The 288,358-nt window shown below is 36.8% G+C and overlaps 1 protein-coding gene across 1 annotated transcript; it reads left to right on the plus strand.

The window, feature by feature from the left end:
• The first annotated feature begins 79,135 nt into the window (after window positions 1-79,135).
• On the plus strand, window positions 79,136-207,347 carry ANOS1 (anosmin 1). The gene is made up of 14 exons (XM_062574641.1): window positions 79,136-79,333; window positions 104,319-104,366; window positions 150,716-150,778; window positions 154,472-154,694; window positions 159,735-159,919; window positions 165,385-165,514; window positions 175,146-175,348; window positions 176,913-177,060; window positions 180,084-180,236; window positions 198,584-198,678; window positions 201,253-201,424; window positions 202,713-202,933; window positions 205,808-205,949; window positions 206,479-207,347. Exons 1-14 carry the CDS (start codon window positions 79,136-79,138, stop codon window positions 206,535-206,537), a joined length of 2,040 nt encoding a protein of 679 aa, XP_062430625.1. The 3' UTR covers window positions 206,538-207,347.
• Window positions 207,348-288,358: the final 81,011 nt, after the last annotated feature.

Raw genomic sequence — 288,358 nt, forward strand, 5'->3', positions numbered from 1 at the left:
ACTTGTTTGGACAGAAAGAAATGCTGAAGAAGTATATTACATCACTAGTCTCCCTAGGCACAAAAGATGCCCAGAGCAAGGCATGATTAAGGTCAGTGAAATTCTTTCAGCAAATTCTGTGCTGCTATTTGACAAAGTCTGTTAGAAGACTTATGCTATTCTTGGATTTAATAGGAAAGTAAATCCACTGGGCAAGCTCTTCTAAAGAAAAATAATTACATAATTCTGGTTTAAGTCTTTTCTGAGTAGAGATTACCACTGATTCTAATTATATTTCACAGTTTCTTGCCACTTGACAGGGACCACTCTGCTTTCGAAATTCAGCTTGGACTTGAGTTATAACTGTAAGAAATATAATTTATCTTAACCTACTGTCATTAAAAACAGCATTAAATTAGTCCTAAGACAGTCATGACAAAAGAATATAATTTTTGAGTATCAGAACTATTAACTTGAAAGCCTCAAGAAATCTAGGAGAATGAGCTCTCTTTCGCTCCCTTGACCTGCACCCTGGTTTCACACTTCCCTCTAGCAGTAGCTAAAGATCAGAGATTAGCACAGACTTTGAATAAAAATGGCTAAATTGTCTCAAGTGTAGCAAGAAAGTATTCATACATTCCTTCTCAAACTCAAAACAGATCTGAAGCTGGGATACGTGGCATACTTGTGTCTCTGCTGCCCCAGACGTTTAGAAGGCTGATAAAAGGCTGACAGTTCCACCAGACTGGCTGTCCTAATCTTGCAGGTCTTCTTCAGTCCAAAGAGAAGATAGGAGCAGCTGATAAATTTCACATGGAAATGTCATCAACTCATTTTGTGTTGCCTTTTTTTTTTTTTTTTTTTTAAAAAAAAAAAAGTTTCTGGCATATTAAAATTTACATTTGTTTTTCAAAGTCTGCCAGTCTCTGAACTTTTAGACATAAACCCAAACAAAAACTGTGCAACATCAGTACCAACCAGAAAACAGAAATTGTTTGGAAGAGTTAATATTTTTAATAGAAGGTTCTTTATTGAACTCCTTAAATAATATTCTTTGATAACACCAAGCCTGTTCGTGATATTTTAACACATAATGCTGTGATACATGATCAGAGATGTGGTTTTGACCGAGCCTCCTACACTTTTCCAAGATTTATCAGTCTTAAGATATATGTCCATATTGAACACACCGATACCACTAGCTACATGACAGAGTCCGGACCGTCAAATTATTAATGTTCCCCTCTTTTAGTCTTTAGATCAGTAGTCTTTCTTATTACTCAGCTTATATTCTTTCACCTTACTTTAATAGCTTATAATAGGACCATTTCTGGCAACATCACTCTAGCGAACAAGACTAAGCAAATGTAGCCATTGTGGTGTCAAAAAACTGGCCCAAGTTTAAACTCAAACATAATATCTAAAGTTCAGATCAAAAAGTCACATGCACCTATTTAAAATCACCATTTAGTAGGGCCTTCTATTAAAAAAATATCAGTAAGTCTGCACATGCATTTGTGCTACAATCAGATTCCTTGTGTATTACTATTTCTATTAGGAAAGTGTTTGCTGAAAAATTTAAAAGACAGTCAGAATAGAAAATAGCCCTGAGGTTTAATTCACATAAATTTTAAGCTCATAGCTGCATCCTTAGATCTTTGGGTGTGCGCTCTCTCTCTCTCTCCCTTTCTCTGAATTTTCAGTGTGACATTATTTCTTTGTGTCATTGTGCCAAAGATCATTAAAGCACTCCCAAAATAATAATAGGGATGTTGAGGTCTTGACTGCAGAATTATGAAATTTCATTTCCTGTGTGGAGAAGAACAGTGCTTTATAACCAAAGGATTAAAAATGTAAGCAATTTTGTGATCAGGACACTATACATGCTGTTCAAAAGCTCCCCAAGGAGTCAAGGAATACTTTGTATGTAAAGTGAACAGCAGAATGTAAAAGAATAAAAATGCCATACTTTGGGCAATTAAGAATGCAATACTTAAAAAGTTAGGGCATGCAAGGGAAACCAGTCTTATAACCAGATAAAATCAGGTGAAATATGAAAATCTGTCACGAATGAATAAAACCCATTCCAACCTAAGCAATGAAGGAAAGCTTAGAATTTTTTCCTTTAGTAATTGCACATCTTATTCAAAGATTATTTCTATACAATGGTAGTTTCATTATAAGTTACTGCTTCCTGAGTAATTAGAAAATGGTGGTACATGCACGATAGGCTTGACCTTTCATGTTGTTTATTCCATGTAGGTAGGTGTATTGATAGGAACAAATATTGACAAATGACAGTAAAGAGTCCCCAGTCACTTGCAGTTTCAAAATGATCTTGTGAAAAGATGTTGAGCAGTAATATTCCTGTGAAACCTCTCTCCATGGGGCAGCATGAAGTAGGTCAGTAAAACTGATAGGCAGATTATGTGTAAAGGGGAATTGATGAGCCCTGATCCTGAACAGGCTGAAGAGATGGAAGAAGCTGCTGCTTATGTGGTACGTAGCTTCTAGGAAGAGAAGTCAAACACTATAATAAAGGTCAAAAGAAATTTCTGAAATTGTCAGCATTTTCAGCACTACTGAGGACCATCTAAAGCAGACTTTTGCTAACTTTCACCTATGAATACAGTTCTCTTTCAGCACTTCCCTAATTATGGGTTCCTCATTTTTTTTTTGTCATCATTGTAGAGTTTGTTGGGGAAATGAAGAAAAATTGTAAGTGGAGTATAGATGAAGGCAAAGGTGAAAAAAGCTCAGTATTTACCTACATAAGTGTATTTTAGTGGACAGCTCTGCAGCTAAATAAGCATACTCGAATGGAATGTAGCACAAATGTAAGAGCACTCTCAGATCAAGAGTCTATAGCCCATCCTGCTATAGGTAATAGCTCACAGGGGATGCTTAGGGAAAGGGGGCCAGTAGAGAGTGACCCTTTCCTAGCACTGCCTAGCACCTTCAGGAGTTTATTGGTTTCCTAAGTCAGTACTTAATATTCCAGTTAAGTATTTCATGTTCCTGTTAAATGTCTCCTCTCCAATTTTGTCTTAGGTATTTTTGGAACTCATCTATATTTCTGGCCTGCACTATACTGATGAGTTCCACTGCTTACGTGCACCAGATGAAAAAGCTAGTTCTTTTTGCTTTCAAAGTTGTTGCCTTTTTGTACCCTTTTCCTTTTTTTTTTTTTTTTTTTGAGAAATAGTGAATGACCATTTCCATTCACTTTCTGTGTCATCCTTGATTTTGTAGATTGCTGCTGCATTGCCTTGAATTCATCTGTTTTCCAAGCTACCTTTTGTCTCCTTTGTATGGAAGATATTTTGTTCCTTTTTTCTCCTAATAGATAGTTTTCAGATTTAATGATCAGAACTGCATGTTTTAAGTGCACAAAGGACAGTGAGGGTATATGAGTTAGCAGTCAGCAGCAAAATCACATCTTCCATTTAATTCTCAAGTTTTTTCTAATATTTTGTGATGTATTTTTTTTTCTATCAGCACCATTAAGTGGATGTCTTTCAAGGACTATCCAAGAACTCCTTTCTGGAGTCATTATTGATTATAAGTCATTAAAGTCCATCATTCTGTAGAAAAAAATTAGAATGGCTGAGTTGAGACATCTAGCTTTGGAATACCATGTATAGGTAAAATGAGACCCCTGTTTCTCTAAAGCTAGGGACCATATTGATGCCTCCTGAGATTAGTTTGAAAGCATGGAATGTTTTCACTGATTTGTTTAAAGCTCTTCTCATTTGGCTGGCCAGATGCTTTTGCTCCACTTGGTTAGGTGGGTCCCATCTTTCCCTAGCAGTCCTCAGTTCTCGAAGAGGGTTCCCTGATTGTGAAAGTAACTTGTAAAAAAAAGTTGTAAAATGCTGCGCACTCCCATTCAAGTCGTTCCCCCTCACCAGCAGGATTAAGGAGAAAATCATTGGTGGCCCCTGGCACTCTCCCCTAGGGCGCTGCAATCACACTTGGCAAGCTCCAGGCCTCCCTTGGCTATATCATTGGTGCCCACAAGGAAAAGCAACAGCAGGTAGCAGGGTTCAAGGCCTGGACAAGCCTCATCAGCCTCTCTTCAACAGCCCAGGTCTGAGACCCAGGCAAGCAGATGTGTCCTCCGTCTCTGGCAGCCAAGTGTCTCCCACTGCTAATACTTGCTGGCGTTTGTGGGAGATCCCTGATGGCTGGTTGGACTGGAGACCTCCTGAGACCCCTTCCAGCCAGAACTATCCTCTAACCCTATGAAATCTAAGTGATACAAGCAACAAAATTATATATCAGAGACTGAATTGACTAGAAAGTGATTAAACTATTTTATAGATTTAATAGGGCTTTAATTCTCTGCTAAATTATACTGAATATTCCCCCCTCCACACACACACATAGCTGAAAGGTTTTCCATCAGCTTCAGTTATCCATTTCCCTCATCTGAGGCTTATAGAAGTAATATGTAACTATAGGAATCCTATGGATTCTTTTCTTTTGTCTTCTTTGCAAGATAGTAAGATTTTGAAGAAGAGGAAAAAGTTTGCATATTAGACATTTGCTATGACATTGTGCTCTAAACTTAAAGCTTAATGTTATTATTTTCTTTGGGCCCATTTTAAACACATGCATGCACATATATTTGCATTTGTCTACACATATACAAGGCAAGAAAAATGTATGGTTTAAAAAGTGCCATTAGTAAATTATTTTACAAGAAATACATGGTTTATATAGACAGTATTTGTCATGTCACTGGGTACTGCTGAGAAGAGTCTGGCCCCATCCTCTTGACAACCTATGTGGGGTATTTATACACATTGATAAGATCACCCCTAAGCCTTCTCTTCTCCAGGCTGAACCACCTCAGCGCTCTCAGCCTCTCCTGTGAGAGATGCTACAGTCGCTTAACCAAAAAAGGGCCCTTTGTGGCCCTTTGCTGAACTTGCTCCAATAAGTCCATGTCTCTCTCGTACTGGAAAGCCCTGAATGGGTTGCAGCACTCCAGATGTGGCCTCACCAGGCCCAAGCAGAGGGGAAGGATCAACTCCCTTGACCTCTGACAGTGCTCTTCCTAATGCAGCCCAGAATACTATTGGCGGCCTTTGCCACAAAGGCAATTGCTGGTCCATGTTCAGTTTGGTATCCACCAGGTCCTCCAGAGCCTTCTCTGCAAAGCTGCTCGTTGGCCTCCAGCCTGTACTGGTACTCCTGAACTCAGGAAGTTCCTCTCTGCCCATTTTTCCAGCCTGTCAAGGTCCCTCTGAATGGCAGCCACTCCTCCCAGCTTTGTATTTTTTCCAAATCTCTCCCAATCACTACGACTTTTTAAATGTAATCAAGATTGGCATTGCAATGACCTCAGCCAGCTCCCTCAGCACTCGTGGGTACATCCCATCAGGGGCCATGGACTTGTGTATGTTCAGTGTATTTAACTGTTTCTTACCCTCATCCTCTACCCCATTCCTTGCTCCAGACTTCCCTTCTGGTCTCAGGGGCCTGGGGTTCTTGAGAGGCAGTCTTACCAGTAAAGGCTGAGGTTGAGAAGATATTGGGTGCCTCAACCTTTTATGTATCCTTTGTTACCAGGGACCCTGCCCCATTTAGTAGCAGTCCCATGAAGAGTTATAATATATTCTTGTGGCACAGGAGCAGAAATATCCATTTTATCTGTATTATACTTGATCATATTTCTTTTCTAGGCTCTTTTCACACATAAAAAACAGTCAAGAGCTTTTCCTGGATTGAGGGAGGAATGGAGGAAAGGCTGTAGCGAGTTACCTGCTGCACAGGAAATACCAGAAAGAATTGTCTTTTGTGGAACGCAATATTACTTAGAGCTGCAAAGGCTTCCAAAGGTGAACTGTTAAGCTCTGCCTGTACTAGTTTTGATTTGTTGTTGTTGTTGTTGTAAGGCATACCCTATATCAGAGTTTGAGACACCACCATCTCAAAGTTCCTGAAAATGTTTACTTATAGAGTAAATAGCCCTCCAGCTCAAGAAGACATTAGGCTGGCTGGTGATTGCTACTAATTTTAGCAGAGCTATGCCATCTCACGCTTATCCAGAATCTGGTTGAAGATTTCATGTTTGGAATATATTTTGCTGGGGCATTGTAATAGAGAGACATAGAAAATACAGTTAACTTTATAATTTCAGACAAATTAACAGTTACTTTCAAATGCAACTTTCACTAGAGGTCCAATGGAAAATTATTAAAATCACGGAACCTTTAGGGAAAATTCTTTGCTGAGGACATACAGTTCCCTTAGAAACTACAGGAGATTGTACATATCTGGTATCTCTTATCTCTTATTCATAAGTCAAGAGCATCTTGAATACTGTTTTGTGTGTTAGTAATTTGCATGGATTTGGAAGATAACAGCAAGTCAGTAAAATGAAAAGCAATGTCTAAGCTGCTTCTGATTTTCATCTTGCAGTGCTTAACAGTATCTTTTATAACATGGGGAGAGGAGAGGAATGTTTAAATTGCATTGCTAAGAAATGATCTTATTTCCATGGACAGATTCCTTCTCATGGCCCTGAGGTAAAAAGGGCTGAAACGTGTTCCTTATTCCATGTGGAATTCAGCAGTTCAAGCACTAGCCTTATTGAATCCAAACAGATTCAATGCATACAAGGATATTTGATATGAATTTTTCAAAACTAGCATTGCACCAGAAACAAGGCAGTGAATGTCTAGCTTAATGAGAGATGTTTTCATCTGGTCAGAGCTTTGCGTTTGCCCTACAGTCATAGCGCATTCCTTAATACTTCTCTGTATATGGAATAAGGATCCCTTTTACATCTTGTTATAAATGTTCTGTTTTCCAGTGGATCTGTACCTATTAATTTGAATTCCAAGATTTTATTGGAAAAATTTCCTCATCTTATAGTAGAAGCTTGGACAGCATTAGGTGCGACAGCTTCTAGAGTGAAGATGGGAATTTTTGTACTGCAAGACTGAGTATTCTTGTCCGGACAACTCACCTGACTATCCAATGCATTACAAAAGCTGATGTCATTATCACTTTCATACTGATTTTTTGCTGCTATATTGAAGAAGAATCTGTGAAGCAATCAGTGAAAGAAATTAGCTCTCTACTGCAGTCACCATGCAAGCTTTACTGGTAACTTCAGGATAGGAAGGTGTTAATCCTATCTTCAGGGACAATATGATAAAGAAGAGCCAGTGAAGGCCTCAAGAAAGAGGACAAAGAAAAATAAGTGACAAGAAATATGGGGATCATAGAATCATAGAATGGTAAGGTTGGAAGGGACCTCTGGAGATCATCTAGTCCAATCCTCAGCAAGGCCCCACAGGGAGATTGAATCCATGACCTTGGCATTAGCAGCACCACACTCTAACCAACTGAACTAAACCTGCCCCCCAAATCTCATAGAAGAGAAGGAAGAAGTGCCAGAAGAAAGAGACAAGAACCAGAAAATTAAAGGAGGTTTTTCAGGTCATTGTATTAGATAGATGAAAAGAAGGGGGCTTTCGAGTGCAGATTTGCTAGTCATCCCTCCAAGAATGCTCCAAGCAAAAGTTTGAAAACACTATGTTAGAAATACAAGATGAGATGGCTGCTTTCCCTCTACATTTACATTTTCTATTTTGTAAACAAGATTTCCTATTTGACTGTCTATTACCTAATGAAACTATTGTGTTACATACTTCAGCTGATGCTTAGCATTTCTGAAGATTTTTTTCTGCTCTCTTGTTTTTTTGATAATGAATGTATTATTTATATTCCAATACAATCTAGAGAGTTGTACTCTGTTTTACTTGGTGGCAGGCATAAGCATAATTCATGTCCAAAAATACATAATATTTATCTAGACAATGTAAAGAAATTATAGAACGTAGAAAATAGTAATATTTTACTTAGAAAGACAGAGTCATTAGAGAATTAAGGGTAAGATTCATTCAAACTATTTACAGACATGACTTAAATGTCTAATCTATCTTCTCTTTGTGAATAATGGAGAAATACAATTTATCTGAGCTACTTTAAACCACTATTGTAAGGTACAATTGACAGTACCCTCGAGGTGCCCATTTCTGTGTGTTATCTGTAGCTGATATTGAGACAACTAGCTCAGATGTGACAATTAGAAAATAATTGTCGGAAGATTAATTCATTCCTGTTAGAATTTTTTAGAGGACATCTGTATGAACCAGTTTCACCATGGCAGGATATATCTCAGAAAAACAAACAAAGAAGTGTGGCTCATACTCAACCTCAGAATAATCAAGCCTTCATTAGAAAGGACGTTTACATGGATTGTGAGAAAACAAGACTCAAGCGTTTGGTCTTCTCATTTCAGTTGACAAGAATCAGTTTACTAGATAAGCAGTTTGAGAGGGGCTTTTGTTTTCTTGGAGTTGCTCCATTTCATAAAAATAATAATTTATGTGTATATATAAATAATGTCTACCACCACTTGGTCCATGTATGTATTATGCACTGAGGTACAGGTTATTTTGGAATCTCTCACTCTTATTTTCCATGTCAAATGTTATTTTTGCAGAACAAGAGAAATTTTGAAAACTCAGGAAAAAAATGCTTGTTGGGTAGGTCTAGTCGCAATGCAATAAAAACACTGCTATCGGAGAGAGTCATTGTGTGCCATAACTTGCTTCTTCTCAAATACAGAGCTGCATAAAGGATCAAGCGGATGGCAACTGCCATGTTATTAATTGAAGTAGGTAACTCAGTGTGTCAGGAGAACAATTTCTCCTGATCTAAAGAGCTCTCGTTGTCACCAGACATAGTTTATCAGTACAATTACCTGATAGCATAGAAACAAATCTGCCTTATCGAACAGAAACAAATGTACCTTCCTTTGTAATCTTGACACTTTTCACTAGCAATAGAAACAGCCTTTTAAATGTTGTGATACCTTCAACTATTGTCTTATTTTTCTGGTAGCCATTCCTTCATATATTTACCTTCCACATATAAAAGACTGTCGTCTTATTTAACTGTGTTTTTTTTTTCTTTCCACCTGTCTTTGGAAGTACTGCTTTTAAACGTCCAGCTGGATTCCTCACATGAGAAATTTATCGCAATTAGATGCTGCTATAGCAGCTATGTGAATGTTTGTTACTGCTGTAACAAACCAATTAATTGAGCTAGTAGGAGTTTCTTGCAGCTTGTACCATTTTTATTTTTTGGAGAACTTACTATCATACTCCCTTTTTCAGGAAAAGGGGTCTGTGGCACCTCTTCTCGAATCCTAACAATGGTTTCCATTTTCAAATACTTCTTTCAAGTTAGGTTTTGCTTGTGTATCCTCTCTATTTAAAAGCGTCTGTGTGTGGTGAGCACAAATAACACAGGCTTCCTGGTCTGGCAGATACTTTTACATTTCAAGTTTTAGTAGGATTAATTTAATAAACTTACTGATTTACTGAGATTATTCAGTGTAGCATTGCATAAGGTCTCTGACTATACTTTACATGCAAGACTTGGAAAACATTTACCTCCAGACACAGCAACTGATTTCTCAAGGAACTTGTAGAAATATTTTCAACAATGGACATTTAATTCAAAACTCTTGCACAAGAAGGAAGAAAGGAAAGGCAGGCATGATAGATATTTCAAAAACTCAAGAAATGGTCCCATAGGAGAGTCAATTTTTACATTATTTATGTCGCATTTCAGCAGTGGATGCTTAGCAGTGTGGATCAGGTGATGAATTCTCTGGTACATGCTCTGGCAGCATGGCTATTTCAGAGCTAAATTTGTCTGTGCAGTTTTTCATGAGATGCACTGCTGATTTCTGCCAGTATCTATGCAGCAAAAAATTAGCAACAGCTTCAGCCTTGCCCAGCTACTTGGATGCTGCAAACAGCTACAGGGCTGAAAATGCTGTAGCTGCTCTCCAAAAAACCAGACTGTTAGAAATATGAGCTCTTCTGTAGGCATGAAGGGTACATCACGTGTCTGGGACCTTGACAAGGTTAGGGCAAGGTTTAACTCAAGATCATACTTTGACAGTTTTGTTTTAAGCTAATAATTTGACTTGTGACATACCTGTCTTGAACACTGCTCTTATGGTCAGGTGTTGTGAGTAACAAAATTTTCGCCTGTAGGAGGTATTACCTTGTTTTTCTGCCATTGCATTCACTAGGGAGACATCATGCAGCCAGGAGCAGCACGGCTGCTGCGAGGTCCCTCTGACATGATCTGAAACTGGTGGAGAAGCTAATAATCCCAAATTATTCTGAACTTCTACAATCTAATAATCTAGTGTAAACGTGAGTTTGATTCCAGTAAGACTATGTGCCTGATGCTTTCAGCAACATCCCAAAAGGACAAAACATCAAGTGAGTAATAAGACAGATATATTAGTCCTGTGCTTATGGACTGATAATGTTGTTGCACCTGAGCCATGTCCATACATTAGCCTTTAAAGCCAAACATCCTTTTATGTATGTTGTCCAGTAGGATGAGCAATACCATTTATACATATAGGAGAAATGGATAAGTACGTCTTCCTCCAGGGGAAAGGATGTTTTTTCTTATTCAGACCACAATAAACAAATGAATCTTGAAGAGTCTGGAAGTAAATCTGAGCTCCAAAATATGTCAGTACTAAACTGGAAGAGTCTGTGAAATGGAGATTTAAAGGAGCAAGTGAAGTGGAGAAGAGCATAAAGCAGCTGCAGACAAAATGTTGGTAGCCTCGAGGAAAGGAGAAGGGGATAAAACTGGGTCCAGCCATGCCAGTTTTTCACCTTGCTTCTCATCAGCCTGCAGGTCCAGAGCTGGGAAATGGAGAACAAATGAAACTTGATCTATGGGTAGCCACTTAGATATTAGTCTGGTTGTGATAGGGGAAACCACGTTAACCCAAGCAGCTGCAGTACCTTCAGAGGTATTTTAAGCCAGGGCAAAGATATTATGTCACTGTACTTTTGTTCCAAGCTTCCTTGTTTTTTTTTTTTTTTAAAAAAGATTTTTTAATTTAAATTTGAAGAATTTAAAAAAAAATAGCTATTCTAAATTACTTATATCCTCCCTTATATACTGTCTTCACTTCATAGTCTCTCTTCAGACTTTGCTCCTCCCTATACATTCCATCCGTCCACTGATCTTTTTCCTTGTACGTCACTTGCCTTCCCCTCAGCTTGTCTCAATTTAGTTGGTTGTTATTTGGGGCAGGGCACTGTCTTTTTGTATGTGCAGGAGTAGCATGAAATGAACCCAGTACTGTTTGGTCTCGAGGCAGTATGGTAATAAATAACTATTAACTAACCAAATTTAATGAGACTCAGATTCTTTTGTGGAACAGTTTACTAGCTAATGCTATCTGTATTTATGTTGCTCAATGGGAATTAAGAAGTTCTGTTTCAGTCTGCTGGTATTCAGGAAGAACCTAACCCACCATAAAACACTGGACAGATCTTTAGACAGAAACAGCAGTAGGAATACAAAAATCACCATTACTATAGGCAGGACTGTAAGCCATCCACAGGCAAATTCAAGACCTGGGAGCTCATAGCATAAAAAGTGCTAAAGCATTTCCTTGCCATAGAAATGACCACAGATTGACTGCAAGAGGAAATAAAATGGGGTGAAAAAAAGCAAGGACAATTACTATCTTCTCACATTTTTGCAAACCTTTATCCTATAAAACTGCAGTCAGCCTATGAGTGCCCTGCTCCATTCCTCAGGCCACCAGGAGTTTGGCAGAGATTGAAGAGTAGCTACTACAACACTAATTACTAATCTGTGAGGAAGAGTACACTGATGGCACCACAAATAATAATACTTGGTTAATAGTTAGTGGCATGCAGAACTGATCACAGGCGAGCTAGGTTCATTTATAGGAAGTGGTAGTTCTCAAGGGTTATGCTGATGCATACTGAAAAAAGTCCAACTGTTTCGTTACAACATAAAATTTTAAGAAGAATTAAAGAAATGTATATTCACGGACACACACATACAAATAAAGGCAAAAATCTGCACCAACCTGTATTTTTTGAATCCACTACTCAAGATGGGAAGTCAGGGCAGTCCAGATTTCTGTCCAACTTTGTAATGCAAAAGCACCTTGGAAGAAAAGGCCCAATGCCAATCAAGAAGGCAAAAATAGTTCTGGAGTTGCTCTGAATAATTTAATTATTTTAGAGGTTAATGAACAGATAGGCGATCTTTTGCTTCAAAATTCTTGTTGATTCATTTGATTGCCAGTTGCAGCCATACATGCCGTCTGATTGAGGCTCATTCATGAGACAGTGGGTCAGGATTGTGGCATTCAGCTTATTTCTGGACTCAGGCTTGCATTACTCTCACAGAACTGCAAACGGTTTGTGTACATAATTTATGCTTGTATGCACGTAACACTCACAATTTATGGTCTGTAGGTGTTGAAAGCAGATTCATCATATGTAGCATGTTTTCTTCCTGATTGTCATTGTCTTAGTTCTATATTAGTACTGCACTTGCATTCTCCCTACACCTAACTGTGGCTAAGAGCCTACTCAGCTAAAGTAACACTTAAGTTCCGATACTCTTCCTTTTCTTAGGCTTACTTCCAATTTAAGATTTTAAATTCAATAATCTCAAATTTCGTGATAAAATTAGCTATTGTAAAATTTTTTATTTTGTGCCTCCCCACAAGTTGAATGCAGTAGAGAAAATATAAAAAAGAAGGAAAAAAAAGAAAGCAATATAGCAAAAGGAAGTTTTAAAATCATGCAGCATGTACTATAGAAAAAAAATCCTCTTTTGTCATTAAACAATTGGTGTAAATGAAATAAAAGAGTCAAAATGCATTTTTTTGCCATTTTTCTGATTATTGTGCAAACTGGTTTGCAAAAATTAACAGATTACTATTCCCTTTTCTCTGTATTTAATGACAATGAGCTATCTCCTTAAAAATTTTTTTTTTAGAAGGATCTTTGGAAACAAGGAGTAATGGTGTGATTCAACTCACTTCTGTGAAAATAAAGTTAGGGTCAAAATTTCCTGTTTAGAAATTTGCAGCTTAAATTTTCTGGGAAGGCCTTTTAAACATTGTGAGACAAAAGGCAGACGGAAATATTTATGATCTCTACTTTCAGGTTTGAACATGCTATATTTATATGTGTGTGCTTAATAAAAAAGATCTGAAAGTGATTATTTTGTGTGACCTCATCATACCTTCTGATTTAAGTTTTACTGAAAAATAAAAGATACAAGAAAATACAAAAATACAAGAAAAATACAGAAGATGAAGAAGAAACTACTATCTTGAAGGAAATATTATCTAAATTGGGACAGTTTATTACTGCTGGGCATTGTAATCAATGTAGATAGTATCTAATCCAGGAAAATAAAATCTACATATAAAGTCCCCAGAATATTACTGAAACACATACTTCTTCAGATGTGGATTATAGTAAAGCAAATATTATTAAAATACTTTAAAATCTGCCTGCTACCTCATAAATGCTGAACTTAGAGAGATTAGTAGAACAAATAAACCCTATGTTCCTGATTTACTTTGATCAATAAAATATATCTTATTTCTTTTTAATCCAAGGAACAGTGTTAGTAACACACGTTTTATGGTTACTCATTTAAACCCTCTTCTTGGGTCTTTGCAGTTAAAATCCTGAGTTCAAGCTTCTCTCTCAGGAGGTTCTGCTTGCCTGTCATACTTGCCATTGGAAACTGCAGCTAATCGTGACAAACTGAGTATTTTAAGATTACCCCTCTACTCAGCCTTGGTGAGGCCTCATCTCGAGTACTGTGTCCAGTTCTGGGCTCCCCAGTACAAGAGAGACATGGAGCTACTGGGGAGAGTCCAGCGTAGGGCTACAAAGATGATCAGAGGGCTGGAGCACCTGCCCTATGAGGAACGGCTGCAAGAGCTGGGCCTCTTCAGCCTGGGGAAGAGAAGACTGAGGGGGGATCTCATCAATGTGTACAACTACCTGAAGGGAGGGTGTCAAGGGAACGGGGACAAACTCTTCTCAGTGGTGACCAGCGACAGGACAAGAGGCAATGGGCACAAACTGAAACACAGGAAGTTCTGCCTGAATATGAGGAAGAACTTCTTTAATGTGAGAGTGACAGAGCACTGGACCAGGCCGCCCAGGGAGGTTGTGGAGTCTCCTTCTCTGGAGATCTTCAAGGCCCGCGTGGATGCAACCCTGTCTAACATGCTCTAGGTGACCCTGCTGAGCAGGGAGGTTGGACTAGATGATCTCCAGAGGTCCCTTCAAACCTTACTGATTCTGGGATTCTATGATTCTGTTTTGAAAGGCATGAATTAAAATTTCACTAGTACAGGTTACGGTCTGAAACTAAAACTAGCTCATGCGCTTGCTAAATCATACGATACTATGGTGGCTGGCTCTTTAGGTACAAGTAGTTGGCCCAGCTTCATTTTCTCCTAAAAGGATACACATCAAATGTGGCTCAGGTGCAGCCCCAGCAAATTCACATCTAGATTAGAGCAGTGGTTGTGTCAAGGCCTGTTGGAACTTGCAGAAATGCACATTGAGGTGGTAGCTGGGGTTTGACAGACATCTAAAGGAAATTCAAAATAATTTCAAGATTGGCAGCAAGTGGATTATTTACCTAAATAGCTTCTTGGAATTCTTGAGAATGGCCAACTACCTGATGGCAGCAAATCCACGTGACTGCTTCAGGGTCTTTTTAGCCATGTTTCTTTGGTGTTGTGGATCCAGGGCATTTTAAATGCCTCAGATATTTTTATAAATACTCAATTTAAGCAGAGACAGTGGATATCTTAAATCCCTTGTTCTCCAGGAAAGGAATACCTGTACCTGGTGAACGATGATTCACAGAGAGTTCCTCTTCTTTGTTAAAAAAAAATGTATCAAACATGTCATGTCAACCTTTGTTGTCCTGCCACATATAGAGTAGTGGAAAATTTTATTTAATATTGAAGAGAATAATCTGTTCTGTTCCCTGTTTAGCTTATACTGCAAGACTGATTTTTTTTCTTAAATTCACCTGTGGGCATACTTTATATGCTAATACAAATCTGGCACAACCGATCAGCGTAGGCTGATGTTTCCATTAGGGACTGTACTGATTTTGGCACCCAAACTAGTTCATTTACAGCAAATTCATTTATGCTTATGATACTGCATTGTGCCACACAGACAGATTGCCTCTTTTTAGGAAAAGGCAACACACAGTTATTTGTGGCCTTCTGATACTGCTATTTCTAACAAATCATCAGGCTCTGATGATTCAGGTTAGACATTGATTTGCACATCTTAAACTAACATCAGTTGTCTTTAATTTGTACTAGCATGCAAAGCATGCCCATAGGTGAATTAAGTATATATAAATGTATAATTTATAATATTTACATTCATAGCTAGTTTTATGGTATATAAACACTTAAATTTTTGCATTGTACACTTTTAAAGTAATGAAGAAGTATATGGTATTAATGAGTTGGTAAACAGAATAGCCATTCCATTCTTGGGTATTTGCTGTATGGAATAAATACGTACAGAATAGAATGGAATATCAATAGAGATTTTTTTTTTTTATTTTTTTGCTAAAACTCCTTGTTCTTGTTTTATGCTATTGTACCCGGTATAATGTGCAGTAGTGCAGCTCCTGAAAGAACTATGCCAGTGTATTCACAAGGTATCACATGCCTACAGAATATCGTGTATTCTCAAGGTAGTAAATGGATAAAGAGGTAATTACCAGAGTGGGAAAAGGTAAGAATATGAAGCATGGAATAAGAAAGACTATTTAAATACAGAGTGGAGACTTATAACTCTTTTTTACTACATCCTTCCATTGTTTTCTGTGCTTTTGTCTCCAAGACCATGACCTTGGGTTCACTTTTACTTGGTCAAGTAATTTTAAAAGTGACACCTTCTCTCCCTGTAGATTTGTTGGCATATTAAGTAATACTTTCTTGTGTTAATGGCAAAAGATGTCCTCATTGCAAAGTAACAGAACTTCTAATTTATGACAAATTACATTTCAACATTTGATTTAATTTTAAGTGATCAGATGAAGCCAGATCTGTTCAAATCCTATGAACAGAAAATTTGTTGGAAGCTTCATTTTGAAACACTAGTGAATGCTGTTTCCTTGACCACAAGTGCCCCAGCACCGTAGAAGTGCAGCTGAATGAATCCCAAGGGTCTGTGGGCTAACGTTAGGGCTAACATGGCCTTGCTCTACGGAAAAACACAGCTGCAGACCACCTGTGTCCTGCCTTGCCACTGCCTGGAGCCGGGTACGCTCTGGCCACCCGGGCTCTGGGCTCAATTTTGTAGGCACCCTGTCCCTTGTGATGGAAGTCACTCAGTCAAAGGTACACAAAGGTCTTTGAGATTGATTCTGGAAATGTTGGTGAAAAAGTATGGTGTGTCTATTTTTACTTTTGATGGATGAATAGAACTTATTCTGCTTTGCCCATTGCTAGGAGAATAATTTATTTAGCTGCCTCATGTGAACCTATTTAATGCCTCTGGGAGGACAATGGGCTCTACAGTCCTTAGTATCTTGTGTTCTCACACTTAAAAGAGCCAGGAAATTAGTTTGGACCATGGATGCATTTGCAGAAATAGCAATTAGAAACAGCAAACAGCTTGGAAAATAACTGTATTTGATATAGGAATTATTGAAAGACAGTAAGCATGAAAGCTACAGATATCAGTTTCACACGGTCACTTTTCAAAGGGAGACTATATGATAGTTTTGTTCAGAAAGGGAGATTTTTCTTTATTTGAATTATTCATGCATATATTAGTTAATTATAAAGCATATTATGCTAAATAAGCAACATATCATAGCAACATATAGGAAACTAGTCTTGTAAATTTTGGAGAAGGCGATATCATTGCTTTTAGTTAATGTGAAACAATTATTGAGCTGACATTCTTGAATAGGGTTTTTTCCAGTTAAAAAAATGGTGCTACTATCTGATATGACATTGTGCCTCTATATTGCTTCAGGCTTCTCTTAAAAAGTCTCTGAAAGTCAATTCTTTTCCGTACTCACTGTACCGTTAAACAACTTTGTCATGGCCTTGGCTCTTGAACCAGCAGTGCTGGAAAACATTTTTCTTTCATTTTAATGTCAACCACCAACCCAAAGCTGTCATTGCAATAACATTTAAAAAGTTGTGTATGCCAACTAACATTCCTTACTCTGTAAAATTTTGGGAAGGGGGAGGAAATCAGCTATTTCAAAAAGCAGCTTACTAAACTGTTTAAGATTAATTAGGATCATAAAAACTTGAACTGTAATAGTATTTTTGATGGATGTAAGCATTTCAAAACTCATCTTTCTAGGCTGAAATATGACAGTACTACAGCTGGGAAAAAGAATAAGTGAAAATATTAATAAAAGCTTTACCAATTTGAAGAAGTTTGAAAAATTACCAGAAGTTCAGGCTCTGTAATTAATTTTTTTTCTGCAGAATATCTGTAAGTTGTTCACATTTTTGATTCTTAGCAAACAGATAGATATGGAAATAAAATTCTGCATTGTTTTCAAAAAGCAACCCTTCTTTCTAACACAGTCATTTCAAAATTACATTAAAGTAGAGAGGATACAAAATTTATGGACTGGAAATGAAACATGCTTTCCACAAGGTATCACTGAGAACTGCAGAACACTTGCAAGCATTTTTGCCACTGTCATTTTAGGTTTTCTTCAGAAATTCGTGTTGTTTTTATATTATATGAAAAGCTGCTTTTGTCTCTAATAATATACATCACAGTGCCATCTAGTGTAGGAGGAGAAGACTACGAAGAAAATGGATGGCTTGAGCTTTAGTCTGTGTGGAAGCAAAATCGATGAGATGTGCAGCACTAACTGAACAGGATTCTGCCTACGCTTAACAACTAGGTCTTTAATTTCCATAGCTTGTCACTAGGATATATGCTAGCACTAAAGACAGAAATATGGTCTGTTCTGTATTTTACCCTGTATGGACTTGCAGTTTTGTTAGTTATGGCATTATACCTGATACAATGGAATTGTTTACTTAGTGTTTGATTACCAAAAAATGTCCACCCCTTACTCTGGCATCATAAATAGCTAATGTGATCATCATTAAAAGGTATAGAGAACATAAAGAGAAATATGAAAGAGGTGCTGCTTAAATGATTGATCATTTTGCAGTGAAAATTTTTCATATAAAAGATTACATGGATCCTTAGCTAGTTCTTCAAAGCCAGTCATGCTACTCTACTATATACTTGCTGCATTTCTGATCAACTTTAATGTCTAGTTGAGCCTATATGTTCCAACATTATGAGCAGAATAAACCTGAGAGGTAAATTCAAATACTGAGAAAAAGGTGTTTTTTTCAGAAACTCTCATAATAGCAATGGAGATTGGAGGCCACAAGTGCAGAGTGGCAAAGGCCTTGTTCTATGGCTAAAGGGAACGAGATCCTACACAAGAGCCAGAATGGCCTTTAAAATGCTGCTTGACCTGATGTGCGTTATAACGTAAGCTCGAGCTCTGCTTCATGCCTGAGACCTACATCCCTGAAAATACCTCCTCATACACTGGTTGGCATTTTCACTTGTGTTTGGCCTGAGCCACAGAGGAATGAAGGCCGTGCTGGTTTAACAAACTGCATTGGCTCAAGGTGGCTTGGCTCTGGTCTTCCAAAGGTGCACCAGAAGGTTTGCAGGCTCATCCACAGCTTTCCCAGCCACAGACTTTGCATTAGCATGCTGCTTTAAAAGCCTACAGACATGGCGCATTTCTGGAAAACTTCACTGGACATCATGCTCGGTGTCTAAGGAAGCCCATGGGGCTGGTCTGCCAGGGGCTTTGCGACTGACTGCTGCATGGAGACCTCTCCCTGGGCAGACAGACAGGGCTGAGAGGGAGGACCTGAATTCTCTCATGTGAACATTGACCCCTTCGCAGACCAGCTAACCACAGGGAAGTTTGCAAGTGTCTGCTCTAAAATGAAGGCCCTGAGCTGTTCCTCTGGTCCCTGAAGCATGCTGATCCTCTGTACAAGCACTTCCAAGGCTGGCCTTGGAGCTAGGCTACAACAGTACAGCTTGCCAGTGTCAGGCATATCCTGCCTGCCCTTGCCAGAGCTTTTGGCCACTCCTGGGACAATTTGTTGGCTGCCTGCTAATGCGGAGAGGTTTAGTCTGGAAGGTGCAAATAGGTAGGGCTCACAAGCTACAGAAACCCCTTGCAGTGGCCCTTTACCCTCTGGCCCATGCCTTTATTGAGCAGGTGAGCACAATAAATCCTTACATCTCACTTATTCTAACTCTCAGGAAGTGGGATCTAAGAGCTCCTTCAAGGCTTTAATACATACTGCCAAAAAATGAGTAAGTGTTGAGGAGACTAGAAACTGGGGGTACATCTAAACAGGCCAAGTAAGCCGAACGTGGACTGGTATCTACCTATCTATCTATGTTGACTTTTTGTGAAAACAACTTTTTAGAAAAATGAGTGTAAGATGTAGGAGAGTCGCAGCTCAGTTTTTCTCCTTTCTTTCACAGAGGTGAAATTCAGGTAATTACACGTTCAGGTAATTACACATTAAGGAGAATATTGCACCCCTTAAAAAGAATGTTAATTACGTGTGTAATTCCTACCGGTAACTCAGCTTTCATATGGCAAGGTTGCAACAGGAGACACAGTGTCTTCACTGAGCATGTTGCAAACTAAGGCTCCCCTTGGAATAGTCTTCATGTATTTCAGACAGCCCACTTCTTAAAGATACAATACACTTATGTGTTCATCAGGATTCATGACAACACATGCCAGCCCTACTGACTTCAGTGGAGATGGACACACACTCACACGCTTCCCAAATGAGGAATGAGTATAAATATACCAGACTGAAATTCTGGTAACTGTTTATACCTTTTCATGTTTAAGACTCAAGCATCAAATATTTCTTGATTGTCTTTAAACTTCCATTCTGTATTTACTCTCCTCCTGTCTATGGATATACTCTCAAAATGAGAGGGTCATAGAATATTTGTTCAGAACCAACTTTTGTGCATAAACAATACTGTTGCTTTGAATGTTTTGACTGTAATGATTCTGAGAGAATAAAAACTAGGCATGAAATAAATGATGATACACACTGAAGGAACAAGGTGTTAGTAAATCCAAATGCCAGGCAAACACCTGTGTATCAAAGGATGAAATTTATATCAAATATTTTATTTGTGTAGTGGCTCGTTGCAAAGCAGGACACTCTTATGCTTTATGCTTCCTGCTGTCAGCTTAAGTGCAACAGTAAACCCATTTGCAGGATTTTTGGGGATCTAGATGACATAAAGAATGTTAGAGGAACAATACCAAAGAAAGAACATGTTTTCTCTCTTTCTCTAGAGAGAAAGATATGTGATTTCTATATTAGATGTTGTCAAGATTAAACCATGTTTAGAATTCAAGATAACTTTTACATTTAATATTGACAAATGTGATTTACAGGATTTCTGCTGCTTCTTTAACCTAGAGACAGGATTAAGATTCATGAGATTATTTTGGTGATGTGAAAGCAATTCCACAAGTCAAATTCACAAACTATATGTCCATGGAGTATTTGCCTTTTCCATGCTATTCTTATTTTTTTTCAACAAAGTATATCATTACCCTTTTTAAAGTAAGTTAGTCAAAAATGGTCAAACTCTTCCAAAATTCAATACTATCATTTTCTCCCTCCCCCCAAAAAGAAGAAAAACTTCAGTAAAAGACAACAAAATACAATGTTTTTCAGTCCAAGGAAGCAAATTCCTGGCATCTGGTAACTTTTAAAACTATAGCTGTACCAGCTTTATTTCCATGATGACAGTGGTAAAACAGAGAGGATAACAAGCAGCGTTCTTTTGTGCCTGTATATAAGTGCTCTTGGCCAAAACTAAGGACCTATTGGAGTTCTTATTAAATATTAGTCAAATGTGTTAGCTCAGACAAATATTTTAAAAGACAATTTTGATGAAAAGCTGTAGACCATTTTTGTTGTTCAATTACTAGGTAAATGGTTTGCTGTGTTCCATCTCTGCTAGCTGTCACAGTGGGTTAGCTTAGGAAATGGTGATTCAGCCTTTGGTCAGAAGCTCTTTGTACTGAGCTTGCCTCAGATGTCATAAATATATCTTGTTGGGATGCTTTATTTCTCTTACTTCCCTCCAGGCAGTCCAGTCTGGACTGAATTTATGGGTTTTTCTTTTTGGGGGGTTGGGGGGACGACTGTTTTTGCTGGAAGGCCTACAAAAAAAGCAGTCTGCATTTTGAGAAAGCTGAAGTTGCATGCCAAGTACATCTTAATTTAGTTATTGAGTTGATTTATTCTCAGAAATGTCTGAGATGGTCTCCCTTCAGCCCTCTTCTGATCCTGAGATATTTTCTTTCCTTTTCTTGTGCAGGTCCCAATGAGAACAGTGTGGATAAGTATTAGCCTTAGATTTTTGTTATTAAATTGTGACTGTCTTGCTGTATGAACAGTGCTATCACGGCAATTTGAGGAGTATTCTGAGATCCCTTATCGTGGCTATAGGTATCAATTAGATTAGAAAAGATTCGGCCTCAGGATAGCTTTATTAATCCAATGTCTTCAGCTTCAACAGTCCAAAAATTATTTAACCACAAGCCCAGTCAGAGCCTTGGGTCTGTGTTATCCGGTGAAATTCTTGTCTCTCTTCACAAAGACATAACCGTTAAGACCTTCATTTTATCCCTTGCTGTCAAACCAAATGGATCGAAACAAATAAAAGTATTGCCTAAGTACATGATATAAGTGTGTGATCCTCTGCTTTTCTAACATACTTTGTAAGAAAATGAGCATCTAAATCATCCTCAAAAGTTGCTAATACAAATTAAATTAAGTAGGGACAGATACATCTCAAAGACACTGTCTCAGATTCTCTTCATATGGAGCTAAGTGTCTGTCTCAGTCCTCATTAAAAACATTAGAAAAAGAAAGTAAGTACTATTACAGAGGGAAAGAAAACAAGAAAAGTCAGATTCTTCAGAACAAGACGATCGTCTTATAATTACTCGTGTGTGATGTTCTTAGAGGTGTAAAAGAGTATGAGAGAGAAATGGTATACATTTATTTCTTATGTCTAATCCCTTAGCAAATATCAAGATGACATTTCATATGCAAGCATATCTTTTATTACTTGTTTTTTACATTGTGACAGCACACGGGCAGCACAGCCTGCAATGTGTACAGGCACATGTAGAGAAACAGCCCAGTTTCTTAAGAGAAGTGTCACAACTTGCCTCTCTATGGTAGAAAAGCAGCTGAACATCTGCAAATGGTTCTTTGACCCCCAGCAAGAGGAGGGAAGAAACCATCATGAATGAGGTAACATTTTGCTTGACGCTGAGACATGTGTGGAAGTATCGAACAGCTGACAAACTCGAGATTGTCAGCTAATAATTTGGATTCATGATTTTACAATTTATTTTGGGCTGAGTGCTGTCAGATGTTATAACATCCTCCGCTACTGCTTTATTACAGTCCCATGCAGCTTTCTGAACCAACACTGTCAGTCTGTCATTTGTTCCATCTGTGCGTATGTATAACACTGTTAGCATCTTGTATGTGGTAAATTAGAGGGCTTTTTAACTACTAGGAAATAAAATTAAATGCTAATCTCACAAAGTTGAGTATTTCTTTCTAAGCATTAAAACTATTTCATTACAAGCCTGCTTAACTTATTAGGGCAACTAAGACTGATATTTATGATAACTAATGCAAATGTTGCTTTCATATGACAGAATTACCCTCTAGCAGCAACTTTTCCGCATGCAGAGAACATTGTGCCAACTCCTCTGAACAAACTCCTTCATAATAAATATGAAGATATTGTGTATAAATAAACTAACTGGCTAAGCTCCTAATGCATCAGAGTAATATTTGTTATTTGACAAGTCATAGATCATAATGAGCTATATTCTGAAACAGTCAGAGAAGGATAGAAGGAGTCGCTTAAAAGAGGGACAGGACTCCATGTGGTCTTAAAATGGGACTTGACAAGGTCAGAGGGAGATGTTATGGCTCTGGGGGCAAATGGTGCTGCAACTTCCTCATCGTCTGCCTGACTCCAGGAGACAGCGCAATGCAAACAGGCTCCATTCACTATCCTGACTGTAAAATTTGCTTCAGTCTCAGTCTTGCTAGGACAGTAAGATCTTTGAGTTTGTTGGTGCACAAAAGGTAAATAGAAATTATGTTTATATGAGATTTCCTTATTACATAATGCTAACGTGCAATGTGTTTGTGGCTGAGTGGTCTTCGAGGTAATGCAGCATTAGGACTACAAGATTTAGAGTTTATAAGCAAGACTGGGAGTTCCAGGTAAGCTAAAATGAGTATACTCAAATAGAGCCCCTCCATTTGAGGAACTGTCAACCTACACGTCTTCTCTGAAATAATTGGTTTATAGATTGTATTTTTAATCTTCCTTTCCCTAAACCCTCATACTGTAGAAGTGACATATGTTCATTACTTTTTGCTGCAGATTGTGTATAATTCTAAAGCATGAAATCAAATCAAATTTGTTTTTCTTATTCCTAGCTTATATAACTACTATATAGGAAGTGTAAATTTTTCTTTATGCAAATTGTTCTGATCCAGTCTCCTGGAAAGTAGGTAGAAGCACACTTTTTCAAGAATGTTTTTATCTTATTATTGTTAGCTTCCAAGAAAATAGACTGCATCCAAATGACTTTAGAAGGTTATCCCTGACCTTTAATCATGAATTTTTCACAACATTTTAATCATCTGTTTTATTTCACACTGGCAGCTGAATTAAAACAGATTATCTTGGAACTGATGAATATTTTTATCAACAAACTAGACAATGACAGTGGACTCTCTAAATTTACAGATAGCGCTGAGCTGAAAGGAACTATCAGCAGCTCAGAAGACAGCATTAACATTCAGAGTAACCTTAACAAATGGAAAAATGGAAAAAAAAAGATGCTATTTAATAGACATGAAAGTACACACAAACAGCAATAACCATCTGCACTGAGAGACTGAGAAATAACTGGCTAGGGAACAATTGTGCACAGAAGGCTCTGGATGTCATAGTGGATCACAAGCTGATAAAGAGACAAATCAGTTGAGCAATTCCTTTCTTCTGCAACATCCTGGGTTTTATAAATAAACATAGTCTGTAAAATCTTTTCACTTTATTCAGCACCGATAACCAAATATTTTGCAATTCTAGGTTTCAGTTTTTAACTATAAGTAAGTTAATCCAAATTCTTCTTCCCTTCACACGTGCCAGGTAGCTAGCCTCACCATCACCTTGCTAGGCTGGCTTCAATAACTGAGGTGCTCTGATCCCCATATGACCACTACTCTTAAAGCAGCCTTTTAAGTAACAGCCCCCCGCATGTTGCAAAACAGGATGAGTATCTCGAGAGATTCCTCTGAGTCTGCTTTTTCCTCATATATGATTTATCAAGAGGGTGGTTTTGTTACCCTTATGAAGGAATAACAAAATGTCAGAGGTTAAAGTCAGGGCAGTTTTCCATTGGCATAATTTGGGCCAGGATTTCACCCAGGAATATGAACTGATTAACCACATGTCACATGGCAGCACAAAGCAGTTGGGAAACCCAGATTATCTGACCTGTGATCTGTCCAGTCACATGGCCACACTTCCACACTCATACCTTGTACTGAAAAAGCTGCTGAACTGCTGAAGCAGCAGCTCTCAGCAGGAAGTTTTAGACCAATTCCATAAATATGTTGTTCACGACATACTTGTCTAAGTAAAGAGGGGGCCTGAGCCTCCTCTTCTCATTGCATTGAGTAAAGTTTGGATTAGACAATTATGTCCAAGAATGAGAGAGTGAAAGAAAATGAGTAGTTTGTACAGATGCGGAGCTTGTGAGGAATACTGTGAAACACAAGGATTTCAGAGAGAATTGTTAGAACGATGGAGAGTTCTGAGTGCCGACTCCTTAGGTTGTTCCAGGTATAGCAAGAGTAGGAGAAAAGCCACAGAGCTGTGATTAAAAAGAGCAGAAAGGAGCATCCAGGCAAGATGAGTCACAGGGCTTAGTAACACAGAAGTAGGCAGAAACCGGTTCTAAAATGGAGTCAGGAGCAAAGCTGCGCGACACCTTGAAAGAGAGGTTGAGGAGCTGAAATGAGGATGAATGCCTGACACTGGGCCAGGTGGAGGTCTGAATGCTTCATTATGAACAGAAGTCAAAAAACCCCAAAACTTTTTGCAGTATTCAGGACTGTGATATACATCCCTACTTTTTTTCCTTCATTATGCAGCTGTGTAAAGATAATTGAGAGAACTATGCTAGATTTTTCATCAACAAGCAATAAAATGTGATAAATATATTACATGGAATGGCAAATGTTAGAATTAATAAGCTGAAATGTTGACGAATTACTGTTTATATACTTGACGTGTAATAATTGCTTCATTTATCATCTGAATCTGGAGAACTTAAATAGCAAGCATTTATAATTAATTTTCTTCTCTTGCAAACTGCAATTCATTCCACACTCAAAGGAGTCAATGTTAATTTCTTCTCTATCAGCCACAGGCCATAAGTTAATGTATTAAAAAATCAGAACATTTAAAATAACAGTCTAATTAAATTATATCCTCTACTGTTGGAGAAAAACACATGATTCTTCAGGAGATAATCACTCACACAGTAAACACCATTTAGTTCTTCTCACAAATCTGTATCTACCCACTGGCAATCTTAGGCTGTCAAGATGAAGAATTCACTTTCCTGAACAGATGAAGGATATTGACTTCAGCCTCATTAGCAGCTTCAAATGAGAATGACAATGGGAGTTCATTAAATAATAATATTTTTCCATATACTGAGTTTCCTGCATCATACAAAAGAATATGCTTTTACGCAGCATGACAAAGCCCACGTTTCTGATTTGAGCTTCCAGGTTGTTTAGCTAGATAATGCCCTGTTCTTCGGTTCTCTGCTGTTTGAGCATCAAGGGCTTCCTACTGCCTTACTGAAATCAGTGAGACTGGCATGTCCATCTCAGCTCAGCATACTACAAGTACCTTGCTCCAGGATTGCATTCACCTGAGTCCCTCACAAGATCTGGGAACTTCTAGCAGGACCACATTAGTCAAAACAGCTAAGCACCCAGCCCTCCTAACAACAGGCACTGCTGTCCCACTGAGTGAACTGGAGGAATCTAATCAGAAACCAGTGGGGTTTTATTCACACAGCTTTGCTGGTTAAAGAGCACCTGGATAGGTATAAGAAACCTTTCAGTGTATACAGCTGGGAATAATGGCCAGGGAAAGGCCATTAATAGACTATCTACTTCTGTTCAGAGAAATGAATTCTCCCACAAATAATTATTTGATTATATATAATCATTTAGGCTGTATATGTAGTACCTGTGAACATTACCTGTGTAGCTACTCCAGAGCTATTTTATTATGGAATTCTTAATGATGAAAACTAATTAAGTTGTTTTTTGAGATAATAGGTGTTCTCATATCATAAATATCATTAAGTTCTAGCAAGAAACTGAGTACTCTGTATTAAAAAATTCACCTCATTATAAGCTATTTGCTTTTATTGATTTTTTTTCTATCTAAGTACCCACAAGAATCTTGAAACAGTAAAGATAACAATAAGATAACTGTAAGATGAAAACAGTGAGCACTTTCTTGTGTTTGGCCACTACTAATTAGTTCTCAGTTCCCTTTTAAGAGTAACTTCTCAAATATTTTTAATTTTAAGATCTTAAGGGAAAGCGAACATGTGACTGCTCTCACTGCTCCCCACCGCAATTAGTAACTTAATTCCAATGTACAGAGCTAAGTAGAACTGACAGACTACATCTTCTTCTGCATTCTTATAATTTTCTTCTTCAACTGCTATCATTGGGGTCAAGGGCTTAATGAAGGGTTAGAAATGCTTCTGTTGCAAGGTGCAGTCCAGCATCTTTCTCACAGAAACTCAGGAGGGTCATTCCTGTGTGTAGGTTATTCCATTGCTCTCTGGTATTCAAACTTTCATGAGTGCTCCAGTATCAACTACCCCCCCAAAAAAGGCTGATTGCTCTCTAGTAAGTTTTACTGGAGATGTATGTGATCCATAAATTTCTGCCCCCTGCTCCTACAACTGCTTATGCATTTTGCATCAAAAGGTCATGGGAAACAGTACAGAAGCAGCTCAGAGGAATTCAATGCTTTCCCTTTCCAGGTGAATGTCTTTGCCAATAGGCAGTTGGGATCAGACTCCTGTTTCTGCCCATCAGATGTCCTTCTCCACTGAGAAGGACAAGGGGGAACCTCCCTTTCTTGACAGCATTTAGGATGCTCTCCCAGGACACAAGTAATGAGCATCTGAGCTCATTCAGACTAAGCCCCCAAACTAAGATAGTATGTTTAAAGCTGAGTGGAAGATTGCAGGAAAAACAGAGTAAGCCAATTGTCTGTTCTGACAGCGATATTTTCAGCATCTAAATCACAGAGATTGTTTCAAGCATGAAACCTAATTTTGTATAAGTATCTTACTGTAGCTGTGACTTAGATTTCAGGTTAAGAGAGAGTTAGGTTGCCAGCTTTTCTTCTTAGCGAGCAAAAGTACTCCCTTCTCTCCTTACCACTCTCCTTCAGTGGATGACTATTGCATGTAGCTGCAGTTCTCCCTCTCCCCGAAGAGACGTGCAGTGGTGGTCAGCACTAGCAAGTCTTTGTCCTTCTGCTGATCAGGTCAGGCATGACGTATGGTCATGTTAAGGAGTCAACACAGCCTAGGCTGACTAAATCTGAAGACATTGCATGAAGGGAAAACCCATCCAAATCCATTTTTCTTAATGAAGACTCTGTTTTCACATGAATAGACATTGTGATCATGCAGTTCACTGGACATCCCTATTGTGACCAGAATAACAGTACTTTTTGCCCAGTGGCTGTTTGTAAAGCTTTAAAGAAACCAAAAAAAGTTACAACAGCTGAAACAATGAATAAGCAATTTCTTTGTGGATGTCTTGTGCAGAAAATGAAGCTATTAAGTCAAACTTCTAAATACACTTCATAATGCAGATGCATTAGCAATAATTATTTTTAACAAATTGAAACTACATTATAACTACGCTGCAATTATACTAATTACATTGAAGTTAATGTGCTTGTACTATGAAGTGCGTTTGTTTTCTTCAGTTAAACCCAAGTAATCAACCGAACTAATTACAAAGAAATGCTTGAACCACTCTTTGCTGGAAGTAGTCTAGGCATGTTCAGTATCACAGTTAACTGTAAATTGTTCTGTCCACCATAGATGGTCTTTGGCCTTCTATAATAGTAGTGTGAAAATTGTTGTAGGCTGTCATCTGGAAAATACAGGTGGAAATAAAATGATTTTCTGATTTTACTCAAGTGTAACATTTCAAAACATTGTAATTCCTACTGAGGGAAAGGATGTTACTCCAGAGTGGGATTAAATCACATACCTCTCATGTTGAATATAAAGTTTCAAGGTTTTCCTCTCCTCTAAACTCAGCAAGTATCTGAATCCAGTCTTTATTCATTTAAATTGAGTGACTTCTCAATCATATTATTAATGAGATTTTTTCAAGGCTGGTAACACTCTGAGAAGGTCTTCTGTGTTGGACATCTGCTGGAAATTTTGTTTGAGCTGATACAATTCTATAAAAATTTTGATTTTATCAAAAAAGTCTCATTGCCAGATTAAAAAAAAACAGAAGCAATTACTATTATCATACCTACGTAAGACAGTGTTCTCATACTGAAGACTAGCATGTTCTTCAGCCTTTGAAAGCACTTGGAGACCCAGCCTCTGGATCTGGAGTTCTGCTGATTAGCCAAATTTAGCTTTCTTGGGAAATTTAATTTTAGCCTTGAGAACTGGAGGTAAAATCCCATTGGAACAGTTGTTCAAAAATTAAAAAGTAAAAATTCTTTTTTTGCTGGACTTATTTTAAATCAGTGGTTTAACACAACTAAGCAAAACTGAGTTGAGACAGGAGTTCTTGCTTCTTGACATGAAATCAGTCATGGAGTTGTGTTGGATATAACAGTGGGTCACAAAACCTAGCAATAAGACAGTGCTTTACTGATTGTTGCATCTTGACTGCTGGTGCAGTTGCACTCAGATTACCTATGAATAAAGCAAATACTTCTTTGACACCTGAATGCCTTTCCAAAATCTAAACTGGAAAAAAAGTCTCTTTAGGGAAAGGGGCAAAAGTTAATTTATTTCAAACATAATATATCCCTAAACTTCAAGGGTGCTGTTTCTCCAAAAGAATTCTTAGCTCCTATGAACTTGTCACTCTATATTTTCCTTGTTTGTATACAGGCCTTTACCAAAAAATAAGATATTTGAATGACCCCTTTTAACCCAGCATGACCGTTATTCATGTTGTGTTGTCTCTTGATTGCATTGTTCATATCCTTACTGCTGTTTTTCTGTGACTGCTGCTTCTCTTTCCTCCACCTCCTCCATGCACTCTCTACTCCAGGCATTCTCTATTTTTCCTATGACTCACTCTTCTGCTCTAACACAATTTTCTTTTTCATACAATGTATTCCTACTTCTTTTCACTTTCCTCTCTCAGATTATTATCTTTCCTTAACTTTTGAATTCATGATAACATTTTTTTTTACTCAATAAAACGAGGTAATTAATATCAGTCTAAGAAAAGAATTAATTTGTAAAAGAACAACTCCTAGCAGTTGCCAGGCAACAGCCTACAGGATCACTGGTGAGTTGATTGTTGGTTTAATTACTGTCTAAACAACCATTGTTTAGGTTTGAGCTGTCCTCGGTAAAACAGTCCTAAGGTGAAGTTCTTTGGGCTGATGTTCCAACCTGAAAGGACAGCAAAGACTAGGATTTTATACAATATAGGCTTTCTTCTGTTAGATAATAAAATCATCTCTTCCATATATTTTCATAAAGGACAACAGCTTTCATAGCAACATTTTCTTTCCGCCAGGGTATTTGAACACCTAAGCTGACAGGCGGATGGAGAGGTTCATGTGCAGAAACCATGCATGAGTTTTGTTGCTGGTGTGCTCATACATGATTTTATTTTTCTAGGACAATAAGGCTCCTTATTCACATTGAGCTCACGAGTCAAAATCATTAGGACTGCTGATTTTATTTGATTCTAAGCAAGGTAATATGCAAACCTTAGTCCTTTTAGAGTAGCTCAGCTTCATAAATACTTCGGCCTTATACAGTTACAGGCTTTGTCTTATACAATTATAACAGCTGCTACTCACCTTATTGATGATAGAAATGCCTACATGATGTACATTCATTTTAGCAATAATAATCCGTCCATTCATTCACAATTCTAACATATGATCTACTAGTCTGAAAGAATAATCTTAAAGCTGTGCGTGAGAACTGAATAATAGGAGAGGATGAACTGAAAACCCAACAGGCACTTTTGGAAGAAAAGATTATAGTACAGCTCAGCTGTTCAGTAAGGAAACAGAGCAGATGGATTTTCTCAGGCTTTTCCAAATCCACTTCCTCATCTGAAGAGAAATGAAGAAATACAGACAACATATGAAATAGGATGTTTAGGTGGACTTCTGGAGCATTAGTCAAAATTATTGCTGAAAATACCATCACTACTATCCATGCATGTGTAAATATTCTGACTTACAGACTACTACCCAAGAAGCGAGGGACCTCTGAAATTTAGGCCTAATGAAGAGTCAGATCTCCCTCTTTCACTTCTTGCTTAGTGGTCTGTTATAAAAGGCTATTAGCTAGTTAAATGGTATGTGTTCATGTTTATGAGTAGTAAACCTGCTGGAGTAGAGAGGCAAGATTCATGTGACCAGAAACAGAGACACCAAAGGATGCCGTGACCAATATAGAAGCAGGAAAGGTGAATGAAGAAAGAGGAAAGCCAGACGTGCTTTTTAGTACACTGGCCATACAAGCAACATCTCAGCATGGGAATTATCTAATAGTGCAATGTTGCAGGAACTTCAGAAAAAACATTCAGAAAGTCTCTTCTCATTACTGAGAGTTCTCAGTTGGAGCCAAGTATCAGGTCTAGTAAGACTTGTAGAAAATAAAAGCACAAAGTTCAATTTTTGGTATTTCTCAGATATGATGGTGATAATGCAAATGCTTTCAGACAGAAAAAAAATCAGTGTTATTACTGAAGCAGTAGACCATAAACTGATGAAAAAATAGTCTGATCTCATTAAAGTAAACTCCATTATTTTTCTGAAGGTTTCTTTTTTCAGAGAGCATGAGTTTCATGGTAATAATGCTATTCTACGGTTTTCTATTTTCTTTTAATTTCTTAATTAGCATTCTTTTATATTTTATAATCAGAATTAATGGATAGTTTATACTTGAAAGCCTCATTGACCAAAGATGATAGGAATCAAAGGCATTAAAAAATAATAAAGAGGTCTTTTTCTCCCTGATTTCAAAAAAAGGTTTTACCTGTCTATTATTTTGTCATTTTTAAAAATTAAAAGATTTGTATTATCAGATTCCTCTGGTTTGATATAGTCTTTTCCCCCAGTTTTGTGCAACATTTTATTTATTTTGAATGCAACAGTAATGTTTGCGCTAGCATGCAATGTCTAAAGAGTATCTCATTCTTTAGGCTGCTTTGAAAATATCCTATGTGTAATTAAAAATCATGACGTTTGGTAATAGTTCTCTCCTTTCATTTGTGGTATTTAGCCATCATTTATAGATACACAGCTTGATAAGTGACTATTCTAGAGTGCAAAGCTATGGATGTGAGTTCTGGATTAACAAAATAGCTATATTTTGTCTATTTTAGTAACACAGTTTCCATAAGTAATGTCTTCTGATTTAGTGAAACTTGTTTGTCTTCATAAACTAAATATGAAGTCACAAAAATGGGTTTTATTACATATATATGGTAATAAATACTTTTAAAAAGCCAGAGTTATTGCAAATTAAAAGATGAAAACACATTCAGATGTTTAAACTTTTAATTTCTGTTGCTAATGACTAACAAAAGTCACTGTTTTTCACAGCATGTGTCCATTAACGTGTATACCTGGTGCAGTAAAGTGCTTCACTTATTTCACACTGGAGCAATTTGAGGTATAATAAGAATAAGTTGAGAATGTAATATATACAAACTGGAAGTGGGAAAAGTGAGTTGATTTCGTAAATTAGAACTTTGTGTAGCTATGGCAATTTGACAGAGTAACTGTCCTTTGGCAGACTTTGATTCACAAACAATAAACTCACTACACTCTTTTTACTTCTGGTATTCTTTATTAATCATTTTGCTGGTGTTATTGAGACTTCTTTGGCTTACCAAAACTGATTTTGTCTGAATGTATCCACTAGTACATAGATTTTCTTACTTACTAAGGCGTGTAGCCCATGCATAAACATGATTTTGGCAAAAACAGAATTTATCTCAAGGCAGTGCTGTTGAGGAGTGACTACTGTGCTATAAAGCAGCATAATTCTTCATGATTTGTAGCAGAAAATCTACTTAGCTTCCTAGACAGCAGAATAATAAAGACTCCATAATCAGAGAGAGATGCAATGACATTAAAGCTCAAGTTTATTAAAGCTCAGGAATTCTTATGGGACATGTAATGAACTGGTGAAGGAAAGACCATCATGAGGAGATGAGATACTGTTCAGGTGAACTTCAAGAGACTTTATCTGTTTTATGTTTGGCCAACAGTAATCTCATGATCTTGTATTTACAGATGGGTGAATAAGAGTTCTGATCGTTGCTGGAAGACAGCTGCAGCAGCTGCAGGATGTATGGCAGTCATTTACATTAATATGTGAGGCTATAAACTGAAGGGGCTGAGGAGAGGGTAAGCACGTCATTCAACCAACCTTCTTAAGTAGGATGGTAATCCTCAATACAAACATGAGAGAGGCAGCTGAGATAGTAAGAAAATCCATCTGACATGAATGAATAAGATCACAGAATTACAGGATCACAGAAGTGGTAAGTTTGGAAGAGACCTAAGGTTCAACCTGTGCTGAAGGCAGGGTCAATTTGAAGAGGATGCTAAGGGCTGTGTCCAGGCAGCTTTTGAATATCTCCAGGGATGGAGATTTCACAACATCTCTCGGCAACCTGTTCCGGTGTTTTAGTGCCCCCATGGCAATTTTTTTTTCCTATATCTAATCAGGATTTTCTACTGTCAGACTTGTCTGTTGCCTCTTGTCATATCCCTATGTGCATCCAAGAATAAACAGCAGTCTGGTTCTGTTGACTTAGGCAAGATCTGGCCTACAGATTGGCTTTGTTTAATCTAGATCTACAGCAAAAAAAGAAACTCTTCATCAGGTTGCGTTAGTGGTCATAGTCCACCTTGCTACCGTAGGAGGCTGATTACAATAAAATTGAATTCTTTCATTCTTCACACAAAAAAGCAATACCAAACCAATAAAACAGCACTATGAGCTGCTTCATTGGTAACTCTGAAATTTCAAAATCATGTTCCCTGTGAAGCTGAGACCTTGAACAATGCCCATAAAAAATGACAGAGAGAATATCAACACTGAGCCACTCTTCAGGGATACTATAGATTCAATCCTTACACTGTTATTTTCAACATCAGTTGGTCATTCTGGAAGATAACAAAAATTTTTTGAAATCTAAGTTTTGGCAGGCCAAGAAATCTGTTTTTCACTGAGATTTGATTATGGCTGCTATAAACCTATACTACTGTGTCATACCTAGATTTCATTCTGATTTGAAGAGCTTTCTTTAGTTGCTATTTCATTAAAATATTTGAGTTTCAACAAATCAGGATCTTCTAAAAGAATTTAGAATTGTATGGGAGTCAATCTGAAGATCTCAAGCAGATCTTATTTTTGAGATGACATAGGAGACTGAGTGTTATATTTAGTTTTGAGTAGTACAGTACCGCAAATGCAGTGTAAAATCTAGAATGAATTCTGAGAAATTATAAAAGTAATTAAAGCATTGAGAAACTGGTGAGTATCATATGCAAGTAACCTCACAAAGCAAAAATAAGGTAGAAATCTTTGTAAATATCTGGAGAGCATGAGCATTAGACAGAAACAAATCGCTCTTCAGGCACTACTAATCCATGTAATTATGCTAATTTTCAGAGCTACTCTGGATTTACAGGGCAAATAAAAGGATAATTCAGTTTGAATAACAGAAAGTGAAAAGGATAGCAAATAGAGGAATGTGATATACAAATAAAAAAGAAAATGCATTGAGCATAAGGAAAGCTTCTCAAACAATTTGCTTCATCTTTTATATGCGATCTAATTTGCACAGACTCAATCCTCAGGTCTGGGTTTTGGGACTATTACAGAAACGGCTAAAAATACACCTTACTGGTGGAAGAAATTCTAAAACTGAAAAGTCATTAACGTTTGGAAATAAATTTTACTTCTTTTGTCTGCCATTATTTTTACGTTTTTACTTGATGGTATACATGTGTACTTAATGTTTAGGACCCGCCCCCAGAAGAGTTGTTCTCTTCTGCAACTTCTGACAAGTAACTGGGAAAGGTAATGTGGGATAAGACGATACGTAGCACAGAAAGCTTAGTATTATATTTACAAGAATGTGTCGCGAAAGACATTCACAGCAAGCTGAGTTAATGGTCAAATTAAGCCATCACACTTGTGAATGACAGCAGATTTGAGAGGAGAAAACCCAAGAGAATCATTTTGACCTTCTTAGTGTAATTCTTACTTTTATTTTAAATCCACAAAGGAATTAAAATTTAAAATGATAATTTAGGTGGTTCAGTTGATCCCCAACACTCAGTAGAAAGTGTTGAATTAAATTAAAAAAACAAACAAACAAGGTAAACAGGGTATCCTTCTGCATTTGCTGGTACTGAATTGAAATTCCATGTCATTGAAAAGTGTGGCTACATTTTCAACAAAAACAGAACACAGTTTTAGCATTTACCAGTGCAGTGGGTTATTCCTTTACAGAGGAATATATTTTTCTTTTACCTCGTTGTCCCAGGTTACCTAGTCATAGCAGTGAAATGCAAAGAATAATTTAGAGACTCTTTTTTTTCCCCCCTACAGCGTTCAGCCATCCAGATACACTGCAGCTCTTTCAAATATGAATTAAGCCAGTAACAATAATTTTAAGTTCATTAACTGAACAAAAAACCCTCCCAAAATCAAAGGAAGGGTGGTTTAATAGGAACAGATTTCCTTTGCTATAAACACACCACCAGATCTAACAGCTTTCTGCTTGCCTCCTCTCTTCATTTTGTATGTTACTCAGTCTGAAGCTGTATTAAAGATCCTCCCTCAACTGTTGTCTACCATTTTTCATTCAAATTAGAAAAAAAAATCTTGACTACTTTTTGCCTCTTGAACCTTAACACCAGTTATCTGCATTCCTACTCTTCTCGACTGTCCCATTTGACCTCCCAGCCATTTGAGCACAATTCTTTTCTGAAAAAGTTCATCCTCCCCAGACTCCCCTTGGTATCTTTCCTCCCCTTGGTATCTTTCCTAGTTACTCTTTTAGTGAGTCTTTTGGAGGATCGTCCAAAGCAGACATGACTCCCTGGCCAATGGGACCGGGGGCACCTTCAGTAACTCTGTGGCTGATTGCAGGCTATAGACAGCGGTCGACATGCTGGTGAGCACAGCTGCCTTTCAGGGGACCTTGACAGGCCGGAGGAGCAGGAGCAGCAAAGTGAAGTGCAAAGTCCTGACCCAGGATGGAGTAACACTCTACACCAGGACTGGCTGGCTACTGGCAAGAAAGCAGCTTTTCCAAAGAAGACTCAGTGGACAACAAGTTGAATACGAGTTCAGCACTGTGCCCTTGTGGCGAAGAAGGTTATGAGGGTGCTCAAACACTGGAATTAATTGCCCAGTGAGGGTGTGAAATCATCATCTCCAGAAAGCAAAACCTGCCTTTACAAGACCCTGAGCAACCTGAGCTAAACTGATCCTGTTTTGAGCAGGAGTTTGTAACAAATGACCCCTGAAATTCCCTAAAACATATATTACTATGTTATTCTATAGCTGTCCTATTACTGTGCTAAAATTTTCAAGGACATTCATTTTAGTATTTTACATATTCAAAAATTAACATACAATTTTATACAACAGACAATAACTGTCGTAGACTGAAACATTATAATATCATTTAATGTATAGTGAATAACATTTCTAAAATAAAAGTTAAGAAAGTTTCTCTCTCTCTCTTCTCTTTCTCCTGAATAATCCCTTTATATTCTTATCCAGGATGAAACAATGGAACACTGGAAAACCCAGCACTGAAACAACAGCCTGCCTGGCTGCTGAGCTTGTGCTTGTAGCCTTCTATAATCCTAAATAAATCAAATGATGTATTTACATACCTTAATATAATGAGTCAGATAGGATCATGAATCTCATCTGATGAGCAAAGAGCAAACTGGAGAGAGAGGGATGGCAGGGACAGAGAGGCCGGTATTCTGGCAACTTCTTCTTAGTGTCATCGCTTTGACCATGCACCGCTGTCATAAGACATTTGTTCTTTCATTCAGCAGCTCATCAATCTCTTTTAAACAGTGTGACTCCCTCAGGATGAAAAGGGTTGCATTTGTGCAAAATGGAACACATGGCTATACCATCCATATATAGCGGTTTCCAATGTCTATAATCTCTGTTTCTAAGCTCAAAAAATTAGGGACAGAAACGGTAAATAATTAATTAATCTACTTGGAGGATGCAGAGGTGTAAAGGAGATGTACGGTTAGGAAGAAGTTTGGCACACCAGTAGCAGAGCCACAACACATGTCAGGGACAGGAGCTTGTTGCTAAATTACATAACATTCATGCTCATAGGAGAATTCATTCCACTGTGCAGCTATATTATTCCTCCAAGATATTTTGAGATTATCATCTGAAACTTCACTGGGTACTTCTGTTGCTTAGACAGTCTCCATCATAACAGATAGAGTTTATAGCTCTAATCTAATTCATAATATGAAATCATGTTTAATTCAATAAGAAAAAAATCAGAGAGGGTTTGCTGATTGAAAAGAATAATGATAGATTACTAGATTAAACAACATTTAAAATCGACTGTAGAATTCTTTTACAACTCTACTCCTTATAATTATATTGATAGAATTAAATGAAGAAATCGAAGTACTAATTTCTTTAATTTGCAAAGATAGACTTGCTTTCGTGTGTCGTGACAGGTATCCCTGTTCCTTACTAGCACAGCAGCAAAGGCAGCAAGCAAAATGGAAATACTGCCACCTTGTGTCTGAGCTAGCATCAACTGTTACCCAGTTAATCCAACTGAGCCTTTTGCTGCGAAAAAGGTCTTATTATGTTATCTGTGCTGATTGGAAGCTATGAAGACCTCTAAATTTGAATTATTACAAAGGTGCTAATGGATTTGAATATCTAAAGGCAATATTGTAGATAATCACAGCAATGGATATACAATATGAAGATGTAATATTCTCTTTTATTGGATGAGATGTTCAGGAAACTCAATTTTGTATGTACGTAGCACTGCTACACTCAAGTAAAGTACCTGCAGCAATTATGCTATAAGTTCTTATGCTTTTTTTTCCGAAAAGAAAGCAAGTCAGTTTTAAAAATGCTTAACTTGTTAAAAGTTTGACATAATGATTAAAAATTTAGTTGAGTTGTGCTGACAGTCCCATAAATTGTAACATATACCTAATTTAGCAAGACATTTAAAATGCTAAGTGACCTGTTGCAGAGGATGTATAAAATCAGCTTCACTGAAAAAGTATGATACAAAGATCGCGTTTTGTAAATTGAGATAGCAAAAAATTTGTTTATTTTGCCATACAAACTGAAGTGTTGCTTTATGGCAGTGACTTCACAAACTGGATCCTTCACAGAAGGTAAGCAGGAAAGATTAAATCATCTCTTTCCAGGGTAGTGACTCAGCTTTATTCAACCTAGCAGTTCCAGTCACAGTAGCCTTCAAAGTGTTTTATCACTATGAGCATGAACTAAGCCAAATCCTAGTTTTCCAGTTAACTGCACAGGGACCATTAATGCATATCTAATTTGTACATGAATTATTCAACTCCCATTGCTTTCAGCATTATTAAAAACCTCTAGCAAGTCAGATAAGTGGATAGGAGAAGATAAATGCATTTGCCACTCTGCTGCACCACGTTTGTAACGGTGTGTTGCTAGGGGAGGTGGGGTATTTGTTGATGACTTGCATTTGTATAAAACAGGCTCAATGTATGGGTACAATATCACTACAATCACCTTAAAGGTCAACCCCGAGAAACTCCCTTGTCAAAGGCTGACTGTATTGCGAAGCTTGTTTGTTAAACAAACCCTTCAAGGAATCCACTCGTTCACTCTTTGAAACCCTATGGTTTCTAGCAAGGGTGGCAGAAATCAAGTTACTGAAGTGGCGAAAGAGAGCAACAATGAGGATTAAGGACAGGGACCCTTTGGGACATTGAAGATGTTGTTTGAAGGACCTGTTGTATGCTGACAAACTCTGAATGAGTAGGGCTAGGACCCTGAGCACCCACCATTGAAAAGATTTGCGCTGTCCTCCATTGAAAGCAAACTTAGAGGTCAGCAGCACAGGAGCTTTGTGGGATGTAGGTGAGCCTGGGCTTTGATGTGTCCTCATTGCCTGTGCAGGCAGAGCCCTGAAGCATGACATTCAGCCCCAGTGTGATAGAAGTAACATACCATTAAAAAGCCAGAGGAACTTGCCAGTTCACAGAAGACTGATTCTGGATAGAAATACTTCATATGATGAGTTTATACAGTAATTCTTTGGAGAATTGGTAGCTTGTGGGTTTTTGCATCATAGCAGCTGCAGTCAAAACATTTAGGCACTTACTTAAGCAAACTGTAGCTTAAATATTTAAGTTAAACACTTTCAGTGATTTCCATTGACATGTTCTTAAATACTTTGCAAAGTTACTGTGATGCAGAATATTGCCATCAGCATTGCATATTACTGCCTTTAGCAAAATACATTTTAATGGTAAATCTTGAACTGTACTGGCTACTGGCAAACATTGTTTGGTGGATAGGGGAGCCTACAAGCAGAACAGATGTGGCTATTGGTAAACTGCAAAAGCTTAGAGAATTACCTCATTTGTGGAAGGAGTCAAGTTCAAGAGAACTAAGTAGTTTACAGTATACTTCAAACAAGTAGAGCTCATTTTGCCAATTCTATTTGGAAATTTGTACTGCCATTTGACTTCATTTATTAATATCACATGGCGGGGAATGGTAAAACTAACATATCCTGGAAGAATCAGAAACACCTATTTATGTAAGGGCATTTCTCAGCACTAAGCACCAACATTTGTTTAGCTGCATGGTACCTGCTTCAATAGCATAGAGTTGCATCTAATGCATTAGCAGGTAGCAGAACTATTATTCTTTATTGTAAATACAGATATTACTTTCCACCCTGTGTAAATGAAGGTCATTTGAATTACATCATAGCAGTAAGAAACATGTTAGAATGCCATAGACGAGATATGAATGTGGAATACTTATTAATCACAGGAGGAACTGTGGCAGAGAACACTTCCAATTCTTGAAAAGCAAGCATCTCACATAATTTCAGCAATTTGGTCTGCTTACCTAGGTTTCTCTATTGACTGTACTAGAAGATAAACATCTCCAAGGGCAATTCATCAGAGAGAACATCGGTAGAAAAATCAACTCAAGCTTAGATGTTTGATAATACAGAAGTTTTACTTAACACTAAACTCTTCTATTTGTGACCTTGTTTGGCTTGGCATTTCTAATAATAACTCTTCAGTTTAGCTTTCCTATGCATCATACTTCTTTTTTTCTCCATTGATCAAAACTTACCTACCCCTCATCTTTTGCCCATGGAAAATTAGGAAAGAAAGTTTGCTCCTTCTTCTGGATATTGCCAGGCTTTTTATCCTTCATAACTTGTATGAAATATGCCAATTCAGAGCCAGTTCTATTACGACTTACACAAATCATGTCTAATTCATTTAGCCCATTACATTACTCTCATACATAAAGGAAAGCAATATATGTCTCAGTAATTAGTACTTGTCTGGCAGTTTAAAGGTAAGTTAACATGAAGCTGCCATTTTCATTATGACTTCCTTTTGACAATGTAATAGGAACTAATTATTATGGACTAGATAGGCAGAGATGTCTGTGAAAAATGTGAGGAGCCATTAATAATTCTTTCCAATTCTCACTTACTCTGGGAACTTTTATCAACAGCACATATCTGCTGCAATGTGCTGACTCATCCAATCTGTCTACCGAGAGCAAGAATGATATCAAGACTTCATTTTCTATTTCCTTGCCTTATCCACCCATTAGGAGCAAACTGGGAGTATAAAACAGCATAGGTCATGCTGACCGAATTTTCCAGAGGCACATGTTGTGTAGATTCCCTTTCGAACCCTGCTTTGGGGGAATTTTGGAAATGTTCTTTTGGAATTTGTTCACAAAGTCTTTGTTACTCAGTGCACATTTCATCTTTGGAAAGAACAGAGAGAAAATAGAGAAGTTTACACTATCCTGAAGATGCTGCATAGAAAATCTTGGTGGCATGAGGAAGAAATATTACAGGACTGCCCCTCCCCACAGACTGAACTGGACAATTTCCATCTGGCCCCTCCAAGAGGTCTTGAAATGGCAATGGCTGTAGTAAAAAGTCCCAAAAGAAACCCTTGAAAGGTCAGTAAAATTTTACACTTCTTTAACAGAACTGTAGCTCATTTCTCAATTGGTTGGGATGTGCCACAGAAAAAAACACAGTCTCTCTCTGTGTGCTGTTAAATGGATTCAGACTGTTTTTCCTGACATTTTGCTGGCTGATAAGAAGACACACCTAAGAATAAAATGCACATATGGGACATTTATTTGTCATAGCATCCCTGACAAGTGAAATTTCCCATTAGACTATAAATAAGGAACAGCTGTGCAAACCTAGACAAGTTATTATAAGCAAGCATAGGATGAAATAGAAAACGAAAAGCAGTTATTTTGGAAATAGACTCTCAAGGCTCTAAATATCCTCATAGGCAATTTAATAAAGTTCTTTATGCTAATTATTTTTTTTCCTAAAATGAGAAATAGACTTCATTGTAGTGTTGCTGTCTTCAAACTTCAAGCTATAAACATATTTTTTAATATATACATTAGACAGAAAAGACAATCAGAAGTAATTCTCTTCCCCAGGCTGCGAGAGCTGTGCCTCTTTAGCCTGGGGAAGAGAAGACTGAAGGGGACAGAGACAAACTCTGTGTGTGTAAGTGTATTAAGGGAGGATGTCAGGGGGACAGAGACAAACTCTTTTCAGTTGTCCCATGTGACAGGACAAGAGGCAATGGGCAGAAACTGAAGCACAGGAAGTTCCACCTGAAAATGAGGGGGAATTTCTTCCCTGTGAGAGTGACGGGGCACTGGAGCAGGTTGCCCAGAGAGGTTGTGGAGTCTCCTTCTCTGGAGATATTCAAGGCCCACCTGGATGCAGCCCTGTCTAACATGCTCTAGGTGCCCCTGCTGAGCAGGGAGGTTGGACTAGATGATCTCCAGAGGTCCCTTCCAACCTTACTGATTCTGTGATTCTGTAATATATATTAGTATTGTACACTGATGCAGGTCATTCCTAGACCTTTTAAAGTATGCTTGTAAGCATTGTGCAAGTTGTAATATGGTTTTCACGTTTTAGATGTTTCAAAATATAGGGCTTAAAAACAAGTTTCTACAAAATCTGCCTGTGAAATAATTAATAAAGATACTTACACTAAGGTTTAGTATATTGTGATTCTATGTCCTATGCAAATGCAGTAGAAGGTATAGTCCAAACATTTTATAATCAAATGCAGCACACACTATTAAACAGGTTGCTTAAAAGTTGGATCTCATAAGCTTTCCTTTTCACAATACAGCTTTCGTATAACGAATGGAAGCTTTAGGTAGTCAGACATCTTCTGCTGACAGAAAGTGATGTATTTCAGTCACTGTAATCAACCTAATTCTTCAGGCACATACAACAGAATAATTTAACACAACTGGTGGTCCGTGCTTAAGAAAAGCCAAACACGAGAGCAGCAGGGATTCTGCAGGTCAGGAAACAGCGTGGGAAAACCTGCTGGTGCTGTGCACAGTGTCCTCATTTCAGCAAGCAGCACGTTTAAACAGCCTTTTAAAGTCGTCAGTAAATATACATAACCTTTCCACTTCAGCCAATTAGCCACTAAGATGAGAAATAATGGCATAGTTTATGTTTTACTTGAAGTCATTTATAATTTCCAGGGGTAGCATTACAGGATATTTAATAGCATCTAGATAGTTAGGAAACAAAACATGTTGAATCTGTTTTCACTAGTAATGATCTACAGTGATAAGTTCTATTCTTAGCAATGCCAGAACTAACTTTAAAATATCACCATAACAGTTAGTAATAAAGAGCTTCAGAGCTATATTGTATTTTCAGGTTCTTTGTAGTCAAATTGCATAGAATGTCAAGTTAACATTATATGTCCTTTAGTACGAACATTTGGTTTTATTAAATACATTTTAAATCAGTGATTATGGTAGCTTGATCTGATTAACATGGGTTAAAGCAAGTCAGGGATGATGTTAATTGCACTAAATATCTGAGGTATGATTTTGGGCAGAAGCAGAGATATCTCAGAAACTGATAGAAAGAAAAGCATTGAACAGCCTACCTCAAGAAGTTCTAGAGGACTGAAATGTGCTACTTTTTCATACACATTTTTCCATTTCCCTTCCATATCCAAATAGAAGCAGATTCTTTCTCTCCTCTTCTCTACCCCTACTCATTTATAAATTGTCATCACAACAGAGGCAAAAGCTGATCATCAAAAGAAAGCAAGAAAAATAAGTTTAGATATTCCGCTCTTGTTTCAGTAAATTAGCAATTTCTTACCTCACATCTTTATTAAGCACAAATCCACAACTTCCGTTCAGCTCTGCAGCTTGAAACCAGGAAGTTAGGAGGCCCTTAGCTTTTCCAAACTTTTCCAACTTTGACTATGGTATCTCAAACTAAAATTGAAACATAGCACCCCATTACATTTACCCAGTAATACAACAAATAGGTAAGACTCTTCTTTTTAACTGTATTTTTTTGGATGGTAAGTTTAGTCTGAATATCCAAAATAATATACAGTGACCTAACCTGTGCCACAGGGATGTATTTATTCTTGCCAGAATCTGATATTTATAAGTTTGTGTAAGGTCATCTTTCTCTACAGGCTAAGAATTACAGCAATGTCAAATTTCCTACTTAAAAAGCTAGTTCCCCAAAGGGCAAATGACTATAGGATCCAATTTCCTAAAAATATTTCCATTAACCTGAGAGAGAGTAATGAGAAGATGAGATTTAATATTGTGCATTTATCCAGTAATTTACAATTTTTAATTAATTTAGCTGATAAATAGGAATGATAATGCACATCAGCTTTCTAGTAAACAAACTGGTCAAAGGACTGAGCTAACGCTTCAGTCAATGGAAGAAAACAAACATGGGCTAAGGGACTTGCCCAGGGTCACAATCAAGTCAGCTCTAGTGACAGTGATCAAGTGTATGTTGATGGAGGACAGCGCTGTGTGCCTAGAAAAGAAAGGTATTTTGTCCATGTGAAGGCTCTGCAATTCATTACCCACAAGGGAGCGTAAAATGTTCTAATGCAACTTCATTGTAGTTCTACTGATTACTTCAGGTACTGATTTTCTTTGGCATTTGTTTTTACAGTACAACAAACCAACCCCCCAATGTTTAGCAGTAGTATACAGCATTTGAAATTTTTCCATTACAGTTAGTTTGAAATTCTTAGAGTGCAAATATAATTCATCTTCATGTAATATGATAGAATATCTTTGTTTCTTTCAGTTGGATTTATGCCACCAGGAACACCTCCTCCCCCTCCCTCCCCCTTTTTTACTTCTGTTTTTACATCATAACTAGAAAAATCTTTGTATAGCAATAATTCTTTCTTTTCACCTATTACCTTGATTTATTATTAAGGTGTCACTTTTCTCCTTTTTTCTTGCAAAAGTGTGTTGTTCTTTCTTTTACCTTGCAAGACAACATAGTAATTTTTTAGTTTTGGTATATGTAAGATAGTGTTACAATCACTTATATTATCAGAAATCTTGACTTGCACATGATCCACACTTCTATCTCCAAGTTCCTCCTGGTCTATTTTCCTCAGGTACTGTTGTTTCCTAGTGGAGAACTCACATGAAATACTTCTTGTTTTTTTGTCACAAATTTGTTTATATCTGTATTTCTTTCCACTGGAACCAAGGTCAAAAAGCTCAAATAAAAACCAGATTTGCATCTGCAAAAAAATTCATATGGGCAGGTACATAGGATATTTTCCCTACATTTTATCTTGTTCTCAGAATGCATATTCCCTAACTTCTACATGAAAGAAAAATGGTAATCTTCAGTTATAATTAAACAAAGCAAAACTTCATATACAAGCAAAACTTTTGTATATTTTCATAGAATAGTTGAGGTTGAAAGGGACCTCTGGAGATCATTTAGTCCAACCCATCTGCTCAAGCAGGGTCACCTAGAGCACATTGCACAGGATTGCGTCCAGGTGGGCGTTGAATATCTCCAAGGAAGGAGACTCCACAACCTCTCTGGGCAACCTGTTTCAGTGCTCTGTCACCTTCACAATAAAGAAGCTTTTTCTCATATTCAGCTGGAATTTCCTGTTGAATGTGCCTATGAATGCATGTGATCAGATGAGTAAACATGACACTAACACTCCAAGAAGACCACCTCACCTTCTCTGTTTTCACTTATGGCTTTACTTGATCTTTTCCATGCTGATCAGTTGCCCATATTTTCTAGGTGGACTTCAGCTCTCAGTGCTTTTGAATCTCTAATGTTATAGTAGTAATGATACCAATCCATAACATAGAAGGCGTGTGTTGTACCATGGTCTAGGATCCCTGTCTCCTGTTATCCACACTAGGGAGATGCTCAGAGCAGTCTATATCATCCTTTATTTAAAAATTTTCCTGTAGGAACCAAAACGTGAAAAGTCTCTTAGCTTTATCAGTTTACACAAAATCCAACATAACTGTGTTATAAAGTTGAGTTAAATGTTATAGTTCTTTAGGAGTTAAAGCAAGACAGGTACTGGATCTACAATCTATCACCTGCTACCAGAGCAACTACATTCATCATTTAAGAAAGACTTCAAATCATCTTGACTAGCAGCATCATACAGAAATGCACCTCTCCTGTCACACTAGATTTCCACGCAGAGAATCTTAGGAAGTATAGAGGATAAGCCCATGAGACTCTCTACTTTACTCCTTCAAATCATCCTCAGATCAACTCCTATATGGTCTAGTTGGGATCTAGTTGGGATCTAGCTGTGGTATAGTTGGGATCTTATTAATGTCTACAAATACCTTAAGGGGCAGTGTCAAGGGGATGAGGCTGAACTCTTTTCAGTAGTGCCATGAGGAAGGACAAGAGGCAATGGGCAGAAATTGAACCACAGAAGTTCTGCCTGAACGTGAGGGGGAATTTCTTCCCTGTGAGAGTGACGGAGCACTGGAACAGGTTGCCCAGAGAGGTTGTGGAGTCTCCTTCTCTGGAGATATTAAAAACCTGCCTGCACATGATCCTGTCTAACATGCTCTAGGTGACTCTGCTTGAGCAGGTGGGTTGGACTAGATGATCTCCAGAGATCCCTTCCAACCTCAACTGTTCTGTGATTCTGTGTGATTCTGTGATACTTTCAGATCTTTAGAACAAATCTTTACAGGTTTTCTCCAAGCTCAGACCACTCTCTTGCATTGTTATAAAGTATCTTGTAGAAGTCCCTAGCATCAACATGTGCCAGATGCAAACCTGGAATAGGAATTCTACTCAGATCAATCTTCAAACAGGCTTGTCTGGTTGCTTTTTCATTTACACTGAAAACACTGACTTCCTTTCTCAGTTAAAGCATGGCTTGTACTCTTCTGAGCAGTTCCACACCTGCACAGATGCTTAACAAGGCACGGGTGAATTCCTTTGGATGGTTAATCTTTCTTCTGATGTTTCTGTGTTTTAATTAAATTTTTATGATTAATTTATACATTATTGGTTTATTTCCCATTTTCAGTCTTTTACCACGTGGCATGTGTGATATGCGGTACATTAAATATATTGTATATTACATATAAAAACATGAAGGGAAAACTTTTGCTGCACACTATACTCCTTTTACATATCACAGTTGAGATATTTAGACATTAACAAAAACATATTTGAATCATTCCACATATTATGTATAAAGTTGACACACTCAATCTATATTCTGAAGGAAAAAAAATCATCCCAAATTACTACATCTGCAAAGAAGTTAACACCAATATAACCTACATAATTCACTAGAAGTTTTAATTATGGAAGATTTTAAGTAGAATCTGACTGGAAACCAAACAAATATATTATTAATCCTTGCCATCCTGCACACTTGACTTTAATTTTAATACAATTTCTACCAAATATACTTCATGACTACTGGTAATTGCAAAATAATTGTAGTGGGGATTCCCAAAATAAACATCTGCTATAAAAACAGTCTGAGATCACTTTCTTCTTACACATACAGGATTGAGTAATACTACGCTTTGCAGGTCATCTTTATCTACATATGAATAATTTGCAATCCCCATACTAGGGAAGTTAAAGGCCAGAACCAAGGTGATAATATGTAGCAATTAGCTCTGCCTCTGTTTCCAGAATACACCTTCCAGAAATGCATCTGTTCCTTGTTACACTTCAATAAGCAATGGAGAATTTGTATCTTTCCTTGGAGTTTCTACCAATGCCTAAACACTTTTTCTCATTACTTAAGCTAATGCTTTAGCTCTCATTTGAAATGGTCCACTTATAACTACCTATACTAGTTAACATCATCAGAATAGGCTTAAATAGAGTAGACAAAAGTACATCGCCTTGACATTTCTTTTCATAAAATGGGTAGACTGTTCTCTCTCTGCATTTTGTTTCATCCTCAGTTAATTTTCTGACTCCTTTCTGCATCTGCATCAAATTCTTAAATATCCATTTAAGTTGCAGACACCAGAACTGTATTCTTTTATACATATGTACACCCTTTGTGTATTCTGTGTAATATTCTTGTCTAGGACCAGTGGCAAGTGTAAACAGCTAAGGTTTTACCTCCTGTTCCTAGACACTACCCTGTTGCTAGGCCATCTGAGGAACGTATTAGCTTCTTTTTTTTGCCACTGCTTTACTTTTGGAGCTCATATACTGTCCATTTTGACATCTGAATCTTATTCAATTGTTTCTGTCTACCATATGATCTTCTGTTCTATATGTAGAACCCTAAATCTCTTTTCCTACAAGCATATCTTTGTATTTATGGTATTGAAATACATTTTCTCTCCTGAACCAATTTTACTAAGTGATCTAGCATGCATGGTTTGGTCATCCTCACTTCCAGGCCATCAGTAATCATTGTGCCAAGCATTACTCTGACTATTTTAGAATCCGAGTAGACACATATATTTGATGGTGAAGGGCATCCCCATCATGAGGAAATATTTTATGGGCAAACTATAAGGAAAACATGCAATCATCATTTGTACTGAATTTCTAAATTCCTACTTTGAATAAGTTTTATTAATATTTAAATATGCAAAAATACTTTAAAAATAAAAATTATGTAATATGAAGGCTTTAACATTCTCTTGAAATACATGCCCAGAGAGGTTGTGGAGTCTTCTTCTCTGAAGATAATCAAAACATGCCTGGACACGATCCTGTGCAACATGCTTTAGGTGACTTTGCTTGAGCAGGAGGGTTGGACTAGATGGTCTACAGAGGTCCCTTCCAACCTCAACCATTCTATGATTTTATTCTTTAATAAAACAGTTTATGTGATGGTGATCAAGTCTCAAGAAGAAAGGAATTCACTTAAGAAACCAGAGGTAAAAAAACGTGAAAATTCTACTTTTGTTTTTATGATGGAGAGAGGAGTAAAGCTATGAACTTGGAAATAACGAGTTGCAGAAACAAAAGAGAAATTTTGGCCTAAAAGGAATTCTCCTGCCACAAATTTATTAATATTATAGAAAATACCTGACAACATTTCTCAGTTTTCTGCAGAAGCTGACTCTGAGCGTTTCCACAGAATTCCAAAGCTTCTGGTCTTAATAAAAAAGAGAGAAATACTCTTTTAAAGATGTTTCCCATACGAATTATGAATCAAGACATAAAAAGCTTAGAGATAAGATGCCTTGGAGTTTAAATTTTCAGTCAGAAAAACTTCGTAAACAAAGTAGATTTCACCTTTGGGATTATCCTTTATTAAGGTTTCTATTTCCTATTCACTTATTCATTTATTCATTCATTTATTATGTCATAATGAGCTACTTCTGAGGAATAATATGAAAGTTTCCTTTCTTAATCTGTCCTGTGTTAGAAAAAAGAGGAGGAAAATAACACTGCATAATGCAATCCATTTCAGTATTTTCTCCTACTGCCATCCCTCTCTCACCTCATCTGAATTTCATAGCAGCTGTATTGCCCTAATCTTGATGTCCTGGCAGGTTCTGATTAGCAGAAAACTCTGCAAGCAGGTTAGTTTTATATTAGCTATAAGGGCACATGATGACTCCAGAGGGCCTTTTTTTTTTTTTTTTCCCCCTTTACTTTTAGGAAACAGAAGACAGAACAGATACTGGAAACTAAGTAGAGTTTCCAAACAAGATTAAGTCGAAAAACTCTGATGTGACAACAGTCACACTGTCAGCTGACAATGCCCATTCTGCAGCTTGTCTGTGGTGTGATGCAAAGCATCAGAGTCCTCAGTTCACAACCTTTAATGAAAAGTAAAGAAAATTAAGTAAAAAGGCAAGCAAACAGAAATAGAAGAGCAGTGAGGAGAGCCAGGCTAAAGATGATGCAGCTAGTAGAGTCAGTTATTATTATGCATTGAATATTATTCCCCTATCAGCTTAATCACAGAAAAAAAAAAAGAAACTGCTGAAAATTGCATTAAGACATATAACAGTTTTACATAACACGGACCTACTCCAATTCCCATTCAAATACGACCCATCTACTCTAGTGCAGGTGAGAATGGGCATGTCTTATTATAAATTAGTTGAAAGAAAGCACTAACTGTATTCTAATGCTTATGTCCTGCAGATCTTTTAACAGTTTCACTTGAAAATGCTTTAAATTAAGGCATCACAAAATCATAAAATATATGCCTAGATGTGTCTAATATTAAACATAGGGTAGAATAGCTTTAGAAAGCCGCACAGGTGTCAGATATAGACTCTTTCCAAATTTAATCAGCAAGCGCTTAAATTCTGCAAGCTGTAGGTAGAAAACAATAGAATTAGGGGGTCTGAACCTCTGATTACCTCTATAGTTTAAACTAGGTGCCATTGCTTACAACAGAATCTGAGGGAGAGCTTGCTGCAGGCCAACACTCTTCATTTCTTGCTCCCATGAAAAGCTACAGAACTTGGAATTCTCTTTTCCCCTTTTGTTGCTAGTACTAAGCTAGGTTTTAATGCTTTCGTAAAACATTATTCATCTGTTATCATGGATTTTCTCTGACAGGTTATTTCACCCAGTGCAACCTTTTCTCTTGTAACCACTACTTTAATTTCTTTTATCTCTAGAGAGCTATCAGGAGTGCTGTTAATACTAGTTCTTCCCCATTTTCTCTAAGGAATATTAATGCTGTTCAAGAGGAAAACTGATTTAATAGCATTACGCATTTTGAAAATGTAGAAATAATTAAAGGACAAAATAATTTTAAAAAATGGGTCTGGATTTCATGTTTAATTAATGGAGCAGATTTTTCCATCATCTAGGAGAAGAAAGGGTGCTGAGAATGTCACTGCAGTTTATGTATCAGCGTGCTTCATTTTTCCTCTGGCCGAGGAGAAGTCCTTGCTTTTCACTAAAATGATGATCAGTTAATTCAAGTAAGTAAAAAATAGATGTGAAGATATTTCAATGCTCAATTCATATTGCTCTATTATTCTTGGTAAAAACTGTTTCTATTACCAGAGCCATTGTAAAGCATTACATAAGACAGTATAGGAACTGTTTTTTCTTTTTAGTTTCCATGGTACTTGGATTCCACTGAAGGCTTGTTAAATCCTGGAAAGTTAGGAAAGATTAAAATTCTCAGAAAATACAGACACATAGGCTTAATTTAGTCTACTGATATCAGTGACAGATTTTGTTCAACATCTTCACAGCCCAGCACCCCTGAAAGATACACATTTGTGGATAAGCTTAAAAACGCTGATAATAAGTGAATATCTTGGTCTTGAAGTCCATCTACCAGGATCCATTCAATATGTACAATCTATGCATGTTTTCAAGAAGTTCACCTCAAAGCAAATTTTGCCATGTACATAATTCATAGGAGTATCATGAAGGAAGGGTCTGGATTACTTCTTTACTGTAATTATCTTGAAAGACTATTTTTAAAAACAACTAGCTTAGTCATCATTTTCTTCACTGAGTTCTTCAATATTCTCTGTTTCTCATTGAAGCACTTTCAGTGCCTTATAATTTTATATAATCATTTTGTGTTTCATTCTCAAGTGTTAGAGCCTTGTTCAAAATTTATATGTCTTCAGAGATTTTTTCCAATTTACCTGGCAGGAAATCTTTAAAAGATTAGGTTCTTGAGAGAGCTGGTTGCTGCGTTGCTGAATCTAACACAAAACTCATTTAGGTGAGTTTGCCTCAAAGTTTTAAATACCACCTAATTTGTTCAGCTATCAGTTTTGGTCAGTCACAAATTAACAGTAGATGTCAGAATTTTTAGACGTTTGCCAAACTAGGAAACATCATGTAGGGTATGACATGTATTCGAGCAAGAAACAGTTTTTACTTCTGTTCCTTTGGATCCAGGTAATAACAATTCATAAATGACAGAAGATAACAAAAATGAAAAGTTTAGTTAAAATGTTGCCTCTGAAGACAGGGTCTTCATTATATACAAGACTGATTTCATTCTATCTATAAATAACAAATATAAAACTTTTGTAATAAAGCACACAAAAACATTACAAATGGACTTATATCATTAACTTTTATTTATGAAATGTGTTTGTTGCAACCTGTAGGTGACATTAATAAACTAGTTTTGCCTCATATTTTAAATCTTTCAGAGAAAATCAATTCAAGGAAATACCCGATCTGCAAACTATAATATGATCTAAAACCGCTCCAATTATAGACTTATATGGTCACTTTTAGAATGTGTACCTGAAGATGGCAAGGATATCCAAGTTTTTAATGCTGCAGATGGAGACTTGACTAAGGCTTATGATCTGTACTATCATATAACCCATAAACATATGCTATATATCATAGCGTATGAGAAACATATGTGTATATACACATGCCAACATAAAGACACCTATTTAACTACATATACCTGGTGCAGGAATCCATGCCATGTAACATCTTATTACCTTAAAAAAGCAGAGAACGTAATAGTTTATATGTTCAAAATCCACTGTTGGTTTTAAATGGACAGTGGTAGACTGCTAAATGCACTACTTATATGTTTCATGGTTACCACCAAAATATAAAAGTTTTTTTTTTTCTCTTTTCTGACAGGTATGTATTTCAGGCATATGTGATTCTAGCATTTAAAATAGTATCTATGGGTTAAGTACTACAGGCTCAGTTGCTCTGTGCATATGGATTAAGTTACATATTAAGACACCAGTCAGATCTTAACGGTGATGTGATGATCATGAGGTAGGTTTTACCCTTCTTAAGCACAAAGGCCTGAAGTATACATTAAACCATAAAAAACCTGTTTAGAATAGTGTTAAAAGTCTGACATATTCCTAGAAATATTCAAGCAGATGAAAGCTGAAACTGTTGATGACCAGAAATTAATATGAAAGTGGAATCATTTCTTTCTAGAGGCATTATTAAAAAAAGAGGAAACAATTGACTACTATGAATGGTCCTAATAAACTTCTCAAACTTCAAACAGGTGCAGTTCCATGGATATCAAGTACATACAATTACTTATATGGTTTGCCATGCCATGAAATCTTCATATATGCATTATTTTAAAATTTTTAAGAAAATTGCAATGATTTAGGAGTCTAATTTATTTTCTATTGAAAAAGATTGTTTTCTGTCATAATTTTGGTGATGAGCAATTTTTCTTTTTAATGAAAAATATAGTTCTCCCCCCCCCCAAAAAAAAAAAAAAAAAAAAAAAGATTTTGTTTTACTCAGAGAAAGCCATCATTAACTTTATGGAGGGCAAAATTTGAAAAACAAACAAATAAACAAACAAATAAACAAATGCTCTCTCATATTCATACTTTTATTCAGATTTTAAATTTTATTTTAATTTTGTTTTCATTTCAATTCTTTAAACAAAGATCAGATTTGCTTTGCTATTATTTAAAATTTATGTTTTATCTCTCAATGACAAAAAACCTGAACTTGCAATCTTTTTTCTTTTGCCATTCCTAGTTCCTTTTTCCTGCTACAAAAGATTTCAAATGATCCTCAATATTAGAACTTTCAGAAAGAGAAAAGCTCCCTTCATTCATTCTTCAACGACAAAAATATCTAAATCCTCTGGATTGTTTTTAAGTAAATTCCATGGCAAAAAAAAAAAAAAAAAAAAAAAAAAAGAAAAAAAAAAAAAGAAAAAAAAGAAAAAAGGGGACATTAATAGTTTGAACATTTTTTTAATGATTAAAAAACTCTAGAAACTGCTCTATTTTGGACCTTTGAGGAAATAAGAAAATAATAATGATTCAAATGAATAAAGAAAAGTAATAAGGAAAATTCAAGTATTTTTATAAAATTACTTTTTCTATTCATTTGGTTCTTTTTTGCCCCCAAAACTCTATGCAAAAGTTTCCGGGTTTTGTGTTATGCTGAAAAATCCTGATTAGAATAATCCAGGCATCCTGGCTTTATGGAACTATTGTAAATCAGAGGAAGGATGTGCATTAAGTTGAATTTTATTTTTATGAAAACAGGCTGATAATAGTCTTTCATCTTACAGCCAAGGACAAACAAATAGGAAATAATTTGTTTTTCCCCAAAAGTCTATTTTGATATTTTGGGGCCTTACTCCAATCACCACTAACTCACTTTAGTATTGTCAAAAATTCATGGCTTCGTATACTTAAAATCTTAAATTTAAAATACTCAAACAGGAAATAAGTGTATGAAAAGTATTTTTTGTTTACTGAAACCAGAAAACAAAATGCTTGCTAAAACCTCTGAAAAGTAAAACCATCAGTTTCAGCACACACCTAGACAATGAGTGTGTGAACATTGTTTATACCTTAAATTGCTTGTTAATCTCTCAGTTGCTTTCTCCTCACTTGCTATTTTCTATACAATCTGTTTTATTTAAGGCCTTAGCAGGATAAATATATATGATCTTTAATATAATTCACTTTTTTCTTGGATTAGATAGCATCAAAAGTAATTTACATCATTTCCAATAAATTTACAGTGCTAAATTTTAATCTATTCCCTACCACTCTAGACTTTAGCTGTTCACACAAAACTATCCAACATTTTATATCATCCAGACTTAGAAGCAAGCTGATGCGTCAGCTGCAAATGTATAGACTGCAAAGAAATACAATTTTAGTGAGCCTTCACTGTTTTACAAACCAGAACTGTGTGAAGAGAAATTCATTCTTTTTGGAAACCTATGAGATTCCCCTTTACTTGTACTTACAGTAAAATTGTTCTAATATTCATGTTAACTTAGGTGCAGCTAGTGTTGGCTATCATAATGCTCATCTTGGAAGTGCTTTTCTTTGCATAAAAATAAGGCCATTCCCTTGAATATGAGATGCATTTGTCTACTTTCTGTACTGAGATTTCCTGAGAAGATCAGAAGAGGAAGGCCTCTTCAACAACTACAACTTTGAAGAGTGTAGTTCAGACAAGCTACTATGAAAGTAGAAACTATGGATACAAGATACTGTGGAAGTAAAAATTGCTACGTTAGTCTAGGCCAGGTGTGATTTGATATGATCTATATTAATATATATGCTATGACAGAAGCCATAAAACAACTTCATTCTAAGTGTCCCACAGCTGCACCATGCTTTGCAAGTATATATATATTTCAAAGTTACTCTAATTGGATATGTATTTCTGGTTCCTTAGTTTGTCTAAGTCATAAAGGTTGTGACTGAAGATGTTTGACAGAATGGCATTTGGAGAGAAAAGCAAGTGTTTGTTATGGAAAGCAAAAAACAGACAAACGGGATTATAGAAGAAAACTCTAAATGTCAACCACTTCAGCACAATGCACTTTTTATGAGTTTATGTGAAAGTATTTATATACAAATTCATAATGTAGTTATAAAAAGTAGAAGTGGCTCAGAAATAGATTAAGAGATAATGTGTATTTTAAAAATACATGTTAAAGCACAGCAAGTTTACATTTACTTTCATTACATGAGAAAACCTAAAACACAGAATGGTCCAGAGCAGGAGAGGAAAGAAAGAAAAGAGGGTTTACCTCACTTCCTTGTCCTCTGCCATGACATCGGCACTTGTTAATGCAGTATCAAGTACAGCACTAAAGTTTCTTCCTATTTCCTTAATCCTATGCACCACATTCATGGAACCAGAGATGTAGTGCCGCACAGCCATACCAGGAAATGTGTGTTTCTTTATGATTGATTCTGTAAATCCACACCTCTCAAGGTGATCCATTACGAGCAGAGAAGGGCTCGGCATCTCTTTTCACATTAGATCTGAGTTGACAGTGAATGTTGCTGAGAAGTATGTAAAGCCCTCAGCACAAAAGCCCCAGTACAACACAGCTGAGCTAGAGGAGACTTACCAAATCAGAGCACCTAGTGTGATGTAAGTGAGCAATTAACATTTTCTGTTAAAATAATCTTATTAGTTGGACTTTGTTAAATGTGAAATGTAAAATCATGGTTCCACTGGCAGCAATATGAATTTCATCATTCACTTTACTGAGGCCAGATTTCAGCTGCTGCATATTGGCATAGCTACAACGACATTACTGAAGCTATATTGACTTGCATCGGTTGAGGATTTGGCCCTGATTTGCTAAGCGCTTTGTATCATAGACATCTTGGGGATAAGGTTAACCATCAGCTTGCTTTACAGGCCAAACAATACCCATCAAAAGGTCAGAACTTCCTGTCATTACCAGCCCTATCTGGATTTCAGACTGCTGTTAAAACACTTTAATGAATTGTAGAAGACAATATAGCAACCCATAAGCCACTTTACAGTAGAGGAGAATATATGACCTTCATACTGAAGAATATAAGATGGATTATTTTTTCCTCCATTGTTGCAGAATCATTTTTTGTTAATAGTTACAGCCATAGCTTTGAACTTTACTTCATTTAGTTCTAAGGTCAAATTTTCAATATTAAATGTATGAGATACAAACACATTGTCCTTTGTACAGAAAATGTGACACCACATAAATTCAGCATTTTTTCTGATAATTCAGCCTGACCTTTGGATAAAACTTGATCAGTGCTTAGGAGTACATTACATTTTAATCACTCAGAACAAATAACTGGAGTAGCATGAGAAAAACTTTCTTCAGATATGATGTATTTGTTCCATTATTAGCAATCTAGTTTCAGGAAGAGAATAATTTTATTTGCCCAAAATACTTTCATCAGTTAAATGTTAGATTTTTAGCTCTTGCCAGATTCCCTTCCTGTCTCCAATTGAGCCAGAAAGAGATATGTGCAGCAATGTAGGAACAGTGCTTCACTTTTGATAGTCTGCTTTGCCTGTGGCATCGTGGATCTTGCCACATTTATCCTTTGGAAAACTACCTTTTACCTAACTTTTTATTTATTACAAAATTCTTTAAAGATGTCTCTCATCCTTTGTTATTTTTCGTCTTCTGGCTCTAACTTAATTATCAGACGAGCACCAAACATCATAGCTGGAATCATTTAAGTATAAGGCTATCAAAGAGAAAATAATCTTTTTGGAGGACACTACCCTAGTAATCTCCCACATGCTGTTTCTGCCTTATTAAAGACCATTGTGCCCAAACATAGTAGTCCCAACTATCCAGTTAGAATCACCTCATAAGAAATTTTCCAGGCCTTCTGTAGGCTCCAGGAGCCTCCAAGGCCAGCTGTATCCACAGCCTCTGCGAAGATATGGAGGGAGCCACCGGCTGTTTGACTCAACATGTGTCATGTGCATAAAGGGTCTGAAAGCATGCCCCTGTGCTCTTCTGTTTGCAGTTCGAGGATCTTCCCAAAGCTCAGTAACTGGAAAAGAGGCAAAATTTGCTGATACACTGTGTGCATTAGAAGTGATCCTTCCCTATACACACAAAATAAACTCCACTTAATACCTCCTCAGAGAATTTGAATATACCTTTTTCATAGAACAAAAATTAAAATGTATTCATGAACCCAAACATCCTTGTTTCATGAAACTATCCAGTACATACAATAGCTCTGAAATATCAAAAGTAATAAAGAACAAACTTACTAGATAGGATCACAGCTCATTCTTAAACTAACTTTGGACTCCAGGCGCTGCTGTAGAAAATGCAGTTGGCTGAACTACGAAATAAAATTCTAGTGGTCACCATTCGAAAGTCTAGCTTTATTCCCAAGTATTGTGGCAGAAGCAATGCTGTTATTATATATGTTATTGTATATGTTATTATGTTATTATATATGTTATTGTATATGCAGTATAGAGAAATTTTGCAGAATTTTAAATGTCATTGCAAATGATGACTTTTAATGGGTATTTCAAGAACAGACCAGACAATTACATATACAACATAAAAAACAGAAGGGACAGTAATGCTAAAGGAAAAAATGATGAAAGGAAATGAAAAACATTATAACTGCATGCAAAAGGAAGACTAGAAGGAGTGTTTGAGTATCTAATTATGATATACAGCTTATTTGCCAATGTATGTTAGAGGAGAGACTGACAAAATGAAAAATGTAAGGGCAGAATGTAGGCAGTGTGGGTAGGTTTAAAGACTATTATAAGCAGATCTATAATTCTGATTGGAAAGGAATATAAAGAATGGCATGACAAAGGTGGAAATATTTATTGTGTGATGCAGTGCTCTGAAAGAAACATGAAGAGATTAATTACCACCGTAAGTGAGACAAACTTTACAGAACAAGAGCATAACTGTATTAGATGATTCCTATATCATTATTTTATGCTGAAGTATATATTAGAAAGCTAGATCTGTTGGCTATAAATAAAAGAATAAAAGACTGTGCCACATGAAAACCTTTTCCTTTTGACAGGAAAGTTCACTTGAAAAGTAGGAAAGTACTGATGTATATAAATAATTAGACCATAAAGCTTGGAGCATGAAAACAAAATCTTACTTCCAAGGCTTTTCAGTGGCTTGAAGGCTTGAATCTCATGATGCAACTACAATAGCCATAACATATAATATTGTTTCCATTAGAAGATACTGGGTTCTTCTGAAAGCCAAATTCATGGGCATTTCTACTGCAGAAAGTGGTAACATTTCAAAGTCATGCTGTCTTAACACAAGGGGTGGATGCATTAGCAATCTTACCTTTGATGCTCCAGGTACTGAAGTAAGAATAACAGATTAACATTTTTTTTTAAGGCATAGATTTGAGAAGGGCTTCACAGGGAAAAGAAATATTATTGTTCTTTTGCAAACAGAAATCTGAAGCACAGAGGAAACAATACATCTGAGTGCACAGTAAATCTGCAGCATATTTGGGAACAGAATGTAGGGTTACTGACTTCCAGCTGGGGACTCTATGTGCATATAAAACATAAACATTGGCTGGTATCATATTACTAAGTTACGCTATACTGACAGAATCAGAATAGTAGCCATCAGACAACCATTATATTTGTACAACACTTGATTTTATAGGAGCTGGTCTAAATCTTCTTTATAGTGAACACAGTGAAGTCAGTGGAGTCTCAGTGGAGTCTATGTAAGTGCTGCTAGATCACAACACAGTGTAGAATAATGATATGTATGCTTGAGGTAAAACATGGCATTCTCCAGTAGTCCAGGATGGGGAGATAATTTGTTGCAGAGTGAATATTCAGAGAATGTTTTGATTGTTTGGAATGATTCCAAAAAAGCAAAGGTTTTCTTCTACAACAAAAATAAAAATCTTGACACTTTATAATTGCTTGTTATGCAATTTAATCTTCAGCATACTTCAACAGAAGAGATTTGATGCTCCTATCCTGTGACAACCAGGCAAAAGTCATGCAGTATTGCAGCAAACAAAACCAAAGAAAAAGCCCCAAAGCAAGCACAAAATCTTAACACACAGTCAGTTCAAGTCTAAACTTCCACTTCTGTATCCATAGCCTTCCAGACTGCACTTGCAGGCTGAAGGAAAGAAAGAAGCCATACTAGGTGCAGTTAAAACAATACCAAATATGTTTTCATCATCAAGTGATGGTTATATCACCATAAGAAAGCCAACAGTACAACCAGTTCCCTGCTTGGGTGTTTTGAAACACATCATTTCAACAGACAAAGTTGGGATTTAGACAGAAATTTTGCTGCCAAGTATTTCACCTAGATCTTGTTCATTATGTTTCTTGAGAAAACAGTTTATTTTACTGCACCCTCTGCTACAATTCTTACTTTAGTCAATACCATTTCTAAATTGCAGTTATAAGCTCTGTTATAAGGTTGCCATATGTAATTTATATAAAATAATACAATTATTTTTACTGAAAATCTGTCACTTTTTCTCAATATTATCCCATCTAATTACAGGCAGAAACCCAGGTATGTATATGTTAATTAAAAAAAAAAAAAAAAAAAAAAAAAAAAAAACAGACTAATTATGAAGTGGAGTCAGGCAAATGGTGTAGCCTGATTCCTTATTTGTTCTATGCAATCTTAATATACTTCTAAGAGAAAATGTTTAAAATGAACTTAATATTTAAATCATTGTTTTAGGCTCTGTAGTCACATTCAAAGATGTGAATGAAGGCTGACTGCTTTTGTTTAAATTACATTACCTTTATTGTTACAAGCAAATTTCTTTTTTGGCTTTAAAATTCTTTAAATTCTTGCTAAAATAATTAAAGTAATGAACTAAAAATATAAAACTCCAGCTGTTTTGAACATTTTCAGCTTGTTACTAGCATGGAACAACACTTTGATTAATTGACACTTTTGCGTTAAGATAATTCATCAGAAACTGAAGCATAAGGAGTGTAGGCTGGATTTTTAATATAGTTCTCAGTCAGGATTCATCTTTCTCAAGAAAAATAAGTAGCATTTATGTTTAGCTTCTTTCAGGTGAAATCAGTAAAGATCTAGAGCTTTAGATGGTTGCATCATATTTTTGTCTTCTAGTTGTTTAATAACACTGTGTTATTTTTTGAAGCTTTGAGTTCCAGACAGAGAGAAAAGATAGGAAAGGATTTTTTAACCAACTTCCTGATTTTCATTTTTTATGTTAAATATGTAAAGTCTACTTAAAAAGTGAAAAAAGGTTAAAAACTAGAAAAAAAAGTAACAAAAAATAGAAGGATACCCTTACAGCTCCTATTTAAGACATGCACCAAAACAAGAACCCTCCTATCGTTTAGTGTGGCTCTCCTTATTTCATAGATGCTTGATGGCTTTAATTATTTGATAGATGCTTGACAGTAAAGTGCTGTCTTGCAAAAAAATATTTGTTATTCTATTGTGGGAAGCACGTGGAATTTAGGTTTATGTGGATGAAGAGGCGATACAGGTGAACTTCAGGTTCATGTGGATAAAGACATGGTGCCTAAAAAACAGCTGTTTGTTATAACGCTGAGCCTCACAATGGTGCTTGAATTTTTTCTATTTTAGAATTCTCCTTCTGCCTTGTTTGAAGCAAGGATTTGAATCCAGATTGTTTTCTTGAAAATTGTTATCTTCTATTCTTGAAAAACCATTCCAGTCACTAATCTGCTGTCCATTCACTTTGCCTTCTCCTGGATCTGTAGTATTTTGTATAAATAAATAATTTATTGCAGCCAATTTTCATGTGTTTTTCCTAAAAGTCCTCATCACTGAATGATGGTACCAAAAAACCCATGACTACTTCTCCAGCCAGATGAAAATTTATTCCATTTATAGAGAAAATTCTGCAGAAGATATTCAGAATGTCTTGAATATCCAACAGTACACTTAAGATACATCCATGCTGTCTTGAGCAGCTCTCAGAGAGAAGGTAAATTAGTGAAATACTGCTTTAAGTATCTTCCTAGAATTAAGGCATCCAAACTTTGGTAACCTCATAAGAAAGGTAGTTTTGTGCAAGTCTGGGGGTAGAAAAGTAGGAGATAAAGCATTGATGATATCTAATAATGATTAGTGGATCTGAAAGGACAAAAATGTTCTAGTTGCTGATGTTGAAAGTTGAGCAAGTCCTTTTGTGGTTCTAGTCTTCTTCAGAGGGCATGTAGAGTGGTAGAGAACTCCCTTAAAAGTGTGCAATATTTGTCCACTCCTATCACAGGAGATATTACCTTTTGGCTATTTTAGAACTTTTATTAGTGTATATCTTCCTAATGTTACTAAAGGAATGGCTATATACATTGCATTTTTTGCTGTACATTTTCCCTAAGTACCTTCTCTCTAGAATACTAGTATTATTCAGAAGCTAAGGTAAGAAAAATCATACCAAGCATCTGCGTTTATCATCTAGTCTCCATGCCAACCAAGTAATGGATATCACTTGCAATGTTGTGATCACTCATTCCTTGCTCTTTAACATCCTTTATTACTTGCTGAAATTTTTCATTTTTTCTCATACATCCCCTATATAAACCAGGTTTATCTAATAAAATCAGATTTTTATCTAGGCGACCTCTGGAGCTTCAGAAAGCCTACAACTATATATTTTTACCATGTAGTATTATCATTTGAGCTAACTGGAAAGATCAGAATAATACAAGTAACATTTTTTTTCCAAAAAAAAAAAATAAAAAATAAAAATAAAGAGGGAGACCTGGTGAGGAAGTATTGGACAAACTAGATTCTTCTGGAATGAAGAAGGAAATAATCAGTTCCCTGTGCATAGAGAGGATGGAAAAAGAATTAATGGGCCTGAATTACAGCTAGGAAGTTTTAAAATAGATAATAAGTAAATTTTGCTAACAGCATGGGTCATGAAACACCAGAATAGATTGCCTGAAGCACTTTTGGAGATTCAGTCATTGGAAATCTTTAAGGACAGGTTAGGTAAACATCTATTGCAGTTGACAGGCACAGTTGATTCTGCCTGCTGGCAGAAGGATAGAGTGGATGACCTCTTGAGATCTCTTCTAGTCTAATTTATCTCTGATTCTGTAATAGACAGCCGTTTATTCTATAAATACCCTCATAATTTCAATAGGAGTATTTGTAGAAGAAAGAACTCTTCAAAAATAAACATTTGCAAAGATGTCAACTGCTGTCTGAAAGTAAATAGGTATGCATAAAAGGAGTAGAGCTACTGGCTAAGAATATCATTCAATTTTTTTTTCTTTTCGAAAGATCACACACACAATAGATTTTGTTGAGGCTAAGTATAACAGTTGGCTTTGAATTTTCAGGAAGTTATGTGTGAAGAGCCATGTTGCTCCCCCAGCATTATATGTAAGCAAGATACTGAAATGCCTACCTCCCAAATGCTGTACAAGATATAATTTTTGTAATCTCTGAGTGAATCTCTGAAGTGAGTATCATCTCAAGCATATGCACATAGCCCCAAAAGATGGAAGGCAATGGAATCCCATCAGCAGAGTTGACCATGGATATCTAAGAACTTATTAGGTTTTAAAAGAGAAATAACAGAAACCCACTCACCAGGGAGAGACATCTAGATTCATGCAAAATTTTTATTCCAAGTTTCATTCTCAGGTTTTAATGATCATTATAAGAACAAAAAAAAGAATGCACAATAAACCTACTCCTTTAAGCAACTTGTTTTTCCCTTTGCCCTCTTAAGCAGTATCTATCCTCCAGAACTTAAGGAAGATCTTATTATGTAGCCAGTTGCTTTAGTGCTGGACACTTGACTGTCACTCAGGAGATGCAACATCTTTGCCCAGCTGTCCCAGACTCCATTTCTATGGTTATTACAAAGAACTCAACATTCTTTAGATGTGATTAATCTGACCAAATATGTGTGGTTATACCATACGCGTATCTACACCTGAAACTTCTTTTAGAGTCAGTGGAATGCAATGAGCATTCAGCTGACTTATTTTAGGTGTCTCCTTTAGGATAGGAAGAACTGTGCTTTAGAAATGCTTATTTATTTCCAGTAACTATAATGAAAACATAAAGTGACTAGCCAAAACATGGACCTCTATATTAAACAGGTTCTTAAATAAATGAACATCACTCTTTTTTCTATGATAGATTTTCACACTGTATCTAATCACTTCATAGTCTTCCAAATACTTTTCCTCACACCACCTCTGCAGAGTGGGAAGTACTGTTGGCCTCTTTTTGAAGATATGGAAATGAAGTGCAGGACAGTTATGAGACTTGCCCAAGGCTGTACTGGAAGAGAGGCTTGAATCCAAGTTTATGAAGTCTCTGACTGTGTTTCACTGAATTTTCCTTTTTCTTTATAGCATCTCTATGAAAACTTAACAAAACATCTGTTTCTAAGGCAATCATTACCTGCCTGCCGCTTTTGACTTTTATCCCCTCCACCACGCCCCAAATAAACACTAATATGCTTAGACTCATTATTAAATGAAAAAGATGAAAATCGGTGTTTGAAGGCAGGAGAGACATTTTCTTTTTTAATTAGGATGTTGCAAAATGTGACAGAATGGAAATGATCTGTTGATACAAGGACAGTAGACCTGCGAAGATTTAAAGCTTCAGAATGAGGGTACTCTTGTAAGTATCCATATGGTAAAACAAAGTTTTATGATTTGGAAATGAGTAAATTTTCTTTCATGGCTGAAACGTGTATACCTACTTACATGGTATATATAAACATATTTTAGTCTCCACTAGTTTGATACAAGGATGGGCTCTTCTAAGAATGCCTAACAAAAGAGAAATAGAAGTGTGGCATACTAGAACTGTTAAATATCTAGTGCTTCAAGTATTTTTCAATTAGCAAGACTATGGGAGGAATCATGGTTTATCTTTTGCTGTGTGGCAGGTGGTACTATTCCTACCAATACCAGAGATGGATAAGCTCCAAGAAAGTATTTTGGCTTCTAACTTGTCACTACATTCAATGGGACTCAGTGTCCAAGTTTAACCCAAGATAAACTCTTGGTCTCATTTGAGTTAATTAACAAAAACCCCATTGCTGTCAAGGAGAGAAAGATTTCCTTTCTGGTTCAGATAGAGATAGGAGATGTAGAGACTAATGTCTGAAATATATGAATGTTTGAAATGGAGAGATGGGATGCGGAAGGAAAAAAGAAATAAAAAATAAGAATACTCCCCCTTTACAGTGTAGTGAAAACAAGCAATGAAGAATCACTAGCACATATTTCTAAACAAAACACAGTAAAGCCCTAGCTTGTCTTCCAGCTCCAATACTAGTAACTCCAAAAGTATATCTGAGCGCAGTCAGCTTTTACATTAAACTCACTACACTTGTATTGGGAAGAAATCTCACATGGTCTAATATACAGGATTCTCAACATCAGCAAACTTCAAAAAACCTAAGGTATAAGTCCTCTGGGAATTCTGACTGTGAAGTTTATTATGCATGTTTAACAAAGCAAGAAGATCTTGCAAGGAGTGAAGCAGAACAAATTAGAAATATTCTTGAATATTTCTGAACAATCTAGAAAATGTTGCTGGTACATTTTTTTGGAAATTTTACTGACAGTTGGCACAGCTAGTTATAAACTGTTCAGCACAGGAACTTCCAGATTAAGGAGAATGTTGTTAATGACAAGAAATGCCTACAACGCACTGATATTTCTATTTATTGATATGTGGGAGACAATACATCCATTATCAGCAATATTTTGCTCAGACCATAAAACCTTACCCAAAGAGTGTTACTCAGAACAGTGGCTATATATGAAAATTGATGTATCTTTCCAGCAAAACTAAACACAGAGGATTAAGGAAAACTGAATTGTTTCCTTTATGCTAGTACTGCTGGGAAGAAATTTGAGTTCTAGCACAGGCTGGAATAAGCCCTTAGTAAAGTGCTGGGCTTTAGTCTTTAAATACATTGTGTAACGATTACAACTCAATTTTTTTCTTCTAATACAACATATGTGAACACTTTATGTATTCTGACTGGGCTATATAAGCAAAACTACATTCTCCTGGTAAAATTCATGCAGATATCCTCTGTGGAAGAGGAAACTTGTTCTTTTCTGCATAGATACAACAAATTTGCATCAAGGTATTTTTTGTCTGTAAAAACAATAAGTAAATGGAATACTGCTCTGTCTTGGACTGGTTTGGCCAAAACCAGACTAATCAAATTTGTAAGCTTTTTTTCTAAAGTAAGATGAAAGGAATTCTAATATATCAAAACTTTACCTAAAATCAGCTTCTCATTGATAAACACTATGTTAAGCGTAAGATGTACAAATACATTTGCCCTTTCTCATATATTTTAGTAATTAGCTGTATTTAGTTGAAGACATATTTCTGAGGAGAGATATAAGATACAAGGCATATAAATAAAATGAAAATCACTGCTTCTAGCTGTGTGCCAGGTTTATCTAGATTTATTTGCTGGAGTTTATGTACTCTGGGGACCTTATTTTTCACCATCTAGATGAAAAGTGTGTTACATGTTTTGCATGACATACATAGCTTTATTTCTGCAGAGATTAGAGAGGAGCAGGAAAAGGAGGCCGGTTTGTGATCATGTATCTCCTAGCATAGAGCTGGAATATATCTGGAGGGTGTTCATGGACCGAGAAACTTTGAATGTTCCCAGAACTGATAATATAGTCTAAGAGCAGAACAGTTTCCCCTTTGAAACTTTTCCATTTCATATTAGTCCATCTTTATTACTGGTGGCTTTTATAGAACAATTTTTGGCAGGGTTATATATCCATATTTTCCTTTAAAATTTTTTTTCATTGCTGTTATAAGCTATTCTGGTGATTCAGAACCAGAAAGTCCAGTGATAATTCTGTTTATAACGAACATTGCAGAGCTATATGGAAGTTAGGTCTGAAGAAAGTTTTCAAGCTCAGTCTCCTCTTATCGGCGGCAGACACCTCCTAAAATCTGGTTCCGACACAGGAGACAGGTTGTTTGGTCCTATATTTCCTTTTGAAAGACAGATCTCCCTCCCTTTGATGCTTTAAAACTTCTATTTTCAAGCTAGGTGTACTAACGGACACTATATATATGTGTGAGTTTGTGTGAATTTCATCAGATTAGTTGAACAGCTCAAATTCACTCCTGCTCTTTAGTCTCCTAATACGATTTAAAGAGCAGTTATGTGTAGCTTTCAGCTGTGATTTTTCAAGATTAGGCAGATCATTTTTTTGCATATCTTCCTGTGAAATTAACTTTCAATTTCTAGGAATATCTTGTCATTTTTCCCATACTTACCTCACCTGAATGATCAAAAAAACCTCTTTATATACAAGGCAGAATCTTAACAATACCACGTGTGAGGTAATGGTTAGGCTCCAAGGGACATATTGAATACTTCATGTCTTTATAGAAAATAATCTTGCCTGATCTTTCTATATTCATTCATGGGTGCATGCCACTGGTGTCTCAGGAGTGACAATATACCATATCTTTTTTCCATGTAGTATTTCTAGCTAGCCAGCAGAGTTTATAACAGAATTTCTTGTTATTAGTCATTATTTTGAACTATTGAATTTCCTTCTATAACTCCAGCTCCATAGATATTCCAGTCCTTCTTAAAGATACTTCTATTCACCATCTCTATTGAAACTGTGTCCAAATTTTAAGTCATTATCATAATGCCATAAGGATAAACTCTCTGCAGCCTCTTGTCATTTCATTTTTATGTAGTTCCATTCTACAATGTGTCTAATAATCTCCACGTCCACCATGTTAACTATTGCTTCCTATGTAATACTGTAACAAGATTTTGTTCAAGACAGAACTGATGAATTATGCAACATTTTAACTTCTAAAAAGAAAATAAAAAAAATCTTAGGGCACCCCCCTCAACCAAAATAAACAGATCAGGGCAGCAACAGATTAGGGCAGCACATTTCACTTTTCATAAACTCACGTCTTACATTTCATTCCATTCATCCTTTTCCTTCAGACCTTTAATTATTAATTTCCTTCAGAGACTGTTACAAAATTTTGCATATCATTGGGGTAAAATTAACAGATCTACAGACTTTTAGTTGCTATTTTCTCATATGACATCATTTTCAAAAACATATTTTTAAAAATCTTGCTACTGGGCTCACGATTTCCTTTTCCAACTCTGTCAGGATTCTAGCATGCATTCAATACATGTACATAATCTTTACTTCTTCTTTAAATGAAATTTTTATTTCTAAGCCCTTAATGCCATTCCCTCTCTACCTCCATGTTAAACATAAAGCTGATCAGTCTAAGATCCAGATAGATATGGTCTTCCAAAATATGTAATACATAGTTTCTTTCCTTGGGGCTCTCTCCTCTTGTTTGGCCAACTATGATCCTACTAATTTCAGGCGGGTTTTGCCCTGTGAATGTCACAAGCCTCTGCTACGTGTCGGGGGTGCCCAAATTTTTGATCTAGTACTTGACATACGCCAGGAGGAGGCCTTGCAACATGTAACTCCACATAGGCCACAGGGTTCACCCGCAGGAAGACTGGGACTCAGTGGTCAGGGTTTGGTACCAACAGCCGCACAGAACTGAAGCACATTATGCACATTAATTTAGAGCTACTTTGGTTAAAGATCCTATATTTTCTCTTTTCAGACCTGCCATAACTTTCAGGGTGGTTTTATCCTGAGAGACCTAGCATGTTGCTTGCTTAGTCTGCAAAGTCCGGATAGTTTGCTCATTTGAATTAATTTGCATGGCCTTAAATGCAAGTCCTTAAACTCTCAACTCAGTGATTTTCTCTAATCAGTCCTCACAGTTTCTCAAAGCTTGCCCTTTCAAAATCAAAAGCTTTTCTTACAGACATACTTTTGTTTATCCTACTGTTTCATTCAAAATGGATCAGCTAGGGATCATTAGATTCAACATTGTTTTCTACAGCAGGCTCTTTTATAATATGGCTCATGTTGTCATATACTTAATGTTATATCTATGCTTTATAATAACTATTAAAAAGTAATTATCAAAGGTACAGGAAAACTACTGAGCATAGTAATTTTGGATATTAGTATATGATATTCCCTGAAGTCCTACATAAAAATAACGGCATTAAAATCGCAAATTCAAGCACTCAACAGGAATTACAGTTCAAAAACTAAATTATCCTAGCAGTTAATTGTGCCTATTTTGCATGTGCACCATGTTAAAGTATTTAGTTATGAGATCATGTGTTTTAATTTCTTTGTGGAACTGCTGCCTTGGGCTGTACACAGAAAGCACGAAGATGGCTGTCTTCTTCCATTGGAAATATATTTATTCCAGTACGGAAAAAGCTGAATCTTTCACCCAAATCTTTACAAACAAGCACCACATAAGCGGCAGAAACACTGTATTCCAAGAGATTTTGATCTCATTTTTCAGATGCAGGCATAACACTGTGTATCTTGTCACATTAGGACTGAATCAGGATTGAATGCTCCTGGGTTCATCTGGAAGTGATAAGGTAAGCACAACTAATTAAATAGCTCCAGCTTGGTGTGGCAAAGTAGCCGCACCAAGCTGGAAATATTTAATTAATTAGTGATTAGGTACTATTTTATTATTAATAACATTGATAAATAAGTACATATTAATAAAATATATAATGAATATGTTAAATATTTTAATTAATTATGTATTTAGCATTTTTCATCTGTTTATGTTCAAGAAATTTTCAAAGAGGACTTAGTCCACAGAGAGGCCATAGAATGTTATAATTGCACGTGTAAGGAATATACTACTCCAGTCTGATTCCTTTAAAGTAAAAATCTTTCACCTGAAGGAAGAATGGAAGCATTCCTTTTCTTCTATAGTCTGATCCTACCCCTCATTTTCACACTTACTACATTTATTTTTAAGTAACCAGGTGAACTAGTTTGAGTAATATGCTTAATTCTGTGAAAAGAATCTTCAGTAGGCTAGTAAAATAAAAGAGAATTTAGGACTGGGAAAGTCTTCTAAACTGTTATGCAGCACTTCATTACAATGCCATTTGTCACTAGGAAATGACCTTGCTTTCTCAAAGTCATGAAATTTTATGATATGAGTGTGAACAATCTTGCCCTGTGACGATGACAATAAAAAAGGACAGACTCCATAATTAAACAATGGATTAAAGAGGACTCAAAAACTGAGATGTTCATGAAGGGTTTTACTGTTATGAAAAGAATAGGTTGAACTCTGTTTTGTTATTTTGTCAGGGATGCCTTGGGTTAGGTGAACTGAAATGAAAAGAAGACTTCACGTTTTTTTCTAATAAATAGAAAATATGTTAACTTGCTTAGTTGCAAAAAATAAGTATTTTTGTGCATCCTGCTTTACAGAGCAAAAAAGAAATTGCAGTATTTCTCATTATTTTATCTGTAATGACCATGAAATACCATATTGTAAGAAAACCACAATCTGCTTCAATTTTTTTGTTTTTTGTTTTTTTTTTTTTCATAATTACTATGACAGTCACAGAATTTTGTTAGGGATAAAAGATTTGACAAATGTACATACTTATTTCTTTTCAATTCTTCACAGGAATATAGATGATCAGATAGCTATTATTAGACAAGGATGAGCATCGTATGAGTGTGAAAGTTACACAAATGACTTGAGGAAGTTGAGAAAAATTGTATTTCCTTCTCAAGGCCATGATATAAGACAACACAGGAATTTGTCACTGCAGTATCAAACATTAAACCTGTGATCTGTGGTGGGGAAATGGCTTCTTTTGGTCTAGGCTGAATGGACTTGATACAAGTGGGGAATAATATACAAAGAACAGTTCAACAGCAAGATCAGTTTAGTATCAGCCCAGTCAGTCAATTAAATTTGGAAAGTTTCAAGAGTTGTAAAAAAAAAAAAAAAGCAAACATGCTCTGAGGAACTAGATCTTGTCTGAGATTACCAAAATGCCAAAGTTTGGTAACTTTGGTATCTTTTTTCTTAGATATTAAAATTATTAAATTTTAGTAAGAATAAGGACAGATCTTTTCTACTCCTAGCATTAGAATTCATGTGAAAAATACAGCATTTCAGAAAAAGTTACATTCTGATTTGGAATCAAAACTAAACTTAAAATCTCCTGTAAGCAAAAATATAGGAAACATATCACTTTGGAATGACTTTTGTTTAGCTAAAATAAAAACAAATTATAAAAATCAAAATTTTTTGATCATTTTGTGGATTTGCAAAATGTTATGTGTTATTTGTGTATTAGTTCATGGCATATTATTGTTAGCATATTCATATAAAGCACTTTTACTAGCATGTGACAATAGAAAAGATATTTACAACACTTTAGAATTCCTAAAATTAAAAACGATGGCTAATTTTGGCACTTTCGGGACATCTTTTTTTTGCTTGCATTAAAATGCTTCATGCAATCAGGAGATGCTTTGATATAATATCAAACTGCTTCACTTCTTTTTAAAGCGTTCCGTACCTGAGAGAATTTTAATTAAAATTAAATATTTTAAAAACATTTCCATTTTTTGCATGTTTTGCAATGACAAACATTTACCTGGGTGTTATAGCTCGGTTCATTAGAGCCTGGTGCTAATAATGCCAGGGTCATGGGTTTGATCCCCATATGCGCCACTCTTTTGTGGGTTGGACTAGATGATCTTCAGAGGTCCCTTCCAACCTTACTGATTCTATGAGAATAATTCTATGAGAAAATTCTGCTGAGTTTAGTACTTCCTGGTGTTAACTGTAAATAACTACTTGGGTCCCCTATTACCTAACTAGTATGGAGTTGCATCAACTGGGCACAAAAAGGTAAATATATTGTCATGTACATTGCAGGAAAGGTACAACACTGTACCAGTATTTCACTCTACTTTAAACTATGACTACCTCAAACTCTTAACTGAACTGCCAGGGGTTTTGTGAAAAAAAAGACTGTTTTTTTTCCTTAGCCACAAAAAAGTGGGCTGTTCCTCTAACTGTCAGTTCTTTCTGCTGAAAGGGTCTGATGAGTACCTGATATCATAACTACATAACCTGATACTGGACAAGTGAAGTTGCCCAACTTCATCTGCTCAGTAACATTTGCAAAGAAAAATCAAGACAAATCACTGTGTTGCTTAAGACATACAATTTCCTCTTCGAGGAAATCAGGAGTTTTATGCTGACTGATGGAGAGTGGGGATTAGTCCACACAAATTCATTTTGATTGCCTAGCTAATCTGTGATAAATTAATTCCTTAATCTAAGTTTGGGCATTAGAATCTGGACAGATAGACTACCAGACGGCAAAAAACTGTTTGGAGGGCTAGGCTCAGAGTGTGGTGGTTAATGGTTTGTTCTCTACCTGGATGCCTGTGACAAGAGGATGCTCTCAAGGTCTATACTGGGACCTATCCTGATTAGTATCTTTATCAGTGACCTGGAGGAGGTGATGGAGTGCACTCTTGTTGTGTTTGCAGATGACATCAAATTGGGAAAAAGAGTCAATACGATAGAGGGTAGGGCTGCCATTCAGAGCGAGCCAAACAGGCTGGCCAACAGGAATCTCATGAAGTTCAGCAAGGAAAAATGCCAAGTCCTGCACCTGAGAAGGAAGAGCCTCAGGCACCAATGCAGGCTGAGGACTGATAGACTGGCATGGCTTTCACATGTAAAGAATTTTATTATAAAGATACCATATTTGCTGACATAGGAAGGCAGATATTAATACTCGCTCACACATTCGTGTTGTCCTGTTGGTCATATCCACCTAAATTTTGTTATTGCAGATAGAAAGTGCTAAAACTGTCACCAGCGTCTCTGGTTTTCTGAGTGACACAAGGAAACAGTATCACTCTGAAATTTATTCCCAAACAAACAGAGGCAAACAGAGAAACTTACCTGAGATCATCCACTATTCTTATGTTTCCATATATGTGCATGTCAGCAGTTACATACTTACCCATTTTTAGTAAAATTAATACAAGATCGGAGGTAAAAGCAAATATAGTGCTATGGATTTTCATTCTATTTATCTCAAAGCTAGTTAACCTTGAAGAGAGAATTGTGAACAAAGTAAGTCTGAATTGTTCTGTATTTTAAATCTTAACATTCACAAGAGCAGAAAAAAATCATGAAAACAAATGTGCAGGTTCAGCTTCTTTTTAATTGTTGTCATTTTTCATCCTATCACTTTCAGTGTTATTTTAGGTTGAAGGACATGCTGCACAAACAACAACCTCTCAAGAGCATATCAAAACGTTTCAACTTAATTCAAGGAACAGAGAATGTTTTTATATGCCATGCCTTACCTTTAGCTATTTTTTGCACAACAGTGTTATTGTAGACATTGAATAGGAATATTAAGGCTACATAGTTATTATCCAGATATATTTATAAAGGATCATTTCATAAGAAATTCTGTTACAGGTTTGTCATCCTGAACTTTCTAATTTTTTTACCTATGTTGCAGATAAATGTTAAAGGATGTAAGATTTTGAAATTAGGCAATGATGTGAGTTGAGAAGAAACAATTTATAGTGTGTAACAGGTTAGATAGTCGTTTAAGACTGAGGTTAATTCAATGGAATTATTCCAACTGTGTCACACATTCCTTTCAGACACTGCACACAGCAGCAGACTCTTTGTATAGCCCTGCCCAATTGATTGGTTCATCTCTCCTTGGCAAAAGGAACAATAGCAAACAGTATTACAGCTACAGCCTGTTCTAAAAGCTAGGGAAATATCTGAGAAATCTGGCACAGGGACAATCAGAAAGTAATTTAAGTATGGCAGCAAATTAAATTAATGAATATAAACACATGAAAATAATTTTCATCTACACATACAAAGCAAATCTGATATTGCCTTTAGTTAAGATTACAAATCTAGTTGGCAAATAAGACTGTCAACAGAGTGGCACTTGGCTCATTACTATGTGACTTTCTAACTAAAATTTCACATTCACCAACATTTAATATAAAACATATTTGTATTATCCATATTGGAAAAAAAAATCATGATAGCTATTACATCTCCAAAGGTAATTGTAAATGGGAAATCATCACACAAATTAGTGCTGTTAGTGCTGTCTTCTCTTGACTCTGTGCTATTCAGTTTATGTGTTTGCAATCTGTAAACAAATAATAAAATAATTTCTGATCAAGTTTGCATATGCCACAATTATTGGCTGAAGTGGTAAATAATATATAGAGAATTCTGAATCACTCAGTAACCTGAATTCATTTTTAAACCTCGTGCATTTTAATGCTGCCATATGCAAGGCTGTATATCTAGAAACAGAGAAAGTAGGTCACACTCACAAGACATAAAAATGTTTCTTGGAAAGCTTGTCTCTCTGAAAGCCTTTGGGGTCTGGTGGGTAACCAACTGATTATGAGCTTGCAGTGGGCTAACACTAATGCCGCTCTTAACTGTATGAGGTGAAGACTGATCGAGAGTTTAGAGATGATATTATCATCTTTGTATATGATATTATTGACACCATTACTAGGACACCACACCCAATCCTAATGTATATACCTCAATGTTGGAAAGGTTTGGAAAAAAAAAAAGAAGTTCAGAAAGCTCAGAAATTGCCTTAGGTTTATAAAGCTTTCCATACAACAAAAAATCATAAAGAAAGCTCAATCTAGTTAATTTATAATAGAGTTAATCATGGTCTGTAAGTAACCTCCCATTATATCTCCAGTTTATCTTTGGATAGATCTCAATTTACCTTCAGATAGATTTCAACATGAAAGACATTCTTCATCTATCTAAAAAGAGGAAAAAAGTTCAATGTCTAAACATTAATAAACACTGCATTCAGGCTAAAAATAAGGTGCATATTTTAAAAGTATGTCAACCACTAAAAAACTTCTTAAAAGATGTTGATTTCTAATTAACTTTCTGTCCTGATATGAAGAGCAGACGTCTGCCTGAAAATAAGCTCTACTTTAACCTGAAGATAAATACTGGATATGCAAACCACAAGCAAAGAATTATGGCCTGTTTGATACAAGAAATCAGACCAAATGACTGGAGTGACAAGAACATGTCAGGAAGATATATTTTCATTGGAAAACTTATTTTTGCAAATAAGTCGAACCCACAGACTTGGAGTGAGTGAGGCCTTGGCTTTGCCCTATTATATATGACCCTGAAGGAGATGAGAGTCCCTGGGAGGAAATAAGTATGTTCATTCAGCTAAAAGCGTTGTTTGCTTCTTATCTTTCTTTATTGGTGTCTTAGGTTCAACATGTTCATAATTTGTCTTTGTGTTGTCTCCTTCTTTTAGCATTACAGACCAAATCTCATTCAGAACTATCCTATCATTTTAGCATCCCCTTTGATTTTGAGGCTTCAGTTTCCATATCTTGAAAATCAAACTTCGTCCAAATGTTTGCATTCTTTGGCCTATCTATCCATTCACATAGCTAAACTCTTATCATTTTTCTTCCTATGTACTGTGACACTTTTTTTCTGGTCTTGAAACAAAATTATCAAATTTTTCTTTCTCAATAACAGAGCAAATGATATTTTCCGAGTGTTTAGTTTTAGTCATTGCCCCCCTCATGGTATTTCTTCTCTTCTTTTCTGCACTACATTAAGACACCCCTGGTCTTGTTCAATACTGAAAAAAATAATTCTTCATACAATTAACAGAACAATAAGAGATGCTTATCGTTCATCTCTTTTTTTAAATAGGCACCTGCACGCTTTCTGCTATGTTTGGGAAAACTGCACAACATGTATCTTTAAAGCTATCCCATTACTTTGCTTCAAACGTGCCCTCAGAACTCACTGCTCATGTTTGCTGTGATGAAGCCTACCATGCAGTTTGAAACCATCTAATTGCTTTCCAGCAATCTTTGCATACGCATTTATTGTCTCTTTCTTTAGACACAAGTGATGGGATTTTTGGAACAGTAAACCTGTATTTTGTCTTACCTTTCACTACGACTACTAATTGTAGTACTAATATTCTTACTACCTATCACATTCCTTACTCCTGTGAAGGAGCAGTTTGAAGGACTGCATGAGGACTGTAGTTCCACATGTAGGAATGAAAAGTATCAGTGTTATGAAATATAGATAGATTTCTGGAATTTACTTATAGGTCTGAGGCAAGACTGTGAAAAATCCTATTCCTCAAAAGGAGTTTCAGTGTTCATATCTTCAGGAATTCCATGAGGCAGGAATGCTACAGGCCACTTTGGAAGCTCAGGTAAAGAAGAGTTATGGTGCTGCCGTTAGCATAGCAACTGTGTTAGTATTTGCTACCTGAAGAAATGTGTAAAGTCTGTCATCCTACCAGTCACAGGCATGAGGGTTTGTCCACACAAAGCATAATTTCTAACACAAATTCACTCCGCTTTCCATTTCAGTTCTGGCTTCCATTGTTTTACTTACAGAAGGACATCATTTCATGGAAGTATTTTTCAAAATGACTTAATTTTCCATGATAAATGTTTTCACCTTCCCTTGAGAAATGTTGAACAATAGAAGACACAAGCTGGCTCCAAAACTCAGAGCAAATTAAAGACCAATATCTAGCAGATTTCTAGTTGCTGCAGTTTCTTTGCTGCACAGCTGCTAGTAGGAAATCATAGCCAAGAGATAACAGGAGGAGGATAAAATTGCAGATAAGCCAGACATCTCCTATAACTTCGCAAGTCTATAAATAATGATGATAGATTCAAAAATGTTTGTTACCTCTAAATTATTGTATATCTCTTGTATATTATCTTCCTCGTGTGCCCTGAATACTGTCAAAGTAACTATGCAGGGTAAGTAGGACATGCAATAGTCTTAACCTGTGGCCATGAATTTATTAAGAAAACAGATAGACTACCAATGTTCAGAAAGTTCATATATAAGTTGTATTACTGTAAGCATGTCTGACAAAATCCCCCGAAGACTTCAACAGAGATTATGGCAAACAACTTGCTTTCAAGGTAACTATTTCTATTTAGCTTTATTATTATTATTATTTGGGAAATGCACTTGAAAGTAATTTATTTGCTAATTTAAATAATTGCATTGTTCAAGTGCTGTAACTGGAGTTGTAACTATTTGTTTATAAACAGCATTAAAGCCAAAGAGAATTGAGTACAGACTGGCACATTAGGGCATTTAATATAATATATTAAATCAGTGAATTGGGATATGTTTACTTATATGAAAACAACAAATATTTTAATGTTAACATTATCCCCTTTGTTTGTTTACCTGAAATCAGAACTAGCGTTGTAATTTCCTTATAGTAAGAAGCAATTGAGATGCAGTCAGCTTAATTTAAAATCGATTAAAAGCAACTCATTAAATAGAAGCAATTCAGTACAATGCACAGTAGCTCTCACTTCACAAAACCAGTATGTGGCGCTGTCTCCTGTAAAAAAAAAAAAAAAAAAAAAATCCATTTTGTAAAGCTGATCTTCAAAAAATCTTGTATTTATATTGTCAGCTGTGTTATGTCACACTGGTATGAAGTACAGATAGGATGCTAATCACTGTATTTTAGTGTAAGATCAATGCTCTGCTTTGCAACAATTTATTGGTACTACTTTTAATTCTAAAAAATTATTTAATCTACTGATCAAAAAAACAGAGAATAAGAATACTGTGTCTATTATGTTTATTTATATGTTTATAGATACTGTTTTGATCACAAGCAAAAAAAAGGAACCTTCACAGAAGTAACAAAGGTCAGCTGGGAAATAACTTGTGATTCAGAAAAAAAAAAAGGGAAATCAGTTGGGAAAAGCAATCTGAAAAGTTACTAACTAAAAGGAATCTTGTCTCCCATAACATTTACCATGATATTACATGAGACTTCTGAAATGTCTAAGCCTGTCTCTGAGCAACTAAAATGATTTTCTAGTTATCTTTAAAGATTTGTTGATTTGTATATCTCATTTATTTCCAAATCTCAATCTCCTTAATACACCTCCTTAATATAAGTGTATTTACAAATCTGTGTATCTTACTATTCAATCAGTTATTTAGCCCATAGCAGTTTTTGATTACCTACAAAATTCTTGAGCAACTAAGCCTATTTCTTAATCTCCATGTAAGGGCACAGCTCCTGTGTGAATTCAGTTTTACTGGAATTGAACAGCCAGTCTTTTGTGTGCTAACCAAGTCGGCCTTCACTTAAAAGGAGCTCACAGACTGTGCTGATGATCTCTGTAACCATGACCTTTCAAACACAAGCAACTGAGTAAACTGTGTATTCATGAACTCTTTAATTATTAAGGGCTCTGTGCCCTTTGCTACTAGATTATATAAAAAAGAAACTGGATTCATACCCTTTTAGTTAAAGCAGGGGTTTCCAACACGTACCATGAATTGCATTAGCATTAACACTGGGGATATATCTATAGAACCATCTGCCCTCTTTGGATTTGTAGTTTGATTTATAGATAGTTACATATTTTCTCAGGCATTTCTTATTATCTGCTAAAATATGGCAGTTGAAAGCATTTGTGTACTTCTAAGCACTATGAATCAGTTAAGCACTTTTTGGGGAAAAATTTCCCCAAATTTCCTGATTCGGGGAAAGAGGTTGCCAGCTTTTTAGGTGAGGTTTAATAAAGCCTTCCTAAAAGTTAGTCAGACAGAAAGTGGGAAGTTCTGAGCTTAATATTTAGGCCTCAATGGGTTCACTGCTATTTGTCACAATATTGCTAAGGTCACAGATTTGCTTTTATGCTATTCTGTCATGTGGACATACTTTCTTTTAAAATACAGAGGTTCTGGATTAGGATAAGTACATCAGCTGCTGTCAGCATAACCCTAACTCACTCTCCAGTGGGAGGACAATCATTACGGTGGGAGGAAATCATTAGTGGGAGGAAATCATTGGGAACTGTTTTGAGCCACCCATGACCTTCATTCATTAAAAGTGGTAAGTAGTCACTGCAGCACCAAAGATAAGGAAGATTCCTGGAGGTGTAGCTAAGACAGTCTTCCTTGCCTTTCCAATATAGCCTATGGAAAACACTTACACAGTGTAAGCACTGGGGCAACTTCTATGCAAGTAGCAGCTGACATAATTTTCTGGTAACTGTGCTCCCTCAAGCATCGAAGGACACAAATTGTCGTTTCAATTTGTTAACACTTCCAGGAGTTAATCTGCCCCACTGGCTTCTTTCAAGTGAAGATTTCTAGTCAACAGACAGAAGAACTTGGCTCTGCCACTGTAAGTTGCAAAATAGTGTTTAAACTAAAATTTGTCTCACTTCTATTTTATGTTGCAAATACTTGTGACAAGAACTCTCGTTTCACCCTGTGCCTGTTTATGAAAAGTTAGCAAAATTATGGCTAGAACAATACCATTTAACTACCAGTTTCTTAGTTTGGATTTAACAAACCTCTACACGTTCCAGTTTTCTGTTTTACGTATCTATAGGTGTATTGGAACTGTATGCATACACTCTTGTTAGAAAAATGACCTTGGGGAATGTATTTTATTTTGCATTTGTGTACTTCAGAACATCCATGAAGAGAAGGATTACATCCAGATGTAGAACAAGTATGCGCAAGATTGGTTAAAGACCTTGTTGCGTTTTGTTTTTAGGAGATTTTCTGAATGTGCACTTAACTTATGCTAAAGTCTGTTTCAGCAAAGAAGACTTCTGCAGTCTGTTTAATATAGTGTTCTATAACCACATTAAGCTACTATTTATAACTCCTGAAGTGGCCTAAAGATTACTTATTTCAGCTGATACGACCTTGAGATCGCCCAAGTTCAGGAAGATCAACTGACAGATCCCAGGCAGGAAAGATTCGCCTGCTCCTTCCAGTAGCACGTAATTGCAACGGGAGGAGTTCATATATTCTACTTCGGAACAGGAATGTAGGATGTAACCTCTGTGCTATATGCTGTGGCATGCGCTTCCAGCACAGGAACTGAAAAAGCAGGGAGAAAGAACATAGTTGTCGTATACTGTATGGTAGCCATTTTAAAGCTCAAGATGCTATTACAATTTTGCAGCTCTTACTCACAGGTATTGGACTAACATCTGGAAAATTTTCATTCTTAAGTAACTTACAAGGGAAGACTTTACATTTTTCACCTTGGGATGAGGGCTCATCACAGCACTCATTTCTCCAGCAGAAAACCGAGTTTCAAGAATTTCACTACTATTTCACTACTAAGGTGAGCCCCTCACCCTAAAAAGAATTAATAGTAATAAAAAGGACTGTAACACAAAAAATTAATAGGACTGTTAACACAAGTCAGACTCTAAGGGAGGGTGGCTCAGCCCCTTTCTGCACACCTAGCGAGGTTGGGGCAGGGCTGAAACGCAAACCGCCAGCGGGCCGTGCTGCGGGCGGAGGCCGGCGCGACGGCCGGGCCGGGCCGGGCCAAGCCGGCGGGCTGCGGCGCCTCGCCGCGCCGACGCCATGTGCCCGCGACCGTTGGGCGCCGGGCCCGTCGCTAACGGTCGGTGCCAGCGGCGCAGCTCCGCCGCGAGGCTGCCCGTCCTCGCCGCCCAGGTGGGCGCCAGCCCAGGCGAGGCGAGGGGAGACTCCCGCGGCCAGTGCGACCCTGTGTGTGGGGAGGCGGCAGGCGGCGGCTCCGCGGGCGCGGCCCCACAGGTGGCGGCGTGCGGCGGCGCTGCCGCCGAGCCACCCCGCCGGCGGCGGCGCGACCTGCCCGCGGCCACGCAGCCCGCCCGCGCCGTCACTCAGGCGCGGCGCAGCCAATGGCGCAGCCGGCTGTCAGGCGCGGCCCGCCCCTGCCGCGACGGGGGAGGCGTGTGGGCCGGGAGGGGAGGTCGGAGGGGAGGGAGGGAGCGGGTGGGGGTGAGCGGAGTTGAGCGATTGAACTTTCTTGTTTAGTTTCCGCGGCGCGGAGGTTTCTGCCCCCAGTGCAGCCCGGCACCGCTCGGCGAGCGGGAGCCTGCTCGCCGCCGCCCGCTACCGCTCCGCCGCCCGCTCCCCACGGCGCGATGGTGCGCGGGGCGCCCGGCGCGTCCCTGACCCTGCTGCTCTGGGTAACGGCCGCCTGCGGCAGCCCCGCCGCGCCGGCGGTTGGCGCGACCGCCGCTGCCCGCAAGCAGGACGAGGCTTTCTCGGCGGCCAGATGCGCTTCCAGGTGCCTGAGCCTGCAGATCACCCGCATCTCCGCCTTCTTCAAGCATTTCCAGGTAGGGGCACGGCGCTGCCGAGGGACGCCCCGCCGGCGGCTCCGCCGAGGTGCGAGGGCTGTACGTCCTGCCGCTGCTCCAGGCGCTTCGCGTCGCTAAGCCGCTCGGAAAGTTTTGAGTTTTATTCATTTATTTATTTATTAAGAGCGATGCGCAGGAACACGCTCGGTTCCGATGTCCTGGATGGTGAGGGCGGGGGCAAGGCGTGATAGGGACACACATGTGCCTGGCGGGATGGGGAAATGGGGTGAAGCTGGGGGAATAAAATAAAATAACAAAATGGACCGCGCTGGGAGAGAGGGAGAGAGAGAGAGGTGGAGCCGCGAGAGCAGCTAACGCGCCCGTCGCTGCTCGCCTCCGGCCGTGCACCTTTCCCCGCTGCCCGCCTCACCTGCGCTGCCTGGTGCGGGCGTTTAGCCGACCCGGCGCGGAGGGACGATGGAAACCTGTCCGGACTGCCTCCCTCCCAACCCCTTTCCGAGGGGGATCGTCCGCCCGGGAGGAAACGGAGCCACCTCCACCTTTCGGGATAGCACGCCTCTGCAACGTGAAGGGCACTAAGTGGGGGACGCGCTTCTTGCTTTCCTTGTACCTCCCTGTGAATTAGAAACGAGAACTACTCGCATAAACGCGCAGAGCGGCTCTGAGGGCTAAGGTGTTGGCATAAAGGCTGCTTTGAGAGAGAAAATTTAAGGATAACTCGACTTAAAAAAGAATCGGAAAGAAAAGCCGAGCGTGCCCTGTTTGAGCTGCAGCAGGAGTTGCTTGGTGCCTGCGTTTCGGCTAGCCGGGCCGGGCCGGGCCGGGCCGGGCGGACACCTCGAGGCGGGCTGGGGGAGGCGCTGGTGCGGCTGCCTGCGCGGCGCCCCGCGCCCCGGCGGGCAGCGCCCCGCACCCCGGCGGGCAGCGCCGGCGGCGGCGGAGGCTCCGCTTGCCGTGAGCGCCGCCTGCCCTTCGCAGGGTGCCCCCAAAGGAGGGGGCGCGTTAAAATCGCCCATTATCTTGGGGAGGGGTTAGTATTTCTTCTTGCTACGTTGTCAGGCGATTGTAGCTGACTTATTTTACAGTTTCAGTACCTAAAGAGACAGCTTAGATCAAGCCAGCAGTTCCTAGTGAAAGGCTTTTATTTTGCATGTTGTCTTGGCATGATTTCTTTTCCGACAGTAAAACTGCTGACAGAATGCACTGCCAAACAATAGTGATTACATTTTAATTAGCCAGGGTGAAATAAGCTGCAAATTACTCAGTTAGGAGTTAATAACTTTTTTTTTTTTTGTTTGTAATCAGTTGCAAATCTTGGAGTTTTAACCCCAACCTGCTAAAGCACAAGGTAATTCATCTAAATTACCAGGGATTAAAGTCCCTGTAGACATGAAACGACTGCAATGTTTGGAAGATAAAGTAGTCTGGCTTATAAAAGTTAAGCTTTCCATTATCTGTTAATGAGGGAAGGGAGGGAGCTTTTAGAGTACAGTGAGCGGTGGATGCTCTCAGAGACTGGTAGTACACAGTGGGCTGTAGGTCACGCAGGTCTACCTTGTATTATTCCATGATGGTAAAGGATGTTCTCTTCCTCTCCTTTTCTTCTTCCTCCTTTTATCCCTCCCTCCCCCTTCCCATTTTGATCTCAACTGGTAGCAATTTCTGGAGTTCTTTTCATTGCAGAGATGCCCAATTATCTTGTAATCTGATTCAACCTTTGAAGCGAAGCAAACACTAGCTCATCACAACAGGAGCAGGAAGGAACTCTAGTGTCTCCCAGTTAGAACAGGACTTGAAAGAAGAGTGATCCACACACTTCCCCAGCCTTGCTTTAGATACTGCCTTAGTGGTGAGGATGAGAGCGGTAGAAGCTGGATGTTGCATGGAAGATGGACTCTCCCACGTTTCAGAGAGAGAGTACACAGTACCAAAAAGACATTGCTAAGAGTCTTTTTGTGGGGTATCAAGTGGTATGAACAGGAAATGAGGTGTAGGTCTGTAACTGCTAGCTCCTTTAATTGAATGCCAAAATACATTTGGGGTATTTTTCAAATTTCTAAAATGTTTATAGGAGATTTTCATTCTTTCTCTTACAAAGATAATTTTCATCTATTTTTTATTTATCATCTGTATTTCTGGCAGGGCTAGGAGAGATGTTCTGTTTTATTTATTTATTTTATGTTACTTCTCTGAAGCACTCTTAAACCCAGTTTTAAAAGTACTTATTTTAACTAATGCACAGGTCAAAGATTTTACTTTTTTTTTAAATACTGTAGGCTATTGATGTGGCCTAGAAGAAGAATTAATCACCTAAATCAAAAGTCTATGGTCTTCAGAATGCCTGCTGAGCAAGCACAGATGCCTGTTATTTGCCATAAAATTCCCATGGCCAGGAGTTTTTCAATTTCAGTAGTGTTGGGCAATTCTAGGTAGAGGTCACACCAAAGGACATTTGGGATCCATATCGGAAATATTGCACCATGTGGACCTTATAGCCCAGTAAAATATATATTTTTGTATCTGTATATGATCTGTCTACAGAATGAGAAGTTGCATACCAAACATGCTGGCACAAAGTGCTTTCAGAAAAAGTAAACAAAGCAAAACATAAACTGTAAGCAGAATGGGTCATGGTTGTTTCTTCTTTTATATAATAGCTTGTTAATTATAGTACTCATCCACACTAGAGAATGGTGTTCGATCTCTGAAGGAAGGAACTCCAGCATCTGTCTTGTGCAGCATTGAGCTTCAGGTTATTTTGGACTTCGGGGAATTAAAACATTTTTATCCCACTTGTGGACTTTGGGCTGCTTGACAGCAGCGGTTCCTAGGTGACTACATTGACAAGTAGAGTAAGGTTCCTACTTCTGTGCCTTTTTTCTGGCAAAATTGGTTTTTCATTGTTGTCTACAAATCACTTGAACAGGGGGAGATGACTAGAGTGTTCCTGGAGCAGCTAAGAGCACGGCAGTGAAGTGACTTGCCTGTAGTGGAAAAGACACAAGTTTGAACCTGACTGTCCTGTATCGCAAGTGTTCTACCCATTGGATTGCTGTCTGTGTGTAAGTGAGGAAGCCAAAAGCTGTGCTTGTAAGAAGGGAGGGGTGATTCTTCCTCTCTTTTAGAAAGAAGGGAAGGGCTAAGGTATCTGACTTCATGAAAAAGCCTCAAGGTTATGGATTCTGTGTGGAGGAAGGCACGCTGTTTTAGGAAGTGAGGTTGTAAAGAATGGTGATAGCGCTGAATGCATGCATTCCCTCAGTATTTTCAAATGGGTAAAAGTAGTTTCCTTCTCAGCTTTTTAGCTGATATACAGGAAGAAGTCAGGATTTTGGTTTCTACTTTGATACATCCAAAGTTTCTGTGCGAGTCTAGTTTTATAGTAATTATAGGTAAAAAAAAAAAAACTCATGAAGATTAAGATCATAGTTATTGCACATGTTTTTACATCCATGAAAATACTATGAAAAGATTAGGAATATATGCAAGAACTTGTATAGCTTTCTGGGTGACTGGAGAGGAGGTTTGAATACTGGTTTATCTAGAGCTTTTCTATTTAACCTATCTGTTTTAGTGGAGTGAAACTAAATTCCTTGTATTGTCTGTGAATAAGGAGGTTTGATTCTTTGTACTCTAATGGTCTTTCTCATCAGTGATATTATCTGTGGATGAACTCATTCCACCTGGGGGAGTAGGTATGGGAGTGGTTTTTACTGTTCCTGTTTCAAGTTGAGTGAAAGCATGGTTTGGACTGCCAGCCACCTGAGCCACGTTCAGAAAAGAGTATGATTAAAGACTTTCTGTGTGAATGATAAGAGTTGGGGCAACTATCAGGGTAAGCATATAGGTTAAAACAACAGCATAAAAATTACTGAGTGCGTATAGTGCTTACTTGGACCTGTGAACTCCTGGATCTTCTGTCTTAGTTTCCGTATGCTACAGATCTCTTAGGTGTCTTCCTGCTTAATATGTGAATCTCCACAAGTTGGCTCAGGTAGTGGAGGTGTACATCTTGTCTACTGGGTCACCAGGCAGGAAGGTGGTGAAGCACGCCTCAGGATGGGAGAAAGGCAGCAGCAATAGATTGTTGTCGGTTACCAGACAGATCAACCAGCCACGTTTGCTGTTCGGAGGCATGGGAACAGAGAGAGGTCATAACCATGTACTCATGCTACGAATGCTTGTAATGGAGCCATAGTAGTGACGGAGTGTAGTAGAAGTCAATTGTATGGGCCTGGAATTAAGTGAATTTCGACAAATCTGAATTTTAATCCTTCTTCTCGTCTCCTTTATTTTCTCCTTCAACTCCCACCATGCTGTGCTCAGGGTACTACTAACCCTTTTTCACTGATGCAGAGAGTGATGATGAAGAAAGATCAGTTTAACTGTTGTGTTACTCTTCTGTTATACAAAAAATTGAAAAGAACAGGTAGGTTGAACTAGCAGGTTCTATCCCGAAGAAATATCTTGTATTCATGGTCATAATACATTTATCATTCAAGGAGAAAAGGAGGGAAGACCTTGAATAGAAGAGAGAATAGGAGTGATTACATTTTATAGATATAATCAGTGCTAAACAATAGTACTCAATTTTAAATTTATTCTGAACATTATAAGTTTATTAAATTTCCTTGTATATATATATGACCATTCTTGATTGACAGTGCATTAAAAACAGAATGTTAATGCTAAATCCAATTAGACACTTTTTTTCTTATTATTTCTTATTTTCAGACCTCTGTACATCTCTGATTTTCTTATTTTTTCGTGCTTGTATAGTGTTCAGTAGTAAATTGAATCTTAGCAAACTGTTTCTTTATTCTTAAGTGGGAAATCTACGTACATTGGTATATATACATGTAGCACGAACCAGAATTGTGATTACTGCTTGAACAGGCTCATGAAATGTTGCTTTGAGCCAGTTAACACAAGTATTGATTAAAAATATACTGACATTACTGTGGATTAGCTCAGTCTTATAAAATTCAGGTCAAGCCTTTTGATACAGTGTAGACATCCCTGAAATGCTAGGCCAGTATTATGATATATTAAGGTAAATTATGTAGAGATCTCCCCTCATAACTGTATTTAATATAAATCTAATAGTAATGTATCTTACAAATAATGGATCAGCTAATGCTAACTGAAGGATGTTTTTATAAGGAAGGAAAAAAATGTTCTTTTAAGCTTCTGTATCTTGCCTATTGTTTATTAGTAGCTGTAAGAAGGAACCACAGCACCTTAAATGCTTGTTACCTTCAGTAACAACTGTATGCTGGTTGGAGATTGTTTTTTACTACTCTAAATGAACTATTGCCTGTCTGTGCAGCTAAAGTTTTTGAAGGAAATGAACAATCTTTTAAATAAATAATAAAAAGTTCTCAAATTTTCTATCTTTAAATAGATAGTGTGCAAGTGATTACCTCTAGATACCCAATACTACATTTTACCTACAAGTCAGGCAGCTAGTTGTCTAAATGCCAGCACATCTGCTTTCAAATTGTATGTAACTCCAAAGTGACTGCACCTGCAAAAATCTGGAATTGATTCAGGATGGGGAAGCTGTAGGCCAGGCTAAAAGTCAAGGGTGTACATATCTCTCAGTGTTCAGCTGTAGAGAAAAGGGAGATCATGAAGAAAGAATTTGTTTTAGCTCTCTTGAATAATTCCCAGTCCTTAAATTAGTTTTCACAAACTCTTTTGAAAAGATACGTAGTACTTTTGTAATGATATGTAGTAGATGTTTAGTATTTTGTACTTGAAATATTTCAGATTCAAGTGATAGGCTGCCATGGCCTCAAGTTTGCTTAGATCTTTTAGGGCACGTTCACAATCTTTTCTACACATTACTACCTAGGAAATGTGTGGCATCTGCTTGTGTTGCCATGTCAGTACTCCATTCCTTTCCAAAAATAGTTCTTGTATTTAAAAATTCTGACTTTTGTATGTTTCCTTACAAGCACACTGCAGTTGATTTCTTTCTGCAGATGAATTTGATCATTTGTGATTATTTTTTTTCTCTCTAAAGCTAAATCATTCTTCTGTTTTGATAGATTGTATGACATATGATCTGGATAATTATTTTGACGTTCAGTGTGCTCTTATTCATCATGATGGATCTCAATAATACAACAGATGCATAGATCTAATGTGATCTTATATAAAATCTTTGCAGATGAAAGGTTTATTTTGAGTGATTATGGTTGCACCTCATGAAAATGTCTGCGTTATTCAAAATACTGAAAATCCACATTGTGGACTTGAGCCACAATTAGTCTTCGTAGTCGTGTCTGAGTCTGTGGTATGTGCCTCACTGATTCCAGTGGGAGTTACGTTCCCTTTCTTATCAGTCAAGGCTTCTGCAGTTGATGTGAGCATGAGAGTTAGGAAGTCCAGTCAGCGTTATCTAGCAGTTTTGGTTCCTCAGATTTGGGAACTTAAGTTTGAACATTGTCCTCTCAAATTTGAATGTTTGGTTGCATCTCAGGTGTCAGTTTTAAATACAAATCAAATGAATTAAAAGATAGAAGAATGATGAGTGGGTTTATTGAACAGGAAGAGCTGGCAAGAGACTACTGTAATATATTGCTTCTGGATGTTTATGTGCTTGAAATAAGTCTTTATATTACCTTAATCTTTTTCATATATTAAAATTGCTACTAATTTCATAAATGTGCTTGATCTCAAGTGCAGTAAAGCCAATAAGAGTGTTGTCATTGATGCTAATATGTTTTGAAACAGACATTCTGTGTATATAAAATACTGGCAAAGCATAGTTATAATATCACAAGTGTGTATGTTTGGTGGGCATTGTTCTTGAAAAGCATTATAAAATTTCAGAAATAGGAATGCTGCAGTTCTAAAATGTAATTCTTTTTCTGTTCCAACACTTACTGCAGAGTATAAGGAAAGGTTACAAGCTAGGCAGTGCTCATGTTAAAAATGTTGTTCAAATATTATTAATTTTCTGCATATGGGTTGCCTCTGAGATTAACTAGTGCTTGGAACTGTATTTAAGTGTGTTTGATTTAGTAAGAGTCCTATAAGGGAAAAGCCAGTGTGTGTATTTTAAGACGACTTGAAAATAAACTGATTTCCCAGATGCTGAACATTTGTCATTTTACAAAAGACAAATTTCCTAGGAGCAAGTGCTAAATTTATATGTGTCTACAAATGGAGATTATTATTCACAAGCTGGTACTTCTCCTCTGGCTATGGTATGTGAATTTTTGCTATCTGGATTTGAGTATGTATCCTATTTCTATAAACAGAAAAAGAAAGTACTGTTTAGTATCCATATTTTTAAAGATTTTTAAATGGGATTAATGACCAAGTATCAGGAACATGATATAATGGAAGAAAGAAACATTCAGAATGATACTAAGTAGTCAGTGCCTACCAGATGTAAACCTTGCACAAAAAGAGTGCTTGGCTAGGGGTTTACACCAAGAATCTTCATTTTTTGACCTTTCCCACAGCAGAGCTTTATAAGGCCTTATATTTCAGAAGCCTTTGAAGTCCATGAAAAGCCTTCTGTTGATTTCGGCTGGATCAGGTCCTTGTATGAACACTACAGCCATGCAGCCTATGTCAACAAAGAATTGTGTTATGAATTCGCTGTCCCAACTCTAGTAGTATCCCTTTTTCAGTTTTTTAATGTCCAAGAGATCACAGGACAAGAATATGGAGAACTGGGGGCGTTGAAAGGTAAGTGCACCCTTTAAACTTTGAAAGTAGAGTACTGTTCTTTTCATCTCTGATTAAAAGAATCACATACTCATTTTCATCCACCAAAATAATCAACAGATATTTCCAGATGCAAGGAACAATCACAGCCTAAAGTTAGTAGCAAAATTTCCATTTATTTCTGTAAACCAAGTTTTCACCCATGTGTCTTTAGACTGTCAAAGTGGTAGGTCATCCAAATGTTTATCTGTGGAAAACATAATACAGAAAAACATAATACGGAAATCTGTTTTTCAGCAAAACAGTTGTAGCTTATTATACTTTTACTGGCATGCTTTGCTTTGTTTTTTCCTTAGTTTCTAAGTTACACCATGTTCCTTTAAAACATAGGTACATTTACTCAAGCCAAAAGGGGGGTGACTTCCCCTAGTAGCAGCTGAGGCAACTGAGGAAGACATGGCTCCAGAACTTGAAGGAGAAGCAAAGCAGATGCTCAAAAAGGCAAAAGTTGGATAAAGGGGATCAGCATCTCAAGCAAGCATACACCAGGAAAGAGAGTACTGGGAAGAGAAATTGTCTAGGAGTAGAGAGGACTGCAGAGTTTACTGTAACACAGTCAACTGAAAGGCTGGAAACAGGGAACGGCCCTGCACAGTGAGCATGGGAAGAGTTGTTTGTAAACAACTTTTAATTCTGCTTGTCTTCAGCAGCTGCTTTGAATTTCATCTTTATTCTAGTAAAAAAAAATAGCTTGAAAATCTTCTTGTCTTCTCTGAGGAGTGCAGTTGCAGGGAAAACTTAAAAACAAATTCAGACAAAGATGTAGCTAATTTGCGATCCTTCCCTGTATACCAGTGCAGACAAATAAACATTGTTTGTTGCTCTATAGCAGGGGTCCTTGAGTATGCAGCCTGCTCAGGTAATTCTACTGAACTATGGCCTGCTTCTTTTCACCTTGTTTCTACTCATTTTTTCCTAGAAGCATGTTGGGAGTGTAGAGATAGGTTGTTGGCTATGTATGTCTGGTGGTGGCAACTTGCTCCATATTTGTCTTCCTAAGGATCTTAACTTCTCCCTATTACATTTGTGGATGATGGGTCTCATGAGGAAAAAAGTGACAAGGAATGGTCCGCTTTGGCTTCCTGAACAATTCCTGCTCTCCAGACATTACCAAATTGCTCTCTGAGAGTGTTCAACCAGAAATACATTCTGGAGATGGCAGCCTGCTCTGTTCAGGCCATACTGTGATTTACTTGCATGTATTTGGAAATGAATAGTAATCTCAATTCATCAGTAAGAATTTTGCATCTTCTTATGCATTTTCTTTGTGCATTTTCAGAAATGCTGGATTTATTGTATTGCACACATACACTAAGTTTAGTCATCTGATGAGAAAAGAGCTTCAATCAAAATGTTGGGCACCAGTCTCCTGTAAGGATCTTATCTTTCAAGGCAGAAGTCTGACAAACTATTGCCATTGTAATTTCTGAAGTGGTCACAAATCAGAGTGAAAATCTAGCCAAGAGAAGACTTTATGGTTTTGCTGCCAGTGAGGGTTGAAATCCAGCTGCTATGGATCCTATAGTAAAATAAAGTGAGGAAAATAGTAAGCTTCTTTTAAAACAAATTTCTTCTGTCCACATAGTCAAAACTTGAGGTTGATGGTGAAAATGGGATGAAAATAATGTGTTCAGCTAGGCCTACAGAACTACAGCTCTACTTTTCTTTCCCATTCTTGGAATTTGTTAATAGTTCTGTTTTTCTTGTTTACTCTTCATATTAACATATATTTTTTTAAAAAAGGACACAAGTAATTGCACTTGACTCGCATGAGCATGATTTGTCATCTTATATCATGATTTAGCTCTTAGATACAGGGCTGTATGTCATTTGTAGTTAATTGATAATATTTTTAAATTGTTAATGATTTGTTTGTACTACTGGAACTTTGCAGTCAGACCTCCGGGTTTTTTTTTTTTTTTTTTTTTTTTTTTTTTCTGGTCCTAGACAATGTAAATTTGTTAACCCTGCTTGCTGTAAGATTTGGATTTCATTGGACTTTAGCAGGTGTATGGTCAAGTATGTGAGGCAGTAAATAGCTGAAAGCTGAGGAGGGGGGGATAACATAATAGTATATCCTAATAGAGAGACAGTTAATCATTTTTTCAGAATTTGTTTCCACGTAGAAGCTAATTCAACAATGTGGGTTTTTTCAGTTAGATGACGGTTATAGCTCCTTTGAAAACAATGAAATCATATTACTGTGCAAATGGAGCTAAACAATAATTAATCACACACACCATTATCTGCCTCCGTTTTTCTTTGTCACAAAGAGTACATAATGTGTTGACATTTGATTCATATCTAGCAATTTTGGAAAGGGAACTGAATGTAGGAGAGCTAGAGGCTTTTTTCTGTTTAAAGATTTCTTTCTGTGTAGCTGCTACCTCAGAGATCATGAATTAATCAAACTTTGGTCAGTCTAGATCTGCAGTAGTTGGAAGGAACAGTTGGGGCTATACAAATTGACAGAAAGAAGAAAAAAATCATCCAATTAATGAGGCATATCTCTCTCTCTCTCTCCATATAGTACTTACAGCTGTGGGACACTTGTCAAGATAAGTAAAGAAAGAAGATGTAGATTTTTTTCTGCAGCTAGCAACTTATTATTGGATTTTATTTGGCTTAAAATTGAATAAAATGTGAAAGTGGGCTTTTGATGAATTTTGTGCATTTTTTTTATCTAGTGGATCGTCATTGATTAAGTGGAATAGTAATTCGTTGGATATTGCATATGCAGCATACTAGCTGATCTTGTAAAAGGTGTTTAGTCATGTAAAAAAAATATACAAATTTTGTCACTGGACAGAACTGAAACTGTAATTTTAATGGTGATTGAATGCTTAATGGCAAGTAATAATTATTTCAAGATTCCTTCCAAAAGTTCAAAATCTTGTTTTTCTCATGTGGGAAAAAAGAGCAGGAATGTGGTCTAGGCTTGAAAGCTAAACCAAACTTCAGCCATTTTGTAAATTGCAAAAAGGGACGAGCATTTAGAGTTTGCTGAAGGATATACTGGCTGCTTTTGGTCTGGGAAAGAAGGCGTGACTTACAGATAGCTTTTAAAACTAAAAAGCTTTACACATTAATGTGTTGTAAATTCCTGTTTTTTCTTTCAGCCTGCTGACTAATGTTTATCAGTTTTTCCATTTATACAATTAATAGTTTAATATAGGATTTTGCAGTGCTTGCGTGAGTCTGATATCCCTACAGCTGATGGTGATGTCTTCAGTGGTTTCAGTGGAAATAAGCCAAATGTACTAGAAATGTTTATTTAGATTTTATAGATTAAAACCACAAAAATCTCAGTATGATGTTCAAGGACAATTAACCTGAATTTGTTAAATACCATCTGACTACATTTTAGCATCATTCTTTAGAAATCAGAGTGGTAATAAATTATACGATACCATTAGGATAAAACAAAACTGAATTGCCTAGTTATTTGCCAGATACAAAGCACCTTGACTTCAAATTAAGGTATTTTTAGGAGAGATTCCTTCAGATGGTAGGCAAAGGCAGAAGCAATTTTTAATGTAAAAAGCTAAAGACAGTAAAGATTTTTTTTTAAAAAATGAAGCGTTATGCAGTTTTGATTGTTACTCTGTAAATCCAGGTGCCCTCAGGGATTCTAAAACATCCCTTTAAGCTTCATCAACAGACATGGCTTATCCTCTTAATAATAGGAGCAGATGTCAAATTTTCATGCCCCTAAGATGCTTACTCATACCTACTAGATCCATCTGGTCTGTATCGAGCCTCAGTCAAGTTGTTCTCATCCTTGACTGTCCCACTGAGAAGGCAAACTGAGAACAGCTTCTGAGTCCAATGAAAAACAAACTTGAATATTATCAACATATTTCTAGTACCACAACCCACTTCACTTCACTGTCTCTCTTAATTGCTTTACACAGGTGAAAAGACTGGTAAAATGGAAGGAGACAATCTAATGAGGAGAGAATTCCTCGAGCATACTGCCAGGATCTGGGACTTTCCAAAGATGGAACCTCTAAAATATTTATCGGCTTTGCAAGAACAGATGATTTAAGAAAGAGAAACAAAATTCTTGGTATTAAAAAAAAATGCTGATAACTCAAGATATTGACAACTGGTATTAAGCTCCACTGTCCACATTTCATTATATTTTTTTTCTTTAGTGTCCCTTAATTTAGATCAAAGACATAAAATGTAAAAATTCTAGCTTTGAAACCTAATTCACAGAATTCCATATGCAATTGTTTACATTGACTAGAGGTTTTAAAATACTGCGGCTTGGGCGGTGACTTAGGCTGAGCTTTGACAACCTCTCATGTTATAAGTCTTTCAGTAGTTCAAGACAAATTACTCTATCTTAATTTTTAACTAGTTTACCTGATGCCAAAAATGTCTGAAACATGACAGACCTGTCAAGAAATGATTTCTCTGTATAGCAGCTATACCTCTGGTGACCGGACGTGTCAATGACAAATGCTTCAGTCCTACCTTGAAGAGAGATTTATTTTCTATTTATGGTATGTCTTCATTAGCTAGTTGTCAGACTGTATTCTAGAAAGCTGGCACATGAAAGGCTTTTGTGTTTCTGGAAAGTTTTATCATAATGTGATGAGGAAACTTAAATCTTTTATTGAAAATTATCGCTGTAGAAAGATCTAGTAAATTCTTCTGTAGCTCAGACTATACGAATGATTCGGGTAGCTTATATCTTTCTGAAATAATACAATTTAAGGTTGATTTTTCTATCCCTCTCTTCTCTCCTTCCTTCCACAACCTAAAGTTGGTTCTTTTCCTTAAGCTGAATAATGAAGGGTCATCTCGAAGGTCAGATTGCAGTAGTTGTCCCGTGTGGCATTCAGTTCTCAGTAACCCAGAAAAGGCTCCTAAGGGACCTGGAAGAAATGGATTGTGCTTGTTGTCCCCTGTATAAAAAGACTGACTCTCCTCCCAGGAGTATCTTGTCAGTGGGATAGGGCAAAAGGTTCTCAGCTAGGATTTGTTGCTTTCCAAGTGGGAAGAGACAGACTTGCACTTCCTGCCCTACTGCTTGCTCCTTTGCATGATGTCTGTTTTCCATCCATTGTCAACGCAATGTCTTTGCAGCCTTTGCTGTTCTGGGAGCTGCTGCAGTTCCTTAAAATAGGATGGGGGTGAAAATGTGACCTGCAGACAAATGTGAACAGCGTGCACAGGTCTGGGAGCAGGGGGAGAGACAGAGCACAACTGAATGGAGCCAGGAAGAGGGCGTCACAACTTCCTCTTGGTTACATGATATGATAAGGAGAGGGACATTCATTACCTGATGTGATACGTGAGATCTGTTTATTATCATTCACTAGTCTCTGGTATTGGCTTAATGGGGAAGTCCTGCTTTCTGCAAGACAGAAAACTGCCTTGGAAAGGAACAGGTGAGTGCCAACTGCTAGGAGCAATGGAGAGATGAGCATCAACCCGCACTGCGGGATTTTTTTTTTTTTCTTTTGGGGTAGTGCTTTATAGGTGAGGCAATAAAGTCATGAGCTAATAGAACTCTACCCATTGACATCTTGTCTCTCCTTTTGTGGAACGTCTACAGTGATATATGGAAAGATTATAGTAATTAAAAATATGTCCAGGAAATAGAAATTTTTCCTGAAATACAGGTAAAATATTGTTGTGATGAAAGCTGTTTTTTGTGTGGCTGGCATACTTGTCTTTGAATTAGTGCTTTGGTTTTTTAGATTTTGTTTTAGGCTGTGTTACAATATTGCTTTTTTTTTTCTTTGTTCAGACTGAAAGTAGGCTGTGTTGTTTAGGAGCACACAGTTCATTTTGATTCAGACTCAGTTCTTTAATTCCTGAATGACCACAGAACCCTTCTGAAAATTTTCTAGGAAATCCCAGGCCAAGGGAAGTATGCTTCACTCACTGAGCTGCAGCTTTTATGGAAAACAGGAGAAATGCAAACAAGCTGTTTGAACAACTTAAATATTTAGCAACTTTAAGGGCTTTAAGGAATGTGTTAACTTTTACATTTGCTATTTTTTGGCTATTCACTTCAATAATACTCTCCTAAAATGGAATTTTTATATAGAAAACTGTATTTATAAATATGAATGGGCCTGTGGAGCTACCAGTGTATAATTGTAGCCAAATTTTAGACTGCTTAATTTGTTTGTATGATCATTATTTCTGCTGTTTGGAGATTATGCTTTCCTGCATACTTTTCTATTATCAAAGGAGCTTGGGATATTGAAGCCTTGTATGTATATTGGTAATGATATTTATTACATCTGTTGCCTTTCAGAGATCTGAGAGGAGAAATTTTATAGCAGTATATCAAGAACATTGGAACAGAATAGGGAATGTTTATCACAAATATTTTCTGTTTAGATACTTTATGGAATTTATTTTTATTTTTATTTTAAAAGGAAATGAAAATATTTGTATTCATCAGCTTGTGTTGGATATGGCTGCTACTACTATTTGAAATATTTAGTATCTTGGAAACTAATAACACACTCCAAAAGGGAAGAAGATAAATTTCTAAAATTTATTATGTTAATTTTATTCTATTATTTTGGGAATAATTAGTACTTTAAGTACAACAGTGTTAGCATAAAGTTAGTTGGTACCTGATATTTGAATCATAATAACAAGGGTACTAAAGTGTTGTTAAGTTCTAAACTGGTATTTTAGCACACATGTATTTTCCTTCTTGTAAAGGGACCTTTTGTTAAGGGCAGTTGTATTCATGTTAAAGAACAATGTGTAGTATTGAATAATGTCCCTCCCGTGTACTCCAGCAAGAATACAAGAAAATGCAGTAAAATATCATATGTCCAGTTTATAGTTCACTATATTTAGCATACTAACTGGGGAAATTTAGATTTAGAATTGAAGTTTGACACCAATAATTAATCAGGCTTTTCCAGTCACACCAAGTTTTGCAATCAGAAAAGATGCCATGGCAGCACAATCTGCATGGGGTATCACATGTTCGTATGATTTATAGTTAAACTCTTTATAAGGAAGATTTTAGATAATCTAAGAATTTGTGTTTGTTACTCTTTCGTGTATGCTTAGTTACAAGTACAAGAGACACCAGAGCCATAAGCTTATTGCAAGTTCTGAAAGGAACGGTGCCCTGAAGGGCCCTGATCCAGTGTGGTTTCTGAGGGAAATTCCACATCTAGTAGGGGGAGACCAAGTTATTATTCTTGTATGTTTGTGGAAGACGTTAGAAGTGGCTGAGGCATATCTACATAAGTGTTTTAGTATACATCAGAGTGTGTTTTTGAAGTGAGTCTCCTGACTCATGCAGTGGATTCCTTCTGGACAAATCTAAGCGGAAGAGGTGATCCAGGAGGACCTATGATAGTTTAGAGAACGTCATATGTGGCATATGTGTAGCGTGGATGCCAGGTCCATCCAAGCCTATTGTTCTGCTCAACAGATGTGTTTGTGTAGTTCATGCTGCTCCCTAGTGTTCCCTGAGGTGTTCGTAGCTGATTCTGGAATGATCAGCTGGTAGGCAGTGCATGTGGGTTTAGTCTGGGATAAATACACTGTTGGAAATCACCCAACTAACCATTAATCTGATAGTTATACAGAATAATAATATCCACTGCCATTTTCAGTTATAAAGTCCAACCAGTGTTAAAAGCAGCGTGCACCTATTTCTGGAATATTACTGCTTTTTGGTACAGCATTCCTGTTTTATCAAGTACACTAAAATAGGCCATATATGTCTACATTAACATTGCATTTTGTGAAAGTAAGCACTACGTTTTAAAGTGTATTTTGATCTTTTCAGTGCTAGCTTCCAAGTGGGCTGTATTTTTTTTGTCACATCGTTGAAGAAACATGTATTTTTATTGTCTGTTCTAATGATATAACAGAAGAGGCACATTGGAAGGAGTTTGAAAGGATAGGGAATTTGATAAAGAGCCTAAAAACAAATAGTAAGCCGTGTTTTGCTTACCGTATTCATGCAACTAGACTGTTTCCTGTTCGCTTTGATTGAATTAGTTAACCTCAATAATTTGAGGAGGATTTGGGCTGGTGTATATTTCTCTGTGAGGTTCCATATTTACTGTTAGTATCTTCAAGTTAGTGTCTGTATATTTAAGTCCTTCTATTGCTTGTTGAGGTTTATTTCAATCTGAAGATTCTTTTACAGAGCGATAGAAACTTCTGCTTAGTAAAGTAAGACCTCAGTTGAGATCAGTCTTAGAAATTGTAACAGTGAAGTTTGTGAAACCACAAGAAGGCAGTCATAACTCAGAAGTGCACTGGAGACATTAAAACTTACTTGTTTTTACAGCTTGCGTTTATCTTGTAGTTTTTCTATTTGAGGCGGCAATACTACAGGAAAAAGGTGTTCATTATTAGAGATTCAGATTTAATCAAAACAATGTATAGTTTATATTTTCAAAACTGATCTTGTTATTTTGTTGGCAATGACATTTGGAGTGTACAGATAACTGCCTTTTTAGGAACCTACTAGTGATGACAGCCAGATAAGAAACACTGTTGTGTTTTGCATTCAGGTGATGGATACTAATTTTCTTTTTCTTTTTTTCTTCTCTTTTTTCTTTTTTGTCATTACTCTGGTCTTAATGGTTTTTCTTTCTGTGCTTTCATTTTGGTACCTGTAAAATTTTGGCTTTAAATATTTCAATATCAACTCTGTTGAAATAGTAATTTCAGTCTGTAATAGAAATGAAGATTGAAGGTGACCTACATGCCTGCATGTTTGGGAAATATTGATGTAAGGTTTAGATCAGTACAGTTCTTTTCCTTCCCAACCATCTACAGGAGGACCTCACCATAGCACTGTGATAGGAGTTGGTGCATTACAGGTGATGGTATTATTAGAATAAATCTAAAATAAAACCTGACCGAGTCATTATAAAGCTAATAGTCATATTGATACTTTGCCTTTGATTATCTGTGATATGCATTTCTTGGTGTTAAATCCGGATGTTTAGTTAGACTGTACTGTTAGTCAAGCTGTTACCCATGAATAAATTGTTAGGCGGCTCAGTTTTTATAACTACTTCTTATACTCAGTCATCTCTTTAATTACTTTGGGTTAACCAGTAACCAACATGTACTTTCCTACAGTTTAATTATCTGCGATACAGAAATGGATTCTGCTATCTGCTAAGAAAGATGTGTATTTCATTTAGCTATTAAGGAAAATAGTGAGTAGTTACTGTAACAGATGAGCTCCAGATATGTGTTGCAAAATATGTTCTACTCAACTTCCTTTCCATAATACTGTTGCTCAGTTTATTAGAAAGAAAAAAGTTAAATCCATTGTCTGTACTTGAAGGATAGCAAAGAAAATATATTTACATGGTCAAAGATAATTCTATATTTCTACATAAGTTTCTTTTATATAACCCACTCATCATGAAGTTATCCAGCTGTCTTATGGTAGGATATTAAACAGTGTGACTAATATCTGCTAAGTAATGTTTGTTCTCTTATCTTCTCTCAGGGTGGAGCATTATACAGTGGTTTTTTTGTTGGTTTTAGTAGATGTTATGTGTTTTACCTGGTTTGGGTAATCTTTGTCTGTTTTTGTTGTTGCTTTGTATTTTTGCTGATGAGAGCAAACACTGAGGAACATTTCTTACACTTCTGGGAAAAACGAAGAGGTTGTTACAGACCCTGATCCATAGTCTCTTGCTGTCAGGGTGCAGCAACAGCTGGCTGCTCCCCCAGGATGGAGAGCTGGGAGCTGAGGGTGACCCCAGCACAGGCCATGCCCCCCACAGGGTCTGCATGCGGCAATCAGAGCTGGATCCATCAGGTGGCAGGGTCCATCGACAGCCCTCATCACTGTGAGCAATGAGCCAGGGTCACGGTCCTTCCAGGGGCTTCAACTGGGAGCCAAAGAAGACGACGAGGGACAGGCTGGAGACAAGACTACAGCAAGCTGTCTAAAGTCCATCCAGGAGATATGGCCAGAGACAAGCTATAATGTACATCCAAGGGTACATCCAGGGGACAACCTGAAGCACAAGTCTGGGGGTCCAGCCAGGAGGCAGGGCTAGACACAGGCACTCCTGTAGCATAGCTCAGGCAAGGGCTGAAGGCTCATGTGCAAGGTGTGCATGTGGATGGAGACCCCAGGTGAGGCTGGTCTGGGCCGGTAAGACCAATTGATGCCTGAGAGCCTTCAAGCAAGCTTCACTTGCAACATGTTACAAAGGTGAAAATATTGGCTAAGTTTTCTGGAACATTCAAAAAGGTTAGGAATTAAAAAAAAAACGGTGAAGTACTATTATGGTATTGTATAAATCACACCATGCCCCATTTTGAATGTTCTATGCTGTTCTTGTCCTTCTATCTCAAAAATAAATGTAGTAGAAATAGAAAAATTACAGAGAATAATGAGAAAGGTCAAAGATATGAAATGTACCGCTAGTGACTCATTCAGTTCTTAAAATTTTACTTCAGTAAGCATTTTTCGGGTCTACTCTTGGTAGAAGATATTGCTATCTGGAATTTGATTTGATTCAGTATGACTACTCTAAAATATTTAGATATAAACCTCAGTCTTGTTTTGTCATCTTACCTAGTTATTTCCCACTCAGAAAATGCCTTTGACAGCTGTTTGATGAACTCCTCTTACATAGTTGAAAAGGTTTTGCAAGTGAGGCATGGTTTTGGAGAAATGATCTTTTGAAGTCCCTTCTTTCTTGCTGTGGTTACTACACATAATTGTGATCTCCAACTTCATTCCAAATTAAGTGGAAAGATAACAGATAGATAGTTTGGAGTGTTCATGACATCTGTTTTATGCAAATTACTTTAGATGTAATTACTTTAGACTGTAAATTCAGTAGAGAAAGGTCTAATCATAATTTGGAGATACTTCTGTATGTCCATTGATTAAGTGACTTGCCATTAAAATGTGAATGCCTGCTGTGGGTTTTTGAAGTAGATTATGTGAAAGTCTTCAAGCTTTAAAGTGGTTGGGTTTTTTGCAGTATGTGACAGAGTTTTGTGTTAGCTGGGTACCTAGACTCTAGTACCTAAAGTTGTCATGTGGCTTAATATAGCTTAGAGGTGATGAAAGCATCAGTAATTAAAGTGTGATCACTTTCTTCTTGGATATGATGAAGTATCCCAATTAAATGAATGTAATGGAGACTGCTACTGTACATGCAAACACCACTGTTGTTCGAGTGTCAGAAATGGTCCTGGTAAATGACATTCAACTTACGATTCATTGATTCTTGCTTTATTAAATTAATTCCATATTAGAACCATTATAAGCCAACAGAAATTCCTTACTGAGCAATTCGATTTCACTTTATATAAAATTTACAATGAAATAAGAAACTTCATAAATGGAACAAAATGTTGAAATTTCAGTTACCTGTATGTCTTTCCTACCTTCTCTGTGCAGAGTTCAAGGGACCAGAATATTTCTGGAATTCTGTTGTCTCTTATGGTAGTTTCACCTTTTCTCTCCAAGTCTTCTCCAATGGATGATCTTCAAACTTCTCTCACAATAAACAAGCTTGTAGAAGTGAAGACACTGAAAAACATGTTTGCATAAAGCAGCAGGCTTGTTTCCCAGAGGTGGGTCTTGTCTTTGGGCCTTACGACCTTTCTCATTCCTGTCTCTCTCTCCACGTATCTGCTGTTCATTTGTGAGAATGGTTTGATTTCCCTGGATGTGTTTCACTGTAGGTTGTTGCTTAGAGTATTTTCAAAGGGCATAAGGACTTATATTCCCTCTGGCTCGATAAAAAGACATTTCCAGGTCATGTGTCCTAGCTATTATGTAAAAGAGCACTCTCATCTCATTTTCAGCCAAGTTTTAAAAGAAAAGTGTGAGCCAGTCATTCATATGCAACAGGATAACTAAAGTACCACAGCCTTGGAGGAAGACTTGGGAGTATGATTCCCCTTTTTATACATCAACTTTAAGTTTGTGCTTAAAGCACAGGAGAAATACTAAGGAAAGGCTTTCTAAAACAAAATTTTCTTATCTGCTGAATTTGGTATCTCCACCAAATCTACTGGCTTTTCTGAAGTTCATTCCCAGGTGCATTTCCTTTGGTATTTGGGAGCTGAAATAGCTAGTTTGTTTGTATTTGTGAGTTCCATTCTGAGAGACACTAGGGATGGGGATAGGAACAGACTGGACTGCTGTAGTTAAGTCCCTGTCTGCATTTGGGTCTTAGCGCGCATGCAGTGGGGAAATGTACATCAGGCACAGTATATGTGACACTGTACCATTACGTATAACTTCATGCTGTAGAGATTTTTGAAAGGTTAAGGAAAATGTTAGGACTCAATCTCTTTAAATTCATCATTGCAGCAGCTATTGGTTTGTCTACTTGCTTGCTCTGTTTCACGTCAGTGGGAGGCTGTCATTTGAGGTGGTTATTTCTATACTTGTCATCTTGAAACAAGCAGGGAGGTCTTTGCTTGTCAGGAGATGTCACTTCTGAAGGATAGAGGTTTCGATCAAAACTATTGAAGATTGGGCAAGGGAGAAAAGACCTTCAAAACTGCTAATAGCAATACAGATATTGTCATAGTAGATTAAATGGTTAGTTCATTTTGCACAGTTGATCTCTGGCACTTCAAAAGAAGGACTGTTTCTCCTAACAGATATTTATGAACAAAGATTCAGATTTTCCTCAGTTCTTTTTTTTTGTTGACATTGCTCCAACAAAAGGCCTGTTTTTATTTGTTTGTGACAGTTGTTAATGTCTTTTTCTCCCCCCCCCCCCCCCACCGGGGAAGACTGCAGATAAACGAAGATTGATTCTTTTTTGCCTCTCTACTTGTAGTTTTATCTTACAAGATCCTGCACTATTTTTTTTTTTTTGCCTTTCCTAAGGCATGAAGGGGCACAGAACAGAGATGTTTCTCTTAACTGTTCAGGCCAAAGGACATTTGTGGTTTACCAGTGGAAAGCAAGTGTGCACATATACTTGCTGAAATGAAGCCTGGTAAGACTTGATTAAAGATCTTAACTTATCAGTTCTGTTGTAGATATTTGTGGTTTGAATTACTATGGAAAAGTTTGAATGATAAATCTTGCAATATTTATTTATTTATTGTTATTATTTTTTTCTATCTTTACTTTTGTAATAACTTGTCTTTTACATGTCTGGTTCAGATCCCTGGAGAATTTTCAAAGACAGTCTGTCTCTATATTCATTGGCCAAAAAAAAAAAGCAAAGCCAAATAATCTTGGTTTTCCAAGGCTTAATCTTGTTTGTCTACATTTATATTTTAGACAGACTGAGAGGCATTTGGGGCTCAGGCCGTGGCCTGAGTTCCTTTTGTCTCTGTTGACTGTGTGATGTTGGGGGCAGTTTTAGTCTTGTCTACCTGACATCTTTTGTGTGATTTCAGTGCAGAGAAGATGATAGAATAGTTGGAGTTTGCCTTGTTGAGCACAGTTTCTTTTCTTTAGCATACAAATTAGGATACCTCAAAGCTTGCCCTGAAGGTGCACCAGTGGGAGGCTTATAGACAAGAATAAAAAGTGGTATTTAAGTCCTTTCCAAAGCTGTTTTTGCACAGCAGAGCCAATCCACCACTAAAGGCGAAGTCAAAACTCTCATTGGCATAATTCAGATCAAGAGTGGATTTGAAGAAAAACAGATATGAGGGAATCGAGGATGTAATCTGGAGGCATGTAAAATGCTCCAGATATAATTTCAGAGCATCAGAAATTCTATATTTTGGGTTCAACCAGGTACACTGGATTAAAAATAGGAAAAAAAAATCACAGCTGAACATTCGTGTAATTTAGATTACTCATTTGCAAAATAGCAGAGTGATCATTTAACATTCCTACCTCCTCTGATGCCACATTGTTCAAAGAAAGCCTACAGAATTTGCTTTCACCTTTTAAAATGGAAGATCATTCATAGCAGTGCTAGCTTGTTTGAAATTCATGTTGTTAAACAGTACTTTTATGTTCTCCTAAACTTACTTTTAAATTCAAGTCATAATAGTTTTCAGTAGAAAAATGAAAACATTTGTAGACATTAAATATCATGAAGAACGAGGGCCGCACATCTGGACATTTACTGCATTATTGTTTCAAGTAACAGATATAATTCAGAAGCAGGAGAGCTTTTTCCAGGTCAGTGGAAAGCAGCAGCATAACTGAAATAAAAAGGCAAGCTGCTACTAATCTGTTAGTGCAATCAGCTGCCTCTGTCACATTTTATATGAAGAAGAAAAGGAGGTAGAAATTGAAAGTAGCACATAAAATATTGTCTTAACATTATTGCTGGTTAGATCTGCAGATGGAAATAATAAATCTTCATTTGCCATTGAGGATAATACTAAGGTATTCCCACTAGTATATATTATTTACAGCTATTCTAAAGTTTTATTTCTTCTGTTTATACCTCCTTTTTGAAGGGGTTGGAGCTTATATGTTGCTCATGTATAGTTATTCTTACCTACAGATTTCACAGTTAGCCAAATTCTGCAGTAATCAGAGATAAATATGATATTAGGAAATGGAATAAGGATTGCATAATAGAGTACTGGGAAGATCAGACAAACACGTGTTTTCAAGGCCCGCGTGGATGAAACCCTGACTAACATGCTCTAGGTGACCCTACTGAGGAGGGAGATTGGACTAGATGATCTCCTGAGGTCCCTTCCAACCTTACTGATTCAGTGATTCTATAAAATTTTGAAATTAAATTGTATGATCTAAAAATGTTTGAGATTGCTTCTAAATGCGCTTAGAAGTGGATAGCAGTGGATTCTCTGCACTTACCGTCCCTAGAGCTGCTTAGGTATCACAGCAATAGACATTTTTAGCATCATAGCTCATATGAAAAAATGGAGTATATAAAAGATCCTGAAATTCAAATAAAAAGTGGAGGTGAAAACATAAGTACATTTTGCATTACTTTGGTTTTTAATGTGCAAGAGTGACATGCAAATTCAATGCATTAGTGTCAGTTTCTGAGCTTCCCAATGAGTTTGGTCCAAATGTTTGCTGCTGTTAGCAGAAAAACTCTCACTGACTTCATTTTGCTTTTTGTCTGATTCAAAATGTGCTTACTGTTTACAGTGCAGAAGGCACTAATTTATTTTGACTGGCTGAAACACTTAAATTTCTTGCCTAGTTACCCTGTGCTCCCCAGTTTTGTCTTTCCTGCTGACAGAAACTTAGAGAAAATTTTGGAAGGTGATTCTGATTTTCCTTCGGAAGTGAATTGCCATTGGTGTTTTTAGGGAATCATCTTCAGCAAACTCTGCTCATATCTTTAAGTACTAAAGCAAGGTGTTTCAATTAGATGACTGATCTGGTGGGAAGTGTTTTTCTCCTACTGATGTAAGAGTAGATCTCTTTTTATAATTCACTTAGTCCAGCAGTGCAGAGATGAGTGTTTAGCTTAAAGCACAAGCAGTCCTGTTAATATGGTTAAAACCACTTGTTTTTAAAATTACAAACAGATTTATGTTCTGTGCTATAAGAAGGCTTTAATTTCTGCAAACTATAATGGGACCATGTCAGTCAAAACCTGTGCTGTTTTCTATCCTTTTACTTCTTTACCTTCTGGTCCTTTTGGTGTGTAGTGTATTGGGTAAAAGTAATTCTGGTTCTTTTTACCGGTTTTTGTGTTGGAGCCAAGCTGTTGTGACATCTGGAAAAAATTTTGAAATGACTTGAACAATCTTGGGAGCTTGTATGAAGGCATGACTACATACATGTATGAAGACAGACATAAACATGATCTCCACAAATATTTCCTGAGAGGGAGCCAGTTCCAAACCATAGGCTTCATAGCTCTGATAGCATGGTTCTGTATTTAAGCTTATAAGCTTTGCTGACAACACAGAGAGTACTGCTGTGCTAAGAAACTGGTCTCATTGACTCGGGTACAACGTGCAGTAATGCATCTATTTATTCTGTTGGGTTACAGTTGTTGCACATCCAGAGAATAATCTGGGGTTTGCTTTTGCGATTTTATAAAAAAGGTGTGTGTGTGTGTGTGTATGTATATATACACACATACATACATTATTTTCCTCTCCTCTTATGAAGAAAAGGTGTAGTTCTGCTAGTCCCTCTTGTCCTGGCTGACCTGAATTCAATTTACTTGGAGATTGATCTACACTCAGTGCCAAAGGTGAAAGCCTAGTGCAGTTACATTGATTCATCCCTATGGAAATACCTTGCCTAATTAGTTTGAAAGGATGTCATTTTATTCGCTCATGGGTTTACCATTATTGATGGATTGTATTCAGATTATGAGTAATAAATTTACCTGAATCTTCTTCTTCTTTTTTTTTTTTTTTGGTCCCGTTTCCAACTAATGAGCTCACAAATTATGGAAAAAATATATATGTGTAGGTTCCTAAGTGCATGAACTTGGTAGTGCTATAGTTGTAACCTGTTTCTGTTCCTCATCCAAGGTGTCATCCAGGCCTTCCTTGTTGCTGTTTTAATCCTTCTCCATACAGAAAGTGCATCAATATTTTGTGTAATCTGTTAACCTCATGAGCATATGTCTTTCTTTCTTGAGTTACTGTTTTAGTGGGAAATGTTGTTTCACAAATTTACACTTCAGAAGCTCCTTTAGTAGAACAGCAGGTTGCAGTATGTCCCTGTGCCAGTTTCATATCGTTGTATTCTCATCATATTCCCTTTTTCTTTGGCTTAAATAATCATTTTGTATGTGGTACTGTATTGGTGGTTTTATTACAGTTAAAGTAAATGAGAGGGGCCGTATTTCCTGATTTGGAAAATCAATTATCTTATCAAAGATGTAAAACAAAAATGGCATGGTTTACTTTTGGTAAATTCATACCACATCTGATCCAATTTCCAATTACTTTAAAGCTTTTCATTGTTTTTCCTCATTAATTTATTCGAAGTAAAGCATTTGTTTAAACTGCATGAACATTCAGTTCATAAATCACTACTCATCCCCTATCAAATTCCTTAGTAAAGGAATAACATTTATTTTCTCTCTGACAAAATCTAGGTAGTAAATGCTTACAAAGGTAAACTAAAGGGACACTTTAGATGGCTTTCCACCAGCCTTCATGAAATGCTTTCCTAGCTTTTCTTTGGTTACTTTACATTTTTCTGAGCATTTTACTCAATATCAGAATTGGAGTCAGGATTGATACTGATGTCTGGGTGCAACATCATTCCCTAAACAGATCTAGCAACTGAATTCTGTTTAAACTCGTTTGTATAGTCAGACCTATTTGTAAGGAAGTCTAGATATTCATGTATCTCTTCATTGTTTTTCAGAACAACGGGTCACTTGCTTGGTGCCAGAATCATAAACAGTGTTCAAAGGTATGTTCTTCTTCCCCCCCGTCCCATATAAAGTTACCTAGTTACTTTCAATCTCTTGTCTGCAAATTTAAACATTTTCATCTTAGCCTATTTTCTGAAGCATTTGATTATATTTTATTTGGAAACTTTGACCTATAGTAGAGTATTCAAAATTAAGACTAAATGATTTGCTTTTTCAGAACAGAAAAATCATGTCTTAGGATAAATATTCAGTTTAGGTAAACCAACATATAATTCTGTATTATTGAAAACTTCACACTGGCTGAAATCTGGCCCATCATTTGTATTCTTTCAATATTTTTGAACAGAAGAGAGTAAAACAGTGAAGCACATAAAAATATTCCCCAACGGCACTGAGATATGCCAACATTCAACATTTCATTCAATCTAGATAGTTTCTAGAATGACACTTTTATTTCTTTGACACAATTCTTGATACAGTTCCCTGTGGCTCTGCTGATGCCCTATCCTATGCTGGCTCTTTAACTCTGAAAGCTTAAAGGGTAAGTGAGGTAGCAGTCAACTGATTCTGGTGTACAAGAATCTTTCTAGAGTACTTGCAGAGAAGCAAAAGTGCTTCGGCAGCTTTGGCAAATCAAAGTGGAGTTACACACTCTAGTCACTGAGTTCATAAACATAATGGAAAGATGCATCCACTCCTTGCCTTAGAAACTTACCTGAAAATTGTGAAGAATGTATAGTAAGGAAAAAAAGAAAACATTCTTCAAGAGTTTCCTATAGTATTTTTGGCTAATCTTCCTGAAAATGTATTCCTGCAATTTACGTTCTATTCACAACAATTTAGGCATTTTAACATAAAGGTTTACTCTATTTGGTGATGGAAGAGACCGTGCAGTCAGCAAAACAGGGCTCAAGTGGGATTACTTTCTGCAATTACATGCAGCTAAGGAACTACCTACAAGACAAGACTGTGGGGAATCCCCTTGCATCCCTCCTAGGAAATCAGCATGCTTGAATACCTCTCTGAAGTGCCTGTACACAAATGCACGCGTCCTGTGTGTGGTTGCCAGGCTGTGATCTCATTGCAGTTACAAGGACGTAGTGGGATAGCTTGCATGACTTGAATACTGTCGTGGATGACTACATGCCCTTTAGGAAGGACAGGCCGAGAAGGTGGTATGTGGGAGTTGCCTTTTATGTGAGAGAGCAACTGTAAGGTATGGAGCTCTGCCTAGGGGTGGATGAGAAGTGGATAGAGAGTTTATGGGTAAGGATTAAAGGCCATACTAACATGGATGACGCTGTTGTGAGTGTATGGATGACAGTACTGTGGGTGTTTGCTACGCTTGATCAGGAAAAGGAAGTCGATGAGGCCTTCTACAGACAGCTGGAAGTAGCCTCAAAATTGCATGCCGTGCTTCTCATGGGGAACTTGAACCACACTGATATCTGCTGGAAGGACAGCACAGCTAGGCACAAACAATCCAGGAGGCTCCTCCAGAGCATCAGTGATAACTTTTTGATACAGGTGGTGGAGGAGCCAACGAAGAGGGGTGTCCTGTTGGACCTTGTCCTAACCAACAAAAGAGGACTACTTGGGGACATGAAGGTTGGGGGCAGCCTTGGCTGCAGGCACCATGGGATGGTGGAGTCCAGGATCCTGAGAAGAGGGAGCAGGGCAGAAAGCAGGACCACAACCCTGGACCTCTGGAAAGCAAGCAGATTTTGGCCTTTTTAGGGACCTTCTTGGAGGAATCCCATGAAATAGGACCCTAGGAGGAGGATGGGTCCAAGAGAGCTGGTTAATATTCAAGGATCACTTCCTTTGGGCTCAAGTGATGCATCCCAATGAGCAGGAAGTTGAGCAAAGGGGACAGGAAACCAGCATGGATGAGCAAGGAGCTCCTGGACAAACTCAAACAGAATAAGGAAGTATATAGAACGTGGAAAAAGGGACAGGCCACTTGGGAAGAATATAGGAATGTTGTCAGACTATTCAGGGATGCAATGAGAAAGGCCAAAGCCTATTTGGAGTTAAATCTGACAAGGGATGTGAAGGACAGCAAGAAGATCTTCTGTGAATACATCAGTAGCAAAAGGAAGAGTAGGGGGAATGTGGGACTGCTATTGAGTGGGGCAGGGACACTGGTAATAAATGGTGCAGAGAGGGCAGAGATACTGAATGCCTTCTTTGCTTCAGTCTACTGATAAGACCAGCACTCAGAAATCCCAGAGCCTGGAGACGAGAAAGTCTGGAGCAAGGAAGATTTTCCCTTGGTCAAGGAGGATCAGGTTAGAGATCTTTTAGGCAAAAATGACATCCACAAGTCCATGGGCCCTGATGGGATGCACCCACAAGTGCTGAGGGAGATGACAGGTGTCATTGCTAGGCCACTATCCATCACCTTTGAAAGGTCATGGAGAACTGGAGAGGTGCCTGAGGACTGAAAGAAGGCTAATGTCACTCCAGTCTTCAAAAAGGGCAAGAGAGAGGACCCAGGAAATGACAGGCCTTGCCTTGATCTCTGGAAAAGTGATGAAATAGCTCATCTTGGGCGCCATCTCTAAGTATGTGAAGGACAAGAAGGTGATCAGGAGTAATCAGCATGGATTCTTGAAGAAGAAAAAGAAGGAAAAAAAAAAAGGAGAATGATGCAGAGGGTATGCTTCATCATGACTGAATTTCCTTTTAAGGAAAATATGGGGATCCTGGCCATTACTGCAATGATCGAGATGTAATTTTATTTTTTTTTATTCAGTTATCAAGGCTGCCATGGTATCTAATCTGAAAGGTTTCAAAATGGCCTGTTGCTGCCTAACAAGGAAAGAATTATACAAGAGAATTTGTCCAGCTTCTCAGGCGGGGCAAAGGTTATATGAACGTCTCTCTGAATTGTTCCCAATTCATACAATCAACATAAGATTAATCTAAAGTAGTATAAATTTAAGGTCCACCTTTAGATTTTATTATTCTTTTGAAATCACTATATGAACGCTACAAGTCAGGATTATTTTAAGATTGAAAATACAATTACTGTTTAAGTTTTAAATTACTTAATGTATCCTCACAGTCATCATACTTTATTTTCATTCTTTTTTAGGAAGGTAATATATTCTCCTTATGCCACTTTGCCATCTGTATATAAAGAATAAAATGTAAACTCAATTGAATTGTTAGCAGATCTGAACATTAGTAGAACTAAGAAAAATATGCTTGTGACAAGATTTGATCTTTTGTGTTTTGCAGTGTGAATTTGAACAGTCACATTATACAACTTAATCTTTCAGAGTAATGCAGTGTATTGAGTAAAACTTTTTTTTTTTTTTTTAAAAAAAAGCAACTTCATTTTACTGCTTCTCAGCTTTATATGAAAGAAACTTTATTAAATATCTCAAATGAGACTCTTCTGTAAAAGATTCTCCCAGTGACCACCTTTATTTTTGTGCTTGTGGTGTTTAATGACACAGCTTTTTGAGGTAATTTGTTGTACAGTGCAAATGATGACAACATATGTTCAGCTACCTTGTTAGCCTCTGTAAAACACAGAAGCACCTTTCACCAGCATAAACATGAGTCTGATACATAGTTAAGAAATCATATTTGAAAGTTTCATCAACGTGTAGACAGTAGCTGATAAAACATTAGAAGATTATATGCTTGATTTAATAACTTATAAATATTATTTATTAATGGGAATGATGAAATAGAAAGGTGGATATTTAGTCCACCTCCTTACTTATAACATAACCAATAATTTTTTTAGAAGCATTTTCTTCATTTCAGAGACAGAAGGTAGCATCTGATAGTAGAAGCCCTGGATAAGAATAGAGTTATAGTAAAGAAAATACCATCATAAAATATCCAGTAGATATAGATTTGTTTTTTGTGTGTTTTCTGCTCATTGCAAAGACATATGATCTTTTTTGGCTTCAGTTTGCCTAGATCTGAAACTCTGAACTGGCAAAAAGCTATTCTGAAGTCTCTCTCCATTATCCTCTGAAAATGAAATCAGTCCAATATGAAATTCTGTATAAATCTTGTAGACATAATCTTGAACATATTGGTACAAGAATATATCAAGGAATGTATCAGTGTATTGTCATACTCTGAAAAATATTTTTTTTCCTCATGGAATTCTGTGGTCTTTTTATAATTCTATAATTCTTCTATAATTGAAGATAAGTGTTTAAAATACTGTACGAAGTTCATTTTGTCAGTCAAGCAACTATAAAGTAAGTTTTAATTATTATATCAGTGCCCTTTAATACAAGTGTAGACAACACTTCTGCTAGTTGAAAATGAATACCTTTGAGAACCACTAATTTTTCAAAGATATAAATATAATGAACTAAAATAGTTATAACTCTCATAGGAGCAATTGTACATTGCTACCTACATCCCAAATGTCTATTTATTTTTGTTATTTTAATGGAGCAAGTCAAAAAAGCATGACTATAAGCAGTAAGATATGCACCAATGCTTTTATGTGTGTGATATAATTCAATATGAACTCTCCAGTGGCCTATTTCACAAGATAAAACTTGAGGGAGCTCTTGAATGCTTGCACTGTTTGGACATCAGTTTGATAATTTCAATATATTAAAAATGCTTTATTATCATTAGGGCAATTACAGGTTTGATCATTAAATAAAATGCCATTTTTCTTTGCAATAGTTCTATATTTGCGGCCATTAGGAACTCCTAGCTCTGTATCTATGCTTCTACAGAGTTCAGTGGAAGACTGAGGACTTTCCTGGAAACCTATCAATTTCTGAGTTGACTTCTACTATAAATATGAGTATTGAGATAAACTTGGAGACTATAGACTTGATCTTGCACTGCAGTCAGTGAAGATTTTCATGAACATCTTTGGAAATAAACTTTTCTCTAACTTTATGCACATTTCTATTGTTTTGTAGACTATGACTTTTACAGTATTTTGTAGTTTTGTATTTTTTCTTATGTTTTACTCTTTTTTATCCTGTTCATTCTTCTCACTTTTCTTTTTTTAAATTTCATGTGATCTCTGAAGAGTAAGAATTTTTTTAGAAAGTGAAGTTGAATCTATAATCTATAGTTGAGTCTATATCTATAGGCTATCTTAAAAAATACCTTGAATCAGGTTATATGCATGAGTATACAAATGAAATCTATTTTAGTTTTGTTTCTCCTTTTTCTCCCCTATTTGTAATATTTTCTATAATATCTCATAGTCTGAGCTACCTAAGTGGTTATTTTAAAGAATTACATCTACAGGTTATATATGTGAAGAAGTAGTGTCTGTACAGTACTGATCTCATCTAACATATCATACTCTAACCTCATCTAACGTGCAGTAATCTTATCTCTAAATACTCCTTTATTGTATTACCTACAAAGCAGATCTTTAGTCTATTTTGATACATTTTTGTAACATTCCTTAATACGGGAAAAGTTGCTTCTAAATGACAGCATATTGGACAAACCTCATCTTTTATTTTTGGCTTTAATGGTTCACTAGGGAGGAAATGGTGAGATAGGCTGGTGTTTAAAATCTCAATGGTCAGTTATATATAGTGTCTAAAGTAGAATGTCTAGTTCTGCTTTCAAGAAACATCCATGACCCTTTGAGATTTATCACTTGTTAGAGTGAGAAGTCTCAGGATGTTTTTCCTTTCCTTTTTTTCCTCCTTTTTTTTTTTTTTTTTTCCTTAAAGTTTCATTTTAGGAGCAAAAAATCACAATGAAATGTGTATAGACTCTTGCTCTTTCTGCAAGCATAATTCTCATTGATACTAATGAGAAATTCTGAGTAGAGAGACCTGCATACAATATTGAGAGAATAATTATAAGATGTGTTTTCCTGAGCTGATCTTCTACATCTTTACTTTCAATTCCTGAAAATGGTATTCTTGTCTTTATCCTCTATACAGAAGTTCTTATCTGACAGTAAGAATATATCTGACGATATATTGCTTCTCAGGAGGAAATACAAGTTATTTAATGGGTTCAGGACAAAAGCAGAAAACATTCTCTAATTTTCACAACTGAATATTTTGCTGATGCACATTAGCCCACTGACTACATATCTACTATTGATTGCACACAGGAGAAGGGTCTGTTTCACTCTTCTTGTTCACATTGACCAGTAGCCTACCTTATATGGTATCCATTTGAACTAAAAACATTACAGTAACCATTGCATTTGGTGGACAGTGTCCTACTAGCAAGAAGAATACAGCTATGTGTGGATCGGGGTACTACTACTTGGTGTGTGCAAGGCTATCAAAGTCTGTTCCAGTAAAATAGGCTGTGATTAACTATTCAAACATGTCAACATTCAAACAGAATCACACTGGAGATTTGCTGGTTTTGTACAATGGCAAGAATCATTTTTCTGTGGTGTTTTGAATTTCCCCACTGATTCCATGTTTACTATTAAATTTCACTCTCAATCTTTACATAATTCTTGTTTAAGGCTTTGCCTCTCCTTAACTTGTCCTCTGAGAATTTTTTGTCTCTTTTCCTCCACTAGTAACACTATCCTGTATGCCCATTTTTCAGGTTTTTACACATCTGTGTTTTCTTCCTTTCTGCTTATGCTTGCTATGCCCAGGATGACCTCTGCCTGCTATCGTTCATGAAGCTCCTGTCCTGTCCTTAAATTCCACTACCTTAAGTTGTCTTATTAACAGTGAGTCCAGCTAAACTGTATGTAAATACGTAGGATTTTCTGTTCTTGTTCCATTCTTCACTCTTTTTTTACATCAGGAACTCCATAGTGCAGAGGACAGTATTCTCAAGTAATTTGAAAGTGCTAAGCACATAACAAATGCTTCACTAAAAAACAATAACAAGGCATGAATGCTAAGCAAGAGTAACATGAAATGATGAGGTGCTGTACATTTATGCCAATTTAACAGAAAATGTATTTTAGCCCTAAGGAGGATCAAAAGTTTAGCTCTAAGGAGAATCAGAATTGCTGGGAAAGGCATTTTAAAAGAGTTTGAAGTAGAGTTTTCTTTCTTTCTTTCTCTTTCTCTTTTCTTTTCTTTTCTTTTCTTTTCTTTTCTTTTCTTTTCTTTTCTTTTCTTTTCTTTTCTTTTCTTTTCTTTTCTTTTCTTTTCTTTTCTTTTCTTTTCTTTTCTTTTCTTTTCTTTTCTTTTCTTTTCTTTTCAAGAGCTCTTTACACAGGTTTCCCTTTTGGTAAACAGCTGAAATTCCAAAGACCAGGAGATATAATTTAGAACTGCACGTGCAGTAGCATTTACAAGGACTAGAGATAAATGGGGTTCACTGAGAATTACGCTACAACTTTCTTGTTCCTGTTAGCCGCGGCAGTGGTCACTGATCAGCTGATCTGCAGGAGGGCTGAAAGAGTATTTCTGAGTTTTCAGAACTGAGAAGAAAATGTGAAAATAAAGATAAGTTTACAAAAGCTGCAGCCAAATAGACATTCTGTTTCAGGAAAGACAACACTGATTTCTATTTAGAATAACACACGCTCCTGAATTAAATCTGTGAGCGATTGTTCAAGGCTTCCAACTGAGCTCTTCCCAAAGATAATGCAGGTGGAAAGATGAGTTAATGGTTTAAACAATTAGAGATTTGATGCACTCTTCCATCTGTCAAAGCCCACTGAAATGAAAGCTCACAGTTTTAATTTGTGCCTCCAGCATCTAACTCAGTCTGAAATGGTGTCAGTGATTTGCCCTGCCCACAGTCCTGTCATTCTTATGGTAAGCATTCTGTGCACTCACGCTGGGAGACTTTTATCAAACGTATTAGTGTGCATTTGAGAGATCATTAGCCTGAAGTAGCTGGAACATTCCAGGTTTCTTAGCCTGGAAACTTGCATCTCTGCTGGAAAGTATGTCGAGCCACTGTTATTTACACAAGAAAGCTACAGTAAGGCGGGATTAGCTATGTAAAATTTAAGAGAAATGGTGGTTCTTGGTATTGTCAATCTATCATGATTTAAGTACCACCCTTGAGTGGGTAAGGTAATGGGTGTTTTGATTTTTGGCTAAAAAGAAAGAATGAATAAAAATTTCCTCTTGATCTAGACAGGATATTTTTCTTTCATCTAGTAGAAGACAAGGTACAACCATTTAATAGAATTGAAATTCATAAGAATTACTCGGATTATTGATGTCCTAAATAGATAAAATAATCCTGAACATATGAAAAAATAGGAAGACAGATGTAATACTGCTTACATTATTAGGTAAGCTTTGATTTTTTTAAAAAGTTACATTTATCTATAAGAAGGTAGGTGGAGCTAATAGCAATAGCCATTTATGATTAAAGCTAAACTAGGTAAGAAATAGGTTGACTGAACTTTCTGGATATTTTTGTGTGGGGAAATAGAAGAAAGAGGTTTGTGATTCAGTGCTTATGTTTATACAAAAGCATTAGTGTATTAGTGTGCTGTGATAACAAGAATCCCTTTGTTCTCTAAGGGCCTTGAGAGCTGACAAATGAACAGAGCTAAAATCCAAGTGATGTTAACAGTAGTTAGTAATCCTCTGATTATCAAAAAAAAAAAAAAAAAAAAAAAAAAAACAACCAAACAAAAAAAACAGAACACAGCTATATTAGAACATGAGGCATTGAAATAAATGGAAACTAAGAAAATTCATGTTCTTCACAATTGCCATATTTGGATCAGATCAGTCATGTTTAGTCTAATATTTTGTTAACAATTGGATTCTCCACAGGTTGGTATATCTGCAGATGCAGAATAACTTGCTATTAGAAAAACGTACTTAAACCCTATTAATTTTGGGTTGTGCTGTGAAACATAAAGAGTATATTCTATCACAGACACTAGTTTTGGTTTCTTAGCTCTTACTATTTACTGATAAATGTTAGCTTTTGGTGACCCACTAAACATGTTTTGTTTGGCCTTCACTCTGAATAGGCCTACTGGAAATTTTCTTCTATTATATGACAAATGGTTAGAATCCAGTTCTTTTTTTCTAGTAAAAGATTATCGCCTCTGATGATAGTTTTAAGATACATAGATAAGAAAGGATCATGCTAGTTGTTTATCCCTATGTTGCAATTTTTCATTGATCTGGAATTCTGCAGAGCTTCTCACTGATCTTTATTCTGGGTTTATTGAAAAACTTACTCTTTTGGAACTTGCTTTTCTGGCCAGTTGTATCTATTCCACTTGCTAATGAAGATGAGCAAATCTGATTACAGTGCTGTTTGAAATTTGCACTACTGAATGGTGTGCATAAAGAGCTAGTGCAGAGCATAACCAGCCAAAGATTAAGTAGCCCTCTTTCACAGAGAAAGGACACATTAGCTGCTGAATTATGCCAACACGGGCTTTGAAGGTAATGGCATAATAGTCTAAACTCCAGTCTCAAACATGCAAGTCTTGGCTTTAGATCTTCAGTCTACATACTCTACACTATATACAAATGTACGTGACAGCTAAGGAGAGAAATGCTTGCAGACACGCGCGCGTGCACACACACACACACTCACACAGAGACAGAGACACACACACCTCCCCCCCCCACCTTCCCAGATATTTATTGAGGTTGGCAGCTGAAGCACTAAATGCTTCTTTAACTTAGCTTTATCTGCTTCAATGAACACTGTTTAGAATCCAAGGATATTCACACTACAGATCCCTTTATTTAGAGGTATTTGAGCACAAAAATAATCCCTTCCTAGAAACTTTTGAAATAGCAACTGAACTATGCAGCCTAATCAACTGTAAATCTTTGACATCTAGACAGCAGTTGATTAAGTAACATCTAGCAGAAGCCCAACATCATTGGAGCAACATTGGTTAGACACTAAAACAGTACTATTGAGACTGAGGCAAATTAGCAGTAAATCTAGCAACAGATACATCTCTTTAAATCATTAGTTTTCCCAGGTCTCTCACTATCTAGTTTGCTGAAATCTTACACATATTTTTTTCTTACCTTTCAATAATTTTGCACTCAGTATTCAGAGGCAAGTACGTTACATAAAAGTGTATTTGAGATTTTGATTTCCCAAATACATTTTTAGCTCTCTTAAGCTCAGCTGCATGAATGGTACTGTGGAATTTTAATAGCTCAAATAAGCCAGAAAATCTGTACAGAATTTATAACTTTGCAGTTGAGATCAAATCTTAATTTTATATTATTAAATCAATTTCATTAATCTAATTAATTCTTGATGCAAAACAGGCTGTAATATTTGATTTAAATATATGAACCTTTCTCCCTCTTGTGGGAGACAACTACAGAGTTAGACTGAATGTAGCTCTAGTAAAGTGACAAAGACAAAATGTAGTTGCATTGACTGTTAATGTAGCAATAAAATGTATTCAAGCCACTGCAAAGGAATAGAGCCTGAAAATCTTGCATGCCTTTGCCTTAGCCGTGACTTTAAAAGGAGTTTTGCTCTAATAAGCACAGCACCTTATTCAAAACCCACTGAACTAGGGAATTCTGACTTTAAATAAGCTTTATATCCATCCATGAAGCAAGATTATGCTTTTTCAGGTGACTAACCTTGTAATTTCTCAGTTACAATAATTTTGAAGGAGATACAAAAATGTGCTTAGCTAGATTAGGATATTTTTTTTCCTCTAGGCTCACTGTCTGTGGGGTGCACGGACAGGAATATAAGCACCCTTTTCCGAACACACTCATCGATGTGTAAGGAGTATATTCAACTGAAAGGAGGAGCTGTAACTATTTTCAACTTTTGAGTGCCTGCGAAGAATTGGGAAGCTACTTGCAGGCGGAAGCGTGATCTGTGCCACAACAGAATTCACAGGTTTTTATTCATAAGATTTAGTGTAATATTTAATCATACATTAAAGAAGTAAGTGCTTTTCAGCACTGCCTGTATATTAGGATAGCTCTCTATACACAGAAACAAAATGTTTCTGAGGGTGTAGCATCAAAGAGCTGTTTTTGTGCTGTGGATATTAAGCAGACCTGCTCAATGAATTTCATTGGAGAGTTCTGCTTAAAATCAGTTTCAGGATATAGTCTCAGGATAGTTGGTCAGAAGGGCAACATTCTTTGACAGTTCTTCCATAATAATCATATATTGTCACTCACTATGTGAATTATGAACATAATTGATTTTAATTGAGTGGGGTTTTTAGCTCTTCCAATAGCCTGAAGAATTTAACACACAGAGATAGAAAAAACTGAATAATCTTCCTGCAGCATAGAACGATACAGGCACGAATCCCAAAGACTAAGGTACTGGTAGAAAACAGCCTCAGCATCACATAGTCACAGAATGATTGAGGTTGGAAAGGACCTCTGGAGATTGTCTAGTCCAACCCCTCTACTCAGTAGTGTTACCGAGGGTGTGTTTTTCAACACTGAACCTTTCTAAAGTCATTTATGTATCTGCAATGGGGTGTAAAGGTTAATTCCTGCATTCTAATTTAAAATTGGTTTATATCCTCATTGTATACAATGCAAACAACTATTCTAGATGTAAATAGATGAGAAGAATCATATCATATTTCTTGAATATTGATGTACAGATTCAATGCTTATGTGAAATGCAAAGAACTGTTTAATCTCTGTTCATTTTTGACATCAAGAGTTTTCTGTGAGGGAATACCATCAGGATTCACTTTAATGAAAGAAGAAAAAGGATAACTACTCATCACTGTGCTACTTTGGTGCTGGTATATGTAGGTTCAAAGGATAATTACTTCTTCAGAAAGATGTTTATGGCTTACGTATTTAAGATTACCATAATTAATTTTGTAAAGGGACTTTTCCTCTGGAGTATAAGCCAGGAATCTTGAAGTCATGAGTAAGAATCTTTACTCCAGAATATCTAATGCTAGTCTTACTTTAAGATTTAAAACTTGCTAATTCTAACAAGTGTCAGAGTTTGCAACCTCTGACTTTGGATAAAGAAGAAAGGTGGGGTTTTTTGTCACTGTGGTGATACTATTGTTATATTAAATATATCAAAAATATATTTAATGTAAATAATCTTAATAAATCACAGCCTGAGCAGGAGCAGAAACCTCAGTCATAACACCTGAGACTTGAATTGCACCCTTGGAATATGATAAGAATTTTCCAGAATTAGAAAGGTGGATTCAATTTTTAAAGCAGTTTCATATTAGGAATGCAATATCTCCAGTTTTATGATTTATGTAAAACCTTTAGCTATAGTCTCACTGACTGAATTTTAAACTCCTTGGGGATGGAGCTAGATGTTTTTATTTTTCATAAACACATACACCCTGTGAGCTCTAGTAAACATGATATTGGTTAAATAATAGTTGCTGCTTGATCATTGTTTTCAACTGATGTCCTCTCACAAATACCTCAAATCAGGCTTTACCATGAAGTGGATTCTGATGTGTTGCTCTTCATAAAGTTTAGAATTATTTCAGTATAGCCTGAAAGTACAGTATAGAGTAGGTGAATGTATCCCTGGCCTGGTTCATGCAGATATTGTTAGGAGGAGAACTGACCATGCTTCCTTCTGGGTGGTAAGAGTTCTCATGGGAGGTATGGTCAGACCCAGCAGGCAGAGATCAATCTGGCCACAGTTGCCAATTTTTGTTTGGATCTGGACCATATTGTTGAATGATATCTCATTATTCACTCACTGGGTGGTAGTTATAAAACTGCTGAAGGGCTTTGAGCAGCGCAGAGAATCAGAGTTTTTTGGGGGTGAGATTTTTGGGAAGGTTAGGAGTTGCAGCTGTAAAGAAGCACTGAGACAATGAGAGCTGACAAGTAACTATTTAAATCAATTAAAACAATACCCAACCCATCTTAGCCACCTTGGAAGATGATAGGCTTAAAAAATATTTCTTAAAGAACAGATGGTGTTTCAGAGAAAGCCTCCAACAGCCTTCCAAAGGAGATCTGTTTTGCCCTTCTGTCATTAAGGGTTCTGTTTTCCTAACATTATTTACTATTGAAGGTATCTGCATTGCAAATATACTATGTTTTATTTGGAGTTCACCTGTTCCTACTGCAAAATTTCCTCATCTGAAGTAGTCTTTTACTTTGTATCACCATAAACAACTACTGTGATAATTATGATCTGGGTTTTTTTGTAGGATCCTGATACAGAAAATAACCACCTTCTAATTACTCTGTTTGTTTTTCAAGAGGCAAAGTAAATCTTTCAGTTTCATAACTGAATATTTTACAATTAATCTGCAGTTATATAATAGATATGAATAACATTAAGAATATGTGAAAAGAGATAGCTAGTTGTTTGTTTGCTTTTTTCGCTTTTAGTTTTCCTACCATTGCATGAAGTGAAACCAGAAGAACTAAAATAATGTAATTCTATTGTGTAAAATATATTTTTAATGGATAATAATGTTATATAAAATTGCATACTTACTTTATTCAAAGTACTATATGGCTTTAGGGGAAGTCATCTGGATTTTCATGTTTCTTAGATTTAATAATGTTTTGAAAGTATTGCAGAAAAAAGGATTTAATCCCTTAAATGGCAAGTAAGTAGGTCATCATCATCTTCAGGGAATGGCTTTTTTGTCCTCATTATTCTTGGGTTCAGCATTATGCATATTTGTTTTAGAATATGCTTAAAGTAGTTACAATAAGGAAGCAGGTATATCTATATGCAGTTCTTTAAAGATGTCTTTTTTTCAGATAGCAACGACAGTAACATAGATTTGCAAACATTAGAAACGTACTTGAATGCTTTATTTTAATCTAATTTAATGAGACAGGAAGGTTGAATTAGCCAGAAGTTCAGCCCTTTGTAGTCCTCCTTTTTTTACCATGTTTCTACCATTTTAACTAGTGGAAAGACAGTTTATTTTGCTTTGTGGTAGCCTGAGTATACACATATACCTTCCCTAGTGCGGGAAGAATCCAGAATGGAAGTAGATGGAAGCAAAGTATGAGATGCTAGTAGCTTGCTAGTGTTTCTTTGGAATTATCTTGATGTCCTCTCATAAGAATAGTGTAGCTGGTTTGGCCCTCATCAGAATGAAGGGAACAGAATAATTACAGGTAGACTATGTAATTCTTTCAACTGATCTGTCCTATAGAGTTGAATAGGACAGGTTTGTATGAGCTAGGGTTGTAAATAGAGTGAGTATCCAAATAAAGATTCTTTATATAAAAAAGACCTGAAATAATGGAAACATACCAACTTAAAAAACATCCCTACTACCTTTAAAATTGATTTTCAGGCTCAGTCTAACTTTCTGCCGTATCAGAGTCTGCCTTCAACTTTTCTAAAAAGATTGTTGGCTGTGATACTGATTTAAAAGCATTTGTTTATAATGTGTAATATACTTATTGTCTGTGTATACTTAAACTTTTGGCAGATCAAGTGTTTTAACAAGTGTTAAAAGACTAGTGATAGTAATATTAGAAGGACACAATGATGGTGAAGGAGCAGTGAACAAGCAACGTAGTAGTAGACAGATCGTAGACCTACGTCTTTGCTGAAACATGACAGCAAACATATAACCGTGGTTCTAATGGAGGACTGCCAAACCTCAGGTCTTTGCCTACAAAATCTGACTCGTATTAGAAAATGAGCTCTAGTTTTACTCCTGAAGTTTCCTATTTATTCAAAAAATGAAGTTGTTTACTACAGAATTAAAAAAGGAAAGAAAAGCTTATTTCTCCATTGCTTGAAGGACTTTTTTCATCTCCACGGAGTTGTCACCACAATTTTCTGAACAGATCAGTGCAATTCAAAGACATGGATGTGTGGCAAATGTATTTTGTGTTTACACAGAAACTCATTTGATTGATCTGTTAGTTCAGAGTGACATTTTAAGTAGGTTACAATTTTGTTTTTACTTTTTTCCCCAGAAAAAGCTGAAATACTTAAATACATTTGCACTTTTATTGTAATTTTATCAAATAATGAATTTAGTCAAAAGCACATGGATATATTTTATAGTGCTGTTATAAAAAACTAGGGAATTTTTTTGTTACTAATGTTTGTTGGGTGATGACAGATTATCAAACAGTACAGAGTTGTTTAACACCTCGGAAGAAGACAATAAGGAGACTTACGACACAAGCTCAACAAGAAACTGTGTTTTGAGAAATCTGTAATTGAGAAGACAGGCCTGTAAAGATATCAGGCCTGTTTTGGCCTTTCCTCCCCTTTTTTATTCCCTACTGTTTTAGCTTTGCAAATAACTTCACATTTGATACTTGACTTGAAAACAAACCCCATATAACTTAAACATTTATCAAATCTATTAATATTACTGTTCATCGTATGGGGGAAAACAGTTTTTGCAGTGTTCGTAATTGCATCTCAGAAAACTGCACTATCTGTTAGTAACTCTAATGTATTAAAGGGAGTCAAAATCTCTTTTTATTTAAACAAATTATAGATGTAGTTATTTTGGGGTAGACTGTCAAAGTGGTAAATGTTGCATTAAATCCAAGTACCGCTGATGCATGGTACTGTATGCCTACAGTAATCTGAGGTCCACTGAAATGATGTATGACATCCACTGTGCATACTTTGTGTTATATTTTATCCAGCATTTGGCTAGCATGATATTCTGACCTTGTCTGATTGGGGATCTCATTTACTGTGAATGTTTGAAGAACAGTAAACAAAGCCTAGAAGAATTGTCAAGCTGCCAAGTTGTATTGTTCTGTATCTTTTCAAGACAATGCCACATAAATTTATTTGTCTCGACACCTTTGTCTCTCGTTTTAAGAAAGCCGTAACTAACTTCATCTTAGTTTTATAGATTACCATCTAAAAATGTCACATCTTATAAAGAGATAACAGGTGGAAGGGCTTTTAAGAAAAGGCCTCAGGGAGATGGAGTAAATTAGGAAAAAAATAACAGCAGCTAAGTTGTTCCAGGGATTCCAAGACTGTGTCATAAAAAGAAGATATAAAACATTTAAACATTTAAATAAAATTTCTATATTAGAATTTATAAATTAGTGTGAATGAAGCCGGTGAATATGTTGTACGAATGTGTTAACTAGGAGAATACAGGTTCGCATGTGTTAACTAGGAGAATACAGTTTTGCATGAACAGCCATTTACAAAGTGATAGCAGTAACTCTAAAGCAGTTTTGTTTCATTGTCTTTTGCCTGCATCTTTGTCTCTCACCCCCTCAAAAAACTTCAGATAAAAAATGTTACACTGTCTTTAAAGTCTGTGGGAGTTTTGCATCTAACTCCTTTAGGGACCCTGGAAAATCTGAACTTAAATCTGTATATAATTTACTTTTAATTGATTATCAAGCTTATTTTAATTGGATTATTTAAATTTACTTCATTTTAGAGTTTTATCTATGAAAGATAAACACTGAGATATAGAATCACATCTTGATAATGTGGCTGTATTTTGACCTAATCATTTAAACTGGATTTTTAACTACTTCTGTTTTTAATTAAAAACCAAAACTACTATCAACAGTATGCATCTTCAGTGGGTATTTATAGACAATGAGGAGAGGAAAAAGGAAAGAAGTATATAACAAAGTGGCATAGAAACAGTGGTTTGAAAGTGTGATTATGGCATAGTTTTACTGGGATTTGGATGTAAGGTCTCTAATTTATTTATAACAAAGTTAATCATCTTCTAGTCGAACAGTTAAATACTGAGGACATCTTTTTTGAGTTGTCTTATGCCTCAGCCAATTGACAGGAGATAAGCTTCTATACCCATCCCTCCCAGTACTTTCAAAGCACAGTGGAGCTTATTATAAATGAATGAGTCATGCATAGGGTGGAACAAATGCACCATTGGTAGCCTACAGAGATAATAACACTGACCTCCGGTCATTTTACAAGAGAACTCTCTCGTGTAGGTCGACTTCCCACTGCTTTAAACTCAAACTAAATAGACTATTCATGGGGAACTGGATTGACAGATTAGAGATTTATATGCACAAATATAGGCATTAGCTGCATGGTCTCTGTGCTTCAGGACACCAGAGGTAGTTTAAATGATCTGACCACTAAGAGAAGGGCATTTTTCTGTGTAAAAGTGGGTTTGTAAACTTCGTTCAGACTTACTGAAATATGTAGGGCCGACATAAATGTCTAACCTTGCAGTCTGTGCTTATGCAGGACTCCCAGTAATATGAAGAGAAATTGTTGAATAAGCGGTTTGAATCGTTGAATGCTAGAGGACTAGCATTTCATAGGTGGATTTGGGGTAGGTGCAAATGGGAAAAGACATTAGGTTGTAAAACAACATGTGCATTAAAAGCACTTTCTTTCCTTTCTTCTATTGTGTATGCACACATAAAACAAGTAAGCAAGAATACATAATTTCATCAAGATAGGAAGTTTAACATTTGTTGAATGTTACCCATTTTGAGAGGATCTTGAGATACTAAATTTAAACTTCAGAAAATGAAAGTGATAATATGCAGTAGTTCAAATGTCTACAGCACAAAGCATAATATCTAAGTTTGTTGAACAACATCTTCTAATGCTAAAGTATCAATATTAATGTAATGTAGTTTGTAAGTAGAACTAATCCACCTAGAGCACATGAGAAATAAATTTAATTTGTGCCTCTCTGCAGAAAGAAATGTGTTCTGATTTATTTTAACAAAAGGTTATATTGAAGGGAATGATTTCAAAGCAAATGACAAAATATTATAAAGACATTTTTATTGTAGAATGGTCTTCTCCCACAGAGGAAAGAAAAACAAAAAGAGAACAAGAATGAGGAAGGAGAGAGAGTGAGAAATCCCCCCCCCCCAATACACACTCCCTAGTTCTCCCTAACATTAATTTAAGGGAAAACACATAAAAGGAAAATCTTCTGTTGTTTTTGTAGTTATGTTTTTTTTTTTCCCCTCCTTTTGATTTTCTTTAAAGGATGAGAATCTTAGCATGACTGTTCCTCATTTCTGGACCTTTTAATACAGAACACTTTGACATGTAGTCAGATCTGTCCAAAAAGGTGGGTTTTTTTCAAAAATAATTGTTCCAGTTATGTTCTACTTGCATAATATGTGGCAAATGTAATCATATTTGATTTATAGAAAGTAAAGCAATAAAAATGTTTTGGAAATTCTTGAGAAAGAAAAGAAAATGGCAACCCTATGAATGGGAGTTTTGGTCCATTTTTACGTTTGTCAGCCTGAGTCCCTCAGTCATTTTTTGTGTGGAGAATAAGACTAAGTTCAGACTAGATCTTATAATGTAAGTTACTGGGATATTTTTGCGAGATGTTAATTTCCTGGATCTGTTTTGATGCCAACTCTTATTTCCAACTCTTACTGAAAGAACTGAGAACACTCCTTGTTATCTGTTCCTGTAGCACAAACTTGTTCTTAATCACTAAGAAAGTCATTCTTGTTGATTAGTAATACAGATTATTTATATGTATGTATACATGCATATATACATATGTATATACATTACAATATATATATTTAAAGAGTTTCTGTTCTCCATGAGGCAGATGCATGGATGCTGGCAATGATATTCAATTATGTGGCTGAAGAGAGTGGATCCAAATATCTTTATTTGGTCATACTTCCCCCAGCACAAATCCAGGATAGCAAATTCCTGAAGCTTTCCTTAGTTTGCACTGAGGCAAAGTTTCCATGGAAATCAAGACACTGCAATAATTGAAGGTCCTCTTCCTCCTCAGGTTGAAACTTTTGAAAATTGGCTCCAGCCTTGCAACAATTTTATTTTTGGAAATTGCAGGAGTTTGCCGCCAGTCAGAAATTGAAAAAGTCATATATTCATTCTTTGTGATGCTTATTGATTTTCTTTCCCTAAGACAAATTGGGTAGGCAAATGTCAGTTTTTCACCTAATTGATATTTCAGATCCAGTTTTGTTTTCACAGATCTAGACTTACTAAAAATAAGATAAAATAGAAACTGGTGTCTGAGAGAGGTAGAACATTTTTACTTGTTTTTATTTCTGCGGCATTACTTGTATAAACCAACATCTGCTTTTCCAGAAATGCACAATTTTCAAATGTGTTCATTTTGTATGCTTTTTAAATTCTGTTTGCTTAAACTGTTTTTTAACTATGTTTGTGCTATATGCTTGATTTTTTTTTTTTTTAATCTTAAAATACATGAATTGGACTAAACTTCTGTAGTGACTTTTGTAAGCATTTACGAGATTTCACCTTTGATGGTTAGAGGGAGTTGCGAGGAAAAGGCAGAAAAGAAACACAAACATTTAGCATCTTCTGCTTTCATATAGCTATACATGTTTAACCTCAACTTCAGCTTCCATCCTGTAATATCACCTCCCTGGGAAAACTTTGTCTGCCTTCCCTTGGGTTTGTTAGTCCATGCAGATAAGTACAGACATCCTTCCCTCCCTAAGGGAAGAATTTAGGATTATCAATCTTTGTTGCTATCTTGTTTCAAGACTAAAAGTTTTATTTGGATCTAAATGCAATTTTAAATTTGCTTGGCTGAATATTTTTATTACATCTGTGTCTCTACTTTAGTTCCTGTGAGCTTTTTTTCTGTTTGTTTCTGTAACAAGACGTGATATTTTAAAGCTCTTTTTTTTTTTTCCTAATTGAAATGAAGTTTGAGAGAAGAAGAGTCTTCTGATTTTCAGGTTTACAATATATACTTATACAAAGTATGGCTAACCAAATTTACATTCCATGGGGCCCTGTTTGCTCTTGAACATAACCAGGCTTGCAAAATAATAGGACTGACAGGATAGTTTGACAAACACCCTTTTTTTTTTAATATTTAAAAAGATACTGTGCAGTGAGACATTCTGATGCAAAGCTGGAAAACTATTAAAGATGTGTGATGGTTCATAGTAAATTTCTCCACATGGGCCACCATTTAGAGAAACTTGCACATACATTCTCTATTATATTTTCCAGGAAAAAACAGTCTTGAAGGAAGCCAGTGTAATTTTCTCCTAAGTGTCAGTATCATAAGGAACAGCACTGAAGTTAATAGAAATGGCCATACCATCATGACGGCTAGTGTAATTCTGAAGCTGAACAGTGGTGCCCTACCTGGCAGTTTAAACTACTCCAAGCCTTTGCTTGTTGGCAGAGGAGTCTTTACAGATCATTGAAGCCTGAGCTCCTAGATCCTAGATAGGAACATCTACCAGAATGCCTGAATAAAAACAGTTATTTGCTTTTACTGTAAACTGTATATTACTGATATATCTATCTGTAATTATGGGAATATAGGTTTCATGTCACTATTAATAAAATAGATAAAATTTCTATTAGTGACTGTTGTATATGTCTAGTCAGGCTGAAATTACAAGAAGAAATTACTAGAGTCCTAACATTTCCATGGTTATCTTTTTGTCCAGTGGCTGCTTTTATGTCTAAAAATGCATGCTGAAGTAGAGCCTGTGCCCAAGCACACCCACAGTCAAGTATTCATGCCCTGGCCAACCCTTACAAAGCAACAGTGTTCTGTAGCTTGCTGTGATAGCGTCTTTTAATCCGTCTACAGTGTAGTTTGTAACAGAAGGTTATGGTGAAATAGGTTTTCTATGAAGGCTGAGCATACTGTTAATTGCTGCTAGCCTTATTCTTTATGTTGTGTTGCAATCATTTTTATTTATATGGGAAACTTGGGAGGTTCCTGCAACTACATATTTGTCTCTTACAGAGCATAGATATAGATACAGACCCTGAGCAACCAGCTTTAGTTGACTCTGCTTTGAGCAGGGGAGTGTAGGACTAGCTGATCTCCAGAGATCCTTTCCGACTTCAACCAATCTGTGATATACGTAGATAACAGATATCATCATGAAGAAGTAAACCAAGAAAAAAATAGACCTTCTGATTGTTTGCAGGATGTGCATCCTTGGGTGCTTACCAGCCAAACCAAGTATTTTAAGATGCAGTATTTAAAAGGAGAGATATGAAACACAAAGGAAGAGCTGGCAGATACTGTCTTCATTATCCAACATAAAATTGTGTATTTCCTTTGAAATGCAGATCTCTTTGAAAAGAGGCGGAAAAGAAGAGAAGCAGCATTTAATTTAGATTTAAGTTGATGTGATTTGTTTTTCTTTTAAGGATAGATAAAATTCCTTGGAGGAGGGGTTCATGCTAAATTCAGTCTTGCACAGGTTGTCTTTTGACAATTGCAAGGAAGTATCATTGTACAATTTTTAGCAGTCTTCTTTACAGAAGAATATTGCGGGTAGGGTTGATGGTTTTTTAGTCACTTTATAACTGCAGCTGACTTTATTCACCAGGAGGACTGTTCTTATACTTACTGTGTAATTCACTGTTTCAAGAGGAATACAGAAAAAATAGCCTATTATGCAAAATTCTGTTGGGATAGGGTCATATTGACTTTAAAAGGAATTATGTCAGTGTTTAATTTGGCACACTAGCTAAGAGGGCTCAAATAGTTTCCTTGTTTTCTCAATTTGCCTTTACTCTTATTGCTAGAAAGAGTAGGAGACCAGGCTGTTGTAAGTCAGCAGATGAGAATTAAACCTACCTCTTTTTCTGCTGTGCTTTGGAGCTTGTGTTTACCTTCATCCTCTCTGCTCTTATTGGTCCTCAAGTGGTTGGGCTTTATCACTATAAGCATTCATTTAATTTCTGATCAGAGTTCAGAGTAGTGCTGCTAACAAAGTGAATTCTCTATTTACTTCTTTTGAAAAATCGGTAATACACAAAAGAGATGATATTTGAATGAAAGTTGCATGGCATGAAAGATCTGTATAGGTTTCAGTGTTTTCTGGTGTGTCGTGTGTTTGGCTCACATACTGGATTGCATTCTTCTGATGAATTACTTGGAGCATGGGAGCTGCTCTGAGTAACACTTAAATGCTAGAAGATCTAAGAACACTTAGATGCTAACAGGTGGAAGTGGGTGTCCCGATCTTGCTCAGGGTGGCACTAGCTCATTTACACTGATACGCATTTTACAGTCCACCTGAAACTTTCCTGATCTTACTAACAAAAGGATAAAATACAATCACAGGAAAACCTGCTGTATTTTTGAAGCTGTAGTTCTCCTTTGTCATTACAAAGAAGTGTGCCTTTCATAGCGGAAATTAAAAAAATACATCTATTGTGGATGAAGTCACTCTTTTATCAGCATGAGTAGTCAGCTCAGTACATACATTGCCTTTGGGCTGGGTTACAAATTCTGACTTGTGCGCTACACATTTTCTGATTTTTATTTCAGGTACCGCTGAAGAGATTGTTGCCCGCAGGTTTTTATTACTTCTTCCTCATCTGCAGTATCCCTGTGATTACTGCTTCTCCAGTCTGACACCATGATGAACAGATAGGTGTGAAATAAGTACACTGTACTTTGACTCTTTATTTGCAGCACCACAGATAAATAAAGAGCTTGATTCTTATTATATATCAGAAATTTCCCTAATAGATTGTTTGAAATTAGTGTCCACTAAACATAATAATGTGTTGTGAAATGTTTTTACTATATATTGTTCTGCTGTGAATATGTACTCTGTTGATTGTAGTAAACCTCTACATGGTTAACAATAGAGAATTAACTCTTAGCGGTGTATTGGTGTAGTAACCTGTGGTAACAACTGGTGTAATGGAACAGTAAAATGCTGAATAAATTAATGGTCTACATATTATTCATACTTCTTGCACCCCAGCTTAACTCTGGTATCTTACCACAGCTTGATCTTTCCAGAAATGTTTGCTAGAGCTAATATATGTATGTGCTAGTGTTTCCTGGTCAACTTCTGGAGTCAGAGTAATTTGGAGTTTCTTGATAAAGCAATTATGCAGAATATATTGAAGAGCTAATATAAAATATAGTAAACAGTATTTGCAATGCTATGGGAGACTTTCAAACTGAAATTATTAAACAATAAATCTATTGGCAATCCTTAATCAGTCATCCCTGGTTTGTTAGGTACATTTTTAAATCTAAATTTGTATGCAACTGTTGCACTTCGTTTGTTAATATAATCAGGTTCCTGTTATCAGCCTTCAGAGCTAATGCTAACATAGCCCGCGTGGGTTAGAGTGCAGCATCTAAATGTTTGTCCCCAAGAAAGTTAGAAAGAGGGGATACATGAATTCTAGTTTTCTCTCCTGAATCAACAACTTCTGCGTTTAATGTAAACTGGAATTCATATTGGTAAATATTAATATGTAGATTTATCAACTGTAGTAGATCAGCACTGAACATATGTCCTTCTCTGGAATCTCCTGTGAGGGACCGGTAGCCAGTATGAGGGAAGCAGAGCAATGAAAACCCATATCAGCTCTTGGTTTGCTGGTGCAAAATCAACACCATCCCAAAGCAGCATAGCCACAAAAAGAACCTCTAAAAAAGCTACAGAAATACTAAACTAGTACATTTACCTATCACATCAGTATTTTTGAGTGTTTACATGCAGAGTTAAAGTTATTTCTCATTCCCTCCTCTACCCACTTAACTCTCTCCTTTTATTTGGCTGAGATGATCATATGCTGCGATGTAAATCATATCTGTCTTTTTAGTGATGATGGATAAAGTTTGATGACAGGAATATGAAATGTTATGAAAGTATAATATTTATTTCCTAGATTGTGACCCAGAATATACAGAAGATAAAACATCTGGTTCATAGGAAATCAAATGCTTTACCTTCCTGTATCCTATGCAACTAAAAATTTTATACTGGTTTATCTTACTCTTCTGTATTATTTTGTCAGTTTCAGTAATAACCTGGCTTTCATTTTCTTCTTCAAGTCACGTGCAAGAGACAAAAGAGTGCTGAGTGAGCCTGAGACAAATATAATTTCATGTTCTGATTGAATAACTTAATACCAATGAAATTTCATTGGTATTGCCAATTTCATACCATGTCAGCTGAGTAAGGAAAACAATCACAATAAACTAGCATTTGTGTGTGTTTAGGGTGAGGGGATAGAGGAAGCATCTGGGTTGATGTTATATGATCACTGTAATCATACAAATATAGGTCTGTTTGGGCATTTTTTCATCTGTCAGTCTGCTCTAACATACCACAACTACAGTGAGGAAAGAATTGCCATTGAAAGACATCTGTAGTGGCTCTTGTGTTTTGGAGGTTAAAATATAAGGGTGGTTACACAGTGAAATAATCTACAAAGTTGTCTACCAGGTCTTTGATCTGTGGATCTTGCTTTTTTCCTAGATGACATGTCTCCTAAAATCATGACAACATGCAAAACATGTTGCCTGGCTCAGAATGTAAGAAGTATAGTTCTTTCAAATATTGTTGATTCAGTCTCCACTCACTAGAGAATACATCTGATTTTTACTAAATTTGACTTTAAGAATTCCTTTGCGTGATTTCCCCTGTTTTCTTGCACACCTGGCTGAGTTACTACAACACCAGTGGCCTACATAACAAAAATATGCAAGATGACAAACAAATATCAAAATATATAAATATAAATACAATTATAGATTTATATTTACATCTAAAATGCAAATGAAACCTATATGCCCTCTAATGCACAAAAAAGCTGTAGAAAAATAGAGTTAAAGCTTTAACGTTTCAGGAAGAAGTTCTTGCTTTATCCTAACTCCCCAGTGGATTAGCATGTTACATTAATTTATTCTAGTGGCAGAAATAACGCTTGAGTCTCTTTCTACTTGATCTGGAATGTATTTGAAACATTCCTACTCTTCAGGACAAAGTACTTTATCTGGGAAGTGTACAAAAGGGAATCTTCCTCCAGTGTGGAATAGTTAAAAACCCTTCTGTAAGAGTATAGTCTGCTTGTAGACATACTTTATAGAAGTACGTTTTCCTAGTTGCCTTGTGGTTCTGTTGCCTTAAAATACTAGATTTTCTGCACCACATAAATCTTGCTAGCAATCTCTTCCACTAGCTAGATGTGGTCGCAAATGGTGATGGTACCAGCACTGCACTACAGATGTGCCAGAGGAGGACATTAAGCTAGAAAGCTAGGTTTGTGGGGAAAGGGAGAGAAAGGGAGGACTTAATGTGAACGCCAAAGAAGTGAGTGTCTCCTTTGTCGTAGGAGACTTGGAAGGTCTATTATTTTATTCTCCCCTTGTCCCTTCTTCTCCAATGGAAATAGAAGGAAGACATATATTGCCAGAATCAGAAATGGACCTCACAGGGGAAATTGCATTTGAAATTCTATGAGAAGTATTTCAGAAGTTTCTTCGGAACGCCATTAGAAAAGTACTGAAGTACCAATACCACATGTTACTTCCATCACATATCTGCATATTGCACATTTCTGAAGGCAACCAGATAAGGAAAAAAATTTCACTTTTGTGCTTTTCTGTTTTTATAATGAGAAAATACTGTTTTTTAAAATCTCATGAGTTGTTATGAACCACAGCATCCTCATAAAAATGTAATTACATAAAATTTATGCACATTCAGTACTGAGTGTTAGATGCACCTTAAGTATATGATTAATTAATGAATCAGCCTGATTTTTTTCTGCATCTGTTACTGTCGTTAAAAAAATTGCAGCAGCTATACTTATAATCTGTACATTTGTACAGATTTTGAAGAGGAGACTGGTGTGTTTCAAATTTACATAAGAGATTATTTTCTCTGTATCTTCCTGTTTGTTAAACCATAAGGACATTACGTCATTTGGAGTCAAAGTAAAGAGCTGTTTTAAATAGAGATTAAGATTTCATCAGATATTAGCAGTAAACCTAGTCTAAATTGAATGTCTGGGAATAATTCCAATTTGTATCAAATCATACACCCATTTTATAATGTTTCACTGAAAAACAACAGGAAATAAGAAAATGTAAACTCATACATTATGTTTTCAACAGATCTTGCAATTTTTAAGTGCCAAACATGTTTGCACGCTCAGAATCTATTGACCAAAATCCATTTTGAATTACAAATTATTTTCAGCTTGAAAGCCTGTTGTTGGGGAAATGCAGGCTGTGAATGCTAATTTGGATCTGCTTAAGCAATTAAGAACTGTAGTTTGAGCTGGACACATTTTCTTTGAATACGTCTTTGTTATATATGTATGAATACAACACCTAGGAGCTACGCTGATGAAGCTTAACAGGCAAGCAATTAGTCACAATATTTTTGAAATTTATAAAAAGCTCTAGAAAACCAGTACAATTGCAAGACTGTATAGAAATTATTGCTTTCTGTTTTGTAGAAGAGATTCAGGAGACAAATTTTGTTGTAATAATTCCATGCAGCAGTTTGGCTGCTCTTCCAAGGTAAAGTACAAGAACTACTAGAGCATATAAATAATTTCACCACTTTATAGACACTTTTATAATAAAATAAACGTAAATATTTCCATACAAAGTCTAAATCTATAAAATTGATGTAAATGTCATATTTTGATATTGCACTGAAAACATATTCAGCTTTGGAAACAGTGGTCTGCTAATTTCTCATTGACAGAAATGAAAAATGAGTTACACTGGAAGGAAACGTTAAGTCAGATTTGCAACTTTTAATGGTAAACTGCTTCACGCTGAATAAACAGAAACATACAAAGATGTTTGAACAGCATGAAATTGTTAATTTAGAAGTTTATGGTGGAAAAAATGAATGAGGAATTTTTGAATAAATAGTTGCAAAAATGTGTTCATTCAAATTACAAAGAAGATAAACAAGTGGAGAAAAGAGGTTTTTTGTGATTAACATTCTCAGTTTTCAATTATCTATTATTATTACAATGCACATGATACGATCATGAGTTATCTTTCAAGACTCAATTAAAGTAATTACAGTCCCACTGAAAACTTGTTGAAGTAAATGCAAAGGCATCATTGATTTCAGATGACACTGTTTTTAAGCCTCATTGGCTACCTTTGACTATAGTTTTCAGGTTTAAAAATCTTATTTTTTATGACAGAAATTTCAGAATGCAATTCCTTGCCCTTCCTGCAATTAGTTTTCATTGTTACTAATTTGGTCAGTATTATATCTTCAGTTCTGTTTTATGATTTTGAGGGATTGATAGTGATCTGTTCATTTACATTTTTCACTGTTTATCAAAATATCAGTTTCAGGAAGGGTAAGTGATATTTCTCTCTCTCCTCCAGCCTGGATTCTGTACGTTGCTAAGAAGGACTTGAGAAGTCCATTGAGCTTTTCAATGGAGTAGTCTTGCAGACTAGGCACTGCAAAAAGTTACATGCAGCATTACCCAAGACTTGCAGACATTCAGAGTAAGGAATGTGTAGTTGGGATAGAAGGTGGGACATTCTAGAGCGGGAAGAGGTAGGGGATGCAGCACTGCTGAGTTCTGGCAAAATGGGGACCCAGAATCACAATCTAGTAAGTTCTTCAACTCCCCATAACCTGGTGCTGTAAGAAGAGAAATTTAAGATTAGAAAAAAAGCATTTACTCTGCTCCTTAGTGTGTTTAAGAGTGGAGGGCAAAACATAACTGCAAGTAGTATCTTCCAGCCAAAAAGTATACAAGCTTTCCATGTGAACTAATAGCAAATTATCTCCATCAAAAATGAATTAATGACTGAACTTACTTTCAGCATAACAATTTGGTCACTGAATCAGTCATAGAGCAGCATGGTGATACAACTGTCTTTTTGTCAATCTGTTGCTTAATGCTCAGGTTGCTCAGAGTTATGTTTCTATATGAAATCTTGAACAGAAATAGGAAGATAGGACTATATTATTTTAGAATACAGTAGTACTTCTTTGATGATCATAGGAACGTTTTAAATGCAAAAGTAGAAGAGAAGTGTTAGCATTTTGTCTTTTATATTTTGCTTTAAAACCCCAAAGTTTTTTCAGTTTAGGAAAAGGATGAGGAAAAAGGAATTTTCCAAAGAGAATACATTTTAAATGAGTTGTCCGTAAAGTCCATTTAAATATTGGATGGTGTTGCAAGGTGTCATTCTTCCCTTCCTGGGCCTGCTTGTTCCATCCCACTACCTTGTGTTGACTTTGCAGTGAGCAAGGCTGGCTCACCTGTCTGGTCAAGAACTTCTCGAGGGGAAGGGGAAGAGCAGAGGGGAAGTTTTCAGCATTACCAGCTCACTGATCACTTCTTCAGTTGAAGTGCAAAAAAGCAGTGAGAATGGGCAGTCCAGTTAGAAGGAGGGCAGGACAAGGACATCTGCAGGAGGACCATAGCTGTTTTGGCTTATGCTGGTCTTGGAACCTCCCCTGCTTATCTCGGCACAGGACTCTCTCACTCTCATTATATGGAATGAGACTTGAGCTTCTTCTCACTTGTACCAGTTCACTTAATAGCTAAGAGAAAGGTTGCCATTCTTCAAACATATCTCTACTCTAATTCTGTTCTATGCATCTGACTTAATCTTCAATGATTGCTGGTGTAGACACCACCTCTAATTTCCAAATTCTTTGAATCTTAGGGTATTTATTTACACTAAGGAAATAGAATCCAAATGAGTTGGAAAACATTGTCTTTCTGATTTCATGTTAGTTACTTTGTGTTTGCTATAAATGACTAGACAAAGAGCAATCCATTGAAAAATAATGACTGCCACAGGTCTTGTATTGTGTATAACCTCCAAATATTTGAATAAAGTTTTTGCAAGAAACTGGCATAACTGAGGGAAAAAAAGACTTGCAAGCTTTGGGATATACACACACCCTCAGGCATATTTATATGTAGGGAGAAAGCAGTGAACATTTTGTGCTGATGAAATGTTCCTTGTGTAAACTTAGGAAATAGATGTCAATATTTAGTCTACTTTTTTTTTTTTCTTTTTCTTTTCTTTTTTTTTTTGGTATGTTGTGGAGTCACTGCTTCAAATATTAGATGTCCATATCTTCTGTGCTCTATATTGTGTCGTTGTAGCAAAAGCCGTATTTTTAAAACTATATATTTACTTTTAAAGCAAATCTGACTGTAAGATGCTGTGTCATTTAGAAAAATCAGCAAGATAGTTTCATGGAGGAAATGGCTTTTTGAGACTCATGTGACATGTTGACTGTTCTCAGCATGGTAACTGGAGTGATTTGGGTGTTAATGTGTCAAATAACAAACTTCAGAGTATGCTGTCTTTCTTCTGAAATACTCTGCACCTTCATTCAGTAAGTGAAGTGTTTAGTCTTACTTTTGCAATGGAAAATGGCGAAATGTGCCAAAATGACCTATGAAGCAAATAAAAGTGAATGTCTTAGATGAGACTTCTATCTTATAATATTTGAAGGGCAAGTCAGTTACTTTGAGAACAGTTAGTGGCAATAAATAATTTGTAAAAGAATTACAAGGGCAATATGTTTTTTCTCTTCAACTTCTTGGATTGGATTTGTGCCTGGAGAGATATGGTGAATTTTCTTATAACTGAATTATAGCAAACTTTGGCTAGATTTCTTCCTCTCTTTTAAAAAATATGTTAATTGTTTTGACATCAAGAATATATTTACTTTGTAGCTGAAGTAAAACCTGAACTATGCTCAAGAAGTGTAGATTTTTTGATGTGGACAAAATCTATCTTGCTTGCAGCAATGCCATTTTCCTGTAAGGGCCTAATATCAAAAGTGTATTGGCATAGCCTGTTCGTCATCTTTAGAGCTGTAAAGGATTTCAGTAGTTAATCTGAACAAGAGAAGGTTATATGAAAGGACTAGTAAAAAAAAAATAAATCAACTGTAATAGCAAAAATTCAGAGGAATACCCCTTTCAAGCTTTTTTTTTTAATGTCTGAAGGAAAATTTTACTGATGAAAAGAGAAGAACTGAAAAAAACATAATTTGAAATACATTTCTTAAAAATGCATTTACAGATCAGCCTAAAAGGTTAAAATGAAAAAAAAAAAAAAAAAAGATAGATGTGTTTGGGCTGTGAGCTGAGATGGCTGTTGCTGTTGCCTTTTTAAGAATATGAATGGAGAGGCTGTTTATGTAAGTTATTTGGCCTGACCATTGTTCCAGAACTTGTGCCAAATACATGAATTATTGTTAAGATACTTTAGGCCCAGCTCTCTCCCCTTGGTTGCCTGGGTGGCTTCTATTGATTTTAATGAACAATGCATATGTTAATTCAAGCACAAATTGGCCCTATAATACAAGTCATTTTTGTTAAAGCATAAAACAGGTTATTTGTCTCTGGCCTATGAAAGTGTAAACAACTTTTAGAATACTTAAAGAATGCATTTGTCAGATACCTGCAAATTTTTAAAGCCATTCCATTAGGAAACTGTAAAATGTGAAGGGAGAGAATTATTATATTTCTTCATGATCAGACATTAGAATTTTTAATAGCTGTAATCCTGAAATACTCCTTGTTCAACTGTGTATAAAAATCAACACTATTTAAAAATTTTATACTGTCCCCCAAAAGAATATTTTTCAAGATTTGATTTGTAACTACTGGCATTTTCAGTAAACACTGTATGCCGATTTTGTGTTGCAGGGAGTTCTGTAAACAATTTCAGTATATTAGTAATATTACTACTGGGCAATAAAAGTTTCACATGATAATATAGAAATTTTACCTGTCTCAAGGAGGTTAGAGAAAAGGTATTTTTATTATACAGCATCAGTTCAGACAAATACAGGATGGTTACCCCAATGTGCTTACATGTTCATCTGTAGCCTTTTGCCCAAAGAAATACTGTAGAAAATATAAAATGATTGGGACAGTTTGTTTAAATAAGCGGAAATAGTGGCTTGGTGGTTTCATAGATATAACTAAACATATTTGAAGTGTAACAGCAATTGAAAATTATATAAATTCAAATTGAGTGGTTGAGGGAAATGAGTAAAATCATGTAACAAAAGTGACTGAAACAAACCAGATTTTATCTTACATCTTGTTCGGAAGTCTCTTCATAAGTACTTTTCTATCTACTGTCATAATTGAGTGTTCTCACAATTAAGACATACAATACAATCACAGTATTGGAAATGTCTTCTAGAAATAATGATTATAGAAATAATCGATTTCTAGGAGTATTCTTGAATATTACAGTTCATTGGTGTGAAATTATATCTCAATATGCTAATTCTCCTATGCTGATCAAATTAATCATACTTTGGCAACTGGTGGAACTTGAGATTCAAACACCTACATTTTTGGCTTCTCTACAACTGATGTATGAGGGAGGTATCCAGGCTCCCACTGTTGTCCATAGGGATCCAGTTAGTCCTGTCAGTACTATTCAGAGAACTGTTTATTTCACTTTGAAGTAGACACCTCTTTTTGGTCAGCTGACCAGCTGACTGTGTTGACTAGATCTTCCATCAACTAATAGGAAGTTGGGACTCTGTCTCACACGTAGGCATGCAACTTAGATACATGAATGTGCATCCCACAGTAGGGCTATATTAGTTGTTTTGCACATAAGCACCCAATTTCATTTGAGCTTCTATAGAGTCCTGGGGCTGTCCATGTGAGGCTGGCAGATGTGGCAAAATGCCTAAGGCAAAAGGTATTTGTCTTTCAGGTTTTGCAGCTGGAGGCCAGATGCAGTACTGTGAGATACAGTAAAGGACAGCAGATGCCTAGGAATGAGCCAGTGAAGCCTTAGATAATTTTTTCTCCCTGAAGAAATAACTGGCTTTGCCATGGTACATGGTTTCTGGGTTTTGTGGCCAAAGAGAGTTATACATCTCCTGAAATAGGGGTCTCTTTTTGAGCTTTGACCATAATGCTTGCACAGATTCTTAGCTCGATGGATTAGGGTACCTGATATTGCTGTAAGGGTTAATTAGACCTCAAGAAGATTCTGTACCGTTCAAGATCACAATATGAATCCCCATTGTTCATCAATAGTCACTAATAGCAATGGAAATTTTGTAGGGACCAAAAAGGAAAACAGACCTGTCTTACCTCAATTTTGCAGTTATTTCATGAGGTAACAGTTGTGTGGTTTGACCTACATCCTGCAAAGGTAGCGCCCCCCTCCCCCTATTTAACTGTAAGCTAAAATGACTTTTTTGTGAATTTTAAAATATTAGTGCTGTTCCTCTTTTTCTGTAGCAAAATCATAAGTATATTACATTTTTACTGCTGAATAAATAAGCCGTGGGGGTAAAGACACGATGAGGGGGACAGAGAAAGAGAACATAATCATTGGAGAAAATGAGCTCTCACCTGCATATCTGAAGTCCATGAGATTCTCTCTATAAGGCTGGAAACACATTGCTACCTATCTTTTCTGTCTCTATTAAATAGCAGGAGGTTGTTCATTTCTGTCTTTAGCTTGTGATTACTTTGTGTGTGTATAAATGGCCAGCAATAGGTGGCCAGGTGGATGAGCAGAGGATGGCCTAGGAAGAATGATGCAGAGAGTGATGCAGCTGTTGGGGCAAGAGGTAGAGCTGTCTTTTGCAAGGCTCCAAACAGTTTTTAGCGGCCCTGTGTATTGGTCATGTAGTCTTTGTTTCTTTCCTGGTGATTTCAAAAGGAGAGAAGTACGAATCTTAAAACCTAAAGAAAATCCTTGAAATGTTTCATAAAAAGAGGTAGTTACATAGAAAATAGAAAGCCTGGAGCGATCCTGACTGAATTAAAGGCTGAGATATTTGATTACACATTGATACACCCTCAAGGTGCAAATAGGATCCTTACAAATGACTTCACGTAGAAAGCTTTGCATAACTTATTTATTTATTTCCTCACCTTCCCTCCTCTGTTTACTTCAGCGGATGCCTTTGTTTTCCTTCCTTTTGCATGCAGTTTTCTAACCTGCTGTCTTATCAACCCTCTCAACCTACTCCTGTTTGTATTGAGATCAATGGTAAAACTGACATCCAGTTTGTTCTCTGTGATACCTGCCACAACTCCAGGCTCCTCAATGAAGATTTTTCAGGATTGTAAAGTTTTCCAGTTTTCAGTAATAGCAGTTATACATAAGCGCACATGTACATGCTGTCTGTACGAAAGCAAACATTCTAGTACTCTTACCTAAACATAGGTAAGAGCCTTGAGATTTAATATGCCTTCAGGCAAGCACAGAGATCAGTTGCTGAGACGTGCTGGACACCTGCAATCTCTGCTGATGTAATCTAGAATTGTTACTTCTGATTGAAGCCCTTTGTATACACTTCATTAACTCGTATGTGTTTCCTTGCATATGTTTACATAAAAAGACAAGCTATCCATGTCATCTACAGAGTACAGAGTCTACAGAGTGCTATACAAAAAGCCTCGCAGAGAGCCACTTTTCAGATATTTGTTCTCTGGAGGTCTTAATACCAACATGCTTCCATAGTTTTGCTCTGTTTGATCCTTCTGAGAGCTTGCTCAGGAGTCCCATTAAGATAAGTGGCAGAAAAATAGATGAAGCATTACATACCCCAGACTTCCAGTTCACATTTTTGCTGTGCTCTATCACCTTTATCACAATCATATTCTATTTCAGTCTGTACGCTATGATAGGTCACTTGATGATTAAGTGTATTACTATCGCTTTTTCTCTTTGTGTTGTATTTCATAACTGGAAAGATCAGTGTATTAATAATGTTAGAAATTAGTGGATAATCAGTTGAAAAACTCTATTTCCAAGCTAAAGTAAAAAACAAAACAAAACAAAACAAACAAACAAACACCAAACTACATATTTGGCCATAACCCTAGGATTCTTTTAGAAGTAGTATCTGCCAGCTAAATTTAATATTGAAGAAAAAATTTGCTTGCCCAATTAGCATTCTAAATTTGTACTCTAAAGTAATGCAATAGAATGATACCCATTTGCAGAGCTAAACTACCACAATCATCAACACTGAAAGGGGAGTCTATTGCTCAGGTTGGGGCAAATCCTTGCCAGTCTGGACAGCAGAATCCTATTACTTTTGGTCCTGGAACTGGAAATGGACAGTGATCTGCACCAGATCTGCTGCAAGGAAAAACATATTCAATTCTTTCAAAACAATGCAGAGGACTGATTTAGCAGTTATTACATGCTGTGATAGTGTAATTAGAACTATTTATTAACTCAGCTGCCAGTTTATACCACTTATCTCTCAACAGCATTATGTCAAACCTTGTTACTCAGTCTTAGGGAAGAGAAAGTGAGATAGTTTTTGGGCTGTGGTTTTATGACTGGCTTAAGCTGTTGTAAGTGCAGGCTATCAATTAAAGAGGTGTTTACACACTCCTCTCTCCTTTGCTTTTGCGCACCTCTGTGCCCCAGACAGCTAGTTTTTATGAGGCTGCACAGCTGAGTAGGGAAATTGGCTTGGCCAAAAACTGATAACTTTTTACATCGAGGGTAGTTCTATGTTTCAGCTCATTTACAATGAAATGTGTGCTAGTTCTAGTACAGGAGGACTGGACTCTTTAGTGGTTACATATGTTTAAATTGGCTTATGCCCATCGTGTAATTTTATTCTCAAAAATCAAATTATTAAGAGAGAGACTTTCTGTGAAATTTGTCCTGCAAGTGTAGTCTTACTCATGTGTATTGCATTGAAAAATAATAAGAGGTAAAGCATTTATTTCATAACTTCTAAAAGAAATTCCTTTGAAACAAAATAGCTCTTAGGTCACTTAGAGTTTCCTTAAGGTATTGAGACAATTCTTTTTGTTCGTCATCTTTTTTTGCAAAAAAAAAAAAAAAAAAAAAAAAAAAAAAGTGAATCAATCTACCTTTTAAAATACCATCCCAAAATGTTTATTCTAAGAGTTCTCATATTAACTAGTAGAATTTTAATCATTTTGGTCTTTCAGAAGAGTATATGATACATGAAGAGATTATTGTGAAAAGGAATCACATTATCTCTTTTTAGAAAAGATTCAATAGATACAATGGAGATTCTAAACATGGGACAGAAAAACATTCTTTATCCAGTGAGACTGTATCTGGAAAAAAGCTAAAATAAGTGTATACCATTTTTCCTGCTCTACTTTGTTTTTTGGACCTGTTGTACTTGGAATTAATGGAATTAGAATTTCTATTTTTATAGAATGAAGCAATATTTCTGTTAATTATCATCCTGATACATTTTAGAAACATTATATTGTTGCATTTCTGATTACTTGCACCGTTTTTGTGAATTTTGCTTACACTGAAATAAGTAAAAATGCAAAATTATTTTCTTTAGATCTGTTTTTTTTTTCTTCCTCTTACCTATGCAAAATCATATCATAAATCTATTTTAAGTCAATGGGTTTTTTATCCATTGAAGCAACAAGTGTAACTCCTAATATACTGAAAACTTTCTAGAGTTAGTATTATTAGATTGATTTGTCTAATCTGAGGTGGACAGCAGAAGTACTTAAAAATATTTAGGCCAAGCAATAGAATGTAAAATGCTTGCTTCAGAGTGGGGGATGACTTTTCTTTTAAGACAACCTCATTTTCATTTTTCTGTTCTTTTTTCTCCCCCTTTGCCATAACTGCATGAAGAGGCAGGCACAGATGCCTGCTGCCAGAATGTGATACTTAACCTGACCGTCAAACAAGCCTCACAAAGAAAGGCTTTTCAGGTCCCCCAGTGAAACAACCACTGCATTTTATTATGGCGTGAAATTAGAAGAGAAAAGCCCTATGGCTCTTGCTATTTAGTAATGCGGAATATGTCGTTTCTGATGGCAATGAAAGTGCTGGGAGGGAAATAGAAAGCCAGAGAAGAGAAACAAAGTAACAGTTTAGACAAAGAAGCCCCCTCCCCCTTTTTTTTCTCCATCTCCGATTGTTAGGTGGTCTATAAAACAATAATACAAGGAAAAAGAACATTTTGTTGTGGCTCTTTCATTCAGAAATGTATGTGTGAATTTGCAGAGAGATGTGTAAGGAGAGTCATCTGTTATCAGAAGAGTTCACAAGCCTAATTCATTTACAAAACAGCAACAAAAAAATTGACTTTGCTTGGAGAGAGCAATGCTGCTCTGACAGACACTTTAAGTTCCGTAGCAAGATGGTGTTTATAACAGGACTGTGTGTGGTTATCTGAAGCTGCCTTGAAACAGATTGGAAGGGGAAAGTGCCAGCTTGAAGAGGTTTTCCCTTGTCTGTTTGAGATTAAGAGTTGTGTTTTCTCAGTGAAATTATTTGCATATATAAAATGTCAAAATATTTATAATCACTTTTATTTTAAAAATATTGTATAATCACTAAAGTAAATAGACAACCAATAGGAAATGAAAAAAACAGTATATGAAAAGTGCATTTTAGAATGTGAGATGGACTTTTAAAGTTATCCACCAGCTAATTACTATAGCTACTGCTGGAAACAAATTATGAATGCCTATCTACAATTCTAATGTCTTGAAGAGAAAAAAACATAATGTTTTGTGAATCCTTATTGGTAGCAGTAAATATTAATGTTATTTTTACTAGATTACCTTCTTTGGACTCTACCAGCAAGGGAATGGAACAGCAAACAGTGATTTAGAAGCTGTAAAAGCATACATGTGAAAAGTCTCTGCTGTGTTAGTTATGGTCTTGATTGTAGATGCAGTCTAGGAAAAGTTTTAAAAGCAAAGAGAAATTGTTTGCATGACTGGTCTGTGACTGGTAGAAGAGGTGCAAATGTCACATATCAGCTTACTGGTAAACTACATTGTAAGACTTCAGCCCGAAGGAAAAAAAAATAGGGCTAAAGAAGCAAAATTGCTACTATTGTAGCAATTTTGGTTTCACTCAAGTAGCTCACTTCATTATTATTTGTATTGTAATACCTCTTAAGCTACCTAGGACCATTGTTATCTGTATGTAATAAAACCTGGTCCCTGCAGTGGAGACATTACGGGGACAGCGAGGACGTGCAAGGTCCGGATGGAAGGGATGGTGCAACAATGAAACATGGTGCTTGACAGGAAGGGCTACAGGCTTAGTGTAGCAACTACTTAGCTGTTGTCAAAACAGAATAGAAATATAGAGAGAAATGTAGAAAGGAGACTTTAAAGGAGAAAAGTGAAGATGAGTAATGAAAACAACTCTCCAAAATACATGGGAAAGCATTCTATATGTAAGAAATAGCACAGAAAAAAGCAGAAAGGCACTAAGCAATTAAAGTTGTTATAATTACCAAGAAGTCTATTAGAGAAGTTCTTAACATTGTTTAGCCTGCATCTGTCTTCATTTGATTTAAAATAATGTATGCACTTTGCCATAGCAGCTGAGTCTTGTGTGCGCACTAGTGCTTCAGGCTTCACTTGCTGTTTCATAGCATTTTGCCAATGCTAAGCCTTATATCTTGATAAGGGCAACATTAAAATGCGTAGATTTGGAACGTATACTAGGAAGAGCTTTGAGAAAAAAAGAAAACTAATTGGTTTTCGATGTAGTGTGAAAAAGCAACCCAGTAGAAGAACAGGAGAATAGTCCTTGAGGCAATAGTTTGAATAGGAAAATGTTTAAAAACAGAGCAGAGAGATAGAGGAAATGAAGGTTTTAGAGAATAAGAGCCTGAAAAAGAATTTTATCTGTGTAAGGAAGAAATTATGGAGAAGTATCTGCCACACTGAGACATAACCAGGTTATTTATATGTATTAGAAATATTTCAAAAGAAATAACATGACAATCAGAATCAGCTTCAGGCATGCCTCCTCAATGTGAGAGGTCCACATTTAAGGCCTTCCTCTAAAGAAGAGCTCTTTGGTCGTACAAGATGACAGCTTCATAGGAGAAATGGAGAAAGCTACATCAAATAGCGTGTATTTAGGGGATTCATTTTAAATGCAGGATGTTTAGATTCAATTCTATATTTAATAAGTGGGCAAAATAAGAACTCAAAATTGTTTTGTTTTGACTGCCTTGAACTCCAGGCTATGAGACAGGGAAAAAGAAGAATATATATATTCTGTTTTCATCTGCTGGTACAAAAAAACCTGTAAAGAAAATTTGAGAAGAACTAGTCAGGAGTGAGCTAATGTTTGGGGGCCAATTTTCTTTTGATTTAGATGGCCATGATTTTGATTTGGTGGCAAAGAACAGAAACATGAAATGCATCAGGTTGTTCTTCTGTCCTTTCAAACAAATGGTTCTACTGGCAAACTTTGACATGCCAAACAACTAAGCTGTAGAGAGAGATACCAAGCTGTCAGTGATGAAAAGTTATTTTATCTCTAAAAGGACTAAAGTAAAAATTGTTGTGTGTCTGCTACATTGTGATGATGTCATTTTTCTACTTTTTGTCTCTGAATAGTAATTTACTTTCCAAATATTCTATGTCAAAAAAACTTCTTTAATTTCCAATACATGCAATGATTCTCATCTTCAATACATATACATTTTTTTCTAGTAGTTTTTACTTTCTGTTTAATTCTGAGTGCTCATAGCAAAGGCCATAGGGACTTCTAGAACATTTGACCTGAAGTTCTCCGCAAGGATTTTGGTCTTTTTGGTGCTCTAATGGGAAATGCTGTAGCAGCTGGAGATTTGAAATGGTGAATATTCAGAGATCTATGCAATCAGAGCAGCATTTTCCCCCCAGATGTTTCAAACAAAATCTCCATTTTAGGAATAAAACCTCTTAATGCTGTCCTGTGTATACAATGGCCCAGACAGACTTAACTGGTATACTTTGACTCTCTATTTTCTTATCTCTGTTCTAGGAAATACTGATACAGGTCTTAAGATCATAATGCTTTCTTTATTTTCTGCAGTTTTGATAGACATACGATAGTTGAAATTGTCAACATTTAAAATTGTTTTAACATTGGTATCCGTGGTGTTGCTTGCTGAGATGAACTGGGCAATTAAGAAAACAAATGATTTTTTCAAGCTCAGTCTTTTCTTAGTTATCCAACAATTCTACCTCTAAAAATTACCTTCACCATAGCTGCTGAACGGTTTTAGCAAGTTAGCATAACTGAGGAGAGCAGTGATACCTGTCCCTGTGTGTGCTTTTAGTTCTTCCACACCCAAGTAAAATAAATACACACCAGATACAGCTATCTGCCACAGCAGTTTAAGGTATGCTGCTAGACTTTGCAGTCAGTAGAATTTCTGAGAAATGTTCGTATACACCATTCTGCTATGAAATGACCTTTCAAAAATGACTCTTCATAGTGCTCATAACAGACATAAGGCAGTTGCATCTAAAACTGCTGGAGTTTGCTTCAGTAACTTGCATATCTAAACCTTGTAAAAAGCTCAGCACACAGAGACCACCTCTTTGCTCAGGTAGCAAGTCACAACTTCAAAGAAACATGTCATAACACTGTCCTTCTCTTATTTATTTGTATATTATTTTGAATTATATTGGGTTTATTTTTTAACTGTTTCCATGTCCTTCAGAACATCTAATTGGAATACAGTGTTTTGTAGCTATGTTCTACATAGTGTTTGGGGAACTGGAAGTTTTGGCAGTCTGTGCTGAGACACTGCCAGCTCCGACTGCAGAAGACACTGTGCATTTATTGAGAGCACAGTGCTTGGAGGTAGAACTTTCAGTAGAAGAATTTAATGCTATTTTGAAATGAAATTTAAAAAAAAATATTTCAGTATTAACACCATCTTGAGATGACAAAGTTATTCATATCTTTAAAGATTCAGATCAAAATGTCAGATAAAGAAGGTCTTATCTCATAGGCTTTTATTTAGTGTATATTAGGATGATTTGTTATCTACAATCTTTGTGTTAAAAAAAGTAAGAGAGAGAGAAAAAATTAGAAACCAATTATTGGAAAATTAACTAAAGCAAGTGATGTGCCCTAAATTCAATGTTGCACATGCAGATTGTATGTATTGTCCAACTTAGATAAGAATTAGTAAAAATAAATCTCAGTTGCATATGAAATAATATATTTTGGCTCTCTACCATACAACTTTTCTTACTTTTTTCCATTAGGGGTATACCAAAAGCTGCCAGGAAATATGTCTCTTGTTACAGTTGCTTACAACCACCACTGGATGGCTTGTATTATCTGTTATTTTCCAGTGTTACAACTCAGTACAAAATGTTGTATTCACATAACTTAGCCTTTAGTACTTTAATGTCAAATTGTTGTGGAAGAGGTCACGTGAATTTACCAGAGAAGTGTATTAGGGTCTTAGCTTCACGCCCATTAATCCCAGCCTCTGAAGTAGCACTCTTGTTTGATGCAGTGATGGCCATGTGGTTGCAGATCCCTCCTTACTCCCATCAGATCCTGGAGGTTTGCACTGCAATATTTTACCTTGTAGTGGGGGGTAGCTTAGAAGAGTTAGGGTAGTTGTAGTTAGATCTTACGCAATATAGAGACCATTCTATTAGTTTCAATCCCAGCCCTAGCCATTTTGTTGTTATTTTTTTCTGAGAAGTTAACACTGAAAAATAGGAAATGATTGTCTGTCATAAAACGTAAGGATGTCCTGTCTGAATATTGATTACATGTGAGGGTTTTTTCTTTCTTCTTCGTGTATATATTTTCCTATTAATTAGCATTAATCAGTACTTGCAGATGATAGCAGATTCCACATTAGTAACCTGCTCTTTCTCAGCTACCCGATCACAGTACATATTAGGATATTAATAGTACAGAACAACAGAAAATGCATTTTGGGTAAAAATAAGAGTTACTCCTAAAGGAATTTTAAAGATTGAAAATACTCCAACCAAGTAACACAGTCTTAGTTTAGTGATCATTTAAAATCTAAGACCCGGCTTTCATTCAAAACCAGCTCTTCAATTAGCAATACTTTCAGACAGTATCAGCTGGATTCCCAGTGTACATGATAATGTCACAGAATTACCCCAACTGTAACTAATTTAATTAAGACTTGATCCTCAAATACAAAATCACTCCTTTTCACCAAATTTTGATGCTCGGTGACTTACAGTAGGAGCAACAGGCAACACAGGGAACCTTTCTCTGTCATTTAACTTGCTTGTTTACTCTGTTACAAGGAAAATACATTATTAGTGTAGGATCCCTATGGTCTTCTCTGCAGAGCTACTTTGCAGGGTTATGGGATTTTGGGGTTATGAATCTTTAAAACGGTGTATCTAACTTCAAACTATTTTTTTCCGCACTTTCATATGCAGAATTCAAGTACGGTGATTTGAATGATGCTAATAGAATTACAGAAGGAAAATAGCCACCTTAAAGTTTGTGAGGAAATTTGTTGCCATAGGAAGTTGAGAGGCCAAAGTATAAATAGACTTTTAAACAATGATTAGATAAAATATATGTACATTCCCGAGGTGTGTAGGCAAACTCCATTTCAAAGAATCCTTAATTCTCTGGCAATTGCAAGACTGTACCAGCAAAAGAAGAACTATTATATCTCTCCCTAAGGATCCACTGTCTGAGTTGGAATATTCAAGTTGATTCATTGATCTCATCTCAGGATGCCTTTCTTGTGTTACATTCAAAATTGTTGAAGTTGTGTTTATTACCTTCTTATATACATAATTATATTTTCCTATTTAGCTAATTTTGTTCCTTATGTGTATAGCTTTTAGAATTACACCATAATCTCCTAAGTGGAGAAGTACGATATCAGATTCATATGTCAATTACAACAGTGCTGGAGTTAGAGGACCTAATTTGGTCTTTGGTTCAAACAATATGTAAAGAGTGATGCTTTTTTTGACATTAGTAAATGAGGTGCATCTTCTATTAAGTGAAGATTGGAAGATTGCTATATGTGTGTATCTTTTGGGGAAAATGTAACTCAGAACTAATAGGAGATTTTTTTAAAATTTAATGTGCCACAGATTTATTTTTAATTGTAAATCTTTATGATAATTCTTTTCAATTTTGTCATGAGAAACTGTTTCATTGAACGTGTCCTGATCTCATATAGTAAAGAGGAAAAGTAGTTGGCTCAAACTGCTTAAAGGAAAATATGTTCTATAATATATTTCTGATGTCTAGTATTGCTGTATCAGGTTAGCATACTGTTAGTAGATTTGAACTGCATATGTATTCAACTGTGCTTTTACTGTTCTGAAGCAAAAGGTTAAGCTATTCAGGCAAGACACAGTATACTTCTTAAGACACAGAATGTAATGATTTTTATTCCTATTAATAAGCAGCAAATACCACTACATTAAGATTTACAGATTAAAAATAATTTTTCTCTCTATTCTTTTTAGTGTAGGCATATATTTAAGCATACCCCTGGAAAACTGATTCTCTCTAAGAGTGATGAACACTGTTCTCCTTTGGCTTCAATTAAATTCTTACCTCAAGAATGTTGTCCACTCAAAGCCTGATAGTGAGAACACACATTTTTTAGATACTTTGTCTTCATGACATGGCAGGTTCTTGAGAGATTGTACATTGAAAGGTGCTTTTTTCCTCTTTTTTAACTATCTAGGTTCTGTTAATTAACCTTAAAACAACAAAGCACTTACATATATTTTTTAGACATAAAATATAAATTTCTAGCCTTCCTGCCATGAGCAATTGGAATGGTGAATGATAATGAAAACAAAGATTATATTTGATCTTTAATATTTTGATTCTATTCTTTTTATAACAGTTTGCATGTTACTTGGTTACCAGTTGGAAGAAGCCTTGTTAGAAAAAAATATTAAGGGTAGACTCTTCTCTTCCAAAATAAATAGTTGTTTGCTGTTTAAATAGTTATATGTCATATTTGATGATTTAATTTAAATACAACAATATTCAAATAAGTTTAAAATAATTTGAAAAAATATATAATATTTAAGTATTTGAAAGAGCTTTGGAATTCACTGTCTTTTTGAATGTGCGATGTTGATGTAAATTTCTCCTTTTCAGGCCAAAGGCAACATTTTCTTAGCAAAACTGATGGTGAACTATTTTGAAAATATCTTTCCTTAATAATGTAAATAGCATAGATGAGTTGCTGACCTCATACTTGCTGCTTTTATTTATTAATAATTAAAAAAAAAGGCTTCACTAGGAGGGTCCTTTACAGTACATTAAAAAAAAATACAATGGAAATATAAAACTAAATAAATTAAAGCAATGGTAATACTTCTTCCTTGAACTAAAATTGTATCTTAACATTTTTCCTAATTTTATACAGTCTGGTAATTAACAAGATCTATAGTAATATCTCATATATATGTTTATACAGAGTGTGTGCACATGTACATATGCATGCACAGATTTTGAAGGAGGACAAAAACCGAGGTGATTTTTTTTTTTGATGTAATTGTACGGTAGTGAAGTGCAGTTCTGCAGTAGTCTGGATGAAGAAGGAAAATCTACAACTTCCAAATTAAGCCACAGAAGATCTTAAAATAGTTACTTTCTGAAGATTCAATTTAGCAAGGCCAGCATGATTAACATCCTTCATCTTATGAAAAGTGCCACTGGCCCATAATGACTGCAGCTGGTTAAGACCTGTGTTTTATATCTCACTCGAAACATATTCCCCTCCAGCAATACAATTCCCTTTGCCATCCTGCTTGGGAATGTGTTCAGGAGTGAGTCCAAGGGAACAGTGCCATCTGCTGAATGAATTACCAGAATGCTTCTCGCGCTACCTGTGTGTACGCTGATGGTCTGCCATCTAAACGCCAAAGCTTAGCTTCTGGAGGTGGTAATGTCTGTAAGGTGTAGTTATTGCATAAAATACAGCCAAAATCAGCTGCCAGGTGTGTAAATTCTCCTCATCCTGAGTGGAAGATTTTCAGTATCCTTTTAACAGGGATATGTTTACACTAATTCAGAAAACCAGGATGTGTTTACTCACTGGGTGGGAATATTTTCTTCATGGGTATTTTAGTGTGTGGGGTTTTTTTGTTTTTAAACTCTTCATAATGATGAGAAGTGCTGTATGATTTACTTTCAGACATCAAGCCTCAGCTAAAGACTGGTGAAATAACTCCTGTTGGCTTGGGAGTGGGGGAGTGAAGGCGGCCATACTGAGTTGCACTGAAATGTATTATCCAAAGCTTTATCTCTGCAGACATTTTTTTGTATTCTCTGAAGATACGGATTCAAGAAAACAAATATTATTGCTGGTGGTTATGATGCACCATTTTATTTTAATTTTTATTATATAACGAATGGTACTTGTTAGGAACCCTTTAGTTGGTATTGATACGTGGCCTGATTCTGCAGGCTTTTCCTAAGCAGAATTTTCAGTTTAGTGCTTGTCTTGGCTAGACGGATTAAAAATGAGGGAGATGAATAGTGGAAGGAGAAATGCAGTACTTTAGTACAATACAGGCACTGTAAAATTTATGTCCTTCTATCAACGATAACAGAGAAAACCTAAAAAAAAAGCTCAGAGTGGTATACACAAATGGAAGGGAAAACTTTACGGAAATGAGCATGATAAAGTTTATGAGGATAAGTAATATCTTTTATTGGAAATATAGAATGTCTGGGAAAAAGGACAAACGTACATACACAAGCACCTTTCTGCTGACCTAGAAGGTATGAGACATTTGATTGTTCTGGAACATGTTTCCCACTCTGTATAAAAAATCCTACGAGAGACTTCATGGGCAAAAGACTATCACTTTACCTGAGATTTTTGCCAGTTAGAGGGTAAGGCTAACCTGGGCAGTGGGTGAGATCCCAAGGAGTGTCTTACAGTTTAGGTCATGGATTCAAAAATAAGACCTGGATCAGACTTCCAGTTTTTCCCTGGACATCCTCAGCTTCCCACTTATAAAGTGATAATAGGGGAACATCTTAAAAGAGCCGCTGAGAGAATAAATGCACAACCTCAGTGTTTGTGAGATACATTTATCTATACTATTGCAGCATTACTATTTTAGGAATACTATCCCAAACTCTTCTGGGCAAGGTTGTTGGCAACATTTCTGTCTGTAGCAGTTTCTCTCCAACACAGAGAAAGATACAGCCCAATTAAAGCTGTGCAATCAGAAATTCTGCCACAGCCCATGACTCTTTGCTGGGCCAAGCCCAGTGCCCCTAAGGCTCCTCATACAGCAGGAGCATGAAGCATATGTGATAGATGTTTTGTTTATATATAGATAAGAATTATGATTCAGAGCCTGTGCATTGAGCCTGAGTGGTAGCTAGACAAGGCACTGGGTACTAGAGCCTATTTACATTGCAGGAAATCACACCCTTGTACAAACACCTTGAACAAACTCTCTGGAGCAGCCTGCATCTTGGTACTTCTTTCCAGCTGTTTTGCTCTAGAGCGTGCAAGGAAGGTGGTCCACCAGTATAGTCAACAGTGAACTTGGTCCCGGTCTCCAGCACAGGACTGTGGCCATCCTGCTGTTTAGGCACATCCTGCATGGCTGTGCAACAGTAAAAGAATTAGGAAAAAGGAAGAATGAAGAAATTTTGACAGCCTTGGAAATCACTGGCGAAATCCCAGTGTGGTCAAAATGTTGCCCACAGTGTCTTGACACCATTTATACCTTAGTAAAGTGGGGCTAAACTCATCAGAGAGTTGAGAGTGTGATAAAATTAACGTGAAGGTAGAATTGAGCTGACATGCACAGTAACTGTATCACAGGAAGAACAACACTCTGGAGTTAATTAAATTTACTGACTCCAGTGACATTTTATAATTTAACCTTCTAATTACTCTCTATACTACACCTTATGAATTTTCAAGTGCTAGAAGCTGGGGCTAAAATACCAAAATATACATATAGAAAATGTTTGAGTGGTACTTTTCATCCTGAAACATGTAACCTTTGTGACTAATACCTTCATTAGTTTTTCAGGCTTTGTCACTGCTAAGAAATATGCTTAGCTTTTTAATACATTAATCTTTTAATACGTTTATGATATAGGTAGTCAGCTGTTCTGAGATATAGCCTATATGTATTCATGTTTGGTTTTGAACTGCATAAATGTATATGGCTCCAATGTGATACAGTATGTTAGAGAAACAAGTTATATGAATGCCAGATTGCTGTCAAAGACCTTTGCTGTAGTGTCTTTCCACCGTGACCAGAAAGAATGTGTCGTTGACTTCCGATAATGCCAATATTTTGTAAGATCATCTGTCTAATAAAGGAGGCAAAGGGGGTTTGGAATGTGAGTCTAAATTTATATTTCAGCTGCAGAGAACACTCCAGATTTTTCTTTATACTATACTGTGAAGCTTGAGTTCGCTTTGCAGAGTTGGAATCGAAACGCTGTGTATATCCATTGCAGTAGAGATTGAAGGTGAAGAAATGATAATTTGATACTTGAAATAAAGTGGTTTTGCTAACAGACCAGTGAACCTTGTCTGTTTATACAGGAGTAGTGGCTAAAACTCTGCTGAGTCTACTCCATAGCTTGATGAAACAGCTTTTCACCTGGGAAGTTGATGTGCCTCTCTTATCTTTAGGCTGGTCAGTGAGGAGAAGATTTCAATTTTCTCTTGTTTAAAGTGATGCTTTTGACATTGTCTCTGTGGTCCAGCAACATGGCATTAAATGTTATTAGGGCCCAGATTCACGAAGGCAGAAAATAGGATGGCATATACATAAGTGAGGAGATTGCGTGGTGCAGTAAGAAATACTGAAAAAATTTCCTGTAATCTAACCATGGCTTGGAATGACCTTGCTCTGACACCATGACACAATGACACAATCTTATCCTCAGGAGAAGTGGATTTTTAAAGCCTATTATTAACTTCCTATGGGCCAAACAAACAACTAGAGAAGAACTAGGGTCATTTGTGGATGTTTATTTCTTCATCTTCCTGACACTTTTCCCCCTCCTGATTCTTCCTAGTGCCTGGAGCCCTGCAAAGAATCTTGGGACTTGAAGAAAAACCACTGCCAAAGTTTCTGTGAGGTAGGTCAGCCCAAAGGCACTCTTTCTCACTTCGTTCTAGCCGTCTCCTTCATTTATATTACTAGAGGTGTGAGCTTTAAGGAGACAGCTAACTAACAGGATTAATGTAGCATTGCGCTTTATTTGAATGGATACGCGTATAAGAATTTAGTTACGTTTGTGGGTTTTTTTCCCTTTTTTTTTTTTTTTTTTTTTTTGTTCTGACCAAATGATTTATCTCTAGTTGAAACTTTAGGCCTTGATCCAGCATAATTACATAACTTTTTCTCTGAGAAGGTGCTCTTAATTCCCTTCTGTATGTTACTATTTCTGTCACATGCCCTTCTGTCTTCTGGCTACGTGTGAGAAAAAGAGTGTCTTTTAAACAGATAAAATGTCACATGTGTGAAAATCCTTGTGCAGGGTAGCTGGAAAAGTGGACTTTCCTAAAAGTGAAAGTCAGTTTGCAATTTTTAAAAGAATAAGTGTTCAGGAATAACTGAATTGTGGACACTTATTTCAGAAGATTAGTATCAAAATGTTTAATTTTTCAGGAACAAGTCAGGAACAAGGAAAACTATTTCTACAAAGCATTTCAGAATTACTTGTTGTGTAAACAAAGCCTCAATCAAATAAACTATTACAAAATAGAGATAGTTTTGCTAGATTTAAAACATGATTTCTACTGAATTGTTGGAAGTCATTTTTCACAGTTTTGATTGATGTTTATTATGAAATGAAAACATCTCAATAGAAGGTTACTTTGTTATCATTAAATCAGTATAAAGATACAGCTTGACTCAAATCAATGAAAGGGTCTATTTAGAAAGATTTATAAAATTTCTCAACTTTGCCTATAAAAAAAAAATAGAAGTGACCTTAACTAATACACTGATTTAACTTCTCCTTCATCACTGTGGACATTCTGTTTCTGCTGTAAGAACATATGCTTAGTTTACATAATTCTAAACATTATAAACGTGTTTAGGAAAAGGTATAGTTTCAACTAAAAAATCTTTTCCGTATCCAAATAAGCATGCGTAAATAGGTATTACTACCTAACTAATCTGTTTAATTTTGTTAGCGTTACAAGTAAACACTTCATATGAAAACCAATTCTTGCAAGATTTCTTTAAATAGAATCAGCTACTGGTTTCTTATATACGAAACTAGGGTAGTGTAATAAAGTAGTTTAAGTGGGTCTGATTTATGTCACTCTCATTTATCACTTCTCACTCTGACTGTATGTTTCCAGATATGGGTGTAAATATGTATAAATTTATTTTAAAAGGAAAACATTTATAAAACACCATTCTATTGTAGTTAAAACCAGTGAGCATCCCTCTTTGATTAGTGTTTTGTAGTTGAAACTAAATTTAGAACTTCAAAGGCCAGTAACGAAGAGCAGCATGTTTAGCAGCTAACTGAAAAATGAGCTGTGAAATAGGGTGAGGAAGAGAAGCCTTGAGGATGTATTATGCCTCAGGGAGCTGTAAAGTTTTTAATTAAGTAGCTGCAAATTTGTGATGTTTTAGGATTTGAAATTAGCTTCACACACACACACACACACACACACACACACACACGGGTACACACACACATAAACGCAAGGAAGCAAGGGGCCATTCTCATTTCTCTCCAACTTGTCTATGCCCTATGGACATTGTTTGACTGAATTAAAACAGAGTCTTTTCCTTTGATAGTTTTCTCTCTCTCTCTCCTCCCCCTCTTTTTTTTTCTATTTAGTAAAAAAACTTAAAAGTAACAATTTAGTAACAATTTTTCAAGGTCCCCACTTTGGAAGTAATTTCTTACCTACTGAATCAGCTTGCTAAAATTAAAGGAACCTTACATGTAAAGGAAAAAAAAAAAAAAAAAAAGGAACCTGTCTCTGAACAACATGCAGAAGAAAATTGTGGTTCCAGTTCTGCCACTAAATGAATGAGGCACAGGTTTTCATTTAGTTAATGCAAGAGACCTTGTACATGGTAGGTTAACACTGCAGGATATAGCTTTGTTAGTTAGCTAAGCCACCTGCTGCTTAAAATGAAGGTCAAATGCCCTCCCCACCCCAGCCTCTGTGGCTCATTCCCATCCTCTCCCTCAGACCAGCACTGTAGCTCATCTGATTTTGTTATTTGCTGTTATTGGAGTTTAGCTGACTCCATTTTTTCCACAGGATTAGTTTCCTGCTAGTTTAGCTACTTGACTAGCAAACTGTGGAATCAAATAAGGACCTATGGGGGAACAGCAGATGTGCATCTCTGGGGACGGTGGGGTCAGTAGGAGAGGAGCCAGGACTGCCCATTTTGGCAGCAGTAGCCTTTAGGCTGTGTCACCCAACTGTAACCTTACGAGTCTGATTAAAAATGTTTAGACTGTTGAAGGAAAAAGTGAGAGAGGTAACTGTGGCACCTCCACATTCTTGGACCATGCTGACTTTGCAGTATAAACTGACACCTACTCAGTGAACTATTTGGGCCTCATTACTGGTGAAAGAGGTCAACAGTCTCTCTCATTTTACCAAAATATGAGAATATTATAAATGATAAAGTAAAACATTTGAATAGGAAGAAATATGTGAAATTGTAGAAGCTATAGGGGAACTTAGATGGAGGTAGATTATAATTCCTGCATAGGCTTAGAAATTTATAAATCCATTTCTTCAGACAGGAAGATTTTTGATTCCTTTATGATAGAAAGAAGAGTTATAGATCAAAGAATCATAGAATCAGTAAGGTTGGAAGGGACCTCTGGAGATCATCTAGTCCAACCACCCTGCTCAAGCAGGGTCACCTAGAGCATGTTAGACAGGGTTGCATCCAGGCAGGAAATAGTAAGCCCAGTTACATAGGTTACCTACTCAAAGTTTCAGCAATTACTTTGAGAGAATCACTTTTGCCTTTTTTTTTTGTACCAACATAAACAAAATACTAGCTGAAAGAGGAGATGAAATCCCCTTGTTGCAGTATTCTCCTCAGTGTCCTAGATGCTAGTATTTTTTCATATAGCTTTAAATGAACGTTGCAAACTTTTGAGTAGTACACATGTGCTATAAAATATCTGTGCTTTAAAGCAGTCAGTCTAGAACCTGATTTCTCAAAGAAGTAGCATTTATGTTGATCTGTAATCAGTATATTTCATTCCTGTTTTAATCTGCATTTTCTGCCAATAGTTCTATCAGAAATTTAGTTCCAGTTTCATAAAGAGTTACAGTTACAAAATATGTTGGGAAGAACATAAAGATGCTGCTAAATCCTGTCTACTCAGCTCAAACATTGTAATGAGGCAAGATTTAGCTTATTTATCTATAGTGGCATTACATCAGATATTGTGGGTGAAGGGACATGAGGTACAAAGGGAGGAATGTGGGGTGGTCCAAAAAACGACTGTCTAACTATTGTTTCCCCTTTGTGTTTGAATGTTTTTAATCTGTCATTGAGCAACTTTGTAGCCAGGCAATGTGAAAAAAACCGAAAGCTGGCAAATATAAACAACTTTATTCCATAAAAGATGGTGGTCTTACTTGAGGGAATTCATCATTCTATGCTTGGAAAGCTCTTTTAGAAGTGACTGGAATACATAAATCTTCAGGGACAGTCTTGCAAAAGCTGAAAATCTGCATTTTCCTTTAGGAGATCTTGGAAAATGTACAACATTTTTTTCTTTGTTTCCTGCTGAAAACATTGTACAATTCTTTTGTTTTCCCTTTAGCCTCTTTTCCCCAAGAAGAATTATGAATGCCTAACTAGCTGTGAATTCCTTAAGTACATCCTGTCTGTGAAGCAAGGGGACTGCCCAGCACCTGAGAAGGCCAGTGGTTTTGCAGCTGCCTGTGTTGAAAGCTGTGAAGCTGATAGTGAATGTTCTGGAGTGAAGAAATGCTGTTCCAATGGATGTGGACATACGTGCCAAGTTCCAAAAAATCTGTACAAAGGTAGAGATTATTAATAGGTACTCATACTGGGCTAGTAACTTCAGGCCATAATAAAGCCTCCTAGAACACTAGACCTTTCATTTTGTATAATTTTGTATGGATGGGGAGACTAAGAGAGAGAAGGCTTTGGGGATATATCTGGACACTGAAAGGATAGAAAGACAAAGAAAAATGTAGCCTGAGTTTCTGAAAAATGTTCTTTTCCCTTATGAAGCCCATGTCTGGAAATTTGTGCAAAGTAAACTAGCGGCTGTTATATTCAGAAGAAGAAACTTGCCAGTTTAGGTGAAATCCCACTTAATTTGATGCAGATGGGAGAAATAATTGCAATAAGAAAATATTTAAAGATAAATAGTACATGTTCTATTAATAACAAATAACCTTCATGATTATGAGCCAAGTAGGCAGGACTACCAAACAGAGTGTTGGAGATAATCCTGTGACAGAACAAACAAACGCAGAATATTTGGAATTGGTGTTCTTAATGACCTAAGAACAAAATAGTGAAAAATATATATTGCTTCATTATTTGAAATCTAAGGCATCTTGACTTAGAAGTTTTAATTTGCTTTGATTTGAATCCTGAGATTCTGCCCAAATAAAAGGCTTTTCTTTAATTATCATATATAGAAGGCATTTTCTCATTCCACAGAGCTAGAATGTTTTGTTAGAAATCAATTCACCTTATTTTAGTGATAAAAAATAAATACTAATCACTTAGCTTCTGATAGCATAGGCTCTCTGTGGAGACCCTAATTAACAGAACTGTGTACTAAGTTCCAGGCTTAGGTCTGAATCCAGACTAACTTCAATCTGTGGACTCCAGTTGTTTGCAGCCTTAAAACCACTGGGGACGAATATGTTTGGGTGAGGTGAGAAGTATTGTCCTTAACCTGAGGTGTAAACCAGCTAATAGCAGCTAAAGCAGATCAGGTTATTGTGTTTTTGTGTAAGTATACCTTTGATAACAATAAATATCTGGTCTATTTTGAAACTGCAAGTAAAATATATGAAGACATTAGTGGTTTGTTTTAAGTTCATTCCTTTAACTGAAATGCTGATGCAATATTTTGAATGCCCCTGGTAATGACAACGTATGTCACAAATAATATAGTTTGAATTTGAATCTTGGGTTCAAATGTGCAGGATAGGCTGTCAGGAAACACTGTCTGAATTACTTACATAAATGGATAAAATTTGATCTAGAAACCATAAAGGTTGAGTAAACATAAAATTAGTGAAGTTGCTATGCATAAAGTAGTATGAGCAGGCAATACCGTGGTCCATATTCCCAGTATAGAAAGGAAATTCCCTTGGTTCAGACTAATTATATTGTAATGGAACTAACCTTCTGTTCTAACATCTTATCACCTGTCTGCAGGAGGTGCTTGTTTGTAAAAGCATATATGTGTTACAGAGGAAGGGCAGAATGAATACGGCCTTCTCAGCTGATGAATTCAGCTAATTAGCCTCTTCAACCTGTCCTTCTGCAACAAAGGGCAAGTGGAAGCTGGGCAGGCTTACTTTTCATTTCCTTTAGGGCTAAATGACCTTCCCGTCACTAAAGAGGAGCAAACTCGGCAAGCATGACTAAGATCTAGAGAATAAGTTTAGTGCTTATTCTTATCATTTTGACAGCACTCACAGCTAGAAAATGAACTCAGATTGAATCTGAGAGGCTATGTAAGTTGCTGTAGTTCCACTGTTGATGAAGCTCTGGAGGTTAGAGCTACACCAGCAGATACAAAATACCCAACTGATTTAACTGCAAATACCCTCTAGTAGTGGGTGTTAAAGCCCAATCGTGGAAGCATATTCATATGAGTATACTTGCACTGCAGCTGCATATAGTAAACATTGGATTAAATGTGCTTCTTATCTTAGTTGCTTCTTGACTTGCATTTGGTATAATCTTCAAATTGTCCATGTCTTTTTATTTTTTCATATCTCTTCCATTTGTCAAGACTAATCAGTTACATAGTCTTCCATTTTTTCCCTTTGGTGGAGGTATGAAATGTTCTCTCCTACACTTGAAATCTGCCTCATCCACCTGTTTCACTTTGTCTCAACTTGTAAAAGACTTTACTTAGGCAAGTGACTGTCCTTTCCACATGGCCTACCTCATTTTTTTTCCCCAGAGGGAAATAAGCTGACATAATGATGTTAGAAATAACAGTAAATGCCTAAAGTAAATTTGATAATTTACAAATAGAAATGGAGGCAATATCCCTGCTTAGAAATAGACTCCTCCCCCTCCCCCCAAAAAAACCAATCAAAAAAGGAGGAAGAGAAAGTGATGTAAAATGATTGATCAGGTTCACTTTGTCTGACATGTATATATCCCCACGTAAGGGTATGGATCTTTCTGCCTTCAAGTGGAGACAGCTGAAGAAATTGCCCATCACCACTTTCCTGTTCAAAAGTTAGTGAAATCTCAGATGTGATGATACTCCTAGTTGGTGAAATTTCCAGAATCCCTTTTTAATAAAGCTTTAGGATTCATACTGTCTAATCAAGCCAAATTCATTTTATCTGAAACTGATTGGGGAGCAATGCATAAAGCAGATTTGGGGGAAAGGCGTAAATTACGGTGAAGAGAAGGTTATGGCACTTAAAGGGTATGGTGATGTGTTAACGTCATAACAGGGTAAGTAGAGCCAGAATGGTCATCCACAGAGATTTTATTTTATTTTATGCTTAAAGAAAAATACAGGTTTTATGTTTAAAAAGTGCATACAATTTTAAAGGTGTGCATCTCTGAGTCTTTGAACAGGCCATGTTTATAATCATGTTGATACCATGTCAATACCCTTTATTATCTGAACAATACCCTTTTCCCCTCTGAAACCCTTCCATGAAAACTTTTTGGGTTTTTGAGATTGGTACCTACGTTCGAGGTACATGTTCTTACGATGGGCCAGCATACATTTATTTTTCATAGCACAGAGATGAGTGTGTCGTTTGAAAGACACCTTTTGAAATATTTTGCCAGGGCTCTAGTATTGCATATAGAGAACAATCAGTGGTTTGAATCCTTTACTTAAACACTGCTGACTTCAGAGGAATAATTTGTTCAGCCATGATGAAAGGACTGACCATTTACATAATGAAAAGCACATTGAAGAGTGATTGGATCCACACATCTGGATATGAAATTGATGATACTTGTTCCACAAAAGTTTTCTAAAATGCACTTGTGTTATGCTCTAGTTGCTGCTGAGATCCATCTGCACACAATTACATAACACCAGAGAGGCTGAGTTACTTGCAATCAAGTGAATCCAACTTCCCCTAATGCAAAGCAGATGGAAGTATTCTTAACATGCAGATTGTAGGATTGTTATACATCATAATTAAAGAAGGAGTTTCAAATGTAGAAATTTGAACTGGCATGATCTGTGATGCTCACTATATTGGACTAAGAATGCTGGGTGTTAAATAATATCCAGGGTTTAAACTGATGTGGTAACAAGATTTAAACACTGGATTTTCCTCAGGTTGATTTTAGGTTTGTACAACAGCTATAATATTGACTTTTATTTACTTGTAACTAATTATATAAGCAGATTTAGGAGAAAACCTCTTAAAATGTGAAAGTGGTTTGTTGACCTAAGGAAATATTGGTACTGCAGTCATCCATGACAGGCTAGATAGAAGCATTTAAATTCCAATTTATGGCACCAGTGCATGCTGTTTGACTTATGTAGAGCTTCATTGAAATGACAAAAGACTTACTTAAAATGCATATAATAACCTGATAAAAAGATTTAGATGTCAGCATAACAGTTTTATATATGGCATATCCTAAAGTCACAAAATGCTGCACACTTAAATATTTAAGTTCTTGAAGTCTACTCATAGAAATGTATCTAACACTTGATTCGCTGATTTAATCAAAAGACGACAATTTTAAAAAATTGGTCTTTTCTTCAAGCTACTGTAAATTTTTTTTTAGAAAGATGATGTTATTAGGAGTAGGAACAACAGAAATAACTGTCTTTCAATGCAGCCCTGAGGATTTACTATTAGTTTTTAGAAAGACATGTCTGAAATACATTTTTGATATAACTGAAGATGACTTGGAATTACCTTTCCTAGATGTTTAGGGAAGCATGGAGATTTACAGATCATACAAAATAAATACGTAGAAGCATGTAAGTTAATAAAGTCATACTGCTATGGAGAAGGCAAATATCATATTTATATTATATCAGAGTCCTGTAACCTATGTGAAATACTCCTGCTGTTGCAGTCAACACAAAAGAGCTCAGCTGGAATCTTTTTTCCAGTTTTAGGCATGACCTTGGAGAAGGGTAGTGGATTAGCTGAAAAGTTTCCACAGGAGAATTTCAAGAATTTTCAGAGACTCTGATTTAAAAGGAAAATGGACTGCACTGAAGTTATTAAACTGTAGAAGAAAACACTGAGAGACATGGTAACAGTCTTCAATTATAGAAAAGATTGCTTCAGAGATGAAGGAAATACTTTTACATGATCCATGACCGTGGTGGGTAGATATTGAGTTCAAGATGCAGCAAAGGAGACTGAGCTAGGCAATAGGGGAAGCTTTCTAATGGTAAGGAGAAAGAAGCAGTGGAACAAGTTACTTAATGATTCTGTGAAGTTCCCATCAGTGGATATATTTAAGCATAAGTTAGATGAAAATCTGAATGACACTGATATAGGTGATCCTTTTGGGGATCAAAGGCACTCCACATTATGAAAGCATGTTTGGAAACTATTTTCTGTGAGATGAGTTTTAGCTTAAAACTTTCAGATCCTTATATGTTCCTTCAGTTTTTAAATGAAATAAAGGAATCATTTTCAAGATTTTTTTTTTTTAAAATAAGTTTTATTATTGACAGAGATAGGTCAGCTGTGAACACTTCTGAAAATTCCATTCTCATCATCCCACTCACTTCTCCCTTCTTTTCTTCTGGCTGACCAACCATTTTCTTTTTGTGCAGCTCCATCTACATATGGCTTCATTCTTGTTTTGTAAATTATTCAGATATTTTTGTCTGTATGTTCCTATTGCAGGTGTTCCACTGAAACCCCGGAAAGAGTTAAAATTTGTAGAACTTCAATCTGGAGACCTGGAGGTGAAGTGGTCTTCAAAATTCAATATTTCCATTGAGCCTGTGATCTATGTTGTTCAGAGGAGATGGAATCAAGGAATCCATCCTAGTGAGGATGATGCTACTAGCTGGCAAACTGTGGCACAGGTCAGTTCTTTGTAAAATGAGAAGGATCCTTAGCTTCCAGACAATGATCTGAAGGTCCTTTTCAGATTGGAGAAGAGCTAGTACACGTCATAAATGGGAGATCCCTTTCCAAGGCCTCTCTATAAGTAATGACAGAGCCACAAATAGAATCCAGATTTCCCAGTCCTTACTCCACTGTTCCATGAGCTTTTTTCAAGACTTATTTAGGAGAAAGTATTTTCATTCCAATTTTTGCTATAGAATTATCAAATGCTTTTGATATTATAGAAAATGACAATGTTAGAAAAAGCAGTTGGTGTGAATATATCAGTAAAGAAGTAAATATTTCTTTCTTCTCCCCCAAAATAAAGAATTTATAAAAGTTTATATTTTCAAAATGAACTAAGTGATGTGGGTGTTTCTCCATAGGCAAACATGTTTAGATCTAGCTGGAGGCTTGATTTATATAAGCCTACTGAGTGGTACTTTCTTATAAGCATATACTTATGAGACATATTAAGATGGGAATTCCAAAGAAAGGCTCTCTAAAAGCCATGAAGCTCTTGAAAAATGTAGAATTAGATACCAAAATCTGTTAAAGGAAGCACCTGAGTGACTTAAACCTTTTGAAGTCAGTGGGACTCATATGTAGTTTCCAAGGCATGAGTTGGGTTTTATCAAAATGATAAGAAGCATGAATGATGAAAAGGCCATTTAATTTTAAAAATAAAAAAGGAGAAAAAAAGACTTTTTAAAAGGATCTTTATTGTTTGTAAAGTAGCTTTTTCAGATGTTGCCCTCCCAATTTAGAAAAGCCTGTGATGTCATACTCTTATCACTCGGTGCAATCCAGGCTGAAAATGTAAGATTCATGAGCAAATGTTTCTTAATGAGAAGCAGCCAACAGAGCATAAATTTTCACTTAGTTCCTTCCCAGTTTCAGTCTGTTTTTTAACACGCTGACAGTCCACCTGGATGGCAGAGTTCCAGTCGTTTATTTTAACTGTTTCACCCTCATCCCTGCTGACAAGAAAAGCAAAATGTTGATTTTGAAAAGATCTGCAAAATGTCATTAGGAAAAAAAGTAAGACAGAATAAGTAGAACCATTCACAAAATAGAGGAAGGAGTTTAGATTCTGTGACAACCTGTGTTCATTCTCAATTCAGATTATGTAGCAAGAAGCTATCTTAATGTTTCGAGTGTGCAACTGAGCACTCAAAGCTCACCAAAGTAATGTGGTACTACAAGGGACAGTCACTATGTTAGTTAGAATCTTGCCCAGAAAAAGTTACCAGTAGCTGAACCAGGCGTGAAACCAAACTTGTGCAAGTCCAAGGAAAAGTGCGTACATTCGAACCTGATCAAGTTGCAGTGACTTACAAGGTGCAGGTTTTCAATCTGTGTTGTCCATATTCACAAAACAGCCTCCTGCCACAGCTAATGGAATACCAAATAGAAAAAATAAGCCAAATCTGAATTTTTCCTCGCAGTTATTGTGCCACGTACTTATACTAGACTGCAGATGCACAACTATTCTAGCTGGATGATCAAGATTGCAGAGGGAGCATACTGCTGCTCTTCTCTCATTCCAGGAACAGAGCTCATGCACGTTTCTAGAAGCATACACTACACAGTATGTGGACTGACTGTATAAAAAGCATATACAGATCTCTGCCTCTCCCAGTGTGTCTGCAGGAGAGAGGTTTCTAGAAATGTGTTCCCGTACAAGAATGATAAGAATCCTGACTGCTGTCTTTCCTGAGGGTCTGTCACATGCAGCAGAAGAGCTTGAATTAATCACTATGGCAGGAGGAGCCTACTCCAACTGACATCTTTCTGAGGACTTCCCTGTCCCTGCATCATAAGAGATGCATGTTTGACTGTGTGATGAACCCCACTGGGGATGTCAGTTCAGAACAAGCTTCAAGATGCCTGACTGGCTTTGTGAACTATGTACACCTTATGGGACATACAGGCTGGACACCTTTGAGCGGTGCTGGTAAAAGAGAATTTCTGTCTCTATAGAGGAATGTGCCTCCATGGTAGTTTTAGATGTTCCAGTCAGGTAGTCAAATTTATTGTGCATGGCTGGGTGCATTAGAGTTTATTTTGTAAAATCAGCAGCAAGGATGGATGTCCAGTTTGACTAAAGTAACTATATCACAGCCTCTGGGCTTTTCTTATTCTTTATAATAGAGAATTTTACTCATATGCTTCCAGGACATGAGTATATGAGAACTGCAAAAAGCTCAACCATTCAGCTGAGAACTCCTGGGTTATCACGGTACAGAGCAGATGGTACTGGCTCTTTCATTACTGTGCTTGCAACTTAAGCTAGAGTGCATGTACAGAGTAGATAGAGATCAAGAAGGCTGCAGGCAAGGATATGAATTTCTGTATGCTCATATCTATATGCAGTGTAGTTATGCAAGGTTGTTTTCATCTTACAAAAAATTTCATGACATTTTGTCAGAGTTCCTCATCTAAAATTTTAATTTTTATTAGTTATTCAAGAGGAGATGGAACTTTAGTTCTGAAGAACTATATTTTAAAGAATCTAATTTTCAAAAAACTTGCTGTTTTCCATTGCATGAAGCCATAACATGAGTGAATTTGCTAGTATGTTCTCAAGTCTCACATAATGATTACATGCTGCCCTTGGCTCAATCATTATGTAAAGTTGTACCCCAATGTAAATTCATGGCAACTTACCCTTGATTTCATAGAACTTTGGATGATGCTGAAGATTTTTATCTGAGGACTCGCGTCTTATATTTTAATCCAAATGTGTAACAGGATTGGAGGCCAGCTTCAAAACCTTTCTCTTTTAAGTAAATAGATAAAGTATAGCCAAAATAAATAGCAATTCTGATCTGATGCAACTGAGGAGTGATTTTTTAAAAATTTCATCTTTTAGGAAAAATATTTTATTATTTTTAAATATCACAGAATCACAAAATGGTTGAGGTTGGAAGAGACCTGTGGAGATCGTCTAGTCCAACCTCCCTGCTCAAGCAGGGTCACCTGGAGCATGTTAGACAGGATCACATCCAGGCAGGTTTTGAATATCTCCAAAAAAGGAGACTCTACAACATCTTTGGGCAACCTGGTCCAGTGCTCTGTCACTGTATCATTAAAGAAGTTCTTCCTCATATTCAGGCAGAACTTCCTGTGTTTCAGTTTGTGCCCATTGCCTCTTGTCCTGTCGCTGGGCAGCACTGGGAAGAACCTGGCCCCATCCCCCAACACACCCTCCCTTCAGGTACTTACAGACATTGATCAGATCCCCCCTCAGTCCTCTCTTCCCCAGGCTAAACAGGCCCAGCTCTCACAGCCGTTCCTCGTAAGAGAGATGCTCCAGTCACCTAATCATCTTTGTAGCCCTGTGCTGGACTCTCTCCATGTCTCTATTGGACTGGGGAGCCCAGAACTGGACACAGTACTTGAGATGAGGCCTCGCCAGGGCTGAGTAGAGGGGGAAGATCACCTCCCTCGACCTGCTGGCAACACTTTTCCTAATGCACCCCAGAATACCATTGACCATTTAAATATCTTTTATCTTTTCTTTGTTTCGCCTTTTATCTTTGCTTTTATCTTTTAATGAAAATTTTTAAACTTTATACTAGCATTATAAGATATCAATAAAATTGTTATTTAATGATTTTTCTGATATTCAGGCAGAAGTTCAAGTATTTTCAGGCTGAAGGTTCAGCCTTTAATTATTTAATTCCTTTCAGCATATCATTTAATGGGCTATGTTAATACAAGGCAAATATCCAAAGGAATCTGAATATTATCTTGGCTCCATATACATTTAAAACTAACTGAAATAATTAAAAGATTGCACTTACCGTTTAACTATTTTAAGAATATATAGAAGGAAGAAGATGAAGCAGATTATGAAGGTGTTGGAACTGCTACTGTAGCTTTAGCTAAAAAGACAAATGTGAGTAGCAGCAATACATGGGATCTCAAACTCTGTACAACATACCAGTAAGAGAACAGTCTATGATACCTGTTTGAAAGGCACTCTTTCTTTTACCTATGCACATACATCAGATATCTTCTTTTCCCTATATTTTGTATGTTACCAAATGAGGAGCTTAAGTACAGTATAACGTCTACAAGTTTTAGTGGTCAGTGCTCTAAAAATATCACTGCTAGATAACTGAAACACCTCTCTTAAGTTCTGTCTAAGTTAGGTCAGAAGCTGCTACTTTCTTACAGAAATTGGAAACAGAGCAGTGAATAGAAATTACTGTATGCCTTCTTTAGCATGTACTTGGCATCACTACAAGTAATATTGAATCCAGTACAGGAAAGGTGGTTGAAGTTAGGGAAAACAGAACTTGTTAAAATAAATAAATGTCACTAAATTTTGTAAAGAAATCATGTGTTTGGTCAGTAATAATGATCAGTGTTTATTGTAAAATAGATTTAGACATACATAAGACATTCAAATTTAGGGTCATGTGCTATTTTGATTAAAGAATTAAATTTAAACACAGTCAACATGACAGCCAAAATAATTTGAAAACTGGATAATTGAGAGGTATTTGTAAACATAAACTCAGCAACAAATGGATGAGTTTCTGGTGAGTTGTACAAAAGCTGATTCTTCATACTACTCTTTCTGTATTTGGCAGTGATTCAGCTGCTACCAAAAGGTTGTGTTCAGTCCTGGTGCTCATACTTTTAGAGAAAAATTAGAAACAGTGCAGAAGAGAGCTATATATAGAAGATTAAAGGGGAAAAATGGTAGAGGAAAGCAGGACTCGGAATGAGAGAGCATAAAGCGCGTCCTGCTGAAAGGGTTCAGAGTGCATCTATCCTTATTACATATTTCTGTGGTTAAGGCACTCAACAAGGAAGTTGAAAATTGAACTCAAGATGCTAGCAGTCTCAGTGAGTGTTGCTGGAGCACAAGACATCTCCTATGATTTGAGAAAACACTGTTGTAGAGAAGAGGTAAAGTTATGAGTGTCATTTTGACATAGGTACCAAAGATCTGAAGAGGACTCAGATTCACTACTTCAGGGTTACTGTTTCCTACGAACCGGAAAAGGCAGTTTCTCACAGTACTGGATTTTGTGAAGCTTGTTTGGAGCCCTAACTCTCCTTTTTCAGAATCTGGAGAAATGAGTCCTCTTACTTGGGGCAACATTTGATCAGCTAGACACTACAGAATGGTAAAGGTTGTGATATCTGAAAAAGCAATTTTGTGAATTTACCACCTCAGTAGTTTTCTAAAGGTTACTTTTCTATCTTAAATAAATCCAAAAGACACCTGCAATGCACTATAAAATTTGTTGGTTACGTGATCTTATTCACAATAGTAAATGCATTGCAGCTCAGATTGGCATTCAGAACGGGGCAAGGTAGCTACATACAGCTACCTCTCAGTCTGACTGAACAGCATTACATGGGAGATAGCACAACTAACCAGGTCAGACCAAAAGAGTAAGTGTGGCATTTTCCCCACCAGACTACAGATGAGCGGGTTCAGCTGTCGGACATCAGGGCAAGCAGGTGGTACCAGTTCCGGGTGGCAGCTGTGAACGTGCATGGGACGAGAGGCTTCACAGCACCCAGCAAGCACTTCCGCTCCTCAAAAGGTTAGTGTTCGTTTCCACCAGCTGATTTTTGCCTTTAGGTCCCTCACGTGTGGAATGTAATTTGATCTGCTTATTTTGGAGGCAGAAGGCTTTTAACAGTTTTAGAAATGATGTGAGATTTGTTTGAAGTCAGCACGCAAATTAAAAGTTAAAGATAACATTATTCTTTTATCAGTAAAGGATCTCCTTTTAAACTTTTTCAACACTGTTGGTATCAGAATTAAACTTCTGACAACATGATTCTGATCATCAAACATGTAAGAACTGGGCTTTTAATGTATGTTATTCAAGAGGTTGCTCTTATTTTTTTTGTTTGTTTTGTGAGAAATGTGTTCTTGCTGTATGTTTCGTAGAGATTGTTGGAACGTACTGTTGCCTATATTTAAATAATTGCAGCAGCATTATTTTGATAGAACTGTAGACTTTCTTTACTAGCATGCTTTCCCCTTGCTAGCATTGATTATAAGGGCTTAGTGGTAAAAAGAGTGTAAATTTTAAGTAGCATATTTCTGTTCATTAGGAAGTCATGTCAGAGAATCCAGTGTTGTATGAATTTTTGTGGCTGTTATTAGTTTTACAAGGGATATGTTCTAGTGCTAAAATAACTTTGAAAATTATGTCTATACCAGTAAATAGTACTGGAGATGATGCAGGGAGGGGAACTGGAAGTGAATCACTGCTTCTGTGAAGCGGTTGGAATTGTCCCTGACATACCTTTGATGCAAACTAACTACAGTTTTCCCAGATAGCTCTCAGGCATAGTGTTAGCATAGGCCAAGAATCATTCCCAACAGACAGTCTGGATGTGGTCAGTCTGTATTAAATGACGTAGCCAGATAGTCGTAGGCAAATTGTGCTGGCTAGTTGACTTTAATGCCAAAGAATGAGACCTAGCACTGTTCACTAGCGTAGGCAAAGTTTTACACTTTTATGATGCACACTTTGCAGAATGCATTCTCTTCTCTTTCTGCAGATGGAGCTATTTTGCAATGTAGGCAGTTGCCATGCTGAGTTGCCATGCAAGTTTGTAGCTTGTTGGTTGGTCATATTCAGTCCTAGAAAAAAAATCTTGCTGTAGATGCAGTTATACAGGTGCTTCTGTGCAAGTGCTTCTGCTGGTGTGGTTTAATTGCTTATCGAATAAGTATATGTTCGGATGGATAGTTTTTGGTGCTACAACCACGTTTGTGCTAGGAATGTTCATTGGCATAATTATCCTATTATCGCTGTTACCACAAACCTTTTAAGGTTTAAAAGAAATATTATTTTAAGAATTTATTATATTTAAGCAGCCTGCTGTTTCAACAGTGTTGAAAATACAGTTTGTTCAAGCTGTGCTGAGCTTACTACAAGCACTCAGCAGCAACAGTAACTTTCTGCGTTTTTACGTTGCAGTTTCTTAAGTTGCGCTGTAGCAGATACAGCACTATGTTGCTGAATGTGGCACCAGCTTTCTTCTAAACTCAGAATATACTTCAGTTGTTTTTCTGAGTTTCTAAAGAGTTTCCAACTACTCTTCTTGGAATTAGTAAAATTGCAATTACGTAAAAGTATGTCATGATAACACTGAGGTTTTGGCTTCAGCTTGATATTTTCAGGCAGGATTTGCAGGGTAGCTACAGGAGTATATTCTTCAACATACCTATATTAGTAATGAATGTAAGAACATTCATGCTATGTTGTACTGAAGGTCTGTATAGCCAAAAATGGGTGTTTGGAGAGCAGTGTAATAGGGAGGTAAGCAAATATGGACATTTCTTCAGAATAGTCTCCCAACTGGCAGTGGTTTGTGTTTTAGGAGCTTGTGGGTTTGAAGTGATTACATGTTAGGTACCAGAGTCCTCTTTTTCTGTAGTCCCTGCAGCTGGTTCTTGAAGCACTTGCTCTCCTTAAGTGCTGCTCCAGCCGTCTGGTAGGTAGAGAGTTCTTTTAGGACTCTGTGATAAGGACAGCAGGAGCTGGCAGCACCTCTGCATGCTCTGAGTTAACCAGAATAACAGGGATCTTGATAATGGCAGAAAGTACGTAAGTGGCACTGCTTAGAAGGTTGCTGTGACCCTCACAGTAACAATTTTCAAATCTAAACTGCAGCCCTTGACAAGGAATTGTGAGTTGTCCAGTGCACAGCAAGGAGCTCGATTAGCTATCCGCTTCATAGCCAGAATCGTCTTAGTTTGGCAAATCATTTGACTGTTTTGGAGGCTTTGTCACTGTCAACGGCTATTATAGATACATCATGCAAAACAAAATGTGTAGAACTGTTACTAGCTCAAATAAAGATGCTGCTATGTCGTGACTGACACAAATGATACTGAGATGCTTCAGTACGTATCTCTTAGTCTCAATGTCCCGGAGTAGACACACGTAGTGGTGACAGTTTTAGTGTCATACAGACGTTTAATTACTCCTTTAGAGCTTAGTGGGAAGTGGTGGCCCCTACCTAGCAAAAAGGCAAGAAACTGCTGATCACTAATGTGTGGTTTTTTGAGTGCCAGCATCTACTGGCTCCTGCTGAGCTCCTACAGGCACTTTTAACCTCTAGTTTGGAAAAGGAAAACAGACTTTGGCACACCACCTTCAGAAGGTTGCTGACTGTCTGTGGTACATTTGTGTGAAGTGTAGACAGAAATTCACATTAGATCTTGCACTGTTTCAAGTCCTTGTGGAGCTAAGACCAAGAGAAGATTATATTTGTCAAACTTACCAGAAGTGTTTTTCAAAAAGATATCTTTTGATCAGGAAACATGACAGCAATTTCTAAGAGAATTTCTCACACAAGATGCTGAACTTTCACCGATTGCTCTTAAGTTATAATGAATAGCAATTTTTTTTTTTTTTTTTTTTTTTTTTTTTTATGGAGGACAAATGTGATATGTGATCTGAATCTAAAGAGGAGTATGGCACCACAGAGTTTCTGTCACTAAACATTTTAAGCTGTTATTAAGAACATTCAAAAACAGTAATACTATGATTATTTAGAGAGAGACTTTTTGTCTGTTACTACTATATCATTTATAATATTTTGTTTCTTTTTCAAATGCAAAAATATGATTTCTAAATAAAGACAAAAATAAGATTATATTTAATTCAAAGTAATGTTATGTATTCTGAGGTATGTAATTTACATTAACTTTTCCAGTACTAAATTAAACTCTTTATTATCCAAATCAGTTTAATTTCATAGTCATTATAAAAAAGACAAAAACAAGACAAAAGAGCCTTCCAGCTGTAATGACTCTACACCATTCTTCATCTCCCTGTTTTGAGTTTTCATCTATTGCAGCTGTTGATACTTCTATACTGTAAACATTTGAAGTGAAGGTTTATTTCACTGCCTCGTGTGTTCATTTATGGTATTAATATGTAAATAATAAATAATCAAAGTGACAAGCTTAGATAAATAATGTATGAAATATTCAGAGGTTCAGCAGGGATAAGCTATTTATTTATGCAATTTACTTCATTTTTAAAAATAAATGAAGGGTTTGCATGTGCCTGTCTAGCATGACCCTTCACAGGGAATGAAGTGATCTTTCATTCTGCTGAAATACTGTCCCAAAATGACAAGATGCGCAGATTAGACTATATTTGTCTCTTTGGAGCAGAGTGGCTGGAAGATGGAGTAACTACTGTGCCTAGGAGAATGGGGCTTTTCATAAATCTTCTAGCCATGGATTTTCAAATTGATTCTGTCAGCTAAAATTGATCAAGAATTTTTTGATACTTTGACCTTGATTTTCACTTTACTTTTCATTTCTTTTTAATACACTTGCTTTCCTTTTTGTCTTCTATTGAGTGAGAAGCAACAATTTGCTGCAAGAACAATAAAGCTAACAAAATAGCTGGCAGAATATTTCTGTTCCAAAAAGGTAAAAATATTTTTTCTTTTCATATGTTGGTCAGTTTTCTCCAAACTGCTTCATTTTGCCCTGTGAGAAGGAGAGAACTATTTCCTACAGTCCATCACAGTTGCAAGTAAAGCTGCCTGTGCCTTTCTTACATGAAATATACTTTGGCTAGCCTAACCCAACTGGTCAGAAACTGCTCAGCACTAGTAATACAACTTGTAGTTAACTGCAAGGGTAAGAGTTTTTAGACTACTTTCTCTAGCTTTGTTTAGTATAGGATGACAGCAAACTCTCAGTAACAGAGTCTGGCAGCTAACTAGAGCGATCAACATTAAACATCTCCATGTAATATGTTATTTTGCATGTCTGTTGTTAGATACTGTGCATTTTGCCCAGGCAAAAGGAGGCTGTAAGGCCAACATAATGAGCCCAAATCATCAGATCCTACTACCTTGGCTAAAGGTTTCTGTCTTCAACATGAAGGCAGTCACTAGCATGCAGAGTATAAATTGTCAAGCCAAAGGAAGCAGATGACATTGTTTTCACAGCACATAAGTACCGTGCTGGATGTGATTTCATGCATACATTACTGAGTGTTAGTAAAACCAGAACAGACACCTATTCCCAGCAATAAAATTCTTTCTGTTGCTCCTTTGGGACCAATGATTTTTTTATACTGTTGCACAGCTGGTTTATGTGTGCCATTTCCATCAGGCAAAACCAGTCCTTCTGCTTATGCCTTGGAACTGTTTAGTAGTTGAAACTTGTCTCTAGTGCAGCTTCAGCAGAATTTTAGAGTTGTAAGGTATAATGTTTAACAGATAGCAGTGGGTGATCCCTTTTAAGTAAATCAAAAAAAGCTTTGTGAAAAAGGTTTAATTAGAGTCAATCTTGCTCTCACTTTTACAGCTCAGAATGGGAATTCCAGGTTCTAATGTCCTTGTTTCCTTCTGTGACATATATTTCAGGTCATTTATTGTATTAGTTACAGTTGCCACATTTAAAGCCAACATGGATGCCTTTGAGAAGTATGTGATGTGATTCTTGTGTATAGCTTGCCCATACTGTTTTGTTAAGGTTGCAAAGCACTTCCAATTCTTAGTGAAAGAATTTTGCAAAATATTTCTGTCTATATTTAAAAATATGGCCATGGGAAAATGCGCATTTTGAAATAGTGATGATGTAAAGATTTTTTTTTTTTTTGTCTTTTATTAGCAGCAAGGAATCCTGCCTTTTGTGGAATGGAGTCAGAGTTTTGCTTATGATGGCTGAGTAGCTCGCAAGACAAGAATTTAAGTCCTTTGGGTATACACAATGGCTAGATACAATGCAGACAAATGCAGTACTTACTCCATGTGCTGAAACAGCAGCCTCAGTCTTGACCTAATGAAGCTATCATTCCTAGCAGTGAGAAGTGATTTACTTGTCAGGCTGCTGAGACTAGAATATTTTTCAGATTTGAGGATAACTGTCTCTGTCAATTTCTAGTATATGCGGTGACTTTATTCGTTTGAGCTGTAGTTTAAATGGCAAAAGAAAAGCTGCAACTAGCATCAGCCCTTCTGTGAACCAAAGGATTTGATTTAACATTCAGATAAATTTATATTTATAAAATTTTGAACCTTAAATTTGAAAAACTGGCAGCAATTTCCATTCTAGAAATATTAATCTATCTGAATTAGACATGTGGGCAGTCAAAGGTATCACAGATGAATGAGGAGTAACAGCAGAATGTCCCCTAGCTTTATAGTCAGCAGAATGGCAGTTTAGCTTTACAGTTGGGATAAGAAGCGTCTTATGTATATAGAAGTTCATAACCCAGTACCAGTTATGTTAGACCTTGAAGTATTTCAGCAAATAAACTGCATTCTACTTTCACTGTTTGCATAGATATAACAGAGCACCTTGTAGAAGCATGGCTGTTCAGAGATCACAGGAGCTTTGCCTCATTACTCTTTCCCTTTACTGATGAAATTAAATCTTTTCAAATCAAAGAAAACAAGACTATCTCTTTCCTTGGCTCACAAAAGTAATAGTTTTGTCAGTTGTAATAGCAATGAGCATCCTGGAAATATGTAGATAAAAAATGAATAAATTAGTGATATTGCAATACCTCAACTTTAAAGAATATGGGTAGATCTTCAGCTGATGCAAAATGATGACTAAATGGCCTCATATTTCAGGTAATCCACTCAAATTCCAGGCAGTATTTTACATCTCTATTCCCACAGTCATCTGATTTTCTGATTATATACAAAACTGTGAAATAAGTTAATTTTTATTCACCTTTGACCATCTTACTTGCTTCTAGATCATTATCTTCTCCAATTTTAATGTACTAGTTTTTAAAAAGCCCTTCTAGAAAATGTCTCCCCTTTTCATTTGTCAACTGCAGAATTCCTTTCTTTTGCCTTCTACTACTCCCTCCACCACTCTTCCTCCCGTTCAAAGGTACTTTTGCAGATGACATTTGTTAAGCTTGCAAAAGAAAGACTTAGAAGAAAAGAGGCAGTTAGGAAAATGTTTCTGCTATTGCTGGTACTGTATTATTTCACATATATATTTTCTTTAAGCAGATGTTCTTTCTTTCCTTAACTAATCCTTACCCAATGAACTGGCAGGAGAGATGGGTCATTTTTCTTTCAGATGTTGATCAGCCTGTGCAGCAGTTGTATGCTGCAAGGGCCGTCTGCTTTTAGTGAACATAGAAGAAATGCTACTGATACAGTGATGTTTTCTGTAACCTGTGCAATTATAAAAAGTACAGGGTAAAATCCTGGAGCTACAGAAGTCAGATGAAATTATCTATTGCCTTCAGTATGCATATAGTTCTTCTTCCTCACTGTTTTTGTTTCTACTTATGTCACTGGGAAAAGTGAGGATGTTTGCAGTTACCTGATAGAAATTCCTGTGAGGCTGAGAAGTTATACAAAAGCTCAGTTCTGGTCAAATACAGGAAAAATTACACACACTTGCATTCATGAGGGGCCAGAAAGAGAAGCTTTATCTCACTTGCAAAGGGATTTTGGAAGAGAAAATGCTTGGTCTTTTGCTTTTAGAGCTACAAGAAGCTGCTGAATAGAATTTTGAAATATTTTTAAACATGTAACATATTTTGCCCAGAAGAGCTATTTCTTTAACTTTTAGATTTTTTAAAAAACATTCAAAGTTTTTATAGATGCAGAATGAAGACAAATGTATTTTACGGTTAGAATTGTTTCTGCACATAGCTTGTATATCTGACCATTTCTGTAGACAGATTCTCTGAAACGCTTTAATTCTAACCCAAATACTATGTGTACATAATACATGATACGTGGTACTTCTGGGAGATGATCTGAATAATTCATCTACAGGTAATATGATCATGTTGCACTTCAGATTATAAATGTTTTATTGTCCTAAGATGTACTGCAACATAAAAAGATAACTAACATTTTAAATTAGTGAAGGTTAATGCTTAATAAGGATTTTGGTCTTCTGAATCATCATTCTGATTGTATTTATTGCATTTAAATATCATTTAATGTCTACATTTAGTAAGTAATGGAAACAGATAGTACATTGTTTTAGGCAAATATGCAAGTCATTAGTCTAAAATGAATTATGGAAATGTCTCTTATATCTATCTCCTCCAATGAAAATACCTTTTAATGTGTGTAAGGTGGAGTCTTGGGATATTTCACAAGTGATAAAATAAGTGTAAGAATAGTGCTTTTCCAAAGCTGAAAAAAAAAGCCCCAAAAGAAAAAATACTGTTTTGCAAGAAGATTAAAAAAAATGATCAAGTAAAAAGGAGTTCTCATTTTTGGGAAAAGTAAGTTGAATTTCCAGAATTCATAAAGTCATGTATGCTTTGTAACTTTCATGGCCCAAAAGTAAGGTTAAATGGCATGCGAGGAAATGGGAGCATCTATTACTATTTAACTAAATTGGCGTGTGTGAGGAAACAGGAGCATCCATTGCTATTTTTACTAAGACTTCTCTTAAATAACAGGAATAAGCTATTATTTCACATCTGCTGATCTTTAAAAAGGAAATGCTGTCTTAATATATTAATTGTGAGTGTGTCAGTTTGTATGGCCTAAGTGATGGAATTTTTCAGTGAGACGATTTGTCACAGGGATTATCTGATGAACTTAGTATGCCTGGAAAGTTCATTTAACAGCTCATTTACAATTATAAAAAGATTCAAGTGAACCATGCAGTAAATGAATGCCTGATGTCCCCTTTACACACCTCCGGTTTTATTTCTGTCAATAAGTGGTGGCTCATTTGGCTAAAAAATGAAGTGAAAATGATTCTTTTCAATTATATTGTTTTATATTAGCAACTGCTTCATAACATACCCTCATTATTATGAATTGCCTTTACTCTACTTGATAAACTTTTAAATGTTTTTTTCTGAGTTATACTATTTGTTTTTTTGTTTTGTTTTTTTTTTTTTAATTTTATAATGTTTTTTTACCACTAATGTTTGGCTACCACAGACATTTAAAAATATAAGCTTTTTGAACTCTACTTATTTCAGTAAGTCGTGAAATAAAAATATAGCCACATTCACTCTTGCTAACAGTGTCTATTATGATGATTCTAATATTAGATTGAGAATCCTGATGAAAAGTAGGAGTTACATAAAAGCAAATTTGACCTTCAAAAGCTCAGTGGCAAAATTCCTATGGATTCACGTGATTCAGAGCAAAAACACTAGGTCCACAAGGAGGACAGAGGAGGATAAAGGCTTAGTATTGGAAACTTTGATTACCAGGTGTCATTCTGCCAGTGGAGTATTCAGCCCCAAACCATGTCCTAAATATTCCTGACCATATATAAGACACTGTACAGCAAATACAGCTTTGTGTTAAGCCATCTGGGATAGCTTCTGAAAAATATAGAGAAGAAGTTATCAGTCACTTTTTGTTCAGAAATTTCTAAACTTAAGTCCTAAAAGGCTAATTGCTCTACCAGAGGAAAGATAGGGAGTGGACTCCTAAGGCTCTTAAATGGCAAAGCCGTCTTAAGATTTGGAGCATCTTGGAGCACTCCTGTGTCAACAATTAGAGGAATAATATTTCAGTATCAGTATGTTCAAAATCCACCGCCATAGGACTTAAACACTTCCCTAGAATAAAAATTGTCAAGATTTAACAATATATTATGCTCTCATAGAAATATGTATGTCTTCTTTATAACAACAACAACAACAAATAGTGGCCCAGTGACTTACTTCCATATTCTGGTTTAATTTCTTGTCAATATTAAATTCTGTGGTGGTGAATACCAAGGCAAGAATTTTCAAGAAAGAGACAACATGTAGACACACAGTTTTATCTTCTGAGAATCTCTGGCAACACCAAACAAAATATTCAAATTTTCCATTGTTTGATTCAGGAGTGATACATTGGCTCACATGCATACACAGCATGAACTTTTTACATACATTATCATTTGTAGAAAGTAGTGAATGCCAGAAATAAAACTAAGAGTCTAGTACTTCTGATAAAACTTTGTAATATTTATGCAGATACCCACAACATTCACAGAATAATCACATTCCTAAATGTATACCTATAATTTTTATTTTAGAAGAACTTGGATTTCTAGAATTTGCAAGAAGCTATTGTCACTTATGGGAATTTTTCACGTGAATTTACTTAAGTGTATTGAGTACATTTAATCCAGCTGGTGTATGACTGGTAAATACGTAAGATGAAGATGATCTTTACTTTACTGAAGATGATCTTTAATTTAGCATCTTTTTGTTGATTTGTTTTAAATTCCAGATCCATCTGCTCCACCAGCCCCATCTAATATCAGAATAGCCAATATCACTGCAAACAATGATGGAAGTGTGAATGTAATGATTGCTTGGGATCTTCCAGAAGAGCCTGATATCCCAGTGCACCACTACAAAGTCTTCTGGAGCTGGACATACAGCAAATATGTGATCCCAGCTAAAAAAAAGAGAAGGAAGATTACTGATGGGGTAAGAAAGAAAATAACAAATGAGACAGAAATATGGCAATGTATTAATTCTAGAATTTTCAATTTTTTTTCAAGAACAAAAGAAAGTGTAAGTATCAAAAATAATGTAAGTTGCAATAATTTCAACATGTGGGAAAGTGATTGTTGTAATTTTGAAGATCACTGTAGAATTTCTACACATTGTAGAAAATTTTGATATCTCAGTGCTGATACTGAACCTCATATTTCATTGAACTTGGAGAGAGAGAAGTGCTGTACTTTTTCTTCTGCAGCACATCGTGAAATTGTACAGCAACACCAATGAGAGTCAGGCTTGCCCTGTAGTCCTGTTGCTACTTCTAGTCAATGGTCCTTTGAATATTTTACCAACTCTTGGTCTAAAAACTGAAAACTTAAAAAAAACAAAAAAAAAAAAAAAAGAAAAAAAAAGAAAAAAATGCAAAGGTAGATCATTTTTTTTTAAGATCGTTGAAAATATTTTTTACCTAGTTTTTACCCGTAGAAGTAGTCTAGTCCGAATCATTCTATAATGATTTCTGTATAAGATCAACGTAGATTGCAAATATTTTAGCTACAATATTTAGAAATAAACACTGGAAATCAAGAGTTGTAATCTATGTTACAAATAGCATATACATATAGTATAGTATACATATAAACAAATAAAGATAATTGATATGAATGCTTTTGACAATCCATGAACTGTTAAATATCGCGGTACATGGTTGTCTTTTTCACTCTAGATTGACTGTCAAAGTTCAGATGAGGCAGGAAGAATCATAATAAAAGCATGGAGTAAAAACTTCTGTTTGAGATATGGGCTAGAATGGCATTTTTATGTATACCTAACAGAAATTTAGAAATGTTAGAAAACTGAGAGACCTTGTCTCCTCATTGCAGTATCATGGGATTTGCCTTAGTTTATGGATTGTTAACTGGAGAATGATAATCCTACTCATGTGTTTCTCTGCTCAGTGACAATGGAAAACTGTATTTTTTCTTTTTCTCTTTTTGTTGCATAGAAGAGAAGAATCCTTATAGATGAGATTTTTTTTTTTTTTTTTTTTTTTTGTTTGGTTGTTATTTCATTTTTTTTCAGTAGCTGAAACTAATATAGAATTGTGACCTGTGTGCTAATTAATGTATTCTAGCTGTCTTCAGACAAGTTGTTTTGCTAATATAGTCTACCCAGAATTTGAGAAATAAAGAATTAAATTTATTTGGCTAAAAATATTTTTAGCATAAGAAAAAGAAACTTCTGTATAAAAAATTAAATTTAATCTTGTCCTAAACAGTAGGTATGTGAATATACCAAGAAACTGCCAGAATTCTGTAAATGGCAGTAAGACTAGTACTTTTTAAAAAAAGCAAAGAAAAGTAGAGTCCAGAAAAATAGAGCTTTTAAAAACATCAGATTGTGCTCTGTTGAAATTTATACATGACTTTTTTTTTTATTATTTATTTCAGAAGAGTGGTCTGCCTAAGATAACAGGCCTGCTTTTAATAAGAGCCTATGTTTCGGTAATATTACAGCTGCCTTATATATATATTCCCCTCTATTATAGCCCCAAAATTATGTGGTCCTGGAGGGACTCCAACCCAACAGCAACTACAATGTGGAACTGCAGGCAGTAACACGTTGGGGTCAGATACGCCTAAAAAGTACTAAAGTTTCTCTTCATTTTAGCACAACTCAGGATACCAGGAATAATAGTGAGTAACTTCATTCGAACATATAAGTGCTTAATATTTGCTTTATCTACAATTGAATGTTTTATATAATAATTCTTCAGATTAAAAAAATCTTAAAGCTGTTTGATAACAAATTTATCTTTTCTTGGTCAAGTTGAGTAAGTTTTTGATGTTAAATTTCTTTATCTAAAACTTGGTGATCGTTTTTGTATAGTTCTTTGTCTTGAGTAAAGACAATAAAACAGGAGCATTTGCATGACTGTGGTGTTAATGTTTTTTAAAGGTACAAATACTTATTTCATGCCTCAGGGGCTGGAGTAAATCCATTCTTCTGTCTGTGTCTTACCTGGGCAGTTTTAGCTTTCCATGCTAAAGATCCTTCTTTTTCATTGTCAAGCACATTTTTACTACATTTTTGGGCCATCTTTTAAGGCAGCAGAGGGCTAAGCTTTCATCTCTTCTGTGCACTGGGTATTTGTCTCAAATCCATACCAGAATATGAACTTGAATCTCCATGGTGTGGACATAAGGCAAGTTTGGGCTTAAGCCACAGTAAAACACAATGTAAGTGAACACAAGAGTTATGCTCTTTTCATATTGACTCATCTAGACTGCACCTGTATTTGCTATCGATCAACCCCCAGAAAAGTTATCTTGTTTTCAGGACTGTGCCTGATATCAAAAAATTTTTTAAGTTAACATATTTAATTTTTCTTTCTTTCTATTAAAGTTACACAGGGGATGTAGTAAAAGTAAAACTAAACTTAATTGGAAACTGGGTGGTTAATTCTAATTCACTTGATCACTAAGTTCAACTAGAAGTGTATCATTTGTATTTACAAGAGATGTCTTCATTTTACAAAAGTATTTTTGTAAGAGTGTTTTTTTTTTTTTTTTTTTTTTTTTTTTGTCAAACACATTTTGCTAGATGAACAGGCTAAATGTGATCTCTTGATGCAGTAGATTTCCTCTTTCTTCCTTATCTTCTTGTCTCTTCTAATCAGAAAAGATCTTTCTGTGAAGTTCTGGATTTCAGTGCTAAACTTCAAAATGTCTAGTTTTTAGTCCACTCATCTAAGCTGGCATTTCTGCTAGCCCATATCATAACTTTGAGACAAAGCATGTAGCTGAGTTTACTTCTCGCAGAAGCTATTTCACAGGAGAAGACTGGTGTCTGAATTTCCCCTGAGTCTGAAGCTGGGATGTTTCCTGATATCTGGGAGAGAATCCACAGTGCCAGTATGTAGACCTAGTCAAAGTGACATTGGGCAAACTGCTAAATGTCTTTCTCTCATAGTCACATGAGAATAGCCTTATAAACTTCCCCTTTTGGGAGAAGGAGTAATTAATTAAGTGATGTTTGTCAGGCTTTGAGTTCTGACATTAGATCAGATTATCATAGTCTTTTAATATGATTTTAAAGACTTTCTGTATAGTGGAATGTATTCCTCATCTGTTTGGAGACTTCCATGGTCAGACTGCCTTTGAGAAGTAGTTCAGGAAGCACCATGCCAATTTTACTGAAGTCCCAATTCAGTCAACTGCTCAGCTCTCAGGGAAGTTAAGCCTTTTTTCTAGATAGATATTCAGATTGTCAGAATAGAGATCGGTCCATACCTCACTGAAGAAATTTAGCTCTGGAGACTTCTGTGAGCTTTTGCTCTGACTTTCAGGAATTGTATGTTCCCACACTCAGAAATATGTTGCCTTATCATATTCACGTTGCTTGTCTATTTCACTCTGGCAAATGCAGCAAGACTCTCTCTCTCTTGGTCAGTATATAGAAATATTCTAAATCAGTGTCCTAGTTATTCCAGAAGTGGAGTAGACAGAGAAAAGCATAGCACAGATGTAATAAAATTAAAATACTTTCAGTTGAGGTATATCTAATAGATTCAAGTTTGTATTTGTCTGTATTGCCTCATGATTTCCTTTTAAATAACCAACATAATGATTACCTTGAGAAAGAATTTGTATGTGATTAGTTTTTCTTTCATTTGAAAGAAGCAAAAATATATCAAGGAAAGGATTAAAAAAGTAAAATATGTCCAAAAAGTAATTAGAGTTTTAGTTAAAGCTATGTGTTAGGGCAAAACATTCAAATTTACATATTTCTCATGTTAACTGTTGAAAACTGAGTCGTTCCTTCTTTCTCTCAAGTAGATATTTGATAATTTACCACTTCCTAATTAGGAGAATCTTTACTTTTCATTTAGGTACAGTATTCAATTAAATACAGCTTTTTGTTCATCTCATGCAAATACTGTTCTCTGAATTGGAACTGATGCATGTGCAAGTGTGCAGTGAACCTGCACCACTTCTTTGAAACTGAAAATGTCTTGGAACACTAAACTATTTTAAATACTCACACCTCTTCTAAATGTTCTTAAGTCATTGCCAGGTGAAATGTATGAGGGAAGAAATCTGTTTACTATTCCTTGTTGAAAGTTAGGCACATATACTAAGGGAATCACTCAAACTTCTCTCTGCTCTTATAATGCTTTTTTAAGTATTCACTGTTCACTATTCGAAACAGGGCAGTGGTCTAGAAAGATCTTTAATCTGACCAGAATGTTCTTACATAGTATAGCAAAGGCATTCTATATAGCAGATATTTATTTTGATGTAATAATCACACATTACACTCTGTAGGTTACACTCAATCTGTCCTTTGTTTTGTGTATATTCAAATATTGTGTGAACATCAAGAGCATTATTAAAAATTCAAAGTGTTAATCATTCTTGCTCCAGGGGTTATAAATACGCTACCTTTATTTATGACGCTTTTGAAAATTTACAAACCATTTTCTCCATTAAAATAAATCTGTCTTTTTCTCTCTAATATATCTTTATTTGACCAAATTTCAAACAAATGATTCATCTATTATGTCTGTTCTTTATGCCAATTTCTTTCAGGTGAGATGTTGAAATAAAAGTTTTAATTAGAGGCAGTATTTATTTTCTGACTGTCAGCAGCCCTAGCACATTCATTAGGTTATGCTGTGCTAAAATAATTAATTTCCTGATTGTTTTGTGTTTTGCAGAAGAGCAGATCTCTTCTGTTGTGAAACCCCAGAAAGGACTGGTAGATCCTTTCCCAACCTTTCAAAGAAGAAAAACCACTCGTTTTCTTAAAGTTGGAACTCCCTTCTATCAGGACAATCAACTTCAAGTCAAAGTCTACTGGAAGAAAACAGGTTTGTGGCATTTTTTCACTACTTTTTTTCTAAGGATGAACTGTCACAAGCTGTCTCAGAGTTGGAGAACATTGCTAAGATATATTGAACTCGTCCAGTCATTCCTACCAAAGTCAAATCCTTCACCTATCCTTCCAGCCCTTCACCTTCCCGTTCAAGTGAAGCATTGCCTCTTCTTTTTCTGTTATGTGTGTGTAAATATCTGACAGAATGAAGTAATGTGAATCAGCTGTCCAAAAATTATAGTCAGCCATTTTGGCATACTGAATCTTCCTAAAGTTGAGATGATTTAATTCAAAGGGTACGGCTTCTGTAAAGTTTTGAACAGGGAACCAGAGCTTGGCCTTATGTTCTATAGAACTCTTGTGGATATGAATGTTCTTTCACTGGCATGGGTCAGAAGGTGTCAAGCACATACTATTCACGTGTAGTGCCTCTCCTGATGCCACTGGGGCATGTCAAATTTGGTGAGTTGAGAAAAAAATCAGGAAATGAGTGTATATTGACTTTATGCAATGGTGTCACAAAATGTAAACTCTAGCCTATACCCCAGCATTTAGAGCAGTACAAACTCAGGTTAGGCCCAACATGGGATTTACGTCAAACTTTAAAACGTCACCCTGAAGGCAGATCTGGATGAGTAATTTGCCACAATCATTGGAAAAATATTTATTTTAGGGTAGTTTTCTGCTAGGCTGCAGCCTTCTGTTTTGCAGAAAGTCTATTGGCAGCAATGATTTTGTGTTTTAATCTTCCAAAATAAGGGAGAATGCCATAAATTTTAAGTACTTCATGAGGTTTAGAAGTCAGAGAGAGATTTTCCTTTCTTGCCCTCAAGGAGCAAATACGTTCTTATACATTTTTCCAGCTTTGCAGTACAGCTTCATATTCTAATATTTGAAAAGATACTAGCAGTGTTAGTGCTTTAAACTGGAGCCATCTACATGTGTAAAGGTAACACGTGTATAAAATCTATTCAATTTTTGTGTTTGAAATACAGTACTACAGAATGGAAAATCACCTATTCCTCTAGAATCTTTCAAAGGATTTTAGAAATGCTTGAGTTCTTTTGGGCTTAGGTGTATGCAGCACCAATCTGATTGGGGGAAGGTTATGTTATGTAAAATGAGAGTCGTCATACTAGAGAGCGTGGATGTGTATCCTTCGCTTTTCTTTAAAAGTGTCTGCATGTTTAAGTTGCCCCTTTTCTAGCCCTGCCATATCAAAACTCTTTTGAATCAAAGCTTTGCTTTAGCCCTACCACACACACACTGAATATTTGTCTCTAATCTTGGCTATGCCATTTTTTTTCCCCTAGCCTTCCACATTACATTTCATTTTTGCTTTACTTCATGGAAAGCTGAGATAGTTCAAAGTTTAAATGAAAGCTGGGACATTTTTAATCATGAATTTTGTACTGAATAATATAGTTTAAATTATCCAAAGTGAGATGGATGTATTCTGAGCTTGAGATTGATCTCACTGATCTTTAGCCATCTGTAAGTAAGGTATCTAGTCTAAACTAGTTGTCCAAGCTCCTTTTATAGTCAAAAAAAAAAAGAAGCAGGTGGTTTCAGAAGCAGTTTATCCCACAGAGCAGGTGAATCATGAACCTAGATGATTAGCTCAGACTAGATACCTCGTTTGTAGAAGACTTAGAGATGTCCAGCATCTTTCTGTGAGCTGAAGTTCACTTCTGAACAGTTTGAACTCAAAAATGTAAGGGGCAGGATTTACAAATGGGGAGATTTTGATGTTTTCCAAAGTTGCAAGGCAAGGTCTAGAGGTAGGAATCAGCCCAATGGTACAATTGATCCAGCCTCAGCCCTTTTCCTGCCAACCTGTTCCCAAAGAGAGATCATGAAGGTCATGTATCATATGACCAGCACCTCTAGTGAAGTTCACCTTACTTGTAGTGTAGTTGTCCAAGTCATTGTTATGGAGTCAGAGTGGAGATGGAGTCATTATGACCTTGGAGTTTGGAGAGGTATTCATTTTGCTCCAAAGGAGATACCTTGAACTGTCTGTCTCCCTTCTCCCCCTTGAAAATATCTGTGGTCTGAATGACAGTTTCTGCAATAACTCAGCAGGAGCCATTGCCTCATGTGGAGATGAAATACAGCCTGCTCCTGAGAAGCTAGCAGTTTGTATAAGCTCTTACAGGAGCTCGCAGGCTATGTAGTGCATGGACCAGGTATTGACTGTACGTTTACTAGTAACAATTTACTGCAGAGCAAGTTTCTTTGAGTGCTTGTAGGAACGCAGCAGGAGAAACAGATTGGCTGTATCTTGCCTTTATGAAAGACAGCAGTTACTGGCGCCAACTGAGTTTGGAACTGTAGCCACACTTATTTCCCCTGTATCAAATAGTGTTTAGGGATTTGTAGGAGGTATAAGAGAGCAGCAGCTATAATAGGAGATACTGAGAAAGAATTCACCTCAGCCTACTTTATGACGTGATCTAGGTTATTTTCATTGCAGATAGGCAATCAAAGTTCAAATGCTTCTGCATGCAGAACTGACCTCTCTACCTTCTACATGGTAGATGAAAACAAGAGTCGCTGTTGATTGCTCTAATGTTCTTGTTATTTTATAGTTTGCAATTGAAACAACACAGCAGGAATGCAGCCATTCTGTAGTCCCAAACAGAATGTATGGCTTTAAAACAAATAACAGTTATGAAAGTATCATGAAACCATGTGAAATAAGTATATTGTTAACGTTCAGAATTCGCATGACATACAAAGAAACGCTAGTCTCAAGCTTGAAGGTGTTGGACATCTTAAGTACAGTTTCAATTGGTTGTGATAATCTTTGCTTTGTCAGATTCTGTTTTGAAGTTTTTCTGTACTTTTTGCAATAGTATTCATAGTTCTCTGGAGATGGCTGCATGTTAGTGGTGATGAAATAATTATTGTATAAAGATTTTGAGGGTATTTCAAAATGAGAACTTTTAAACTAGTATGAGATGCTGACATAGAATGTCTTTTAGATGTAACGAATACTTCAACAACTACTAAGACAGAAATTTTTCGCTTTATAAGAATAATGTTATTAATTTTCTGTAGGTATAGCCACTTCTTTTTTTTTTTTTTTTTTTTTTTTTTTTTTTTTTGTTGTATGCCTGAACTCAGTAATCTTGTCATTCTACTTAGACTTGGGAAGATTTTTCTTTTTGGAATTCTGTCTAGAACCAAGATGACTACATAGAAGAGTTTTGCATTGCCTCCTAATACTGTAGAATCAAAACACATCACTAATTACAGAAACAAAAAGAAGGAAAAACCTATGTGGATTTCAGGCAGTCTCTGTTACCATTTAAGAGACAAACATGTTTTTAAGGTTGTTTTAGATGATTTATTTATTTTAATTGGTTCGTTTGATAGCTTAGAAACTGTTTTGCTTTTGAATTTGAGTCATTTTAATTTGCCTAGAAAGGGTAAAATAGAATAGAATCATAGAACAATTGGGGTTGGAAGAGACCTCTGGAGGTCATCTGGTCCAGCGATCTGCTCAAAGTAGAACTAACTTTGAAGTTAAATCAAAGGCTCTATCTTGAAGGCTCTATAATAGACATTGGTATTTTTTGTGAGTGACAAGGATTTTTTCCTTAACCTTATGAACACCAGGCTGCAAAGGCCAACAAACAGTTTACTGCAGTGGTTTGTAAGGTTTTTGGGGGCATGATGATGTTTCTTGACATTCAAAGATGCCTCTTCCATTACTACAAACAAGTTGTATTCCTCGGTGTCATTTGCAGATGTGCCTCTAGGAAGTCAGTGAAAGGAAACAATGATGACATCAAGGTTAAAGTTCTTGTTTTTGTATCCCTCTGAATAGAATTCATCAGACTTATCCTGTGCAACAACTGAAGTAGAGGGAATGTTGCAACTGTTACTGAACTGGCTTTATTATATGCCACAGGAATGATTGCTTACCATTACTTAAACTGAATGCAGTGTTTAAAATCTAAATAAATGGACGGATGATGAACCTGTTTCCATGTATACAGGCCCTAATGTGCTACAGTATGCCAGCAGAAAAGACTTATTTAGGCCAGTTCTTCAAGTGCTGTTTCGTATGTCCCATTAGCTTCAGAAAGCATGAGGCATGAATGGAATGTAGGATCTGGACTTCACATTAAAATAAATCTTTCTGAAACAATCTTTCAGTATGAGTGCCTCCGTATGATGGCATTAATTTCATCACTTCAAGATGTATGTTAGCAAGATTCTAACACCATACTTCAGGCAGTACAAGGTGCTTAGAAAATGCACAGAATTTTGCTAGACAGAGTTATCACAAAAGCATATTGTAATCATATGAATACAATGGCTTCTTGTCTAAAAGAAGAAAATGTCTTTCACTTACTGCTTCTGATTTAGGCTTGGGATTAGAGAAACACAGTGCATTCCTTAAACAGCATGAATTCCACTTTTGTCAATGAAAAGAACTTGCTTGTAGCCAGATTTTTTGGCCATCTTGACTGTGTGAAATTAGAAATTGTGCTATTCATGGCAAGTAGTGGAACCAATTTAAACAAATCAGTTTTAACTCCGTGGTGCTGGAGTCTTGGACTACCATCCATAACCAAACCTTCTAGTTAGAAGGATTAGGGATTTATGACAACTGAGATCCTAGGTATCTTATGCGGTAATCAAGACACAAGCTATGAAAATAAGAGGAAAAAAACTTACTTTTCCTCTGTTCCATAACGGTTTGGCAACTAGAGAGCTGAGGTTTTGCACTTCAGTTGAGAAGCTGTCAAATTGCTCCAGTTTGGATCTTCAGGATCTGAAAATAAGATATTTCTCATAAATTGAAGGTAAAAAGAAACTTTATTCTGTATGAAGTCACTGCAGCAATTCTCATCACTTGATGCAATAGTCTCATACATGAAAATATTAGAATGTAATTTGATGTGATGATTTCATTCTAATGCAAAATGCCACAATAATATTTTTCTAATCCATTACTTTTTCTCCCCTACCATTTTCTCAGTACCTGTTATCTGAGTATAATGTAACTATCCTTGCTCAGGTAAAATTCTATTTTCCTTCAGCTCAGCTGGGAGAGCGTTAGACTGTAGATCTAAAGGTCCCTGGTTCAAGCCTAGGTTTCAGCAAGGGGGGTCCTTGTTGCTGGAACCATGTCTAACATGCTCTAGGTGACCCCGTTTGAGCAGGGGGGTTGGACTAGATGATCTCCAGAGGTCCCTTCCAACCTCAACCATTCTGTGATTCTATGATTCACTTTCCCTTGAATGAAGACTGAATATTTACCTCATTTTAAACACTTAAAGTACTTGTAGGTATTTTAAATCAATATATCTGCTTATTGATTTTTGCTTAAAAAGTCAAATATTTAAAATGCATTAAGGCTTAGTTTCAGGTTTCTCTTTTTCTTTTCTTTTTTCTTTTTTCCTTTCTTTTTCTCTCTTTTTTTTTTTTTTTTTTTTTTTTTTTTTTGCCTTTGCAATTACCAGAAATGCAAAGAAAAGAACACTTAAAACAGGGTGAGGCAAAGACTCCTCCATTGTCTGATAAATCAACCGAACAAGAATCACGAATTAAATTACAGGGAAGGATTAAATGGAAGGCAAGGCAAAGCAAACAGAAAGCTGCCACAAATGCTTTTAAAACCAGATCTTAGGAAAACAAAATTAACTTTCACTGAGTTCAGGGAGATAAATGAGGTGACTGTATGTGCTGACTCTTTATTTGCAATAAGGTATTTCAAATGACAGGTTTTAAAAATGATTGAAAGCTTTCCTAGTGTTGTCCTATGGTCCCTTCTCAAGCAACTACAGCCATTGAGGTTAGTGAAACTCCTCAGTGAAACCATTCAATGATAGTAAGAGTTTCTAGCTGTACCATTTGTTATTGTAGAGAGTTCAGTAGTAATTGCTTAACGTCAAGGAATTATTTAATTTGGTACTAATTATTGTGCTAGGCAGATCAATGTTTGAGCAGCTGGCCATTTTCTAATTATAGATCTTTAAGCAGTAAAGTATTTGTAGTTGAAGGTATCACTGTGGTGATGGTCTTTTGATAGGAAGAGCTCAATGTTAATTATAGCAAAATTTACAGAAATATTTTCCCTCATACTTCCATGTGAATACAGAGACATTGGCTCAGTAGGGTTGATTGCATGGGCATGCATAATGTTCACTTGTATTTAGAGATTTAGTAGTAAAGCTGGCCCTGAGGTCAGGAATCTTTGATTAGGTCAACTGTCAAGAAATTTACCAGGAGACATTGCATAGTTTACTTTTCCGTATGTGCTATAGCTGACTTTCAGATGCCTGGATATGAGGCAAAATAATGCAATTAGTAGAACAGATAGAATCGTAGAATCGGTAAGTTTGGAATGGACCTCTGGAGATCATCTAGTCCAAGCTCCTGCTATAAAGTGCATCTTTTCAAATACTATGCAATTTATTTTGGGAGGAAATAATAAAGATTTAAAATTTTCCAGAGGGTCAACCTAGTGAGTGGAATACAATCTTCTCTGCTGCAAATGAGACAATATAGAAGAGTCTCTTCAAGGTCAAAGTTTACTGTATTTCTTTACGTTTCTGCAGGCACAATAGAAAACCACCGACTCTTGCCTTTCACATGCTTGCTTCCAAACCTCCTGTGTGAGTAGTTGAGTTGAGGTCTCTCTTGCTGTGAGAGACTTGGGAGCAAATCTCTCCAGTGGTTAGTCCCAGGAATGTATTTGGAACAGATTTCCACCAGGAAATCAAATGTCAGAAGCCAAATCAGAGTTACACGTTGTGATCTCAAAACTAAGGCAGCTCAAAAGACTGATTTTGCTTAGCAGATGTCTGTGCATGTCTGCTGAAGGCAAACTGTGGCTATATTGGATTGATTTGATCCAGTGCTCTGGTCTACTAGTTCTTATACCTTGTGTGGTTGATTCACATATGGCTTAATTTTAAAATTTACATGTAGGCTGTTCTCAAACCCTCGATATGGTTTGAATCGTACTCCAGAATACCGTTAGTAATTGTGAAGGTGTATTTAACTTGACTCAGACAGGGACTTCACATGTTTTTAAAAGAGGTCTTCTGTATTATTCCTAAGCTTAGGAATAAGTTCCTAAATTTGGTTTGAATACAAGTTTGAACTTAATTGTCATTGAACTTATGTTAAAAGATCAAATAGAATTTTAAGTGCAAATTGTAAACTTGATCTATGAGTGCAATCCGAAGATGGACCATCATTATGTGGGATGAGCACCTGCAATAGGAGTGCAGACAGACATTGAATATCACATTCGGGAATTATTTACCAAGAGAAAACTCGTTATTCAAGACCTTGAAAAAAATTCATTGGCCAAGTAGTGGCCAATTTTGTTGTCTGATTTTTGACTCTCCAGAAAAATAGTTTTTTGAAAAACAGCATCTTTATGTGACATCAGTAATAACATCTGTGTCTTCCCAGTACATGATTTTCTATTTTTTTCTTATTATCTCTTGACCTTTTACCACAGTCTGAGGTGAATTATTTTAACAACAATTACAGTATATTAAAAAAAAAGTTTGGCTAAGGTTGTCAGTAGTCACATCTTTTGTTAGGCTGTCTGATAACTGATGAATAAAATGGCAAGCTTTTTACCATCCAGTTCTTCTCCCCTTTGATACCTGAGTGTTCCCTTAGCCTACATAAGTTCTGATGTAAAATATTTAGCTTACAGTTTAGTTTACTAGAGAAGGTTAAGCTGTCAGCAATATGTCATCGTGCTTATGGTGAAGGTCATTTAAACTAACAAATGTCATCTTGCTAATTGAGTAGATTTTTCTCCACGTGCCAGCTCTTTCTTTTTAACCTATATTGTTTAATTAGCTTAGTTGATTAAGTGGCCATAAAACAAATTGCATAAACACCACAGACTTGGAAGGAAACTGGAGCATTTGAAGGAATAGCTAGAGTTGGATGGAGTGACATCAAAAAGGGTGTGAATGTCACAGGTATGCAGGTGATGGATAATGAGTTTTAAGCACCGGTTACTTTTGACGCTTTTGATATACTGAACATAAAAATATGTGGGGTGATTTGGACCAAACATTCATCCCACTAGGTAGTCTAATCTTGACAGTGGCCAGAAGCAAATCCCAAGGGGTATAAGAACAGGGCAAGTAAATAATAAAACTTCTACAGATTATTCTGTCAGCTTCAGACAACTTGTAGCTCATGGAATTTGCTGAGCCCAGTGTGGTCTCATTGTATTTAATTATCCTCGATGATTTTTTTTTCATAACAATGTCCAGTGTCCCATCAGGGTCATGTAAACTTTTGACATCTGAACATCCTGAGTTAAGGAATTCCAGAGTTTTAAGTACTTCTTGCATGAAGAACCACATCTTTTATTTGTTTTGGAGCTGCTGCTGCTAGCTTCTTTTGAATACTGGTTCCTGTATTGGAGATGCAATAAACAGCCAAGCTCTATTCACTCTGCCTATATGCTTATGATTTTACGTACATTTATCCTGCTTTCTCTCAGTTATTTTTCTCTTAGGCTTAATAAGTAGTTTTAAACTACTCATATAGGACCTACATATTAATGTTGCTAACTTTATGAATAGCAGTTCAGCAAAGCAACCTGTGATATGGTGTGCTGTGGTACATAACCTGCGTATCCATTTTAGGAACTTAATTGTACATGCATGCAAATCCAGACAGACAGCTTTTCTTCTCATAGAGTAGCAAATGCATCTCTAAGTCTACTCCCAGGTTGAAGTAAGGGTTAAACCTTACCAGAGTCGTACCTGGACTCTGAAATGGAGAACTCCCAGATTCCCTACTCTGAATATAGCCTACCTGTCTAGGTTAAGGTCCAAAATCGTCAGTGTTACACAGAAAGCTAGTTAGTGGTGAAATACCCAGTGACATTTTCAATAGAAGTACTGCCATATTGAGGCTTCGTTTTGCTTTTCTTTTTTTTTCTTTTTTCTTTTCCTATTTTTAGATGCTTGGTATCTGTGAAAATCTGGCTTTGAGGGAATAATGTAGGAAGCTTTTATTCAAGCTGTAAGTAAATATTATGAGACTTGGAGCTTTCGTGAGGCAAATTTTCTTTAAACAGAAAAACAGAATAAGATACTGTTGAACTCACTTTATATAGGATGGCATGGATGGGAAAGGGAATGAGAGTAGAGATAATCCAACTTAGTGAAGGTCCCAAACTTAAATTGCTTAAAACAAACATTCTTAAACCTTGAGGCTTCCTAGGTCCAGATATGGAAACAAATGCTGTGGCTCAAGCCCATCTCTAAATTACATGCTGCTTTTTAATATCATTTTTGGAAAGGGTTATTGTTGTATTATACAAAGAATGCATTCTATAGAAAGAAAGTTTGTTTTAAATGGCATAATGTGACCAACAAAATATTTGCAATTTAAACACTGCTGCTTATATTCCATATAAAAGCAGGAAATAGTATAGTTGGCCTTGCTAAGAACTGTTTATTGAATGAAGTTTAAATGTCAACTGAGAGTTTTGGTGTTTATTTTAATCATATTGCCTGAATAGATGATTATTATTTTTTTTCTTTCAGAGGTGTCATGAGTACTATGAGTTTCATAAGCAAACATTTGACATTTTGTTTTTTTTTTTTTCATTTTTTTATTATATTGGGTGAATGGAGCCTAAAGAACCAGAGCAATTTTTATTTCATTCTTTTAAGAGAACATACCTAAAATGACTGAGATAGAACACATCAACATTATAGTTTTTACAGAGAAAACAAGAGTGCAGAGAGGATCCCAATCCATTAAGACATTAGGGCAGCATAATTAGTTAAAAAAAAATTGAGCTTACCTATGTATCCTAATCTTAAGAACTCATTTTGCATTTGCTAAACTATCATATCTAAAATAAGACATGTGGTATTGCATCATTTCTTATCCTGTCATTGGTTTCAAGTTTCAGATGTTGGCAAGAGACTCCATGATTCAGAGGGGCGGAAAATGGCTTGTGAACCAATTCATGGATAAACAAATAAGTGTTTTGATCAAGTACTGACTGAGATAACAGTACTCAGATAACTGAGACTGCTTTTCAGCAATACTGTTACTGCAGTGTGACACTCTCATGTGTAATAAATATCATGTAGTAGTAAGAAAGACTGCTTAATTTATTCACTTGGTTTTTATCCATATTTAAGCACTTCGTACATACTTCTTTCCAACCATTCCAACCATTTCAACAACAGAGTTTTACCTGAAGAAGTGTTAATAGTAAGCTGCATGTTATAGAACCACATTTATATTTGAGAATAATGGTGGCTTGATAAAAAGCTGAATGAAAATCAAAGCAGGCAGAAGATTCTTCATTATGTTTTGTCTCAGATACTGGCATAATTGTTTTTGGTGTGGAAGTACAGGTAGACTGAACTGCAAACGGGACACTGTAGTTCTTCCTTGTGCAAGAAAGGTGGGTTGGAAGTAGTGCTGTATTTTATTATATCCACAAATGTAAAGATGTATCTAGGGTTGCATAGTGTGATAAGAAAATGAGGGACAACTTATTACTATTTCTTCAGGAAGTCTTTGACTGGTATACATTTTTGAGCACTTCAGTGACGATATAAAATATTTTTCTTTATGGCAAGGATTGCATAACTTCACCATTTAATGCAAACAGATAAAAATTTCTGTCATGGATGGTATATTATTTCCCAGAATTGTAGAATCAGTAAGGTTGGGAGGCACATCGGAAGATCATCTAGTCCAACCTCCCGGCTCAGCAGGGTCACCTAGAGCATGTTGGATAGGGCTGCATCCAAGTGGGCTTTGAATATCTCTAGAGAAGGAGACTCCACAACCTCTCTGGACAACCTGGTCCAGTGCTCCGTCACTCTCACAGGGAAGAAATTCCCCCTCACGGTCAGGCGGAACTTCATGTGCTTCAATTTCTGCCCATTGCCTCTTGTCCTGCCACATGGGACAACTGAACAGAGTTTGTCCCCGTCCCCTTGATACCCTCCCTTCAGGTACTTGTACACATTGATCAGATCCCCCCTCAGCCTTCTCTTCCCCAGGCTAAACAGGCCCAGCTCTCCCAGCCGTTCCTCATAGGACAGATACTCCAGCCCTCTGATCATCTTCGTAGCCCTACGCTGGACTCTCTGCAGTAGCTCCGTGTCTGTCTTGTCCTGGGGAGCCCAGAACTGGACACAGTACTCGAGATGAGGGCTGAGTAGAGGGGCAGGATCACCTCCCTCAACCTGTTGGCAACAGTGTTCCTAATGCACCCCAGGATACCGTTGGCCTTCTTGGCCACAAGGGCACATTGCTGGCTCATGGTCAACCTGCCACCCACCAGCACTCCCAGGTCCTTCTCTGCAGAGCTGCTCTCCAGCAGGTCAGCCCCCAGCTTGTACTGGTGCCCGGGGTTATTTCTCCCTAGGTGCAGGACTCTGCACTTGCCCTTGTTGAACCTCAGGAGGTTCCTCTCTGCCCAGCTCTCCAGCCTGTCCAGGTCTCTCTGAGTGGCAGCACAGCCCTCAGGTGCATCAGCCACTCCTCCCAGCTTGGGATCATCTGCAAATGTGCTGAGGAGGCACTCTGTCCCTTCATGCAGGTCACAGATGAATAAGTTGAACAGGATGGGACCCAGTACTGAGCCCTGGGGGACACTGCTAGCTATAGGCCTCCAACTAGACTCTGTGCCACTGATGACAACCCTTTGAGCTCTGCCTTTCAGCCAGTTCTCAACTGTTTGACACAGCATTTATACACAGCTCCCCAAACTTTGACCTAGAAATGATTAATCAAGGTAGATAGATGTTGAGGCATGTATTTCATGTGTTTGTGCAGATTCTGCCCTGTGGTATGTTACTAAATATAAAATATTCACCCAATCATGTAATAAACCTTGCGATAGCTTATTTTTGGAGCAGTAATGCTTCAAGATACATGAACTAGAAAGGAAATTATTTAACTTCTCTATATTTCCTTCTTTGTATTAATCTAAAAGAATCAAAGACCTAGAGACAAGTTCAAGAGCATCTTTTACCTCTGCTGTATATGGTCATCAATTTCTTGATCCTGCTGGGTGCTAAACATTCTGGCCCTGATCCATTAGCTACACTTAACTATTTAAATCAACACAACTGTTCACATGCTTAAGTGCTCTATTGAATCAGGGCCAGAGTGTTTAGAAGCTTGTAAGATCAACCCCCAAGTAAGAGAACAGAAACAAAAACCATGTGGCCAGTCACAAATAATCATTGCAGTTTGTTATATGAAATATCAGAGTTGCAATTTATAATAAATCGATAGGTTAACTACATGCAGAACAAATTCTTTGAGTAATTTTCTTAGTAAGTTCACAGAAATTACAATCTCCTTATGGCATACTATTTGAAGAAAGGCTAGGTTTGAATGAAGAGAGTAGGTTTTCATAAGGCAAATTATCTTCTCTGTTTTGATAACAACCCCTTTTTACATACAGTTAGTATATGATATTGTAAATATATATATATATACCCACACATTTTTGTTGAGATTACTTGACAAAAAAAATACCAATACATCGTTATCTTATTTATTAAAATAATCATGCAACTTAAATTAATATTTTTATGCTATCTAGATAAAGCTTGTGATATCTATTTCTTATTTTATAATCTTTATTTTTTAGCATATTTAATTCACAATGAAGAAAATTAAATCTATCAGATGTTGCTTGTTAGTTACTTCAAATCCTGCCACTATACAGAGATCAGCTTGATGTTACTGTGTTTACTGATGCCAGACTTTCTTTGTTGCAATTAAACCTTAATTTGAGCTGCTGCTGTTGAACAAATCTGCTTTGAAATGTTGTTTTCCATCAAGCTCCATTTGGTTTTTCTTTCTAATAAGTTTCCATGTTTCAGTTCCCCACATAATAGTGCTGTCACAGCTGGCATTAATCGGCACTTTTCTACCAAATTGTAGAAAGTCATCATGCAGCAACCAGCCATCAAACGGAATAACATGCAACTGTAGAGCTGCAGTACTTTTACAGCAGGGCCTGTTATCATTATCCCCACTTGACGAGGTGGAACAGTGGTAAGGAGCTATGAAGTGCTTTGCCTAAAGACATCCAGCAAACTAGTGGAAGAACTAACCACAGTACTGAGAACAGCATACTGTGGTGTACATACTGTAGGTCAAAGGAATACAAACTGATAAATAACCTCTTAATCCATTTACATCGCGTCCTGGAGCGTTACGAGGTTGTTGTGATTTTGGTGACGTTGGGTTGCGTGAACAAAGTTTACTGCTCTTTCTGCCCTACTATGCCAATTTTCTAGCTACAAAGCAGACTTCAGTTCCTCCTGACTGTCAGTTTGGCACTCTTCAGTAGAACATGTACTATAAAGCAGAATAAAGTATTTGAGGCAAGAAAGAAGCTGTCTGTAGTAACCTTGGAAGAGAAAAAAGAAACCACATTGGATTGATTATTCACATGGCTGGCAATGAGGGACATGTATAGCAGAACAGACATGTGGAAAATGTTGGCAAAGAGAAGGAAGAGAGATTACTTATTTTATTCAGTTTATTTTCAATAAAATGTAGAATCATTTAAAACAGAAATTCCAGCTAGGAAAGGTAGCAGTGTTAACTGACATTGTTTTGGGTGATTTTTCTAAATTGGACTAAGAGCCTCAAATTCTTTGTGGAGATTATGAGTTTTAGCAGATGTACAGTGTATGTCTAGGGTATTCCTATTAACTGTTGCATAAGAACAACTTCAAAAATGTTGCAGAAGTTTAAGCAAAACATTTCAAACTAAGATGATTAAATTGTGCATATGAACCTGAACTTTTCAAAGTGCAAAAACGCATGTATCTGTCATTCACATTAATAGGATTTTAGGCTGCTTTTGCAGTTTTTTTCTCCTTCTTCTTCTTCTTCTTCTTTTTTCTTTTTTTTTTTTTTTTTTTTTTAAGAGAAACAGGATAAATATCCATTTTTCTCAAGAAATTACATTTTAGTTTTTTTATTAAAATGCAGCTAAAGTTTTTAGGTTGGAGAGGGAAGAAGGGAGACAAACCTGGAGAAGAATGTCTTCATAAACAGAATTGATGGTGAAATAGCTTTGTGGAGATAGGTCATTTAGGTTTAAATGCTTTTTTGGGTGAAAGGTGAGAGCCAAAGCATCTTTTTAACAGGCTATAGATCACTCCCATGTCAATACATTTCTAGGTAGAGATTTGAGATTTCTTTCCAGCAAAGTTAAATGCTTATCCTTGATCAGCAAAAAAACTAAGCATATGTGGAGCTTCAAGACCATGCTCAGGTGATGTCTGCATAGGAATCTTTTCATAAGTCTAGAAACTCATTTTATACTTTAGAAAATGTATGTTGAAAATCATAGCCAAAATACTTGAGACTGGCTGTTAGTTTTTTTGGAAGAATTAATTTTGTGCAACTGCCTGAAAGATCTAAAACTCTTCAACTTGGACAGCTGAAGATTATATCCACATCAGTAACTTTAAAAAAAATTTTAGGTCATTTTTCTGGTTTGCTTTTTTTTTTTTTTTTTTTTTTTTTTTAAAAAACTTGAGAATAAAAATAAAAGTAATTGAATAAGTCAACTACTGTAACAGTCCTTAAGGAGTTCTTACTTAAGTGACTAATTTGGCTAATTTCAGCTTAGAGCTGCAAGAATGAGTGCTAGTGCTTAGTATGTCCTTCAAGTTTAGTGTTTCTATACAAGTTATATTTCCAGTTCTGGGAAAGATGGTAAGTTTGCTATTTGTGCTTGGTATATGAGTGTTTTCAGGGTCAAATTGTGCTTTCTAACCACAAAAAAAAAAAAAAAAAAAAAAAAAAAAAAAAAAGAAAAAGAAAAAGAAAAAAGAAAAGAAAGAAAAGAAAAAGAAAAGATGGCAAGAAACATAGAAAAAAAGGCAGAAAAGCCTTTTAATAAGAAACAGAAAATAAAGAGAACTGCCAGCTATTAAGCTGGAGATTGATCAGTTATAAAAAGGGTACCTGAAATATCAGGGAACTGAAATAAAGGACTCTGGTGATTTCTTTGCAGTGTTATATTCATATTTTACAAGGACATAGATTTTTTGATAAAACTGGCAGAAATCAGTCCCATTAGATATTGCATGTTAATATTAACTAATGAAGTGATTTTTTAGAAGATGTGCTTACTGGCACCATTGTAGATTGCAACATATTAACTTCAGCTGGGCTTCATTCAGAACCATTAGCTTTGGTGATAGAATGCTATTTAACTAGACTGCAGTTTGATTCAATTGTCCAGTACCTGTTGTTAAGTTTGTAATGGACAGCTGAAAAAAAATATATAGTAGTGGTCTCATTAGGGAACTGTGTACATTGCTGAATGGAAGGCTGGAATAGCTCTTTTTTTATGGACCAGGATCAGATGTATACTGTTGCATAAAAAAACCCCTCTAGAATCATGAGCTTCATACAGGGTAAACAACTTCATGAAAAAAATGTGTATTTTCTTCTTTTTTAACTTTTTTTTTAAACCTACTTGGATTATTCCACACATCTTACTTGTCTTTACTTAATAATAATTTTTAAACCCGTCATGTCATTCAATATGCATACTTCACACATCCATATGCACTTTGAGTTTTTAATGTTTTTAGCTCTAATAAATCAAAAAAAATCTCTTTTTCCTATTGTTGAAAACATTTCTGTTTAAAATAGGAGCTATTTCCCTATCATATTTCCATTTTGCAACCCAGGCTTTAAACCCTGGTGAGATAGTTATTTTTTTAAGGGGAAAAGTGTTTTTGTTATTTTCGAATCTTTTTTCCATTCTTTTTAATAAAAAATATTTAGCATGCTTTTGTTCAAACCTTTTAGATAACAGTAATCACAAAGGTGAAGATGAGAACTGAAGAAGTTTTAGTCCTGAAAATCCAAGTTCAATGAATTTGAAAAAAGATCTATTATAGTGAAAAGTTTTGAGTAAATTTAACTATTTCTGTCACAGTACATTCCAAGTGATTGCTGATGTATGTTTGCATATATGTATATATAAAAACCTGTTTGAAATAACTTTAATTACATATTCACTGAAAAGAAAGAAAAACTTGTCTTTTCAATATCAATTGTTATCAGAATACCAGATCTGAGCACTGTCAAATGTAAGATTTATTTGCTCATTTTGTTTAAATAAAAAAATATGAAATTATGGTTATTATAACTTATTCCTCTATCACATTTACAGTCCCAACTGACAGGACAAGTAGGAGGAGAATTGTTTTTGAACCCTTTGTGATTTTCTAGCTCATATAGAGAGCTTATTAGAAACCATAGGTATTCATGAGTGAATGAGGGAGGGTTTGCTAATGCAAGAGGGAAATAGAAGGAAAGAACTACATGAAAACAGAGTCTGGGTATACTGGTGAAAAGCTTACATAAGAAATAGAGAAGGCGCTGCAACAATATCCAAACAATGTTCTGTGCTGCCAGGAGCTAGAAATACAAAAAAGCCTGGATGATAACCTATTTAATTACATTTCTGGAGAGAATCTTAGTAAACTTCAATACTGATATATCTGGATGGTGAGCTATTGTAAGCTTTCGATGCTTGGGATTTATCTCTCACCAGTTGCCTGTACTGTGGTATTCAGTGACATACCCAAAATGTTGGTCTTACCCAGTTCTTGATGGCTGGATAATGACAAGTCTTGAATCTCTATCAAAGATGGAGTTATTTGTTTAAAGACTGAGAAGTGAAAACATTCAATTTTAGCCTTACAAGGAGCAGTCCACCTTATGTACATATAGTTTAAAATGATAAGTAGCTGACCATCAGATAACATGCAATCAATAAGAGATTCACTGTGTGGTCGTTGGGTGCAGACTGTGCATGGCTAATGTAACATGATTAATAGAGCAGCACAAAGTTTTCAGGTCCCAAGAAACCAGGTGATGGATTGTGTGTCCTGTGTTCTTGACCCAGTAGATGGGTACAAGCAGGTGATAGGCAATAACTGGAACAGCTGAAATCAGATGAAACCTACTTGGAAAAGCACTGTGAATGTGTGTCTGCTTCTGGCATATCAGGTGGGAAAGCCCAATGACCAAGAGGCAAGTGAAAGCACATCCAGTTATTTATTTTTAAATGAGAGGGGACAATCACAAGGCAGCTTGTTATTTCTTTATACATTTGTTTTTGAAAAAAATGTTGAGCTTCCAAAGAAGTCATGAAAATAATTAGCATGCATGTTATGAAGACAGCTGCTACACAAATCCATTTCAAGCAGGCTTGTAATCAGTCCTTTTACCAGAATACCATTTGAGTGAGTTTCAGACACTACTTATTTTCTCTTTAATTTATAATCCTTCCCTTCTGCATCCAAATTGCTCATAGCAGTCTAAAGCCAGATCAACCCTTAAGGCATCAAAGATATTTGTTTTCTCTCCTGAAACCCGTAATCAGGCACTTGGCATGAGCAGCTGTGTCATACCAAGTTAATTAGTAATAACAGATATATAATTTTGCATACCCTATATATATAACTAAAGGAGAACTAAATCCAGAAAAAATGACAGGAGGTATTTGCACTACCTGATGAGTTTTTCTTCTTTTGTCTAATTATTTATTGCACTTTGTTATGCTTCCTTATGCAATCAGTATTAAGGAAAGCAGCTACAAATTATTATGCCTATCCCTGTAATTATGTGTAGAGCTCTCAAAAAATGAAGAACTGGAAATGCTTGAAAGCTTATAACATTGGTACATTGTTGTAAATTTTGCCACTGATTTTAACAGGAGCAAACTCAAGCCTTTGGTATTACTCCTAAAATTGAAGATTAGACTTTTATTTGGACAGATAATGAACAAGTCTCATAATCTGTTATGAAAGGACAAAACTTAAGATGTACAGGCATTTTCACATACCTCCACGCATCGATTTCCCAAGCAGTGCCAGGCAGCAGTACTGCAATACTCTGACAATATGAACAGTCACAGGCAGCTGACACAAAGTCATCCCTATCATTTGCAGGATGCTTAGTAGCAGAAACATTGAGGTATTTTTTAAAATGCTCTTATCAGTAGATGCTTACTTTTCTGAAAATGCCAGTTCTCTATTTTTAAAATTATTCCCATTATGTTGATAAACGTGTTAAATTATTGAAGCGTGTAATATTTTCTCCTTTTTGTCAATAGATGCTGGGGAACAAATGAGGAACTAGCAACCCTAGAATACTTAACACTCCTTCCATTTATATCCATTTATTTATCTATCTATCTACCTACCTACCTATCTATCTATATATAAAAGCCAGAAAAGTGGCAAATGCCTAAAGGGTAATTATAACATATCTTTTCCTCTTTTTTATATCATTTAGATGCCAGTATGAATCAATACCAAGTCCACTGGTTACTGGAGTCCTGTGCACGCAATGACACCAAAGGACTTGGGAAAGTAACTGAGTTGACTTATGTAAGTGTCCATCTAGCCCTCTGCTGAATAGCTTCTGACCAGCAAGAGAAAGGATGGTTCTGTAACATAACAGAGTATGTTCTATACCATATTTCATGAAAAAGTACGAGTGTTTCTTTTTCATTTTCCTCTTCTGCAAAAGCTAAAAAATGAGGTATTTGGAATCTTTGTTTAAAAAAGATACCTGCTAGGCTGAAATATTTGGTTTTTGGTTGTTCTTCAGAAAACAAGAGCAGGCAAGCCAACTTAGTAGCTGATTACCTGTGCATTTGTACAGCTTGTAGAACATGGAGTTCATGGATTCATAGTTAGGACTGTAGCATTTAGGCACAGTACAAATACTGAGCCATAATAATAGTAATCAATAAGCTAGACTTTCTTTCAGACATGCGGGTAGGTATCACATCCTTAAGGAGAATAATAGAATAGGAAAGAAAGATCATAGGTGAAGAGTACTAGACATTAAATCTGGAAGCAGGACAGATAACAGAGCAATAATTACAGCATCAGTATAAGGAGAGAAGTTTTATGTTAATACGTATGTTAGCCCCAAAATGTATTGCAGTGACAGTTCTTCATACTCAATTTGTTGGCAAGCCAGCGTCACCTCATTCTGTAACACATTTTTCAAACAACATAATGCTGTGATTGATGCATCACATTCAATTTAGTGGATTATGAAGAACTGAAGAAAATATAATTCACCTTTCTTTCTTACCCTAACCTGTAATAACAGATCAAATCAATGGAGCTAATGGCATGGAAAAGTTGATTAAGTCAAAGCAAATCATTTTTCCTGCAGCGGGCTGTTATGTTTACCTCTTAATGAGGTCAGCAAAGCAAATGTCAGAGGTGGATTAAAAAAATAATTGTGACATAATTTTATGATCAGTCACAATATTTCAAGTTATGCACATCAAAGATAGAAAAAAGTTAATATTTAATAAGTTTATTTCCACTAGGGGTCAGGAGTAACTCATTATACAACTGGCCAAATGCATTATGGGTTTGGTTCATTTATTTCTTCTCAATCATTTTACAATAATTGGTCCAATCTGCTTTGGGAAACTGTCTTTCTTTTGAGGACTCAGAATTGTTAGAAGCAAGAGGAATAGTGTGGTGGTTATCACATCTGCTTTACATGCTGAAGGTCCTGGGTTCAAGCCCCAGTGGAACCAGCACCAGGAAATCTTTGGGAGGTTGGACTAGATGAGCTCCAGAGGTCCCTTCCAACCTTACTGATTCTGTGAAACAGAAGGATGCTGATGTTACAAAAGGTTGGAAACTGGATATGATAGGTCAGAGTAGATAAAGGCCTTAAGTCCTTGGCCCCTGGTATTATGGGCTCCAAAGTTAGACTGTTTGCTGTTCTCTCACAAAGCACACTTTGAGAGATATGGATGCATATAGACCATCATAAAGTTCATCCAAACCTGCAAATCCCCAGCTGATGTCTGCTGTAATGAGTCAATAGGAAATGCTGGCTAGAGAGGATGGCCTGACATCTTGCCTAAAAGTACAAGCATCTATTCAAATGGCAACTTACGATTGTTTGCAGAGGAATGGAGTAGGTCTTTTTTATATATATATATAAAAAAACCAAAACAGTATTGTCATTATTTTAAATGTGAGGCTATCTTGTCACAGCATTTGCCTAGCAGGTGGAAGGCAGGGAATCAGTTCTCTTCTCAGCCCAGTCCTTATGTCCCATTCAAAATGCCCTCACAGATAAAGTTTAAATTAATCTGATTTGGGATACGCTTCCAAAAAAAGAGAATTATCACAGAACAACTCTAGAAATAACTGATCCTAGAAAGAAAGATCTAAAAGGCTATGAAAGACTTGGAAATGTAGCAAGTAAGGTGTTATTGGACATTTTCCCAGAAAATATCTTCTTTTTTTTCCTCAAATTTGATTTATGCTAAAGCTTTCAGGCTGTGATTTTCAATATTACTTTACACAACATTAAGAATTTCATATGACATTTATGCTTTTTCTTTTTCTGTTATTATATTTAGGTGGAGAATTGTGTTTTGTAGTTTAGCTGTATAGTTTTTCTTCCTTAACATGACGTATAAGAAAATAGAAGTACTTAAAGTACTAAAGGAAAAATAAATAATGGATCCATAATGCCATACTGGACTTTGTGTGCACTTCAAATAAGTTAAATGTAGACAAAGCCTGTCATTTACAGCAGCTTAAGTCAGCTTTCTTACATTTATTTAATTTGATTAGCATTTACATCCTCACATTGCTACCCCCACTGCCATCATGCCAGAGAGACTGTTCAAATGTTAGAAGTTAGTTGCTTTGATGCAGCATGGCTAAGGAATTGTGTAGAACTGAAGGATATACCCAGCTACCATCCTAATATTTGACAGTTGAAAATAATCATAACGTAAGCAATGTTTGCTTTGTTCTCTGAGTAAAAGTCATGCTGGCATGTGTTAAGCATATCAGGAAAATTGGATGAAACTTTTCATCTTCTGCCAGCATTATTTTTCTGTTTCTTTTTTTCTTTTTTTTTAAGAGATCTATTTACAGCATGTGCCCTTTTTGTTTTGCTTGTTCTAGGAAAACTACATAATTCTGAAGGACCTGTCATTTTCATGCAAATACAAAGTAACTGTTTTGCCTGCAAAACCTAAAGGTCGTTTTAAGGCTGAGAGTATTTTCTTTATCACCCCACCATGCTCTGCATTTAAAGAAAAAAACCACAAGCACATTAATTGTCCTGCTGAAGGAGGTAAGGCATGATCTGAAGAACTTGCCAGATAGGTTCAAGTGCACTTATAATCACTAGAAAACCTCTTTAAAAGCAACTCTAAAATGGGATATGAAAGATATGAAAGATTCAGAGCAAATAAAGAGATCACTAATACTTATGTGAAAAATCAACTAAAATAGAGAACAGTACAGATTTTGGTTACCACATTAGTGTTTTGTCAATTAAGTGATAATTTTAGTGGACCATTTGTAAACGTAGAGTGTGGACTGCTTGTAAACATAAGGGTGATATTTGTTATTACATGTTATTACATGGATTTTAGTTTTTGAAGAGTTTCCCACTTATATTCATTATAATAATAGATGATAATTGTAACCATAATTATATTGGCATGGCTCATCTTGTGAACGTTTTGCTACTGATGCAAGTAGCTTTCTAAGTTTAATTTAGTTTCGGTTAATTCTACTTTCAAATAGCAAATAAAGTAGCTCTTTCACCTTTGACAGTGGTACTATAGTGTTAAGTATAACTAAAGGGTTATAGAAAATCACAGAATCATGGGGCAATTGGTTGGAAAACACTTTTGGAGTCAGCCAGTCCAGCCACCCACTCAAACACAGTCATTGCCAGCACTAGGTCAGATCAGTTTGGCTTTGCCTACCTAAGTCTGGAAACCTCACCCTTTAGCTCAAGGGTGGCCCCTCACTGTAAGTCCCTCGCAACTGCCACAACATTCTCCCCCTCCGGGGAGTCACCTCAGAGTCCTCCTACCAACTGCTGCTGCTTGCTGCTCTCCCTGCTCCTGACAGTCTCCAGCATTACAGTCTTCTTCCTGGACGACTGCAATACTAAGCAAAACTCAGGCATATGTTTCCCTTAATTAATGTGCCCCTTTTACTTAATGGTTTTATAGCATCTGTTTTGTTTTTTGCCTGCATCAAGAAGTTCTGCAATATCCTATGACTTTTCTTGTGGTCCAAAATTGAAAGTTGGAGCTTATATTTTGAAATGCAGAAAAGGAGCAGGATGGTACCCTGTGAATGAGATGTTTATACTTTTACATGGCAATTCTTGTGCCTTGGGTTTTCCTCTCTGTCACCTCTAGCTGACAGAAGTTGATGTGAAGTTTGAATTTGGCCCCAAATGCCAATGCTATAAGATTTGGTTAACACTGAGAAATGAGATGGCAGAAAGCTAGCAGGATCCTGGGTAAGCACAAAAAGAGGAACTCTGTCTGACCTTGGTATGTGAAATTATATGAACATTCTCAAAGTTTAGCTTATCTTTTTGCTTTCCAAATTTATAGTGCCAGTTCTACCCAAAGTGTTGGCCAAACCCGAGAATCTGTCTGCGTCTTTCATTGTTCAGGAAGGTAACATCACTGGTCATTTTTCCTGGAAGATATCTAAGGCAGTCCTTCATCAGCCTATGACAGGGTTTCAAGTCACATGGGCAGAAGTAACCACAGAAAGCCGACAGAACAGCTTACCCAACAGCATCATTTCACAGTCGCAGATACTGCCAGCAGTAAGTTGTCTGTTAATTTCCATTGCTAGGGGCTTTATAAGCGTGTGCATACATGGCTTATTCTTTATTTTTAGTGATGATTCAGATGTCATTTACAGTGCTATCTGGATCTGCAGGCAAGTTGGAGCAGGAAGTACTTTAATTTTTCCTCCTTATCTGAGATATATCTCAAGCACAGCTACTCTTCTTGATGACACATCAAACATTTTAATGTGCACAATTGTCAAATTAGCAACAATATCTGAGAAGTGCTTGAAGGGAGGAAAAGATCATCTGTGTGGCAACAAATAGTTTTTATTTTCTTTTGATGATCAGGCTATTCTACTTGCCAGTTACAGTTTTACTAATTATTTGGTGTCCAGGTTGAGAAACTTCATGGATTTAAGAGAATTTTCCTTTCTTTTGTGTCACTTCTTGCTGTATGTCTCCCTCTGCTAGTATGCACCACTGTCCCACTGACAAATAATTTAGAGGACTAGATTTCACTGTTAATTGAAAGTGTAAGAATGATTAATTTTAATTCTTCCCTCTATTTTCTTTAAGATGGCCTTTGCTATTTCAGTTTCTCCTGTGGTAACAGCAGGTGAGAAGCACTTCATTCAGACTCTGTTGCCAGATCCACCAGAGCCAACAAAAGAGCTTAAGCAGCTGGCCTTGATCCAAAGTCTGCTGAGGACTTTAGAAGTCTTTCTGTTAACTTTGGGGAAGTGTATCAAGGCAATTATGTCTGGAGCAAAACTGGCTGCAAATCTTTTCATATTTGTTTCATTAAAGAATGCACAAAATGTTTTCTTGGATGTGTCTTACATTCAACAAATTTTCTGCAAATGCAAGACAAGCTTCTCACAGTTCTGTCTTAATTCCTAGCAGACGAGCCTAAAGCTAGGGCCTCTGTGTGAAGGCCTGTTGTTGTGGGGAAGAGCAACAAAGCTGAATGTGGAGGCTTAAAACTATGAGACCAGTTATCATGCAGTGCAAGTAGTTGTTTTGTTCCAGAGCTTAGTAGTGCTAAGTAGTGTAGACCCAAGGTGGTCCACACCAATTCATTCACTACCAAAGTTCACCCTGCAGTCCCAGATGGAACCACAGTGGATAGAGGATTGGTCCCTTCAGCAATCCACATGGCAGGGTTACCTTAATTTAGTTACTCAGTCATGGGCCTTTGGCTGTGAGCAGCCAGTTTAACACAATAACGAGCAAGCTTACAGACAATTAAAAACTACTTTTCACTGCAGTTTTCGTCTTACTTTAAGGAGCAGGAGTGTGTTTTATTCAGAATTTCTTTTTTTTAAGCTTTTGGTCCAATTACGTCTGAAATATATATTAGATTTAATTTAAAACACTCCTTTACATTGTGTTTTGTTTCAAATTTTTATCTGTTTTTCTCTGCTTTTACTACTGAAGAGCCTGAAAATTTCATTTATGTAATTATCTATCTATCTGCCTGTTTTCTACCTATTCATTTATAGCAACTGATAAATTTGTAGAAAACTCTTGATTTGGGTAGAAACATCTTCTACCTCTCAGAGGGATCTTACCACCAGAATGCAGGGTATTTTATCGTGATGATCATTCACTCATTCTTGTTGGTAGTCTCTAACTGGTAAAAATTTAATATTTACATAACCAGGGACTGAAACACAAAGGTACCAGCTCCAGGAGGAGCATCTGAGCAGTTATGAGTGAGCATCTGAGTGAGTGTATGAGTGTGATGTATGCGTTCCTTACTCTCTCCTACCCGTTAAGTATTTTATATGAAGTGGAACAGCTTCAGCAAGGTGTATTATTAGCAGCTCCATCCTAGAACATGCAATAGTTTGGCAGTAAAAACACACTTTTCCCTCTACCTTTTCTCTCTTTCCCCCCTCCCTTTACTTTTTGGTCTGGAAGTCAAACCAGATTATCGGTTATTCTCACAACCCTACTCATATCCCCCTGCTGTGTGCTCTGTATAGTGCCTGCCAGAAGAATTCGCTGTGCAGATTCTTGGCCGGCTCTGTCTGGCTGATGGGAGGAGCACGCTGTGTGTTCGCAAACCATTCGGTGTGACTGACCCGACAGTCGATTTCTGGGACTGGTCCGCTGGCTGCTTATCAAGTCCTTTTCAGCTTGGAAGAAGCTGAATCAAGACTTTGATCCCTTAATGTCCTTCAGCCTCTAGTCATACATATTGCCATTTGGGAGCATTTATAACCTTACTCTGAAGTTATTTTGTGCAGGTGTAAGTGACCACACAAGGTATAGAGCAGTGAAAAGTAAGGCCTAGACTGATACTTCTACTACTACCAACCAACCATTATGCCAGGACAGAACACAAGGGCAGACCCTCATGGTGTAACTGCTGAAATCAGTGGAGACATGAATCAGTGGAGCAAGAGAGACCTCTCAAGTGCCATGAATTAATTAATTTACCAACCAGTAGAATTTACAGACAGATCTAAAATAAAAACAAGTTTATTCAATGAACTTGCATGTTAATAAGAATGAATAGGAAATTTAAAACAATATTTGTTTCGATGATGAGTTTTCAAGAACACTAGGGAAATCATGCACACGTGATATCTTAACATTATAAAAATGTATCATCTGGGAAAGGAAAAATACTGACTGCATAGGTAAGCACTCTGAACTCGCTGTATTTCAGTTCTTGTACTCCAGCTTTTTATCCCTGTATTCAAAGGCAAAAAATTCGAAATAAACCCACTGAACCAAATAATATATATGTTAAATCTTTTTAACAGAATTATAAGAAAATAATTTCTGAGTGCTGAGAGTAACAGGACCTATTTAACCCACTAGTTTTTGTGACTAGATCAACCATGTTTTATTTTTAGATACTGTGAGAATTAATTTAGTTGATTTATACATTTTCAGGATCATTATGTACTGACTGTGCCCAATCTGCGACCATCAATGCTGTACCGATTAGAAGTTCAAGTGCTGACAACTGGTGGTGAAGGGCCAGCTACAATAAAATCATTCCAAACACCTGATCTTCCTCCATTTTCACCCCACAGTAAGTAGTACTCCATTTTGATACATGATGAGATGTTATAAAACTTCAGTCCTCCACTGTAAACAGTTTACTGTGACTTTAGAATCTTTACTGGTTCCAGTAGCATTCCTTAACATGTATTAACGTATTATTTTTTCCATATCTTAGCTTTCAGGATCAGATTTTCTTTGGAGCATTCAGTCCCCCAGCATGACTATAGGCATGATAATATTTCTAAACCAGAGCAAATCTCTTAATGGCTATTTCTGGTATTTTAAAAGTTTCTGAAAAGCATAGTTCGGTGTTGTAAAGTCCAGCAAAAATAAAACGAATTAGCTGACGAGTCATATCTAGTTGAATCTGTTTGTCGTTTCACAATCCCACTAAAGGTATCTGGACTGAACATGCACATATTTGTCAGCACTGGCAGATCCCTTACAAGCTGAAGGCCTGTGGGAGGCCTCATGAGACCTTTTCAGTAAAATCTGAAGCATGATTACATCACACATTCAAGGAATATGCATACATATTTTCCTTTTTTCTTGTTTAGGACCTCTTCTGAAGCAGCATCATCCACATCATTACAAGCCACCCCCAGAGAAATATTAGACTCTTTCAGGTGATTACACAAATAACTGAGAGAAAAACTGAGCTCCCACATGAAAGTTAGAAAAATGCACGTCTGTAGGAGCAATGAATCCAGTTTTCCAGGGGAAGTTAACATCCTGTAAGATCTATATCTACTTCTATGTAGTTTAGCCATTAAGAATTGTGTTTGTACCAACAGCAGGATGAAATATACAGCAAGTATCATTTCAATACCACCACTATACAACAAGCGGAAGATCATCCAACTCAACGCTTGCGAGAAAATCAAAAGTGTGTTCGTCATAATGTTTTTGTATTCCTAAGTTTAAAATAGATTGAAAGGGTGCAGTGTGTACAGCTTTTTATCCTATTGACTTTAATGTTAATATTTGAGAGGTTGTCCTGTGATGTATACATACTTTTGAACACTGGAGGCCAGAACAAGTGTATTTAAATTGATATCTTTAACTTAAAGCTCTGTGTTTTCACCAGTTTAAGCCCCAGTATATGTAGCTTTTTACTATTAGATGTTCATATGTTCATATGCCTGAAATAAGGATATAAGTAAAATAAGTATCGGTAATAAAAACCATAAATAAGTCAGTATTTAATACTTGCAGAATCATCACAAAGGAGAACAATGATACATATACCTAGACAATGATCTGTTCTGAAGCATGGAGATCTTATATTAAAATAGTTAATAGTTGAACTGTGTACATGGTAGTTGTACCATTGTAAAAAAAAAAAAAAAAAGAGAGAAAAGAAAAAAAGGCCATTAGGCCATTAACACCAATTAACTTCTGCTAGAAAATGTAAGAATGACTTTGAAAACCCTACTTCTATTTTTTTTTCGTTTTTTATCTTGAAGAGAAACTCCCCAAACCTAAATACTTAACATTAACATTTAAGAAATAGAAATTCTGAGGCATGTGTATTATTCAAGTAGCTGTAGAGCAACTTTTGGGCTTCTTTGGCTTTTGATGCACATACTTCTTTTCCCCATGGATCTTTTGAACAGAAGGATGGATGTATTGGCTCCATGCTATTCTGCTTACAGAAGGAGTTATGTGACAATATTCTGGCATCTGGAAATCATTGGCTTATAGTTTATTTTAAAGCATTTTTCAAATTTAGGCAGAAGGGTGCCCTTTTTAACCATAAGGGAATGCAGATTGCCTTATTGTGCAATATAAACTGTCTAGTATAATTTGCCACACAGCGAGACATCCTTTGATAGTAAACAGAAACTGCTTGAATTTATTATCAAGAAGGTGGAAAATATCTGACAATAAACATTGTCCATAAAAGTACTCATAATCAACTTTTAATGTTCAAAATGTTTGAAATGCTCCTGCATTCTTTGGCACAGATTCCATTGCGCCCTGAATAATTATGTGAGGCTAATATATCTCAAATTCTCAGTAGTCAAAATTGACAGTCACAGAATCACAGAATGGTTGAGGTTGTAAGGGACCTCTGGAGACGTTTAGTCCAATCCTCCTCCTCAAGCAGGATCACCTAGAGCACATCAGACAGGATCGCATCCAGGTGGCTTTTCAATATCTCCAGAGAAGGAGACTCTACAACCTCTCTGGGCAACCTGGTCCAGTGCTCTGTCACCCTCACAGAGAAGAAGTTCTTCCTCATATTCAGGCAGAACTTCCTGTGTTTCAGTTTGTGTCTGTTGCCTCTTGTCCTGTCACATGGAACAACTGAAAAGAGCCTGACCCCATCCCCTTGACCCTCCCTTCAGGTATTTCTACACATTGATAAGATCCCCCCACAGTCTTCTCTTCCCCAGGCTAAACAGGCCCAGCTCTCCCAGCCTTTCCTCATAGGGCAGATGCTCCAGCTCTCTGATCATCTTTGTAGCCCTACGCTGGACTCTCCCCAGTAGCTCCATGTCTCCTGGGGAGCCCAGAACTGGACACAGTACTCGAGATGAGGCCTCACAAGGGCTGAGTAGAGGGGCAGGATCACCTCCCTCAACCTGTTGGCAACACTCTTCCTAATGCACCCCAGGATACCGTTGGCCTTCTTGGCCACAAGGGCACATTGCTGGCTCATGGTCAACCTGCCACCCACCAGCACTCCAGGTCCTTCTCTGCAGAGCTGCTCTCCAGCAGGTCAGCCCCCAGCTTGTACTGGTGCCCGGGGTTATTTCTCCCTAGGTGCAGGACTCTGCACTTGCCCTTGTTGAACCTCAGGAGGTTCCTCTCTGCCCAGCTCTCCAGCCTGTCCAGGTCTCTCTGAATGGCAGCACAGCCCTCAGGTGCATCAGCCACTCCTCCCAGCTTGGGATCATCAGCAAACTTGCTGAGGAGGCACTCTGTCCCTTCATGCAGGTCACAGATGAATAAGTTGAACAGGATGGGACCCAGTACTGAGCCCTGGGGGACACTGCTAGCTATAGGCCTCCAACTAGACTGACTGCACCACTGATGACAACCCTCTGAGCTCTGCCTTTCTCTGCCATTCTCAATCCACCTCACTGTCCACTCATCTAGCCCACACTTCCTGAGCTTATCTAGGAGGATGTTATGGGAGACAGTGTCAAAAGCCTTGCTGAAGTCAAAGTAGACAACATTCACTGCTCTCCCCTTATCTATCCAGCCAGTCATTCTATCACAGAAGGCTATCAGATTGGTTAAACATGATTTCCCCTTGGTGAATCTATGCTGACTACTCCTGATCACCTTCTTTTCCTCCATATATTTGGAGATGACATCCAGAACATCCACCTCAGATGTGTGCCTGACCGGCCTATAGTTTCTTGGGTCCTCCTTCTTGTCCTTTTTGAAGACTGAAGTGACACTGGCTTTCTTCCAGTCCTCAGGCATCTCTGCAGTTCTCCATTACTTTTCAAAGATGATGGAGAGTGGCCTGGCAACCACATCCGCCAGCTCCCTCAGTACCTGTGGGTGCATCCCATCTGGGCCCACGGACTTGTGGATGTCAAGTTTGCCTGAAAGATCTTTAACCTGATTCTCCTAAACCAAGAGAAAGTCTTCCTTGCTCCAGACTTACTTTCTTGTCTCCAGTCTCTGGGATTTCTGGGTGCTGTTCTTAGCAGTAAAGACTGAAGCAAAAAAGGCATTCAGTAATTCTGCCTTCTCTGTATCCTTCATCAGCAGGGCTCCTACCCTAGTAGCAGGCCCCCATTTCCCTAGTCTTCCTCTAGCTACTGATGTATTTGAAGAAGCCCTTTTTGTTGTCCTTGACATCCCTTCCCAGATTCAATTCCAAATGGGCTTTGCCATTCCTACTCGCATCCCTGCCTACTCTGACCACATTCTTATATTCCTCCCAAGTGGCCTGTCCCCTCTTCCTTATTTTGTGTACTTTCTTCTCTTTGAGTTTTGCGAGGAGCTCCTTGCTAATCCATGCAGGTCTCCTGCTCCCTTTGCTGGACTTCTTGCTCATTGGGATGCACTTTGCTTGAGCTTGAAGGAAATGATACTTGAATGTTAACCTGCTCTCTTGGCCTCCCTTCCTTCTATAGCCCTAACCCATGGGATTCCTCCAAGTAATTTAATGAAGAGGCCAAAGTCCACTCTCCTGAAGTCCAGGGTTGCGATCCTATTTACTGGCTTCTTTCCTCCACGAGGATCCTAAACTCCACTGTCTCGTGGCCACTGCAACCAAGGCTGCCCCCAACCTTCACATTTTCAATCAGTCCTTTGTTTGTTAGTACAAGGTCCAGCAGGACATCTCCCTTCGTTGACTCTTCCACCACCTGCGTGAAAAAGTTATCATCGATGCTCTGCAGGAGCCTCCTGGACTCTTTGAGCCTAGCTGTGTTGTCCTTCCAGCAGAAATGAGGGCAGTTGAAGTCCCCCATGAGAAGCAGGGCCTGCAATTGTGAGGCTACTTCCAGCTGTCAGTAGAAGGCCTCATCGACTTCCTCTTCCTGGTCAGGTGGCCTGTAGTAGACACCCACAACAGTGTCCCCCATGTTAGCCTGCGCTTTAATCCTTACCCATAAGCTCTTGTCTCGCTCTTCATCCACCCTTGGACAGAGCTCAATACATTGCAGCTGCTCTCATATGCATAGAATCATAGAATGGTAAGGTTGGAAGGGACCTCTGGAGGTCATCTTGTCCAACCCTCAGCATAGCCCCATATGGGAATTAACCCACAACCTTGGCATTAGCAGCAGCGTGCTCTAACTGACTGAGCTAAACCTGTCTCCATGTAGGTATCCACTTTCATAGCTTCTAGCAGCAGATGCCGCAAACTCACCTTTACATCATATCTGCCCGATCTATTCAGTGAGAGGAATTCAGATTTTAGTTTAACTATATTTTCCTTCTCACAGTGGAAAATTTGACTTGAAAAAAGTGAATAAGGAGACAAGATGTATATGCCTGAAACTGAGGATCATAGTTATGATTATCATTGTAAACCACTCACAAGATATTATAGTTTCCCCATACTGAAGAAGTTCATAGCTTTTGCTGCATGTTGGCTAATACCACAGAGGTTGAAGAGTGCTAAACTAATTTCTTACCACTTACTCATTCTATTTTTTTTCTGCATTTCTGTCTTCTCTGTTAAAGAACTTTTTTTTTCCATTCTCTTTCCACTTTGCTTATTATCTTTTTTTGATATGTGCTCAGTGACAAAGGACTTTTCCAGAAAATTTTTATGGCTATGTGATTTGGACATTTAACAGTTATTTCAAAAATATTAGGGGCTATGGAACTTTTAATTCCTTCTTATACCACTCTGTCATCTCCCTTTTTTCCAAAATATATTAACAAATACACAGATGATCTCCACAAAATCTCTGTGATGTAAAAGGATTATTTTCAATTTTTTTGCAAAGGGTTTCAGAGATTTTTTTTTTTCTGTGTGGGAATGTTTCATGTGTACTGCAAGTCTTTACAAAGAAAAAACATAATTTGAATCAGACTGGTATGCAGCTCTGCTTGAATGTTTAGATTGTACAGGGCATAAGTAAGGATAAAAGAAAGCTTGGTGTTGTTCACTGACAGCAGAATTCATTGGGATTCTGACACAAGTAATTACCTCAGGCTTCTTTGGAAACTTCTATCCAAATCTTTCAATCAGAGTCTATTCGAGTTGTACTGGAGCAAATCTGTAGTGACTTGATTAATGTTAATGAAATTATGCTGTATTTATAGTGACATTTTTAAGCATAGAACGTGGATGTTGGTCTTTATTACAATGATGCCAAACCTGGTTGGAGATAAACTGGAAGTTTGCATCCCTGAGTGATCATGCCAGTCTTGATTGCTGAGTGGAAGCCATGTTCTTCTGAAATGGATCAAAATAATTGCTCTGATTGCTGATATTACTCTCTTCTGAAACATTTAATTTTAAAAGTAATAATATATTTTTGAACAAAATAGAGGGATTTTCCTTATTAAAATAGATTCTAACCATCAAAAAGAAAAAAAAAGACAGCTGATAGAGTGGAATTGTATTGAGTAGGAGTGTTATAAAAAGATCATTAAGATGTAAATTCATTTTTTCCTTCTTAGAATCAGCTTACTAACTCACCTTTCAATTCTCCAAAGCAAAGCAAAAAAAGAAAAAAAAAAGTAAAAACAGAACTAAGCTTATGCATGGACATTCAGTTCCCAAATGTGAGTGATTTTTGATCATTCTTTGAATTTACCAGTGCATATCTGAAGCTTTTAGTGCCTGATTCATTAAGCCTTGTTTACTGAATTGTACAGGGTATTGACCTAATTTACTAGTCTAAATGACATTAAGCATTTAATTCAGCAATAGAGTTGCAATTCACTACTTGATTTATAGCTAAAGATTTATTTTCTCAGATGATGTTGTGTAATATAGTTTTAATACAGATATTGGGATGTTTTTAGATACTCTGCGCCTTTACACTAACATATTATTTACTATGTACGATTCTGATGGATTTGTCAGGTGAATTCTGGACGAAATACATTTTGTTTATTTTTATTTCCGAAAGGAGATTTATAGAATTATGCCCTTTTTGCTAACTGCTTTATGCAACTGAATTTTTTGTTTTCTTCTACAGTGAATATTGGTTAAGAAGGGAACGTTTTCTTCCTCTTATTTCCTTTTTGATAGTTTTTGAGTTGTTTTTATAGAGCAGGAGAAATTCAAATAAGACAGAACCTATGTTGTACTACTCTGTATATCATCTTGAATATTTATCAAGAATATATATGGCATGTGGACAATGAACTAATACACACAAGAGGTCTGACTTCTGAACTGCTGAGCATCCTCAACTTAAGTGGTTTTGGAAAGATTTGAGGACGTACAGTGGCAATGCTGACAGGGGATTAAAGTTTGGCAGGGTCATACACAAAATCAAAGAAGTGCTCTTTGCTAACGTGAATGGGATTTTACCATTGATGTTAGCAAGAGTGAGTAGAGACCTAAATGCTGAGTAAATTTAATCCACAGTACTTTCACCTCCAAGTTGCCAGTTAGAATAGGGAGAGTTTTGGATAACTAAGCCCTGATTTAGGAAGGTATGGAGAAAAGAAAGCTTGTATGGAAAGTCAGTGGGATGGACATATACCTTAACAGTTAAGAATGAGCTGTAGCAATGTCGTGAATAAAACATGGATGTCAGAATTTTTTTGAATGCTTTCTTAAATCAGGGCCATAATATGGGACCCACACTGTTCTAAATTCTGTGTACACCACCATAGAAATTTTTATTTTTGTCTTGTGTATATGTAAATGTAGCTGTGATATTGACTTATTTATTAATTAATTTTCTTATACTATGTGCCAAGTATATTCCTACCCTTTTGATTGGTACCTGTGAACATCAATTACTAAAAATAATGTTATGCAAATTTGTGCATTGTAACCAGGAATATGATGCTAATAATCGTTGCATGTGTTTTTAAATAATTAAAATACCCTTTATTTAAAAAATGTAAATGAATACCTGCAAATGTTGATGATTATACATGGTTTTGCATGCCAAAACTCATTGTTCAATTGTGGGCATGAAATGTAACGACTGTCTTACCTCTACTGAATATATTAGTAAGGTACAATTTACAAAGTAATTAAAGAGGTCTATATGTAAAATTTTTCCTTTTTCTTAATTATATTGTAGTAGAGGTAACAGAAATGCTTATCTGTTACCCAACCTGGCTGTAGAAATTATGTTCCTATAACAGTCATTTAAAGTCAATATTTATTTATGTATGTAATACAAAAAGATTGATCTCGTATGTGTCTGTCCTGTTATTTAGAGAAAAAAACACTTCTTGTAAAAATATTTTGTAAAAAAAAATGTAAATGTAAAGAGTCTGATTTCTGTTACTCATTATTTTCCCGTTTAGAATTTGTACATAATGTTTAGGTAATAAACTATCATACATTGAAGTTCTGCTACATTATCTCCTGCATACAGAGTTTATACTTTTATTTTTCTTAAGTTGGAGACTTAGCATCATCTAAGAAAAGTCAATGTCGTGCCACATACCTTGGCTACATCTATGTCTCATTTTGTATAAATTATACCATTTTTCCTCACTATTTTTACATCTTTTTTTTTCTTTAGGAAGTGATCAAAATAATCCTAGATTAAATTTAGATATAATTTTATTCTTTTATGTCAAAAGGCAATTCTTGAAATGAAAAATCAGACTCAAGCACCTGCCTTCCCTTTCCCTGTTGTAACGGAACAGTTCATAATGAAGTTTTGTTCACCCTTTTTAATATTAGTTTAAAATAATTAAAATGCTACTAGATATATCTCAGTGACCTGCTCTTGTAAGTCAAGATTGTCTTAGTTGTTAAGAATCATGATGAAATCCATGTGGACACCAGATTTGGAGGACTTTCTCTTTTATGGTCCAGTATCCCAGGATTTAAGTGATATATTTTTAATAAATACAAATACCTATCTTACTGCAAGCCGTAAAATGTAATTGTTTAAAATTGTTGTAGTTGTGCGGTCATTCTCAGAAGCAATATTTTTAGTAAATCTCCTAAAAATATGTAAGAAGGGTGTGCTTTTTACTTACCCTTGACTTGCCTAATATTTAGATCTTTTTAACTGGAATAGCTACATAAACTTCAAAATTTACCATTTTTGCTTTCTGTAATGCTAGCTTTTTGGGAGGATGTAGTAGTTTTTCCTTTTACACAGATGAATAATGTTTAGGAAGACCTGTATACTTAAATTTCTTTCCAAGTTGGACTATGCCAAAGGTTGTCCCATTATGGTAGGGTAAACCCTTACAAGGATTTGCCTAATATGTCACTCTGGATAGGTAATTCGTGATAGTAAATAAAGCAACTGTTCTACTGCTTCAACATAGTTCAAAATATCCATTCGTTTCCATAACCTCAAATAAACGTTCTATTCAACACTGGATTAAAAGAAACGATGATTGGAGAGTGTGGATCATATGAAATAAAGCAAATTTGCTATATAATGAACTGTACTGATCATTTTGGCTTTGATTTCTGTGGCTTGTATATGTGCATCTAAAACTGGAATGCACTCGAGAATCCTAAGATTCTAGTTAGTGAAAAAATCATTTAATGCAATGAAAGCTCTTTACAGTACAAAAAGCCTCTATACTTCTGTTGCCTTCTTACAGGTGTTGTATTGTCATCATCTGGATAAATGCCAGCCTCCTTGAGGAAGGCCTTGAGCCAAGACGCTGGCTGTTAGCCCAGCTATGACAATGCAGCACCTGTAAGGGGAAAAGAAACCACGGGGAGAACACTGAGAACATACACTTTGAAGGACGGCCAATATGAGAAACTCCTGCTGACTGGAAGGGGATGTGATTCAACAGAAGTGAATTGCTCTGTCCTCATCTGGTTCATGTTTGATAGCCTTCCTGCTTCTACTGAAGGTGCTTGTAGGAGCATAGAGTACAACTGATGTTTAATATAAGTCTTGCTATAAACATTTTTAGAGAGTGCCATGTGGCTCAGAAGATAAAAAATTTATGAATGCTTGCTGTACCCAATTCCTCCCCTGTGATGGTGATTTATTCATTTAGTTAGTAGTAAGCTTCATGTAGGAGGTCTCTTTCTTTTCCAAAGCAGATCAGCTTTAGAAATATTGTGCTATCATTCTTCAGGAGACTTAAGGGAATATTGAACAACAAATATTCCTTTATATATATATTTATATATATATTTGTATATATATACAAACTGCACAAAGCTATTGGTGGATGCTAATGGTTCTCACAGAGCTCCTTTGGTAGCTGTTCTTTCTGTTTGGTGTTTATTGGATCATACTGAAGACAACTAAGAACCATATGCAGCCTTCTTACTTTGAGTGGAACGCAGAGATTCTTTTTCATATCACTTATCAAAAAGTATTCTATTAATTTGGCTACACTACTTCACAAGTTGCAGAGTTGCAACAGTAAAACAGTAGCTTAAAAACTGTAATGATACACCAGTGAATGATCCCTGTATTTTTTTTTATCTGAAGGTTGTATTAATTTCTCTCAATTTTTTGTCTGAATTTCTTCACATTATTTTCTTTTTATAAAGGATCACTTTGTTCATTGTTTTTATTGCATGTTCAATTTCAGATATTGTCTCATCTATTTATCTTGGACATACATAACATATATTTCTTTTTTTCTATCCTGCTAATTGCTATAAAGATACAGGTTTGTGTTACCTTTCCAATAAAAGAAAACAAAGCCATTAAAATAATACATCTACAGTCATGTATTCAGAACCAATTTCAATAAAGTGTCCCTTACCAGCACGGCAATTTTATTCTTGTTGTAAAATATATCTGCTGCTGAATCTCACTGAGTTTGTTATGTACATAATATAGTTTTGGAGGATAGTAAAACCTTACTGTCAATTTAAACAACAGGCTTGCGAGCCACAGCAAATTGTAGCAAGCATGTAGAAGCACATTGAACTGATAGGTATCAGCCATATTTGTGGGTTAGTAAGTGCTGCTAAAACTTCTGTTCAGGTTAGTTGACTACATCATTTGGGGAGCAAAATGATCTTTTCATCTGCAAAACATGAGATGTGGATAAATATCAGGAGTCTGGAGAGAGATACAGAAGGGGCAACATAAACTTCTTTGTCTGGATAATATCAGAAAGCAGAGAGCTGACACAAACTAAATTTTTTTTATAGATTTTATTCCCAGTCATTAATAAAATGTACTCAGTCCTTTAATAAATTCTCTAAGGCAATCTTACATTTTGTAATTTTTTAAGTAGCTTTATAAATTATGTGGGACCAATAACAAGAAAGGAACCCTATTCTTTCATTTCTGAAAAATTACCATTTGTCTAATGTCATCCTCAGAGTCACACAGCAGAAAACTCATACAAAGTAATGTAATTCAATTGATTGAACACTTCAGATTTGGAATCTCTCACTTGCTGGAATTCAAGCTTTGACTGCAAAAATCTACCTTGTAGAAACTGTGTGTACAGTTATTGGGAAGCCATGATTAAATAACGTAGTATGCTTTTTGTAATTGTTGTCAGAATTTATCTAGGAAAATTGTTCTCTTATCTCAACTAATCTTTAAATCTCTAGAATAATTTGTTACATGCTGTCATTCATAGATATTAGGTTGATCGGGACTTTGCTCTTTCGTGTTTCACCAAGGATGGAGATTCCGTATCCTTCCTGTCTTACTAATTAGTTGTGAAACAACGGTAAGGCAAGGAGTGACTCATCTTTGCTATCAACAAAAGCAGCATATGGAAAACTACATGGCATAAACAATTTTGATTGCTCAATGAGTCTGTCAATTTACAAAGAAATAGAAAAATACTCCTGTAGAGTAAGAAGCTTATGGAATCTTTTGTCTTCAGTTATTAGATTTGGGATGAAGCTCTTCTTATACTGGCCTTGGGAAATTCAAAGCTAGCAGAAAGTGAAACCTGTTGCTTCCCAATGTATTTTTATTTTGTTATACATTACCTTACAAGCCTTGAGAAATGGGGAAGTTGTTCAGCTAGATTTATAGATATATGCTAAATATATTTATATATCTATATATAGATGTATATAGGTATTTTTATATATAATATATATATTTTTATATATAGATAGATTTATAGATAAATGCTAAGCTTGTAAATTAGGACATGAATTAGGACTTGCAAGGGAACTTAGCATATAAACAGATTGCTGACAATGGTTGTGGCCCAGCTGTACTCACTGTCTTGTATACTATGGGTTGTTAGTTTGAGTCTCTGCACAGCTGCCAAACTGTTGGTCCTCCCTGATCAGGTAACAGGGCACGAGCTTCTGAGGAGACCGCCAACACCTTTGGGAGAACTGTGAACGGGTGGATGTGACTGTGGGCCAAGAGTGCCCGACAACTGACTGGCTCTGCAGATGAAGCAGAAATGAAACCATGATGCTCAGGGATGGCAGAGAGCAAGAGTGGCTGCCTGGGGGTGGAAGGAAAGGGGTGCCTTAGTGAAAATGCTGTGGAAAGGCAAGGCTCCCAGTGCAGCAGTGTGGGATGACTGGGGAAGAAAGATACCAAAACAAAGGTGCTCTCTGATGCTAAGGGGCAGTCTCTGAGCTGGGAGAGAGGGACTGTAACTGATTCACAATGAATTCACAAACCTGGACAAGACAAGGAGCAAATGGTATGAACAGCCGTGCCTACTGGCAGAAGATGCACCTGCTGTTGAACTGGAAGAGTCCTGAGCTCCTGTACCCTAAGCAAGAGGAGGCTTACACCTCCGGTAAACAACCTTTCTGAAGAGACTAGGTGAGTGTGGGAAAGGGTGGACTTGGTGCAAACAAGATTGGCACACAGAACTTAATGTTCCAGGTGACCCTGATTGAAGAAGCAGTTAGACTAGATGATCTTTCAAGGTCCCTTCCAACCTCAACCATTCTCTGATTCTGTGAATTTACTTAACAACTTTTGAATCCACGTAGACCTCTTCTATTGAAGTTTGGCTTATGGAAGGCTTACTCCATGGAAGCACCTTGATTTGCCCTGTTAACCCAGCTATTTGCAGAAGCAGAACTAAAACTCCAGGGCCTCAGTGTAAAATTAGCTGGGATACCAGCTAGGACTAAGATTGGCCACTGCTCTGAAGGAGTTTTGTGTCTTCTGCTGGTGCAAACTGTATATGGAGCTCCTCAGCTCCTCAAAGATTAATTATGTCTGAACAGAGCTTTGAGACATGGAATTTGGACATGTGTGGAAGTACACCCCTGAGCTCAAATAGCTGTCACTGTTTTGCCACTCCTGTGAACATATGTTCTGCTGTCCCTCCTCTGCCTTTTTTCTAACAGGTTACCTACTAAGGCAGATACTAGGCAAGCCATCCTCTGCAGGCATCAGAGCTTGATGGTCCTCACATCTGCTGGTTTGGGGGTCTACCCCATTTCACATCAACACCCACAAACATCATCTAGCACAGCATGGAGAGCTGTGTGGGCTTCAACATACTCTCAAACACTATCGCTGAAAGGAGGATGGCTATGTTAGATCATAGGAAAGGTAAGCTGAGTAAATCAAGAGCTAGTGAGTCAGGGGAAACCCTGGCATGTCTGTAAGGAAGCTGTAGCTCTTGAAGGAAGGTGAAGGAAGGAGCCTTCAAGGAGAGAGCAACAAACAGAATCCCCCTTGTGTTGTCTGAGCTGAGACAGCCAAATGAGAAGGCTCTGCTTTTATGCACTGTGAAAGTTGCAGTAATGAGGTGCTGAGATAACAAAAGCAGGACCTTCAACAAGGTGGTTGTCAAAGAGAGAAGTAGGTTCCTCCAAAAGGCAGATTTGGAGTCCACCAAGAAGCTTATTCACACATTGCAGTTAAGTCCAGTGCCTTACTTGCTCAGTCCTTCTGGAAAGGTGTAAGATCTCATGTGAGTTTTTCTCTCTCTGTGGAGAGAGACAGAATACTGAGAGCCAAATATTAAAAGTAAGAGATAATATGTGCACAAGAGAAGATGATAAGCAATGAAGAGACCTAGAGGCTTTATGCTAATTTATCAACCGTCCTAGCACTGGGAAGTTGTGAAGTGGGCAAAGCCTTTCTTTGTAATCATCAGCTTCCAGTTTTGCCTATAGAGTCAAGTTAGCTTCAGCTGAAAGAAGGAGGTACATACCACTCTTGCCTTTAGCAACTTAAAGCGAGGCTCTAGCAACAGTGACTTTGGAAATTTTCTGAAGCTTAGAGTTCTGAAATAATAGGTTGTCTTTGTTTTTTTTTTAACAAGTCTAAATGAATGACTTACTGCATTCCAGCTGAAAGAAAGCCATTTCCAGAGATTGTGAAACGTATGTTACAATCATCTTGAATGTGGAAGAACTGAAATACTTTTAGATCAAGTAAATACAGCTCTTCTTAAATAGTTACTTCATGATACTCAGAAACAAGCAGGGGTCACCCTTTAAAAACCCATAGCTATAGATAAGAGAAGAAAACTTATGGAATTTCTTAAAGACTTTTGAAGGAGAGACTAAATAAAAATCTGCAAGTGTAGCTCACCAGAGGTCTGGTGCCAGAAATGGAAGAAGGCCAGATGTGAATGCTGGTCTCCCTGAACATCTCTTTGCTGTGCATGTTGGCTGCTCTGTGGGCCCAGGTATAGTTAGCCTGCCAACAAATTCAATAGCTATGGCACTGCCTTGGAGCCAGCATGCTGTAAAAAGATCAACAAAAAGAAAGCTGCTTCTGGCCTCTGGCAGCCTGTGCTGTATCATTCTCCCAGTAAACTTTCCCATGATAGAGGAATTCTTAGCTTCTCCTTTAATGAACAGATCCATGAAACTGAAAAAGGAGAATTTGATAAGCCACTGTTGGGAGAAAGCTATTAAAAAGAAATACATATAGGCGTACAGGAAGCATTCTAATGAGGTCAATAGTGAAAAATGGTTAATTAAATAACAGAAAAATTCTCATTTTTCTTTTGTATATCACATGACCCATTTTTAGAACTGATAGAAAAATAGTAAAATGAAGAAGTGAGTAAATCAGTCAGAAACTGATTGGAGAGAAAATTTTTGCAAATTCTATCCCATCAATTAATGAAATATGTTCCTAATATGTAATGGAGATCAAAAAAACCCTGAAATTTTAGGAAGCCTTTTGTTGTAGCATTCTGATGAGACTGGATATCTTAGAATACTGCATTTGGTTCTTAGCATCATATTAATTCTTAGCACACTTAAGACATTTAGTTAAAATATGTTTATGGCTTAGTTAAGTGATAACTAATATAAGCACTAAGAGCACACTACATTGTCAGTTTAATAATGCCTGCTGCTTTCTTATTTGCTATGTTCTGTAAGTCTTCCTTTCGTATGAACAACACAAATGGCAAAAATGCCTAAGCAAAATTCATAAAATAAGGTCTCTTCTTTCAATAAATTCTATATGAATTGGAGGATATTATTGCCCAACTTAAGTCAAGCTGCTTCCTCCTGTTTTTAGGCCCCATCTCAATGGCTGCGATTTAGTTAGGCATTTTATTGTACAGAATCCCATTAACGCAGTGTGTGCCAAATGGAATCCCCCTCCCTTTGTCACTGAGGTAGACTTTGAACTAAGCAAGTCAACTTATCTGTTCCCAGGGCTGCTTAGCTCTATCTAGAACTGCTCCATCTAGTACCAAGGATCATCTCTTGTAAAGTCTCTTTGCAAATCAGTTATCTCTGCCCTTAAATCCATTTTAAATTTAACAGCAGTATTGCAAGGTTTGAGATAATAAGCACAACGTGCTCATCATTGTTGACTTTGAAAATAAATCGTCGGGTGTATGAAGCACTTACTGTTGATGGTGATCCCTGTAATTCCTTCTCTTTGACAGAAAAGCCTTCTGACTTTTCATTTACACATTGTGTATATACTTCTGTTTTCTGAACAACTCTCCTCCATCCTGTGTTCTGGTTTGTCCCTAACAGCCACATTTCCTTCAAAGGAAATCCATCCCTCTAAAAGCATTTTTATGGGCTTCCTTATTTCTCCTGGGATTTTCCCTTTGCTTGTTCTTGAACAAATATTAGCCTACTTCTTCACTGGAAATCTTGATATTTTTTCCTGAGCTAGACAGTCATGCTTCCATATTACTCATTTAAGAAGTTCAATTATTAACTATAATGTGCTTTTTTAAGTCCAATTACTAACCAATCTGTTATGTGTTCCTCAGTCTCAAAGCTGAACTGCTTATTTCAATGCTAACTTTTCAAAGCTTTTTTCGTTTCTTGAGCACTGAGTATTTTGTGATAAAAGACTTATCTGTTTGGGCATAGTACATATTTTAAATTGGAATCAATCTTTTGTTTGTTTTAAAGAACAACATCACCATTATTTTTTATATAGATGATCCAACAATATTAGCTAATTCCTCTTTGCATTTTTCATGAGATGATTTGTCATTCACAAATTTGCATGAAGTTTCCTTTCTCTGATTTTGGGGATCTTGTTCTTTCCTCCTAGACATTTCAAGGAGCAAGCTATGAAATATCTTTTAAAAAGCTGAATTCCGGCTCATTTTCTCTCTTATGTAGTTTCCTTCAAAAGAAGTCGATTTCTGCCATCAAGGATCTGAAAATAACAACATATTAGTAAATTCTGTTAGAGATGAACAGAATTTCTTTACATAATGGGACAATACTATCTGCACTATAAAATATTTTTGCTTCCAAATTAATTTCAGATAGTTTCCCGAACGTTTTCTTATCCTTAACTCCTTTCTTATTATAGACTTAAATAAAGAGGAATATAAATCCTCATAGGAGCTAATCATTACGTCAGAAGGTTGATTTGATGTCATATTAGGTATTCCTTAAAATGTATCATAAGTAGGACTTTGTCTGTGGGATAGATCCCTGCACTCTGCATAAATTGATTAATTCCACTGTAAAAAATTCACTGTTTATAAAAGTATAGTTTCAAGAAGTATTTCAAGAATGCAGTCAGAGGTTTAGTTACGGCAAAAACTTATTACTAAAGACATTTATCTTCTCTTTAACCACTCGCCTCTAAGGATGGATGAGTTTGTATTCTTTTTTTCTACTGTACTTTTAATTGTGGTTAGCAAAATAATCCCTGGAATTACCAAACTTGAATATGCTTGAAAAATCATAGGCTTGCTTAAAAAGAAAAAATATGTGCTTTGTTTTGTTTTGTTTCATTTTAATTTACATTCTGGTTTCTTGCCAGTCAGGACTTCTGTTTTTGAACTTTTCTCTGTAAATAGCAAAGTTATAATTTTACAAGAATTACAGTAAGATGTGGGGGGCGGGGGATGGAAGAGAAGAACGTGAAATTCTTATGAAGTTAGCTAATTTAAAGGATGAGCTTGTATGAAAAACATCCAGTAACACCAATTTTGTGACAGGACTATAAGAGCTGTCAATGACAGTGTTGATGAGAGTGACAGTAGGACCCATCTGTTGACAAGACTTGACATTCTGGGAGACGTGCTGCCTCCCAGGAACCCAGATCCTTGGTGTTACTGAAATGTTCCCAGGGCTCATCTAACCCACTGAAAACTATCCCATGGTAATAATCTATGAGGGTGTTAATAATACTATTGGGAATGCGCTTACGCAAATTAAAAGCTACCATAAGGCTCTGGGAATGGGAGGGTGAAGGGGTCAGGAGCTCAGGTGGCATTTTTGTCAATTCTGCTGATCAAAGGTCAAGGCTCAGGGACAGATGTGACATAGAGACAAATATGTGAGTGAGCAGATGGTGCTTCCAGCAGATCTTCAGCTGTCTTGACCATGGGATAATGTTCCATAAACCCCATGGCACAAGGAGGGACTGCATCTCTGTCTAACATCAACTTACTGATTTATTGAGACAGGTTCCCAAAACCCATCAGATAGGCATGAACTATCCTGCCCTTGACAAAAGACTGTATTTTGGCAGAAATAGAGGTATTTACCATAAGGTCAGAAGAAGGACAAAAAAGAGACTAGTGGGTTGTTCCACCAAACATCTTAGATAATATAGGAGGAACCAGATGTTTTACTATATGGGCAACATTCTACTTTAATTGAAATTTACTTGATAAAAGCCTGTGAGATGTGACACACCATTAATATTGAAAGTTATGGCTTGCCCAGAAAAGGCAAGAAGGAGACCAAGGAAGACGCAGGAAAATATTCTTAAAGGTCAGTGGTGCTTACAGGTGCTGTGAGATACAGCTTACAAAGAAGAATAAATTTCCTGTAAATTTTCAGAGCTCTTTTGATACTGCAGGGAATTCAAAGTGAAAAGAACATGGACACTCTCATGGTGAGAGTCCTGGAGATGAAAATCAGAATAATCCTGAGCAGGCTACCGTTCTAGTCAATCGAGGCGCTAGCTGACAAGGTGCTGAGGTCTGAGAAGCTGTGCCTTTGAGAGGTCTGTTGATTTCCTAAAAAGAGATCTTTGAATGACAAACTTGGACGCAGATGTCTATACAGAAGATAAAGTAGGATGATACAGATCCCAAACAGACAGCCCAGAAAGTTTTTGGAATGTGCTGATGTTTCTCACCTGTAGATTCAGGAGGCAAAATCTGTTAGAAGGACAGGCTAAAGGAACCAGGTGTTATAGAGAAGCTGGATTTCTCTGAAGAAACAATACCAAGGACAATTACAACGGGAAAACTAACAGGAAAACTCTTAACTGATACTAAATACAAGACAACTTCCTGGCTGTGGATAGGTCAGTAAGGATGTATGTAGGCAAAAAAATAGATGAGCAGAAGTATAAAGAAAATACGCTTAACAAAGGATAGAAAAAAATAAGGCATTATTCAAAAATGACTTCATTAGAATTAACTGAAGGATGCATGAAAGAGAGACCCAGAAAAGCACAAGAATAACCAACCTATAAGAACTTACTTAAAAGGTAATGTTAATAATACGAAGAGTTGAGTAATGGACAACATGGATTTATCAAGACCAAATTGCATAGAAGCCGTATAATTTCTTTCTCTGACATCATAAAAGGACTTTAAGACAGAGTAGCAGATTTTTATGTATCTTAGTTTTAGCACGGCTTTTGATTCCATCTCCTACTCTTAGGACCAAGCCAGAAAAATGATGTTCAGATGAAAATAGAGTATATGCAACATGTTTAAGAGGTAACTGCCAATGGGATATGTAAATATTGAAGAATGTGTCTGCTAATTTTCTTCGGAGATTCCTGCTCTGTCCAGGATTATGTACTGTTTTCATCAACATTTTGGAGGATGGAATAAGGAGTGCTCTTATTAAATTTGCAGCCGTGATGAAGGAAGTACATCTTAGGGAAGGATTAGAATCCATAGTAATCTTAATTTAATGGCAAGATCTATTAAAAGAGTGTAGTGTTTAACAGGAATGAGTAAGAAGTACTTTGCTAGAACAAGAATAACCTACTGGACAATATAGATTGGGGAACACTTAGCTGTGTAGTCATCAAATAGATGAGCATGCGCTGGTTGGTGAGAAGTTATCTGTGAGCCAACAGCATTGTAGTGTTTCAAAAGGAAAAAAAGACAAACAATATTGAATTATTTAGACAGGAATGTGGCCGTTATACAACATTAAAATGTATTTTCCTTCTTGTTGGCACTAGTATGGCTTCCGCTGGAGTACTGTTCCCAGAATTAACTTCACTTCAAGAGAGGTTTTGCAAAAATTAAAGAACAGAGAGAATGATCAGAGTTCAGACAACATGGCCTATGACAAAAGAATGTAGGACTGACGGAATAGGGTAATTTAGAGAAAAGAAAAATGAGGGAAGAAATGACATTTACTTCCAACTATTTAGAAATGTTCTGCCTTAAGAAACAAGACGATGAATAACTAATGGTCTCAAATTTAATATTTGGAAAGTATTATGTATTAGTGAGGGCAATGAAGTACTGGAAAACTTTGCCTGAGGAAATTTCATAGGGTTTAAGAGCTATTTAAATAAACTTCTGTCTTAAACATAGTTCATTTTGCTTTGGCGCTTGTGGATGACCTTTGAAGGTCTCAGCCATCTCTTAAATCTCTAAACACTATGATTCTACTTCATTCCTAAAGGACAAAGCTCTGCTGTTAAGAGAGATGGATATCTGGGTTGATGCAGCACAGCTGAGTGGACAGTACCCAGCAGTGCCATCAGGTACTCTCAGCTCAAGGAAGTGTATTGATAATAGTTATAGCAGTACAAGAATGATACCTCAGAGAAAGCCATCTCTCCTCCCAACTGGTTGCTGAAGTGAGGATGACAAGTTGTTTAAAGAAAAAGGGATGTGGACAGTCTCCCATGTTAGCTGCACTGCACTGTAAAGCCACCATGCACAGGCTTAAAAAAAATATATATTCAATGACTGAGTTTGTCAAATGTTTATTATGTAGGTTTATGGAGAGATCCTGTTTTAATTACATTTGAAAATGTGTCCTACAAACACTTCCAAAAATATTTAAATGTCTTTAAAAGATGGAAAAAAGTGAAAAACTGAAATAAGAAAAAACAGATATGTATTATCATATGACTCAGCAAAAGGAAATTCAAGTTTCACATCTTTCTATTTTTGTTATAGCTTAAAATATGATGGATTCTTCTAGTATAGGAGTCATCCCTTCTCAATACAGGTTTCATTAAGATATTCATGATGTGTATGACAGAATTGTTAGCAGATGCAAAATTTTGTGAGATGGAGGCAACTTCTACAACAAACTACTACAATAGACTTATCATTTGATTTTAGTTTATTAGGTCTGACTATAGTATATATTATAATACAAGACTAGGATAACTCTTAGAAAGATTGTAAGAGAAGAATGAGAATGGTAGTTTGGCAAATAGCTATACTGACAGTTCATGCCAGCTTCATTAGTACGGAAATAGGTGTCCAGGAAACATTGGAGGATGAATAAAGACATGAGACAAAGCTTGGTTTGAGCAAAAAGCCAGAAGAACTCACTTGAAAATAAGGTGGTGGACAGGGATAATTTTACCCCATTTAGTTTGTCACTGTTCCTCCAGTATTCATGCTGAGGACCCTGTATGCTGGAATTCCTGGAACTATGAAAATTATGGAAAAGTCTTTCTGCTTTATTAATATATTTAATAATCTTTATTTTTACTTTATATATTTTCACCTTACATCTCACTTTACTTTTATTTCTCATTTTGAAGCAGCACAGTTACCAGTTGTAAACACTTTGTGTCATTGCACGACATGCACTTTCTATGACCTATCCACAACACATTGTTCTTTACATTATGGTATTTTATATTTGAAAGTTTAAGAAAAAGTATTTTTATCAATCCCCATTAATGTTTTGTGCCTTCAAAGAGTATCCTTTGGACTGTTGTGGTTCCCAGGTGAAGCCTGTGTGTCACCATTATCTATTATAATTACTTCAGGATATTAAAGTTCAAGGAAGCTTACACTGTAAATTATCTATTTAAATAATAACAGTACCTTTAAGAAATCAGGTTGGGTAAGTTTGGTATATTCGTAGCTAAGATCGAGAAAACTTTACCAAAACAGATTAGAAGAATCTGGCAAGATGTCACAGAGAAGAAGATTCATTCAGGAACACAAGCAATTAATGTTCTGTAGCAGTACAGTGCCATTTCTCGGTTCAGCACTTAAGGAGATCACTATGTCAGCTTCCCTTAGAGGAGAAAGTGAACATGGCATAATACGCTGTTTGAAAAGATCTTTCTCAGTTCCTTTCATTAATGCTTATGTATCTGCTTTGCACTTTGCAGTGCGTCCTTCAAGAAACAGGGAAGTTATACCCATTGCTTCCCAAATGATCTACTAGGGAAATGGCAAGATAGAAAGAAGAATCTACCTAATTTAGAGGACTAACAATCATTTCATTGAAAATGGTGGTAACTTTACCTTGAATTTTACATGGGCAGGACCGGACCGTAATGTAATGCAATTTCAGAAGAACACCATCTTTAAGATGGTACAACATATTTGGAACTGGCAAGAGAAAATATATATTTCAAATATATTCAGAAACTGGAGAAGAGTAACTGTAAAAGCTGCCCTCCTTTGAGGAGTGAAATCAATTATCTTCTTTAACTTCCAATATTATTTATTACTTGTTGTTAGGATAAGCATTAGAACAAAGCAGCTGTTGTCTGCATTTTCATTCCATATAGAACTTCAAGTTCTAACCCTGGATACACTGTAATACTGCTTCAGAAAATATGTCAAGTAGTACACAATTCAAACAATACTGTATAGGAATATGGGAATTCTTCTAATTGCTTTCAGAAAGAGTCTTTTTCTAAAAGAAAGCTGCTGTTTAAATTAAAAAGGGCTAATGGTATCATGTTACCTGCAAGAGCAGTTCCTTTGAGTTCAGTGAATATAAAGTACTGTGTAAAAAGTGTTTCTAGTCTGAAATGGAGATCTTAAGAATCTGCTGTATATACGGTAGCTTTTTTAAATTGAGTTTTGTCTGCATTATTAATGCATCAGTGTTCTACATGTGCAATAGTACAGGACCAAAGGCTTGTTTGGCAATTTGTCATAAGTTCCAAAGATCATTTTTACACATGTAAACCTAATGTCTAGGCATAGCTCTTACATCCGTAAGTAATCCTATTAAAAATTAGCAAATCCTATTTAAAAAATCACTAAGTATCAGTAAAATTAGTAGAGACCAGTGACCACTGAAAAAAAGACTGAAAGCTTCAGATACCTTAACCACTGATAAGAATCTTATTGAACAGCAACTGATTAGTTCTTGTTTAAAAGTGAAGAAAAATATGTTATTTTAGCTACATAGGATTGCTCTTCTAGGATATACATTTACTCTGAGGGAAAGCAAAAAAAATCCTCCTGAAACCAACAACCCATTCATTTTTGTGTAATTAGAAAATCATTCAGTGAAGGTTCTGTTCTGCTGCCCTTACTCAGCTCTGAGTTATACCTTACTCTTCCAGGAATGTCATCAAAGATGGACATAATGTAGTTTCACAGTTGCTTTTGAAGAATGCTTATAGACAGATGAAAGATACCAGGGGTAGCTTATGTTTGTCCCCTCATGATCTAAAACTGCCATTGCAGAAGGTCATACATTAACATTTGCTTTAGATCAAAAATGTCTTGGAAATTTTGCTAATAGTAGAAAACTTTGGAAAAAAAATGCCTGACGTCTTTCAGTTTGATATCTCTTAGTAAATAAAAAAAATGGTAGGGGAAGAACAAATATTGGCTAAATACACAAAAACACATAAGAAGTCAAAGATTCTCAAAGGTATAGATGCTCTGTGTATATTTCTGTAATTATTCGTCATCTAGAAATATTACTACTTGAGTAAAGATCAGTGTTGACTAGAAGATACTGCCGACTAGAAGATCACTAAATATTTCTCCATGCCAGACCATTTTTGTACAAATCATTTCTGTGAGCTCTGTGTATGATATTTACCTTAATGCTTTTTTATTATATATGGAAAAGGCAATAATCAAATAATCAAATGCATTGCATTATCATTTAGTTATGTACCCACATAACTGCCTATAATTAAAGAAGCTTGAGTCTATGTCTAATACTGTAGATGTGAAAATAGAGGTGCTGGTAGATACTTCTCCTGTCAGAAGGGAAAGCTCATATCTTTCTAAAGACTAAGGGGTAGAGGAATCTTAGCTGAATTCAATTTGTCACAATTTTCTACATAACCTTTGGTAAATCACTGACTTTTACTGTTTTCTGATTTTTATACTAGTGAAATACAGATTACAGTGGTTTCTATGTTTATCAATTTAAGTCATAAATTCTTCTGAGTAGGGTATTTACTCTTTACTCATCATCCTATAACACATAGCCAAATATTTTTATCTTCAAGGTTCTACATGTTTTCTCCACAGAAATAAAGAAAAGGCAGTGAATTCCAAAAGAAAAATACTCACAGTGTACTGTAGAATTTCTGACTTCTGTTAGACATTAAAAAAAACACACACAGAAATCCCCCTATTTAGTTAATTTAATAAGGTAATTAAATCTTATTGCTTCCCTTCCCCAATACTACTATTGTGGATACAGTACAACTAGTGTTATCTACAAATGCTACTATCCAGTCACTTACTTTCAGGATGAAGAAGAAGCACACATACTGACAAAACTTTAAGTGTATGAAATGAATATGCAATCCTTACCCACTTTCGCTGAATAGGCAAAAATTTAGCGAGAACATGACATATTTGAGGACATTGGACTGACACCCTTTTCTGTGTGGCATAGATGTGTTTGAAATGAGAAAGTGAAAGTTAGGACCACACAGTTTATTCATCTTTAGCAGACATGTGCCTAATCTGCAAAATTTAGATCAGAATCCTGATCTTCCTTTTGCATAGTGTCATACATATTTACGCTTCTGTCACTTTTGCAGCTCTGTGTGGCTGGCCAAGGCCTGGGATACAGACAGGCTTAGTAATGTCCTTACACCTACTACTGTGTCTTAGAAATCAGTGTAGACTAACTCATTCTTTTAATAAATGCTCAAAATTCATTTTCATTTACTGTAATGTTATTAAGACAGCCCTGTATTTTATTTCAGAGATTTGCACAAAAACAGAACTGTTTCTATACAATGAAAGAGGAATGCAAGGGTATCTGGACTGAAATCTAAAATAGCTAGACTGACATCAAAAGGTGGAAAAAGGCACGTTCTTCCTTACAAAATCTACTCAGGAAAGATTTTGTACTCTTGCTAGAAATCAAATAGGCAAGTGAAATATTAGGTTACTTAAAAGGACAATGTTCTTCATGACAGTTATTCCTCCGGGTCAAGAACAAATTAATAAGTCTTACTTTCATTCCACAAGGCAAGATCACTGAGGATGAAATTTTGAAGTTGAACTTGCGAACTGAACAAATAGAGTGTGGTTTTCTTCTGGTCAGTAGCAGCAAAGATGCAACCAATAAATTTACTCCTTGTAGCCATGTCCCTATAGTGAGAAACTGTCTTGAGGGAAATGATATTGCTCTAGTCCTAGTATGCTTCAAAGCTCCCTGAGCTGGGGTTCTTTGAAGATAAAAGGGCTCAGCTATTTTAAATCAACATTTTGACTATTTGACCCTACCAATTAATGTCTGTTTTATAATATTCATCCTCTTGCTCACTAGTGACTTTAATAATGGCTTATTTAGCCTTTACTGGGTTACACCACGTAGTTACACTAAAAAAAGAGACAGTTCTTTTCCTCCCAGGCCTTACTCTCCTTTGTGAATGTGTCTAGCCACAAATTAATTTTATTCTAAGATTGTCTTCATATAAGAACTGGCTCTTGTAATGCCTTACTAGGATTGCATGGCTATGTAGTATTCTGTCTCAGCAGGGCTGTTTTGTAGTTGGCTCTGGCTTGCTGAATTACAAGGTCTTAATTGGTAAGCAGTCTTAGTTTTTCTTATGTTTTTCTCTTTGCATGCTCAAGGAATTGGCATGCCTCCACATTCCTCGCAGACCAAACTTTTCCACGGCAGGCAATTTCTCTGAATATTTTTTAAATCTGTTCGAAGACCGAAATCAACATAATGAGAAGAAATGCGTAGGAGGTTAATAAAGGTTCATTAAACAATAACCTTTGACTGCCTCTTGTTCTTCTTTCATTCCACTTCTCTCAGTGTCTCAGAGTAGCTCTTTTTCATTACAGCATACAGAGAATTTAGTAGTTCAAAGAGAAAAAAGAGCAAAAGTTGATGACAGATTGTTGGAACAAAAATAATAATTCTGAATTTCCCCATTTTTTCATAAACAATATGCACATGGTGCAAAATAATTAACTTCTTGTGTATATCTTTTTGAGAACTCTGAATTATTTCCAAATTACTGCTTCTTGGTAAACTGATAGTTCCTTGGATTGGACCCAAGAAGGTAACACATATATGCTCAGCTTCAAAAAAAAAAAAAAAAAAAAAAAAAAAAAAAAAGTCTAAGATATATATTTATTTGTAACATACATGCTATTAAAATGGTATTGTATCAAGTTCAGTTTTTACACATAGAAATTGTGTACAAGTAGCATCACAGGCTACCAATAATAACAGGGAAAATACTCTCCATATAAAAGATACCACATATTCTAAGACAAAGGTTAACAAAGGTTACATCTACCAAATACAAAGTGTCATTCATTTCTATTAATAAAGTTATTATAAACAAAACTCATAATTGCCAGGATATTTCAGCATTATAAAAGCCTCATTCCAAAGAGAATTAATGAATTTCTGGCCTGAATTTTACTAATTTAAATTCAAAAGCAAATGGATGAAATCAGCTTAGGATTCTAGGGAGTGTTATTTCAGAGTTCTATGAATACAATCATGAATAAAATCTGACACAATGGTAAAGCTTTATTTGGCCTGTAGGTTTTTTTTAATATATTATTTGATTGGATGGGGGGGTATACAAATAGCAATAGCATTCCACGTTATCTCGACATTATACGTTTATTCCAAAGCAGCCACAGATAAACTTCTGAGATTCTGTAGCTAATAGCCTATTTCAAGCAAAATAAGGAACTGTGATTGCCTTTTATGGCTGTTGCTCCTAAATATATTTCTCTAGGCCAGTTAATAAATGCATCACATAAGTTGTTTAGCACTAACAGTATGCTTGATTCTGTAGTTATACAGAAGACTAATTTACATTTCCTACCCTACAAAATGATGGCTGAGAGGAAGCAATCACTTCAGGTATTTTTTTTTTCTTTTTTTTTTAATAGCAAATTAACTTATAAGCAAACCAACAAAAAGAGCTCTGCATCTGCAAACCATGTGAAAATAGACAGATTTTTAAGTGAGATGTAAATGTGCAGCAAACAGATGGGAACAGCAAACACATGGTAACAGTTGCAAAGAAAAGGACTGCAAAAGGCAATAAATAGAGAGCTGGCATTGTTAACAGTGCAAAGAGTCTGAAGGGGATGGTGATGTGATATTTTCAAGACAGAGTGATGCTGAGCCAATAAAATTAAAAGGAAAAAAGTTTTAACTTCCAATGGTTAGAAATTAACTAGAGGAAGTAGCTCTGAAACAACTCTCAGAAAAGAGAGATGAAGGTAGAATGAGTAGGAACATTTCAGATTTTGATAATCTAAAATGATGGAAGATGGTTATGAGATAAATGCTTTTCCTACCAGAGAGTCTTCTCCCATAACACAAGATGTTTGCAATTTTAAAATAAACACCAAAGTTAGATGAGAATCAAATTAACCATCTGTATTGCCTTGGCCTTGAGAGAAATGGTCTAACAGCATGAGGAGAAGTGTGAATATTGTCACGATGCAGCAAAATAACGAAGATGGGGCCAAATAATAGATTTCTTGTCCCCTTATCGTCAAAGAAATTGAAACCTTGCTTGTTCAGAACAACAGTAATGCAAAAGGAAAAACCTGCTTTTCACTTGAGGCCAAATATTCAAAAAGATGTGCAAAAAAAGAAAAGGGAAAATCCAACAAAAAGCTCTGTCTGCTGTCGGTCTCACATTGCTGGGAAAGTACTGTTCTGATGCTATCATGAAATGAGTACACCAGGTGTGTTACCTACTATCACATCTTATTCATAGCAAACAAAGAATGGTGAAAGATGGGAGCAGAACAGCACCAAAAGCAGTGATGAAGAGATGGAGGATTCAAACAGCAGTGAGTAAATAGGATGTGGAGATGGGAGAGAGCAAAGATTCACATAAGAAGAAGAAAGGGAGAAGCAGAGAAAAAGGAAACCCAACCCAGAAAGGTGGAGAATTTAATCCCTGCTGTAGAAAATCTCTCTTTTTCAAAACATTGATTATTAAACCAACAAACCAACACTCTCTTTAGAAAATAATCAAATTAGGCCATTAGTATGCACACAGGCAGGGGTGAAGCAAATTCACAACTTTTACAGCTGTAATCCCTGTGTTGCAATGGTTGTCTTTTAGGCACACACTCACAAAAAGTTCTCTGTTTTTTCTACCCATCCACCTACTAAAAAACAGCTGCCAGTTCCTTAACGTATTTCAACAGTGGCTTTACTGGAATGCAGAAAAAATGGTGAGCAACCCCTGCAGAGAGCTTCACTTCTACTTAGCACAACTTTATAGTGTATAGCACTGGATTTTTTTTTGTGTGAAGGAGCATTCAGAAGCTAGTGATCCTGAGAAACCAAAGATCTCCTGGTGTAGAGTTAGACCTCCCAAGAATTTACAGAAAAATTAACATTAACCCAAAACATGTACTTCCCTCATTCCTTAAATATATATAGCCTTCACTTCCCTAGCATATGTTTATGTTATTCTATGGAGTTGTTTCTTCTTTCCTGTTGTAGGTTTCTGTGGTTGACAATGATACTGAGCGCAGGTCATGTATACTTAAAAGCTCTGGCCTGAGCTTTTATACATCACAAAACAGAAATTATATCCTTTTTTGCCCCAAGCACAGGCATGGCTTTCATCCTTCGAGAGTTCTTCGGTTGTGTGTGTGTTAAATGGAGCAATCTTCAGTAAGGGGAAATAGGGCCTTGGAATTTGAAAAACCCTAGTAATAATTTAATGCTTATGGAAAGACTAAAGAATTTGGCTCCTCTCTGATCTTTCCAGTCCAGTTTGAGAGAAAGTATTTAGCTCAGTGTCTACACTTTTGTGGGAATATAATTAATTAAGATGGTTAAACTGTTTGACTTTCTCCACACAACTCCAAGTACCTCAGATTTCACTTGCAAATTGTAGTATTAGCTATAGTATTAATTACCACATTAGTATTCCAGGTGTTTCAGGGTATCTGCGTATGGATCCCATCCCAGCTGGAGGGGCTGCTACCTTCACAAGTTTTGCACATCAAGTCTGTTGACCTAAGATAAGGATAAGGAAGGGTTTTAATTAAGCTTCCCCAGTTCTACTAGGGCTCTTTAACAGTCTCTTCTGAAAAATCAGCTTCATGCTGCAGGACTCTCCATAGCTTAACCCCAAACCACCTGAGACCCTGAAAAACAAAGGCTTTTCTGCTCATGATAACCTTGATGAGCGATCCCTTTTTCATTACCTCTAGGTTTTTAAACATCACTTCCCAACTCAAACTGCAGTTTGGTATGATCAGGACGTTTTCTAGCTGTGACTAAGGACGGTAAATAAGAAGCATGTGAAAATAAGGCTGTCTAAATCCATGATTTTCTTTTCCTCCTGCAGGAATGAAGAACACTTCACCTTGAAGGTTCAACAGGCTCACAGGCTTATTTTCTACCACTCCTCTGTCTCATTTCCCCAGTTCCTTTTTATTAGTCACTGCAATTCCCACATATAACAAAGTCCATAAACACAAATGCCTTTCTTTCTGTCGTCCTTTCTCACGCATAACTGGGGATCCAACAGAGACACTGCCAGTCTGCTACTATTAATGTGGGCAACTCGGGTCACTGCAGGTATGTCAGACTCAAGAATAAAAGTTTTATAATCAACCACAAAGTTACTGTAGTCTAAAGTCTGATAAAATAACTTTCTTATCACTTGATCCCCCACTCAGTTTTCTCCCCGCTTTTTCCATAACTCTTTCACCCATCTCAGAGCAGTTTGGAGAATTTGTGCCATTAGAGTTGCTGAGAATATAAATGAGCCATCTTCTACTGAAGAGGGAACATTTTTTCTTATAAAAGATAAAGAGAAATCTGAAGTTTTTTTTCATAGCAAAATAGGGACCAAAAAATTCTTCACTGTCTGTATCTGAGATAATTCCATGAGTGATTTAAAGAATTCTTACTTCTCTTGAAGTGATTCTGTTATCTATAGTATAAAGTAAGCCTAAAGCAATACATTCTTTGCAATTAATGAAAACATGAACAGAATAAGCCTGGAGATATATGCGTTTGCCTCTGGCTTTGAACGCAAGACTTAGTGTCTGCCAAACCTACCTCCACAGTCTTTAATGGCAAAAAAAATAGGGCTTTGATGTAAATGCTTTGAACACTTTGATACTCCTATCTTAGGTAAGCTTCCAGGCTCATGAGACTACCTCTCCCCTACCTCCCGAAGCTTTCTAAGTGTGTATACCGAAAGCTTTTAGTGAATGAAAGATTGTCTTCTGAATTTGCTTAAAAATACATATAACTGGATATAAATGCTATGTTCTTCACAGTTAACAGGAAGCTTACCTTCAGGAGGCAAATTAACGTCAGAAGTGGGAAATAACCTTGTCTAGTTAAAGTTGTATTGTTAAGTATCTACTCAGCACAAGCTAAGCAAAAGGTATACATATCTAAATGCTAAGGGTATGTTCAGTGATCAGGTGAAACTAATGAGGCTGTGAGTCAGTCCTGTTAGCATAAAACTGGTATTCAGAAGGGTACAAAACTTTATACAAATGATCCAAAAACTGCAGATGCTGTCTTTGAGCACTATCGCTGCCAGCCATCACAAAACAATATTTTTAATGGCAAAAAATCTTTCTAGGATAATGAACTCGTGTTGACTGCAGTAGAATTTCAGTATGTTCCTGTAGTATAATTAGTTAGGTATGTCTAAATGTTATTGCTATACTTTATAACCTCTTTTACAGGATACTGCTAAAGGATGAGCAGTAACATTAATTCCATAATAGATTAATATATTAATCATATAATAAAACATTTATGAAAATTGCTGCTACTACTTCAGGAGAAATTTGAACAGTGAACATAACTGTTTCTGGACATTTAAAATATGATGATAGTTCAGAGTGATTATATTTGGGGACCTGAATAAATTCCAGAGCAGTTTAATGCACAGTTTATATTGAAATTTGTTATCTTGCATATTCCAAGACAGAGAAAAAAGCAAACCAAAACTATAAAGCTATTAATCAATCATTGTTCTCCCCTGAACCCTAGAAGTCACCTCCAAATTTCATCAGCTTGTGGTGGAAGCCAGGAATTCTGTGATCTAAGCAAAGATTTTGAAGAGATTTTGGAGTGAAACACATTTCCTCTGTGAAGGTTATTCATAAAGAGTGTTCTGCAGTGGGAGAGCTGGCTAACACTCAAGTTTTGTATACTCATTTGAGAGGTTAACGCAGTTTTCTAGTTGCATTTCACAAACTGGTAAAATAGGGCCAGAGAGATGTTAGGATTTAACCCTCTGAATGACACTGAACAATCAGAAGAGTTCTAATAAAATGGTTGTATTTCTGCAATAGCTGCTATATCCAGAAGAAGAAGAAAGAAAATGAGAAGAAGTCAGGTTACAGAATAAACAGTTTGATTCTAAAGATAAGGCCTTATTTTTATTCTTCTAGTCTTTGGGCTATATTCCTAAGGATGGAACCTACTAAATTTCTGACTGAAGTCAATGAAATTTTTTTAAGATTACAAGTGAATGGCTAAATATGAAGAACATAAAAATTCAACTAATAGATGAGGGATCTGGCAGCAGCTTTTTGTGGAGATCTGAGTTCCTATTTGAAGAAGCAGCTAAACATTTCTGTAGTTAAGATATATTCCCATCACTACAAATACCACATTGCCCAATACAGTTCCATCAAAAGTAAAACACTATGGAGCTTGGAAAAGGCCTCCAAGTGTCTTTTATCTCCAGGGCTATTTACTGCAGAAACAAATGAACAAGGATATTATTGATACTACTGAGGAGGGTGATTTTTTCGTACTTTGTTGCAGGAACAGGAAGTATCCAACTTCAGAGAAACAAAGCAATGCAAAGAGAATGTGCACCAAAACACAGTGAATTAATTCATAACAGTAAAATCAGAAAAGGTACTTATATCTTAGTATGAGATCTGAGAGGTATACTCAGTTTCGGAGTCTGTGTGATATGAATACACATTTAAAATTTCCCTGAAAATGTATTTCTACCTAAAGAAAGGTAGTGGAGATATCCACCAGAACTTCACTATGGGTGAAGTTTGGATTCAAAGAGCAGCAGACAATTTCCATACTAATATATTAGCATTAATTAGCACAGAGCAATTGCTGCATTGTGCTTCATAATTACTGAGGTTGCATCCCTTGATTGTCTGTCTTCTGGTAGTAAAGCTGAACAGTATTAAATATGCACATCTGGAAGATGAGTTGTTCAGGTTTTTTAGTCTAGTATAGAAAAAATCAAATTAACTTTAAAAGACACCGTTCTGGTCAGACTAACATCTCAAATGTATACCTTTTCCCCCTGTTCTCTTCTATGTATTCATTTTAATCCAAGGATTGGGCATTCAGTGCTTTGTAATACTTCTGGAAGAAAAGTATCATCATACCTTTCTCCATAATACCTAGCTAGATCATACCTACTCTAGCTGACTCTGCTTGAGCAGGGGACTGGACCAGAGGTGCCTGCCAACCCCAGTGATTCTGTGATTCTTTGATAATATTGGACATTTAATTAACATCAGCAAAGCCTGTTATGTCATAATTTGTTGATGGAAAACTATGATTTATTTCTTGTTTGGGAAGGAAACTAAGCTTTAGGAGATAACAAGTGATTTAATGAATATTAATTCAAGACACTGCAAACAGCCTGGTCTACAGAAGTGTTGAATACTTTTCCGAGACTGGACCCTTCTAATCAGATACACAGGTTTTTGGTCCCAAGACTGTTTTGGCCCATCAGTTGTTACTATGCAATAATAAGTGTCTTCTATCCTGCTTTACATCTGACCCCCCCCCCTTTTTTTTTCCTTTTGCTTTTGGCCTGGAAAACTTGCAGAAGTCTGAAGTGGGAATATTATCCTTCCTTCAACCTGTTCCTCCAGTTAAGTAACAGTTTAGCTCATAAGTTCCATTTGGGAGCAATTAGTATTTACTTTTCATTCAGGAGTGGATAAATCGACATAACAACTCAGAAACACCTGAGACCATGTCTGTTTCACACTAAAATATATGATGGATTTTTATTGCACGTTTGTAAAACAGTAAACTTTACGAGTGCCATGCACATCATTTGCTACAGATAAGAGAGCTCTGACTACCAACTATATTACTGTGCACAGACCCTGGGTTGTTCTGATGTTATCAGCACTGTAGTGAAAACAGAATATACGTGGTTTCTGAGATCTTTGAAAATCAAAAGTGCGACTGAGGTGTGTGCTGGTATTACTCTTAGAACAAAGCCAAAAATCCTTCATGACTTTCGTAATTAACCTGGTAGCTGGAAAACTTGTTAACATTTATAATTTGACACTGACTCGGGGGCTTGGTAAATTAGTGCAATAGGAATGAGAATGTTTCTACCAACACGGCCCACATGCTTTCACTTCTGTATACTGGGAGATTGTAGCCCTGAGATTATAATGGCAACGCATTGATGAACTAAAATTAACATCGAAATGAACAAAGTATTTATTTATGATATATAAAAAAGGAGATCTTTTGAGGACCAGCACTGCTGTAGCAATAGAGCACAATTTCTCTAGCTTTGAACAAGGACCAAAAATAACTGTAATTGAACATTGAAAACTCAGTACTTGTGTAAAGAACTGGACAGAGAGAAACAATTCCTTGTGACACACTTCTAGTAGAAAAGGGAAAAACTTTTAAATGGAATTTGATATATCTTTCCATACTGTCACAGTTAAATATAAATACACACTATGTGCGAGAGAAATACCAATCTTTTATTGTGATAATTAATAAGGTGCTTTCCAGTCTTTCATTGATCCAGTTCAGGCATGAAGTTTATGCTTTCTGTCACTGAAGCCCACACTGAAAACAAGAAGGTGGGACATCAGATGGTAAAAGGGATTTTGTCTCTAGAGGTTCAGAACTGATAATGACATATGTTGCGTTTCAATTTTAAACGGACAATTAAAAATCTGCGCAGAATGTTCATACACCTTAATCTTATTTTCCATTGCAGTTTATGGGAAGCTACTGAGGACTTCAGTGGAGAAAAAAGAGTCTTTTATTCTTTTCTCAAGCTCATAAGAAGAATAATGGTTTATTTCATAATACAAAGCAAAAGAAAAGGACTGGTTGTAAACATATTTTTGCAATAGCAAAGCTACAGACTTCATGTCACCAGCTATTTTTAGAACTTTTTTATTTTCTCCCTGCTCTGGACTGAACTATGCCTAACAAATAGCAAGAGGTTAGAAAATGGCTTCCATTCACTGGGAAAAATGCACGGAGCAAATGGTATCTTTTTAAACTTGTGGTTTACAGAGGTCAGAAGGTCAAAAGAGGTCAGTAAAGCTGCTGCCTACCCTGATTCGCAATAAAACATGGGCTAGGGCTGTTATAAGCTTTCTCCTCACTCTCTCTCCATGTTTTGAGAGGGAAATTATTCTTTACTTCAGTGTAGCTAGTGAAGTGTGACCCAAACTGAAGAGCCCACAGAAAAACAGAATACCACTCTTTCTCTCTCTACTTTATCAAGCCCTTCACTTAAAAATGTTAAAATAAGGATTGGTCAGAGAATATCTATATTTTATCGTGCATGGGAATAAACTTGGTCTTGGAGAAGTTGACATCCAGTCCATAAAAAGTAATTTTTTATTGTTAAGATATCTCCCTGCAGTGGTGGAGACTCAGCTGCAAGTTTGCTTTGTGAGATAGTCTTTTGTGTTCTTCCACGTCTTACTGGCAATTATGTTCTTGTTCTGATAAACCTTTTCATCCTAGATTATAGAAATTCAAAGCTTTTAATGCAAAGGCTTCTGCTTAGATAAGCTAATCTTTTCAGCTGAAAAAAATATTGGAAAAATGGCTTTTTAGGTGAAAAATATTCCCTAAAATTCCCAGTGAGAAAGCCTTCCTGAGGCTTGGGTGGGGGAGGGAGGAAGAAAAATCAGAATAGCTTTGAGATATTTTCTGGAGCTTTTTCATATTTCTGCTTTAGTTCTGTTTGTGTGCTGGATGTTTGCATTTAGAGGAGATTTTGAATGAAAGCTAAGCCAATACAATTTTTTTTTTTATTGTGCTTTGACTAAGTGAGGTTTTCAGGGAGTCTTATGTGTTGTATTACAAAGATCCAAAGTCTAAAGCCTGCTTTAGTCAAACATATTCTCTCACTCCTATGAACATCTCTGTACTTGTTATCTGTGGAGATAGCTATTTAGAAGATGCTGAAGTTATCAGCGAAACGGCAGTCATTTTAATAAATTGACGAAGAATTAGATTCTCTTTTTCAAAGTGGCAGTAGCTTACCTTGCTAGTACTCATGCTATTTAGAGGAACAGAACTGCTCCAGAGCTCAACAGAGCTGTTACATTTCTTCCACGTACTTATACATATCCAATTGTCTTCCCTTGCAAGTTCAAGTGCTCTAAACTTCTTATTTTTCCTTTTCCAGGCCTCAGGTTCTTACCATTGTTATTGAAGCATACATCCAGCAGTAGAGCACTTTCGCTTGGAAGCAGGGCTGTTTCTCATGTATTTTCCCCTGTGAAAGAAGGGAGCATAATTGTAACTGGCTTTTTGCACCATAGCTGGTCTTACTTCCAGCAGAGAGGTCCTGGAGCTGGAACTCACTCACAGAAAAAGATGCTCTCCAGATCATCTTGGTCCTCAGCTGAGACAGGGACAACTGCAGAGGCTGGAGATGTGTGTTCAAGGGCTGTAACACCTTGACATAGAGAGAAAACCATCACACAGGTTACAGTACAAAGTACAAGGTGGTCTGCTTGTAGCAGCCTGTGCATCTACCAGACTACTGCATTTTGTAGCAGTGATTCTGCAGCTTTGAGTTTATGTAACTCAACATTGAAGCCAGCATAGCACAAATATTTTTGTGGCCTGAACTGATTTACTAACAGAGGTGCAATTTTCTGATTAGGGCAGGATAGAATTAAAAGCTGTGGCTCTGAGTACTTGGCTGCAGTGCTTCTGCATACACTCAGCTGTGCTGTGCTAGAAGTCCAGAAGTGCTCTATGACATTAAGAACCAGTTTAACAGGCTTTAATATTTAACGTCTCTTTCACATTTAACTTCTCTTTAACATTTGTCATTGAAAGTGGAAGATTATAACTGAGAAGAGGCAAATCTTTCAAAATACACCTTTCCCAGTTCTCTTTTTTCACTTGCATCAGTAAATTTCATTAATACTTTAGAAAAGCATTTCGGTCTCTTTTTCCCCTTTTGGCATAGGAGGGAAATGAAATTTTCTTAACCCATGGATACCAGCAGAGCAAGGAATAAAACAAATCTCCTGAGCCCTAGTTCCGTGAAAAAACAGTTTATGGCCTACTTGCTCAAAAATGTTTGTAAATTTTACACTTTTGAGTAAAATTGAGATGCTGATGAATGATATAACAGATTAGCCATATAAAACCAGTTATAGTAGCAGACTGAATAATATAATTTATACATCAATAATGTGTATTTCTTTAAAATTGATTGCCTGCTAATGAAATTTAAGAATACCCATATATTTCTCATCATCTGGCACTGACTTCAGTGCTTTTTGGGTAGAGACATATTGTTAGTTCCTTTAATAATATGGTAGCACTCTTATCCCCAATTCTGAAGCCTTGAAGGGAATTTTGGCTGAATAATGACAGCACTTTGGCTGTAATTCTAATTTATTGCTTACAAACTGAAGCTTATATTGTTAAAAGTATTTTAAGTACTGGTATTTACCACCTCACAGGTAAGAAACTGTAGATGCAAGCTGTAGATTTCACTGATAGCTAACGTCTAAATGTTAACCTACACAAGTCATCTGCCAGGGACACCTATGTCAGTAATTATCTGATGCCGTTCACATGGCACGGGGTTAATCGAAAGAGGTCTCGACCTCAGTGACCTTTCAATTTTGCCTACTCAGCTTGACCCAGGTCAGAGATTCTCCCTGATAACTTTTGCTCATCAATAAAGCTTGCTTATATGTAGAGCCAGTGTGCATACATATGTGTGCGTGCTGGTGAATATCTGTACTTATATGCCGAAATGTATATGTATATATAAGGGTGTGTGTATATACACACAATAATTCAATAACAAAAATAATAACTCATGGTGCCACTCGTTTATATCTTTTATTTTCCTTTTCCAGTAAATTAAGCATTACGTAATTGCTAAATGAAAATGATAATACATTTTAGTTTGGGGTTTAATCATGATTCCCAGATTAATTTTTCAGGTCAGACTAGAGTGAATTTATTGTTGCATATGTTATCACAAATGCTGCTGACAAAAGAATATGGCTGATGCAAAATGGCCTTCAAATGGAAAGATTTATTAAAAGAAGTCCTCTTTAAAGTAAATTTATAATTACTTAAACACAGTTCTTGGTGACTGATGCACCAAATTCCATTAAGTGAGCACAATAAATGGCACACTGAATTTTATGCTATGCTATATGTAACTGGATGGAAATTTGTATTCCATCACATCCCCCAAACTTATTAAAATATATTTAAGTTGAAAATGTGAGTACTCAAAAACTAGGAACCTGAATTCAGTGTTTTTTGTGTTGACCTTGAGTTGTGTCTTTAATTTATGACCACCATGATCACTGCCTCTGCTTCTCACTTCTTGGGCCTAGAACCACCAAAGGTGAAGCAAAGGTAGGCAAAGCCTAATAAATTTTTACATAGGATATGCTCAACTCTATATTACTGTGTATGAAAGATCCAGAGCTTGGGCACTGATCAGCTCCGTGGCTTATTTGCTTGCTCCCTGCCCTGCGCAGGGCTGCTCCGGTTTAGCCAGAGCCAGGACACGGCCCGAGGTCTGCATGACCTCCTCCTGGGACTACTCTCCAGCGGCAGCATGGAAAAGGTTGAACCAGCCTCATGTTAAACAGCACCATTCATCTCCCCCTGCCTCGGGCAGTGCTCAGCCCCACGGCAGCTGGCATCCTGACACCCCTTCCCGTGGCATCTCGGCGGATGACCCCAATACGCCCAATCTCTGTGTAGCAAAAACACTGTAGTGGTCCACAGCGTAATCCTCATATCATTCGAGAGACTTCAAATAAAAAAAAAAAAAAAAAGAAAAAGAAAAACCCCCACACAGAAAGGTAATCATGGCACAGGAGGGCAACAGAAGAAGCCCTCTACAGGTCCCCAGGCAGCGTGGCCATGACCCATCGCTGCCCGTTGGCCCCAGGGCCAGGAAAGGTTACAGCTCCAAGGCTGAATCCCAGTGCTCCCAGCAGCGCGCAGGCGAGCAGCTACAAATCAAACCCTGAGAGATGTTAGGGGACCTCTTCCTGTGGCCTTTTGTGAACTCTCTGTTTTACCTGTTTTGAGGTTCGGCACTCAAACCCCACTTCCCTCAGGTGGGACATACAGCAGGGGCCATGGTGTGGTTGGAGCCAACTGATCGCACTGGGCTGGTGTGCAATGGGGCCGGGGCTGGGGAGGGAGGGCAGCCAGGTCTCCAGCAGGGCTGGCAGGGCTGACTGGGACCACTGCAACTCGTCGTTGCTTTGCAGGTGGTGTCGGGCTGTGTGTCGTGGCACAGCCACAAAGTCCTCCGCTACTTTACCTGCATCTAATTGCATATATATCTCAGTTTAAAGAGTGAAAGAATACAGGCAGCACTCCACAGGGAATGCATAATGCTTCTGGGATGAACCATAATGCAACCGCAGCTACTAACATATTTTTAGCAGAGATTTCCTAGGAGGTTACTTTCCTTGCAGAGTAAAGGACCTGCTGGGGCATGCTGACCAGCAGACACCCCTGCTTGTACTTAACCTGCGATTCCTCATGCAACACATGCACCATAATCCTGTTGCCTTTTACACTTCTCACATACACTAATCTTTTCCACCTCTGAGGCCAGGTCTGAGCTGTCCTCACAGATTTTATCTTAAGACGATCAGCAGGCCCCTAAATTGCAGCTTCTGTGCCCTGCCCATAACAGGTTAGTTGTGCTTTCTGTCTGTTGTCTCAGTATAAAAATATATTTTACTAGTTAATTCACCTACTAAATCTGACTCTGACATGCTGTTTTAGATCAGGTTCAACCTATTAGCCTGCATGTAGTTATTCTCAATGTACATCAAACTAAATCACAGGACTGAAGGCACACACTTTCTCCCATCAAAATGCTAAAGGGAAGACTCTACTGCTAATCATAGCACTGGAAAATATTTCCCATACATATTTTGTGAACTATAAAAGAGAACAAGAGACTGTTATCAATAAACTAGCATGTTGTGGCTTTCCGTCATCACTGAAGGCAAAGCATCTTCCAGCTCCCGCAAGGGATGAAATGCTTGGCAATCTAGAAGGATTAAAAAGCAAAGTGCATAGTCCACAGGAACAAGCGAACTATTGGCAAGCTATTAATAAAATTTTTCTCATTAGCTACTACTGATATGGCCTTCAATATGCTTTTTTCTTTGTACAGTAATTTCCACCAGTTCATTCTGCTAACTGGGCAAGAAGCCTTAGAAGAAGGTAGAATTAGTGGCCCATTTTATAATATGACTTTTTATTAGAGAGTTTTAGAAAAACAAATGCTTATCAGTAATATTTATTCAAAAAAAATGTTATGTAAGTGATTTTGTCAGCTTTCCTGAAGTTGTACAACCCAATTCCTTGAATGGTCCTAGGAAAACAGGTTGTGCTTCTGATACCTCCTGGCTATCATTTCTAACAAATACTGACTGAGTGGTTTTTCTTTTCTAACAAGTTGTTAGAAACAACTAACAAGTTGTTGCAAGTTCTAGCAAGTTACTTTTTGAATTTGTTGAAATGGGGCCATACTTTGTTAGTGAAGTATGCTTGATACCTCCAGGTACTCTGAGAATTTATTACACATAAACTGTTTGTTTGCCTTCCATTTGCTGTGCAGCTTTCACTTCTAATTTCACCACAGCCCGATTTACCTTACTCATATTTCCCTAAAAATTTTGAACTATGATGCATTAGATCTCAAAAATTGATCTGAAATTATCAATGACCGGAGTAAAATATCTTGTGACTATCACAACATGATGACTCTTGGTGTGAGTTTATACTCCCCACTTTGTCAGTAAGACACATGTGTCTCTGGTGTTTGGTACTTTCTGAACATGTCGTAACTATTATTCCCGGCACGTGTGTGACTGATTGTTTCCAGAACGAACAAACCATAAAGCAGCATCATTACATCTCGTAGATGCAGGCCACACTCCCAACAGTGGGCTTGTTTTCATAAATTGGGTAAATGGTTTCCAGAGAATGATGTGCTGAAGTGTTTGGGACACATTTCTTTTAAGCAAATGATGAAAGGATTTCCAAGTAGTTCCAAATGGTCCATATTTGCTTTGTTTAAAAGTCAGGCATATTAGTCACCTGGAAAGCATTCATAAAAAATTTAGGCAGTGACAGTGTAATTTACTTTATTTAATCTTTTTTTTTGATTCTTAGTACTATATTTATTCTTGCTAGGACATTACCATATTAATGAGAAGCTCGTACAAAATCATGAAAAGCATAATTTTCATTTATATCTTAAATATGTATAGAGTGTTGCTTTACATATATTTGCATTAGAAAAAATGATGTCACCTAATATACACTGATAGAATTATTACCTTATTCTATCACAGACTATAGCATTTTGGTAAAATAGAAAGTCTCAGACTTAACTTCACCCTCATAACAAGTAAAATTCTTGAAAGATTTTTTTTGATGTAACTAGGAGCTGATAGCATAAAATAACTCACAGTAGATGCCTAATTACTCAGAATTACTTTGTTTTCTATCAGCTTATAAAGAGCTTATAAGTAACGCACAAAGTGATTTAGAAATATTAAAAAATCAGCAAGGTTTCCAGGTTGCCCAAGAGCAACATATCAAATGGAGAGAAAATATAAGCCTTGTTTTCCTCTTTCAATGTATATCTTGGAAATCACTTCTTTATAAGACATCTGAATAAATATTTCTTGTGTGAAAGAAAACTGGTCTTAGTTGCACTTGTTGTAATATGTGATCAGATGAGCCTGAGATCTATAATTATTTCTAACGATTATAATGATTGATCCCTACCGGAATCTGAAGGATAAACTGAAGAGAGATTTCTTTGAGCATCATGGTTTATCTTGTGTTTGACCAAAAAAAGTAAAAAAAGCCAGAAATAATACATTTTTTTACAGCGATTTTGAGTTCCCAGTGTATGCTGTTGGGGAAAAAAATATATATATTTTTGCCTTGTCAGGAATACCTTGCTTTCCTCCCATACCATTTTTTCCCATTAGTAGAGTTGATAGTATATCTAAATAACAGTAAATGTTTTCAAACATATTTTCACATTGGAAAAAATGTCTTCCAACCCCACCCCACATAGAAATAAGAGTAGAAAACTTACCGCAAATATTTACTAGACCTCAGATTTTGGTGGGAGAGAGGAGAGGAGAAATGTGGTTATGTTTGTGCATTCTGCAACAAGTCACCCACCTTGTCTTAAATGGAGCTACAGTCTTCTTGGCTCATGAGGTTCCTTTGATACTGTTTTGTTAGCTGAGGCTCTGAACATCCAGGTCAGTATGTTTGGATATACTTAAATCCTGTATTATTCAGTGGAACTGAAGCTTATGGCAAAAGCTAAGCAACATTTAACTATGTCCAAATAGAGATAAAATTGTAGAAACCTAACTCATGTCATCATTTGCCTTTGTAGGAAGTTGCATGATTTCCTGTAGGAGAAAGTATAGATACTCTGAAAGCTTTTTTTTTTGTTCTAATCTGACCAACTGGAATGAGGCAATGATAAAACATCCTTTTCTTAATATTTATTCCCTAGTATCTGATAATACTAATATTTCCTATTATCTATAAGTAAGTTAACAATTCCCTAGTATCAGAGCTGCACTGATAGCTCTCATGACTGGAATGCTGCCATGGATGGCTATGTGCTTTTTAGGAGAGACAGGCCAGGAAGGCAAGTCAGGGTGGAGTTGCTCTTTATGTGAGAGAGCAACTGGAATGCATCGAGCTCTGCCTAGGGGGTAGGAGGAGGAGGAGGCAGTCCAGAGGTTATGGCTAAAGATCAAAGGGCAGGCTAGCATGGGGGACACTGTTGTGGGTGTCTACTACAGGCCACCTGACCAGGAAGAGGAAGTTGATGAGGCCTTCTACAGACAGTTGGAGGTAGCCTCACGATCACAGGCCCTGGTGCTCATGAGGGACTTCAAGCACCCTGAAATCTGCTGGAAGGACTACACAGAAAGGCACAAACAGTCCAGGAGGCTCCTGCAATGCATTGATGATAACTTCTTGTCACAAATGGTGGAGGAGCCTACGAGGAAGGGTGTCCTGCTGGACCTTGTCCTTACCAACAGAGAGGGACTGGTTAGAGATGTGAAGGTTGGGGGCAGCCTTGGCTGCAGTGACCACGAGATGGTGGAGTTCAGGATCCTGCAGGAAAGAAGGCAACAAGCAGGATTGCAACCCTGGACTTCAGGAGAGCGGACTTCAGGCTCTTCAGAGACCTAATTGGTGGAGTCTCAGGGTTAAGGCACTAGAAGGAAGGGGGGGTCTGTGAGAGCTGGCTAGTATTCAAACATCACTTCCTCCAAGCTCAAGAGTGGTGCATCCCTATGAGTAAGAAAAGTGTAGCAAAAGGGGCAGGAGACCTGCATGGGTGAGCAAGGAGCTCCGGGCCAAATTCAGACAGAAGAAGAAAGTACACAGACTGTGGAAGAGGGGACAGGCTGCTTGGGAGAATTATAGGAATGCAGTCAGAGTATGTAGAGATACGATGAGGAAGGCTAAGGCCCGATTGGAACTGAGTCTTTCAAGGGATGTCAAGGACAATAGGAAGGGCTTCTTCAGACACATCATCAGCAAGAGGAGGACTAGGGAAAATGTGGTCCCACTACTGAATGGGGTGGAGGCCCTGGTGACAAGGGATACAGAGAAGGCAGAATTACTGAATGCCTCCTTTGCTTCAGTCTTCACTGCTAAGGGCAGCCCTCAGGAATCCTGCAGCCTGGACGTGAGGGAGAAAGTCCAGAGAAGGGAAGACTTTCCTTTGGTTGAGGAGGATAGGATTAGAGACCTTCTGGGCAGGCTAGACATCCACAAATCCATGGGCCCAGATTGGATACACCCACGGGTACTGAGGGAACTGGCAGATGTTATTGCCAAGCCGCTCTCCATCATCTTTGAAAGGTCATGGAGAACTGGAGAGGTGCCTGAGGACTGGAAGAAAGCCAGTGTCACTCCAGTCTTCAAAAAGGGCAAGAAGGAAGACCCAGGCAACTATAGGCCAGTCAGCCTCACCTCTATCCCTGGTAAGGTGATGGAACAGCTCATTCTGGATGTCATCTCCAGACATGCAGAGGACAAGAAGGTGATCAGGAGTAGCCAGCATAGATTCACCAAGGGGAAATTGTGGTTAACCGACACGATAGCCTTCGATGATGGAATGACTGGCTGGGTAGGTGAGGGGAGAGCAGTGGACGTTGTGTACCTTGACTTCAGCAAGGCGTTTGACACTGTCTCCCATAACAACCTCTGAGATAAGATCAGGAAGTGTGGGTTAGACAAGTGGACAGGGAGGTGGATTGAAAATGGCAGAGAAAGGCAGATCTCAGAGGGTTGTCATCAGTGGCGCGGAGTTTAGTTGGAGGCCTGTGGCTAGTGGCGTCCCCCAGGGCTCAGTGCTGGGTCCCATCCTGTTCAACTTAATCAGCAATGACCTGGATGAGGGGACAGAGTGCCTCCTCAGCACATTTGCAGATGATCCCAAGCTGGGAGGAGTGGCTGATGCACCTGAGGGCTGTGCTGCCATTCAGAGAAACCTGGACAGGCTGGAGAGCTGGGCAGAGAGGAACCTCATGAGGTTCAACAAGGGCAAGTGCAGAGTCCTGCACCTAGGGAAAAATAACCCTAGGCACCAGTACAAGCTGGGGGCTGACCTGCTGGAGAGCAGCTCTGCAGAGAAGGACCTGAGAGTGCTGATGGGTGGCAGGTTGAGCATGAGCCAGCAATGTGCCCTTGTGGCCAAGAAGGCCAATGGTATCCTGGGGTGCATTAGGAAGAGTGTTGCCAGCAGGTGGAGGGAGGTGATCCTGCCCCTCTACTCAGCCCTGGGGAGGCCTCATCTTGAGTAGTGCGTCCAGTTCTGGGTTCCCCAGGACAAGAGAGACATGGAGCTACTGGGGAGAGTCCAGCGTAGGGCTACGAAGATGATCAGAGGGCTGGAGCACCTGCCCTATGAAGAACGGCTGCGAGAGCTGGGCCTCTTCAGCCTGGGGAAGAGAAGACTGAGGAGGGATCTTACCAGTGTGTACAAGTACCTGAAGGGAGGGTGTCAAGGGGATGGGGACAAACTCTTTTCAGTTGTTCCATGTGACAGGACAAGAGGCAATGGGCAGAAATTGAAGCACAGGAAGTTCCGCCTGACCGTGAGGGGGAATTTCTTCCCTGTGAGAGTGATGGAGCCCTGGACCAGGTTGCCCAGAGAGGTTGTGGAGTCTCCTTCTCTGGAGATCTTCAAGGCCCGCCTGGATGCAACCCTGTCTAACATGCTCTAGGTGACCCTGCTTGAGCAAGAGGGTTGGACTAGCTGATCTCCAGAGGTCCCTTCCTACCTTACTGATTCTATGATTCTATGAATATGCACCATGTATCTCCTGGAATTCATGCATTCCATCCGAGTTCAGAAATTACTTTATACAAACTTCATTCCATTTCAATATCTATTTTTTTCAAGATGTGCTTGTGCTTAGGGAAGTGTTGGCAGAAAAAAAGAAAAAGAGAAAGCAGCAAAAAATTACTTATTCTGAAAGTGATTTACTTGCATAGTCCTTCTCAAACTTTCGCAAGTAGAAATGTCTGTTCTTCCAGTAAAACCCCTTTGAAGATAGCTTACACCTTGTGATTTGAGAGGCTTGCTGATTTCCAAATAATTCTCAGATATCTAAGCTAACAAAAGATGAAATTAAAGATTCAGTTTTGGATGAGGGCAAGGGATATTCAAAAGCTCATTCAAACCCAGAAGATAAAAACTTGAGAAAATCAGGAAAAGGATTGAGACATATTCCAGGAATCAACAAACTGATTTGAAACTCCTTTTAAAGAGAAAGGTTTCAAATTTCTCACAGGTACATTTTAAGCCTGTTTATTTCATTTTATTTTGTTTTGTTTTTGTGGAAAGAAGATTCATCTTCACCCCAAGATGACAAATGAAGTAGCTGTTTTTCAAAGTCATATTTTCAGCTGATAGATCAGCATAAAGCATGTCTAGCAATTTGCTTTACTAGAAGTAAAGGTTACCCTCGCCACCAAGATGAACTGTCATTATAAATCAGCTTCATAAAGTAAATCTTTTCTACAAACTACTAGTGCCATACCCTTTCATTAACCTCACTAGAAATCCACTACTGAAATAATAACAATCAGTGATGCCAAAGCCTGACTAATATCTATACAGTGCCAGTAGCTTTCAGAACAACTCAATGTGCTAATTACTTCATACACTTTTCCCAATATAGTCTTTCATTTCTGAATGCTTTTTGCAGTAGAATCCTATCAATGTGATTTGCAGTTGGTTGTTTCCCTCTGCTTTATGTGGAAAAGAAATGAGGAACTTGTAAGTCAAAAAAGATGATAAAATTGCTGAAATTAATTGTATAAAAGCTTTGATTTTGTTTTACAGTATTAGTTTTCTAGTAGTTCATGAAAAAGTCTTTTTCTTCTGCATATATACTGTTTTAACCCGCATATTTTTCTAAAGAAGAAAAAAAAAGTAAATAGGTGTTTAAGTTCTAAAACATGCAAAAGAACACCTAAAGGTCTTGTTTTTCAAAATAAAGTCAAACAGAGTCAGCACTGCAACTGTCATATGAGAAGAATTGGTTCTTTTGTTGATGTTGACTCTAGTGGGGATCATGCAGCTCATATGAAAATTGCATGTCCTGCCAGGATTCTCTTGGGTATCCAGCATAGTCATTCTTCCTTATTTTACGCCCAAGGAAAGAGTTAGCATCCTGATTACTTGGAGAGGAAGATGAGCTTTGCTACCTTATCATATATCAGTGCTTACTCAAAAATTCTTGTGTCTCTGGACGTTATGCTAGAATCCTAGAAGTTAGCCTAGATACAGCACCAGCTTTCGAAGTTATTAGAGATGAATCCCACCCTAAGAACTCTTCCTGAGTTTTATATGAGTCCTTGACTAGCCTGAGAAGAGACTGTTTTTTTCTCATTTTCCTATGATCCACCCCGAAGCAGGGTGGTCTATGTGCAACCTGCCACAGAGGATTACTCTGACCTGCTATGCTTCATATAACCAAAGCATCCATGTGCAAATAGATAAATGGCATGGTCAATAACACTGCTTAAGTCGATGCTTTCAACTACTGAGATATGAGGGCCATCTTTGCCATCTCCCCCAGGTAGCCTGTAAGATGAATCGCAGAACTGACATCCATTTCACCGTGAAAAAACCTGAATTTTTCAATTCTAAACTATGGATGGTTCTTACATTAAAAACAAAAAAACCCAAGCCCCCCAACACACACCTTTTTTGTTAGACATTATGAAAGATATCATCTCTTTGAGCTTCATAATTTCAATATTTAGTCTCAAAATTAAAGTTTGTTTTGAGGAAGAAAAGGAAGGAAAACAATAGTCCAGTGGGCAATATTAATTCATTCAAGTCTGTGGTATTGCTACAAAAGAATGTAAAAACATTTATCTTACATATTATTTCCCCCAAAATGCAAAAAGAACAGAATAAAATTAATGATGCTATATATTTTTAAGAATAGGCTGATAAGAAAAAATGGAAAGGAATGGTATTTATGGAAATAATCAAATACTTTTAAACAGTACCCAGGATGCTAGTGGTGAATTTTCCAAACTGGCTTGTTTTTGCCTTGGAAAAAGATAAGTTTTCAGATGAACAAGTATTTGAAATTCATCTCTCTTCCGTCACATTCTCTTGGCATTCTGGAGTATTACTGTGCATAAACTACATTTTTCTCCCAGATATACTGGGAATGGATTATTATTTGTATCATGGTAGCTCAGATTTTAATTAGGACCAGAGCTATACTGGGCTAGAGGATATACTAAGAAAGAGTAGCTTGTGAATGAGAGCAGAATAAAATCCAGAGAATGAGAAAAAAGTGATCCTTTTTACATGAATAGAAGCAAGAGTAAAGTGAAGCATAATCCTTTGCTAACTTGAGGATAATGGATAAAGTAGGTTGGATGCTGTGGTAACAAAGAAGCAACAGGTTTGAGCTATTATTATTATTTATTTGAATATTTTTGAGTGAATACACTTCCTGCACAATGAATTCTTTTCTCTCATAGATGCCTCTGAGACTTGAGATTCATCTGAGAAAGTATTGTCTTGCTATTAATTTTCATATGGATTTCTGTCATATAAAAATTAAGTCACACTTTATTCAGAGGTAGGAATGAGAAGCATTAGAAAAGAGCCCTCTTGGGATAGAATTAGCTGGAAATCTGTAACTCCTTTTTCAGATGATTCAGTCCCTACATGTGTATATCTTTTCCTTTAGAGTAAGGGAGTAGCCTAAATAAGTTAGAATAGGTCTCATCACAGAACAATAAGAAGAAAACTTTAGGAGCCTTAAAAAGAAAAGAAAAATATGACTGTTTGGCATATTCAAAACTGATCTGGAAAGCAACTTTTGTAGAAGGTTATACAAGTAAAGAAAATATTCCTTAATGGATTTTCCTCCTTCTTTGACAAGAAAGTGTTGCTCAATACCCAAAGCAGAGTGAATTAATTTAAAAGTTAATCTGACCTGGGAATGTGTGACACCTGCAAGCACTTCCCAGATATAGTGGTTGTATCATAACATATATCATGTTAAGGTGAACCTGTCTCTTCAGTCTCCTACCTGCCTCCTTCCACCTGTGCCCTAAGATTAACTAACTAGAAGATTCAGGATCTAAAAAGAAAGGGAACTTCGGTATGCTCCATCAGATTTCCTGGTTGAGGAGAATAAGGGATCCAGTACTATAGGTGTCACTATGCATGACAGCATAAATCCCAGTTTTCAAGAGATTTAGGAAAATAAATTACCAGAAGAAATAAGGCTAGGCACCTTGCAGTTATGCGCTGAAATTTTCAGTACATGAATGCTTATGGGAATCCACTTCCAAGCACACAGGCTAACAAAGGGTAAGCTCTCCTTAATCGTAGGGACTTTAGAGGTTTATCAGTCTTATTACAGTGAAAAAGTCTATCCAGTGTACTTGAAAGAAGCAAAGAAAATGTTGCAGCCAAATAGGAAAGATAAGCTCAGCAATGATCAGATAAGTGAGAAGAGCTAATGACTCAATTAGAATGCTCTAGATAACTGAGAAAGACTTATGTTTGGCAAAGACACTGCAGAAAATTGTTTTACAAGTTTTGAAATGGAAGAAGTGTTATACTGTGCTTATAGCAAGGACACGTTGAACTTGATCCTGGGTAGTATTTTATGCTTGGAAGTATTGTTCCCTGATTCCAGTGTGATTTCCAAGTCAGAAATATTTACTTCAGTACGAGATGTATTACTCAGAATAGGGTATGATTACTACACACATAGACCAGTGACCCACAACATGTCAGGGGAGCTTTGTGTATTCCCAAAGCAAAGAATTTTCCTGGTAAGATAGAAGGACTATGCTCCTGAAATAATTAAAAAGGGTGGAAATACATATTGTTTCCCATTATAAAAAAGGGAACAAGAGTGGAAATATTACATTCTGGTACACTTTGCTTGGTTTAGAATTTGTATACATCCATATGTGACATCCTTACAGTGGCCTGGACTATGCAAATTCTAAGGAAAAAGAAAAAAAAAAAAAGAAGTTTAATCCATGATTTTCACATCACTCTGTGAACAAGGTATAAACTCTACTGTTACAGACAGTGGAACAGAAAAACAGAGGAACTCCAAAATAGCACAAAATCAGTGATTGAGATAGGTCTAAAATCTAATCTTCTCCCAGTTGGCTGATGTTACATTCAGATTTTGTCTATCCCAATGGCCTTTTGCAGCACAGTGGAGCTGTTCAGGAATGTGCAATTTTCTTTATTTTAATAAACTATACTCATATTAAAGCACACCAAAATGATTTGGTAGTCTTCTTTCAGTAACCCAAATTAGCAGTTTTCTCTCCAACCGTTTAAAGCCTGGTTTCCCTCCACTGGATATTCCAAATGAGTGCGAATAAGCGAGAGAATAAAAACACTAAGCAAATAAAGCATTAGCATGCAACAGTCAACAGGCTGGTGTTTTTAACAGGCCACAATGCTTTATCATGTTAAGTCTAAAAGGTCAACATTTTAGTATTATAAATCATAGTATCCTGAGCACTTTTAGCCTTAGCTTCAAGAATCTTTGCAGAACTATTGTAATCACAGGGCTGTGAACAGGCCAGTTCATTAAATTCCTGACTGCTGCTTCCAGATGTTTGAGGCAGGTGTTCTGTACAGACCAGGGAGTTCACTTTCCTCTGCTGCATGTTACACTGAAGGTCAGAGGTGTTGCCTCAATGGCTAGTTCTCAACTACATAGCAAGTCTCAGAGGTCTTTGTTAGGGGAGAAAAAGAATTCAATCTGCTTAAAATTTATGTGCTGCAAAAGATAACTGCACCTGCAGATTGTTCTTATTGAAAACACATGGTGGCTGTTGGAAGAAGTATAAAGTGCTACTCTGTAGTTCCTGTTGAGAATATGCAGGAACTCCAAACGACCAGTATTAGACCAGGGATATCCTAATGATTCATGACCCAATAGTAGATAGTTCTAGTACAAAGTGTATGTTTTTGTCATATGCTTTAATATTCTTGCAAATCCATATGTATTTAAAAATTGACTTTGAACACTGTTGCATTCACCATCAAACAGTTGCCCTACATAACATAATGCACCCCAGCAGGCATTCCCAATGACCCAGCCAGTTCATAATTGGAAAAGGTTAGTCTAGTCTTTCCTGGCCACCTGTGTTTTGGCTTTTTAACTTCCCAAATGGATAGAGCAAAGATAGATTCTTCTAAACGCAGGAAACCCAATAAAATAGACCACCCTTATTTGAGAATCTTTTGTCTTAAAGAGACCACTATAAGTTTACAAGATAAAAATCTGCTGTACTTTTGCTAGAAACAACCTCCAGCAAACACCAAGTTTTTGTCAGTTCATATTATGTCAGGTTAGGATAAATGATAAACTTATAGAACAGGATGGAAATAACTTTGTGTTTATTAGCATTATTGACATATGTGGCTGTGGTACTGCTGAAGGGAGCCCTTTAGCTTTCAGCAATGATTATTGGACCTCTAACACTAATAATTGCTGAAAGTTCATTAAAAAGTAAGCAAAATTATAGAATGGAATCATGTATTGGAAAACATAGAGCCGTAAGCTTTCATTGCAATGTATTCAGTAGAAAGAACTATTATGGTAGTAGTTTTTCCACTACTACTATGTAGAAAATGTGAGTGTCTGTGTTCTGAATGTGAGGGGGAATTTCTTCCCTGTGAGAGTGACAGAGCACTGGACCAGGTTGCCCAGAGAGGTTGTGGAATCTCCTTCTCTGGAGATCTTCAAGGTCCGCCTGGGTGCAAACCTGTCTAACATGCAGGTGACCCTGCTTGAGCAAGAGGGTTGGACTAGCTGATCTCCAGAGGTCCCTTCCTACCATACTGATGCTGTGATTCTGTGATTCTATGTTGTGCAGAATGTTCTTGATTAAAATCTTCTTAAAAATCATGATGTGGTTTATGGTATTACAATAAATTTATTTTGCCATTGGATTACATACATCCTATACCCTATATAGAACTGGATTATCTCTGTACCACATGTTAAAGGTAAGATATAAACAGAGGGAGATAATTTTTTTTTTAATTCTGCAAAACATATCTATTTACACTACATATACGAGATCCTAATATTCATAGCTTCCATAGTTTTAGAAAGCAGAAATTTGATACAGAACATCTAATTTCAACATTTAAATATTTATACAATTCTAGCCCTGAGAATATAATAATTTTTCTTTTAATTTCAAAGGTGCAGCATTTTCATCTGTCTTCTCTTCTTTTTGTTCCAGATAATGACCTAACGTAGTCACATCCAGAAATTTATTTCAAGTAATAGCGATCTTCAACTGGAGATGAATAGGGCCAATGTGATTTCAGCTGTATTTTTCAGAATGCCTAATATTCACTTCAAATGCATCCCAGTTACACAAATTATGACCTACTGCCAACCTCCAAGCTCTGATGGAGAAACAGCACTGAATAGTATAATCCTTATAGTTTTTCATCCAGTTTTGGGTAAAATGTTTATATTACTTATCCTACAGTATTCTACTGAATATTATCTAGACTTCTATATTCACAGAATTCGTAAGGTTGGAAGGGATCTCTGGAGATCAGCTAGTCCAACCCTCCTGCTCAAGCAGGGTCACCTAGAGCATGTTAGAAAGGGTTGCATCCAGGTGGACCTTGAAGATCTCCAGAGAAGGAGACTCCACAACCTCTCTGGGCAACCTGGTCCAGTGCTCTGTCACTCTCACAGGGAAGAAATTCCCCCTCACGGTCAGGCGGAACTTCCTGTGCTTCAATTTCTGCCCATTGCCTCTTGTCCTGTCACATGGAACAACTGAAAAGAGTTTGTCCCTGTCCCCTTGAAACCCTCCCTTCAGGTACTTATACACATTGATCAGATCCCCCCTCAGTCTTCTCTTCCCCAGGCTGAAGAGGCCCAGCTCTCGCAGCCGTTCCTCATAGGGCAGGTGCTCCAGCCCTCTGATCATCTTCGTAGCCCTACGCTGGACTCTCCCCAGTAGCTCCATGTCTCTCTTGTCCTGGGGAACCCAGAACTGGACACAGTACTTGGGATGAGGCCCTCCCCAGGGCTGAGTAGAGGGGCAGGATCACCTCCCTCAACCTGCTGGCAACACTCTTCCTAATGCACCCCAGGAGACCATTGGCCTTCTTGGCCACAAGGGCACATTGCTGGCTCATGCTCAACCTGCCACCCACCAGCACTCTCAGGTCCTTCTCTGCAGAGCTGCTCTCCAGCAGGTCAGCCCCCAGCTTGTACTGGTGCCTAGGGTTATTTTTCCCTAGGTGCAGGACTCTGCACTTGCCCTTGTTGAACCTCATGAGGTTCCTCTCTGCCCAGCTCTCCAGCCTGTCCAGGTCTCTCTGAATGGCAGCACAGCCCTCAGGTGTGTCAGCCACTCCTCCCAGCTTGGGATCATCAGCAAACTTGCAGAGGAGGCACTCTGTCCCCTCATCCAGGTCATTGCTGATTAAGTTGAACAGGATGGGACCCAGCACTGAGCCCTGGGGGAGGTATCTACCCACAAGCCTCCAACTAGACTCCGCGCCACTGATGACGACCCTCTGAGCTCTGCCTTTCAGCCAGTTCTCAATCCACCTCACTGTCCACTCGTCTAACCCACACTTCCTGAGCTTATCTAGGAGGATGAATATAATATTCTATATTAATTAATCTATATAAATATTCTATATTTATTAATATTTTTTTTTGTTAAGTCATGGCTATGGCATGAGAGCCATGCACTACAGAACTTAATTCGGAACTGGTAGCATTTTGAATGAAGAGCTGCCTAAACTAAGCTTGTATCAAACCTTGAGAATAGTGTTTCTTAACTCCTATTTTTTTTTCTGTAGCTTCTGTTCTAAGTTTATTGCAATGAACCTTCTCTCCAGTCTATTAGAAACTAAGCAATTTTCTTATTTTAAAAATCAGACAATATTTTCAAAATGTTTACAAGAATAGAAGGGTTTGATTTTTTTTTAAGTGCCTTTACATTTACAGCAGTCTTCCAGTATTCAGGAAACCAATTCTATTGCCTTTTCTTCTTGAAGAGATTCAAGCCTACATTTTTACCATCATTCCCATTCATGCTAAATTTTGAATCTTGATTTTTTTTTTTTTTTGTTAACAGTGGTGGATGTCCAAAGCTTCAGTTTTGACAAATCCTTACCTTCTGATGAAACTATTTCATCAAAACTTTGATAGCCATCTGTTCCCCCAAATCCTTACATATGAGCCTGATGTGGCAGCTGAGCAGAATGGAGAATCACTGTTGTAAGTTTAAAATTTGAATATAGGCAGAATGGGTTAAGCAGCATGAGACAGATGAATCTCAGTTTTGCTCTATTATTAAAATGAGGCAGCAAATGCACACTTAGAGTACATCTGCATTGCTTGGAGGGTTGCATTAAAAATTGGGGTATTAATTCATCCTGTTGAATGCTAAAGCAGTAAAATCAAGTTCATAATTTCAAAATTAGACATGTGGGACACATTTTCAAGCAAAAATTCTTAAGTTGGCTTGCCAGGCTCTGCTTATTATTGTTAATATGATGCTTATGTTCATTTTATGGTTAATTGTGGATCATATATATTCTATCTTAGGGAACATCTTTCCATGTTGCCCAACTTTCATGTTTCACTCAGACTGTTCCTCCGTCTGAATCTATCACTACTTGCTGAATGTTTTAAGGATTTTTTTTTATGTCTCAGCTGTTTTAATTTGCATTGGGCTACTTAGCACTTCAAATATTCTCAGAATTTCTGTTTTTCTCATTTCCTCATATATAGAACTCATATATAGAAGCATAATTTCAGGGTTATAGTACATTACATTAATACCATGACATTTCTTCCTATTTTAAAGGAGGACACGGTTGTAGTCAAACAAAAAAAATTACCCCAGTGTTACTGTATTCTGTTTTAATGGCACCTTCTGCAGATGGGGATTTGAACAAACTTCTGTACTTCTAAATATGATGGAAGTTTCCCCTATGGTGATTTTAGAGTTAAAATAGTTTTTCTGGTAAATAAATGCAAAGTAAAAGGAAATGGTAATTTTTTTTTAACTAAGAAATAAGTCTTCCATGAGCAGACAATTTCAAAATATAGTCTCTGTTAGGAAAATAGAGCATCGATGACTTCTATCACATACTTTGGTGAATCAAGTGCTAGATTATTATTCTGGGAATGGGATGTGATTCGTAGTTCTCAATTTCTTTCTCAGTTTCCACCCTCTACTCTCAGGATGCAACGACTGCTTCACAGAACATTGAGGTTGGAAGGGACCTCTGGAGATCATCTAATCCAACCTCTGCTCAAGCAGTGTCACCTAGAATACATTAGACAGGATTGCGTCCAAGAAGGTTTGGAATATCTCCAGAGAAGGAGATTCCACAACCTCTCTGGGCAACCTGTTCCAGTGCTCTGTCACCCTCACAGTAAAGAAGTGTTTCCTTATATTCAGGTGGAACTTCCTGTGTTTCAGTTTGTGCCTGTTGCCTCTTGTCCTGTCATTTGGCACTACTGAAAAGAGTTAAGTATGATTTCCTCTTGTTGAATCCGTGCTGACTATTCCTGATCACCTTCTTCTCCTCCACATGCTTAGAGATGACATCCAGAACAAGCTGTTACACCACCTTTCCAGGGATGGAGGTGAGGCTGACCAACCTGTAGTTTTCTGGGTCTTCTTGCCCTTTTTGAAGACTGGTGTGACATTAGCTTTCTTCCAGTCCTCAGACACCTCTCCAGTTTTCCACGAACTTTCAAAGATCATGGAGAGTGGCCTAGCAATAACATCCGCCAGCACCCCCAGCACTTGTCGGTGCATCCCATCTGGGCCCATGGACTTGTGAATGTCAAGTTTGCCTGAAAGATCTCTAAACAGATTCTCCTCAACCAAGAGAAAGTCTTCCTTGCTACAGACTTTCTCTCTTGTGTCTAGGGTCTGGGATTCCTAATGGCTGCCCTTTGCAGTGAAGACTGAAGCAAAGAAGGTATCCAGTAACTACCTTCTCTGTATCCTGCATCATCAAGGCCCCTGCCACATTCAGTAGTGGGTCCACATTTTTCCTAGTCTTCCTTTTGCTACCAATGTATTTGAAGAAGCCCTTCTTGTTGTCTTTGACATGCCTTGCCAGATTTACTTCCAAATGGGCCTTAGCCTTTCTTGCTGCAACCCTGCATACTCTGACCACATCCTTACAATCCTTCCAAGTAGCCTGTCCCCTCTTCCACATTCTGTGTGCTTTCTTCTTCTGTTTGAATTTTGCAAGAAGCTCCTTGCTTGTCCATGCAGGTCTCCTGCTCCCTTTGCTAGACTTCCTACTCATAGGGATGCACTGCTCTTGAGCTTGGAAGAAGTGCTTCCTTCTGAATTGCTCTCTGGTCTCCTGTGAAAAATAGAGAGTGTTCTTGCACAATACTGCAAGCAACAGTGAGGTATATTCAGGGTATCTCCTCCCTCAGATTAATTCTGAAGCATGCAGAACTACATTTGAATGAATTTCTCCAGAACTGCCTGCAGGATTTCAGTATAAAGCTTGTGTTTACCTTCCTTGAAATATTAGGTGGTCAAGACAGATGGAGGTCTGAAGATGACTCTCCAAATCTGATTTCCTTCTAGCTGCCATGGAATATACTCAGGGCAGTCAGCCAGAAGGCTCTCCTTGGCAGTCCTCTTGGGTTTGTAGTTCCTTTTTTTTTTCACAAAAAACTTCTCTGGATATGTGGGCAGCCTCAAGCCTGCAAAATGCACTTGTGTTATGGTCAGTATGCTCTTCTCCTGCTTCTATATCAAACCTCAGTTGTTTATCATGTCTATTATCAGTCCTTTTTGCAACAAAGATCTTAGATACATTTCTGCGCTTTCTGTTTCTTTCCCTGACACCACGAAGTGTGAAATGCTATCACTGAGAAAAGATAGCAAAAAATAATACCTGTGAGGTGCTGATGAAAAACACTCTCTCTGATCAAAGCCTTGACATATAACAAACCACAGTCACCTTTCCAGACCTGGTGTTTAGAGAGAGAGATTCTTCATTCTTTGCCACAGTCTACTATGATTTAGCAGGAACCTGGACATGCTGAACTGTGAGAACTGCACTCCACTAGCAGTAAGAGATGTATATCTGCCAACAAAAAGGTCTATCCATGATGGAGTAAAGCCAGGGGAGAAGAGGCCCTTGTCAGGCATCCCCCTCAGTTTGAGGACTGCATATGAAGTTACCACACTTTCTTCCCTCAACTATTTGGAGGTACTGTCCACTGGAAAGACTTGACATATATATGTCTGAGATGGCTATTCACTCCAATTTCCACTCATTCTTTTGCTACATTGAAAGTTAATATCAAGAAAAAAATGTGAAACACAGGCAGAGCCCATATGTACATACGTCTACACCGAGCTTTGTCTAGTAGAACGTGACACATTCTCCTAACTCTTGTGTAAAGTCCTTTCCACCTGCAGATCTAGGTCTTACTCCCTCTTGCCCTGCCTGTCAGTATTCATATCCTGACCAACATATTAAGTCAGCTGCAACAGCTCTTCACTTATCACAACCTGCAACTCATGCCAGTATAGCCACAAACCAGTCTCACTTCTGTCTCTCCTTGCCAACTGACACAGTTCCTATGCATTTGTCACTCATCAAAAATCACCTAATTAAGCTCTTTGGCAATGTAACAGCCTTTACTAACATGAGGAGAAAAGATGGTTGTCTCTCTTCAGTCTGGGCTGTGGGTCATGAATGATCCCCTATCTCAGCAGCTTCAGAACTCCTCAAGATAAGTAAGTCCAAGACCACCACTAAAATGACTGTTATGGTCTATGAGTAATTTCTAATACCCTTTTCTGGCACAGTTTGGACCTCTCTCTCCTCCTTTATCTAACACCTAGGAAACATTTGTATGCCGTGGAAGTCCCTATTGTAGCATCACAGTTTCACAGAAAAATTCTGATTTACTGGGTCACATTGGAGTTGACTAACTGCGTAGGCAAAGCTAATCAAATTTATGCCTAGACGCACTGCACCTTACAAAGCTCTACAAAGGGCTGTGTAAGCCCTTATCTAGCTAGGACAAAATGGTAATCTCCATCATGATATCCCAGGGAACATCTTTGCAGCCTACACAAATTTACTTATACACTGGTGCAGAATTCACACTCAATCAAAAGACCAAGTGTATTAGATGAAGACATCTCTCCAGATAGCCAGGCCCAGAATGTATTCTTCAGGCTGCAAAGGGCAGGAGGAGTCATGAAAAAGTCCAGATAGGAAGCGGTTCATACTGATAGACTAATGGCAGTATGCATTTGTCTCCCGACTGGCCTTAAGGAAGGCCTGGAAATACTTCTATGTGACCAGAGATCATATTTGAGAGCAGTCATCACAGCTGGTAGATGCTGAGAGTGAAGAGAAGGGAAAGGTTGCATTTCACAGGAAAACATTGAAGAGGCTTCAGACAATAGATGCCAAAGGCACCTGTGGGGTATAGAATCTTCATCAGATAAGTAGCACAGCCTGTTAATTAGAGGCATTTTCCATTTCTGAGATCAGCTGTTCACTTTTTCAAGCAGAAAATATTTTCAATTTATATTTTCAAGCAGATATCACCTTTTTCAAGCAGAAGGTGATATCTGGGCTACCAGAGCCAATCGCCCAATTCTTTAAAGCAAAAATAGAAAGTAAGAAAAAAGGATCACAGGCATACTATTTTAGACATGTTTATATCTATTTTTCTTACAGAAGCAGTATCAAGAACAGCACAAAAGTGTTTTCCCATCACAATAAAAAATAAGTCGAAAACGGTTTAGGCCCCAAAATACTAACATCCATTTGCTAACATCCCTGTATTATTATCTACATCCTGAAGAAATGTCCCTCCAGGAGTCGTCCATTGAAAACATTCACAGGAAACAGGATCTATGTTGGTCCATAAAGGAGATATTGCACTAACTCATCCTTCTTCAGCAAGGAGACCATATGTCCAGGAAATGATCCGATCCTCTAGACTGTACAGTTACTGTTTCTAGCTTTCTTTTTTACTTCTAGGGAAAAAGCAAGGCCGAGGAAGACCATTGTCCACAGATATCTTCTGCTTTATATATGTCCTCCCCTAAAAGAGCCTTTCTACTTTCATGGGGTAAAGGATTTTTCATAATAAGTATGTAATGTATACAGTATTCTTGGGGCCTTCTTCTGACTCCCTCAATTTCTCTAACCGAAGATGTGCCATTGCATTACTCAGGATAAACATGCTGGCTGACAGATTAGGCCTATCTCTGGCATTACCAGCTCATTTCCAATATCCTTGTCAGTCTATGTTCATATCCATCTCCTAGTCCATTTCTAAATATTCATTAGTTATTACATACATCACCTGTTTATCCCTCATCTAGCTCCCAGGCAACTAACTAATTATTCCCTAATTCACTTGGAGCATGATCTCTTTTCAGTTTAAATCAAAAATAGCTTGAGAAGGCTATTGATGAGAAGAGATGCCACCATTTTAGGTTTTCTCCAAATATTTATCTCAAAAGTCTGACTTGGGATACCTCTCAGAGCTAACTTAGCTAACTGAACCAAAATAAATGAACAGAATCACTACTACACGACTTCTGCTTAAACCTCTAAGTTGTTGAAATTTTGTGAGTGGACAGAATTCAAGTTTGATACAATAGAAACGGTTATCTGTGTTCACGTAACAGTCCAGCAATTTACAATTAAGCGTAAACGTGCTTGATATGCATGCCAGTGAGAACATCCTGTGTTTGGTTTGTCACTGGAATAAGGTTCTATAAAGGTGATAAGGATGGATACTTCAAGCACTTCAAGAAACTTTGATCCAAAGAAAGTATTTGTTGATGTAAAACAGTAGTTTTTATATGGCAGTAAGGGCTGCATTTGAAAGATAAATAAAATCATAATTAAGACCTATCCAGGTCAGCTATTGACCTATCATAAATAGTAGGGAAATTTGCCAGAATAGCCATGTAATGTAACTAACTGCATAATTATTTAATCTACATATCATTATAATATGAAGCAGCTGTTATTGACACGAATATTTTATCTCAAATCGCAACAGGATTTCCAACATACCCAAATTCCTGGCAGCAGCCATTAGGGAAAATAGCCTATGATTAATGTGGCAATCTGTGATAAAAGAAAGCAAGCCCCCAAATCCTGCAAGCTTATGTTATAAATGTGTATGTACATAGAGCCTGCCGAGACACATATTTTAAAAGCACTGACACATGGTTGTGCCAGCCAGCTAGGAGCTGTAGTGCAGGAGGTCTATCTGAGAGCTTTCAGCAAATATTGCTGTGTTACTGTTGTACTACCTTGAGGAATTGGGAAAAACTTGACTTTATAGGGTGAAAACAATAACAAGATAAATGAGGTATAGCAGAATCTTAAGAAGGAAATATTTCTCATGTTTGCTTCATAATTCAAAAAGAGTATGATGGGATCTTTCTGTGGCAAACTTTCAGTTAGAAGTCAAAAGTGTAAAGTGCTAACAAATGAATAAAAAGAGTTTCCAGAAATGGCGTAAGGAAATTTTGTTTGCATGCTTAGGGCTAAAAGAAATCCCAGTCTGCATGGACTATGTAGCCATTTTCGTGTTTCTGTTCGCATGACTAAAAAGTATCATCTCCTTAGTAACCCTGTAAATCCATGTGTATGTACAATAAATTAATACTTAGATTCACTGCTAAAGGCACGTCAACATTTATACGAAGTATCTGCCTTGCTTGAATGAACTTACAAAATCATGTTCTGTTTTCTCAGATTATCAACTCTTTCTTCACAAGGTAGAACTGCATTTCCTCTATTCAGTTCTCATCCCACTGTCATCCCCTGTCTGTTCTCCTTCTAGGGCAGCCTGGCTCTTCAGTCATCAGGGCCCCATGACAGCTAGAGGGAAATAGATGGAGCATCTCTCCCTCCAAACAGAAATCAAGTTAATTTGTAAAGGAATATATAAAAGAAACTTGTTCAGCTTACTTTAATAAAAGTGATTGTGTGTTATAATGATGTGGAAAATGTTCATAAGTAAAAGGAACAATTTACAAATCTGGAAAAGTTTCAAACCATAGTCTGATTTCTGGATTTCTGGACAGGAATTCTTTTGCAACACTTAGAAGCTCTCTATGTTATTGGCTTTACTCTTGTGTGTACATATGTTGTTCTGATTGCCATAGACCAAGCTGAGTGCATATGTTACCGAAGCACTGAAACTAAGCTCACCTATAACCTCAATTGCTGCTATCACCAAAATCATTTTGTCATCTTGATTACTTTGAAAAAACATTGATAATGGATTTGGCTTAACGGAGGTACTGCTGAACCAGTTCAATCTTCTTTCTGTAAGGTGACGTTTATCTTACAGTGTTGAAACTGAATCATCATTCTGTCTTGACGGAGAGTAGAAACTTTCACATTTTAAACTTGCTTATTTGTTACAAATGTTGCTTTGGTAGGATTCCAAGAGTATAGATAATTGTATAAAATTTCTACTTCAATCTTGATTGAATACTAGACATTATAAAATCTATTACTTTGAAGTAGTATAATTACTATTTTGAAAGCTGATTTTGGGTAGCTTGATTTATCAGTATCTATTTACATTTCCTGGCAACTTTTGTTTATTTTTCTGTGGAAAGTTCAGCTTTTTTACAATGTCTGAACTTAAATTTTTCTGAAGTGTTAACTCCCTGAAGGGAGCTGTAGTTTCCATATGACTAGGTGAACTAAAGAAAATTGTCCCGCTTTTGCACAGCTTAGGATAGTTGGGTAGATATACCATCTTTATGTCTTTTTGGCTTAGTCAGTGCCTAAAAGTTTCTGCTAAAGCTGTTATGCATAAAATTGGACATCATGTTCTAGGATCCTCTGCAGCTCTCCAGGTTGTACCTAATGCCAGATATTCTTAGAGGTCAAAATTGGTGTTTTTGTATGTTCATCCAGTTACACAGAAAAGACACCCACCAATACTGAAATATGAACTCTTCTTAGGATTTTTTATTAACAATTTTAAAAGTACATCCCTGTATATGCATTATTATTTTTACTAGTTTCCTGGCATACCAAATCCATACCAGTGAGAATGTTTAGCTTATGATACCTTGAGTTACAATTTTTTGGTTACGTTTGGATACCAAGACCATTATTATTAGCTGGATTATATAATGGTGCTTTTGACAACAACTGATACATGTATTTAAAGCCAATATTATATCTTTAATTACTAGTTTACTTCTGCTAAGGTACAAGTTGTCTTACACAAATCAATAATTTAAGGAAGTGTAATGTCGTTACCCACATATTCTGGGCATAAAACCAGTCTCCTTGTGTTAAAGAAGTCTAGTTCATTTAATCTACCATAATTATGCATATCACTTTCCAGTAATTTCAAGAATGATCTCTCATGATTTTTAAGAGCCATTATTACCATTATCTCATTTTGAATGGCAAGCGTTTGTCTCACTCTATTTCACTCACTCCAGAACATTTTATTCTGCCTACAAAACAATCAATTAAATAAAGTTATAGCTGACTTCTCTGTTTACTGAGATATTTTCAATGTCATCTTGCAGTTCAAGTCCTTGTTTAGCAATATACTGCTTAGTGCATGAACAAAAAAGCCTTCTATTTTCTTCCTTTCTTTCTTCCTTTATTTATTTATTTATTTGTTTTTCTTTCCTGAGAGCAGTATTGTTTTGTGCTAGAAATGTAGCAGCTATTTCTTGGTATATTCAGGGCTCTTCAAGCTCAAACTATCTTTCTGATTAGAATCAGTCCAGCAGGAATTTTTCCATCTGTGCATACTCAGAAATAGTTTGTATCTAAAACTAGATTCTGTACAGCAGAATCTAGTCACATACTTCAGAACAGCCAAGTGATTATAAATGAATAAAGAAAATAGTTTGATTTTCAATGTCAGGCACAAGAAGAAAAGTTATATGGGAACTGCTAACAGGTTGAAGTAACCAGTATATGATTATGGGAAATATCTTGAAAGAAATGATATTACATCTCAGTAGGATAGCCGGCAGAAGAAGCTGATCTACTTATTTTGGAATTATTTTCCTTCTCATTATTTAGCTGTGTTTTGAGAGCTTCGAATCACTACAGGAATATGAACATTGATTTTATACTTCAGTTGGCCATCATTCATTTTAGTAAGACTAATGTAGAAATGTAGAGCGCAACACAGCATTCAACAAACTGACCTCATAATTTTTCTGGCCTCGTAATCTGATTTGAGCCTTTGGGAGACAGCTAAGAATATGACCAGAAGAACAGAAATAACTTCTGGACTTGATGATGCTATAAAATATCTGATTTTGTGTTGTTCTTATGTAATCTCCTGTAAGAGAGAAAGGACTACTTAAAAAATAAAAAGTCCTTTGGAGCTCCTTCACTTTCCAAAGTTTTTGGAAGCTCTAAGAATCAAGCAAGAGGCAGAGGAATGACAACCTATTTTAGCTGTAGAAGGACAGAGAGGCTGAGAAATCCATGTTTCGAGCTAAAGAGAGTCTATAACGTTTAGGACAAGAGAGGAAGTATGAAGAGAACAAGTGTGGGAAGGATAGGTGTGTGATCCTTTGCAAGACACAGAGGAAAGGAAACTTAATTTTCTGAGCGGTTTCCCCGTCATGGAAGCTGACGTTCCACCTAGGCTGCTAAATAAAAGTCTGAGGATTGACATTTTGCTGTAAGGCTGATTGTTGGCCAACTGGCTCGAGTCCACAGTGTTTAGGGCTAACCACCTCTGGAAGAAATTTGTCTTGGAGAGAGCTAGCTGGAGTGTTCCAAAAAACCAGTGAGGTGAGTGTTGTTAGCAATTTGGCAGTAACGGTACCCCGGTCCACTGCTGACCTGTCTCTGGTCCTTTTTTATTTCACAGTATGGAGATACCTAGAGAGACTTTTAGCCTAGCCATATCCACACTGAGCCATCTAATGCTCCGAAGAAAGAGATTTCAAGCAAAGTTCAGTATCAGTAGAGTGTAACCACCTCTAATTTAAGTCTTGTGTCCAAGCTACAGTAACTAGCAAAAAAATGAAATTCATTTATTCTTCTAGTTCTAACCTCTATCTTTTTGAAAATATCTCTTATGACCGTTCTGACAGCATTCTGTTTTACTGTGCTTTTGTTGTTTCTGCTGTTATATCACAGGTAATGTTTAAAGTCTTGATCTGGCAGCATGCTTAGGAATGTATGTGATGTTCAATAGTACTGTTGAATGTAATGAAAATATTAAGAAAAATTAAGAGCTTTCTTGGACAGAGGCAATGACAATTGACAATAAACAATGACAGATAGGCTAAACTATATTTTACGTAAGCTTTAACTGAATGTTCATATTCTTTCTCTGTAATGAGGAAATGGACTAGGTTAGGAGAAAACCAGGCTAGGTAGGCTACACACAGCATACCACAGCGGAAAGATAAATTGAAAGCTGTCAGTTCACCTAATGAAGAACAAAAACAAAAGGCTGCTCCTAAATGCTTGAAATAATAGGACCATCATGAATCCTCTTTGTCAGCATAATGCCTTTTTAAAGCTGTGTAATCAAAGAGTGACGAAGAAAATGATCAGATTTAAAATGCAGACTAGAATCTGGACCTCTGTAGGAAACCTATGGGTTTCATACATAATGGAACAGATGCATTTATCTTGCTGCATATAATTTACTGTACAGTAGTATTTATCTGAGATTATCTTTTGGTGATTCAACTTTTTTTTCTTTCTGTTATAATATTTCATTTGTCCACAAAGCACCTTTTACTAGCCTTTTCCTTATAACAAAATGTTCTTTGATATGTCCCCTAAAGTTTTATGATAATAGCCTTGTCAAACTGATTGTAGGAATATATTGCAAAGCTAGACTTTCAAAAGGAGGATTTAGCCAAGAAGATTTTTTTTTATTTCCCAATTTTGACTATAATAAATTTAGTAATTTTATATTGTTATATTACATAAATAAGTAGTTTTTTATTAAAGACCGTACTTCTGGTGCCTCATCCTCAGGAATGGGTCCCTTTACTATGGGACTAGGTAATATAGCTACTATAATGCTTTGCCCGACAGTATTACAGTTCAAATCGACAAGATGAGAAAAATCTAAAGAACAGAAGTAAAACACACCGGAAGAGTAGTATTGTGGTAGATGACATTTGGTTGGGGATATAATTTGAGTGTGTTTAGACAGAGATTAGCTGTGTGGTTAGATAAAATAGAAGGAGGAAGCAAATGTGCAAATTAATGACAAAATTAGCAGGTGAAAAAGGTAGGTTAGAAAGGCACTTCTAGAGAGAAATCAAGCCAAAAATATTCTGAGAGAAGGATTCAGAAGGAGCTAGACTGAAGAGCCAGAGCTGAGCAGTTCCCATCAGACCCACAGTCCTTTGGTCTCTGCTTTAGCTGATCTGGTACTCCTTCTCCTAGCTCAAGTTGGGAAGGAAACACTTTTTTAAACTATCCATTATTTTAATCTCCTATCTGTGAAACATTCTTATTTTCAAAAGTCTTTATATGAGAAGGGAAATCATTGAGATCAATACTCCATAATATTAATTAACTTTTTCTGTTTACCATCAACAGTCCCAGTACTAGAAAGCGTAATGTTTGCCATCAGTATGTGGACTTGGTTCATGTGCAGAGCTGTATGTAGATTAAGATCTTCATATATGTGTTAAAACAATCCGTATTGTAGTTTATTTTGGCAACGATCCATTTGAGTAAGGTCTCCGTAAGCATGAAGTGATATGGTAGTTAATGATTTTTCTGGTTTAATGGTTTGGGTATATCACTTCTCTGCATGTCTCTTCTCACACTTTTGCCAGATGTCATTCACATGCTGATTTGATTTATCCCCATGCAGTAGGTACACAAAGTCTTATTGTTTATCTTATGTAAAATTATGCTCATGTCTTCTTTCTATAATGCTCATTAGTCATTCAAATTATATGAATTACCCTCATAAAATCAATGAAAAATTAATCCATCTGATCCATAACACCAACATAAGAAATAGCTTGCCAGAGGAAGTTATCCTTATCTGTGTACACACCCTGATGTAGATTTTGAATTAGAACATGAATCACAGAATCACAGTATAATTTAAGCAGACGGGATCTCCTGATGTCATTAATCCAATTGCTCTCTCAAAGCAGGACCAATTAGATCATGTTGCTCAGAGCCGTATCAACTTCTGAACATCTCCAAGGATGTAGAACCCACAGTCTTTCTGAACAACACGTACCAGTGTTCAATCATCTCTGTGAAAATTTTTCCCTTATATCCAATCAGATGTTGCAAGATATATATGTCTGTTGCAAAGTCTGTGTCTGTACTGGACATCACATGTGACTGTTTTCTGGTGCTGAGGGCAGCTGACATGAAACAGATCATATTCATAACATTATCAATCTGTCCATCGAAAGTGGGTGACTGCATCCAAATCTTGTTAGGAAGGGCTCCCGGTCAGTGATAACTCCTGTCTGTTCCATGGAATTGTTTTGGAGCTAAATTTGAAGACCAAAACTACTGGGGACTATTGCAACAGTTTAACAGTACAGATGATTAAGTTTCAAATCCTGAAACTAGCACTACCTAATTTATCAGTCTATTTCCTAGATCCATTTAGTTTAATAATTTAGGCATTTCCATATAAAATATGAGATTATGGTGTGAAATTGATGTGGTACATCAGGTCTACTGACATGTGCATTTGTTTTCTTCGATGACTGTGAAGATTTGTCTCTTGGCACTTTTTAGAGTGAAAGGGCAGTCTTCCAATGGCATAGTCAACAGATATAGTCACCCGTCAAACTTTCAGTTTTTGAGAGTATACAAGACATGGCTAAAACAACGAAACATGAGGTCGCGTCTTTGTCATCTCCTTCATTTGCTGTTTCTGATCTTTAGGCCGTTGGGTATAACATTTTTCAGTTTCTCTGACTTGGAAGCTGGATCTTCACTGAGCAAACTCAAGATCTGCGGAGTGAGAGAGCATGAGCTTTCAGCATCTCTACTCTTTCCTTCTGGGCTGTTCTCCTCAGCTGCTGCTGATTTGTCCCTATGTTTGGCTAGTTTTTTCAGGTTTCACAGGGACAGTTGCTGCAGCTGGGCAATGATTTTAGTGTTTGTAAAGCTTTATATATCCTCCACAATCAGGCATTGCCACAGCCCATTCTCAACAAGACGGGAAAGAACACACACATCAATGTGATGCAAGTTCAATCCACTTTATTATTCTACCTATCTGGCTTATATATCCTTTCAGAAGGCTCACGGGTTCACGCACTTTAGGAAGCGTCGCTATTGGTTGACTAGCATTGTCCAGGTGTATCTGCTCAGCTTCTAATTGATCGCTGTGTCGACTCCCTTCCCAGGTGCATATACTTCTGCTTATCTTGCTGTGAAATAGCCAGGGCCCTGACAAGGCATTGTTACCATGTAGATGGATAGCGTATATAAAACACCATCCCCATACAGTGCCCTGTTCATGACCAGATAAAGAACTTGGAAGAAACTTCATCATCAACTTCTTAGCATTTATCAAAATGTTTATCATATTTGCAGCTTTTTGAGTTTTTCCAAGCAGCCGATAGCTGGCAAATAAATCAGCCAGGAACAGTTCTTTTTCAGAGATCAGCTAAAGTGATACAACGTATTTTCACTTAGTGGGAGATATGCCATTTTGAGCTATAACACAGTTTTAAAATTGGAGGAGATATCACAAGAGGTGAATGATGAAGATAGATAATGCAGTTTTATTTTCTTAGGGAACTGGTTAGTTGTTCAGATCTCAACTAAATTAATAGATAGTTGAAAGGATTCTCAGTGACTGCTGTCACTGAAATGAGCTGATGGAAATAACGCTTTCTAATAAGTTTATAGTGCTAGTGCTTTCATTAGCAATTATATAGGAAGAAAGTCTTGAAATGGAACTGCTGTCTCAGAAAACGGTTCATCTCAAAAATTTTTTTTTCTTTCTTTCTTCTGGTAACTTGTCTGTTATTCCCTATTAGTAGGTGATTCCAGCTACCTGTGTTAAACACCTATCTTAGTAGTCCAAGATAGACTATAGAGAGAACTCATACCACTAGGTTATGCTGCGAAGTTACCTTTTTACTAGTTTAAGTTAGGCAAAAGAAAGTCCATGCTTACTTCTTATGTTTAAGTCACCCAAAACAGATTTTGTGGAGAAAAAAAAAATCTGAAAATGCTTTCTAGCCTCCCAGCTTGTCATGCATGTTTCCACAGTGGCAAGCAGCAAATTTGCCTTAAAACAGCTCAGCAATTAATCAGGGCTTGATTTTCACCTTGGGAAAATGAGAATTCTTTTAACTATGGCTTGTCATTCTTTATAATGATCTTTTTTTTCCAGTTAAAATATATACATGTGACCTAGAAAGTTTGTTCTCAGTCTAAAAGTCAGAGCACAGCATAGAGATGAAGTAATTGTCATAAATAGTTTAATGTTTCTGTTATATATAAGCATCTGTCTTTTGGTAATGCAATTCATGTTGCTTTTCATTTGATGAAAGGTAACACCAGTCTAGCATGCTTTTAGGTATAGATGCTCCAAGTGACTCCGCCACGGAATACAATCAAAACTCAATCTATTCAAGATTTATTTCACAAATATTTTTATTTGGGTCAAGTTTATGAAGAGTTTGTAACAAGATGAAATTTAGAAATGTACTCAAATTCCCAAATGGTCCAGAAATATTCTCTGTTTAAATTAGTTCTGGTTATTGCTAAAAGCATATTTTGTTCTTTAGTGGAACATAACTTACAAAAATAATAGTAATATCAGTGTCTTGAGTTCATTTGACATTTTTCACTTTTTTGACTTCTCAAAAGTTTAATGTGTTGAATCCATTTGCATAACAAACTTGCATCTGTTATAATGTGTCAAAAGCTTTAAGCATTACAGATACTACATCAAAGATGAAAAGTTAAAAACAGTCAAAGCTTACTAAAACATGCAAAACAGCTAAACACGCTATTATTAGCGTAATGACATACAAAGTTATCTCCTTGGCACATCTCACCAAGTAACACTCCATACTGATCAATCTTCCAGCCTGCTTTCTCCAGATCTCTCTGTTACAGACTCTCCACTGCCTTTGTCCATTCCAATAGGCTTCACAAATGCCCTGAAGTCTGAGAGCTGAATTCTCCGAGCATGTGTAAATCTTTGGAAGGTAATGACCATATGTTTTGTTAGAATAGGATTTCTTCCTTCCAGCATGATGGTAATGTGTGTTCAAATTTTGTAATCAGAGTATTAATAATAACAGTTATGGCAATAATTATTTCTGCTTCTAGATTACAGTTCCTTGTTTGAAGTTTGGCAAATATAATTTATTATGCCAGTCAGTAATAACTTTAACCATAATGAACTTTATAACTGCATTCACTGTCTGTGCATAACATATGGGTAGATAAATCAATAGCAACATTTATAACTCCAATTAGTCTATAGCCAGCAGTCTTTTGTAAGCTTTGGGGTCTTAACACACACAAGAGATATGACTGAAAATGAGCGATTTTCACCCAGGCTCCCTTCCTTAATGTTCTTTGTGCTCAGTGTGTGCCCAGGTGACCTGTAGGTCTTATTTTCTTAAAAGCACCTTTGATCCTCACCTGTTTAGCTTTCTCAAGTGGAATCCCAAGCTGGTGGCCACCAAGAAGCCTGAAACAACATTCCATCCATCAGTGAGTACATATATGTGGATTAACATGCAAAATCTATGCCTCAGGCTGATGTGACTGACACAAAAAGGAGAAATCAAACCATTAGGGCTGTTTGAGAGGGGGACTTAAAAATTCCACTGTATGGTCCACTACATTACTAATCTGTACTTAGAGCTTTCAAAGCTTCTGTTAGGTGTGAAAAATCCAGATACCATACAAAAGATGGTTTTGTTCATATTTTTGTATGTCTAAAATGGCATCTGACTCTACAGGAGCCTGCAAAATTTGTTACATCTGGGGTAAGCTAATTTGTGCAACAAATACACTTTAAAAATATTTAGGGTTTCAGAAGTTCAGTAATCTCTACAATACTCTCTTCATTTAAAGCCATGTAGTTTGCAAATATATATCAGGAAGATGATACATTTTATGCTTAAGATTTAATAAACATAACAAAACTATCATTATTGATGCTATGCTATGTCTTTCCTTATATATTTTGGAATTATGGAATCATCCCAGAGTATAGAGGTACTGCAGATATGACTGAACTAGAATAGTGATGGCACAATAATACATGAGGGAATTGTTACAGCCTTTTAATCATTGTATTGTGAGTTTACTATTGCTCAAAAGATTCCTTTGAGCATCTGTACTTTTTTGCATACCACCTATTTGTTTAGTCATTGTGCCGAGGCCATTAATTTGGTTCTTAATCTTATTTTCAGAGTGCTGGCCTACAGGAAAATGGACGTTTCAGGCAAAGTGGTTAACCTTTTTGCTGTAGACTCAGATCATCTGTAGGAGAATTAAAGAAAGAGTTAGGTGGTAAACTTTTAGTGTTAGTATGAGCATCCATAGGGTACAGCATGAAATTCCAGGCTCAGATGCTGCTTAACCTTGTTTTTTTAGGTGTGCATATTTCACCTCAAAAATCGTGAGGTAATAACTGGGTCTCACAGCACCTGGCAAAGGGAATCTGAACACACATCTTATACGAGTGTGTCCTTACCAATAACCCATGCACATATTTTCACGTGTTTGTCTCTTTGGCCCAATGAAAATTTAATTTTTCCCTCAAAGTGGAACACTTTGACAAGAATAATTTAGTAAACCCATCTATTCAGGCAGAAGGAGAGCTGAAATTACTTTCTCGGTTACTAAAGATTCCCTAAACTACTTGTTAATATGGTGGTCATTCCTCTTTTTCATCCACCAATATTGCATGTCATGCATGTGCTACATATACACACACACAATACGTGTGCGTGTGTATACACATACTATCTATATACATATGTTTCTGTATCTGTATGTATTTCTTCATTTTGTGACAAGGACTAGCTGGAGGAGAACGTCCAGGATTATGCATTGCAGCTAGAGATGTCACTGTGTAATCCAAGAGGGGTAAAGGACAACGGTGACATCTAAAGTCACCCTGTTTTGAATTGACATGTTCTGCTGAGGAGATTCTAGCTGCTTCCTGCTCAGCATACTGTGAATCCTGTTTTCTACCTCACTGCATGTACTCATGAAAAGCCTTTGGTACCTATGTTAGGTCTTTGGTTTTCAGCAGGTAGGAAGAGTCAGAAGATAAATCTTTGCACCTCTTTTATACCTAGTTTTGTGTGTTCTCTTGCATCAACCTCGTGTCAATATAATTATTTCAGTTTCGTCATTGTACCTTTGATTTATATTGTTTTAAAGAGAATAAAAATGAAGCTTCTCAAATCTGCAGAACTAAGGCTATATTAACTGAGAAATGAGGAAAGCATGTTCTTCACTTATTACGTGATGCATGACTAGATTTCAGTTAGGGTATTATGAATCATATTAACTCTTGTGCCATATTGATCTGGATGGTGTGGATGATTAATTAATTGGGAATAATTTTCAGTATTTGTTACAGACAAATGTGGTTCCGCTTTGCTTTAACGTAATAAATTGTTAGGTTGCAATCCTGTAAGGGAGGAAATTATACACTCAAAAGCAGAAAGCACACTGAGGACTGAGTTTATCATTTCTTAAATAAAATGTAACATACTATTTAATAAACATAAGATGAAGTCTAAAATAATGCAGAGTAGGAAGACTCCTATTATCTTTGAATACACTTATTACACTTATCTGTATTTAAGCTAGCTTCTTTTGCTATGTTGCAGGCTGGGCATCAAACACATGGACAGCTACTTGAAAAGGATATAATTCTTTCTACCAAGATTTAAAGCTTCAGTTGGGATTATGTATCCTCTTTATCTTTTCCACAGTCTTCTACAAAGTTGTATTTATAATACAAATTCATAATTTTATTTATCATTTTTGGTGGTTTTATTATACTTCTGTCACATACTTTCTTGTTACATTTGGCTCAATTTAAGTGTGTTAGTAAACTTACTCTTTCAAGTTTTTTGTATTATTATTCTGCCAAGAAAACAGGTAATTTACATGCTTTTATTGTAATAGAAATCTTAAAAAAATTCTCCACTATTTCTTGCAGTTAATAATTTCATGGAGATTTGTAACAAAAGCTACCTGAGTTTTTGAAATATATGATTTTAAATTTATGGAATCACTCCTTACTAAATTATGTCTGTAAGTATACCAACATTTAAACTAGTTTGTTAGGTGAAGGCCTAAATCCTTCTGGATATACTGATTTTTTAAAAAAACCATTATGCTTTATTACTAAACAAAATAAAAGCAAAGCCGAAGTGATTGAGATTCAGTCTCTTTATATTAAAGAGATTTATTAGAAAACTTCAAATTCATGAAGTTTCATAAAGTTATTTGCATATTTATCTTATGTATCAAGGCACAACTGACCTGAGTATAGACATGTTCTGTACCTGTTATTGTATGAATATATACAAAGTTAAATTTAAGGTATCTCTCATAAAGTGATAACGGTATTTTCTTTGTATTGCTAATTTTGAAGTAGAATCCTAGCTCAAATGCTGTTCAGAAAGCATCATTTGCAACTTTGGTAACAAAAATATACAGTGAAGTCTAGAAGTCTTTTTAGTTCTTGCAGGGTTTTCTTTTCCCATAATAGAAAATCTTCCATCTTTGTTATTACATTAAAACATGCAGAGTTGGTATGTTCACCAAAGCTAATAACCAGCTAGAATCCATGCTGACAGGTTATGCTAAGAAAAGATTAGACATGGGAACAAAGTCTTGAACTGAGATCAGTTATAAACCAAATGCGCTGAAGATTCATAGTCCGAGAGTGAATATGAGGCCATTCTAACCAAATCAGAGAGCCACATAAAGCTCAGCATAATGCTTTGCAAGACCTTAGAAACCAGAAGTTTCCACCTCCTGTGATGAGGAGCAATCTCTCTCTTCAAACACTGTGACAGAGTGGATCTTGTTGTAAAATGATAAAAAGTTGGAGGGACAGCATTCAACTACAGGACTACAGAAGAGGTGCCAATTACCAGGTTTTAATACAAAAGGAGCATTTCATTCCTTCTTAATTTTGCCTTGCTATATATAATACTAAGAATCTGACTTTTTGTTGTGCATATAGTGGATTGAAACCAAAGCCATCACTCCTTTTTAAAGGGATTAATAAACACCTAGGGAAAACTGATGGTCTTAAGCTTTTAAAATACTACTGTTCAGAGGCTTAATTTGATGATCTGTTTTTGTCTATATAATGATGTCCTTTACAAGTAAGTCACATAATCTTTGCCTGTAGCTGACATTTCTAGAGAATTAATGTCCAGAAGTTGTAGCATTTGCACATTTATTGCTAGACTTTCATTTAGTTTATAATATCTCTTATACCAGTTTCTCCATGAATACCCTCAGGGAAGAAGCTAGAAAGATGTTTAGAATGTATAAAGGCTGATATGTCGAACCACTAAAGAGAACTGACTAACAATGAATTCTGCAACTATATCAGACTGTGGGCTTTTCTTTAAAAGCAAACTAGCAAATCAGCCAAATGTAGATTTATTTTCTGCTACAGTGTAATGTAATTTGGAGCTTCTTAAAAACTTGACAATTTCTTACACATAGGATTTTCTGTTCTATTTTAAAGAAAAACCTGGTCCAATGTATTAAGAAAAATAAGCATATTATGTAGCAAAAGTAATTTTTACTATTTTTGTAAAGGTTATAAAACATCTAGGTTATGACTGAATGGCTACTAAATCCCTTATTCTCTGGCATTGATAATTCAGTAGTCAGCTGTTTAATTTGAATTATTTAGCAGACGTGGGAGAAAAACTGCAAAAGTTCCTTTGTGACCCCTTTGTGAGTCCAAAAAATTAATTTTTTTGAGCCAAGTTCTTTGACAAGCACTATGTGAAGAGAGATACAGCCTGCAGCAACAGAACCACAAAAATATCCTTCCTGGTATGGTGATTTGATAGTGAATGCTGCAGGGGTGATTCTGATCCAAGGTCCATTGAGGAGCAAAAAATCAGAACTCCTTAAATTTGAAGTAACTTGGAAGTTACTGAAATCAGTTACCAGCTTGAGCTAGTGATCTAACTGGAATTCATAGTACATTGGCATTGAAAGTATTGACGGGACAAGCTGCTATATCTCAAAGTTGCTGCTACTCCTGATCTACAATTTACTTGATTAGATTTTAGTGTATTATCCTTTATAAACTGTGTTACCTGCAGGGATAATGAGTGTAAATGTTTCTGCCTGTTAAACTCAGAAACAAATGCACAAACAAAAATGTTCTGTAAAGCTTAGCAATTAGGTCACATATAGTTACTGTGTACATGTATGTTTCTGTCTCACTTGTATTTATGTGTTTGAGCCTCTTCACCAATACCAGACTTATCAGGTGGAAATGAAAAGGTCTCAAGGATGTTAACGTTCTGCAAGTTTTATAAAATGGGGCAAGAGGAGTATTCAGAGGAAAAATTCCCTCTGCAAACTGTAGGAAACTAAGCCCCATTAATTCTGTAACATTTAGAATGATTTGTTATAACTGCACTTCTAAAGCACATCAAAAGATAGTATAAATATATACCTGAGCTATATAATTCTCTCTATACAAAGACACATATTTCTTTAAAGACACATGTTAATGACCCAGCAACAAGCTAAACAGGATGCCTTTTAAACTCCTTAGGAGACCAGACTGCAGAATCCAGTCAAATGGCAAGTGAAAATAGATTTGTTTGCTTCTTCCTGATTGTTCACATCAAATCAATTTTGTGATTAATAACCAGGAAGCTGCTCAAAAGCAGTTTAAAAATAGTGGGACATACTAAGAAAATAGAGAACATACAAAGGTATAGGAGGTATTTGTTTTACAGTCAGTTTTATCTGACCAGGTAAAAATATACTTGTTAACCTCTACATTTGAGCTTGTTGTCTATAATCCTTCCAAAGTCAATAAACAGGTATAGGAAATGATGTCTAAAACAGGTCAGAAGAATCAAGCCATACAACTGCTTCCTTTTCTCCCTTGTCTCTACTGGGAAATGAAGGTTACTAGTGCAGATATAGATTTTCATAGAGTGGAGGTGCAAAGATAAATTGTGCTTTCAGATAAAATTTGTTTCAATACAGATCAGAAAATCTCTGAAAAGTTTAATGTCTTTCAGCAATTGCTAGCTTGTTTTTCTTTCTTTCTTTCTTTCTTTTTTCTTTAACAGGAGTAGCTTTCTATTTCTAAAACACATTCCCTTTGTGCTTTTCAAAGAACATTGGAAATTTTAAGCAAGATCGAGAGAGGAATCTTAGATGTTTCCAATAGATAATATCAAAAAATTACACACCTGGCCCTAGACAAGTGACTCAAGGAAAAGCAGTTGGACACCTAATCACCAAAATAATGAAGAAAGAGTGTTAGGTGCTTTGGAAATGGTAACATCTAAAAAACCAAATTATGAGTAGAGAGCCATTAGAATTGATGAAATAGTATGTTTCTTTTTTTGGCCACCTCTGAGGTGGCAGAAGAAAGAAAAGATTTGCAAAGGAGCAAATAAATGGGAACCCAAATCTTTTACCTTTATGCTTAGACACTGAATTTATACAAGGAGACTTGTATTTTCAGGCTCCTGTTTTCAAGTTTGGTTTTGTTTATACTTCATGACTGGAATTGGAAAAAAAAAAAAAAAGGAGGAAGATTCTGTGTAAGTTTAGGAGGCAGAGTCCTGCCAGGCAAGCGAGCTGACCACTACCAGGCCATCCTCTCCCAGGCCTGCTAGCCCTGTGCTCTTGGCTGATGGTTAACCAGGCTGACACCCAGCTCCCAGTAATTAAAGCCTTCTCCTGGGAAATGAGCCATGTGTGTCTGAGTCTTCTTACACTGCTTCCATGTAGAACCCAGATGTCCTTTTTTTTTCTGAACACCAGCTATTGTGTAAAAGAAACTACTACTGCTACTACTACCAGAATGTTTTAAAATAGTATCTGTGTTGCAGGGGCCTCCATTTTTATCTAGATTCGGTGCTGACTCAGAGTATAATCACTGTATCTCCTCACATATAGATTATGGAGTTAGGCATGTATTACGTGACTAGTTTCCCAAATTGCAACTGTCTGTGCATACTTGGAGATTCCGTGATTAAAAATATGATTGAACAAACATAGCCGCTTTTTCAGCTGTTGGAGAAGGGAATTGCTGGACTCCATAAAAAGTTAAGTTTAGGCAACATGGTCCCTCTCTGGGTCTTGTTCTCAGTGTTTTATAGTGTTTCTGTGAAGTAGTGGGGAAACTGATCTCATTCATAAATAAAACCGGAGCTGACATCCCTTAACTTGAACTGTCAGAGTTACACACCAAAATTTCCCATCACAGGTTGTAGGGAGAAGTAAACACTGTCAGAGATGGTGTTTCAGATCTATGTTAAATGTTATGATGTAATGAGATGAACTGTGCTCTGCAACTGGGCCATTTTCTCTTCACGCACTGTAATGGGAGATTAGAATGATAATTCAAATAGAAATATCTACCTCTGAGATGCCTAAATTAGGCCAGATCAATTCCAGCTTAAAAACCCAAGGACTGTAAGAGATGTTCAAATAACATAGTTCCCATTGTATCAGAGCTACAGGTGGCAGCATCTTAAACTGTGCAATGACTTCAGAGATATCAAAGTGAAACGCAAGAGTAGAAAAATATCCCAACATTTCTTGCCAAAACTTTAGCTAAAACCTACATCTTCTAAGATATTGCTGGTTTTCTGTAGAAGCCACTATATTATTTCCTTCTCTTCATTTTCCACTGAAGTACTCAGATTTATTCAATATATATCAGTGGTGGTCACGCACCAGATGATGGAGCAGGTGAATAAGCAAACAGAGAATATATCTGAACAGCAGTTGAAAGCTGTGTTATTCAGCTCCGGTGGAACAAATGCATTTCTGTTCCAGTCTCCACTAAAGAGCTCCTCTGTCAAACTGAAGTGTAGGTTTTCACGAGGTGTCACTACTGATGCATCTTCTTTTCGTCAGACTTGGTCATTAGACTCTCAAGTCTAGTTTGCATAACAGCTGGGCAACGACAGCTGAGTTGACTGTACCTGTGTATTGATTAAATAAAGTTCTGTAGTGTAGAATTTACTTTGAAAATACAGGTTCCAAGTCTCTCAGCATGATGTAATGTTTTTGATTTTCATTTCTCATTACCTTAGCGATCCATTTGCAAAATGAAGATATTATCATACTCTGAAAGTCATATTGAAATAAATTCAGTAAAGCTTGTCAAACACTCAGATACTGTGGAAAAGCAGACAGTCAAACCTTCTTCAGTAGCTTGTTCTGAATAGCAGTCGACGAGGTGAGGGTGACTCAGTGAACTGCAGTGACAGGCCATCCATCCCGTAGACTAACTGAGGCAGGGAACTGGAGAAAAATAATATCTTGTTAAGGTCTATATTGAGAGAACTGAATTTTAAATTACAGAGGCAACAATGATTCTGACGTATTCTAACAACTGTTCAAGTTCTCAGCTTCAGAGATTCTCTAAAATTGATTGTGAAGGCATGTTTATTTGAAAATCTAAAATCGTAAGCTCTAGGGAATAAAAAACAATCATGCTCTACTAGTTATCCATTTGTATTTCCTCATTTGTTATTTATCATGAACATATTTCCTAATAATGTAATTTATAATGTTTAGCAATTTAATGTTATAATCATTACCTATTTATTTATTAGAGAATTTATTGTTTAGTTCTTTTTTCATGTAAAGATAGTTTCCAGGATGAATCCTTCTGTATACTTGTTTGTCTTGTGACTAAAGTATTTGTGTGATGTTAAGGTAAAGCCATATACTGTGGTTTATTTGCTGACAAACCTAGTTTAAGGAGTTCTCACTTTGAACTGGGCATTCCTGCCTTCCATCATTACCATCTTCTGTGCTCTTACTTGTCCTGCTCTGTAAGCAGGAATAATGCAATATTTTGGGATTTTTTTTTTTAAACAAGATCGTCTAAGTGACCTAGTTTACACCACAGCCTCATAAACAATTGTATCGAATGAGAAGATGGCAAATAAACAGTTAGCGTGGGAATGTGCATTGGAATAGGGAGAAAAGAAAAAAGACCTCTTCACCTAATTTCTCCATAGAAAGAATATGTTGTGTAACTATGCTCTTTGTTATAGCAGATGAAGACTTAACAAGCCAAGGATTTGAAAAATTTGGATAATAATTGAATTGATTAGCAGTCTAAAATAATTAACTGTTGATAGATATAAAGGATTATTTTACAAGAGATACAGTGCCTAGAAACTTAAAATTCCCTACCAGATGTATTTTTGACGCTATGGGATCTATTTTGACTGGACAAACACATCATTTATGGTCAATCAAATTGGTACAACATGTAAATAGAAAATACCTTGTGGGGTTTGATCACCTCATTTCAGTTACATAGTAGTGGCTATTAGCAGAACTTTATTTGTGTATTTATTACTTTATATTACTTACACTTTTTAAGTGTAGATCAATGCAAACTCCTTGAAGTGAATGATTTATTCAGCATGTTTAAACTTGTCAAAATTTATGAAATATCCACATGCAAGCCCTATGAGTGTGTTCATGATAACTTGGATCTCTTTAACAAGAATATAGGTTAAAATATTCATAAACATTTTCCAACAATGAACAATTTTAAATAGAAAAATACAATTTGTAATAAATATTGCTTCTCCACTGGGTAGCTAAAACATTTGGAAGGACAAGGGAGATTAAACTGATGTCAATATGGTTTATAGCGTTGAAGCTGCAACACTTGATACAGTTATTGCATCATTTGTATTACTGAGATATTTTTGTAGTTGTTTCATTAGAGTTCTCATAAATAATGTCATCAAAATACACATGCACACAAATATATACATATACATACATATGTATATGTCTCTATTCACATCACTAGGCACAGAAAAAGAAAAAGAAGTCATAGATATCATGTGATGCCATAGACACCATAGCACTGTGGCTGTTTTCACCAGTGTTGATGGACACTCTCACATGTGGTCATATGAGGATAGCTACGTGAGAAAGACTTAAGAAATCAAATCCAAACCATTCCTTAATAGCTGATTGCACATAAGCAGCAATCTGCAGGAATTCACTGAACCTCTGTAAACCCTATTTTGCTAAACTGATCGTGAGAGCAAGCTTTCTCCAAGCAATTTATCAATTTGCACAACAGATAAGAAATGTTAAACATGCAGGATCCCACTGAGCTTCACAGGTAAAGCAGCTGTTACATGTTAGTATGCAAAATACTTTATCAAAGTGGCCTCTGCATTGACTTCGATATCTGATCCTATGTACTTCCTTCAACTTATTGTTCTTTAATTTTTGTGGAACTCTTTTGTTGATCAGGTTGGTTCACAGAGAAATAAAGTGACTCTCCTTTAATTTGATGGTTTACATATATGCTTTGTATAAGCATAAATGGCAGTCCTGGGATTTAATCTCCTGCCTTTTGTGTCTCTGTTACCTCTTCATTGAGGAAGATATGTCCTTAAGCCTATTCCAAATTCACATCTGTTTCTCCATTTGGATAGACTTTTAAGATTCACACGTGATGACGCAGCTGTTGGCCTTTTGCATGTGTTGTTTCTTCCTTTGAGGATGAAGAATTCAATTTCTTCTTTTATAGAATAAGGTTACAAATAGTTTTCTTCAGGGGCCAGTTTGCTGAAGGCTCTTCAGCATGCTCAGGTTAGTGGAAAGGCCATTCTCAGAGTCCGCTTGCATCTCTATGTGAAATTCAGTCACTGCTCCCTGGTGAAAGAGGAAAGAAAGGAAAGAGGTCAAAGCCATGCTGATCCTTTGCCAGAATTGTAGAGTATGGCCTTATTGGTGCATTGGAGGGTGGAAGAACAGAAAATAGTTTACATAGTCACCTGCACATAGAGAAGTATGTTTTTATGATGTGAACCTGAAGCTCTTTTTGAAGACCATACTGCATTAAAGTACCACTGCTAGCATTAATGGTCATACAGAAAAATGCCCTTTATCACGTCTAGCTCTCTTGCATATGAGCACAGTGTTTTGGCTTTCTTCACTTTCAAATATATGATGACTTCTTGTCTTCATGTGGGAGGCCTGGGGAGGTGTTTTTCATTGTGAGTCACGGGATCACTGAAAACACAAGCGAAAGTTAATTACAGTAATTCTGTCATAGAAGTGTTATTAAGCAACAAAATGATAAAAATGATTTCACCTTCTTTCAATTTATTGATAATACACAGTAATTCTTTCCTATGAGAATTTATTCTGACACTGCAACTTGAGACTAAGATTCTTTGCTGCCCTTAATACTGTTTTATAACATTCCTTTGTGATTTAGTATGTTGGAATTAGGAATGGATGATTTCAGCACCCTGAGAGAACTAATGAAGATTAGTATAAGTAGTTCCATGAGGCATGAAAATCAGAGAGATTTTGGAGAGAAGACAAGTCAAGGTTAAATTTTGCCTCCACAGAAAAATGGTCAGTGTAGTCAGATTATCTAGCAAGTGCTGCAAAATTCTTTTGGGAAAAAAAAGAGCTTCTTCATTGTATTTGTGATATGTTCTAGTGCTGCTGACACAGGCTATTAAAAACCTTGTTTATGTTTTAGAGACTTTTTTAAAGAGCACTTTGGGGCTTTATAGTGTTTGTAGAATGTTCTTTATAGTTAAAATTACATGCTGAGATGGCAGGCTGCTGAGCTAATATATTGTTACACTGATTAAATTGATTAAAAGCTTCATTTTTGACAGGAAAATTGTAGAGGCTGAGAGCTCTTTATTGCACATTTCAGTAATTCAGCTCATGTCTTGTCCTACCTAATAATCACTACTCTACCTCCCTGTTTAGGAATCATCTCAGCAGCGGGTACATTTTCAAACAGCATATTAGCTTCAGATCTGAACTACATGAGTCACAGTGCATTGGCATTACAAAAGCCTTATTCAAGGTAATGGCTTATTCAGTGAAACACTTGAAATATGTATATATATATGTATTTGTCTTGGTATTCTGCAGACAAAGAAAGGGACACTTGGGTTTTAGAAGATTTAGAAAATAGGAGATTTTTCTTACTATAGCAGTGGATTGACAAGAGATACCACACTGTAGAAGCATTTGATGTCCTACTCAGAAAAATATACTCTTACAAATGTGGGACAGAGCAGGGCATAAAGCCTTACAACAAATCATTGGAGATACAACAGGTAGCTAAATAAGAGAATTCATCTTCTTAAATCAGCTGGATTAAAGGTATTTTGCAATAAATGAGGAAATACGGTGAGTTTTTTTCATACAACAGAGAAAATCTAAATGACTTCAAATAAATGTAGATACCTATAGCCAAATCTGTAGACCTGCGAAGTATTCACAGACCAACAACAGGAGAAACAGCAGACAGTCCAGAACTGTGAGTCACCTGATGACAGTCCTACACAGATATGGGTAGTCAGTGCCTGCCACAAACTGCACTTCTGCACTGCACATTCCTGACTTGATACAGGAATTAAGCATTTTTTAGGGCAAAAGTAGTCTGGTTTAGCCAGAGATCAGTGCCTAGCCCAGTGACTCAATGAAATGAAAAATAAACTACTTGCCTGTCTTGCAGTGTGAAAGGAGAGAAGAAAATGCATGTCTAGCTGGCTCAAGCTAAAGCTCCATGTAGCTCAGTAACCTGAATTACTGATTTTGCTTAATGGACCATATGACCTAGCTCCCAGCTATCTGGGACGTTTAAAAGCTTCTGAAGTGGTGGTGACATCCTGCCTACTATATTTAAATGCCACTGATGAACTTTTCTTTTGAATTTTGCTTTTTGAACCTTTTTACACTGTAGGCCACGTAGTGACTTGTGTCCGTGACTCCTTCTCTTTCACTGTAAGAAACGATAATCATTTTATGTCTTACTTTCTTCCTATCATTCACGATGTCAGACACCTCTGGCATATCCCCCTCAGCTGTCCTTATATTTCCTGATGTTCCTAAGCACTTCAGAGACAGCAGTGTTTCCAAAACTGATATGACAACACTGGCAGTTATAGAGAATTCAGTGCAGGTGTAAGGATAGTTTTTTGTTTAAATGTTGTATCTTTCTCTCTGCAAAAAGGAGTCTTATAAGGGAAGCACAGAGGAAAAGTAAAGGGTTTGGGGTTAGTTTAATACAGAAACATCAGGGGCTTATAGGTCTTGCAGGCACATGAAAATTTCAGAGACTGCATCTTCCAGCAGCTAGAAGTAGACATTGTTTAATCTTAACATTTACAAAAGCATCTAGGAAGAACGATAAGGAGGTATATTAGCTGACTCTACTTGGGACTAAAGGTCATTAGAGTCTGGCATGTTTGCCTGACACTTTCAGAATAAACACTGCCCACAGAAGTCAGAGAAGAAAGTACAAAATTGTCTGACTTCTTCTTCTTCTCCTTTTTCTTCTTCTTCTTCTTTTCTTTCTCTCTTTCTTTTTTTCTGTGAGCAACAAAAATTACAAATATTTGTAGAATTTAGGTGGCAATCCATGTTGCATTGTAAATGTGCATTAGAAACAATATGTAAGTCGAGAGAGGTTGCATAATGAAAGTAGTCTGTTTAGGTTTCCTAGAGGGCACAAATGGGAAAATGCAGAAACTTCCCAGGAGCATTTTGAATATGCAACATATTGTCAGTCCCTAGAGTTCCATAATCTTAAATCAGACCTGCATAACACTTGGAATTACTTTTGGAAATTATATTCTTTTTAATTCCTTCTCCCAACCATCCACAATCTGTACCTTTGTTAACAAGCACATTAAGTACTTTTGATTACACCTGCCAAAGATAGTCTCTGCAATCCACAAATTCAAATCACCTTAAATCTGCCCAGCTCTCAGGCCAGCAATGAGTTATATGGTTTTCCTCCCTGTATTAGTATAGAAAAGCTTATTTCCACATTCCTTAAAGCAAATGAGGAGTTATTTGGGAATTACTTCATCCAGCAGGTCTTCAACTTCCCATTTTCTGATAGCTCTGAGCCAGGATACACATGCATGCTCTCCTTATACACCTCTTAGAGTATATGTGGTTTGGGTTTATCTAAGGGGAAATTTGACCTGCAGTGCAGCCTTTGTCAGCAGCTAAGAATGCCTTCATGGTATTTATGTGTAGTTAGAAATAAAGCACCATATGAACCCAAGAGAAAAATGCCAACTATGAGGAAAGTCTGTGTCCAGTAAGGCCAACTATTTCTTACCCAGGCACTGAAAAAGACTACATCTAGAAGCTTTTTCAGTTAAAGAAGTAGAGATTCCGGTCAGTAACCACTCTTGATCACTGACTACCTTGGGGACTTGTAAGCCCTACTGGCTCTCCACCCTCCCATAATCCTCAGATTTTGTTCTCCAAGGGAGTCCTTGTGGATAAGATGTGGCATTTTAGCCAATAGTTTAATTTCTACATTTTGTACTGTTGCGTACCTTTAAAAATACATTTATTATTTCATGAAAGAGACTCAAAGGAGAGCCAGAGAAATTTTAAGCAACAGCTATTAAAAACATCATTGTTCTGTAGCCAGTTAACCCTTTTGTGAGCTCCTCTGCCGCTTTCAGGCTGTTTTATCACCTGCCAGTCTCCTTTCAAATGTCAAAGAAAATGCAGTCATTACAGAATGAGGCCCAAAAGGTTTATTATCGTGTGCTGCACAACATGTTTGGTACATTGGCCAATTTTAAGATCAGAGGCTCATCTTCAGCTATCAAACTGCTTCAGATTATGTTTGAGCGTTTTCATCCAAAATAAATTTTCTAGGAAATGTCACAATGTCTATTATGCAAATCTGAGCCACTTTCCCTGTGAACTGTTGTGAGGTATCCACACAGCCTAATTTTAGGCACTTAACTTCGGCTTTCCCTTGCGTTTCTGCAGACACGATGATTCAGGGGAGGAGCATATTTGTAACAGCCTGCTCATTTTCACTGTCTATGTATGGAAACTGGGAAGACTGACCTGATTTAGACCTATCGGCCAGTTTCCTAAAGGTAAGGGATGTGAATATCTGTTCCTTGTGTCCCCGAGGGACTGGCTTTCTAAAACAACTGCACAGTCCTTCTGG

The sequence above is a fragment of the Rhea pennata genome, chromosome 1, assembly GCF_028389875.1.
Source record: "Rhea pennata isolate bPtePen1 chromosome 1, bPtePen1.pri, whole genome shotgun sequence".
Lineage (NCBI taxonomy): Eukaryota > Metazoa > Chordata > Aves > Rheiformes > Rheidae > Rhea > Rhea pennata.

Coding starts and splice junctions, on each gene's coding strand:
- ANOS1 (XM_062574641.1), top strand. CDS start 79,136: ATGGTGCGCGGGGCGCCCGGCGCGTCCCTGACCCTGCTGCTCTGGGTA. Junction 150,779..154,471: donor ACTGCCAAAGTTTCTGTGAG/GTAGGTCAGCCC, acceptor TTTTCCCTTTAG/CCTCTTTTCCCCAAGAAGAA. Junction 201,425..202,712: donor TAATTGTCCTGCTGAAGGAG/GTAAGGCATGAT, acceptor CCAAATTTATAG/TGCCAGTTCTACCCAAAGTG.